A 226189-nucleotide genomic window follows, 5' to 3' on the forward strand; every position below is an offset into this window, starting at 1 on the left:
TTGAGTGCCCTCAGAGGTGGCCACTGACCCTCAATGCTGCTCCTGCTGTTCCTGCTGCTCCTGCAATTTGTGAAGTGGTCATGAGCAAAGAGACTAGAAGAAGAAACTGGATATCCTGACCAAGAAGATCAACACCGCCCCAAGGAATTCGATGCCTGTAATCCACAGGAAGTAGTCTAAAGAGGTCTAAGCCCCTCCCCCCTCGAATCTTCTTTCTCTCCTGCCTCGTGTTGGGCAGTTAGAAAGGATAAGGGTAGAAGGGTTGGAAGAGTGATAGATATAATGCTCAAAACCACGCCAACGAAGCAGGGCTCACAGGGACAGAGACGAACAGACAGTCTGGGAGCCTGCACAGATCTGTGCTGGGTTAGGTCCTCTGCACACACATTATGGTTGCATAGCCTGGTGTTCTTGAGGGACTCCTAACAGCATGAGCAGGGGCTGTCTCTGACTCTTTTGTCTGCTTTTGCGACCCTTTTCCTCATACTGGGTTGCTTGCCTGGCCTTGATATGAAGGAATGTGCCTGGCCGTATCTGGTTATGCTGTGTTTGGTTGACGTCCCTGGGAGGCCTGTCCTTTTCTCAAGGGAAACAGGGAAGTAGTGGATTTTTGGGAAAGGCTGGGGGGAGCGGGGCTGGGAAAGGTGGAAGGAGGGAAAACTGTGGTCAGGATGTAGTATATAAAAGAACAATAAATTTAAAAGTTGTGTCAGAATTTTGATGAGGACTGCACCAAATCGGTAGATTGCTTTTGGTAGGACGGCCATTTTCACTATATTAATCCTACCAATCCATGAGTGTTGGATATCTTTCCATCTTCTGATATCTTCTTCAATCTCTTAAAGTTGTTTTGTTGTTGTTTTGGTTTTTGATGTTGTTTCAAGACAGGATTTCTCTGTGTAGCCTTGGCTATCTTGGAACTTGCTCTGTAGACCAGGGTGACCTCAAGCTCACAGAGATCTGCCTGTCTCTGGCTCCCACGTGCTGGAATTAAAGGCTTGAGTCACCATTTCCCAGGTTAAAGTCCTTAGTATGCAAATCTTTCACTTGCTTATTTAGAGTTATGCCCCAAAATATTTTATTTTATAATTTAGGCTATTCTGAAAGATATTTATATAAACTGACGACATGAACCACTCCATGGTAAGGATTAGGGAAGGTTTTTAGTGTAGATATGAGAGCAGCCATGGGCATCTGAAAGAATCCAGGGCAGAGAAAGAAAGTAGACTGGCAGCCGGGCAGTGGTGGCGCACGCCTGTAATCCCAGCACTCTGGGAGGCAGAGGCAGGCGGATATCTGAGTTCGAGGCCAGTCTGGTCTACAGAATGAGTTCCAGGACAGCCAGGGCTACACAGAGAAACCCTGTCTCAAAAAAACCAAATCCAAACAAACAAACAAACAAACAAAAAAGAAGAAGAAGAAGAAGAAGAAGAAGAAGAAGAAGAAGAAGAAGAAGAAGAAGAAGAAGAAGAAGAAGAAGAAGAAGAAGAAAGTAGACTGGAAATGACCAGAAGACTAGACCTGACCATAAGAGCAGCATGAGCAGAGAAACACAGACAGACAGACAGACAGACAAAGGGTGGAGGAGAGAGAGAGAGAGAGAGAGAGAGAGAGAGAGAGAGAGAGAGAGAGAACAGGGATTAGATAAAAAGAAAAAGCATATCAAAAATAGTGTTATAAAGAGAATGAATACAAGTGGCTGTGGGGAGGGAAGCCCGTGAAGGGGGGAGGGGCTTAGGTGAAGCCATGCAGTGAAGGAGACATCATCTTCTGAATGTTTTCTTCTGACTTCCACACCCACATCATAGCATATGTGCCAACAAACACACACAGCATATACTAAAATAAAATAAAATAGAATTGGGGATCTGGAGAAACAGTTCATCAGTTAAGAGCACTTGCTGCTCTTCTAAGCTAGAGTTCACCCCCCAGCACCCACACTGTGGTTCACAATCATCTGTAACTCCAGTTCCGGGGAACCTGACTTCATCTTCTGCTTCCCTGAGCGCCGTGCGTGCGCGTGGTACACAGAAATGCCGCAGGTAAAATGCCCACACACAAATTTTAAATATAGCTAATAACACAGATGCTACCAATTCATTCTGGCTCCTGATTCCTTGCTGGGCTGGTGTGGCAGGATTGTCCCTGTCCAATCTATTTAGTGATTAGTGCAGCAGGAGGCCTGTGATTGCACAGGGGAAAGGAGGCAGAGCTAATAGTTGCAGGGACAGAGAGAAGGAGCAAGATGAAGGACAGACAGGAAGAAGATCCTGATCCCACGTGGTTTTAAATAGCCACAGGTAGTTATGAATATCACATAGGGATAAATAATTGGGATAACTTGTGGGATCTAGGGGGCAGCTTGCATCATTATCAATTGGTTCTGAAATTATCGTGTGGGCATCTTGTGAATTAAGAATTTGTTGATATATATATCTGACTTATTAATCCTAAGTTTCTAGAGTTTTGTTTTACTGGAAGGTAGGACTGCCAACCACAGGGGGGTTACGGATGATAGGGTACAAGCCTGGGAAGACCATGATTGGCTGCTGCGGGGTCTAGCTAGAGACAGAAGCAGCGAGATGACCGCAGAGGTAGAGTTTCAGTCAGTAGCGTGAAGCATGCCGGCCTTCTTCTTCTTCTTTTTTTTTTTTTAATATTTTGCCACACACTGGCATCTGTATTAATTACTCTTTTTCATGGTTGTGACCAAATACCCAGCAGGAAGCAGCTCAAGGGACGAAGGCTGATTGCGGCTCACAGCTTGAGGGAACATAGTCTATCACAGCGGAAGAGCATGCGGCAGAAGCATGCGGTGGTTGGTCACAGTGCTTCCACAGTCAGGAAGCAGGAGTGGCCTATAAAGCCCAAGACCCTTCCCCCAGTAACCCACTTCCATCACCTCAGGTCCCATGAGCCTCCCAGGCAGCATCAGCAGCTGGGAACCAAACACAGGAACCTGCACGGGACAGTTCATAGCCCAACATCAACTTCCCACAATTGTACCAAAATTGCTGCAGGTTGTGGTCATTTGCTGATGTGGCCTGTAGTGAGGCAGGACATGGCAGAAGACACAGGGGAAAAAAAATCTATTTACCTCATGGTGGCTAGGAGGCACAAGGGCCTGTAAGGAAGAGACGAAGGACAAAATATACCCTTCAAGGACACACTCTGAGTGACCTAGTGACCTACTTCCTGCTAGATACATAGCTAGATCTAGGCTAGCCAGGGCTATATAATGAGACCCTTTCTGAAAAAAGTAAAACTAGCAAACAAAACCTAAGTCCCACAAAATTAAAAGCCTTACTTTTTTTTTTTTTTTTTTTTTTTTTTTTTGGTTTTTTGAGACAGGCTTTCGGGTTTTTCTGTGTAGCCCTGGCCTGTTCTGGAACTCACTCTGTAGACCAGGCTGGCCTAGATCTGCCTGCCTCTGCCTCCCAAGTGCTGGGTTTAAAGGCATGTACCACCAGTCTGGGGAGATGGTTCAGCGGTTAAGAGCACTGACTGCTCTTCCGAAGGTACTGAGTTCAAATCCCAGCAACCACATGGTGGCTCACAACCATTCATAATGAGATCTGATGCCCTCTTCTGGTGTGTCTGAAGACAACTACAGTGTACTTAGACATCATAATAAATAACTCTTAAAAAGAATAAAAAAGCCAGGCAGTGGTGGCACACACCTGTAATCCCAGCACTCTGGAAGGCAGAGGCAGAGGCAGGCGGGATTTCTGAGTTTGAGGCCAACCTGGAGTGAGTTCCAGGACAGCCAGGGCTACACAGAGAAACCCTGTCTCAAAAAAAATAAATAAATAAAAATAAAACCACCACTGCATGGCTTTGGTTTTTTTGTTTGTTTGTTTTGTTTTGTTTTGTTTTGTTTTGTTTTGGTGGTGGGTGGGGGGAGGGTTCCTACTTTTCTTCTGTTGCTTCTGCCAGAAACAAGTTACTAATACACATGCTAGATGCTTCACTGCAGTCTCTGAGGGAGCTGTCCACCATATTCTCGTTTTAGATTTAATTGTGTGTATCTGTGTCTTTGTGTGGGCATGCGCACGTGTGTAGATGCTGTGGGAAACAGGGGTGTCCGATCCCCATGAGAGCTGGGGTGAGCCCCGATGCTGGCAAGCATCTGGATCTCTCAAAGTCCCTCCACGTGTGTTGAAACAAGGTCACAGCAGCGTAGCTGTGGTCTGGACTGAAATGCACCCTCCCCCTACCCCCAAAGTTCTGTATTGAGGACGTGGTTCTCAGTGCGGCGACATTCAGGGTTGGGGTCAGGACAGTGTCTGGGCCACGGAGCTTGGCCCCCATCGTAGAACCCCCCCCCCCCATGTGCTGACTCAGGGCAGACTGAGCCGGCAGAAGGGGAACTGAGAAGGTGGTGCTGCCATTTACAGGGGCAGAAAATGGTTTAATTTCTTTGCCAATTAAATAATTAAACGGCACTGAAGACGTTTTGCAAAGGCCACATTTTCTTTAAAGTGAGGCTGGTGAGAAGGAGGACTCTTGATCCCGGGCATCAAACCATCTCACTTAGAGACAAGCGCTGACGGAGTGGGACCCGCTCGCACTGACCAGCCTCCCGTTCTAAGCTTTGTTTCATTTTTAAGTAGTTCTAATTCATTTGACTTATGGGCATCTGTCTGTATCTGTGTGAGTTTATGTCACCACACGTGTGCAGGTGTCCACAGAGGCCAGAAGAAGGTGCCAGATCCCTTGGAACTGGATTTATAGTCAGTTGGGATTAATAGTCAGAACCTAAGAATCTAGGTCCTCTGCAATAAGTGCATTGGACCGTCTGTCTTAGCCACGGGTTCTGTTGCTGGGATAAACACTGTGGCTGTCTGGGTTAGGGTTACTATTGCTGTGATGAAACGCCATGACCAAATCATCCTTGGGGAGGACGGGATTGTTTGGCTTACACTTGTACATCATTAGTTCATTATCAAAGGAAGTGAGGACAGAGACTCAAACAGGGCTGCAACCTAATTTGCATGCCAGACCTGAGGCTGGCGTGGCTGATGCCAGTCAAATCTCCCTGTTTTGTAACTCTGCCTTTACACAAACAGGTTCCTACCGGGCTGCTATCTCAGCCTCAGATGCTTTTCTCACTACACACAGCAGCAGCAGGGAACCCTGGCAAGCACTCTGAGATGGCAAATTTTCTTCTAGACACTTAACTGTTCTCAGGGAATCCCAAAACTCATGAGGTGGACCCCACTCACCAAGCAGACATATCACCCCACACTGTATGAACTGGCGACATGACTGCTTCATGCTATGTTTAAAAGAAAGGGTTTGGCCAGGCATAGTGGCGCACGCCTGTAATCCCAGCACTTGGGAGGCAGAGGCAGGAGGATTTCTGAGTTTGAGGCCAGCCTAGTCTACAGAGTGAGTTCCGGGACAGCCAGGGCTATATAGAGAAACCTGTCTCGAAAAAAAAAAAGAAAGAAAGAAAGAAAGAAAGAAAGAAAGAAAGAAAGAAAGAAAGAAAGAAAGAAAGAAAGAAAGAAAGAAAGAAAGAAAGAAAAGAAAAGAAAGAAAAGAAAAGAAAAGAAAGGGTTTGATTGCCGGGATGAGGGAAGGAGAGAAGGGCAGAGAGAAAAAAGAAATAGAAGCAGGAGTACAGCAGAGAGACTGTAAGGGCCCATGATTCACCAAAAAATGATATCCCGGGCTTTAATGGTATGTAGATGCAAGGAGTGTTTTATTCTGCACAAGTCCAGCGTGCTGGGGTCTCCCATTACCAGAACAGACACCCAAGTGAGCTTGCAGGCCTGATTTAAAGTACATTAGGGACTCTAGGGTAGGTGACCTCTGTGTTAATCTGTTGGATCCATCTCTACAGACATTCCATTACTGGGTTGTGGCCATTGGAAACCTGCTGGGGAGGTCTGGAGACTGTCGCTGAGGAAGCAGCTGAGGAAGTCTGGAAACTGCTGCTGACCCATTGTCCTTGCCTCAGGCCAGGTGGCGGGGCAGCTTCTAAGGTCTGGACTTGCCTGGAATTGCCCAGTTCTTGAAGACAGAGATTTAGGCCTAGTCTCTTGAACTGCCAACTTGAAGTCTGTCATGGAGTCAGCCTGTCTCAAGACAGAGACAAAAACATACAGAGATAAAGAGAGAGGTGGGGGAGAGAGGGAGACTGTGGGTATAGCTGAAATAGCAATATTATAAGGAGAAAGAGTAGAAAGGGTAGGGTAGGGTAGGGAAGCCTGTGAGCTGAGGGAAGCTTAGGGTTGGGGAAGAGGTGATAAGGGCCAGGATGGACATGAGTAACAGGCGCTTGTGGGAGCCTGGAGCCCAGCATGCACCACAAACAGTCATTTGTTCCTTCTGACTTCTGGAATTTCTCTGGACCTGACAAATACCACATAGACAAAGACTGTCATCCTGGGATTCCCTCTCACATACCCATAACAAGAGCCCTGCTACTGCTGCTATAGCATAAAGGTACATTAACTTAACGCATACCCTACAGGAAAGGCCGGCCTCTCAGAGGTGCCTCCCCCGGTGCTCTCCCTCTGGCTACTCAGCTTCCGTTGCATGCCTGGCTAACTCACTCCTCCCAAGTCATCCTTGGATCTGTGGCCCCCCCTCTCTCGCTGCCAAGTGATTGTCACAGACTTATTCCTGGGAGGATACAGCACACAGACATCTACTCACCCTTGAAAGAGAACCCACACAGACCAAAGTAACCATTGCCCTGAAGTTTAACCTGGAAAACAAATGATGTCCTACCAGGGTTATGAGCAGGAGTGTGTGTCAGGGTTGCTTGCACAGAGAATGGTTGACTCAAAAGCAGGCCCCAGAGTCTCTGCTCACACTGTCTGTCAGTCTCCTCCCCATGTCATTGACTCTAAAAAACTATGCTCAGGGACCTTCAAGAATCTTCCATGTTCCTGACCTTTTGTTTTTTAATAGACCTGGCAGAAATGAAGATATCTGGAGAGACTCCTGCATCTCTCAGTCTATCACACTATAAAATAATGGACTCCAAAGAAATGTGAATTTCCCCAGGAATCTCATGATGGGCCAAGGAAAGGGCATCAGCCAGAGGGGAAAGAGAAAATCTTCTGGAAAAGAGGTTCCACACAGTTCTGTTTTGCAGACCACCTTACAGGATGAGACTGAAGCCCAGACAATGGTGGGTCAATAGTGGGTGGGACCACACCTTGACCAGGACTGCTTAGATGTGCAGATCCTTCAAACCTTGATCTCACAGCAGAAGGTGTGTAGCCTCCCGGGATCTCTTTGCCCCTCTTTCTAAAGCGCCAACATTGAATACGCCTCTTTTTTCTGCTTTCTGCTTTTTAGGGGGAAAGGGGGAAAGGAAGGCAGGGCGGACTTTTTCGAGTTAGGCTTTCTCTCTGTAGCCCTGGCTGTCGGGGAACGTACTCTGTAGTTCAGCGATCCGCCTGCCTCTGCCTCCCTAGTGCTGAGAATAAAGGCGTGCGCCACCATCGCCCGGCTTTGCTTTGCCCTTTTTAGATTTATTTTACCTGAACGAGTGCTTTGGCTGCATGTATGGGTGTGCACCACGTACTTGCCCAGAGACCTGCAAATATCCCTCTGACCTTCACCTTCGTGGCAAGCTAGCATCACCTACCCACATACATAAGTTTTTTTTGAAACAGTGTACTCCTGATAGGTTTCGATTATGTTAACTACCTGTCTCTGCCTCCAGAGTGTTGGCATTAAAGGTGTTGGCCACCACGTCGGGCCATAAACAAAATTTTTTAAAATCCATAAATAAATAGCCGGTGCTGTATTGGTAATCCCACCATTTGGGAAATTCAGAGTCATCTTCAGCAATATCATGAGATCCAGGGCCAAACTGGGATACAAGAAAACTGTCAAATCAAAGCTTAAAAATGACGAATCGGCTCCTTTCGAAAACGCAACCGCCAGGCAAAGTAGAACTTCCGGGAGGGAGGGGCCAGGCTGCCATCTCAGATTGGCACGCCCTCTGGGTGGGCGGGGCTTTTGACGGCTAGAAAGGCCTGAATTGGTCAACCTGCAAGAGTCTCAGCCAATCAAAGTGACGAATGTGCCTCGCTCCGGCTTGCGCAGGCGCTGTCGGGCCGCAGAGGCGGGCGCTCCGCGGGTTCCCGGCTCCGGGAGTGCTTCCGGGCTGGTGGAGGCGTGACGTCAGGAAGAGGGCAGGTAGGTACGGGGTGCGGACCGGTCCGCGACGGCGACGGGGGTGGCGGGTCCTCAATCCCACCCCTGCGGCCTGGCGCGGGAGACGCGGGGCCTGCGGACGAGAGCGGGTTTTAGGCCAATGGCACCCCCTAGCCATCTTCATGCAGAGGACGAGCCTTCCTAGCCCGACTTCAAACACGGTGCTTGGGAACAGTAGCTTGGGGGCCGGCGAGATGGCTTAGCTGGTAGTGACGCTTGCGACAACATGAGTTCGAGCCCCAAGCATGGTGAAAGAATCGATTCTTGTAGAGTGTTCTCTGACCTACACTCCCACTTCGTTGCACTCCGCTAACACACAGAAAAGAAATAAATGTAATTTGTAAGGGGCTGGCGAGGTGGCTCCGCGGTTAAGAGCTTGAACTGCACTAGCAGAGGACCAGGGTTCAGTTCCCAGAGCTCACCGCTGCCTGTTATCTCCAGAAACTCCAACCCTCTACCCTTTCCAGGCACACTGCACTCACTTGTGCACACACATACACATAACAATTTTTATAGTTGTTAGTAGGTAGAGAAAGCTGAACTTGTCACTGTTCTTTGTCCCGTGCCTGTTCTTCTCAATACTTAACACCTGTCATGACTCCAATGGCAGCCTCAGTGGCTGAATCCTTTAGAAAACTTTCCCAAATGGGGAAACTGGTTTTCAGGTAGCAGCTGGCTCAGCAGGCAGCTAGGACGCAGCAGAGAGGAGATTGATGCCCAAGCTCTAGTTTGCTGTGGCAAGTGAGGTCAGGAATGACCCTTGGCACTGAGGACCCCTGTGTGTGTGTCCTCCCAAGTAGTCTGTGTGTCTCCCTATGGTGATTAGCCATCTAAGGCTTCAGAAGCTGAGGCTGGAAGATCTGGAGTACTGGGCCAGCCTGGGTTACATAGGAAGGCGTGTCTCCCAAAACAAACATGTTCTACATTGTGAAGCAGCCCCCACGGCACACAGCGCTTCACAGGCTGGGTGTCCACACGACCGGCCCATTCATGGTTTCATTGCAGCAAACCCCAAATCACTCCCGCTCCCTCACCCTGCATTTTCATTTTTTGTTTGTTTTGGTTTTGCTTTCTGAGACAGGATCTCCCTGTGTGGCTCTGGCTGGCCTGGAACTTGCTGTGTGGATCATATTGGCCTCAAACTCAGTGTGTACCCTCCTGGTTCTGTGTGCGAGAGAGAGCACACACACACACACATCACACTCATCGCCCCCTGGGCCGTATTCTGACAGGTGATGAGAGGGCACACTCCAGGAAAGTCAACCCAGGTCCCCAGCTGGTAAAGAGTGGAGCCTGAATTTATAGACTCAGGCAGCTGTGCCTCCCAAACTTGACTGGGCACTAAATACTTGGCCATCAAAAGCATCTGGATGAGGGCGAGTGAAGATGGCTCAGTAGCTGAAGACACTGCCTCCAGGCCCACGTGGGGGAAGGAGAAAATTAACTTCTCCTTTGACCTGCACGCACGCGTACACACACACACACACACACACAGAGTTTTGTTCTGTTTTAATTTAGGGGTGGAAAGATGACTCGTAGTTAAGAACACATACTGCTTTTCTGAAATATCTGAGTTCAGTTCCCAGACCCCATGTCTGGTGAATTAACAATTGCCTGTAGTTCCAGCTCCAGGGAATCTGACGTCCTCTCCTAGACTCTTTGGGCATAAGCACACACTATTTAAAAATAAATTTCTCTTTTAAAACCTTCCCCCTGAGCCGGGTAGTGGTGGCGCACACCTGTAATCCCAGCACTCTGGGAGGCAGAGGCAGGCGGATTTCTGAGTTCGAGGTCAGCCTGGTCTACAGAGTGAGTTCCAGGACAGCCAGAGCTACACAGAGAAACCCTGTCTCCAAAAACCAAAAACCAAAAAAAAAAAAAAAAAAAAAACCTTCCCCCTGGAGGTGGTGATGCACCTTTTAATCCACCTTAGGTAGAGGCAGGTGAATCTCTAGAGATCAAGACCAGCCTGATCCAGCGAGTTCCAGGGCATCCAGGGCTACACAGAGAAACCCTGTCTCAAAACAAACAAACAAATTTAAAATAAAAAATTCTCAAGGCAGTTGAGAAGAGTAGAGAAAATCCTAATAAATGCAGTTTCTGGATTCTGGCACTTCAATTGCATTGGAGGCTTTGCCGCACACAGATGTCCTGTCACCATCAGCCTCTGAAGCTGTATAAGCCCTCAGTGGTCACTGAGTGAAGAAAAAGAAATAAAAAGGCAAAGGAAGGCTGGGCAGTGGTGGTGCACACCTGTAATCCCAGCACTTGGGAGGCAGAGGCAGGCAGATTTCTGAGTTCAAGGCCAGCCTGGTCTACAGAGTGAGTTCCAGGACAGCCAGGGCTACACAGAGAAACCCTGTCTTGAAAAAACAAAAACAAACAAACAAACAAAAAAGGCAAAGGGAGGTCATGACTACTCCCAAGTGAAACAAACTTTATTGTAGATAAAAGGGAGAACAGAGTCCAGAATGACATGGCCACACTGAGGTGGACGATATGGAGGGAGGAGAAGGGGGATCGGGTGCAGCCACCCAGGAGGCCAAAGATACTCAAAGGAGTAGGTAACCCAAACGTCTGAGAGATTTTATATATATATATTTCTGGGTGGAAAGTTTAGGGTAGGGGACAGGATGTTCCAGCCATAGCCCTTAATGTGTAGGGATTGAGGGGGTGCTGGGAGGACCAGGTGGCCGGGTCTGATTTGATATGTTAACCAGGTACCTCAGCCATTTGTCTCAGGTTTGAAATTGAACTGCATAGAGGTGAGATGTGACCAGACTGAAGCTAGCACAGTACAGCTAGGGTGTGGGCTATAGCTCAGTGCTAGGGCCCTGCCTAGAATATAGCTCAGTGCTAGGCCCTGCCTAGAATATAGCTCAGTGCTAGGGCCCTGCCTAGAATATAGCTCAGTGCTAGGCCCTGCATAGAATATAGCTCAGTGCTAGGCCCTGCCTAGAATATAGCTCAGTGCTAGGCCCTGCATAGAATATAGCTCAGTGCTAGGCCCTGCCTAGAATATAGCTCAGTGCTAGGCCCTGCATAGAATATAGCTCAGTGCTAGGCCCTGCATAGAATATAGCTCAGTGCTAGGCCCTGCATAGAATATAGCTCAGTGCTAGGCCCTGCCTAGAATATAGCTCAGTGCTAGGCCCTGCATAGAATATAGCTCAGTGCTAGGGCCCTGCCTAGAATATAGCTCAGTGCTAGGCCCTGCCTAGAATATAGCTCAATGGTAGGGCCCTGCCTAGAATATAGCTCAGTGCTAGGGCCCTGCCTAGAATATAGCTCAGTGCTAGGCCCTGCATAGAATATAGCTCAGTGCTAGGCCCTGCATAGAATATAGCTCAGTGCTAGGCCCTGCATAGAATATAGCTCAGTGCTAGGCCCTGCATAGAATATAGCTCAATGGTAGGGCCCTGCCTAGAATATAGCTCAGTGCTAGGCCCTGCCTAGAATATAGCTCAGTGCTAGGCCCTGCATAGAATATAGCTCAGTGCTAGGCCCTGCATAGAATATAGCTCAGTGCTAGGCCCTGCATAGAATATAGCTCAGTGCTAGGGCCCTGCATAGAATATAGCTCAATGGTAGGGCCCTGCCTAGAATATAGCTCAGTGCTAGGGCCCTGCCTAGAATATAGCTCAGTGCTAGGCCCTGCATAGAATATAGCTCAGTGCTAGGGCCCTGCATAGAATATAGCTCAGTGCTAGGGCCCTGCATAGAATATAGCTCAGTGCTAGGCCCTGCATAGAATATAGCTCAGTGGTAGGGCCCTGCCTAGAATATAGCTCAGTGCTAGGGCCCTGCCTAGAATATAGCTCAGTACTAAGGCCCTGCCTAGAATCCTCCAGTGAGGGTTGGGGAAGTGTGAAGGTTCTGAGTCTGTCTTGGTAGTTCAGGAGCAGTCTGCTTTCCTGGCCTCTGCAGACAGCCAGGAACTTAGCTTGGCCAGAACAGAGCAAGGGAAGGGTAAGAGACTTCCTCAGAGAGCAAGGGCTAGGAAGCAGAACGGCCCTAGATTTTGGTTATAAACTACATGGGAGCTTCTAGGAGGTCAGGGAATGGTAACACAGTTTATACGTAAGTATTGGCCTGGTGAGGTGGTTCAGTGGCTTTCCACCAACCTGAGCTTGATACAAGGTTCTAATGGGGAAAGGAGAGAACTGACTCCTACAAGTTGTCCTCTGACCCCCATATGCTTAACATGCTATGACACACACAGAAATAATATTATAAAGTGTAAATTTAAAAGGACAGTGTAGCCCTTTGTAGCTTCTGCAACAGGAGCAGGACAGGCACCGGTTGTGCTGTGCCTGCTTGGTCACCCCAGTGCAGAACCTGGAGCCACACGGTTCTCTTAACTGTCTGTCTGCCTCCCTCCCTCCAGGCTCTCCTTGGACACTGCACTCTGTGGAGGCTCGGCATCAGGTTGCAACTCAGAACTATTGTAAACTTCAAGAAGTAGGAAGATCTGAGCCACGCAGCCACATCCTTACAGGCCAGCCCCAGGCCTCCGCGGCTCCACAGCAGGGCACATCTCACTGCATGCGGTGACCAGGCCACTTTCACTGTTGCAGCCTTGCTAGGGAGGACCTGTAGGCAGCTCCCAGGATGGTGAGTGGTGAGGAGAGTCCCCCCCAACACACAGGAGTCTGGACTCCCTGGCTCGAGTGCCTCATTATTGATGGTTACTGATCGAGGTTGCTGACCTGTGCTGGGAACTTGAACTACACTGGACAGGTCGTCTCCATCCTCTCTGTCGGGATCCTGCCCCCTCCCCTTCCTTTCTGATGCTATTTAGCTCAGGATGAACTGAAACTCCTTGGCTCTTCTTTCTCAGATCCAAATCCAAGGGCAGGAGTGTCCCTCCCTGCTGCAGATGGGGGAAGCCAGGGCCTTGCAAATGCCACTGAGCCGCACCCCAGCCCTGCCTTGGCCCCGCCCTGCCTTGGTCCCGCCCTTCGTTAGCCACTGTGAAGTGTGTGAGTGTGTCCCTACCCCCCTCCTTCACTGTAGCTCTAGGAAGCTGTCATCCTCTGAAAATGAGACCCTGTACAGCTATGCTAAGCAGTAACTCTTTTAGAAGTAGATAGTAATTGTACTTTTGTTTATTATTGTAGAGCAGGTGTGCGTGCGTGCGTGTGTGCGTGCGTGCGTGCGTGTGCTGGTCAGTTTGGAGGACTTGGCCGTCTCCGTCCTCTGTGTCCCCAGGTCCTTAGGCTTGCTGGCAGACACCTTTGACACCTTTACTCACCATAACCTGAGGAGCCTCTCTTGCCTCACCACCCATAGCATCTCCGCTGCTTCCAGCTGAGTCCGGGTGCCGTGAGCATGGAGCACGGTGTGCTGTCCTGTCTGCTTTCTCACTGGGCATCGTGTGTTCAGGGTTCCTCCTGGTCCCGTGTGGACAGAGTTTTGTCCCAGGGCAGGGCTGCTCTCAGGAAGTACTTTACCACTAGGCTAAGCCACCACACTGGACCATAGTTTTGTTGTTGTTGTTGAGACTGTATTTTAATTACAACTTTCTCTCTTTCTCTCTTCCCTCCAAACACATTCACATTCACGGCCTCTCTTGTCATTGGCTGTCCTTGCATGCACATATGAGTTTGTGCATACATTCCCAGATCTGCCTGCTGAGTCCAGACACTGTGGCTCGTGTGTGTGTGTGTGTGTGTGTGTGTGTGTGTGTGTGTGTGTATTTTCAGGGCTGACTTTTGGCATCCCTTTGGGGGGGGGCAGCCTCTCCCGCTCCCAGCTTTCCTCAGTGGCCCGTGTGTAGGCTCTTGGTGTAGGGTAGGAAGCCTAATGGGCTTCACCTGTCTGCTCTGGCATGTTGGTTGGTGTTCTTGCTCAGCTCACATTTGGGCAGTCATGTGGTCGAGACATACAGCTATAGCTTCTGATGTCACTAAGGCATAGTGACACAGCAGAGTCCCTGGTCCTCTGACCTCACAAGCTCCCTGCCTCCTCTTCTGCAATGTTCGCCGCGCCATGGGTATGGGAGGGTTTTACAGTTGGATGGCTGCTCCACAACTCTGCATGGATTGGTTGTGGTTTTCTGTAGTGGCCTCTGTCTGTTGCAATGAGAAGTTTCCTTGATGAGGGGCAAAGCCCACTCTTACTGGTCTTGACCCTGGAGGAGAGCGTGGGACCTGGATATGGAGTGGGGAGGTATAGGCAATGGCTGTCCGCAGGAGACATTCTGGTCCGCTCTTCTCCCTGACAACCGATATGTCTGCTGTGAAGAACAAGCCTTAGCTTTGAGCGCCTGTTGTCTGGAAACCTCTGACACCTGATGCAACTACCACAGCAGAGTAGACCTCCTGCCGCAACCCAGATTTCAAGACCAGCTTGACAGCTGTAGCTGGGGGTAGCGAAGAGCCTTTAAATGCATTTCCTGGCTGAGAGAAATGCCGCAGGGAATGGTGGCACCCTGTAATGCCCTCTCTCGGAATGATGAGGCAGAGGACTGCTTGGAGGTCAAGACCAGCCTGGCTGTGGAATGAAACTCTGTCTCATTCAAAACACATGGGAACGGGCTGTACTTCAGTCGGGAGTGCTAGCCTAGCGTAAGGTCTAGAGTCTGTCCCCAGCAGCCCATAAACCAGGCTGGGACGTGTCTCTAATACCAGCATTGGAAGGAGAATCAAGGCCAGCCTTAGCTACAGAGCAAGTTTGTGGCTAGCTGGGCTACAAGAAACCCTGGTGTTGTTTAAAAAAAAAAAAAGACAAACCATCAGGAGTCAGCGTCCATCCATCCCCACTTCTTTGCCGTTGCCCAAAGTCCCCAGGAGCATGTAACCACTCCTATAAAACAATGTATTGCTTAAGGGATTTTCCAAAGCTCTGCTAATTGGTTTTCCATCCGGGTTGCCACTATAGATGAGACACTGGATGGAACCTTCAGCATGTCCCTAGGGTCCTGCATGACCCTCTCCAACTCACGTTTCCGTCTGCTTTCAGGGTGAAAGGAAAGGCCAGAACAAGTACTACCCCCCGGATTTCGACCCCGAAAAGGTGAGCAGCTCCCCACAACCCCACAGCTTCAGGGACCAAGGGTCACAAGTCACCTAGAGAAGACTCGGAGGCCCCGGGCGGTGTGTGCAGGCCCCACCCAGTCACCATGCCGTAGCATATAAAGCATTCCTAGAGACTCCTGTGTCCCTGGGGGCTCCTGGAACTGCCTCCTTCAGATACCAAGGACAACTCTGTCCCTGGCTCCAAGCCGTGTACACCAAGACCTCCACACCTCCCATGTTGCTTGTGGGGCGTAAGAATGGAGCCCCTCCTGCTCGGGGGGACTGTCCCCTGCCGTAGGAACAGCAAGGGAGCGAGCTCCCCAGCCTGACCTCCGTCCCCCTTTCTATTCAGCATGGCTCTCTCAACCGATACCACAACAGCCACCCACTTCGAGAGCGGGCTCGGAAGCTGTCACAAGGCATCCTTGTTATCCGGTAAGAAACCACCCTCCTCCTCCCAGGACCTCCACTTGGCATCACTCTCATGTCCCTCACTGACTGACCAGTGCCGCCAGGTTATAATTCCCTGAGGCTGGTAGACAGTGCCTCAGTCAGCTATTATAACAAAACAATGAGCATTTTTTTATTGATAACAAGACTGGGTGCCTCTTCTGGGCTTGGAAGGACTTGACTAGGCCTTCTTCCTTCGTTGAGTGTGCTTGGAGGCAGAAGACTTGTCCTGTGGGGCCTGGGCCTGTAGATAGGCTGCTCTTCCAGCAGACCAGCAGTACCGTGGCTCCAAAGGAAGAAGCAGAAGCCAGGGCTCTTACGGCCAAGAGCAGAACTGACACACTGAGCCTTCTCTCCCATTAGATCCTCATCAGATCCTGAGTCCAGGGCTGGGCCAGACTCTTCCTCCGGGTGGGACAAGCCAGAGAGTGGTGCACAAGGAGAGGGGCCCAGAAGAAAGAGTGGTCAGCCAGGGCCTACTCAGTGTGCACTCCTGCCTCTCCAGGACGAGATGGCCTGAGGCAGGGGGACTACTTAAGTCCAAGAGTTCAGGAACAGGCTAGCTGACACAGACAGAATACATCTGAAGGAAAAAGGGGGTTGGGGGAGCAATGGCTCAGTGGGTGAAGGCTCTTGCTGCCAAGCCAGACTCCTGAGTTCAGTCCCTGCACCCACATAGTAGAAGGAAAGATCCAACTCATGAAAGTCGTCTTCGACGGCCACACACATAATAGCTAAATCAATAAATAAATGTAAGAAAAAGCTTTTAAGGGAAACAACAATAAAAAGTCCTTGTCTTTGTTTAGATTTGAAATGCCATACAACATCTGGTGTGACGGCTGTAAGAACCACATCGGCATGGGTGAGCGTGGGTGAGCGCCACCGTGGGTGAGCATGGGTGAGCGTTGCCCTCCCCACCTGCCCTACCCGCCCTTCAGCCCCCTCTGTGCCAGGTGCTATGAGACAGTGGAGATGTTGCCGTTCCCAAGGCCAAATCAGAAGGTGGCAGGTCCCCAGAATGATGAGCAGCCTCCGCCCACAGCCTGGGCCTGCACCCGCAGCTAGGCAGGGCAGGGGAATAAGGGCAGATGTTGCTGGCAAGGCTACGGGGGCAGAGAGTGTCTGTGACCTGCCTCAGGACTAGCTCAGCTCTAGGTGTGAAGATGACAACCCAGATGCATGGAGCTGGGAGACAAGGTGGCTGTGGGAAGGGAAGTGAGAGGCCCACAGCCCGGACCTGCGTGGAGTTTACAGCCCTGGGTCCTGTTCCCAGGACCGAAAACAGAGGAAGCTGAGCCACCAACGCCGCAGGGCCGGGGCTGCTTGGCCACCTCTAGCCCAAGCTAAAGCAGCTGCCCGGAGAGGAAGGCAGCCAGGTCGTGCCGCGGGCAGCACCCAGGCTGTTCCCAGTCAGGCTCTACGGCTCAGTCAGAAGCTAAGACTATGTTACCTCCCAGGAAAATCCAGATAGTTTTGAAAAGAACAATGAAAGCTAAGTTTATTCACTCAGGTAGTATGTATGTATGTATGTATGTATGTATGTATGTGTGTGTGTGTGTGTATGTATTTATATGAGACAGGGTCTGGCTGTGTCATCAAGGTTGGCCTCAAACTCCGTCTGGCCTCTGCCTCCCAACTGCTGAGGTCACAGGCATACCCCCACGCCCATCTCTCACCCACATTTTTACCCTCATCTCTATTGCGAGATGGGAAACAGGCCCAGAGGGACGAGACACCTTGCTTAGGATACACAGTCAGTGGAAGCAGGATTGGACCAGGCCTTTCTGTTTCAGTCCACACTGTCCTATAGCCTGGGCACTCCAGTGCCTCCCAAACTTCATTCTTTCCTATTATGAATGTCTGTGCCCTTCCTGGGCACCTGCCCTGCCGGGCAGCAAATGCCAGCTTGTCTGTCTTCCACCCAAAGAAAAGCTGACGCAGCGCCTTGGTCCCAGCCTCTCTCTCCACCCTCTCAGGTGTGCGCTACAATGCAGAGAAGAAGAAGGTTGGCAATTACTACACGACTCCAATCTACAGGTAGGAGCATCTGGTGCACTTTAGAGATAGGCATGGCTTCGAGGGCTAAAGGTCTATACAGGGGTCTTGAAGGGGAAGGGGACGCAGCATCTTCCTCTAGAGCCGTTCTCTGTAGAGCTGTCCATTCTGGCCTGTCGTCCTCCTCCAACCCTCCATGGCCCCCCCTTCCCCAGTAGAAGCTCAGACTCTCACTCTGCCTCAGGCCTGTGACCTCCACCCCTTCCACACACAAGCTGGGTGGCTCCATCCCCGGGCTGCGCCAGCACTGCCTCGAAGGGCCTTGTGTACAGCGCTCACCTCCTGTGGGGAGCTCTTCTTGCTGGTGCGTGCTCATCCCAGAGTGGACTGTCCGACTGGCAGCTCCCCCAGCTGTTGGCACCCAGCCTGGCACAGAAGAACCAGTAGAGGGGAGGAGTGAACAGATGGGTGGGTGGGTGTGAGGATGCCGATGTGGGCACTGGGTAAGTGGGAGAGTGAACAGAGAGACTGGTAGATGGCCGCACAGACGGACCAATGGGCAGGCGTGGATGTGTGGGTGGTCGGTAGATGGATGGGTGGGCAGACGTGGATGTGTGGGTGGTCGGTAGATGGATGGGTGGGCAGGCGTGGATGTGTGGGTGGTCGGTAGATGGATGGGTGGGTAGTCGGTAGATGGATGGGTGGGCAGACGTGGATGTGTGGGTGGTTGGTAGATGGATGGGTGGGCAGGCGTGGGTGTGTGTGTGGTCGGTAGATGGATGGGTGGGCAGGCGTGGGTGTGTGGGTGGTCGGTAGATGGATGGGTGGGCAGGCGTGGATGTGTGGGTGGTCGGTAGATGGATGGGTGGGCAGGCGTGGATGTGTGGGTGGTCGGTAGATGGATGGGTGGGCAGGCGTGGATGTGTGGGTGGTCGGTAGATTGGTGGGTGGGCAGGCGTGGATGTGTGGGTGGTCGGTAGATGGATGGGTGGGCAGGCGTGGATGTGTGGGTGGTCGGTAGATGGATGGGTGGGCAGGCGTGGATGTGTGGGTGGTCGGTAGATGGATGGGTGGGTGGTCGGTAGATTGGTGGGTGGGCAGGCGTGGATGTGTGGGTGGTCGGTAGATGGATGGGTGGGCAGGCGTGGATGTGTGGGTGGTCGGTAGATGGATGGGTGGGCAGGCGTGGATGTGTGGGTGGTCGGTAGATGGATGGGTGGGTGGTCGGTAGATTGGTGGGTGGGCAGGCGTGGATGTGTGGGTGGTCGGTAGATGGATGGGTGGGCAGGCGTGGATGTGTGGGTGGTCGGTAGATGGATGGGTGGGCAGACGTGGATGTGTGGGTGGTCGGTAGATGGATGGGTGGGCAGACGTGGATGTGTGGGTGGTCGGTAGATGGATGGGTGGGCAGGCGTGGATGTGTGGGTGGTCGGTAGATGGATGGGTGGGCAGGCGTGGATGTGTGGGTGGTCGGTAGATGGATGGGTGGGCAGGCGTGGATGTGTGGGTGGTCGGTAGATGGATGGGTGGGCAGGCGTGGATGGATAAACTGATGGTAGGTGAGGGGTGAGCGATGAAGGAATGAGAGCCGGCTTCCGGGTCTGGGTGGTGGGCTGCAGGTGGAGACGGGGTCCTACTGTGTAGCCGGGGAGCGCTGGGTCACAAGTGGGTGCCAGCACACGCGCCAGGCCTAACTGTTGGGTTTTCTGTCAGCTGGCGTGAGAGCCCGCGTGAGCACGCTGAGCAGGCCCTCCCTCAGCCTCTTGATTGCTCCATCTGTAAGCAAACCTGTGCGTCTTCCTCAGGTTCACCCAGATCTGAGCTGGGTCAGGGTACTCAGTGACTGCTGGAAGGGTGTAGTGCACCAGAGTGGGCAGTGGCTCTGGGGTCTCAGGAGGGGGCCACAGCATCCTCACTCCAGTTCCTCTCCAGGTTCCGGATGAAGTGCCACCTCTGTGTCAACTACATCGAGATGCAAACAGACCCTGCCAACTGTGACTATGTCATCGTGAGTGGCGCCAGTCGCAAGGAGGAGCGTTGGGATATGGAGGAGAACGAGCAGGTGCTGACCACAGGTGAGTGAGCGCCATCTGCTTGCCCGTCCCACACAACCCTCGGCTCCTTCCCCAGAGTCATGCTTATGTGGTCCTTGCAGAGCATGAGAAGAAAGAGAAACTGGAGACGGACGCCATGTTCCGCCTAGAGCATGGCGAGGCTGACCGCAGCACGCTGAAGAAGGCCCTCCCCACTCTCAGCCACATCCAGGAGGCACAGAGTGCCTGGAAGGATGACTTCGCTCTGAATAGCATGCTACGGAGGCACTTCCGGGTGAGGGAAGCCCTGCGGGGCAACAGCAGCGGACTCAGACTCAGACTGTGTCCCCACATCCCACTGCCAGCCGATCACTTCCTGTCTGAGTCCATGCTTCCTCCCTATGTGCAGCACAAGAGTCATGCCCTGCCTAAATCTCTTCCTACCTCTGTAACAAGCATGCCACAGACTGGGGAATTTAGTCTAGAGTTATTCTATGCACTGCTGTGCAAGCTGGAGGTCTAGCGGTGAGCCCCCCACAGATCGACCATGTCAGAGTGCAGTCCCACTCCTTAGAACTTCCTGCCGGACCAAGGGGCAGACGGAATGCTCACTCCCTATGGATACCTGTGTAAGGCACTGACCCCTTAAACAGGAAGAGCCCTCCCAAAGCTGCCTCTGTAAGGCTTCATGTAGCCAGCTGTCACAGAGGGAACTAAGTATCAACAGAAGCAGGGAGCCAGTCTCAATGGTGTCTACCTGTGGCTCCAGCTCCTCGGGACAGGAATGGGAGACCCACCCAAGCCCAGGAGTTGGAGACTAACCTCAAACGAAACCAAAAAGCTGGGCCTGGTGGCTCATGCTTCTAACCACAACACTCGGGAAGCTGAGGCAGGGGAACTACTTCAAGTTCCAAGTCTGTCTAGGTTACAGAGGGAGACTTTGCCCTGCCACCCCCAAAATAAAGGGGTAGAAAAATTTCTAGGATCCCAGAGTTGTCAGTATGCCTCAGGCTTAAGTATGGCCTTAAATTCTCATCCCCGCCTGGATCACAGGCACAGCATGGGCCCGCACACCTTTATCAGATTTTATGATTTATCTAGTCGGTCACACCCGTAGCCCACCGCTGACCAAAGTGTAATGTTGTGGCGCATGGCCATCTTTCTGTCAGGAATGCAGGACACTGACATTCAGAGCCCTCATACACGGGGCCACTTCTGCATCACAGGTTCTGTGTGGGCCTTCCCTTGCTTCAGTGGCTGGATTGAGCCTGTGGGTCTCAAGGAAGTGGGGTTCTGACGCCCCTGCCTGTGTGCCATACCCACCCACAGGAGAAGAAGAAAGCCATGCAGGAGGAGGAAGAGAAGGACCAGGCGCTGCAGGCGAAGGCCAGCCTAGCCATCCCCCTTGTGCCAGAGTCGGAGGATGACCGCAGGCTGGCTGCCCTGCTAAGGTTGCACACCCTGGACTGTGAGTGCTGGTACCGGGGGTGCTGGGAGGTCGGTGGGAAGCAGAGGTTTCAGGGTTGGGAGGCACTGGGTCCTAGGAGCCCTGTTATGTATACTGGTGGGAAGAAAGCTCAAGGCTAGAGGTGTGTTCTGTGCCCATTCTGCCCTGGAGCTTCTGGCCCTGGTACAACACTCCCTCTTCCCTGCAGCTTACGAGGACAAACAGAGAATGAAGCGGACAGAGATCATCCACCGCTCTTGGTTCCCCTCAGCCCAGGGACCCAGTGCTGGCAGCAGCAAAGCCAGCCACGTCCTGAAGAAGCTGTGCCAGGGCCGCAGACCACCCCCCAGCAGCACAGGCACAGTGGGGGACCTGGGCATAGTGAGGAGAAAGTCTCGAGACGTTCCAGAAAGTCCCCAGTGTACACCAGACAACTCCTTGTCAGAAGAACCAAGAAGGCCGCCAGGAACCACCCAAGACAGCAGGACACTTGAAGAGACAGCAGAGGCACCCAGGACCAGCCAGACATCAGAACCTAAGAGAAACTGTAGCCAGCAGGCCTTACCCCTAGGTTCCTCCCAGGAGGACCTGCTGCACCCCAACACCCCCAACGCCTCCCTGGTGGCTGACTACTCTGACTCTGAGAGTGAGTAAGGGAGTCAGAATTCCCGGACCAGAAGCCATGACTCGTCCAGACCTTAGGGACTGGCACATTGCTGCCAGCCCAGCCGCAGACTTGTCTTCCTGTACGGATTATTATTTATTTGGTTTTGGTGAGGATGCCTGTGCCTTGATGTAACCCCCCATGCCAGAACATTAAAGTGCTGTTCTTTGTCCCTGCTTTGTGCTACTGAAGTCACCTAGTAGTTGCCCTGCCCTCACTCCCACCCAACTAAGATGCTGCTGCAGCATCGATGTGACAGCAGTGGCCCACAGAGCATGACGAAGGGCTTGAGATGCTGACCAAGGCTGGAGGTGGCAGGGACCACACGAGGAAGGCTGACGGGGCCAGGCTGCTGCAGCCAGGGAAATAACGCTGACGGTAGGCGAAAGACCGTGCCACAGACTGGTGGGGCCACCTGTGATGGCCGACCAGTGGGGATGCTTGTGAAACAACCATCAAAAACACCCTAGGCCAGCCAGGTACAGACAACTATCATCCCCGGCACCCCAGCAATAGAGACAAGGCTTAAGATAGGGTTTCTTCTGTATCCCTGGCTGTCGTGGAACTCACTCACAGATCTCTGCCTCCCGAATGCTGGGATTAAAATCTGACTGGGATTTATTTTTAAGCGTTTGCATGTTGCCCCACTGAAGTCTGAAAGAGGGCCTTGAATCCCCTAAAACTAGAGACAGATGCAGCCGTGAAGCCTTTGGGCTTCTACAAGAGCAATATGGATTCTTAACCATTGAGCAATCTCTTCAGCCCCTAAGAATAAAAGTCCCTCATTGATGCTTGCTTTTAAAGAATTGGAGACAAAAGTAGTCCCATGGAAGGTCATTTGACAAACTGATTAAGCGTTGGGTGTCTGTGAGCCGTGGATGAGCAGAGCTGCGGCTGCCGAGTCATCGCTTCCCTAACGGATGGACGGTTCTCTGCAAAAATATAGCGTCTTGGAACTCCCAACTCGGCTTTAGGACAGGTTGCTGCTACTCCGCAAGACACCGATCACGCGACAACCAGGGCGGCGTGTGCGCATGCGCCTGGGGCAGGACGCAACTCCGCCCCGCAGCCTGTGTGGAATTCAGTGTAGACCTGCAGTGTAGGCAACATGAGACTGGAAGCGATCCGCTACTCTCCGGGCTCGCTGCAGATCCTTGACCAGCTGCAGCTGCCGGAGCACTGCCACTACGAGGCGCTGAGCTCCGTGCAGCAGGCCAGGGAAGCCATCCGCGCCATGAAGGTGCGCGGCGCCCCCGCCATCGCGCTGGTCGGCTGCCTCAGCCTGGCCGTGGAGCTGCGGGCCGGCGCCGGCGGTCCCGGGCTCGCTGCTCTGGTGGCCTTCGTGCGAGACCAGCTGAGCCTCCTAGTCGCCGCCCGGCCCACCGCTGTCAACATGGCCCGCGCCGCCCGCGATCTGGCTCACGTGGCGGCCCGGGAGGCGGAACGAGAGGGTGCCACGGAAGAGACCGTGCGGGAAAGGTACAGGATCCTGGACCAGGCACTGCACCAAGCTGAAGCTGCTGACCTCCATTCCGATGCCAGGGAGCAGGGGCAATGCATCCCTGCTCTGTGTTCCCCAGGTCCTTGAATTCAGCCCCTTAGGAGGGGCTGTACCAGTTTCATTTACACCGGTTCTGTCTGGTTTGCCTTGAAGTCTTCTGTGCTCTGCCCACCTTTCCTCCCTACCTTTTTCTTTCCCTTCCCACTTCCGGTCCAGCCACTTTGTTCTTACTGCTTTTCTGTTGCACTGGTGTGGCTCCTGACTTGACTCTAGAGTGTTAAAACACTAGAGAACTCCATCTCCAAGTTCCTGCTCCTTCCCCTCCCCTTCTGTAAAACACCTTGTCCCTGATTCTGCTCCTCCAGTTCCTCAACCTCCTCTCCCACCATGACGTCATCACAGAGCTACAGGGTTTCTTTGTGTTTCCTGCTGTGCCCTACCCCCCAGCGGCAGGCTCACCTATATTAGTGATCAGAGCGGCAGGTGTGTCCTCAGCGAAACTCTCAGAAGCCCACAACTTTAAACTTTAAAGGGTGTCCCCTTCAAAGTTAGCCAGTTCCTTTCCAACAGTGCTAACAGCCTCTCTTGTCCCCAGAGTGATCCGCTTCGCTGAGGATATGTTGGAGAAGGACCTCAAAGACAACCGGAGCATCGGGGACTTGGGAGCCCGCCATCTCCTAGAGCGGACCAAGCCTAGGGGTGGCAAGGTGACCGTGCTGACACACTGTAACACGGGTGCCCTGGCCACTGCCGGCTATGGTACTGCGTTAGGTGAGGAGGCACCTTCAATTGTCAGGGCCTGGGAGAGGCTTTGGGAGATACAAGATAAAAAGCAAAGCAGCTGGAGCCAGGGCTGTAGTTCAGTGGGCAGAGTACTTCCTTAGCTAGGGCCGGCTCCGCAGTGCAGAAGTGTGGACCCCTCTTGCAAAGATCTACTAAGTTCTGAGCACCCACAGTAACTACCTGCATCACAGAAGACCCAGCACCCTCTCTGGCCTCCATGGGCATATGTACATAGAGACACACATACACATAATTAAAAATAAACACTTAAGGACTGGAGGCTCAGTGGTTAAGAGCAGTTACTGGCTGGGTGGCGCACGCCTGTAATCCCAGCACTCTGGGAGGCAGAGGCAGGCAGATTTCTAAGTCCGAGGCCAGCCTGGTCTACAGAGGAGTGAGTTCCAGGACAGCCAGGGCTACACAGAGAAACCCTGTCTCGAAAAAACCAAAATCCAAAAAACAAAACAAAACAAAAAAAGAAGTGTGAATATTAGTTTTGTTTTGTTTCTTTCAAATAATGTTTTGTGTATATGAGTGTCTTTGCCTGCTGCGTGTATGTGCACCACACTTGTACCTTGTGCCCAGAGGGCAGAGGATGGTTTCAGATCCCCTGAAGCTAGAGTTACAGATGATTGTGAACCACCGTGAAGGTGTTGCTGTAAGGGCAGCAAGTGCCCCCAGCCACTGAGCGCCCCCCCAGCCACTGAGCGCCCCCCCCAGCCACTGAGCGCCCCCAGCCCAGCATATTAGTTTCTGTCCCTACCCTCAATATATTCGCTCTTACAGAAACCCTTAGGAAGTTGCCGGCAGGTGTGGTCATACCAATGGCATTAGGACCCTGTCCCTCCTTTCGCACACTGGATTGAAGTAGTTCTGCTATCAGAGACTAGAAATTTCCCTGGGTCACCTGCCTGGCCCAGCCCGAGAACCACCTACCTTCAGAAGGGGCATAGTTTCTGCTCCAAGGGAATGGGAACAGAGTGGCCCCGAGTAAGCGGCCATGAGATAGAGATGTGGCAGCCAAGGCAGCAGATCCCTCCTGCCCTCGGTTGCCCAGGAAGCTCTTGGCTGTCTGCCAGGGTCCAGCGCTCGCTCTCAGGAACCCAGATCCTCAGAGAGAGAAAGGTGAACGTGCCATGGTCACTGACGCGGCTAATGGTCAGTAAGCAACTACTGCCTGTTGGAGCAAGTGAGAGCACAGTGGTGAGCCGTGGGAGAGACTGCGGGCCCTGCAGCCTGGCAGGCAGAGAGGCACGACAAGGGGCTAGAGGCCTGGGTGGGTGGGCAGCAGGGCACGGCTGAGAATCCTCCACTGAGGAGCGGTGTGCGGCTCAGTTGTAGAGCTGTAGAGCCCCAGAATGCAAAGGCTTCCATCCATCCCCAGCACTGCAGACACACAAAAGAAATTACCAGAAGGTGCTAAAAGCTACTCGGCAGGGCTAGGGCAAAGAAGACCTAACCTGAAACCCTGCCTCAAAAAAACAAAAACAAAAGAAAACAGTACAGCATAACTTGAGCCATGTAGCAAGACCCCTTCTCAACAATGACAAATATCCTAAAGGACTAAAGATCAGAATGGTGGGATTGCCAGGTGAGACAGGAGTCTCAGGGGATCGGGATGGAGAGGTAAAGATGATGTGGGAAGACTGTGTCGGGCACAGGAAAGGTACCACGTGTGCAGCACTGGCCCCAGGAACTGCCCCCCCTTGTCTGCTGGCACGCCCACAGGTGTGATCCGCTCACTGCACGAGATGGGCAGATTGGAGCATACCTTCTGCACAGAGACCCGGCCCTACAACCAGGGAGCCCGGCTGACAGCCTTTGAGCTGGTGTTCGAGCAGATCCCGGCGACTCTCATCACTGACAGCATGGCGGCTGCTGCCATGGTACATCAGGGTGTGTCAGGTGAGTGGGCTGGGCGCGGTGGGGCAGGAAATGCCTTGGGCATCTAGAGCCAGGTATGTGACCCCCCTCCAACTCTCCTCCGATCCCCAGCCGTGGTGGTGGGAGCAGACTGTGTCGTTGCCAATGGAGACACAGCCAACAAAATAGGCACCTACCAGCTGGCCATTGTCGCCAAGCACCACGGTGTCCCCTTCTATGTGGCTGCCCCCAGTTCATCCTGTGACCTCCACCTGGAGACTGGAAAGGAGATTGTCATAGAGGAACGCCCCAGCCAGGAGCTGACTGACCTGAATGGAGTCAGGATTGCTGCACAGGGTAAGGTGTGGGTGGGGTTGGCACTCTAGGTATTGTGGGCTTCAAAGGCGTGAGCCACTTGGCCACTTCAAGCTGCTCCTTAACTGGATTCCGATGATGGAGGTTAAATTCAAGGCCAAACTAAGTAAATAGTACTGAGGCTAGAGATGGCACTCAGAAGGTAGGGAGTTGGGAAAGGGGCCTGACTTTGGGGCTCAGAACCAACTTTTTTTTTTTTTTGAAGAATTGTTTGCTAGGTGTGGTGGCGCACGCCTGTAATCCCAGCACTTGGGAGGCAGAGGCAGGCGGATTTCTGAGTTCCAGGACAGCCAGGGTTACACAGAGAAACCCTGTCTCGAAAAAACCAAAAAAAAAAAAGAATTGTTTATTTTGTAAGTACACTGTTGCTGTCTTCATGCACACCAGAAGAAGGCCTTGGATCCCACTACAGATGCTTGTGAGCCACCATGTGGTTGCTGGGATTTGAACTCAGGGCCTCTGGAAGAGCAGTCAGTGCTATCGCTGAGCTATCTCTCCGGCTCCCCAGAACCAACTTTTTATTTGTTTTTTTGTTTGTTTGTTTGGTTGGTTGGTTTTTTTGGATTTGGTTTTTTTGAGACAAGGTATCTCTGTATAGCCCTGGCTGACCAGGCTGGCCTCGAACTCAGAAATCCACCTGCCTCTGCCTCCCAGAGTGCTGGGATTACTGGCGTGCGCCACCACCACCCGGCCAGAACCAACTTCTTAAAAAGCCAGGTCTGGTGGCACAAGTTTGTCATCTTAGTGCTGGGAGACAGAGAAGGCAGCTCCTGGGGCTTCTGGCCGGCAGAGCACGGTCCGTGAGCCCAGGCTCAGTGAGGGACACTGTCTCAAAACATGAGTTGGACAGTTCCTGAGGAACCACAATGGTGGTTGCCCCTCTCGCTCTGTATGCAAGAACACGTGCACACACCTAAAGAATAGGCTGGGTGTGGTAGTGTGGCCTGTAAGCCCCACGCGTCAGAAGCCCAGGCAGGAGGAGCCACACACGTTCAAGACCACCACACGGTACAGGGGAGTTTCAGGCACCTGTCAGAGAGGCAGCAGACCAGCAAGTCTGGGCCTGGACACATGTCTGCAGAGAAAGCCAGGGACAGCGGTCCATACCATGCCTGTGATCCCAGCACTGTGGAGGCTGAGGCAGGAGGACTGCTGCCTCAGGATCATCAGCCTGGGCTACATGGTGAGACCCCACATCTCAAAATTCAGAGGCAGATTATAGTGGTGGCCATGCACGCCTTTAATCTCAGCGCTTGCAGAGGCAGGCAGAGCTTCATGTTTGAGGACAGCCAGGGCTACACAGAACCCCTGAGCCCTGGTGGCTGCTCAGGAGGTTGAGGCACGAACATCGCCAGTTCAAAGCCAGCCTAGTCTGGTTAGTATTAACTTCATCCCAAAATAAACGTTTCCCTCCCCCTCCCCCAGACAGGTTTTCTCTGTGTAACTCCTGACTGTCCTGGAACTCACTCTGTAGACCAGGCTGGCATCGAACTCAGAAATCTGCCTGCCTCTGCCTCCCAAGTGCTGGGATTAAAGGCGTGTGCCACCACCGCCCGGCCAAAATAAACATTTTATTTTACTATTTTACTATTTTATTATATTTATTTATATATATTTATTTTATTATACCAGTCTAGGGTGTAACTCAGATATATATTGATTACTTGCCAGTATGTGCAAGAAGTTTAACCTCAAACTACTTCAAAAACATTTTAAGTGCTGGGCAGTGGTGGCACACGCCTTTAATCCCAGCACTTGGGAGGCAGAGGCAGGTGGCTTTCTGAGTATGAGGCCAGCCTGGTCTACAAAGTGAGTTTCAGGACAGCCAGGGCTACACAGAGAAACCCTGTCTCAAAAAAAAAAAAAAAAAATTTAAGTTAAAAACAATCAAGGGCTGGAGAGATGGCTCAGTGGGTAAGAGCACCGACTGCTCTTCCAAAGGTTATGAGTTCAAATCCCAGCACCCACATGGTGGCTCACAACCATCCTTAAAGAGATCTGATGCCCTCTTCTGGTGTGTCTGAAGACAGCTACAGTGTACTTACATATAATAAATAAATCTTAAAAAAAAAAAAAAAAAACAATCAAAATACATCATATATGTATACAAAAGTCTCAATAATAGAGACATTATAAAATAATTTGCTAATCTTGATGGTGTACGGCTGGTGAACCTAGCACTCAGGAAGTAGAGACAGGAAGATCAGGACATAGCCTTGGCTACATAGAAAATTTTAGGCTAGCCCAAGCTACATGTATGGCCCTGTGTTAGAGAAGTAATTACATTTTTTTTTAAAACTGGTTTCCAAAACATCTATGAAGGGTTCCACCCCATCCCAAGAACCGGAAAAACAGAGGCAACTGCAAAGCACACCCCTGTCTGAGTCAATGCAAAGGCCCTGGGGTGGATTCTGAACTTCTTCAAATCCTAGGCCAGGCAAGAGTGGGTGGAAATCCTCCATAAGGCGGAAGCCTTCCTGGGCTGCAGGAGAGGCCGTGCTCATCCCTGGCCTTGGAGCTTGCATCCCAAGCATTGTTGGTGTGTGTGAGTCACTGGAGTCTCAGCACTCTGCAGCCTAAGAATTACTGTGGTGAGGACAGCCGCCAACGAGTTCTCAGCGCCAACCCCCAACTTCCTGTGCCCTCTCTCCCCTGCAGGAATCCAGGTGTGGAATCCTGCCTTTGATGTCACCCCCCACGAACTCATCACTGGTGGCATCATCACTGAGCTGGGTGTCTTTGCCCCTGAGGAGCTCCAAGCAGCCCTAAGTGCCTCCGTCTCCTCAGAGAGACAGACCCTAGATAGTCCCCAGGTGTGACTGGCTGGCCCTCCCTGCCCCGCCCTGACTTCCTCTGGTTTTATAATAAAGTTCTCAAATGGCTACCCAGAGTCGATCTTCACCCACACTCCTCTTCCAGTCGCAGGATCAGATTGCTTTGCCAGGTCCTGCAGAGTTTCAGCGTGCACAGCAAAACCATCTAAGGCCGTGTCCCAGGCTCATCCTTTGAATGGTGTCTGCATGGGATGAAAGCCAGATGTGGGGTCACACACCTGTAATCCCAGCACCTGGGAAGCTGAGGCAGGAAGATGTCTTTGGAGTTGAGGCTACTCTGGACTACAGATTGAAACAAACAAAAGCAGAGATTATCAGGATGTTCTCTTAGCTACATCTGAAGGTTTTTGTTGTTGTTGTTGTTTCTTTTCTTTTTTCTTTTCTTTTTTCTTTTCTTTTTTTTTTTTTTTTTTTTTTTTTTTTTTTTTTTTTTTTTTGAGACAGGGTTTCTCTGTGTAGCCCTGGCTGTCCTAGAACTCACTCTGTAGACCAGGCTAGCCTTGAATTCAGAAATCTGCCTGCCTCTCGAGTGCTAGGATTAAAGGCGCAAGCCACCACTGTCCGGGCGTTGTTGTTTCTATTTTGTTTTGTTTTTCTAAATAGGATTTCTCTGTGGAGCCCTGGCTATCCTGGAACAATCTGTAGATCAGGCTGGCCTCAAACTCAGAGATCCTCCTGCCTCTGCCTCCTGAGTGCTCCTAAATGCGGTCACCCCTATTGCCCAGAGATTTACTTTTATTTATGTGTGAGTGTTTTACATGCAAACTCCAAACCCCTGATGCTCTCTGAGGCCAGAAAAGAGCACCAGTCTCTTGGAACTGGAATTACAGATGGTCCTGAGCTGCCCTGTGGGTGCTGGGTACTCTGTGCTAGAGCAACAAGTCCTATAAAAGAAGACACCAAAGTTTGGTAATTGAGATAAATATTTTGTGGGGGTTTTTTTTGTTTTTGTTTTGTTTTGGTTTTTTGTTTGTTTTTTTTAGACAGAGTTCCTCTGTGTAGCCCAGGCTGTCCTGGAACTCATTCTGTAGTCCAGGCTGGCCTTGAATTCAGAAATCCGCCTGCCTCTGCCTCCCAAGTGCTGGGATTAAAGGCGTGCATCACCACGCCTGGCTCAAATATTTTGTTTTAAGACAGTCTCTTTGCAGCTCTGGCTGCCCTTGAACTTGCTCTATGGACCAAACTGGCCACAGGGACCCACCCACCTCTGCCTCCTGAGCAAAAGATCAAAGGCGTGAGCCCTGCAACCTGCTTTGCCTCTTTTCCAGAACCTGGAACTCAACAACTAGGCTAGACTGCGGGGGTCCTCCCAGTCTCAGCCTACTCAGTACTGGAGAGCAGGTGTGTACACCAGCGGAGGGGGGTACAGCTCAGGGTCTCATGCATAATCAATAAGCACTTTACCCCCGAGCCATGTTCCCAGCCACCGGGTGCATATTTTAAAACTTTTAAAATTAAAAAACACAGCTGGGACTCTAGCTATGGCAGCTCTTGGGCCCGCAAGCATGAAGCTGCTCTCTGTTCCCAGCACAGCTGCAAAATTAATGCATTAATATCGGGGATTTATTTTTTTAGTGACATCTTTATTCTGTGCGTGGAAATGATCTGCAGTTCTCTGCCTCTCAAGTGCTGATATTAAACGCCTGCGCCACCGCCCAGGATCAGACTCCGGTTATCGGGCATGGTAGCAAGCATCTGGTAGCAAGCATCGTGACCCTCTGAGCCATGTCACCAATGATTTCTGAAGGTTTTTGACACTCCCTTAATTTTCCTCCAAAAATGAGCTCCTCGTTTGCCACACCCCAAGCTCTATGTGAACTTTTATTTATAAAAACCACGTTTTATAGTACACAAATACGATTCCCATCCCTGGAAATGGTAACATAATTTTCCTTCCAACTTTTTGGACAGCCGTTCCCTTAACTGTGCCCCTCTGTGTCGAGCCCTTGAGTCTCTGCGTCCCACTATAGCCAATGACGTCCCGCTACTTCCGGCTCGCATTGCCCCGCCTCTTCCGGCTTACATTACCCCGCCTCTTCCGGCTTGCAGTGCAACATGGCGCAGGGACAACGCAAGTTCCAGGCGCAGAAACCTAAAAGCAAGGCGGCTGCTGCGGCGGAGCGGAGCCGCGGGCCTCGGAAAGGCGGTAAGGAACGGGGTGGGGAGGAGGGAGAGAGGATGGTGGACTCGGGGAGGGCGGCCCAGGCTCACCGGCTGGCGTCTCTTCCCCCAGGTCGAGTCATCGCTCCCAAGAAGGCGCGCGTTGTGCAGCAGCAAAAGTTGAAGAAGGTGAGTGAAGCGATGCAAGGGTACGGGATGGCGGACGGCTGAGAGGGTTCCCAGCCGCAAATCAGTGGCCTCCCCGGCCGATGAACTCCGGCCCGCCCTTAGAAAAGGATGCCCGAAACCCTAGAACTAGAGTTATTGATGGATCATTAGCCATATGTGTGCTGGGAACTAAACCTTGGTCCTAAAGAGTCAGCAGTGCTAAGGGCGGGTGTGATAGTCCAGCCTTTAATCCCAGCACTCAGGAGGCAGAAGCAGGCAGATCTCAGGGTTCAAGGCCAGCCTGGTCTACAAAGTAAGTTCCAGGACAATGTCTCTGAAATAAATAATAAATAAATAGTAAAGTGTTTTTAACAGCTGAGCGATGTTCTAGCCTCCAAAATAATATGTTTTAATTGTGGGGAGTGTGGTGTGGTGTACACCTGAGTGCATATTCCCACAGAGGCCAGAAGATGGGATCTGATCTCCTGGAGTTGCAGGTGGTGTGAGCTGTGAGCCTGACCTGGGTACTAGGTGCAGAACTCAGGTCCTCTGAGAAAGAAGTGTGTGTTCTGAAGCACTGAGCCGTTCTGCCAGCCCTGTTTTGTTATCTTTTGTTTTGTTTCTGTGCTTCTGAGAAAGATCTTCACACAAGCCTTGGCTAGCCTGGAGGTGTGTGTGTATATATATACACATACACCTCCAGGCTATATATCTCCTAGCCTCCAGAGTGCTGCTGTTACTGGTGTGGCCCACTGAGCCCTGTTTATGTAGTGCTGTGGATTAAACTCAGACTTGTGCATTCCAGCAGTCAGGCACTTTACTAACAGAGCCACACCCACTGTCTATCCACTCCTTAACCCCAATTTTCCTAAGATAGTGTCGCACCATACAGCCCTGGCTGGTCTGGAAGTCACTATGTAGACCAGGCTGGCCTTTAATTTACAGAGGTCTTCCCGCCTCCCGCCTTTTGGGTGCTGGAGTTAAAGGTATGCACCACAAAACCCATCTCCAGCCTTTTTTGGAACAAGGTCTGACTGTAGCCCAGGCTGACCCTTGATCTTGCCCAGTCTCTGTCAGCTGAGTGCCGGGAATGTGGAGCGTGCACACCACCACGTCTAGCTTGTTATTATCAATGGGTGATGGGGTAGGAGTGGTCGAGCTGATTATAGCATTAATCGGGATTCATTAGGGAGTCAGAGCCTGGGTCAGAGGTAACAGGTGATCGGGGTGGGAAGGACTGAGCTGATTACGGCATTAGGGAGTTGGAGGCTGCAGAGTGCTTAGGAGCACTGGCCTCTCTCTCCCATGAGACCTCTATTCGGTTTCCGGTGCCCTCTTCTGCGCTCTGCCAGCACTGCATACGTGTGGTACACAGACATGCATGCAGGGGAAATACTCGCACAGAAAAATAAAAAATAAGAAATTAGAAGCTGCTGGGCGGTGGTGGCGCATGCCTGTAATCCCAGCACTCTGGGAGGCAAAGGCAGGCAGATTTCTGAGTTCGAGGCCAGCCTCAAGGGATATACAGAGAAACTCTGTAGAAAGAAAGAAAGAAAGAAAGAAAAGAAAGAAAGAAAGAAAGAAAGAAAGAAAGAAAGAAAGAAAGAAAGAAAGAAAGAAAGAGGGAAAGGGAAAAGGAAAAGGAAAATAAATTAGAAGCTCCAATCTGGTTTATGTCTTAAGCTCATTCTATCTCCCTAGATGGTTACCCAACTGCTTGCTCTGTTCCATGGGGTGCCTTTTCTCGGACCCTAGGTGAGCTCCTCCCACAGCCCACCACTTTACCCTTTGCCCTCTCGGGTTCAGAGGTCATCCTTGAACATATGCAGTCTGGTCCCTTTAGCATCCATGCAGAATCCACCTTCAGGGCCAGCTCTGCCCTCTCCCTGCGACTGCAGCTTAGGTGCCTACCTGTGCTCAAAACTGGTTCCCTTTGTCTGGAACCTTCCATGGGCGCTTCCTGCTCAGCAAAGCCCAGGTCCTTCACCTCCGTCCTCACTGTTTTTCATCCTTTGGCCTGTCCCACTGTAGACCCGATCTTCTCGGACACCACACAGGTGTCCCTGGAACGTTTTTCATTAGCAGTACCTTTTCTCAAGTACTGACACATTGCTGTCTAACTCAGAACTCCTGTGCTCACCCCAGGAAGCCATCATGGTCATAGGAGCTCAGGCAGAGCAAGAGTGGGTGGGGTAGCTGCCAGTCAGTGACTTAAACTTGGAGCCCTAGGAAAGTGGGTGAGACATGGGACAGAAAGGGCTATCACCATTACCCCTGGCTTTGGGACCCTGGGCAGGTGCCTGCTTAATGCAGGAGCCTCTGTTTCCCCATCTATAAAATGGGCGTGAGCAGAGGCACAGAGATAGAAGGGTTTGGTTTGCTTCTGGCCTGAGCATGGTAGCATATGGGCCTGCAGGGGTGAGTCAAGGCAGGAGGATCCTGAGTCTGAACCGCTCACAGAGAACAAAGGAAGGGTGGGTGGGTGTGTGTGTGTATGTGTGGGTGTGTGTGTGTGTGTTCGGGCTAGGAGTAGTCAGGACTTCCTGTGTCCCCTCAGAGCCTGGAAGTGGGGATCCGGAAGAAGATCGAGCACGATGTGGTGATGAAGGCCAGCTCCAGCCTGCCTAAGAAGCTCGCACTGCTGAAGGGGGCGTCAAAGAAGACAGGGGCCGCCACCCCTGGCAAGACACCATCCTGAAGGCACTAGGACTTCGCAGGTGACCCCGCAGGCTGGCCGGACTCTGCTCCAGTCCTGGTGGCACCTGGAATGACAATGGGCAGTGGTGGTAAAGCCTCAGGCTAGCCCCGGGTGCTGAAGAGTACTCCGTTTGCAACGGAGAGGATAGACTTGGCCCTGTGGTCTTCAGCTGTTCAGCGGGAAGAGTGTTGGGGACTCGGTGGGAATAATCTCTCCCCAGTCATCTGATGTCATCCATCATTGTCTATGCATAAAGAGGGCTCCTGTATCTGCAGTGAGGCACCTCCTCCTCCTGTCACACCAGGAATCCAGTGTTACCCAATAAAGCTGTGACAGAGGCTGTGCGCCATTCTTGTGCTTTCCTGTTCTTGAGGGACTCACGACACTGTAGTCACTCAGACCTGCTGGGCCAGATGTTGATCGTGTCATATGCAGGGCGCTTGACCTGGTGGCATATTGTGTGGTGTGGCCCTGGGGCACGCATTGAGTGTGCTGCTGGCCCATCCCTTTGTGCCTAAGGATTTTACCCACTAAGGCAGAGACTTGTCGGGTCACTGGTGACTGGCCCAGTGCTGGTCAGAATTTAGTGCTGAGACTGCCTAGTGCTCCCTGGCTGACTTCTGACTCACCTTAGCCGGCTGCTAGGGATTGGATCCACTTGGTGTGTGCTAAGTGGGCACCCGAGACACACCCAGTGCACTTGGAAAGCACAGGAAGGGCCTGCTGGGTTTCAGTCATACCAGGACACAGGTGCTGTCCTGTGAGCATGGAGGCACCCTTAGAGGTTGGGCTTACCTCAAGGCCTCACGGGGTTGGTAGTACTCTGCCTCCAGCTTGTGATGGGGTAGTGTCTGGGCACGCAGCGTCTTGCCAATACCTACCTTCTGGTACCCTCACCACAGATCTAGAAGAACAGGTCTGCCCCATTGTAGACCCAGCCCAGAGAACCATGCACCCCTTACTGGCCTGTCTTGGGTTTGGCTTGGATCTCAGACAGGGTCTCCCTATGTAGACCAGACTGGCCTCAAACTCAGAGCTGTAGCTGCCTCTGCCTCCCAGATTCTGAGATTAAGATGCCTAAGGGCCTGTGTTTATTTTTTTTATGGGCACCCCATCATCTAAGGTTGGAATCACAGGCTGCTGTGAACTCCACATGGGTGCAAAGAGAAGTGGAAGCGGTTAACTGCTGAACTCCAGCTCTCTCAGGTGTATATGGTAAGAAGAGGATGGCTGGGCATGCTGGTGGATACCTGTAATCCCAGCACTCAGGAGATAGAGGCCGTTGAAGCTCCGAGTTCCAGGACAGCCTGGTATACAGGAGTTTCCAGGCCATCTAGGGTCCCACAAACCCTGTCTGCAAACAAGAGCTCAGCTGTCTGCTTGCCGGGACTAGTGGGCCGCAGCTTCGTGTATCCGGGAGGCACTTGCAGAGCAGTGGCTGGGTAAGACCCTGACTGAGCTGCACCAGGGGAGCCCAGGAAGAAGGAAGGAGCAGCCTGTCTCAGTACCGGAACGCCTCTCCAGTGCCTGCCGCCCTTCAAGCCTTTCCATTCACCCCAAGCAGCAGCAGAACCTCCTGCCGACTTGAACAGAGCTATCTGGCACTGACAGCACTCAGGCCCTATCGTGTAAGCAAATCCAATAAATACCCTTTGGGTTATAGTCTGTCAGCTCCCCCAAGAACTCTGTGAAACAAACGTGCACATTGGTTGCTTGGACCAGTCTTTATAGAAAGCTTCCCTAGCACAAAGGCAGAAACAACCCACCCTTGCATTAACTGGGCTGAGCAGGAATCTGCTCCAGCCACAGTGGAGTATTATTCATCCATATAAATGAAAAGAAGGGCTGGAAAATCCCCAGAGCCCACACAGTAGGAGAGGAGAACCAAAATCAAGCTGTCCTGTGACCTCTGTGATTGTACCATGACATGTGCATGCCTGCATCCGTTCACATCGTGAGTGTAAATAAAGGTGAAATGAAGGATTGGGAAGAAGAAAGCTGGCTCCACGATTAAATACTGTAGCAGAGGAACAGGGATCAGCACCCACAGCAGCTCACAGTGCCAGGGGGCCCAGTGTCTTGTTTGGTTGGGTTTTTTTGAGACGAGATCTCTATGTAGTCCTGGTTGTCCTGGAACTTGAGCTGTAGACCAAGCTAGCCTTAAACTCAGAAACCCACCTGCTTCTGTCATGCAAGTGCTGGGATTGGGCTGGAGAGAGATGGCTCAGCTGTTAAGAGCACTGATTGTTCTTCCAAAGGTCCTGAGTTCAAATCCCAGCAACTACGTGGTGGCTCACAACTATCTGTAATGAGATCTGACACCCTCTTCTGATGTGTCTGAAGACAGCTACAGTGTACTTACATATAATAAATAAATCTTTAAAAAAAAAAAAAAAAAAAAAGCTGGGATTAAAGGTGTGTGTTTTACCACTGCCTGACGGGGCTTTCCAAAAGCCCTCTCCTCCATGGGTTCTACATGCAAATGGTGTGCTCCCATGTGTAAAAACACTAAAAATGTTAGAAGTGTACAGGAAGTGTGCAGGGTGTGGTGGTTATGCCTTTAATCCTAGCACTCAGGAGGCAGAGTCAGGCAGTTTTCTATGAATTCAAAACTAGCCAGGGTTATGTGGAAAAACCCTGTCCCAAACTAAAAAAAGAAAGAAAGAAAGCAGTGATCCAGGCTACAACACAGCCAGGCCCTGGAAACGTGATGCTAACATTGGACATGATAATTACATGCCTGTAAATGCAGCACTCGGTGGAGGTAGGAAACCTGCAGAAGTTTAAGATGAGCCTCCACCACATGGTTCAAGGCAGGCCTGAGCTGACCGAGCCCTCCCCCTCCCCTGCCCCCAATTAAAAATGGCCTAGTGGTGTGCTCCTGTATTCCCAGCACTCGGGCCTCGGAAGCAAAGGACTCTGGGAAGTTGCCCTGGAACAAACAGGTGCAGAACAGTAAGTAGGTCAGTCCTGTGAGAAGACAGGACAGGTGAGTGGCTGCCTGGGACTCTGGACAGGGAAATGGTGGACAGTGAACGGGGTTCCCTTCTGGCCTGACCAAAAGTTCTGGAACTAAATAGAGGTGAACATTCTGCTACAATGTGCTGACAGTGGTGAAAGTCCACTTTATGGTAGGCATGCTCCTGCGTCTGATGTCACCAGCTCCTCTGGAGTCCCGGTAAAGACTGCAGCCCACCTCGCTCTCTCTCACCTTAGACGACTGAGAGGCCAGGTGCCTGCAGCATGCCCATGACAGAGAGAGCCTAGACTTCATTAAGTTTAACTCAGAGACCTCTGTGGAATGGGTAATTCAGGACCATCTGCACAGCCAAATATGAGACAATGCTGACTCTTTGGACATAATGTTTTTAACTCCCCTCCCCCAAATGTAGCCATAAATGGTAATGAGCCCCTGCAAGCTCTGCACTTGGAAGGCTGAGGCGTGTAAGGCTTGCTAGGCTGTAGAGTTATGACTGTCCAAAGGCCAGGAGCCGGGGTACCAGTGGGAGAGAGCTTGCCTGCCCCTAGCAAGTGCTCACCACTTTGTGGGGTTTGAGAGGCTTCTTTATTTTATTTGAGGCAGGGTAGGATCTCACAAGGTTCCCCTGGCTGGCTCGGAGCTCACTGTGAGCTGTCTCTCCAGGCTGATCTCTTAACTCCTCGGTACTGAAATGTAAAAGATTAAAGTGCTGGGCCCACCACCAGACCTTGTTTGTGTCTGGTCTGGTACTGAGGATGAACCCTCAGGCTTCCCTAAGCAAGCTGTGCCAGGAGCTAGCCCTCAGCCCTGCCTGTCTCCCCTGCATTCTTGTGTGGTTTATTGGGGAGGCCAAAAAATGTACTTTGTCCAGGCCCCTTCCTCCTTGGCCTGTACGCAGAGGGCAGCCCGGGACCTGGTGCACGTACAAGGGGAAAAGAAGGGAGAGCGTCTCCTGCAGAGAACGTCTAGTGTTTAGGGAGCTGCTCTGCCCCCGCCGCCGGCCGCCGCCGCTGCCTTTGAGCAGCCCTGTGCTGTGAGTGCTGGCAGGGGAGCCCAGCGCCAGGGACCCGCAGCCCATCAGGAGCGCTCATCTTCCCCATTTCTTGAGTGTACGCTTCTATTTGTGTGTGAGAGTGTTTTGCCTGCCTGTGTCTGTTCATCACATGTGTCCCTAGTGCCAGAAGAAGGATCTGGATCCCCTGGGTGCTGGGGATCTAACCTCTGACCTCTGAAAGAGTAACCTTAAGCTCTGAGCCCTCTCCCCAGCCCCTGGAGTACCCTCTTCTCACGCATCTTTATGGAACAGGGAAAAGCAGGAGGCCTGTGGAACCTGGCTCTGGGCCACTGGGTGGCCCCCAACTAGCTGGAAGCAAGCCAGGAGACCTAGGGATAGCTGCCCTGTGGCTCTGATGCCAGCTCACTGGGCCTCTTCAAAAGGCCCAGTGGCCCGGGATCTGGAACGGTGGCACACCTGTCCCTTAGGACCCCCTGGTTACTTTTCTCATCTTTCTCCATCTCCATGACGCCAGTGTTTCCCGAACCTTAAATTCTGCATGAAGGTGTTTTGTTCTGTGTTCTAGACAGTTGTGTGTAGCTCAGGCTGGTTTCAAACTTGACATGCCTCTACCTTAGCCATGCTGTGATGACAGACAGGCCCGGGCACCTCTTGGCTGCGCGCGCGCGGTGTGTGTGTGTGTGTGTGTGTGTGTGTGTGTGTGTGTGTGTGACACCATCAGCTAGCCATTTAACCTCTCTGAGCCACCGTGGCCCCATCTATTTAAAATGGAGACCCAGAATCCCACCCTAGCAGGACAAAGCAGGGACCTGGAGTACCAGGGCTTTTTAGCCATTCAAGAACCCTTCTCCAGGGCCAGGGAACCATCACATGTGATTTCAGACACAACTTTTTCCCTGTCTGGAATGCAACTTCTCCTGGCAACACTACCTACGAGCTTGTGTTTCCAAAAGGTTTCACAAAGCTGAGGAAGCCAGCAGGACTGCCGAGCTGTGGCGCCACCACAAGCAAGTCACATCAGCTGGCTGCTGCTGGCAGAACACCGGAACCCCCAGGCCGCCCTGCTCAGCCTGTGGGTCGAGAGCACTTGGGTTTGGGGTCAGGAGCTCCAGATGCCTAGACAGTGAGCTCATGGCACAGGCTGAGGAGACATGGCTAGGACTTCCTGCAGCCAGAGCCTCCGCTCCAGCAGGACTGGGGGGCTGCCTGTGCCTCAAACACCGCTGCCACCACCTTTCCTAAGGGGGGGGGATAAATCTTGAGACTTCGGGGGACACCCTCAACTTTCCTGGCTCTATTCTGACCCCCCCTCCCATATTTTACTAGGATCTCTGTGTGGCCATGGGTAGCTTCCTGGCCTCGCTGGACCTCACTTAACCACATCTGTCCTGTTTTCTGAACCCATATTCAGACCCCTGTCTACTGTGACCCCAGTAAGGTCAACACTCAGCCTTTCTGTCCCCCAGCTGCCTCACCTGTGAGATGGGATGTTATCAATACTGATATCGACTCTGACAGAATAACGAAAGTACACATCCAGACATTGAGGAATACATCTGTCTCTTCAGTCCTTGGGAAGCTGGGGCAGGAACATCAGGAGTTCAGGGCTAGCCTGGACTATATAACAAATTCCAGGCCAGTAAGACCTGATATCAAAGAATAAAGTGGAGCTTAGGTGGCACAGTGCTCAGGGGAACACCCAGGATGGACCCTGAGCACTGAATTAACTGTGGCGGCACAGGCCCGTGAACACAGCACTGCAGGCGTGAAGGGAACCTCAAAAATTCAGGGTCATTCCCAACAACACAGTGGGTTCAAGGCCTGCCTGGTCCACCCTGTGTCAATAAGTGAAATAAGCCCTAAAAGCGATCCTTCTTATTGTCTAAAGCTGTTTTGATGTTGTTCATGGGCAGAGCACTTGACTCTCCCTGGGAGCATGATCGACTCTGTAGCCGGCCCCTGAGGCCACTCAGGAGGGAGACCTAAGTCCCCCAGCCTCCCCTCGCCCTGGCTACCCTTCCCACGAGTCTGTCTACCCCAGCATGTCCAACAGGGAGGCCCCGACTGCACACCCCAGCCCTGCACACTGAGACTTGCAGGCCTTCCTGCTACTTCTTCCTGCTGGGTGACCTTGGCAAGAAGCTCTTCTCCCTAAGCCTCAGTTTTCCCATCTGAGAAATGGAAGGTAGTTGTCACTGTCCTTGTGGCTAGTCTGTGGGGATTTTGTTCTCTTTTTCCCCCTCTCTTTGTAGCCTAGGCAGTCCTGTGGACCAGCCTGGCCTTGAACTCACAGAGATCCACCCGACTCTGCCTCCCAAGTGCTGATATTAAAAGGCTTGTGCTACCATGGCCCTGCGGGGGGGGGGGGGGTTCATTCTTTCCTTCCCCTCCCCCACTTATCCCTCCTCCCTTCTTCTCCTTCTGTTATGGAGGAGGGAGCCCCTAGCCTAGCAGGCAAAGACAGCACTCTATCACAGACCACACCCCAGCAAAGGTGTGTTCCCAGCATTTGAGAGGCAGAGGCAGGGTAGATCTCTGTGAGTTTCTCCAGGACAGCTAGGACCATGTTAAAGATTTCATTTTTTTGTGAAGGTTAGTTGTTTTTTTTTTTTCTATTTTATTTTTGTCAACTTGACACAAGCTACAGTCATCTGGGAAACAGGAACATCAACTGAGAAAATACCTCCAACAGACTTGCCTCTAAACAAGTCTTGGGGGCATTTCTTGGTTAATGATTGATGTAGGAAGACCTAGCCCACTGTGGGTGGAGCCACCTCAGGGTCCTGGGCTGTGTAACAAAACAAGCTGGAGAGATGGCTCATGCTTAAGAGCTTAAGACTGCTCTTCCAGAGGTTCCGAGTTCAATTCCCAGCAACCACATGGTGACTCACAATCATATGTAATGGGATCAGATGCCCTCTTTTGATGTGTCTGAAGACAGCTACAGTGTACTCATATACAAAATATAAATAAATCTTTAAAAAAAGAAACAAACAAACAAACAAAGAAGCCAAGCGGTGACGCCTTTAACCCTAGCACTTGGGAGGCAGAGGCAGGCGGATTTCTGAGTTCGATGCCAGCCTGGTCTACAGAGTGAGTTCCAGGACAGCCAGGGCTACACAGAGAAACCCTGTCTCAAAAACCAAAGAAAAGAGAGGGGAGGGGAGGGGAAAGGGAGGGGAAAGGAGAGGAGGCAAGCAGGGGGCAGCACCTTCTGTGGTTTCTGCTTCAGTTCCTGCCTCCAGTTTCTACCCTGGTTTCCTTCAGTGATGGACTGTGATCCGGACATGTAAGCCAAATAAGCCCTCTCCACCCCAAGTTGCTTTGGGTTATGGTCTTTAACAAAGCTATAGAAAGACAGGACAAGCGAAGTGGCACACGCCTTTAATCCCAGCGCTCAGGAGGCAGAGGCAGAGGCAGGTGGATTTCTGAGTTCGAGGCCAGCCTGGTCTACAGAGTGAGCTCCAGGACAGCCAGAGCTACATAGTGAGGCCCTGTCTCAAAATACAACAAACAAAAAAGCGAAATAAAGAAACAAAGAAAACTAGGACATTACTCCTGTTATTGAGACAGGGTCCGGCCTAGGATGTAAAAATCCCCTGGAGCTGGAGTCATAGCGATCGATCGTGTGCTATGTGGGTTCCAGAAATCAAGCTCGTCTTCTGGGATCCATTGACCAGTGCTCTTCACTTCTGAGCCTCTCTCCGGTTCCTCCATTGTGTTCTTCCCCTTACAGCATAGCCCCACTTGAGCAGCCCTGTTTCACGGGCTACTACTTATGAGCGACTTTCGTTGCCACCGTGGGAGGAGCCTGTCCAAAAGCAGCCAACCAGCTGGGCCAGTGCCAGAGAGAAGAGTTGGGAGGCCTGGGCAGGATTCTGGGGACCAAGTCGGGTTTCTCCTGCTTTGAGGATCCTGGACTCTAAATGGAATCACAGCTAGGTCAGCAGGTTTGGGTTTGAACATCTGCTGTATGCTGGGCGCAGCTCCACGGCTGACTTGTCTGCCCAGACATACACTTGATCCTTGGAGCCCAGAGTTCAGAGAGACATTTAACAACCTCCTTACCCTGGTATCTCAGGAGTTCTGGTGGATGAGGCAAGAGGATTTCCAATCAGAGTAGCCCGGGTTACATAATGAGAGAAGGGGTGGGGGAGCTTCAGAGGTAGTGCGGGGTGGGGCGTCTTAATCCTGGACGAGATGAATAAATGATGCTGGAGAGGCCGCGAGGGTAGGAAAACGCAGGGTTCTCTTAGGTCATGGGAGTGGGGTGGGGAAAGATGACGAAGACGGTGAGTGGCTTCCGCACTGTGGAAAATGTAAGCTGAGTGGGGGGGGGGAGGGGGGAACGACTCGAAGTGGGGGATTTAACATGCATTAAGTCCAGCCTAATGAAACTGCCACTCAGGGGTCGAAATGGGCAGTTTCGTATTCATTCCACACACGTAGACAGGATTGGGGTGTCTTAGCTCGCAGCTCAAGGGGAACTCTTAAGTTAACAGCCCACAAGCGCATTGCTAGCAAGGACTGTGCTGGCCCCAGTCGGCTCTTAAAGCATCCAGACTGTACCAGTCGCGCAGAGAGCGTGCGTGAGTTTCTAGGGTCATAGAGCCCAGAGAGAGTCAACCCCGGCCCGGAGGCGGCCGGAAGCGACCCTCCGTAAACAAAGCCGTGTGTAGGCGCAGCCCCAGCCGCCAGGCTCCTGGGCCGGCCCAAAGGGGCGGGGAAGGAATGTTGTGAATGAACGTGAGACCGCCCCGAAACTCCTCACAAGGCCGAACCGTGGGGTCCCCTCGCTTTGATTGGCTCACACCGCCCCGTGATGGACAGCGACTCTCCTTGCGACCTCGTATTGGATGGCACAGAAAAGACGGACGTCTAGGTTGTCGAATGAACAGAGGTCTCTTGGAGGCGGGTCTTCAAAGACAGCCAATGGAAAAGGAGAATTAGGGCGGCGGGGGCGGGGCCTCGGCTGAGGAGGCAGCGGCTGCTAAGACGGCTTCATTGTTGTGAAGAGTCTTAAAGGGGCCGCGTCGTCCGGCCGGCTCGGCCGGATGGAGCCCCCGGCGGCCAAGCGCAGCCGGGGCTGCCCCGCGGGGGACGAGCCCGGGACCGGGGTCCGTCGCAGTCGCCCCGAGCCGTTGCTGGACCTCAGCGCCAAGCGGGTGGCCGAGAGCTGGGCCTTCGAGCAGGTAAGGCTCCGGCCTGCCCCAGGCCTCACACCGCCCCCTCCCCAGCAGCCAGCCCCATCACCCCCACCCCCACCCCGGGCCCCGCACCCCGAGCCTCTCCGCCCGCGACCCTCCGGGCCTCTTTTCAGACCTCTTCTCTTCCCCAAGAGACACTCCAGCCCAGAGAGCCACACTGCTCCATTCCTGCCTTAGGGTTTCCCTGTCCCACCCTCCAGGGAGAAGACCCCCGTCTCTGCAGGGCCTGTACATGACACCCCCGTATCCCTGTGCGCCAGCCTCCAGAGCCCACCGGTCCTCTCCAGACCCCCCGACTGCGGGACAAGAGGCAGGGTCACTGAGGGAAGGACCCTGGGCCCCTCCTCCCGCCCTTCCCCCTCCCTCCAGCTAGTCCAGAGCCAAGATTGGGATTCATAGGCAGAGGATCCTGGAACCCCCTACTCTGTGACTTGTGGGTGGAGCCTCGAAAATCCCCACTCCCCGGCTTAGGGTCCCCCAAGAAGATGGGAAGGGGCAGAGGTTCCTCTCAGTCCCATGCAGGTGTCTTTTAGTCTGACTTTGAGGGTGTTCTTTGCCTCGCAATTCTTCCTGAGTTAGGATGGATGGGTTTGGACTGACCGTGGACTGAGCAGGCTCTGATTCATGGCCGGAAAATCCCTCCTTAGTCATCAGCCAACTGTCAGGAGCCCAATCACTGACTCCCCCTTCTCGTAGAAACTTGGGTAGGACTTCAGTGCTGTTCACCCTAAGTGACACGCACAGAATAACCCTAAACCTGTCTCCAGAACTTGCACGGATCTGCCTTGACCCAGCCAGGTGCTGAGAAAGCTCTGGAAAGCTTCTGGGGCCCTTTGGGAGTTGTTCTCACTTTGAGGAAACTGGGGCACAGAGAGGTTGAGAAACTTGCCCAAGGTCACCCAGCCAGTCACTAGCCAACTCAGATTGGAACACAGCCTCAAATGCTGGTTCTGATCCTTGGAATCCACAGGGAATGGCAGGTCAGCCCTTCCTTCCCTCCAAGGGGCTTTTCTCAGGGAGGGAACAGTGGGGGAAATACCCAGAGTGGAACTGATCTTGGGAATTTGAGCTCTTTGGTTTTAGGGGTCCTGAAGAGCTGAGTTCATTTCATCTCTGATGTAGCAATGCTGACACCCCTGGGGTTCTCAGTCTGCTATACTGACTTCCTCAGACTTCTGAGGCTGTGACACTGACCCAGTGCTGTGGTTTCTTGTGTCCCTGTGAAGATACCATCTCCATAAGGAGGTGAACAGAGGGAAGGCTAGGAACTCACAGCCTTGGCCATTCTTATACTCCTGTCTAACTTCTTGTGCACTTAGGAGGGTTTTTCCCCAGACCCCTGGGGCTTGCCAGTAAAAAACATGGAGAATGCTAACTATGAGCGGGGCACTATTGTAAATAAATGCTATTGTATTGAAAGCTGTTTTGTTGCTGGGGATTTCACTGTGTCACCCAAGCTGGTGGTCAGCTAGTTGGCACAAGTGGCTGGGACTTCAAGGTGTGCTACCATGCATGGCTCTCTTGTGTGTATTTTATCTTCCCAGTCTCCATAGGATAGTTGGTTGTCACATTGCTATTTTATACTTGGGAAAACAGACTCAGAGAAGTCAGGTGGTATCCAAGGTTGTGCCCCTTACAAACAGCAAAACCAGGATTCTGTCCCAGGTTTCTAACCCACGGTGCTCCCCACAGGTGGAGGAACGGTTCTCCCGGGTGCCCGAGCCGGTTCAGAAGCGCATTGTGTTCTGGTCTTTTCCACGGAGTGAGCGAGAGATCTGTATGTACTCATCGCTAGGCTACCAGCCCCCCGAAGGCGAGCAGGACGCCCGGGTACCGTTCACCCGTGGGCTGCACCTGCTACAGAGCGGGGCTGTGGATCGAGTGCTACAAGTAGGTGAGTCGACTGCCCACACTGGGGCGGCGTGGGGATGGGGCGGCTGGAGGAGCGAGGTGGGTCAGGGGCTAGGGGACTCCCAAGCCGCCTGCTCTGAGGCCCAGGTATGGTTGAGTGAGATACCTTGGCATTCTCCATGGACAGCACTGGCAGAAGCAGGTGATGGGGAGGCCAGCCTGAGCTTGCATAGTGAGATCCTGTTTCAATGGGTGCAGAAAAGAAGCACTAAAGATAGGGGCATAGTCGACCTCAGTGGAGGCTCAGGAGAGGAAGATGAACCAGGAAGTGGGGGTACAGAAGGACCAGGTGTTGGCAGGTGGACCCAGGTAAGGGGAGAGGAGAGAGGCGGAGCCCAGACTGGGGCTTGCTATAGGGATTGAGACATGGCTGACGGTTCTAGAATTGGGTTTTCAGCTGGGGACAGAATTATGAGCTGAAGGGGAGGGACACCAGGCAGCTGAGCTGATGAGTGGAAGAAAATGTGAGGAAACGAGGATAAAGCAGGGTCCCAGGGAGGGCCAGAGGAGCGACCACAAGAAGGGCCAGTTCCTGACCTCACACCGAGGGCATCTGAGATGCAGTGCTGTATGAAGCCAAGGGACAAAAATGCTAAGGCTGGATATGGTGGCACACAGTTATAAGCCCAGTGCTTAGAAGGCTGGGGTCAGAGGGTCTCAAGGTCATGACTAGCCTGGACTAAACAGTGAACCCTGTTTTGAAAACCAAAACAGTCTTGTTGTTGTTGTTGTTGTTTTGTTTTGTTTTGTTTTTTCGAGACAGGGTTTCTCTGTATAGCCCTGGCTGTCCTGGATCCTGGAACTCACTCTGTAGACTAGGCTGGCCTCGAGCTCAGAAATCCGCCTGCCTCTGCCTTCCAAGTGCTGGGATTAGGCATGTGCCACCACTGCCCGGCTCCAAAACCTGTCTTAGTGTGGTGGCAAATACCTAAAGCGGAGGTAGATGGATCTCTGTGAGTTGCAGACCACTTAAGGCTTCCTAGTGAGATCCTGTCTCAGCAACAAACAGAATGATCACAGGCCTCAGTAGCTGGACCCAATTAGAAGCTGGTCACACAAATTTCTGGGAGAGATTGTGATCAAAGGTTTGCAGCCATGTGTAGAACAGTAGAGTGACTATAGTTGACAAAAATTTATTGTGTATTTCATAAAGAACTAAAAGGAAGATGTTGGGAGCTTCCAAACACAGAAGTAATCACTTGGAAGGAGCAGGAAAAGCCAGTTAGCCGGTCTGCTCACTGTGTGTTGTACTGAGTTACCACACCGTATACCATGATGTGGACGGTTCCTGCGTGCTGATGGAAGAATGACTTAAGTTAAAAAAAAATCACCACTCAACAATGAAATAAACATGTGTCAGGCCGTGAGGGGCAGGCTCAGACCTCAGGCAGCAGGTCTGGAAGAGAATGCAGACATCTGGAGTGAGCTCTCAGAGTTGCTGTCACACATCAGGAGTCTCTGTAAGGCTGAGGAGCAAAAGTCAGAGCTAGAGGAGAAAACAGACTCTGAACCCCAGGCAGTGTGCCCCGTTGTTCTGAAATAGAAGGGGAAAAAAAGACCAGAGGAGGTTGGATTTGGGAAACGGAGGAAGGTGAGGAAAGACCTTAGACACTAGCGTTGAGCTTAGAAAAGGACCAGCGATTGAGCCAAAACATGAGTCAGACTTTATCCTTGGCTTTCTATGATAGCTGGTTATGGCTCAGCCAGGGTGACCCTGCCTGGCACCCTCTCTACCCCTTTTCCTGGGCATAACCTAGCACAGGCCCCAGGGGCACCCCTGGTATGAGGAAGCCAGGCCTTGCATGACGCAGGCTGCATCAGGCTGCCCAACCAGTCGGATGAGCCTGACAGACACCCAGGACTGCCCAGGACCTGCGCCCTCATCCCCTTGCCCTCAAGTGCCACAGGCCTTTGGCATGTTCTTAGGAAGTTCAGAGCTTCAAAGCTGTTGTAACCATAGCAGCCCAAGGGCTGGGGAAAGCATTTCAAACATTATGTATATGTTGATGATACTCTTTATTGATCATTAGAATAAGGACAGAGCAGAGGGGAGATGGCTCATTTGGTAAGGTACCTGTTGTCCAAGGTCAAGCCTGAGGACTTCAGCTCAGGGCTCAGCATCCATGTACAGTGTTAGATGTGTGGAGCACAGCACTAAGAAAGGGAGGATCTCAGCAGGGCAGTGGTGGCGCACACCTGTAATCCCAACACTTGGGAGGCAGAGGCAGGCGGATTTCTGAGTTCAAGGCCAGCCGGTTTACAGAGTGAGTTCCAGGACAGCCAGGACTGCACAGAGAAACCCTGTCTTGAAAAAAAACAAAACCAACCAACCAAACAAACAAACAAACAGAATGGGAGGGTCTCTGTGGCTAGCCGGCCAGCCTACCCGGGAACTAGCTACATGTTCAGGGAAAGAACCTGTCTCAAAGAACAAGGTGGAGGCCCAGCGCAGTTGCTCACTGTGCTTCTGCTCAGATGGGAGGGTATCCTAGGCCCAGGAGCCATAGAGCTCTGAGGGGAAAGTCATGCCAGTGGGAGGGCATCCTGAGACATGGGGCCAGGGACCACCCAGCTCTGAGAGGAGTCCTCCTCAGCAGAGGCTCTGCAGCTCCATGGGAGGGTCCGCCCGCCCCACTTGTTGGCTTCTTCTCTGGCCTTCTTCTCTTCACTGCTTCTTCCCTTCCTGGCTTCTTCCGAAGAGAGAGTCACACTAGGCAGCAAATCTCATGAAAGAGATTTATTGGAGGGTTCAGGTGTGGATGGATGAATCCAGAGATAGCTGCCCTCTGCTCCTGGGAGCAGACAGCAGGGAAATGAACAAAGGGCGGGGCTGTAGGATTTCTGAGGTGATGGCACTTCTCAGGTCAGAAGTGTCCAGATTGAGAATTGGTGGGATTTCAAGTCCTGAGTTTGGGGAGCTCAGGGATTGGTGGGTTTTCCTGTTCAGGCTTGGGTGGGTTCTCCTGCTCAGGGATTGGTGGGTTTTGTGGGAAGGTCAGGAATTAGTAGGTTTTCCTGCTCAGGGATTGATGCCTTTTTTTTTTTCCACTGCACCAGGCCCATGGGTTAGGGTAGGAAGTCCTTCCGGGCCACAGGCAGCTTTGGCTGAGGAGCTGTTTGGGTTGGAGAGGAGGTGCAGCCACCGTGGACAGCTCCTGCAGTTTATGTCAGGAAGGCCTTAGGCTGAGACAGAAAGGTGTCTACCTGGAAAGCTCTGCAGGGAGAGCTCCTGCCGAGGGGGGGAAGGAGATGCATCACCGTGGACAGCTCCTGTGGTGACAGCAGGCTGAGGAGCTATGGGGGCCGCCATTTTGACAACTCCTGTTGGAGTATCTTAACGCTGGTCGTAGGCTGGGACTGGAAGAAGGGGCCAGCGCTGCTTTGATGACTTGCAGAGTGCCACTCAGGGACTTTACTCACACCTTTAATCCTGGTGCTCAGGAGGCAGAGACAAGCATATCTCTGAGTTCGAGTCCAGCTCGGTCCAGGACACTCAAGGTACACAGTGAAACCCTGTCTCAAATAAACAAGATGGAGAACAATTGAGGCCATCCCCCCAAAAAGACCAGGGGTGTTTGCTTGACTCCACTTTATTAAGCCATTCGAAATGCTTGTGAGTAATTCATTTAGCTAGTAGAACGGCATGAAGAGATCATCGTTGCTGCGTATGGACAGATGGTGAAACTGAGGCAGAGCAGGTTAAGTGATTTGCACTGGACTTCCCAGCAGGACTGTGCATCAAGGTGTGGCTGGGATGATCCAGTCTCTTCAGTGTGTGCTTTGTCTTAGGGTTCCACCTGAGTGGTAATATCCGAGAAGCGGGGGGCCCAGGAGAGCCAGAGCATCTCTACCACGTCTCCATCAGCTTTGACCGCTGCAAGATCACATCTGTGAGCTGTGGCTGTGACAATCGAGACCTCTTCTACTGCGCCCATGTGGTGGCGCTGTCGTTGTACCGCATCCGTCATGCGCGCCAGGTGGAGCTGCGACTGCCCATCTCTGAGACTCTGTCACAAATGAACCGGGATCAGCTTCAAAAGTTTGTGCAGTATCTCATCAGCGCGCACCACACTGAGGTGCTACCTACCGCCCAGCGTCTTGCTGATGAGATCCTCCTGCTGGGCTCTGAGATCAACCTGGTTCATGGTGAGTAGCGGGAAGGAGGGGCTGTGACGCAGGAGCAGGTGGAGTAGGCGCCATCGTGCCCTGCTTTGGGGGGCAGTACACACTGAGAGAGAGGCACATCCTTGGGGGACCTGAGCAGGTTAGAAAGAGGGAGGCTGTGATGATGCTGGCCTGTCATCTCAGGACTGGGGAGGCTGAGGTAGATTCAAACATAGTACCACCCTGTCTCATGTGGGGGGGGGGGGGGAAGGGAGAGAGGGAGGGAGGGAGAGAGAGAGAGAAAAGGAGAGGCAGTAGGCAAGAGCAGAAGGGTCAGTCTCCAGGGTGAGGTACCCTCACAGGGTGAGGTGTCTCGGAATCCCAGGGTAAAGGCCTATGTCACTGAGTTATAGATGGGGTATGGAGCCCAGGAGGTGTTGGGAGGGAGGGGTTTGCTGCTGGTTTGTTTGGTTGTAATGGTAGAAGGTAACAGTGGTGGATGGGAGCTAACGTGGGTTGTGGGATGCTGGGTGGATTCCAGGACGTTGTGATTCATCACTAGGGAGAACTGATGCCGTGGGAGAATATTGGGGATGAGCGGATGGGTAGCTCACTCAGTACAGTGCAGTGAGGGGGACTGATCACTGGAAGGCAGCTGTGGAGAGATGGCCTGGTGGGACTCTTTGAAAGGCCAGTGGGTAGCCAGGCAGAGTGGACCACACCTTTAATCCCAGCCTGGCTCAGGAGGCTAAGGCTGGTGGATCTCTGTGGGCTAACCCAGTCTACATAGTGAGTTCCAGGACAGCCAGAACTACTACAGAGTGAGACTGTTTCTTTAAAAAAACAAAAGATAGACAGACAGACCGGTAGGTGCTCGCACTGGGGGCTGATGGGTGTGTGCTCTGGGAGGCACACATAGAAGTGATAGGTGTGAGGAAGGCATGTTTGTGAACCGGAGTACTCAGTGAGTGTGCAGCGTGGCTGATCGGAAGATAAATCCGAGGCTAGATATTTTGAGTGGAGAGTCAAGTAGGAGGGTGGGCAGGTGGAGTCATAGGATGAGTGCACACATTGTAGGTGGGCTGGAGCAGACCGGTGAACTAGGCTGTGTAAGGGATTGGGTGTGGAGGAGCTGGCATGGAGATGAGGGGATGGATAGAAACTGACTTAATACGGATGGGTGGTGTCTGGTAAGATGGTGGATGAGGAAATGACAGTGCCTGGTGTTTTATGGAGGATGCGTGGATACAGTGTTTCCATCGTACCTGACTAAGTGAACTGAAGGGGCTCGTAGTGTTTGGGACTGATGTGTGGATGGACAGATGGACTCATGGGCCATTAGGTGGATGGAAGGGAATGGGGGAGAGATGGTTGGATAAGTGAGTGGGTGGAGGACAGACAGATGGGCTGTGAGTTGGTAGGTGGATCGCTGGTGTGGTGGGATTGCTTCCGATGGGCTGTGGAGGAATGGACACAGCACGGGTGGGTACTCTCTCTCCTACACTACACTTGTCTGTTCACCCGCAGGTGCCCCAGATCCCACAGCGGGTGCAGGCACAGAGGATGCCAACTGCTGGCATCTGGACGAGGAGCAGATCCAAGAGCAGGTGAAGCAGCTGCTGTCCAATGGTGGCCACTATGGGGCCAGCCAGCAGCTGCGCTCCATGTTCAGCAAGGTGCCAAGGCTGGGGTGGGCAGGGCAGGGGTCCTGGCATGCACTTCCCTTCCTTACCACTTGCTTCTCTGCACAGGTGCGGGAGATGCTTCGGGCACGGGACTCCAATGGGGCACGCATGCTAATCCTCATGACTGAGCAGTTCCTACAGGACCCTCGCCTGGCCCTGTGGCGGCAGCAGGGTGCTGGCATGACAGACAAGTGCCGGCAGCTGTGGGATGAGCTCGGTAAGGCCTAGACACTGGCTCCCGTTCATGGTAGCATCTGTGCCGGAAAGCTCTTCTCCACTTAACATTACTAAGTAGTTCCAACATGCCAGCCACACTACTGGGTGCTGGAACTCCCAGAGGGAATAAAACACAAAACTCTAGCTCTCCCGGGATTAATATCCAGTAGGGAAGATCATGATTACTGTTTTATGTTTAGGGCCGGGGCTATAACTCACTGTTTGCAGGCTTGCATAGCATGCATGAAACCCTGCGTTCCAGCTCCAGCAAATGTGGATGGATATGCTCATGAGTGGTGGGTACGTGGGAGAACCGTGCTTGCACAGATGGTCAAGGCTACACAGCTTTGTCCCATGGTGTCCTTGGAAAATCGGTCCCAAATCCTCCAAGGCACAGACATCCGGGATGCCCAGGACCCTGTCATAAAACCAGCCGGTGCTGTAGAGAATCTGTACGTGCCTTTCCTGTACAGTTTTGTTTTATTCGGGGTCACATGTAGCTCAGGCTGGCCTCAAGCTCACAGTGTTGCTAGGGATGACCCTGAATTCCTAGTCTTTCCTCCTCTACTTCCCAAGTGCTGCAGGGCTCACTGGTCACCACCACAGATGGCTGGACTGAGTGATTGATTGATTGATTGATGCTGAAAATAGCACCCCAGGTTCTGCTAAGCCTGTACTGCACCGAGCTGGGGCTCACTTGGTCCTTGGTGCTCTCTAAGTTACCTCCAGCTGACTTAAAGTACAAGGTCAGGGCCACAGAGACAGCTGTCATCGTATTCTTTGAAGAATAATAGCAAAAAGGATGACTGCGCCTATTCAGTAAAGGCACAGGGTTTTGTTTGTTTTTGTTTTCTTTAAAGTCCCTTCCATTCAATCCATGGTTAATAGAATCAGCAGATGCTGGATCCTCTAATATGGGGCTAAGGACTTTAGGCTATACCACAGCTCACAGTTTTACAAAACTAAATAGTGTCTCCAGCTTTGGTGAGCCCCACCAATGTAGCAGAAAACCAGCCAGACCTATGTCACGTTGGGAGGGGCGCAGCCAGAGGTTGGATGTTTGTGTGTCAGGAACAAGGCTTCAGGATCGCGCACAGCACCGATATGTACACAGTTACAGAACACGTAGGGAAGTATTCCAATATTCCAGTGGACACTTGCTGTTTTTAGACAGTCTTGCTCTGTATAGCCCAGGCTAGCTCAGTTCTAGCCTCCTGAGTGCTTGGTCACAGGCATGGACAACCTGCAGCTACTCCAGTTTCTTTGAACTTTGGATCATTTGCACAAATCACAAAATAATCTCTTTTTTCGTTTTAATATTTTCCTCACCATTCAAAAATCTGAAAATATGGCTGGTCTAGTTGGAAATACCCATAATACTAGTACCTTGGAGGCTGAGACAGGAGAGTGATAAGTTCTAAGCTAGCCTGGGCTATAGAATGAGACCCTGCCTCAAAACAAGAGCAAAGACAAATCTTAATAGTCACTTGAAGAGAGATCCCAAGGGAAAGAGAACAGCCAGGCTGGGTTGAATACTGTGTGTTCAGTATTTTGCCCATTGGCTGCTGTGTCCTGTGTCAGGTGGTCAAAGGCAGTGTGGACAAGGGGGCAGAAGCCATGCAGAAGCACACTGGGGTAAACAGGGTTGAGGCCTGACTTGCAGTTCACATGCAGTGTGACCTAGAACAAGTGGAGTTTTCTGCCATACTTCAGTTCCCCAACCTAAGTTCCATTTATATTGTGTATTTATGTGTGGGCATACCATACTGCACATGTGTAGGCCAAAGGACAACTTTGTGGAGTTCTCTGCTTCCGTGTGTGGGTCCCAGGGACTGAACTTGGGTCTCCCGTCTTGCCGGCAAGCTCTTTCACCCACTGTGCCCTCTCACTGGCCCGATTTTATCTCCTTACCGTGATCTGAGGAGACCCTGAGCTGCAGCCCCCCTTCAGGGTAGGACACATGGCCAGGCCGCAGCTTGCTTGTCAGCCTGTGTTAATGATGTCGGCCTGGATACTGAGTGTCTGTCTGCTCTGCAGGGGCCTTGTGGGTCTGTGTCATTTTGAGCCCACACTGCAAACCAGAGGAGCGGTCAGGCTGGCTGCAGCTGCTTGGCACATGGGATAAGCTAGACGTGTGCCCGCTGGAAGAGGGCAACTATGCCCTGGACGTCCCCAGCCTACAGCCTGCTCCGACCTCCAGGACAGGTAGGAAGGGGCCTACACTCTGTTCCCAAAAATCCATCACCACTTCCTATATACTTTATCCTTCTGTCACCGCACTGTGCCAGGAGAGAGAGGGGAGAGAGGGGAGGGCTAGCCAGAGGGAGCACGTTCGAGGGCAGGAGTGACAGCGTCCAAGTCCGTCTTACTAGGCCTCCCGTTAGCAACGGATCGTGAGAAGACGGCTGCGAAAAGGATAGGAGCCCAGCGGGAGGGGCCGTGATGTGCTGTGGGTGAGGCAAGGAAAGAAGACAGGCAGCAAAGGTCAGGGAGGAGCAGAGAGACGAGAAGGAGGAGAGAAGGGAGGAGCAGGGAGGAAAAGACATCCCACTGTGTGGCAGCTCCGGGGCAGATGCCAGCCCCACTTTCCCTTTGAAGATTTATTTCAAGAACTCACATCTTCACTACCAACCAAGGGTGGAACCTGGGTTTGGCACCTGGGGTAAGCTGGCTACAGTGTGACCGCTAGCACCACCGTTACCACATTGAGCATATCCCCAGCAGGCTCAGAGGATGAAGAGGAGGTGACCGCCACCAGCCCCCGCAGGACAGTTTTCAGCCGAGCACTACAGGCTGGAGAGTTGCACTGGAATGACAACCACCTACAGAGGATCCTGGCCAGTGATTCCTGTGGCCCCAGCCTCACTGGCAGTATGGGAGGTGACAAGCCAGCCTTTGACCCTCAGGGCCACCCCATCTGGCTGGGTGAACCTTTCCCTACTGCCTGTGCACGAGTGGATACTTTGCGCGCCCACGGTTATCCCCACAAGGCTCTGCGGCTGGCGTGTGCCATAATCAACACCCTGCGGCTGCAGCAGCGACACCAGCTTGAGAGCTACAAGCAGCAGAAAAAGGGTGAGTGGGGACACAGGCTCCAGACCCAGGAGCTGACAGCAGCTGGGTCTCACGCCAGCACCCCGTGACAGGTCTGCATGCCCCCACCCCAGCTCCCACTCTCGATCTCACAGGCAGGAAGGACTTTTATCATTTAAAAAGCACTGTTGATTGAATCTGGAGCACTGAGTGGTGGGAGAGCTCAGTGGGTCAGGTGCAGTTATGTGGTGGAAGACTGTTCTAGTGCCTGAAGCCTTGGGTCTCCAGAGAAAGCAGAAGAGAGACGGATTGGGTCAGACTGTCAGTAGGGCCAGTTCCCAAGAGACACCACGACTTGCCTGCAGAGCCTCAGTGACCTCTCAGTGGCCATCCCACCCACAGGGCTTCGGGGTGTCGACAGAGAGGCTTCCAGGCCCTGTAGTAGGCAGGGTTCCACTACATGACCCTCAAGGCACGCTTTTCAGGGTAGAAAGAAGTTAAAAGACTGAACTGTTTGATATAGAACTTGATCACTTTTAAACATGAGTGACAAATTGAGTTGTGTCTCAGATACACAAACATGGGCAAAGGGTGTGGTTTATTAGGTGAGTGCCTGCCTAGCATGCATTTTCTACCTTAGCACTGCGTAAGTCAAGCATCGCCGTGTCTCTAACCCTCACCTTCAGGAAGTGGAGGTCAGAGGTCAAGGCCCACTGAGAACATGTGAGACCTTGTCTCAGATGGATGATGGATGGATGGATAGATAATATACATCGATGATAGGTGATGGGTGGATGGATAGATAGATCGATGATATACATCGATGATAGGTGATGGGTGGATGGATAGATGGATTAAAAACAGGGCTGGAGAAATGGCTTAGTAGGTCAAGTCAAGCATGAGGATCTGAGGGTGTGAGTTTGTATGCCCCGTTACCCACATAAAAGCCAGGCATGTTGCTGCCCCCTGGTGCTAGGAATTGAAGACAGGCAGATCACAGGGCCTTGCTAACAGCAAGTCTGGCTCCATGACTAAAGTTTCACTGACCAGCCCGTCTCAAAAGATATAGGTGACTGGAGGAAGGCTCCCAGCCCTGCACTTTATCCTCAATACGTGCATGGGGCATGTACACATGTGCATGCACATACATGCGTGGGGCATGTACACATGTGCATACACATACATGTGTGGAGCATGTACACATGTGCATGCACATACATGCATGGGGCATGTACACATGTGCATGCACATACATGCGTGGGGCATGTACACATGTGCATGTACATACCTGCATGGGGCATGTACACATGTGCATGCTCATACACCACATGCACACAAACAAATACACCAGTCACACTGAACAAAGGAAAGATGCTCTGACTAAATCTGGGGACAGAAGGAAGGCACTGGCTGAGTTCTTGGCAGTTGAGATGAAGTTGAGTGTGAGGGAGGAGGCTTTAGAGTGGTGGAGTCAGAGGGGATCTCGGGTACCTGAGGGGCAGCGCAGGCAGAGCTCAGCAAGGTGCATTGTTCCAAAATCAGCGGAGGTCAGTGGATGAGCCCTACAGGACATTCAGGTGTCCATCGTAGAATTTCCATATTGTCTGTCCCTCAGGAGGCCTCACAGCCTTTGAGCTTGGCTGCCGAGATGAGGAGGTGGGAGGGCTAGAAGAGAGCACTGCTCTGCACTGTGCAGGGAGATGAGGAGGTGGGAGGACTAGAAGAGAGCACTGCTCTGCACTGCGCAGGGAGATGAGGAGGTGGGAGGACTAGAAGAGAGCACTGCTCTGCACTGCGCAGGGAGATGAGGAGGTGGGAGGACTAGAAGAGAGCACTGCTCTGCACTGCGCAGGGAGATGAGGAGGTGGGAGGACTAGAAGAGAGCACTGCTCTGCACTGCGCAGGGAGATGAGGAGGTGGGAGGACTAGAAGAGAGCACTGCTCTGCACTGTGCAGGGAGATGAGGAGGTGGGAGGGCTAGAAGAGAGCACTGCTCTGCACTGCGCAGGGAGATGAGGAGGTGGGAGGGCTAGAAGAGAGCACTGCTCTGCACTGCGCAGGGAGATGAGGAGGTGGGAGGACTAGAAGAGAGCACTGCTCTGCACTGCGCAGGGAGATGAGGAGGTGGGAGGGCTAGAAGAGAGGACTGCTCTGCACTGCGCAGGGAGATGAGGAGGTGGGAGGGCTAGAAGAGAGCACTGCTCTGCACTGCGCAGGGAGATGAGGAGGTGGGAGGGCTAGAAGAGAGGACTGCTCTGCACTGCGCAGGGAGATGAGGAGGTGGGAGGGCTAGAAGAGAGCACTGCTCTGCACTGCGCAGGGAGATGAGGAGGTGGGAGGGCTAGAAGAGAGCACTGCTCTGCACTGCGCAGGGAGATGAGGAGGTGGGAGGACTAGAAGAGAGCACTGCTCTGCACTGCGCAGGGAGATGAGGAGGTGGGAGGACTAGAAGAGAGCACTGCTCTGCACTGCGCAGGGAGATGAGGAGGTGGGAGGGCTAGAAGAGAGGACTGCTCTGCACTGCGCAGGGAGATGAGGAGGTGGGAGGGCTAGAAGAGAGCACTGCTCTGCACTGCGCAGGGAGATGAGGAGGTGGGAGGGCTAGAAGAGAGGACTGCTCTGCACTGCGCAGGGAGATGAGGAGGTGGGAGGGCTAGAAGAGAGCACTGCTCTGCACTGCGCAGGGAGATGAGGAGGTGGGAGGACTAGAAGAGAGCACTGCTCTGCACTATGCAGGGAGATGAAGCGGCTCCCAGACTGGCTGCTGTCCTTGGGAATGCAGTGTGGGCATGTAAAGGGAAGCCTCCAGAGCCTTGGGGAACATAGCTGGATAGAGCCCACCTCTTCCCATCTGCAGAACTGCTCCAGAAAGGTGCTACTGGTGTCACAAGCCCTGAAGGTTGGGTGGGCCATCCCCTGGATCCCATTGGCTGCCTCTGCAGGGCACTGCTGGAGGCCTGTCGTCTGGAGGAGGAGCCCCATTCTCTTTTCCCAGGTACACACCCTGAAAACCCTCGCAGGCGGCCCGCACCCAACTCTGTTGGCCAGACATAGCCCTACCAGGGCCAAAGCCAGTGCTTGAAGTGAGGGGTTTAAGGGCTGGGACTCTCTGAACCTCTCTCCACTCTGTCACCCAGGAGAGGGCAAGGGCGGGGGAAGGTCTCGACCTAAGCAGCTGTGCATGTGTCTTCCACAGACTCAGCCCCAGAGAAACGAAAGCTGGCCTACCAGCACGTGCCGGTGCCGGGCAGCCCCGGAGAGTCCTACCTGGCACTGGCACTGGAAGTGGCGCTCCTGGGGCTAGGGCAGCAGCGGGCACTGCCGGAGGGGCTGTACGCCCAGGACAAAGTGGTGCGCAGTGAAGAGCAGCTCCTGGCCCTGCTGGAGGAGGTGGAGCTGGACGAGCGGCTGGTGCAAGTGCTGCGAAAGCAGGCTGGGCTCCTACTAGAAGGTGAGCCCGCCCCGCCTGCCGTGCCCATAGCCCTGTGGGACCAGGTACGAGGCCTTGCCGCCTGGCCTCAGTCCAACTCCGTGGTCCAAAGATGCCATGACCTGTCAACCCCCACATTGTCAACCCCGCCCCATAGCCTAGCCCCGCCTATGGCCCAGCCCTATTGGCTCTTAGCCAAGTTTTCTCCCCCTGTTGGGATGACTAGGGCAGGTGTACCTCCTCCTGTATCCTCATTCTCCCTCAGTACGCAGTGCTATATATGGACCCCTCTTTTCATCTGCAACTCCACATGCATTTGGAGCGCAGGGCTAGTGGAGACTGAACTCACCCTGTCTCTGTAGGAGGCCCCTTCAGCGGCTTTGGAGAAGTGATTTTCCGGGAGAGCGTACCCATGCACACCTGTGCCCGATACTTGTTCACTGCGCTGCTGCCCCACGACCCCGATCTGGCCTTCCGCCTAGCGCTCCGAGCCATGAGGTAAGTGTGGGAGAAGGGAGTAAAGGGCTGGAGTGCTGCCTCCAACCCTGGTCTCATCTGGTTACTGAGGCCCATGCCAAAGGCTGTGTGTTTTCTTGTTAAATGGAAATGTGTGATAGAGTAACTTTGAGAGTGACTGACAACTCAGAGTGCAGGCTTTGTCTAGGAAGGGTTGTCCCAGCCTACCGGAGGCTCGGTGGAGGCGTGGGTAACCGGTGTCCTGCACTGGGGCTCTGACTCAGCAGTGTTACAGTAACCCCAATGTTCTAAGGCTGGGGTCAGTGCCCGGCAATGCCCATGTGACATAGGTGGTTTTTCAACAGTTATATCTCTGTTCATGTTTAAAATACGTATGGGTTAGTGTCAGCATTAAGTCATTCAACAAATCCTTCTCTGTAACTGGACCAATAGTGTGCTGGCTGTTGGAAATGCAAGCCGAGGACTCGTTCTGCCTCACGTAGATGGTGCTGCAGGGTGTAGGGAGAAGAGAACAGAGAGAGGAAGGACTTGGACAGAACCCTGCAACTTCAGTGTGGGCTCTGAAGGAACCTGGCGGAGGGAGCAGAAGGGCTGTGTGGGAGCTCCAGGCCTGGCCTGGCCGGCAGAACCTGCTTGATTCCCAGAGCACCCTTTTCCTTCTGTGATGGGGTCTGTCAAGGGCACGTAGCTGCTGAGCCCCCATGGGCCTGTGGAAGGGCGAATACAGGGGGTGTAGCTACTACCTACACCCAGCTCCTCCCAGGCACCAACTGGACCATACCCAGGGCATCTAAATGTCTGGTCCGCTCGGATGCAGAGTGTCATGTAGCTAGGCTAGCCTCAAACTCTGTATGTGGCCAAGGCTGACCCTGAACTCATGATTCTTCTGTCTGCCCCTGGTATTATAGACTTGCAGTACCACACTTGGCTAAGTATATTTTTCTTTCTCTCTTTCTCTTCCTCTTTGCCTTTTTTCTTTTTGTCTTTTGGGGGTTTGGGGGTTTGGTTGGTTGGTTGGTTTTGGTTTTGAAATAGGGTTTCTCTGTGTAGCCCTGGCTGGCTTAGAACTCGCCCTATAGTCCAGGCTAGCCTCCAACTCAGAGATCCACCTGCCTCTGCCTTCTGTGTGCTAGGACTAATGGTATACATCACCATACCTGGTTTAAATGCATTTTCTTATCTTGTTTGTTTGTTCAAGACACAGTTTCTCTATGTCGCAGTGGCTGTCCTGGAACTCCCTCTGTAGACAGGCTGCCCTTGAACTCAGAGATCCACCTGCCTCTGCCTCCTGAGTGCTGGGATTACAGGTGTGCGCCACCACTGCCAGGCCGAAATGCATTTTCTTTTCTTTCTTTCTTTTTTTTGTTTTTTTGTTTTTTTTGTTTGTTTTTTGTTTGTTTGTTTGTTTGTTTGTTTGAGACAGGGTTTCTCTGTGTAACCCTAGCTGTCCTGGAACTCCCTCTATAGACCAGGCTGGCCTTGAACTCAGAAATCCACCTGCCTCCCAAGTGCTGGGATTAGGCGTGCGCCACCACCACGAAATGCATTTTCTTAATAGTCAGGTGGGGTGACACAGGCCTGTAATCCCAGCATATGGAGTCTGAGCTGAGATCTCACGTTCCAGGACAGGCTGGGCTGAGTCACAGGCTGGGTCTCAGACCTAGATGATTGGTTCGTGGTGAGAGAGAACTGTAGTGGGGAAGACGTGGGTAATTAGAGTCGGATAGTGATGAAGACACGGATGTGTACCCACACCTCTGAGGCAGCGTGGCCATCTCTCACCACCTCATCTCTTACCACCCCATGGGCCCCCACTCCACAGCAGGAACTTTAATAATAGTCAGTATCCCATTGTCCCCTTTGAGAATGTCCCAATTGTTTGTCTTTTCCCACTCTTTTTTGGGGGTGGATTTTTTCTATGCAGACTGTCCTGAGGCGCCCTCCCCCCCCTTTTTTAAAGTAGTTTCCTTTTTAAAAGTAATTTATTTATTACTATGTATGCATTGGTGTCTTGCCTGCATGTCAGTGTGAGGGTGTCAGAGCCTCTGAAGCTGGAGTTAGACAGTTGTGAGCTGCCAATGTGGGTGCTGGGAATTGAACCCAAGTCCTCTGGAAGAGTAGTAAGGACTACTGAGCCATCGCTGCGGCCCCTGTAGCCTTCGCCTCTGCCGTGCTGCTGGCGTAACATGGCTACCATACCTGTCTTGTTACCTGCTGCAGCTCCTGCCCATGACGGAAGCGCCCTGGTGTTTCTCCCTGTGCCGGCTTATCTCAGGGACTGTTCCAACCATGTAGCTGCACCTGGTGGTATTCAGTCCTTCTGTGGCTGAATATGTCCTTTGTGTTACATTTTCTGTAGCTGCTCATTGTGTTCACTGTCGCATTGTAGCCATTGTGAATCTGGTACAGTATGCAGCCTGCTGCGTGTGTGTGCACATGGGTGCGTGAGTGCGTGTGTGTGTGTGTGTGTGTGTGTGTGTGTGTGTGTGTGTGTGTGTATGTGTGTGTGTATGTGTGTGCGCGTGCGTGCATGTGTGCCTGTGTGTGTGTCTGTGTGTGTGGGGGGCGATGTTTCTGTTTGTCGTCTCCAAGGAACTTCAGAGCTTCTGCTTTCTGTGTGTTATGCTAACTTACGTAGCAACCGTGTATGAGCTTCTGCTTTCTGCTGTTCTGTTCTGGAGCAGGGACCACATGCAGGGCACTGTGCTTCCTAGGCGACTGCTCTACTACCGAGCTCAGAGCCCAGCATCAGCAAGTTCTCCTTCCTCCCCGCCCTCATCACGATGTATATCTTCTCTGTATGACTGTAGCCATTAAAATCCCAGCCATTTGTTGTTGTTGTTAAGGTGCTGGGGATGGAGCCCAGGGCGTTTGGCATGCTGGAGTCTACAAACTGAGTCTCGCCCTCTCCCCTAGCACCTCCCTGGGGCACTGATTGCACATGGGGTTGGAGGGCAGGAGTGGCAGCTCACTCTGCGCTTTCTTCTCCCCCGCTCCAGGCTGCCTGTGCTAGAGACAACATTCCCAGCCGGAGACGCTCACCCCAGCCCACTGGACTCCATCATGAGTAACCGCTTCCCCCGCTGGTTCATCCTCGGCCACCTGGAGACCCGCCAGTGCGAACTGGCGTCCACCATGCTGACGGCTGCCAAAGGTGAGCGCCCGCCGTGACAGCCATCCCTCTAGGGTCCTGCTGTCCCTGACTGCCTCTCTATCCTGCTTCCATTTCCTGCCCACATTTATCCTCCACTTATTTGCTGTTTTTGTTTTTTGTTTTCTTTCATTTTTAGGTTGTGTTTATTTTTTGGTGAACGAGTATTTACCTGAATGTTTGTCTGTGCATCATTGGAGCCCTGGGGGCATCGATGTCTAGGATAGAGTTACAGACAGTTATGAGCTTCAGTGTGGGTTCTAGACATGGCGAGGGTCAAACTCTGTCCTCTGCAAGAGCAGCAGTGCCCATAAGTGCTGAGTTGTCTCTCCAGCCTGCTTTTGTTTTAAGGCGTGGTCTCACCAGGTATCCTTAGCTCGCAGCGTGCAACCCGCGATGGCCTTGACTCATTTTCCTCCCTTGGCCTCGCGGTCTGCCACAGCTGTTCTCCTCGTAACACCTGCTCCTCCCCACTTCTGCTGGCACATGCTCTGTAAGGACCAAGCAGAATCTTTGCCCACTGCTGCGAGGTGGCAGGTAACAAAACTACCCCAAATTCCATGTTCTCAGAAAAAGATGTATAATCAGTCAACTAGCCAGGACCTGGGGCTCATGGTAGAGACCCTGCTTAGCATGTGTTAGCCCTGCGCGTGCGCGCGCACACACACACACACACACACACACACACACACACAGACACACACACACCCGCATCACAAGAACAAACAGATGGCCTGCAGAGGTGATGGCTCCCTGCCACGCCAGCATGAGAGAGGACTGGAGTTCAGTCCCCAGGTTCCGTTAAAGGACAGGCGTAAAGGTAGGTGCCCTGCCATTAATCCCAGCACTGGGGGGGCAGGTGCAGTGAGTTCGAGGTCATCCTCGTCTACAGAGTAAGTTCCAAGCTACCCTGAGCTACAGGATAGGACCCTATCTCTGAAGGAGAATAAAAAGGCTGATGTGGTGTTGTACACTTGTCACCCCAGCACTGGGAAAGAGAGACAGAGGACCCTCAGGGTCTGCTGGCTGCCAGCCTTGCCCTGATGGAGAAGGCTGGAGAGGCGGCTCAGTGGTTAAGAGCACTGTCTATTCCTGTAGAGGACCAGAGTTCAATTCCCAGCCCCTATGTATTGGCTCACAGCCATCTGTAACTCTAGTTCCAGGAGACCCAGCACATTCTTCTGGATTCTGCAGGCACCAGACAAAACACCCATACACATACAAATAAAATAATACGCTTTTTTAACTGAGGGATGGCACTGAAGCTTGACTCTGGCCTCTGCATACATGTGTGTACACATGTCTACACTCACATGAACACACACGAAACTGGCAGAAGTAACCAAGGAGGCGATCCCCATGTAGAAAGAGAGGGTATTGGTGTCATGTGGGACACTAAAGCAGACAGCCTCGTCTTTTTTCCTGTGGTCCTGAGGGTGGGGCCCAGGTCTTGTGTAAGCCGGGCCAGCGCTCCACCACTGGGCCACACTCCCAGTTCTCTGCGTAAACACACACCCATATGAAGGCAGAGCCACGCTTGGGCTGCAGTAACACAGTAACACAAGCTGGGCAGTGTTTAAGTGTGAGTCTCATAGATTAAGAGGCCAAAGTCCAAGATTAAGGTATCAGGAGGGTTGGCTGGCAGTGCGGGCTCCCTTGGTTCACACATACTGTCCTCACTGTGGTGGTGGTGGGAGAGAGAGGGAAACAACATTCTTGTCTCTGACAGGGTGCTCCACCCCTCCCCAGCCTAGCCTGTGATGTCATCTAACCCAGCAGTCCATCCCATCGTGGGCTTCCACAGTAAGACCTGTAAGGAGAGGACACAGTTTAATCCACACCATCTTCTAAGAACATTTGAGGCAGAAGGATCTAGCCAGTGCAGAGGCCCTGAGGCTGGCCCAGAGCTGGGATACCTGAGGAACGAGATGGTCGGCGGGGGTCAGAGGTGTAGCTCAGAGCCTGTGCCTAGAATCCTCCAGGGATGAGCTGGGAGTGTGACTTAGAGTTGAGTGCTAACCTAGCATGTGTGATGCCCGCTCCCATTCCCAACACTGGGAAGTTGTGATAGTGATAAACAGGAGGTGCATGCACCCGGAGCAGAGTGTGGGGAGCATAGACTATCGCAGTGGTGGAGCCAAGCCAGCATGGTTAGCACATGGTTAGCGCACACGGTGTACTCCCAGCCCTACAGACAGCTAATGCTATGCAGCTAACGCTATACAGCCCCTCAGAGCTACCTCTTGTTGAGTTCCCTGCTGTGTGCAGGACTTCCTGTGTGCAGGATTGCTGTGAGGGGTCATTCAGCTCCTCTTCACTGGGGTTCCAACTCTGTTACTCCTGCCCAGGAGACACCAAGTGGCTGCATGCAGTTCTGGGCTCTGTCCAGCAAAACATCCACTCCCCGGCCCTGCTCTTCAAGTTGGCACAGGATGCCTGCAAGACCGCCACGCCAGCCAACGCACCACCAGACACCATGCTGCTGGGCATTGCACTGGAGCTTGGCCTGCAGGTACGGGTGCTGTGGCCGGGTGTGGGGGGGATGGGGGAGGCTGAATGGGAACCCTACCTCTGGGGCAAAGGCTGGCATAGAAGTTACACCTCTGGAGGTAGAGTTACAGACCAAAATTGAGGTGATGCGAGATCACTGTAGGAACTTGTGAATGGGAGTCATCCCCGGGGCTGAGATTGAAGCTGTGGCTGGGCCACAAGACAGCCGAGAATGCTGGGAGAATGTTGCTAACGTGCAGGAAGCGCTGGGTTTTGGCCTCAGCACCACGTAAGCCAGGTGTGTTCTAACATTCAGGAAGTGTCGGCAGGAGGATCAGAAATTCCAGGTCAACCTTGGCTACATAGAGTTGGATGCTAGCCTGAGCTATTTGAGACCCTGTCTCAAAAATAAATAAACCCATTTAAAAAAAAAAAAACCCAACTCAGCTCAGATTCCAGGTATGACAGCAGGGCTGTAGGAGGTTGTACTAGGTCCTCTGTTTCATCCTCAGTAGGAAAAAAAATTTTTTTAATCATAAAAGAAAGAAATAAAGCCTGTGGTTGCCTGTTGGTGCTGTTGGTAAAAATAAAAACCATGAGTCCAGAGAGATGGCTCAACAGTTAAAGTGATTGTTCTTCCAAAAGACCCCAATTCCCAGCACCCACATGGCAGCTCACAACAGGCTATATATACTCCAGTGTCAGGGGGTCTGGTGCCCTCTCCTGCCTCTGCGCCACACAGATGCAGATGGCGGCAGAACACCATACACGTTACATATAAACAAAGTAAGGCCCACGAATGAGGCAGACCCAGCCTATAAGGAGCACCCTTGGGACTGGGGCATAGGGTAAGGCTAGCTGGGGGTTGTACCTCAGGTGAAGGACTTCCTGAGGTTGAGCCTTGGAAGCAAGAGCTATAGCTGAATCCCACTTCCTGTGATGGCAAGGCTGAGGCCAGTCTTCATGCTGCCCATAGGTAAGCAGCCACGGGCATAGATATCTGGGGTCCTAGCAAGGCTAGACAGGGTGGGGCTAAGGACATGGCGTCAGACAGCTCCAGAGTCTAAGTGGAAACACCTTCACGTTGCGATGCACACCTACCACCCAGCACTGGGGAGCTGAGCAGAAGGACCTGAGCTCACGGCCAGGGTGGGCTACAGACCCTGTCTCAGAAAAGACCAAATAAGGTAAGAGTGACTGTCAAGATGGCTCAGTCAGTAAGGTGCTTGAAGGGAAAATTAGGTGCCCAGAACCCAGGTTAAAAATACAATAAAAAAAGTTGTAATCTGCTGGGTATATTGGTGTATACCTTTTATCTCAACATTTGGGAGGTAGAGGTAGGTAGATCTCTGGGTTTGAGGCTAGCCTGGTCTACAAAGCAAGTTCCAGGACAGCCAGGGCTACACAGAGAAACCCAGAGAATTTTGAAGAAGAAAAAGCTGTAATCCCAGCATTGGGGAGGTGGGGACAGATAAAGCCCTAGGACTTGCTGATATATTATTGCAGCCTAACAGGTGAGATCAAGATGGGAACTGGAGAGCTAGCTCACTGCTTAATAGTACTTGTTACTCTTGCAAAGGACCCAAGTTCAGTTCCCAGCACCCATGTCTGGGAGCTCCAGTTCTAAGAGTCCAACTCCTCTGGCCTCCAAGGGCACCTGCACACAGGTGCACATACTCATGTCCATATGCACATGACTAAAATCCGTTGTAGAGGAGAGGAGTTCAAGGCAGGGTCTCTGCCTGTGGCCCTGGCTGTACAGGAATTCACTTTTTAGACCAGGCTGGCCTCCATCTCAGAGACCTGCTTCTCCTTCCCAGATGCTGGGGTTAAAGGTATGTGCCAAAACCAAGAAATGTTAAAAACAGCACCACCGTGGATAGCGTCTGAGCACCACTCCTGCGGCTGCTGTCTGACCTCCGCAGGCAGGCACACGGTGGCCTTGTGGTACACATGACCAAAGGCACAACCTAGGACAACTTGCACAGTAGGGACTTGTCATTCCCAGGCCTGCACAACCCTAGGCCTCGGTGAGGGGACAAGACTGCGGAGAAGAGACCAGTGTGGGGCACAGAGGCAGATCAGGGCTGGGCCTCAGGACAGGCAGACGAGAGGTTCCTTAAGGTTGCAGTTCACAGAGGGCAGGGGCTGAAGATCAGGTGCTTTAGGACTACAGGGAAGAATCTTCTGGCTTGAGGTATGGGACGTTCTAGAATGAGGGGCTGGTCGGTTGCTTTGAGTATGACTTTAGTGACCCAGCACTGCTTGGGTCCCAGCAGAGTCACTGCAGAGCCCCAGCCCTGTCACCATCATTTTCACAGCACCACCATTCAAGAGATTCTTCTTCTGAATTTGTGTGTGTGTGTGTGTGTCTGTGTGTGTGTAGTACACACAGATACAAGCAGGTACTCAAGAAAGCCAGGAAAGGGGCTGGTGAGATGGCTCAGCGGTTAAGATCACTGACTGTTCTTCCAGAGGTCCTGAGTTCAATTCCCAGCAACCACATGGTGGCTCAGAACCATCTGCAATGTCATCTGTTGCCCTCTTCTGGTGTGTCTGAAGACAGTGTACTCGTGTACATAAAATAAATAAATAAAACTTTAAAAAAGAAAGAAAGAAAGAAAGCCAGGAAAGAGGGCATCCCTTGGAGCTGGAGTCGGGACATGGGTGCTGGGAACTGAAATTGAGTCCTGGGGAGAATACTTAAGTACTTGAAGCACTGAGCCACCCCCAACCCCATCTTTGTTTTTCACGGGCACTGGGGATCACACCTGGGTTTCCATGCTGGCATGACAAGTTCTTTACTGCCTGAGCCACCTGCGCAGTTCTTGTTTTCCCTCCATTGGTTTTTCCAGGCAGGGTTTCTCTGTGGCCCTGGCTGTCCTCGAACTCTCTCTAGACCAGGATGGTCTTACACAGAATGATCCGCTGCCGTCTGCCTCCTGATTGCTAGGACTAAAGTTATTTGCCATCACTCCACATTCATATTCTAAAGATTTTATGTTTAATTTTGTGAGAGTGTGTATGTGTGTGAGAGGACTTATGCTGTGTGTGGATGTGTGCATACATGTGTGGGTGCCCTCAGAGACACCGGATTCCCTGGAGCTGGAGTTAGAGGTGACTCTGAGCCGCCTGCCCTGGGTACTGGGAACCAAACTCTCACCCTTTGCATGAGCAGCACGTGCTCTTAATCACAGAGCCTCTTTCCCGGACCTCTTCCCAGGCTGTATTTTTATCCCTATTCCATAGAGCCAGAAACTGAGGCCAAAGATACCTCAGCCATGTTTGCTGCAGTAGCTCTGCCTCCAGCCGCCTAGGTGCTAAGCCATCAGCCACACAGGGCTCTGAGGACCTCCCTTCCTTTCCTCCAGGTGATGCGGATGACACTGACCACGATGACCTGGAGACGCAGGGAGATGGTTCGCTGGCTGGTTAGCTGTGCCACAGAGATTGGTAAGTACCTGGAGGGGCAGGTGAGGAAATCAGACAGGCACCAGAACTGGCCCTGTCCGGCCTGCTGTGCAGCCCCTTAACCCCAGCCTCAGGAGGTAGAGGCAGGTGAACCTGTAGGCTTGAGAGTTCCAGGACAGCTGGGGCTTCATAGTAAAACTCTCCCTCAAAGCAAACAGATAAAACAAAAGCTCTAGGCCAGCCTGGAGGGAACATGAGGTGGGGCGGGTGGAAGTGCAGTGGGTGGGGGTCAGGCTGGACTAGTTAGGATCCGGGAGGCTCCAGGTGCTAGCATCCAGGGCTTCCACTCTGCTCCTTTGAGAAAGGGGAAATTTTCTCTCCAGACATGGCGGTGCATCCATTCATTTTATATGTATGGTTGTTTGGCCTGCATACAGTCTGTGTGCCACATGTGGACTTGTGGAGGTCAGATGACCCCTTCAAGTTATGACTGGTTCTAAGTCACCATGTGGGTGCTAGAAAGGGCAGCCAGTGCTGCTAAGCACTGAGTGTCTCTCCAGCCCCATATGACCTCTTTATAAACAAAACACAGTTGGGCGTGACGCCCCACACCGGTTATCCGGTTATCCCAGCTCTTGGGAGGCCTAGGTAGGTGGATCTCTGAGTTTGAGGCCAAGTGGGGCTGCACAGTGAGATTAACCCCCCCAAAAAAACCCCTGGTGAAGCTGGGGGCATGCAGAGCCAGTGGGAAGTTGTAGGGTGGGAAGGGAAGTGGCAGGGCGTCGCTGCAGCCACACGCTCTGCCCGCCTGTCCCCACCCCGCAGGCCCGCCAGCGCTGAGGAGCATCATGAAGAGCTGGTACTCCCTGTTCACCCCGGTGGAGGCCGTCACCATAGTGGCAGTGACAGGCACCACGCACGCCACTTTGCTGCGACTGCAGCTAGACACGGCTGGGCGAGAGGAGCTCTGGGCCTGTGCCCGCACCCTGGCGCTGCAGTGCGCCATGAAGGATCCCCAGAACTGTGCCTTGCCAGCCCTGACCCTGTGTGAAAAGAACCACGCAGCCTTCGAGGCCGCCTACCAGATCGTGCTGGATGCTGCAGCCGGTGGCCTCGGCCACGCCCACCTTTTCACGGTTGCGCGATACATGGAGCATCGAGGCCTGCCTCTGCGGGCCTATAAGCTGGCCACACTAGCCTTGGCACAACTCAGCATTGCCTTCAACCAAGACAGCCACCCCGCAGTCAACGACGTGCTGTGGGCCTGCTCACTCAGCCACTCGCTGGGGCGGCACGAGTTGTCGGCCATCGTCCCTCTCATCATCCGCAGCATCCACTGTGCGCCCATGCTCTCAGACATCCTCCGGCGCTGGACACTCTCGGCACCTGGGCTCGGCCCACTGGGGGCCCGCAGGGCTGCCAAGCCACTTGGGACTGACAGGGCCCCGCTCTGCCAGCTCCTGGACGCCGCAGTGACCGCGTACATAACCACCAGCCACTCTCGCCTCACCCACATTAGCCCTCGCCACTATGGCGACTTCATTGAGTTCCTGGGCAAAGCTCGAGAGACCTTCCTTCTGGCGCCCGACGGCCACCTCCAGTTCGCACAGTTCTTAGAGAACCTGAAACAGACCTACAAGGGGAAGAAGAAGTTGATGCTGTTGGTTCGGGAGCGGTTTGGCTGAGGGACTGCAGAAAGCTGGGAGCATGGGGTCCCGGGGCTCGCCTTCCTCATTCGAGGCCTGTGGCTCCTTCCAGCTAAGTCACAGAGGTGGGAGGCAGAGGGTGACAGCATTCCAAGTGTGTGCCTCGGAGTGTGCAGACATGGTGATCTGAGGATCCGAAGCCATACTGCCAGCTAGACCCCGCAGGGTGTGCTGGGCACCCCACCAGACAGAAGCCAGCCCTGGCGCTCCCACACTCCCAGGGTTAGCTGGGGCTTGTGGAGAAGGGCTGGGGGCAGAATGAAGTCAGTCCTCAAACTCAGTACAGCACATGGTCCAGAGCCCGGCCAGGTGCCTGGGCCTCACGTCAGGGTAGCTATTTCCCCTTGTGTCACTCCCCCTCTCACAGCTCAGGGGTCCTGTCCCACTGCCCTGTGCCCCAGCCCACGCTTCACAGCACAGATGCCTCACCCCCACTGAAGGATACTAAGAGGCCTTGGGCCTCTGCCACATACCTCACCCCCAAATACCCTTGTCAAGCCAGGGCCTGTCTTCTGCTGGGCACCAAGGTCACAGGGTAGGCTGGGGACAGCTTTTTGCTGGCCAGACCCTGCCACCAGTAACTGGATACACAACTCAGGAGCCAGGCTGCCCTCCAGCCTGCTGTGGGAGGCACAGGCAGACAGCCAGGGACCCCGTCCGTCCTGTCTTCCTCTTGCTCTGCACCTCCAATTGTTTCCCCACTTTCTTAGTTTACCCATTTCTGCATCTCTAAGTCCCAGCTGCTGACAGAGGCCTTCTTTATCCCAGGCCTTGGCCCTGGGAGGAAGAGAAGGAAGCGCCTCCACCCAGACGAACCTGTCTTCTCTCTTGTATATTAAGGAAAAAGTTGGCATCATTTTGTAACCGTTTTTCTTATTTATTGAATCTCCTACTGTATTCTTTTCCTTTTCTTTCTCTCTTTTTTTTAAAAAAAAAGATTGAACATAACTTCTTTTTAATTTTGAGATTGGGTTGCATTGCCACACAAACCCGGGCCAGGGGTACCTACCACCACCTGTTCTGTTAACCAGAACATTTTCCATCTCGGTTTTTGGGCACAGCTTCAAGAATGGGATGGGGGGGGGGGGGCTACTGGCTTCCCAGTGGCATCACGGTGACACGAAGAGGCACCTCTTGCTGCAGATTTACTGCTTTATCATCTGCATGTCATAATCTCTGAAAGTCAGGAGGCTTAGAACGCCCAGACCTACAGACGGTAGGTTTTAGAAAGTGCACGGGATTGCACTGCCCTTACATCGCAGGAAATGGCCACCAGGGGGCGCCTGGCTCCAGTCAACGATGTTCGGAGCTTGGGAGGTCGCTCCAGGTGCGCAGGGCAGCTGGGGACGCCTGTGTCCCCATTGACCTGGGCTGTGGATGAGGCGCCCATTCCTTAGATGGATTCATCCAGGGGACGGCCTGCGTTTTCTTCTCATTCTTGGGCTCTCTCTGTCCTTCAGTTGTGTCTGACCTGAAGACAGTTCTCCCAGAAGCTGGGATGTGTGTGTGAGTGTGTGAGTGAAGCTGCGCTCTGTGTGCGTGTGCACGCTGGTGTGTGTGTGAATGAGTGAAGCTGAGCTCTGTGTGTGCGCGCATGCGCGCGCGCTGCTTGGTCACCAGGGGAGCCATGACTGAGTATGGTGGCCATAGTTCCAGGGATTGACTCAAGGGAGCTAATCAGAGGCAACCCGCCTCTCAGGCCCTTCGGCATGTGTGTTGTCTGTGTATGCGCGCCCTCAGGCCTGGCATCTTCTCAGCCAGTGCACCCCGGCATACGCAGAGTACATTCTTGGAACATACTCCCTCGTGGAACTGGGGTGCCACGCAAGTTTGCCAGTCAGTGTCGCCCCTTTAGGTCTATTGTCTTCACGTCACACCTCAAACCAAAGCCCTTTTCCACAGTTTGTTCTCCTACACCCCAGTTTAAGCCGCCCCCAAATGGCACCTCTCAGGGTCTTCAGATCGCAGCACTTTCTGACCACAGAAATATATTTACACCTTCCTGGAAGCAGGTAGAGCAGCCCAGGGTGTGGTGCGGTGGTGTCCCCCAAACCCAGACACTGAAGGAGGGTTGATTCAAGGTCAGCCTCGTCTACACAGAGACACTGTCTGAAAATAAAGAGAAATGAAAAAGCCGGCAGCACATGTGGGAGGCCGGAAGGAAGAGACAGCAGACCTGAAGGAATGGGGCTGGGGAGCGTTTATTTAATTGGAAAATATGCACAACATCCAATACAAGCTTCAACCCTCTGTTCCTCCAGCCAGGTTTCCATTTGCCCCTGCCCAGGGTGGGGAGAGGACACTGGGTGGCGGGGGGAAGTGCGACTCGGCCCGTGCCAATGCCAACTAGTCCACATCCACTCTCAGTTGTGGGTACAGGCAACTTTTTAATTTCCAAGCCTGGAGATTACAACAGGCACAACGTGGGGTGGGGAGGTGGGCATGGATCCGTCTGTTCATAACCCTGAGAGCCTGTGCAGACCCGCCTCGCTGTCACCAGAGCTGCAGGCCCCATGGGAGTGCTAGGCACACTGGGTCAGGTCAGTGCCTTGTCACGGAAGCTGGGAGTTGGCATTTAACCGTTAGAGGGCCTAAAACAGCTTCCTCTTGAGTAACTGACTTCAAAGACGGTGTGTGTAAGGGGTGGCGCCCGAGCCCCACCAGACTGAGAAGGGCCTCCAGGCACTGAGGGGACACAGCGGGCTTTAACGCAAGGATCACCCACTCACCCATCTGTTCTATTTGGGACCCACAAAAGTCCAAAGGTGTGGCCATATGGGGTGGGCACCCAGTGCAGGCCTAGAGGAGCCTCCAGCAGACGGCTGGGCCCACGTGGGACCAATTACCCCATCGCCCCCAGGTCTCGGTCATGGCAGACAGCTGCAGGGGTGCCAGCTCCTAGGGGGCTGGACTCCTGTTCCTGCTGAACTGAGCCAGTGCACTGGAACCAACTGTTTCAGCTCAGTAGGCACAGGAGGCCGAGCCCAGGGAGAGGCAGAGCCAGGCCAGGCCAGGCGGGAGGCAGAGCAGGGTGGGCGGCAGCGGCCTGAGGACGTGGGGTCCGGGGGGCGGAACTTAGCCACTGTGAACACGACTGCAGTGAACCTTGCTCACAAGCAGCTAAGCCCTGCTCCTCAGGCCAGTGGTCATGCCGGGCTTCTCCGTTACCCGTCCCCAAGACAAACATCCTTGGCAACAGGAGCCCCCAGGGCAGAGCACAGGGTCAGTTGGAAATCCCTGGCAATGTGATTTGTGACTGGCATCAAATCCCATCCCCAGGAACCCCAGCCGTCCGAGGCACGGTGAGGGACAGCAGGTGGGACCGGACTGTGGCACCTATAGGAGAGAGAGAAGCGACAATGAGGTTGGAGCGTCTCCGCCCGCCGGCCTGTCTTCATTTCAGGCAGGGTCCCACATAGCTGAGGCAGTTTCCGAACGTGCCAGTCTAGGATTGAGTCTAGGATTATAGGCGCGCCTCCCCACACGCAGTTTAAGTGGTGCTGGGGAAAGGCCCTGACCTCCTCAGCCCCACCCCAGCCCTCCTCTGCTTCCCAGAGGGAAGAAACCTCCCTAAAAAGAAAAGCATGCATCAGTAGGAAGGATGGAGGGAGCCAGCTGCATGCCGGGCACGCGGGAGCGCCTCTGGCCCCAGCTCTACAAGGCTGAAGGTGCCCGGAAGCCCTGACAGGCCAAAGAGGCGGCAGAGCCTCCTCAGCTGCTTTCCACGGTTTCTATCCCCACCCACAGCCCTGAGCCCAACGCAGGCCAAATGGGGCCATGGAGAGAGGAAGCGGAGGGAGGGGGGCGGTTGGAGGGAGGAAGTGACCTCACCCCAGCTGGCGCCACTTCCTAGAAGCCTGAAGGGCAGGAGGAAACTCCAGGGCCTCCCACCTCAGCCCTCTCCTCCACAGCCAGCTCAGATGTACCCCACCCCCACCCCACACACCCAGGGCCCAAGCAAGGAGAGGCAGGCCGGCCCACCCCAACAATACCTCAGTCACGCCAGTCCCTGCTCCTCGGGTCTCCCAGAGCCCCCCCCCCAAGCCTCAGTTTCCCCATCTGTAAAGCAGACTATCGCAATTGCAGTTGGTGGCTCAGGTTTATCTCAGCACTGAGGATACTGAGGCAGGAAGGTTGCCAAGAATCAAATCAAAAGCCTGCTTGAGGTACGTAGTGAGTTTTAGGCCTAACTGGGCTGCAGTTTGAGACCTTAGTCTCAAACAAAAAGAAAAATCAAAACAAAACAAAAGACTACTAAGAGGGCCAGTGAAAATTTACGGAGAGGGTATTTGGCACTCAGTACCAGTGCAAGCCCTAAAATTTAGAGCCTGCCCCATGTAGACCAGCTTCCTGCATGCCAATTAAAGCTCTCAGGGGCCAGCGGGATGGTCCAGCACGCAAACACACTTGCCGTGGAGCCCAATGCCCTGAGCTCAAAGCCCAAGAACCACAAAGCAGAAAAGCATGCCGACCCTTTGCAAGTCCTCCTCTGAATACACATATAAAACTTTTAAAAAAATTGTCTTAAAGAATTTCAGTGTTGGAGAGATGACAGGTTTTTTCCCAGAACCTACGTGACAAGCACAGCTATCGATAGCTCTATTTCTAAGAGCTCCGATGCTGCCTGCTGGTCTCGTGGGCACCAGACACATGTATGGTGCATGTACATGCCTGTAAGCAAACATTCACAAACACAATAAAAGTAAACTGAAGGGTCAGGAATGGCGGTGCACACCGTTAGGCACAGCACTTGAAGGGCAAAGCAAAGCACTTGAACCAGGACTTAACTTCTGCAGCCTTATCTCTGTGAGTTCAAGGCCAACTTGGCTCTACTTAGGGAGTCTCAGACCATCCAGGGTTGCATAGTGACACCTTGTTTCAGATAAAGAGCTGACTCCGTGCTTACAAGTGGGTACTGCTCTTGCAGAGGGCCTGAGTTTGGTTCTCAGCACCTGTCACAACTGCCTGTAACTCCAGCTTCCTGGGACTTCACTCGCTCTTCTGGCCTCTGAGGGCACTGCACTGACGTGCACAGACCCACACAAAAGACCAAACACACACATCTTCTTTACAGAATGTCAGGGTCTGCAGTGACAGGTCAGTCAATAAAGTGGGTACCAGGTACGCACGAGCGCTTGTGTTGTCCCCAGGCATGGGAGTTCACACTTGGAATTCCAGAGCTGGGGAGGAGAAGGACAAGACTCCCTAGGGCTCACCACCAGCCCGCCCGCCCGCCTCACCAGCTCCATCCCCGTAAGATGCCTTCTCTGAGAAAACAAGGTTGGGGCTGGAGAGAAGGCTCAGTGGTTAAGAGCACTTGCTGCTCTCGCAGAGCGCCTGAGTTGAGTTCCCAGCACCCACGTGGTGGCTCACAACCACCTCCTGTTCCAGGAGGTTCAATGTCTTCTACCTTGGAGGACGTCAGTCACACACAATCCTGACAGCTCATGCCAAGCACCGGGGCCCTAGAGAGGCCGCACCTGTGCTCCCAGCTTTGAGGAGAGAGAAGCAGGAAGATCTATGTGTGAGTTTGAGGCCAGCCTGGTCTACATGAGTTCCTTTCTAAAGGGGGAAAAAAGGAAAGGCAGAGAAAGGGCTTTGGCCAGGGGAACACAGTCCTGGATCTCGTCGGCCTGCGTGTGAGCTACACAGCTTCTTCCCTGCTTGACTCTGAGCAAAGAACACACCTGCTCAGTGACAAAGTCTCTGTCTGCAAAAGAGCAATAATGAGTTACCTCAGAGCCTGACACGTGGCATGACAGCGGGCTGCACACTTGTAATCCCTGCATCCAGGACGGAGGTAAAAAGATCTCAACGTAGAAGCCAGCCTGGTGTGTCTCAAAAGGAAAGGTCTAGAGATGGCCCAGGGGTCAAGAGCACTAGCTACTCTTCCGGAGGGTTCCAGGTTCAATACCCAGCACCGACATGGTGGCTAACAACTATCTCCAACTTTAGTTCTAGGGAATCTGACCCTTTTTTCTGGACTCCGCAGACTCCAGGCCTACATGTACACAAAATACCTGCACACGGAAATAATTGCTAATTTAAAAAAAAAGAAAAGTAACAAGGGGTAAGGCTCAATGGCAGTTGCGGGCCTAGCACACTGACTGGGCTTGGCTACACACACACACACACACACCGCACCATATCAAGGAAGTGTGGTGCTTTATACACATATTCCCAGCACTCTGCAGGCAGAGGCAGGTGTGTCTTGGAGAGTTCAAGGCCGGCCTGGTCTACCAAGAAAGTTCCAGGACAGCCAGGACTACACAGAGAAAGCCTGTCTAGGAAAAACAAAATAAAAATAAAACAAGAAATTTGTCCACAGAGCAAGTTGGGGGGCAGCCTGGGATACATGAGACTCTAAAAAAACACAAATTCGGGGCTGGAAAGACAACAGTTTAGTTCCCCAGCTCACAAATGCCTGTGGTTACAGCCCCATCGGATGTGGCGCCCTCTTCTGGACTCTGTGGGCACCTCCACACACATGCACTTACCCAACACACACACACACACACACACACACACACCTTAAAAAGAAAGAAAATCTCTACTTCCTAAGTAATTGGGAGAGTCCCTGGGTGGCATCAAGGACAGAAGCATTCTGTCATACCAGGCAGGACAGTGGATCCTAATGTCTGGATGTGGCATTACCAATGTCTGAGGAATAAGGGTTGAGATATCCTGTTGTGTCTTCCCGAATACATGCACGCGCACGCACACACACACACACACACACACAGACAGGCTACCTCTCCGTCCCAACAAGCCCTAGCCCCAGCCCACCTCTGTCTCTCTGGGGTCTGGGGGGCAGCCCAGGGCCACAGGCTGACCAGCCTCCCCAGTCACCTCCGGAAGTGAGACAGCATATTCGTCCCAGGGACCAGAACGGGAAGGGCGGCCATTTGGCCAGGCTGGTTTCCTGTGGGGTTTCCCCTACAAAGAGCCCAAGGCTGCAGCCAAGGCCACTCCCATCCTCACAGACATCAGAGGTCTGTGTCTGGCGTGGAGGGGCATTACCACGCAGTTGTCCAGGAGTCGGGACACCCTGTACCAAGGATTGTGACTCTCAGTATCACAGGGGGACTCAAAGGGCCAGAAGTCCTGGAGCTGGAGCGCTTGGGGAACAGGGCGGGGGGCCTTGGGTTGTGGCATCCCGGTCGGTATTAACACACACAGCCTACAAGCCCTCGGCATCCCTGGAGGACCCACAGTGAACCCCAAGAAGGAACCAGGGCAGAGGCCCTCGGGCCGTCCCCAAGCCTGATCCCCAAATACTTTCCACTCTCGCGAAGCAGCGAGGATCGGAAAATACCAAGGGCTGCAGGCTCCGCCCAGCTCCGCCCCGCCCCCGCCCCCGTCACCGCCGCTCACGGCCCAGACTCTTCCCAGGAGCTGGGCGGCTGGGTTGGGGCCAACCCGACCTGCGGCGCAGATGCCTGCCCTCCACGCCCGTCCCCACGCAGGGACCAGACAACCCGCCCGGGTTGGGGGGCAGGGCATAGGCAAGTGGGTGGGCCCGGTGCCTAGCCGCGAGTGGAGGGGGCGCAGGAAGGGGTGAGGGAGGGCTGAATCACTTGGTATAAATAGGCAAAGACGGCAGCCACGTCCCACCCTCGCTGCCCGCCAGCCACAGTCCAACAACCCACCCCCCCCTCATTCCTTAACATTCTGTTTGCTGTGCTGGGTTCCCCTCAAGCCAGTGTCCGCAGGGTGACGTTCATCCCAGGGCCTGGCCTGGCCTGGGACAGGAGATGGGACTGTGCGCTGACCTCCATCACCCACTGTCTTCTGGAAGACGTTGGCTCACTCCCTTAACTCTGCAAAACTTCCAGGAGCCAGCCAGGCATTGTGAGGCGTGTCTGTCAGTCTACCAGCCAGGGGGATTGCCGTGTGTTCAAGACCACGGTAGGCTATGAAATACACTGACCGTGGGCAGAGAGTGCCTGACCATTCTGCTGGAAGCACTGAGTCAGTGGGTCCCATCTTGAAGCACAAACCTGTCATCATGGTGCGCACCAGTAATCCCAGCGCTCAGGAGGTAGTGGCTTAAGGATCAGGAGTTCAAGGACACCCTGACTACTTATCCAGTTCCAGGACAGCATCACACTACGGACTGCATTACACTAGATCATGCCTCAAAAAATTTTTTATTAATAGACTGATGATCATTATTCCCAGGCCCAAAGTTTAACGTTCCAGAGCCTCAAACGCATACTTGTGGTTTGAATGAACCCAGACCTAGAAAGGGCACAGAGACTGACGGGCGTCCCAAATTTGCTCCCCTCGGCCGCTCAAAGCCCATGTGCCCATCCTGCCACCCAGCCCTGCTCTGCCCAGGGCCACAGCTCAGTAGCCACACCCAGGGTGGCGCCAGCTCCAGCTCCAGCAGCCTGAGGCGAGGCGCCGGCTCAGTGTGACTCAGCCATGCCCGGCATGATGCTGTCCTTCCCTACCCAAGAATTCTCACGCCCACGCCACCACCCTCAAACCTTCTCCATGACCAGCGAGGAAGACACACCTCCGGTGTCCACTGAGGACATTCAACGGCGGGATAGGAAGAGACCTCAGCACCCCACGGGAGACTAGGTGTGCTCTGTTCCACTCCACCTCCAAATGTTCCCATTTACAGATGGAAAAACTGAGGCGGTGGCGGAGACATTCCCAGTAATGTCTACGTTCTCTTCATAAAGAAAAGGTTGCCTGAGCCGGCGCTGGTGGCTCCTGCCCATAACCCTAGCACTTGAGAGCTGCAGGAAAGAGAATAGAGAGCTCAAGACCGCTATTGGCTTCATGGCAAGTTTGAGGCTAGCCCAAACTACAAAAAACGCTGTCTCCGTCAACTACAAAGAGGACGGAGATGTAGTTCAGAGAGCAGAGTGCTTGCCTGGCATGCTCAGGGCCCGAGTTCAATCACCAGGACTGTGGAAGCCTGGAATGGTGCAGTCCTGTGACCCCCGCACTCAAGTGCGGAGACAGGAAGATCAGCAATTTGAGGCTAGCCTGGGCTACATCAGACTCAGAAAACAAAAGTAACCAGCACCATGCTGCTATGGGACCAGGGTGGACATGGTGCCGTACCCTGTCATCCTAGCACTCAGGAAGCTGAGGCAGGAGGGTCGCAGTAAGTCCCGCGCCAACCTCGGCCACATCAGCTCTAAGCCTGTGCTCCACTGAGCCCCTCCTGTTCCCACACAGGCCTGTTGCAGGGACGTGCACAAGGATAGGGCTAGCTGGGGCCTGCTGGGAACATCTGGCCTCCACTTGCAACAGGCATAGGGTGGCCCATGGCATGGGGTGCCTCATGGGGCATCTGCCTCTGCTGCTTTTCTCCAGCAAGTAAGAATCTGCCAAGCTCAGAGGCCGGGCCAGCTCAGACAGGCCCGACCCCCTGGACACGCCCTGTCACGCATCTGCGCCGCGTGCCAGCCCTGGGCTGGGCCCACAGCTATTTTAAGGCCCCCTGCTAGGTCCTCAAGCAAGGCCTGTCCAGTCGAGGGGGTCTTAGGGACCCCTCCCCACGACAAGGACAGAGAGCTATGATGTTCCTCGGGGCATGGGCCCGGGGAAGGATCCTCCCTTCCCAGCCCTGTGGTGGTGTGAACACATGTGCCCAGGCTGGCCCAGGCAGTGTGTGGGTGGTGAGCGGCCAGGGCGAGCCCGCATCACCTCGCCTGGAAGCCGGCGCACCTGCCTGCCCGGCGTGCGGGCTCTGAGCTGGGCTGGCTGGGGCAGCCTCGGGGCCGGGCTCGTGCAGCCCCCAGACTTACCTTCTCGGGCCACCCTGCCAGAGGCGGGCGGCTGCTGCAGGCTGGGAAGGGAACAGGTACAGGGGCCAAGGCACTTCCTAGACACTCAGATGGCCAGTCGGGCCTGGCCAGGCTGGAAGGTCACGCACAGCTGAGGGGTTCGGTGGCCTGCAAATCTAGAGGTCAGTCTGGGGCTAGCACAAGACAGCAGCAGGCCTCTCGTCCAGACCCGGGGCTGTGGCCTGGGCGCTGCACCACGCCGGGGTCAGGCCTTCGGGCCCCGCAAGTCTACCTGCTGTCGCCCGCAGCCAGATCCAGTTCTTTGCCTCCCGGGCCAGGCGGTCACGGCCCCCTCTCTGCTCCCCGGCCCGCGCGGGAAAGTTGTCGCCGCCCGCGCCCCGCGAGTCTCTCCCGGGTCGGACCCCAGTTCCCCGCGGGGGAGGGGAGCCGGGCTGCGCGCGGGCGAGACGACGCCGGCCGCGCCCCACCCCGCCGGCCGGCCCAGATCGCCTTTAAAACCTCCGCGTCTCCTCCCCCCACGGCCGGGCAGGGGGCGGGCGCGGGGCGGGGCGGGCGCCGCCGTCATGTGCCCCCGAGGCGGCCCGCCCCACGCTCACTCGTCTGTCCCCCAACTCAGGCCCAACTTTCTCCATATCCGGAGTGGGCATGGGCATGGGTGCTTTGGGGGGAGGGGGGTTCTACCAAACGGGAATCTTCACTTCTACAGCACCTTCGCCAGTCTAGGAAGTCCCTCCTTTTATCTCATCCAATCCTCTCTTGCTGCTGTGGACAAGACTTTCTGATTCTAGGCTAGGTGACCCCTGAGTCTGCACCCCTCCCCTCTCCTGGCTTCCCGGCACCCTCCCCCACCCACCCACGGGGACCTCTGGGAGACTCCACAGCTACCGGTATATCCCTGAGAAAGAGCCCCCTCCCCCCTCCATCCCTCCCTTTTTCTGTACACGTCTCCCCCTCCTCATCCTTAGGCCCCCCGTCCACCATCGGGAACACGGGGGTATTGTTGCCCTGGACGGGGCCCTGCCTCAGGGCCTGGCCTGGTGCCCAGGTAGGGGGCAAACAAAACCCAGCCAAGGAGGGGCAGGGTGCCCTCTGTGGCCGCGCCAACCTCCCTGGGCTCTGCTGGGCAGAGCAGAGGCGGGCGGACCCCAGCCCACGCTCAGCTCAACAGCCCCTTTCAGCAGCAGGGGCCAGGCCTTCCCAGAGCGGGTGGCTATCGCACAACCACTCCCAACATTTCCATATACTGCCACGGAGTCCCCGTCCTGTGCGGGAGGAGGAGACGAGGAGACGCCTCCCCTTTGAATAAGACTAGGGGAGAGGGGTGACCACATGCCAGGTGGAGCACTGCAGGGAGCACGGGTGGCTCTGGTCACTTCTCGGGCTGAGCCCCCTCTCCAACTCTGGGGTGCGCGTGGGGTGAAGGCTCGCTAGATCATCACCCCAGGGGCCCGAGTCTGGGGGACTCTCAGCCTCTTTCCCATGCGGGGCCCAACAGGCAGGCTGGCCCAGAGTGCAAGATCTGACAGGTTGGGGCAGGAGGGGAAAGAGGCCCACCCCACCCCGTCGGGCCCCAGGGGAGGATTTGGAGTGGCACAGAATTCTCCAACTCAGGGTAAGTAAGCCCTGGAAGATGGGAGAGTCGGCCTCACTGCCCCTGCGCAGTTTCAATGAAGACGAAAACGTCTTTCCAGAAAGTAGAAGCAGCAGGGTCGGGAGTTCAAAGCCATCCTTGGGCTATACGGTGGGTTTGAGGCCAGCTTGGACTGTATGAGACCCTGCCTCAAAAATTGAAAGAAAGATATCTATCTCTCTCAATAAAGGCAGAGAATGCTAGGCAGTGGTGGTGCACGCCTGTAATCCCAGCACTCTGGGAGGCAGAGGCAGGCGGATTTCTGAGTTCGAGGCCAGCCTGGTCTACAGAGTGAGTTCCAGGACAGCCAGGGCTATACAGAGAAACCCTGTCTCAAAACACCAAATCCAAAAGACCAAAAATAAATAAATAAAGGCAGAGAATTAGAGGGAGGGAGGGAAAAAGGGAGAGAGACAGACAGACAGACAGTCCAAGACTATCCATGGAGTTCCCCTGGTGTCCTGTGTATACACAGGAGTTCAGTCGGCACAGGCCTGACTCTGGGGGTGCCCCCTGTGTGCCCCTCAGAGACCTCATTACCCTGCCCTCAGACACACACTGCCAAAGCCTCATCCGTTGTCTGTAGACACTTCATTTGTCATTCCACTCTGCTCTGTGGGGACAGCCTCACTGTGTAGCCCAGCCTCTGCTGCTTAGGACTCAGGATCCTCCTGCCTCAGTTTCCCCAGTACTGAGATGACAGGCATTCACCATCACACGTGGTCTGGAAAGGTCCGTTCACAAGTGAGTGAACTGGTACGGCTTGGGTCTAGCTCGTGCAACAGCTCCCAAACCCTGGCGCTGACCCTGACCCTCACCGTCTGTCCCCAGGGAGCTGCTCTAGTCCAAAGACAAGAGACGGCAGGATCTGAGGTCACTAACCTTAGCTAGTGACTTTTTGGTCATGGAAGAAAATGGGGAGGCCCAGGACAGGGTGAGGCCATATTGTGTAGGCACCGCCACAAGTACATACATACATACATATGCAGACGTGTGTACACACACACACACACACACACACACACACGCACACGCACACGCACAGCTGGTTCTGTCATGCTCTGCCCCACAGGAAGTAGAGCATCTTCGATCCCACCAGGTTGGTGAAGTGGGGGAGGGCTGTGTCCAGGGACCCTGTCAGGTCTGAAGGTCGCCCCACAGGTCACCCGGGCACACACACGCAGAGCGCCCCGGGCCCCATGGCAACCCGGCACAGAGACATCAAACAGGGAGGCCCCACGTCACTGCGGTTAGGGAGGCTCCTCCCCACTGGCTGGCGGCTAGCTCGAGCTCCTCTGGCCGGCAGGCAGCCCGCCTCCTGTCGCCGTGGAGACCGACTGTGTTGTGGACTGTCCCGGGCCCACCAGATCCCTGCCCCCTCGCTGGGGCACTGCCGCTCCCCCGCATCCGGGGAGGGCGCCCAGCTCTGTCATTCAGCTGCCGGTGTGGGGCCTAGTGTTGGGCAGAGGTGCCTGCCAACTGCGGCTTAGAGGGGTCCCCTGGAGATAAACAGTCTTGCCAGGGTCTCCAGAGGCTTGGGCCTCGGGGTGGGTAGTTACCAGGGCGCTGGTGGGATGGGTGACACAGGAGTGGCCCCAAGGATAGCTAGTTACCAGTTGGGGTAGGTGGCACAGGAGTGGCCCGGGGTGGGTAGTTACCAGGGCACTGTTGGGGTACCGGTGGTACAGGAGTGGCCCCGCGGTGGGTAGTTACCAGGGCGCTGTTGGGGTAGGTGGCACAGGAGTGGCCCGGGGTGGGTACTTACCAGGGCACTGTTGGGGTACCGGTGGTACAGGAGTGGCCCCGCGGTGGGTAGTTACCAGGGCGCTGTTGGGGTAGGTGGCACAGGAGTGGCCCGGGGTGGGTACTTACCAGGGCACTGTTGGGGTAGGTGGCACAGGAGTGGCCCCAGGGTGGGTAGTTACCAGGGCACTGTTGGGGTAGGTGGCACAGGAGTGGCCCCAGGGTGGGTAGTTACCAGGGCACTGTTGGGGTAGGTGGCACAGGAGTGGCCCGGGGTGGGTAGTTACCAGGGCGCTGTTGGGGTAGGTGGCACAGGAGTGGCCCCAGGGTGGGTAGTTACCAGGGTGCTGTTGGGGTAGGTGGCACAGGAGTGGCCCGGGGTGGGTAGTTACCAGGGTGTTGGGGTAGGTGGCACAGGAGTGGCCCGGGGTGGGTAGTTACCAGGGCGCTGTTGGGGTAGGTGGCACAGGAGTGGCCCCGGGTGGGTAGTTACCAGGGCACTGTTGGGGTAGGTGGCACAGGAGTGGCCCGGGGTGGGTAGTTACCAGGGCACTGTTGGGGTAGGTGGCACAGGAGTGGCCCCGGGTGGGTAGTTACCAGGACACTGTTGGGGTAGGTGGCACAGGAGTGGCCCCGGGTGGGTAGTTACCAGGGCGCTGTTGGGGTAGGTGGCACAGGAGTGGCCCCAGGGTGGGTAGTTACCAGGGCGCTGTTGGGGTAGGTGGCACAGGAGTGGCCCCAGGATGGGTAGTTACCAGGTCGCTGTTGGGGTAGGTGGCACAGGAGTGGCCCCAGGGTGGGTAGTTACCAGGGCACTGCTGGGGTAGGTGGCACAGGAGTGGCCACGGGGTGGGTAGTTACCAGGGCGCTGTTGGGGTAGGTGGCACAGGAGTGGCCCCAGGCCTAGCCCAGCACGCGGGCTGACTTGAAGCCCTGGCAGGGGGAGGAGGAGATAAGCGGCTTAAAATGTCAAATTTGGTTGTGCGCCGCAGCCAGGCGCTGGAGCGCACAGGGTTAAAGCGCGCCTTTCTCGGGGTCTCCCCTCCTCAACACCCCCTCCCTTCCGGGAGATTTCGGGCCCCAGCCCCTCTGACGTCAGTGGGGTTGCTATGGCAACCGCCCGACTTTCCCAAATAAAATTACTGCGGGCGAGCAAAGTTTCCTGGAGTCGTCTGCGGAGTAAACAATGGCCGGGGCGGGGCTGGCGCGGGGGTCCCGAGGCCGGAGCTGGGGGGATCCCTGTCCCAGGCCTCTGGGAGATGGGTCCGGACGAGGGAACTGAGCGGACGCCCGGGCCGCTCCCACGCGTGCACTTCCTGTCGCCGGCTGCGGGAGGAGGTAAAATAAGCTCGCAGGCAACCACCGGAGCTGGGACAGGGAGCACCAGGCCCGCCGTACCCGCCAAGCCCATCGCCCACGAACTTAAACACTAGTGATACCCGTCTCTCACTCCCGGGCCTCGCCTAACCTGTAAAATGGGTGCAGATTCGCTTCCACTGGCTGCTGCCAGGTGCAAGGAGAGACCCCAGGCTTTGGCCAAAGCCAATTAAACGACTTTAGCTCCTGGTGTGCTTAGTATGCGCCTCCCAAGTGCGGTTTCCAGACCACAAAGGCACGTAGTTGCATTTGATTTCAAAGTACACGCTGGAATTTTTGTTTCGCTGATCAGGAAGGACGGGTTTGGACGACAGGGTCTCCTGGTGTAGCCCAGGCTGGAACTCAGTACAGTACACAGGCGGCTTAGATTCCCCTAAAACTCCTGGCAATGATCCTTAACCTTCCAAGTGGTGGAATTACAGGCCCAGCCACAGTGCTAGGTCAGCTTTTTTTTTAAAGTATGTAAATGCGAGTCTGGCCCAAGCATTTAATACCAGCACTTGGGAGGCAAGCCTGTCTCTGTGAGTTCAAGACCAGCCTGGTTTACAGAGAGAGTTCCAGGACAGCAGAACAGCCAGAACTACATCATGGGCCAATTTTGAAGAAACAGCAATAACAACAAAATATGTAACTATGTCCCCTGTAATATACTAAACAAGCACAAAAAGTTATACTAAGGGCTGGAGAGATGGCTCAGTGGTTAGAGCACCGGCTGCTCTTCCAGAGGTCCTGAGTTCAATTCCCAGCAACCACATGGTGGCTCACTACCATCTGTAATGGGATCTGATGCCCTCTTCTGATGTGTCTGAAGACAGTGACAGTGTGCTCACATACATAAAATAAATAAACCTTTATAAAAATTTATACTAAACCAACTCACTCTGTATCCTAAATTCAAATGTAACTGGAAGAGCTTTTTGTGTTATTTTAATTTTAATTAATGTAGTTTTTGAGACAGGGTCACACTATGCAAACCTGGCTGTCCTGGAACTCACGCTAGTGGACCAGGCTGGCCTTGACCTTCAGAGGTCCACCTGCCCCTGCCTTCTCAGTGCTGACACTAAAGGTGTGCACCACCGTGCCCAGCATGAAGCTGTATCTACCTAATTTATTTATTTATTCAGGTTTTCTGAAACTGGCTTTCTCCATGTTGCCCCAGCAGTGGAACCCACTCTGTAGACCAGGCTGGCCTTGAACTCAGAAGATTCTCCTGCCTCTGCCTCCTGAGTTACGGAATCAAGAGAGTGCTCCACCACCACCTGGCCCAGCATTAATTTAAAAAAAATACATTTTATTGCTAGGTGGTGATGGCACACACCTTTAATCCCTGGCACCCAGGACACAGAGGCAGGAGAATCTTTATGAGTTCAAAGCCAGCCTGGTCCATAGAGCAAATTTTAGGACAGCCAGAACTACATAGAAAGACGAAAGACCCTGTTTCAAAACAAACAAACAAACAAACAAAACCACCTACACACACACATACACACATATACACACACATATCTATACATACACATACATACTTGTATATGTGTGTGTATATGTATAGTGTATGAGTGTTTGTGTGTCTGTGTGTGCCGGCAAGTGGAGGCTGGAAGAGCCTCTGGTTCACTGGAGCTGCAGTTAACAGCTGGTCTTGCCATCACGGTGGGTGCTTGAATCCCTGGCACCCCAATAACCTGCAGCTTCCTGCTCCCCAATTGCTCCCTTCCGCCCTTCTCAAGAAACACTGTGGGATCCAGTCCTGGTACCCTCCTCCTCCTCTTCCTCCCTCTCCCTCTCTCTCCCTCTCTCTCTTTCTCACAGTCTCACACACACACACACACACACACACACACACACACACACACACACACACTCTCCTCAGCCCCACTGCTTGTCACACTTCTGCCCTGGTGGCTACCAGGCTTTTATTGTAATGCTTGTTTTTGAGCGTTGTGGGATGTTTTGAGGCAGGATTTCTCAAGTACCCCAGGCTAGCCTCGGACAGGGATAATCTTGAACTTCTGACCTCCTGTCTCCATCTCCTGACTGCATCTACAGGCACAGCACACAAGGCTGTGTGCATACCAAGAGAGCCCTCTGCCAGCCCTGCCTGGGCCTCCCAGACTCTGAGGTCACAGGTGAGCACCGCGATGACTAAACACTACTTTTTATTAGAAGTAGAAATTAAGATTTTGCTGTGTAGGCTGGGCTTGATGTAACTCACTAGACAGCTAAGGCTGGCCTTAAACTTGAAGCAGTCCTCCTGCCTCTGCCTCCCAGAGTGACAGGATCACAGGCATATACCATCATGGGTGTAGCTGAATATCTTTTCAATTCTTTTTTCTTTTAAAAAGTTTGGGTTTTTTGAGTATATGTGATGCTAGAAAGATGGCTCCCGGTTAGGAGCACATTGGCCTGTAATTCCAATTCCATGGGATCCAGGCATTCTCTTCTGACTTCCACACAGGGTTCACATACATACATACATACATACATACATACATACATACATACAGGCAAAACACACAAATGAATACATCTAGAATTTAGAAATGAAGATTATGAGTGTCTTATGTGGGCAGGAGTTTGCGCACATGCATGCAGTTCCTTCAAAGGCCAGAAGGGGGCATCCCTTGGCAGTGGAGCTGCGAGCCACCAGTCCTAAGTGCAGGGAACTGTTCTCAGACCCCCTGTAAGAGTAACAAATGTTGCCGGGCAGTTGATGAAGCACGCCTTTAGTCCCAGCACTTGGGAGGCAGAGGCAGACAGATTTCTGAGTTTCTTGAGGCCAGCCTGGTCTACAGAGTGAGTTTCAGGGCTACATAGAGAAACCCTGTCTCAAAAAGACAAAAAACAAAACAAAACAAAACAAAACAAAACAAAACAAATGCCTCTAAGTACTGAGCCATCTCTTCTTTGTCAGGTGTGTGACGACTATTATGGGGTTCTGTGAGCCTGAAGGAAGGGACTGAGGCTGGCTCTCAGAGAGCCCTCTCTCTGTCTCCCCAGGGAAGGAGGTGGTTTTAACTGTGTCCAGAGCTCAAACGCAGTACCCAGTTCCAGGGTGGTCTTGGCTTTCATGCCCCACCCTAGAGGATTCCACAAATCACCTACCTGGGACTCTGTCCTGCATCTTCAGGAGATACCAATGCTTTAAGGTTGTCTCTCAATTCAACCCAGGGAGGTTCAGGCCCATCACAGATATGTAGTCAACAATACATTCATTAGCCCATGAGCCAAACAGAATGACTTGTGTGCGTGCGGAATCCCAAATCCGGTGGAGGCGGGAGGGGCAGGAATTGGGAGTCATCCTTGGCTACATAGTGAGTTGCAGGTTAGCCTGAAATACAGAAATCCTGTCTAACCTCTCTTCAAAAGCAAAAACAAGAACAATGGACTTGTTAATGACAGATGCCCAACACTTGCTTAGAACCTGGAAGTTTAGCAAAAATAGAAATGCTCCTGTGGCAGACTTTGGACTGCAATCCCTGCCCAAGCAGGCTCCTTCTAGGAGAGCCGCGGTGACCTTGAGGTCCAGTTCCCATCCGCCTTTCCGCGGGCACACAGAGGGAGAGTCTACTTTGAGAACTCGATTGTTCTCACGCCGGAACCGGAACACAGAAGTCTCCCTTAACTTTCGGCGCACCTCGGGACTGCAGGCCTGATCTGAACCCCGACTTGGGGAAAATCACTAGGGGCGCAACCCCTGCCTGGCTCCTGTCAGGACTGGAGGCTCGAACCCCGGCCGAAGGATGCTGGCGGCGGCCGTTGCCGGGCAACACGCTGTTTGTTGGCGCGGGGGCGGGGCGGGAGGTGACTCATCGCGGCGTGACGCGGACGGGCGGGCGCCGGGCGGGCTGGCCGGCGGCCCAGGGCTGGCGGCGACGAGAGGACTGCGGCGGGGGCGCAGCCGGGCAGGCCTGGGCTTTGGGCTGCTGCCTCAGTTTACCTTTGACATGAGTGAAGTAGAGGCCTCCTTTTTAGGAGTAACCTGCTTTGGTGCCTCCACGGATCACTTTTTGCCTGCACAAAGTTCTGCAGCCTCAGTTTCTCCACTTATTAAAGGAGACAGGAAGAAACTACCTCCGGACCGGTTGGTTCCATGTATCGAAAGTAGTCAAAGGCTAGCTAGCACACCCCAAGAGCCCAGCCCATTGCCACAAGGAGGGGCAGGGTGCAGGTGCCGTCTATGGCTGCACCCACAACTCACAGCGGTCAGAGCAAGGTGGGCACTCCCAGAAGTGAGTGTGGGACATTGGGAGGAGAAGGTGCCGCGGAGATGACTGTAAAGGACATTTGTGAAAGCCGGAGCCAGCAGCACCTGCTGCGGGTGGCGTCCGGAGGGGGCCTGGCCATGAGTCATTGCCCAGCAATGAGGCTGAGTCACAGGGCGGGGTCCCCGGCACCTCCCCCCATCAGCCGCTCCTACAAAGGACCTTTGAGAAGAGCTCCCATCCCCACCCAACCCCAAGGCCCTCTCGGGTCTTAGCTGTGGGACCACGACACCGTGGGCTGCCCCCAGGAGTCTGGCCTGGGCATGGCTATCTGCCACATTTGTTAAAAGTCAGCATCGATGGCGTAGCATCCACACGGAGGGGGCTTCCTGGCCCCTGAGTCACTGCCAGGACAGCAGAGGATCATTTTCTCAGAGCCCACGCACACAACAGGCTAATTGAGTCAGGCTGTCTAATGCCCGCAGGGAAAGCGGGTGGTGGAGGGAGGCATCTCCCTGTTTTTCAGGACCACTCCAGCCTGAGACCTTGGAACCTTCTCAGACACGACACAGTACACAGGGCCTGGGGAGGGGGGCACATAACTTTATGACTCAGGCAAGCGGCTCTCCCTTTGTTCAGAGCCAGCCTAATCTACACATTGAGTGCCAAGCCTGCCAGGGATGTAGAATGAGACCCCCTGGGGAGCGTGGAGAGGGCATCAGCCTCTCTGCTTCCAGAGCACCCACACGGCTGCTCGGAACCATCCGTAACTCCAGCTTCAGAGACTCAGTCGTTTTCTTAGACATGCACACAGGCAAAACACCCATACATATTAAACAAACAAACAAACAAACAAACAAACGGAATTTAGAAAGAGAAAAGTTAATCAAGGTGGGAGTTTTTTGTTTTGTTGGTGGCTGGGCCTTGTAACTCACATTTTTAATCCACTTGGTAGGCAGAGGCAGGTGGATCTCTGTGAGTTCAAGGCCAGCCTGGTCTAATAGAGCGTTCTCGGACAGCGAAGGCTGGGTACAGAGACAGAAGGGCGGGGGCGCAGGGGTGGAGAGGAGTGTTTCTGTGTCTGTCTGCGTTGAACTCAGGGCCTCTGGAAGGGTTGCTCACGCTCTTCACCTCTGAGTCACGTCTCCAGCCCCAACTGAAGTATTTTTAAACTGGGTCTGGTGGCAACGAAGCTGTTTTAAACAAAAGCTATACGGAAGTAAAATTCATGATGCTTCGCGCCTTTGATCCCAGCAGCGGCAAGCCAATCTCCGTAACTCTGAGGCCAGCCTGGTCTCCATACCAAGCTCTAGGCCAGTCAGGGCTACACAGAAAGACCCTGCCTCAAAAAGAAAAAGCCATCACTGAATTCCCAGTGCCACCCGGTGGGAAGAGAGAACTGGCCCCCCAAAGCTCCCTCTGCTCCCCACTTGTGTTCCTTGACATGCTGTACCCCCAAAATACTAAAAAGCAGCTCACACAGCACCAAGCTGGAGATCAGTGGCAAGATGTACCAGAGCATACACCATGGGCAGCGCATCACCACAGCTCGTGTTATTGATTAGTTTATTTGGTTGCTGGTGAGGCCTCAGCGTAAGAACAAGTACTGTTCTTACAGAGACGGAGCTCTGCCCCCAGCACCCAGCATCTTCAGCTCACAGTAGCCCCAAGGGCCCCGATACCCCCTCTGGCCACCATGGCACTGTGTTCAGTTGTGCGTACCTCTCCGTGTACACATAAAGATGTCTGCTTTTGAAAGTTGTGGCACGTTGCTTTAAGGGCGGCACTTGGAAGGCAGAGGCAGGTGAATCTTTGTGAGTTCAAGGCCTGGCCTATGTAGGGAGGAATTCCAGGACAGCCAAAGCTACACAGAGAAAATCTTGTCTGAAAACAAAAACAAAAAAAAGAAAAGAGGAAACTTTTGAGACAAGCTGTAACCAAGTTTCCCAGGCTGGCCTAAAACTCACTTTTTTTTTTTTTTTTTTTTTGTTTTTTTTCAAGACAGGGTTTCCCTGTGTAGTCCTGGCTGTCCTGGAACTCACTCTGTACACCAGGCTGGCCTCGGACTCAGAAGTCCGCCTGCCTCTGCCTCCCAAGTGCTGGGATTAAAGGCGTGCACCGCCACCGCCCAGTGTCAGCGTTTTTATGTGGAAAGTGAAATGGAGCAGTTGTTAGGCAAGAGGCCCTGACATGAAAGGGTGTAGCCACAGTAAATCCCTGGATTCCATCCCCGCCCCCACGGAAGGAAGGGAGGGAGGGAGCGAAATCCCCAAGGAAGCAAGACTGAAGTTTCCAGTGAGGACAGGATGTGAGGCAGCAGCACGGAGCCACAGGAGGGCGGATGGGACCCACGGCCTGGGCTTCCTAGGCCTGTTACCACGGCCTTGTGATCACCAATTGCTTGAAATTCAGCAGGACATTTTAGGGGTTCAGGAAAGAGGATCAGGAGTTAGAGGTAAGCCTGGCTCCCATAGTAAAATACTTTCTCAAGAACATAAACCCTTCGGTGGTGGCGCGCACCTTTGATCCCAGCACTCAGGAGGCAGAGGCAGGCTGCTCTCTGAGTTCAAGGCCAGCCAGGTCTACAGAGTGAGTTCTAGAACACAGAGAAACCCTATCCAAACAACAAACAAACAAACGAGAACACAAACACACATACCAAAATAATAATAATAAATGAAAATTAAAAGGCAAAATAAGCTGGGCAGTGGTGGTGCACACCTTTAACCCCAGCACTCATGAGACAGAGGCAGGTGAGTTTGAGTCCAGTCTGGTCTACAGAGTGAGTTCCAGGACAGCCAAGGCTACACAGAGAAACCCTGTTTTGAAAAACAAAACAATAAAACAAATCAAAACAAAGGAACAAAAAACAAAAAACAACTCCCCCCCCTGAAGGAAAATAACCTTAGTGTTAAAGAAAGTGTAAATTTTAGTATATATTAAATAGTATCTCAATGCACCTGTCTAGAAAAAGTAGACATGTTTGTCTATTTTGTCACGTTTGTCTGTTCCCCGGCTGACAGAAGGCACAGAGGGGAAGGCCATTTGCCTGATGCCCTTCATTACCCCAACACCTAGAAGATGGAAGGAGGTCTCTAAAAGCGGTCCTCCCACCTCCGCAAGCCCCCACTCTCTCAGCAGCCCGGTGCACACAGCCACGGTCCCTCCTTGGCTGTTCAGTCCTCCAGTCTGTTTCCCACACGTCCTCCTGCCCCGAGAGCTCCCAGAGCAGCAAACTTCACAGAACTATGTGCTGCATACCTGCCTCCGCCCCAGCGCTGAGGGCAGGTTTCATGTTTGTCAATTCCAGGGTGATTGTGGATCGTGAGGGCTTAGCAGTTGCTGTTAAGGACGCACAGCTTTTGAGAGGACCATGGTTCCTGCCCTGATGGCCCCGGGGCTCCAGCTCAAGGGTAGAGCTTGTCTAGCATGCGGGAGGCCAAGGTTCGATCCCAGGTCATGAAAAACAAAACAAAACATAAGCAAACCCTTGACTTGGAGTAGAAGATACACAGGTACAGGAGACAAGAGGGGAGGAAGGGTGGCCAAGACGGGGCGGGGGGGGGGGGGGCATGGAGAGAAAGGGGGGAAGGAGAGAAGGGGAGAAGGGGGGTGACACCTGGTGTCCCAAGTCCCATCTTCACTTCACGGAGAGGAAGGGGAGAAGTAGCTCTTGCAAGGTGTCCTCTGAACACATACATATGTGAGGAAAAAATGTCTGAAGAGTCTCACCATGCAACCGCGGCTCGCCTAGAACTTGCTTGCTCTGTGATCATCAGGCTGGCTTCACACTTGTCTGTCTCAGAGTGCTGGAATGAAAGGAAACTGTAGAAAAGAAAAGTCTTAAGAGCTGTGTCAGTAGCCCAAGTGTGTGATCCCGTCTGGGGACGGGGAGACAAGAGGACCTCCGGGGCTCCCCGGAAAGCTAGCCAAGCTTAAGGCCTGACAGCAGGACAGAGGGAGATGTGGGTAATGGAGGAAGTGAGGGCCCGCGGGGTCTGTGCAAATCCTTGCGTTTAGTTCTGAGGAGCAGTTCTGGGTGGTCCAAGCGCCCTCTGGTGGAGAGGGCAAGAAGAACAGGCAGGTAGCGAATGGACTTTGTCCAAGAGAGATGATATGAGGGGCACGGTGACGGCTCTGGAGGGAAGCAGGATTCGAGATGCATACACAGGAACAGAAAACCGAACTTGAAAATCAGCTGCACCTTTCTAAAGCTTTTGGTCTCCGCAGCTGGGAGCATGGTGCTGCCGATCCTGCACACAGCGCAGGTGGCAGAAGCTGGCTCGAGACTCCTTCTAGCCCTACGCGTCTACGCCCGAGCCCCGCGTGGGGTGCAGAGAAAGCAGCCCGTTACTTCCCGGATGCTTTCTAAGCGTGCGAGCCGCATGCTTTTGAGCACCCGGGAGCGACGCCCAGAGCTGCCAACTCAGGGACTCTAGGATGCTGAAGCTCGGGGCGGTCATATTTGGGTCCCCACGAAGACCCAAAGGCTGGGATGCTCAGAGGACATAATCGGGAAGAACGGGAGCCTTCGGGACAGTGACCTAGGCACGGGCTTGCCTGCTGCTCCCTTTCTGTCCTGAGCTCCTGAGGGGATGCCAACCGGAACCTAGGCTAAGCAGTCTGAAAGTCTTTCTCCGGACATTAACCGGTTCCAGAATGCATAGGCGCCTGCCTAGGTCCCCTGCATATTCTGGAGGAAGAGAAACGTTCCGAGAGAGGTCTTAAGAGTGAGCCTGGAGCAACGTCACTTCTAGGGATGGGGTGGGGTTATTCCGGAAGAGCCTTTTCATCATTTCAGCGCTGGAGGGTAGGGGGACTTCCCAGACTGGGCGGGAGGTCGAGGCAGAGGGAGGGAAAGCTCACTGTAGGGCAGCCTGACCCGAAAACAGAGCGCTGGAGTCTGCTGCCCCCTACAGGACACTAAGCAGGCAGGAAACCCCAGCCGGGAAAGCGACAGAAGAACCGAATCCTTGGCTGTTGTGACTGTACGTACGCCTAGGGCAAAGGCTTCCCTCTCTGAGACTCAGTGGTCCACCTGTGAATAGGACAATATCCCCTTCACTGACCTTGCTGGTTTGACTCTGACATGCCATCTTTGTAGCTCTGGGAGAAAATCCAAGAGGAAGTTGAGGAACCTGTCCCAGGGTTGACTCTCCAAAACTGAGGAAAAGGGCGAGGAGTGAAGAGGCGCCACGTATTCCAAAGCCACGCCCCCAGGTTGAGCAGGGCAGCGACGCCTGTAATTCCAGCACTTGGGAAGTGGAGGCAGAGCAGAGATTCAAGGTCAGCCTCGACTTCCTGGAGGGGGGCCAGGAAAGGGACAGGAGGAGGCATTAAACAAAGCTGACTTCATCTATGAAGGCCCAATTACTATTACATGTGTTGTTTTAAGACTTATTTATGCACGCCAGAAGAGGGCATCAGACCCCATTATAGATGGTTATAAGCCACCATATGGATGCTGGGGATTGAACCCAGGACCTATGGAAGTGGAGACAGTGCTCTTAACCGCTGAGCCATCTCTACATCCCCAGTGTTTTGTTTTTGTCAGGATAGGATTTCTCAGTGAAGCCCTGGCTGTTCTAGAACTCACTCTGTAGACCTGTCTGGCCTCAGAATTCAGAGATCCGCCCACCTCTCCAATGCTGGGACTAAAGGTGTGCGTCACCACCTAGCTGGTGTTTTCTTTTCTTTGAGACTGAGTTTCATGTGGCTCAGTCTGGCCTCAAGCTCTGTGCAGCCAGGGACGACCTTGATCTGATCTTCTTACGTCTATTTCCAGAGTGCTGCACCAGCATTCGCGTTTATGCTGTGCTAGGATGGAACCCAGGCCTTTCCTTGTGCGCGCTGGCTCAACACTCTACCAACTTGAGCCACACCCTCAACCCCCAAATTACAATGCATTCCCATTTATTTCCTTGCATACGCCTTTCTCTGCACCCGAGGGAATTTTCCTGGGCCAGTTGAGGCTTGTCTTTCTAAGTAGGAGGATGTCTGGAAACCTATCAAGGAGAAACTGAGGCAGGATTGAAGTAAGGAGTTAACAGGAAGGCAGGCAAGGGCCAAGATCCCAGCGCTGCAGCCCCCCCCCCCACCCGAAGGTAATGGCCTGGGTTGGAGGGGGGCTAAAGTCTTCAGCTCCGGGTCTCGGTGGGGGTATACATGCATGGAGTATAATCTGTTTGTTCAGCCCCGGGCTGGTTTGACCTTTGTCTAAACTGAGGCTGTACAGGGCTAGGTATGTTTGGGAGCACTTGGGGGGGGGGTCTGGGTGAAGATTCTGGAGGGGCTGGGCCAGTGCTCTCTTCCTGTGTGGTGCTCGGGGTAGCTTCCACTTTGGGGTTCTGCATATACATCTCTGACAGATCTGGAGTCCTCTTACCCTATCCCAGGAAGAGCTTGCACAAGAGCGTGTGTGTGTGTGTGTGTGTGTGTGTGTGTGTGCCTGCCTACCTTGTGGCCCTGCTTCTCCTCTGTAACCATGGAAGGCTGAGGTGTGTGCTTGTGTACCGGTTAGCTGTGAGTGCCGGAGGCTGTATCTGATAGTCCCCGTGGTGGACATGCTTTTTGCTTTGTGTTTGTTTTGAGACGGAACCTATAGCTCAGGTTTGTCTCAAACTCACTCTGTTTTCCAGGCTGCCTTAGACTCGCGATACTCCTACTTCAGCCTCCCGAATCCAGCGTTACCGGCGTGGACGAGCGCACCAACTGCGTTCTGTACCGTAATCTTCGCGTTTTCCTAGCCTGTGCCCTGGGTTGTGTGTACATGGTGGGGTGTGATCTGTGGACCTGTGCTCTGGCTAGGCGTATTCAGTTCTAAGAACATTCCGTGCTGTCCCTCAGAGAGGCGTCTGCCGCTCCCAGGTGTCCCTACGTGTGTGGCCGCCACCCCCTTCGTCCGGCGGGTGTACGCCCCAAGGCCCCCCGCGCACCTTCCCTGTCTGTGGCCCGCGTGCCTTTGTGCGCGCGTGCTCCCGCCGCGCCTGAAGGGCTGCGTGCAGCCCAGGTCCCTGCCCGCGCCCCGAGTCCCCCTCGAGCTGCAGCCTGGAGCGCGAGGGCTTGCAGCGGCCCGGGGCGCGCACGGCCGCAGCTGGACCCACCGGCCGGTGCCGCGCGGGGGCCTCGGGGGCGCGGGCGCGTGGCCGCGGGTTCGAACCGCTCGGTCCCTTCCCGCGCGGGCAGCCGGGTGGGCTCCCGGACCCCGGCGGAGCGGAGGGCGCTGCGGCAGCGGAGACGAGGTGAGCGCGGGCCGGGGCGGGGGGCGCACCTGCCGGTCACGGCCACGGCCGAGGCCTCCATTGTTCCCGACCGTGCGGCCCGGGACGCCGCCTGCACCCGGCCGCGGCCGCGAGCGCCTGGGCCGGGCCGACCGGGGCGCTTTGTTCTCGGGGCGCGGGGCGGGAGGCCGCCTCCCGCCCGGGGCACGGACCGCATCTGCACGGCGATCGCGGGGGACAAGGTTTGCCGACTGGATCCCACCCTCCAAAAGTGGCCGCAGAAAGGAAAGATGGCCCCGATCACTCTGCTGAGGAGCTCTGGCTTTAAAGCGACCGGGCGCCTTTCCCCGGGACCTTGCCCCGGAGGGCATGCATGCTGGGGTTGGGGGCTGCAGAAGCCAGTTCTTGGGCTAACTGGGGGGCTCAGAAAGTACCCCCATCACACTTGGGTTCCCCCATTTCCTTCCCACCCATCCCCCACCGCTCACAGCCGCACTTGCCAAACCAAAATTAGTCTCAAGTCATCAAAGTCCTAAAAGCTACCGGGCATGACACAGACACACACTATCCCATTAATAATCTTATTTCTTAAGCACACAGTCAACCACAACACTGACACCCATGCATACACCGCACCCACAAAGGCTGAGAAAATACCCCTGCAGAGGGACAGTCACCAGCGGAGGGTGGCACAATGTAGAGACACGCTGGTAGTGCCCACCCTCACCTGGTCACTCACACATCCAGAATAACTGACAACCACAGGTGCAGGATGGTTCCTGTAGTAACTTCGTTTGCAAACACACTTCCAAATAAGGACACCACTCATGAGCTCAAAGCAGGTCCTAGCCATCCTCACACAGAGACACCGGAGCACAGGTGTGCATGTGACACATAGACACAGTCACTCATAAAGCCATGATTCCTTATGGATCTGGGCCTGGTGGCACAGGACTGTCCTCCTAGCCCTTGGGAAGGTGAGTTTCAGAGTGAGCCTCAGGTCTTCCTGGGCAATTTAGAGGCTCTGTCTTAAAAAAAAGAAAAAAGGTAAAAAAAAAAGTGGAGCCCAGGTGTGATGGAGGCCCAGGCGTGATGGAGGCCCAGGTGTGATGGAGGCCCAGGTGTGATGGAGGCCCAGGTGTGATGGAGCCCAGGTGTGATGGAGCCCAGGTGTGATGGAGGCCCAGGTGTGATGGAGGCCCAGGTGTGATGGAGCCCAGGTGTGATGGAGCCCAGGTGTGATGGAGGCCCAGGTGTGATGGAGCCCAGGTGTGATGGAGCCCAGGTGTGATGGAGGCCCAGGTGTGATGGAGCCCAGGTGTGATGGAGGCCCAGGTGTGATGGAGGCCCAGGTGTGATGGAGCCCAGGTTTGATGGAGGCCCAGGTGTGATGGAGCCCAGGTGTGATGGAGGCCCAGGTGTGATGGAGCCCAGGTGTGATGGAGCCCAGGTGTGATGGAGGCCCGCTTTAAGCTCACCACTTGGGAAGCAGAAGCCAGCAGGTATTTTTGAGTTTCTGGACAGTCTGGTATATATCCTGAGTTCCAGGCCAGTTAAGGGTATATTGGGGAACACCATCTCAAATAGCAAACAAACCTTGGCAAAAATCAAAATCGGAAGTGAGCTGGGGATGTCTGTTGTTAACGGGGAAGTACGGTGCTGATCTGGCATTGATTACACAGGGCCCTGGGGTTTGGTGCCCAAAGTCAAAACCAACAAAAAAAACCCAATGATGCTTACACACCGTCACCTTAATGCTTTCATTATGTGCATGGATGCCTGAAGACACTAAAGGTCACTTGCATACATAGATAGACTCACAGGGAAAGGACATTCAGAGGCAGAGTCAAAACTCAATATTTTATTGTTGTTACTAAAACAGAGTCTCAGTATGTAGAGCCCTGTCTGGACTGAAACTCACTATGTATAGACCAGGTTGGCCTCAAATTCAGAGATCTGCCTGCCTCGGCCTCCTGAGTACTCCCATTAAAGTCATTGCCCTTCCTTCCTTCTTTCCTTCCTTCCTTCCTTCCTTCCTTCCTTCCTTCCTTCCTTCCTCCCTCCCTTCCTTCCTTCCTTTCTTTAAGATTGGCCTGCTTCCACCAGGTACAGAGGTGACAGGTTCTACAGCTACTGTGTCCAGCAAAACTTACCGAGCAGTTATCGTGGGACACACCTGTGACTTGCTCTGCCTTAGCAGAGCTGATATTTGAGTGGGGCTGGGCCTGAGGGATGCTGTCCTCATCGGCTGACAGACTGTAGTCACCCAGTTACTCTTGACAAGCTGACACCCATACATACATACATCTGTGCACACAGAGAGACCGGTTAGATACAATGAGCTTGACACACCCACCTACAGTGTTGACATCACACATGCAGGAGCTCACAGGATGGGCATAGATTCATTAACACACTGGCACATACCCCGACTCCCCTCCCCTCCTCCTAAGCTCCCTTTAGCAGCAGAGTGGTTTAGAGCAGACCCCTCCTCCAATCCATTAACAGGTGTATCTAGCAGACGGATGAGTGTGTGCAGACAGCCCACCTTGATGCATACCCAGGACCGCTCTGCGCCTCTGCTAAACAAGTTCAGAGGAGTATCTGGAGTTCCCATCAGCCCTTTGTCATAGCTTCTGACCTAGGAGAAGCCAGATCCCTCCCACTCACATCCAGCCAGCCTGGAAATTTTGGGCTTTTGGCCCACCCACTGTGCATAGGCTGGGTAGGATGCAGGAGCTCCTGTCTGAGTGCCCCCATTAAAGTATCTGAATATCTGGGAAAGTCCTGAGTATGGGGTGGTGGTGAAGTCTAGCCAACCTGTGACCCTATGGAGATTCCCCCCAGCCTTGTCACTAGCCCCCCAATATGGGCTGTTTTCCAGGCCTTACCTATTCTCCCCCTTTGGCCCAGCTGACCTACACACAGGCATTGCACACTGAACGCTGCAGACCACAGGGCATAATACAGCAGACAACTAAACCGTCTATTACTTGATGTAGAGCTAGCCCCATCTGGCTGGGATTGGCATTTCACCTCAGATTTCACCTCAACCTGACCTCTAGGACGTGAGCCAGCTGCTGGGAGAGAGACTGGAGCAGGACCCACCTAGGTCATTCCCAAGCAGAACTTTCCCGCTGCGGAGCCCCTGCTTCAGGACCTGGGGTTGGGGGATGGGAGGAGACAGTTTCCCACCCTTACACTAAGGGACTTCAAAGTCAGACCGCCCGCCCAAGCACTCTAGGCCACAGACACTTGGCGGGAAGTAAGCGATCAGCCCCCAGCTGCAGGAATTCAGGTCAAGACTGTGATCCTCACACACCAGGGGGCTTGACGGCCTACAACCTCCCGGAGTCGCACGGGGAAGAAGAGGGTCAGACGCTCAGGGAGGGTGCAGGCGGACCCAGACAGGCGACCCCCGCTGACAAAGGGCAGGCTAGCGGACAGACACGGAGGGCGGGAAGCCCGCACCACGCCTGCAGACAAAGAGACAGGAGGGGGTGGGGCCTGGCGCCTGCGCCACGCCACGCCCCCCGCCAGACTCCCACAGGCGGGCTGTCCTGCTGGGAATACCCCGAACAGACCCCTCCCATTATATAAGGACAAAAAAAAAAAAAAAAAAAAAAAAAATCAGAGTTCAGCAGGGGAAGTAAGCAAAGTGGACTTAGAGAATAAAAGAGGGTGTTTGCAAGATGACCCGCATTGCCCAGAGTGCTCCGTGTGCCTCATAATCATCCATTTTAGCTTTCAGGAACCCCCTAAAACTGTTCTGAACAAGCAGCAGGCCCTTCCCAGGGGCTACAGTGGTGGGCTTTTGCAAAGCCCCTGTGCCCCGCTCACCTTCCTCTGACCAGTCTAGATGGATCTTTATTTCCTCGGGGTTTAGAGCTCCCAAAGCAGGAGCCCTGCCTTTCCCACGTAGGCCCTCTTAATCTGTGGCCAGGAAGAGGGACTGGGGATGTGACCAGCTGTCTGCCGGACCCTGAGCTGAGGAAGCCAGAGAGGGCTCTACCAGGAAGTAGTGAGTGCTTCCTGAGTCTTGCTGGGGCCAGGGACCTGGTTTGGGTTTGCAGGTCGGAGTGGACCTCAGAAGGAACTGAACTTCTAGGGAACTTCTTGGGTTGTCCTGGAACCCACTGAGGTCCTAGACGTGGTAGGACCTAAGCTCTCCGGTGGTTGAGTTTGGAGGCAGCTCTAGAAGGGCTGGCTTGTGGGGGGGCTGTAGGGGACCCTGCCAGAGGCCTGAACTGAGGGCAAGTCTGCGGTGGTGGCTCGATACCTCATAGGCTGGTGCTACCCCTGCAGGAGTGTCACACAAGCATAGTGTCTCTGATCTGTCATGTGTGACCTCAGGAGATCCTTGAGGGTCACTTCTCTGAGGTATCTTGAGCTCGGAGGGAAAAGTTAGCACTCCTGGAAAGGGCAGTGGTGGGCTCAGAAACGGTCAAACTAAGTTTAGGGACCATGGGAAGGCAGAAAAGTCTACATTGTATTGAAAGCCTTGTTTATCTCAAGTTTGCGGGAGAAGCCCTGTTACATTGTGTTAAAGAAACTTGTTTACCGCCCCCGGCTCAGTTGCCCCATGCCTAGCCCAGGCCAGAACCAGATGGCTACCAGATTTCCTAGAGTGGTGGCTAGAAACCCACCCCGCTTGGTGTTCTTCTGGCCTCAGTCTTTCCAACTGACCAGTGAGGGGAATCTGCATCTCTCAGGACTGCTTTGGAGGAATTTATTTCTTTTTAATCACGTACATTCCCTCATCAGGAATTCGCTCCTTAGCTTTGGCTGGTCTGTAACTTGCTACAGTCATTCCAGCCCTGAGACTCCAGAGCGCTGAAAGAAATGTCAGCCGTGATGCGTCCCTTGAGAAAAGCACGTCGCCCGGTGCAGGGGCCGCGTCTGTTTATATTATGGTCTGTATTTTGTCCTGCTTCTCCTGAGTATCCAAAAAGGCAGACAAACTGATGGCCGATTTGTGAGTCAGAGGGACCCCGGTCTCTCTCACCCCGTATGCTCTCTACCTGGCTGGCCTACTCACCACTCCAGTTATCCAAGAACTTGCCAAGGGTTTGGGGGAACATTCAACCTGTCGGTGAGTTTGGGCAGCTCAGACAAACCATCGACCGTTGAGTGGACCCCGAGGCCTGGAACTGCCACCCGTCTACCCCATGCCCATCCCCATGCCCACCTTGTAGACCCAGGGGAGCCCCGGGCAACACCCCCTGCCTCAGGCCACAGCAAAGGTCACAATTAACATTCATTGTTGTCGGTGGGTTGTGAGGAGGAGGCCAGACCCACCGGGGGATGAATGTCACTGTGGCTGGGCCACACAGCTGCCTCAGGATTGGGAAAGAGGACAGAACCCTTTAGATTCAGGCTGTCACTTGCTCCCCTTGGGAAAATGAGTATCTGGGACCTTGATGGGATGATTGGAATTGGGAGATAAACCCTGGAGGTTAGGGACTCTGAGGGGATGGCGTCTGCTCAGTGACGCTCTGGAGTGGGTGAATTGCTTGATGAACATGTGACAGATACATGGGCAGTGATGGACGAGTGCGATGAAATCTACCCTAGCAGTGGGACTCCGGACCACGCACATGTTCCTCCATTTACCTCAGGCTGCAACCGCTTTGACTGACAGGTGTCAGATAAGGGAGCTGGCACCTGCTGGATTTGTCCGTCTGTCTTCAGGGCCCTTTCCCCTCGTCTGCATTTCTAGACCCCAACCTTGAGGCTCTTGAGCTAACTGGAGGAGGAAGAGTTGGGAACTCCACTTCTTGCCTATTCCTCTATCAAAGCTGAAGCCACAGACTGCCATGTTCTCCCAGCACCCCGCAGTTCCTCCCTTACAGCGTCCTCCTGGCTGACACCCCGTGCTCCCTACCCTGAGCGTCTCTAGGCAGGGAACTAGGCTGGGCCTTCCCTTCCCTCAGCTTCTCCGATTCATATATAGTCCAGCCATTTGGGTTACATGCCTTTTTTTTCCCCCTATCTTTTCTTTCTTTCCTTTTCTTTCTTTTTCTTCTTGTTCCCCTTTCCTTATATGACCTGGCCCAGTCTGCTAGTCAAGTCCACTCTCCAGAGTCTCCTAGGTGTCTCTGCCTCTGCCTTCTATCTACAAAAACAAAAACAAAACTTTTCCTCTACCAGCTAGAAGCAGTCGGTTTGGTTTAGACATAGGACTGAGGTGCATACTTTACCGGGCCTCCTGGTTCTCCTGGCATCCTTCAGTCCCTACTGTCCCTACGTGGCATACTCTGCCCCAGCCTTGAACTTTCCAGCCCCAGAAAAGGTTCTCCACCTCTCTTCTGTTTTCTTCTCGCCACTCTATCTGTGCCTACACCCTTTTTCTCTTTTCTTCCTTCTTTCCTTCCTTTAAGTCACACCTCAAGACTAAGTTTTCCAGGACATGAAAGTCCCTTAGTGAAACCAGAGCTTTGAGGCCCAGTTGTCATTTCCCCACCTCCAGCCCAACTCCATGCTCCTCCTTCCCTAGGTTTTGGGATTGCTGCATTACCAGAACTAAAGGCCACATGATACCCCCACCTCCCACCCCCTGCCTTAGGGGAGAAGAAAAAAAATTTAGTAAATCGCCTGTTAGTGTTTGGCCCTGGAGCGGGATTCTTAGCTGTTCACTTACAGGCCAGCAGGGGTTGACCTCCCACAGGAAGGGGGAGGAGACCCTGGGGAAGCCTAGGGCTCAGTCTGCATCTGGTTAACCTTCAGCCCACACAAACACCATACACCCCCTGGGCAGGTGTGTTAGAAGCCCCCAGTGACAATGAGGGACCCCCCCAGAGCCTTTCTGCTCCACCCTTTCACACCCCCTCAAAGTCAAAGAAAAGCAGCCAGAGAATCCTGAGCTTCGCTTCGGGTGGAAGGGAAGTTGGAGCCGGCCTGGCTCTTCTCTGCTCCTCTGCCCAGCCATGGGGACTTTCAATCTCTGGACAGATTACTTAGGTCTGGCCAGACTGGTTGGGGCTCTGCATGAGGAAGAGGGGCCTGATGTCAGGCTGGATCCCAAACCAGAGCCCAAGCCAAGCTCAGCAAGCCAGCAACCCAGCAAGAAATCCTCAGCAGCCCCCGAACGCTTATGTTCATTCTGCAAGCACAATGGCGAGTCCCGGGCCATCTATCAGTCCCACGTCCTGAAGGATGAGGCAGGGAGGGTGCTGTGTCCCATCCTGCGGGATTATGTGTGTCCCCAGTGTGGAGCCACTCAGGAGCACGCACACACTCGACGCTTCTGCCCACTCACCGGCCAGGGCTACACTTCTGTGTATTGCTACACCACCCGGAATTCTGCAGGCAAAAAGCTGACCAGGACTGACAAGGGAAAGACACAGGATGCCGGCCACCGCCCTGGAGGAGAAGCAGCAGCAGGTGGCTATACAGGAGGCTGTGCAGGTGGCTTAGGGGTTGGATGGAGAAGGGCCTATTCTAGGCTCTCAGCTCTTTGGGGTGTTTAAGTGTGTTTGATGCCAGTGTCTTAGAAACTAAGAAAACTGCAGGTGTATTGCTTAGAGCAGGAACGGGGTACATTTGCTGTGTTGCACAGGGTTGTAGAGCTATTGTGGGGTATATGGTGATCTTTAATTCTACCTGGGGGTAAGGAGTTGTGAAACTTGAAGGAAGCTCATAGCCCTTTCTGAATCCTGACACCATTTGTCCATTTGCCAAGTAATATTTCATGTCTGTTCACCATTGGCTGCTGGGTCAGCAGTGAAGAAGGTAGATAGGAGAATGGCTGTTAAGATAGTGCTGAACAGGGGAGCACTCAGCTCTGATGAGGGGTCCCAGAAAGGCTTCCTGGAGAAGGTAACTTCTAGCAGCCTTAAATTCCTTCAGTTTGGGGGGTGAGGGGTGGGAAGTGTGACTGGGTATGGGTCTGTGCTATAGGGTGGCTAGAAATCATTGGATCTTTGGATGTCACTTTTGGAAGTTTGTAGTTACTGTATAGCATTTATGAGACCTAGAGTTTGCTTCTCTTTCAGTAGCATAAGAAATAAGTTAGGGGTGCCAGCGAGATGGCTCGGTGAGTGAGGAGCCGCCTCTAACCCTGAATACCCAAGTTTGTTCTTGAGATCCATGTGGTAGGAGAGAACTAGCAACTTCCGATTGTTCTCTGACCTCCACACACACAAATGGGGGTGGAGGGGTGCATGGGTCATAGGACGTGGGATAGGGCAAGAGAAGCATCAAACCAGGACCAAGGGATTCTAGAGCCCCAGGAAGGTCGCTGCCTTGGGCCTCGAGGCCCAGCAGGGAAGGCGGGTGGGCCGGGAGTTAGACTGGGAAGACTACAGTAGGACCTTATCAACAGTTTGCTTGGTGGGTCAGTATTGTTAAGGTGAGGGGGCCTCCCCATCTCCCCCACAAATGCAGAGCAAGTCCCACCCTCCAAGGCTTGGCCTAAGCACCTAAAACTACAAGGTTTTTAAAGATTGTATGTATGGGGTAGCTTGCCTGTATGTCTGTGCCGGTGCACTTCAGAAGAGGGTGTGGGGTCCCTGGAACTATGATAGATGGTTAGGAGCTGTATGGGTGCTAGGCACTGACTCCCAGTCCTCTGGAAGGGCAGTCACCACTCTTAATCCTGACCTTCCAGCCCTGTCAAGTTTTAAGTTTCCCATGTTGATGGACTGTAGGGCCAGGATCTCAAATGCAAGTGTCTACAGCTGGGCAGTGGCCCCCAGTGCAGGGCTCCTGGTGTTTCCTGTCTCTTAAATCTGTTTTTATAGTTAAGGTGTGTGTGTGTATGTGTGTGTAGGACTTGCACATGTACGCAAGCACACACACACACAGAGGAATTTGCAGGAATCAGTTCTTTACTTCCATTTTGTGGGTACTGGGACAATGGTCTGGCTTGGCCACAAGTTTCCTCATATCCACTAAGCCATGTTACCAGTCCATAAGACATGCAGATAATTTTATTTCATGTGTGTAGATGTTTTGCTTGTGTGTGTGTGTATGTATGTATGTGTGTGCACCACCTGTGAACAGTCTAGAAGATGGTCTGTGAAACCCTGGAACATGTTATTGCTGCCTGAGTGGCTGGGGACCCAGCGTGGGTCCTCTGTGGAAGAGCTAGTGTTCTTACCTGCCAGTTTCTGTTTTCATCTTTAAGTGTTGTTTTCCAGACACCACTTCATTTTGTAGCTCAGGCTACTCTGTATCACCCTACAAAACACAGGGCGACAGGTGCTTGCATGCCTAAGTAGCTCTGCAGCCTCAGTTCTGTGAGGCCACAGAAGGAAAACTGAAAGTTTGTGGGTGGAGCACTGAAGGTGACTCAGGTAGACTGCTGGCTGTCTGGCCGGCCATGGTTGGTTGTTGGCTGTGTGCTGTCTCCCTGAGGAGTCTGGGAGCTCCTCAGGGAGGAGGGCGGCTCTGGGCTGGGGTGTCTCCCTTAACCTTGCAGTGGAACTCCAGTTAGAGGTAGGTTATGCTGGTGACGATCCCATTCTGCCAAGTGGTTGGTTTGGTGGTGGTGGTGTTTTTAAGCCAGTGTCCCCGAGGCCTCTGAGTGGACTTGAACCCACTTTGTCTCCCTGTTGCGGGGACAGACATGAGCCACAATGCCTCTTTTAGTTTGATGTTGTTGCTCTGAGGCTGGGGATGGAACCCAGGGCCTTTGGCATGCTGCCCCACAGCTGTATCCCTCCAGTGAGGTCTAAGGGACTCGGCCCCCAAGCTGGCAACGAGAAGTCATAGAGGTGATGGTCTCTGAATTCTGAAGCAACAGAACACTTTCCTAGTATTTGAGGGTGCATCCTGTCACAGCAAGGAGAGCACTGAATTCTGGGTGGATATAAGTAAGGTCCCTGGCAGCCTGGTGGCCCAACTCTGGGTCTCAGGAGGACAACCCCAGGTATGGCCACCAGGGGGCGAAGCGGCCCGGGTGGCCCCAGGTATGGCCACCATGGGTCCCTGGATCAGCCCGTCTAAGCACTCAGCATTTCTCTCCTCTGCTTTTGACTTCCAGGTTCCAAAAGTGGCAGGAAGCCCCCTGGACCTTCACCCTCGGCCTCCTGCTGTCCCTCCACTACGGCCTAGGAGCTTGGAGTGGGGAGGACCGTGGTGGCCCCGTTGCCCAGGGTCTGGACACAGGCATGCTGGAGACTGGACCTTGCTTAGGATGAGGCTGACCACAGTCTCACCTTACCCACCCGGGCCCTGCTTGTGGCGTTGCCTCAGCGTCCAATAAATGCTAAGGAGTGGAGCCTGTCTTGGGACAAGGTGGTATGAATCTGGCGGGCAGGGACACCTCTACTCTACAGATCACATCTTCACTCTGTCACCTCCCACCTGACAAACTGCTTTTTGAATCTTGGGGTACTTGTGGGAACTGAATCAGGAACAGGCACCATCAGGTCAGCTGTGGGATATTTAAACTCCCAGTCACCTACTGCCTACTGATGTGCAAAATGGGGGCCTCCTCTTACACTGAAGATACACAGGACTTAAGGGGACTGGAAACCAAATCTCTCTCTCCAGAGACACAGCTACCACCTTGGGTGCTGCAGACAGGCTGCGCCTTGTGGCTCATTACACACGTCTGCCTCCTTCAGCTCTGCTGTCCTTCAGGAAAGCTGAGCACAGTATTTCCTGGGCTCATTAACCTGGCCTGAGGCTTTACCCTCAGCCCACATTCCTGCTCCCGGCCTGGGGTGGGCTGGGTGCCAGGGAGCCAGGCTGGCCAGGGAGGAGGAAGGCAACAGGAGGGCTCCTTAGTAGCCTAGAGTCTGTGAGTGGAACTGGGACAGCAGCTCCTTCCAAAAGCCAGACCACCAACCAGAGTCTGAGCCCAGGGACGGGGATGAGCAAGGTGGGCTTAGGGATAGCTGTCTCTCCAGTCAAGACCTCACCTGTCTCACAGCCTAGGTTTCCCCTGTGTGCAGGCTGAGACGGAGGCCCTGCCTGTGTGTGAGGTCTAAGCCAACCCAGGCATGTATTTCTGCAAACAGGATACTTCCCCCTGGCACACCCAAACACTGACCTGTCCGGAGGCACGTGAGGGTGAGGTGGGTGATCAGAGCTCATTCCTAGGCAGCAGACAGGACCTCACCCTGCATAGGGACCTTGGCTGTAACAACTGCAGGGAGGCTTGGTGTCCTCTAATTTGTGTGTAGATTTTTTTGATTTTGTTTGTTTGTTTGTTTGTTTTTTTCAAGACAGGGTTTCTGTGTAGCCCTGGCTGTCCTGGAACTTACTCTGTAGACCAGGCTGGCCTTGAACTCAGAAATTCACCTGCCTCTGCCTCCCAAGTGCTGGGATTAAAGACGTGCGCCACCACCGCCCGGCTGTGTGTAGATTTATTACCGACACACATAGCCGTTCTCCTAGAAACTTGGCCACTGAGCTATAAGGAGCTCCTGCCCTGTGTTCTGGCAGCCCCGCTCCAACAGGAGTGGTTCTGCATAGCCCTACACATGGCCTTCTGAAGGCAGCTGCAGGCCAGTTGAGTTTAGAGTGGTCTATAGGCAGAACTTAAGGACCAGGACATCTCCAGTGCAGCTACACATCAGAGGCTTGTGACTGCATCATTTATTCCCTGCCTTCCCAAAAGTAACAAAGCACCGGGGAAGGATAGGCAGAGGAACAGGGCATCTCCCCTCCAGAAACAAAGTCAAAGACAACTGCAGCTCAGCTCGGGAGCCTGGATGAGCATCTGGGGCAGGGACATGCTGCCAGGTGACTTCCTAAGGCTCAGGCCCCCTACTGCATGGGAGTAATACTGACCCTGGCCAAGTGGCCCCCTGGCCTCCTGCAGATGGAACCACGGTGAGCTGAACCCCCTCCCCCAGCTTACAAGTCCCTCCAGCTCTGATCCCCTCTAGGAAGGCTCCCTAACCCCTTTGTCAGGTACGGCAGAGACTTGGTCTTCCTGCGCTTGAAGGCCTCCAGGTCCCGGTGGGTGCTCATAATCAGCCGGCTGTTGGAGAAACAGAAACAGGGCAGAACTAGCTGTGCCCCGCCACTACATTGGACCTGGTCTCAGCCACCAGCCAGGTGGCTCCTCACAGGTACACAAATGGCAGGGGTAGGCACATGCTGCTCTGTGAACATGTAGGTTAAAGGTGTCAATCAAGATTCCACTGCACAAACCTGAGGTGGAACTCTGACAGCTGGGGCTACAGTCCTACCTCCCCCCCCCCCTGTAATGCTGCCTGTTTCTACTCTGTACTGACCCCTCTGACAACTGGAGCTGCCCTTACTTGAGACTGGAGAGCTCCACCACGAGGCCTCGCACCGTGTCTGTTGCATCCTGCATCCTGTAGGTTTCCTGGGCCCAGGTTCCCACATGGGATCTGTCAGGAAATGGGGAAGAAGGGTGGCCTAAGGGCTCAGGCTGATCAGCCATTCCTCATGTTGGGGGCTTCTCTGTAATGTCCTGCCCGTTCTGCACCCCTCCCACTCCGATTACCCTAGCTCCCCCTGCTACCAGGGGTGCTACCCTGGCCTTCCTTTACCCTCCCCAGTAATGGACACCACTGTCCTCACCTGGCCCCTGGCCCTTTCTATTGTCTCTGCTCAAATCACACTGAATTCCTGATCATTCTTCCAGTGCCTCTGAGCACTCTGGAATATTCTTTTCCAGTTTGTCTTGACAGTCATCATTTAAATCCATGGATTCAGCACTGGGTCATTTGATGCTAGGGTCACGAGCACTCAGGACAGTCTGAGGAGACATGCCACAGCATTTCCTAAGCGGATGTGCAGCCTGTTTGTCTAGGCAGGATACGGCTCTGGCTAACAGATGGCTTTCTCTGAGCTTCTTATACTCAGGAGCCGCAGTTCTGCTCTACGGCCCCTCCCCCCAGCACCTAATGGTGGCTGCCTGTCTGGCCCTTAGCTTTCCTTAAAGTTACAGACCACCAACTGGACTTCCAGGACCCAATCTGGGGGCTCCTGTTTACCTATAGGAAACTGAAGCATTTCTCAGTAACAGTGGGTGACAGAGCTAACCCGCTTCTGGTACACTGAAGAAACTGAGAGACACTGGGAGAGAATGTGTTGGCAGCTGGCAAAAGGGACAAATGTTACGGAGGTCAGGAGGCCAGCACAGGGAAGGGAGTGAAGGAGGTCAGCTTGGCCTCCGAGCCTCCCTCATGAGTGCCTGATGGAAAGAGAACTTGGCAGGAAGTGGTTGATGAGTCTGTAGAGACAGGTTCAGGAAGGCAAGGCCTCCAAGGGCCAGCCAGACAAGGTGGTGCAGACAAAGGGTGGGCGGGAGTTCTGGGTTATCCAGAGTCAGAGTTGAGGGCAGTCTCAAGACTTCCTGACCTGCTTGAACACCAGTTCATGCGACTCAGCAACATCTAGGTTCCTCATCACACCCTGTAAAGGCTAGAACAGCTGAAGGTACTAGAGGGACTGCCCAGGGAACCCAGCTCCCAGCGACAGGCCCTTCCTTCTTTGGGTGTGAACCATGGACCACCCAAGTTCCCAGAAAGACATGGTGTGTGGTGGTTTGAAAGACAGTGCAAGCTTCATTGAGGATTGAGGAGCCTACCTGGGCTGAGGTTTGGCCACTGCCTTTGGGGATCCTTGGATGGCATGTGAGCCAGGGACAGGCCAGCCAAGATCTGGCATATTCCCTGAAGGAAAGCCCTGGAAGGAATAGGAACAATGTATGAATCAGCCAGCCCGGCAGAGGGAAGCAGCCACAGCACTCAAGACTTCACTTTAGCTGAACTTAAGTGTGACGCCAGCCAGCATGGGGCTCCAGACACAGCCGCGCTGCAAAGCTGGGTGCAGTGGTGTATGCCTTTAATCCTAGCACTTGTGAGACAGGCAGGCACATCTGTGAGTTAAAGGATAGCCAAGTCTATATAATACACTGAGACCTTGAAAAAAAACAGTATGACCAAGCAAGGCAGTGCACACCTGTAATTCTAGCAACTTGAGGGGCTGAAGCAAGACTGACACTTGGGAGTTTGGGGCAGCCGCCTGGTTTCAGGCTACCCTGTGTGAGTGTCATCACTAAGTCTGAGATACTACCTCCTTAAAAGACCCTAGAGCCAGGGTACATAGAACACTGCCACCTGGGAGACTGCGAGAGCATTGAGGTTAGAAGTCAATGTGAGACTGTCTCAGGATCCAAGTGGCAGCAGCTGAGAGGTGGTGGTGTTACCTAAGGCATAAGTGTCCTATATGGGAGAGTCTGGCATGGGGATTCAGAAGAGACACTGGCTGGGCTGGTGGTAGAGACCTGGGAGGATCATTTGAACCCAGCTAGGGTAACCTTGTGAGACCCATCTGAGGTAAAATGAACTCTGTGCTCATGTTGCCCATCTTATTACATCGCTCAGCTATGGGGAGGGGACTCCCCTAAAGAGCCATACTCCCTTCCACCAGGACTGAGGGGCACTGCAGTTGACAGGAACTATGGCACTGGAAGCCCAGAAAACCTCGGCAAAAACCTTAGGAGGACCCAGAGATTCTGTCTTTCCTCAAGCCCTAGGTATAGAGCCCAGAGCCCCAATCATGCCACTCAGCCATACCAGCTGCACCAGCCTCAGACCACTTCCTGGTGGGAGAGCACTGTACAAGCCGGACTGTCATTGCAGGGCAACCTACAGGTGTGTCTTCCTGAGATAGCTGTGTGGATGGTGTAAAGTCAGCAGGGGGCCCTGTTCTGATCATAGGTGTCCCTATGTTGGGAGATATAGTCTCTGCCATCTAGCTGGATGGTCTTCATAAGTCACCTTCCTGTGGGGACATGCTAGTGGCTAGGTCACCTTGGCTTGTTCAGGAATGCCTGGTTTCAAAGCTAACTGAGGCTGCTGCTGCTCCCATACTGCCTTGAGTACGACATAGGCTGTGCTAGTGATGCAGGTTCCTGTGGTCCTGGGAGGTTTCATTTACAAAGATGGGATGGAACGCTGGGCCCTCACAGTGCTAAGACAGTCCCATTGGGCTACATCTCAGTATAGTCCAGCAAGTCCCCAACAAAGATGGAAAAGCATGTTTCCCTCCATGCTTTTGGTGCCAGGATGGAACTCACGGTCTTGAAGCATGGTTGCCTATTTTTTTGGATTAAACAGTAGGTAAAATTCTTTGCTTGCATTGAGGGATTGTGTCTTATGAAAAGCTTCTCTCAGGGTGGAAAATGGACCAGTAAATACCTCAACAGAAGGCTGGGTGCAGTGTGAAGGGAGAGTACTTGAGGCTTGCTGGAAGCCACGCAGCTCCCTATTCCAAGGCAGAGGAGCTTGAGACTCCAGGAGACATGGGTGCCTAGCTCCTTCAGCCCCTGCACTACACAGTATAGCAGAGAGCAGGTCTGGCAGTATAGCCCTTTGTCAGAGAGCAGGGCTGCTTTCTCCCAGGGGTGGGGCTGACAGGTAACCTTGAAGGCTGACTTAGGCTCAGAGGCCTGGAAGGTCACATCTGGGCAGCTATGGATGGACAAGACCCTTGGGAACTACAACACAAAGTACAATTGCTCATGTGCGTGCAGGAATATCAGTCAAGATTCCTAGTGAGGCTCAAGGGTATGCGCGTTCTTTCCAGTTTAGCAGTGAGCTCCCTTCCCTCCATCTGGTGTGAGGACACTGGCTTCTTCAGGTGTGTGGATGATAACACTCTTGTGAGCCAGCGGCAGATGCTGGCCGCATACGAGGGCTCTAGTTGTGGCAGGCAGGCCCCAGACTCACAGGCTTTCCGTCTACCCGTATCCTGTGTAGCTCCTTAGCAGCCACACAGGCCAGGCCCACACAGATGGCCAACAGGTATGGGTCCCCACCCTCAGACACCTATGTCGTATAAAGTGTCAGACGCATTAGCTCCATCTTGCCACCTGAAGGTGACGGGTGTCTACTGAGTACAGGGAAGCTCTTACCTGCTGCATGCTGGTGGCATCCAGGGCATCCTGTATCTGGCTGTCAGGCAGGAAGTCTAGTTCCATTGCTGAGGACTCCTGCCATGCAGCCTGATCTCTGGGACTGGGAGCTGGCTGCTGCTGCCCTGCCAGGTATACAGGAGTGCCTGGGCTGCTGTGACAGTCTGTGGTGCTCTGGGGAGGATCACCAACTGCACAGGTGTGCTCCAGCTGGGAGGAGGTACAAGCGCACAGACTGAGGCCCTCTAAGTCGTGATCACAAGTTAGGCCACTTAACTCTGCCACCTTTTGATTGCTAGGCTGTGCTGGTAAAGGCAGCACTCCTGTACCCCCTGGTAGCCATCCATCAGAGCCAGAGTCCTTGGTCTGGACCGCTGGACCCACTCCCTGGGCTCTGTGGTCTGAATCTCCAGCTTCTACAATGGCCTCTTGTTTCATAGGAACTGCAACCTCAGTGAAGCTTGCCAGGGTGTCACCAGGGGACCTCTCCTCCCATCTGGCCCCCTCTCTGCCTGCTGTGGTCTCCTCAGGAGGAGCTGTGTGGCTCAGCAGAGTCCCATTGCAGCCTCCATCAGGGATCTGCCCATCCGGAGAGCCCAGCAGCCTGGCCACCTCTGGAGCACTCTGTCGCAGCACAGAGGGGCCCAAGCTCACTTCTGGAATGACACTGTCCACAAGAGAGGCATCTTCTGGGCTGCTGGAGCTAGGTGCTGCAGCTGTGCTGCTGAGAATATGTGTGGGCACAGAGAGGTCTTGAGCCACAGACCAGGTCTCTAGGCAAGGGATGGTGGGGTCTGAGGCAGAAACTAATGGCGAAGTGTAGAGGATGTCTTCTCCTTCCTGGAGTTCCTCAGAATGCTGGGCCCTTGCTCCCCCGTTGTGGGCACCTCCTTCCTGCGGGGCTCGGCTCTCTGCCTCCCTGCTTTCGGCAGCAGCATCTGACAGGGGTCTTTCCTGGCTACTACTGTCTTGAACTGTGGCCATCTCAAAACCATTCTTCCCTAGGCTCCCATTATCTAGTGAGGTGGTCCTCTTTGACATGGTCCCACTTGGCTGTGTCTGGTCTTCTGGTCTTCTGGCATCGTGGGGAGGGAACCTCAGGGACTCTCTCTGTGGCTGGCTTCCTGCTTCAAGGGCACCCAGCTCTGGCATGGTTTCCTGTGGAAATAGAAGATTCAGCCCTGGCCTTAGATAAGCACGCACTCAGAAGAATGTTTCTAGTTAGAGGTTTTCTTTTTTTGTGTGTGTGGTATTTTTTTGAGACAGGGTTTCTCTGTGTGGCCCTGGCTGCCCTGGAACTCACTCTAGACCAGGCTGGCCTCGAACTCAGAAATCCGCCTGCATCTGCTTCCCAGAGTGCTGGGATTACAGGTGTGGGCCACCACCACCACGCAGCTGAAGAATGTTTCTAGTTAGAGGTTTTCTAGGTAAGGCCTGTCCTGACGATCAAATAGTTGCACCACCACTAGGCACCACAGTGGGCTCCAGAAGCTACTCGGGGCAGAGCTTTGCACTGAGGAGGAGGAGGAGGACACAAAGTACACACGCCCCTCCTTTCATGGGTCCTTTCCTACCAGCACCAAGCATTCAGGTCACTCCACAACAGGGCACTTGCCTCGCTGCACAAAGTTGAGTTGTGTCGCCCCCACCCCCACCCCCAGAGAGTCAATGATGGACTTAAAGGCTCTGCTTCCAGTTGGCCCAATGGTACAACTAATCAGCTTATTAAATTGTGTGTGTGTGCACACATATGGAAGCCAGAGGACAACTTGTGGGAGTCTTTCCTCCTGAGAGTCCTCAGATTGTCACATCTGGTGACACGTCCTTTTACTGGCTAATCCATCTCACTAGCCTCTTACCAAGATACACCAGAGCCAATGAGAAGGCTCAATGGGTAGAGGTGGTGCTTTCTATCAAGCCTAATGGCCCGAGTTTGATCCCTGGAGTCCACATGGTAAAGAAAACAGACCACACAGAGCTGCTTCCTTCCACATGCACGCTGTGGCAGGGGTACACCCACACCTCCACATACACACACATATAGGTAATAAAAAAGACATTAAGAAAGCCAGCTGGTGGGGCTGGAGAGATGGCTGGGTTAAGAGCACCAACTGCTCTTCCATATGCCCTGAGTTCAATTCCCAGAAACCCCATGGTGGCTCACAACCATCTGTAATAGGGTCTGATGCCCACTTCTAGTGTGTCTGAAGACAGCTACAGTCTACTCATATAAATGAAATAAATACATTTAAAAAAAAAAAGAAAACCAGCTGGCATAGAGCTGGAATTGGTGGCTGGTCTGGAGCACAGAGTGAGATTCTGTCTGAATCATCACCCATTGATGGCACATGGAGGTTCTCCATTGTGAGGTCACTGTAGTCATGCTGTAACAAATGCTATGTGACATTCCCATCTACTCCCATCTTCCCATGCGGACATCCTGTGTCACTCGGGTATGACACCTGGGCCTGGAGAGGAGTTTGGTGAAGACCTGCCTTGCAGCTGTGGTAGCGCATACCTGAAATCCTGCACTTGGGAGGCAGAGGTAGATGGACAATCAGGAGGGCCAGTCTTGCAATCTCTCCTCCAGAAACTGCCACCATGGTGAGCAAGCTAAGAGCCCTGGCAGCAGTGACCTTCCTTCCGCCCAGGCTACTCTTGTTTGGATACCTTGGCTTTCGAACCTGGGCTCCCTGTGCGGCCTGACTGCTTGGAGCTTGATGCAAAGACCAAGCTGGGCCAACTCAAAACACATGCCTCTGCCTCCCAAGTGAGAATATCTTTTAAAATGTTTATTATTACTGTTATGTGTATGATTGTTAAAGTGTGTGAATGATGTGTGTATAATGTATGATTTCTTTATGCGTATAAGGTATGTGTACATATGAATCTGATGTATGTGTGTATGGTATGTGTATGATGTGTATTATGATATATGGTATATATGAAGTATGTTACATGAAATATACAGTATTATGTGTGGTGTATATGTATGAGTGGTATCGTAGAAAATACAGGCATGACCTGGTGCCAGCCCACTAGGCACTCTGCCCTTCTAACTAAGAAGCATGGCATACCACGTCCCTAAAGTCTGAACACTGAATTCTGAGGTAGTGTGAGTAGCCGGCCTGCAGACACGTTAGCACCCTCCACGTGTCCTCCCTCCACAGAGACCCTGGTAGGATGAGTGAGCACTCACCGTTCGCTCCACAGTACTGTGCTAACCCATCAGCCGACAGGCTTCACTGTGTGACTGGTTGCTCATGTACAATAAAGCAGACGTCTCTCCCACATCCTTCACAGACCCATGCGCACTGCTGTCTTGTTAGTGGTGCCCCACGATCATTGTTAGGGCACACTACCAACAACTTTATGGAGTAGAGTCTTAGCTTTCTCCTTATGGGTCCTGTAGATTGAACTCGGGTTGTTAAACTTACACAGCCAACACTGTTACAGGCTGTGTCTTGCCAGCACGTAAGCTGAACTTTTTGCTGTTTAAGATATGCTATCATGCTGGGGCAGTGGTGGTGCACACCTTTAATCCCAGCACTTGGGAGGCAGAGGCAGGCAGATTTCTGAGTTTGAGGCCAGCCTGGTCTACAGAGTGAGTTCCAGGAAAGCCAGAGCTACACAGAGAAACCCTGACTCTAAAAACAAACAAACAAAAAGTATATGACATTGTGCCCAACTATAGCTGGGTTTTGTTTGTTTGTTTTGGGGTTTTTGGTTATTTGTTTTTAAAAATAGCTGTGTTCAGGCTAGAGAGACAGTGTAGCTGTTAAGAGCACTGAATGTTCTTCCAGAGGATCCCAGTTCAAACCCCAGCACCCACATGGCAGCTCACAACTGCTTGCAACTCTTAAGATGCTACAGCCTCACACAGACATACAGGCAGACAAAACACCAGGGCACATAAAATAAAGATAAAGTATTAAAAAATAGCGTGCTCCATCTCTCCCATGCTCTATCCATTCTGCTCTTAATACCTGTCACTCACTAGCCTGCCTTAACTCTAAAGTCTCAAGCCCCAACCTCCTCACCCATAAGACCAGTTCTCATGAAGCCCAACCGGATATCAAAAGCTGGTGTATAGCTCAGGATAGCTTTGAACTTCTGATCTTCCCATTTCTTAGGAGACTAAGAGCTGGGATTTCAGGCAAGCACCGTGGGCTTATGCAGTGTCGGGGGCAATGATCCAAGGCTTCCTGCACACTAAGCAAGCACCTACTAAAACTGCCCAGCTCCAGCAATCTATCTCTGTGTGCTAAGACAGAACCCAGGGTCTTGTGCTAGCTATGCAAGTGCTCCACCACTGAACCATTCCCCAGCCCAAACACTGATCCACTGAAGGTTCCTTGTGTTCCCAGTTAGGTACTACTACTGCACAGGTCTTACTTTCCTCCAAGGGCCTGTGTCATAAGTGACATTGTCAATCCCAGGATTCATGGTGGCAAGGGCAATTCCAGGACTCCTGAGGGCTGGAGAGATAACCTAGAAGTTAAGATTCTTATACTATTCTTGCAGAGGACCTGAGTTTGAGTTTGGTTCCCAGCACCCATTCAGGGAGCTCACGATTATCTACAACTGGCCTCTGATGCGCAAACACACACATACACCCGCGCACCCGCGCTTGCTTTTATATGTATGTGTATGATATTGGGTATTTTCCCTGCACCAGTTGTATGTGCACTACTTTCATATTTGGTGCCCTAGGAGGTCAGAAGAAGATATTATATCCTCTGGAACCAGAGTTACAGCTCATTGTGAGCTGCCACATTGGTGCTGGGAATTGAATCTAGATTCTCTGGGAAAGCAGCCAGTGCTTGTAACTGCTGAACCATCTTTCCAGCTCCAACATTTTTTTTTTTTTTAAAAGCTCCTGACTTGCACATTAGTCCCAAGAAGCAAAGGAGGCTCTCAGGAAAATATACCACCTTTCTGACTTTGACTGTTCCATGCGAGCTACATGTCACGGTATGCTCGGTCTCCAGGCTGTGGTGCTCAGCAAGCAGTGCACACCAGGCAGGTAACTGGAGAACTCCAGGAAGAGCACGCCTGACCGCAGGAGCACGCCTGACCTAAGGGAAGGCTCTTACCTGGCTTGTGGCGCAGCTCTCTGGGTCCTCTTCACATGCCTTGGCTTTTCTAGTTCCTGTCTTCCTTGGTTTGGCAAACTGAGGGACAAACCTCCCAACTGAGTTCTGTAAACGGGACACAAGAACAGAGCAGCAGCGTGAAAGAACAGGGTCTTGGAAAGGGCAGTGCTCCAGACGGGCCTTCCCCGCGTGCTAGGAAGCAGTTCCCACTCAGGTGCAGACTGGCCCCTATTTTTGCGTTTTCTTCAGACGAGGTCTATCTATGTAGCTCTCTGGCTATCTTGGAGCTCGCTATGTAGACCAGGCTGTCTCTACTTCCTGAGTGCTGGGACTAAAGATATGTGTCACCTTGCCCTTACTTTAAGGTTTCCCCACCCCCCCCCCCTGGATTTCTGGTTTTGAGATGAGATTTCATATAGCTTAGGCTGGCCTTGATCTTGATATATTGCTTAAGTTGGCTTTGAATTCCTTCACTTCCTGGTCCTCCTATACTCACCTCTGAAGTACTAGAATTACATGTAAGGGAGCACCATGCCTGGTTTATGCAGCCTTGGGGATAAAACCCAGGTCTTCACTGCATGCTAGAGTGAGCATTCTACCAACTGAGCTACATCCCCATCTGTTCCCCCCTTACCCTCTATTTCCAACCTTACCCTGCTTCCTTATTTGTTTTTGGAATTTTTTTGAGACAAAGGTTTCTCTGTGTAGCCCTAACTGACCTACAGGACTAACAGTTCTGTAGACCAGGTTGTCCTCGAACTCACAGAAATCCTCCTGCCTATGTCTGCCGAGTGTTGGGATTAAAGGTATATACCACCACTGCCTAGCTCCTTTCCCTGTTTCTTGAGACAAGGTCTTATTTTGTTGCTAGACTAGTTTAGAATTCACAATGTAGTCCAGGCTGGCCTTGAACTCAAGAGATTCACCTGCCTCTGTTTCTCAAATTCTTGTAGTCTCACACACAACAGTTGTCTTCTATCCCTTTATTTCCCTGCAGCTCCATGGGCAGTGAGGTGCTACTGGCCATGAACAGGATATAGAACTTAAAACAGGAGGCTAACCTGGGAAGGAGGCAGGGGGACCAGCTCTTGTGGTGATCCTGGGAGGTCAGAGGCAGCTCCTGTGTCCTCCATTGGGCAGCTGGGTAGAAAAAAGCAGAGGATTGAAGTCCTTCCAGATGTTATTTACATACCAAGGCAGAGGGGGGTCAGGGGTGCAGCACACACACACACACTGCTATCAAACCACACACAAGTACATGTATACCACACCACACCCATTTACACCTTTCTCTCTCTTCCTCCCTCCTTCCCTCCCCCCTCTGGATAAAGGAGATAATCTAGATGAAAAGTGATTCTGAATCTTCGAGGGAGGCCCTGGAAGTCCTTTTACATCAATTCCATGTTTTCTCCCATCAGGCTGAGGATAGAACCCAGGGCCTGGAACCGGCTCGGCAAGGGCCTTACCTGATAATCTAACCAGATAATCTGCTCCTGGCACAGATTATCTGCTTGAAAGGGTGAGATTTACAAAGACACATGATTGATATACAATGCACAATGTTAACAATAAAAAAGAAATCTGAGAAGATAGCTCAGTGGGTAAAAGCCCTTGTCAGACAAGCGTAAAGCCTATATAAACACTGGAGGAGTGGTGTAGGCACCTGTAATCAGCACCCCTATGAGGAGATAGGAGAAGTCTCAATCAAGTAAAAAGTAGGACTGATACCCTAGATTATGTCTCTGACCTCCTTTGACATCCATACAGATGGATGACAGGGTACATGTCAACCCCATACACACACACACACATCACACACATACACACACACACACACACACACACACACACGCACACACACACACACACCAAAGAAAAGGCGGGGGATGGAAAAAGAAAATCCTAACCAGGCATGGTGGTGTATACTTACAATCCCAACACTCAAGAAGGCAGAGTTCGAAGCCTGCCTAGTCTACACAGCAAGTTCCAGGCCAGCCAGGGTTATGTTGTAAGATGGTGTCTCAAAGTAAATAAAATACTTTTTAGGTGCTGGGTAGTCCAGGAGAACACTGTCATGAGGGCTGGATTCCATCCCAGTCCTGCAAGTTGTACACTGCAGTCTTTTGGGTAGCTTTTGGACACTGGCAAGCCTTCCCCCCACATTTTAAGTTGTTTGTGTCTTACATTATTTTCTTTTCTGTGACTTTTTTCTGTATGTGTGATATTTCTTAGTGAAACATATATTTAAAAAACAATAGCTCAAGATAGGTACACTCCTGCCCCCAACTCCTCTGGTCTTTGCCGACTGGGAGGCAACACAGCAGTGCCATCCCTATGGCCTAGAAGTGAGTAGAGGATTCCATTTCTGTGCCTTTCTATGAGGAAGGATTAGGTGACATGTAGCTCATACAAGTCTAAGAAACCAACATTTGCAGCTTCACAGGGCCACTGTTAGCAATATTGTTGTGACCTGAAATCAGACAGACATACAGAGCAGCTGTGGGGTGAACACATGCCTTAGTATTTTTAATCCAGTAAATGTCATCACCTAGGCCACAATGTCTTCCCCAAAGATGTCAGCCACCAGTCATTTTGTTTCTCCTAGTTCCATTTTCCTTCCTTCCTTTGCTCCTTCCCTCAATCATTCCTTCCTTTTGGAGACAAGGTCTCACTATGTAACCTAGCTGACCTCAAACTAACAGAAACTACCTGCCTTAGCTTCCCAGGGGATTAAAGGCATAAGTCACTATGACTGGCTTGTTTTTCTTATACATGTATGAACATACATGTGCATGCAAGCATGTAGACTCCAAAGGACAACCTAAGGTGTCATCCTTAACATTTGAAGCAGTCTCTCGTTGGCCTGGAGCTAGGCCGACTGGGTGGCCAGTGAGCCGTGGACCCAGCTGCCCTCGCTCCCTAGCCCTGGGGTTCCAGGAGCACACCACCATGCTGACACCTTTCACATGGGTTCTGGAGATGGAACTCAGGTCTTCGTGCTTGTGAAACAGCTTCTTAGCAAGCACCTGAGCTATCTTCCCAACTTCTTCAATAGTATGGTTGAGACTGAGACTGAAGTGATGTCATCTGCGAGCGACCTTTCTCCAGTAAAGAGAACCATGAGAAACAAGACCTGGGCCAGGGTCCCAGAAAGGGTTGCAGTGGTGGCAGGTCATCCTGGACCACTTGTCTTTCCTGTGGGTTTGCTGTGACTGAAGAGGGAGTAACCGCTGGAGAGTTCTGAGACACCTACCTGGAAGCCTCGTGTCGTGCTTCCTCCCCGCCTGGCTCTACAGAAGGAGCAGGTTCTGAGCTGTCTCCTGACTCTCTGGAGTGTTGTGAGTGGACCATCATGGAGCTCTGGAGGCTTCCACGGGAGTTTCTCAGCCGTGGGTTCTTAGAAGGCTTTGAGGGATGGAGGCCGCCCCCTGGTTCAGAGAAGGAAAGGGGCAGGGATGCAGTCACGCTTAGCATCGCTGTCAGCTTAGCACAACAGGACCACAGCTGGACTGGGTGAGTGGTCTGTGAGAGGGCAAGGAGGCCAGTTTTGAGGCTCAGGTAATAATGGGAAGGTAGGAGGGAGCCCGTTTCCTTATGTGGCCATACAATTTGATTCTTTTTCTTTTCTGTTGAGCTGGGATCTTACCCTGTGGCTATGAACTTTCCATCCTGCTGCCTCAGCTTCCAAAACACAGGAATGAATGGGTTACTTGCATTTTGGAGGCTGATTCAAGGACTTTGTATGACCATATAGTATATTTAGGGGGTCACTCAGCTTCTTGTTTGAAGCAAGGATTCTCACTGGGCCCTGGAATTCATTAAGAAGGCTAGGCTGGCTGGGTGCCAGCAAGCCCCAGGAAAAGTTCTCTGTGGCACCCCAGTGTTGGGATTACAAGTGTGCGGCTCACCTGTGCTTCCCCAACAGAGCCAGGACCCGGCTTCATCTATTGTCTGGCTATGACTGAGATAGAATAGTTTATGCTTTTTAATTTTATTTTATGTGAATGGATATTTCATCTACATGTATGTCTGTGTCCATGTGTGGAACCTGCAGGGGCCAGAAAAGAGCATCAGATCTTATGACACTAGAATTACAGACACTTGTGAATCCTATCTGGGGGATGGAAATTGAACCCAGGTGCTCTGGAAGACCAGAGCATCCTCCAGCTCCCGAGGTTGAATCCTGAAGCAGTTTCACTCCACAGCACATGGGACAAATGGGACCATGCCCTCTCTCCCCTGGGAAAAGTGTGGCGGGTCTCAGTTCAAATGGTGGCGCCAAGTATGAGGTCCCCATGAGCCTCCACTTCTACTATGGCTTTCCTTTTCACATGACAGTGGCTCTGCTAGTTTCTGGGGCATCAGTCATCTCCTGTCTCCCTACAATTGAGCTATATGTGAAGAGAGATTGTTCTTTCCCTCTTCCTGTGTTGCTGTACAGAACAGCACTGATGTTCAGTGATCCACAGTGATAACTAGCACATACAGAAATCAGGTGTGGCGGTGCATGCCTTTAGTTCTAGCACTTGGAAGACTGAAGTAGAAAGATTTCAAGTTTGAGGCTAGCCTGGATTACATGAGACCCTGTTTCAAAAAACTAAGCTTCTAGAACATATCCTCATCAGGCACAGACAGTGAAACCTGGAGTCCACAGGCTGCCCCAGACAACTGTAGAGTATGTCTTGGAAAAAGTAGGGCTACAGGTAGAGCCCTGCTCTTAGACCCTAATGTCTTGTCATGCTCTTCTCTGCCACTCAGGGCAACAGAGGTTGTCAGCCTAACACTACTTAGGATATGTTCTCTTCCTTCCCTTTAAGGATGAGCCCCTTGCCTCACCCTTTCAAAGTAACTATGATTACAGGAATATGCCACCACGCCCTGTATTATATGTAAACATAAATAAAATTCTCCCTGCCAGTACTGGAGAATGAACGTATAGAATATCACACAGACTAGGTGTGTGCATGTGTTGTGGAGAGCCCTGGGCTTGTATTTTGATGCTAATTCCACTCCTCAGAGGGGCTGCAGCTGAGGAGTTGCCTTGTGAACCTTCTCCCCACCCTAACTTTTCAAATAAAGGCTTGAGCCAGTGTTTGGGCAGGAGGGAAGTGGGAGGAGCTGAGAGAAGGGGAGGAGCAACGGGAGATCGAGGGAGGAGAGAGAGAGAGCTCATGGCCTGGAGAAACAGCAAGTTATATGGGATAAGATAGATGGAAATGGAGTAGTGTAGCGGGAGGTCTGCCCCATCTCGGCTTGTAGCTTGTTTTGTTAACTGATTGAGTTGAGCTTTCTTTTACCAGGGAATTGGGTTGGAAACAAAGTAGCAACATATATGTATGTGTATATGTACACACACACACACACACACACACACACACACGTCTCTTGCCACTAGCTTAGTATTGGAGGTTGAATGCAGGGCCTCACATAGAAGGAGCTACTTCTTTTTAAATTTTTGAGGTAGGGTCTGGCACAGTTACATAGGCTGACCATGCACTCACTCTGTAGCCCAGGCAAGGGGGGTCTTTCTTTTCTTTTCTTTCTTTCTTTCTTTCTTTCTTTCTTTCTTTCTTTCTTTCTTTCTTTCTTTCTTTCTTTCTTTCTTTCTTAATTTCTTTCTTAATTTCTTTTGTTTTTTCGAGACAGGGTTTCTCTGTGTAGCCCTGGCTGTCCTGGAACTCACTCTGTAGACCAGGCTGGCCTCGAACTCAGAAATCCCCCTGCCTCTGCCTCCCAGGTGCTGGATTAAATGTGCGTCACCAGAGCCAGGCAGTTTTTTTCTTTAGACTTCCAGCTTGGAGAGTGCAGGCCTGTGCCACCAGCCCTGGCTTGAATATTCATTTTGTGAAGGAAGCATACTTACTCACACAGAAACCATCTCATGGCTGGGCTCTTAAACCTGTCCCCGTCTAAGCCTGTGTTCAGTGAGCACAGCGAGTGTACATTCTGGTGGGTTACACACTGACACTCCTAAGATCTGGTGTGTTATGAGGAGACTTAGAGGCAGAGTGCTTCCATGATGCCATCCCTCCTCATTTCCCCAGACAAGGTCTGGTTCTGCAACCCAGGCTGGTCCTGAGCTGGTGCTCTTCAGTTTTCCCAGTGCAGGGATGAGTAAGGCACCATCACACTCAACCTTTGGTGCCATTTTCCAGGCAAGAAAGCTGTGGCCAAGCAACCAAGAACAAGATCTGGTTCAACTCCAGCACTTACACAGTCAAGAGTCCTTTGTACATTCATAGAGTACCTACTGTACATTGGGCTCCTCCTAGGCAAGTAAACAAGATAGAAAAGCAATCCACAGTATGAACGTAAGAGCCAGGAATGGTGACATCCATCTATGACCCAGCTCTGGAGGGCTGGAGAAAGGCAAATCCTCTGACTGGAGAGCTCCAGGCCAGAGAGGGACCCTGACTTGGAAAATAAAGTGGGAAGAGACGGAGGAAGACATGTGACATTGACCTCTGGTCTCCATGTACACAGGTACCCACAAAGGCACATATAGCACACCTACACACACAGACATGAACACAGAACCTCCATGTACACAGGTACCCACAAAGGCAGATATAGCACACCTACACACACAGACATGAACACAGAACCATACAACAGTGCTAGGACAGAACTAAAGACCCCGGGCTCGTCAGAACGCGTTCTGTTGCTATGGCCCAGCCCTCCAGTACTTTCCTTTCCGCTCCTCTGTTGCTGTGTACTTGCTGAGCAGTCCCCATGACACACACTGGCCTCACTAGGACCCTGCCGGTGTCCAGTGTTCCTGGTGTCCTCCATCCTCTGTTCACACTGCGGCCAGCCCTCCTCCCACAGGTGCCTGCTCTCAGCCACACTGTGGCCCAGGACGTTCTCAGGGAGGTTATGCTTCTGCCTCCCACTCTGCCACAAAAGGCGAAAATAAATACTTTTGCTTGGTTGGTTGCCTGAAATTGATCCCAAACACCAGCTCACTTGACTGATTCAGTGGGCATTTGTATCAAAATAAAAGGCAAAGCATCAACAGCCATGAATAGTACTTTCTATGATCAGTCTCCCACACCTCTAACTCAATTCAAATAAGGTAGAACCTCATGTTCCACACCAAATACTGGAAATGCAAGAAGCAAAGGGCCTGTTTTCGCCACTTGCCAGAACCTTTTTCCTACTTGTCTACCCCATATGTGTGGGGGTGGGGGGTGGGCACAGGAAAAGGACCCTAGGGCTACAACAGTCCAAGGCCAAGAGAAGTGACTTGCATGGTCCTCAGTTTTCTCCTTGAAAGTCAAGAGAAATCCCTATGCCTCCAAGTGGCCTGGGCACTCTGCACAAAACAAGTATGAGCTGTCTCGCAGAGGGAAAAATGAGTACAATTCTCATGGCCAGGGGTAATGACATACCTTAATACCACCAGAGGTGGGCCAGGCCAGCGCCCAGCCAGCATATTGGGCACCAGCAGGCTACCCGGTAACATCTTGTCTCATAAATAAATAAATACATACATAAATACATAAATAAATACATAAATAGTTCAATCACCCCCCAAAAGGAAAGATGGTGCTTTTGAAGCTTTAGTAACAGGGAAGGTACAATACCTCATGTAACACTGGGTATTTCAAAACTACTGCGGTCAACAGGCCTATATTGTAGTACAAATCCTCTTCTAGACTGGACCACGTAAAAATTAATAAACAGACCAGCCAACCAACCTACAAAAAGCACAGGGTGAGGAGCGAACGCACTTCTGCTCTCTCCAAGAGGGGCTTGGGCTGGGTTCCCAGTTTTGCTTTCTTTCTTTTTGGGGGAGTGGGCAACAATGACAGGCAGGTTTATGTAGCTAAGCTGGCTAGAAACTATGTAGCTGAGGATGATTTTAAACTTCTGACCCTTCTGCCTCCAGGTCCCCAGTGCTGAGATTACAACTGTCCACTACCCCTCCTGGTTTATGTGGTACTGGAGATAGAACACAGAGCTTCACATGCTACACAAGCATTCTACCAGCTGAGCTGGGCTTATTATTTTCAAATGAAGAAAAAGGATTTTTATTATTATTATTTGATACCAGGACCTTTCTTACATATACAAGACAAATGTTCCACCACTGGGGTACACTTCTGGGTTCTCAGGGGAAGAAATTTTACACTATTTGTCAACAAGCAGAGCCCATTGTGATATACTGAGAATGTAAAAACAGAACTGAAGCTGGGTGCTGGCAGTACAAGCCTTTAAGCCCAGTACTCAGGAGGCAGAGGCAGGCAGACCTCTGTGAATTCTAAGCCAGCCTGGTCTACAGAGCAAGTTTTAGGACATCCAGGGCCACAGAGTGAAATTCTATCAAAAACCAAAAACCAACCAAACAACAACAAACTAGGATTGGTGAGTCAGCATGTGTGGTGTGAGGTGGTTATATTCAGTAAGCCACGGGGGTTCGGGAAATGGCTGGCTGGAAAGTGGCTGTCATGCAAACGTAAGGACTTGAGTTTGGATCCCCAGTACCCATGTAAAAGCCAAGCTAATCACGCATCTGTTATCTGTCTGTAGCCCCAATTTTCAGAGGTGGAATGGAGATTAAAACAGCTGTACTGAATTGAGGAACTTCAGGTTCAATGAGACCCTGTTTCAGAAGTAAAGTGGAGGGCTTTGAAGAGACACATGATGCTGCCATCTGGCCTCAACATGCATACCTATTAAGACATTCACATATCTCACACACACACACACACACAGAGAGAGAGAGGGGGGGGGGGAGAGAGGGGAGAGGAGAGAGAGGAGAGAGAGGGAGAGAGGAGAGAGGAGAGAGGGGGGAGAGGAGAGAGAGGGAGAGAGAAGTCTCTCCCAGGATTTGAGTGTACACAGTTTTCTGTAGCTATATGTTCCTCATTTACAGATTTAGCCAACCACAGATGGACAAAAACTATATTAACCCTGGCCACGTAATAGAGTGATTTAAATATTTATATCCTGCTCAGTACTCTTAGTCATCCAGGGATTGAGTCTACTGGTAGATGCTACACAAACACTCCAGTATTCTGCATGATGCCCATGGGCATTGTGGATTCTGTTAGGAGCAGGAGTCCTGAGTGAGATCAGCTGTACACAGCAGAGGATTAAAGTAGGAGTCTAATGAAGTGGTTTCCTGTCCTTAATAGTTTGACCACTGCCTTTATATTCTGTTAGATATTAACACTGGGGAAGCTAGAGAAGAGAAGATAGGATTCCTCAAACTATTTCTGAGACCTCTCAGTAATCCCCAAATTATTTCAAAATGAAGTTTGGCTTTTTTCAACTATGTGATCTAGACTAGCCTCCAATTGCTTCAGACTCCCAAGTGCTGCCAGCAGAACTGACACTATAGTTCTGAAGTCTAAAAGGACAAGGTGCTTGAGCATTCTGCTGTTGAGCCATGCCCCAGCACCTTGTTCATCCCAGCACTGCAAACATGTGAGTCCGCTGGAGTGTCCGTCAGAAGTGGTGGTGCACAGCTATGCCCATGGGAACACTAAGCTGGGACACTGTGTTAGAAGAGCTGTCCTGGGAACTGTAAATTTGGAGCAGTGGACCTGGCTGCCACTTTCTAGATGCTAGCAGCATCCTCCCTCATATCCCTCCCTCAATATGAAAATAAAAATATGTATGACCATCACCGACTATCCACAAAGGAACTAGCTAGATGCCCCCAGCCAAACAAGAACCTAATGCTAATGGGGGCTTGACTAGCATGTCCCAGGCCCGGGTTCACCCTCAGCATTTAAGAAACAAAAAGCTTAATTATTAAATAAATGTAGTAACATGCTGGGCAGTGGTGGCACATGCCTTTAATCCCAGCACTCAGGAGGCAGAAGCTGGCAGATCTTTGTGAGTTTGAGGCCAGCCTCATTTACAGAGTGAGCTCCAGAACAGCCAGGGCTACACAGAGAAACCCTGTCTCAAAAAATTACATTTATTTATATGTATATCAGGAAGGCACGTGAGGGAGTCAGTTCTGTCCTTTTACCATGTGGGTCCTGGGATCAAACACAGACTAGCTTAGTGGCAAGCACTTCGGCCCATTGAGTTATTGCAATTAAAGTTTAAAAAACTGTGTGCATGGTGCACATGTGTGGGGTGATGTGGTGGTTAGAATGAGAATGACTACCACTGGCTCCTATATGTGAATGCTTGGTCCCCAACACTGTTTTGGGAAGGATCAGGAGGTGTTTCAGAAGCCCATAGCAGGCCTGGTCTCCTCCTGTCCCTGCCACCTTCCCTGGCCTGCTGCCTGTGGGTAAGATGTGCACTCTCAGCAACTGCTCCAATGCCGTGCCGCCTGCCTGTTGCCGTGCTCCCCACCATGATGGCCACGGACTCACTCTGACCTGTAAGCGAGCCCGTTACATGCTTTCTCAGTTGCTCTGGTCATGGTGACTCCTCACAGCAATGGAACAGTAACTAAGACAGATTCTTTGTCCACTCACCTTGTGCTCCCCAAGTAAGCTGGGCTGGCTGACCATCAAGTTCCAAGGATCTACCCGTCTCTGCCACTCCCCCACAGTGCTGAGATTGCAAGCAAGTGTCACCACACCTAGCTTTTACATGAGCTGTGGGGACTGAACTCACGTCTTCATGGTCACAAGGTTACTTTATCAGCTAAGCAATCCCTCATTCCCTAAAAAGTGAGTTTTATTTCATTCTATGGCTTAAAGTATATTAACACTTTATATTCTGTCATAAATGTTATGATACTTCATTATGGCAAATTCATGTACTTTTTTTTTAATGTGTAACTGATTATTAACTATAATAGAAGACATGAGAAAGAGTATGCCCTCTCAAAATCCCCACATCCTAGTCCCAGCCACTTGGGCACCAAGGTCCCACTGGACCTTTGTTAAACCAGACAGTGTGAAAATGGTGGCCTCTCATGGGAGGGGGGAAAAGAAAGGGCCCGGGCTCCCTGAACTCACTCAGAATCCAGGGACAGAACAGAGGAGGTGTGCAAGTTCAGGGACCCAGGGGGAGGGGCTGGCAGTGGGAAGACCACAGTACAACCATGAAATGGCTGACTCCAAGCTTTTAGTTTTAAGGAGGAAAAGTGCATCTTTCTCCCATAACCACATACAATATCGCCAAACAAAATCTTGGGCACACAAATTTTACCCAAATATATGCACACATGACAAATAGCTGGAGCATGCCCTTTCTCATGATAGGGCACAGATGACAGGGCAAGGCAGGACCTGCTTGGTGGCACTTTGGGCAGATGGGTCGCACAGACTGTAGTGGATTTTATTATTCTTAGTTAGGTGGGGCAAGGTCAACAGGTCGTGAGATGGCTACCCTTGGAGACATTGTGTCAGTCACAGTTCACATAGGCAGGGAGCTACAGTGGCACCCATGAACACACCAGGGTCAGTCAGAAGGCAGACCAAGGGGTGCCTTTATCTGGCTTTTATGCTAGCATTATATCAGAGTGGTAGAGCACTTGCCTCAGAGCATGAGGCCCTGGCTTCATCCCCAGCACTGCAGAGCATAAAATAAACCAAGGTAGGTGCATTTGCCATCACTCATTTACCTAAGTTGGATCTGAGGTACAGACTGTATCCACAATCAGAGAACAGAGGCCATCCAACCACTTTCTGGATCTAGATCAGACATAGTCACATATCAGATGACCTGGCATTAGCTTTCTGCAGGAATCATCTCTGAGGTGGTTATATTTCTGCCCTGAAACCTAAAGTGAGCAAAACCTCTTGGTCCCGAAGGGGAAATACTAGAAAGTTCTTTTTTTTTTTTTAAACTATAAACCTTCTCCATAATTTCTATTATTCTTACTAGCTTGTACTAAAGTTTCACTATCTTTGAAGGTGCTTACGGCTGTCATATTAGTGCTCTGATGAGAAGCAGCAATTAAGAAGTGCTAAGGAGAGCTGGGTGTGGTGGCGGCATTGTGGTCTCAGCTATTTAGACAGCTAAGGAAGGAGAGTCTCCTGAGCCCAGGAGGAATTCAGGGTGAGTGTGTGTGGGAGGGAGTACAACCGGCTTCTTCAGGAGCCTTCCGCCTTGGGGTGTGTGTGTGTGTTCACCTGTGTGTGCCAGCGCTTTTGCTTGAGCACAAGTGAGCATGTGGAGTCAGAGGTCAATATTAGGCATCTTTCTTTATCTGTATCTTCTAAAAACATTTTGTTTGTCTCACTGAACATGGAGGTCCCTGTTGTGTTTAGACTAGTTGTCTCCACTCCCCATCTCTAGCTGGGGTACATGCACCACCACACCCAGCTTTTATGTGAGTGTTAGGAGTCCAAACTCAAGCAAGTCCTCTAGTTCACACAGCAAGCACTGGACGCACCCAGCCAGTGCCCCACCCTTCTTGTTTTATGAGGGTCTCTCACAGGCCTGGGACTTGCCAAGTAGGCTGGACTTGATCACCAGCAAGTCTGTGGGATTACAAACAAGAGCCGACCATGCCTGGCTTCTTAAACATGGTTCTGGTGGTTGGGGTCAGGTCCTCGTGCTTATTTGGAAAGCACTTTACTGAGTCACCTCTGAAGCCGCATACTAAGATCCTATTTACAAAACATCAAAACCCCTGGGCTTGGCACCACAGACCTATTATCCCAGCACTTGGAAAGTTGAGGCAGGAGGATGAGAAGCTCAAAGCCAGCCTGGGTTACATGATGTCTCAGTTAGGATTTCTATTGTTGGAATAAAACCATAAAATTATGCGTGAAAGCAAGTCAAGGGAGAAAGGGTTTCTTTCACTTACACAGTTTTATCATAGTCCATCATCAGAGAAAGCCAGGGCAGGAACCTCAGGAATTTTCCTAGCACTGGCTGTGGAGGAGCGCTGCTTACTGGCTTTTGTCCCACAGCTAACTGCATCCTTATATAATTTAGGACTGCTTGCCTCCAGGCAGCATGCCCACAAAGAGCTGGACCCACCCACATCAATCATTAATCAAGAAAATGTACCTGGACTTGCCTACAGGCAAATCCCTTGGAGGCATTTTCCCAACTGAGAGTCCCTTGTCCCAAATGACATAGCTTGTGTCTAACTGACATAAAACTCGTCAGCACACATGGCAAGAATCCCCTCCCCCATCTCAAAAAAATACTTAAAAAAACAAACAAAAAAAAGGTCAACTCGGGTCAGAGATGTAGTTTCGTGGTAGAGTGTTTTATCATACAGGAAGCCCCGCATTTCATGCCCAGTACCTCAAATAAATAAGTAAATATTTAAAAGCTAATTTGGGGCCGGATGGTGGTGAGTCATACTTTTAATCCCAGCACTCTGGAGGCAGAGGCAGGTGCATCTCTCAGTTTGAGGCCGGATCTGCAGAGCTAGTTCTAGGACAGCTGGGGATCTACAGAAACCCTGCCTGGAAATAAAATAAAAAGTCAAATTGAATAAAGCCAAATACCTGAGTTCCTCTGTCTCTTCTTATTCATTTTATCTTTCCCTGAAAATCTGAAAACAACAAACAAACTCTGTAGCTGTTGCCAGCACTTTATGCCCCCATATGTCCCTGGTGGGCTCCCTCCACCCCTGGGCCTGTCCGGCAGCCTGGTGAGGGGAGTCAGCTGGTCTCCAACAGGGCACTGGGTGGGACGCCAGGTCACAGCCATCTTGGACCATGGCCAGGTCCTCAAGATATCTGCTCTAGTCTCTGGGCTGGAGACAACTGTTCTCCCCAACCCCGCCCAACGCCTAATTATCTGGGACAAGGGGTCCTTGGAAGCTTCTGAGGTCTCTGGAGACCCCGGGAGTGGCTTCCGGCCAATGTCTTCAGACTGTGGGACCCAAGGCAAGCCAGAACCAACCTGGGCCACAGCAGTCATGGAAGTTGCTCTGTCTTTAGTCGGGACGAGGTCAACTTGGATCTGATGGGAATTGGTCGCCTATGTCACTGGCGAGACTTTGAGAACATAGGCAGTCACGGGCACCGCGTGGCAAACCGCGTGGGAGACAGAAGGCCTGAGGCCTGACACTGTGGACCTGCGCCACAGACGGGACACACCCACACCCGCGCCCACTCCACCACAAAGCCTAACAACAGAACCGGGTGCGGCGGAGAGGAATCTACGGCCCTCAAGACGTCACGCTGCCGCGCCCTCACACCTGCAGCCCGCCATCTCGCCCCTACGCAAGCGCAGTACCAACTCCGCGCCTTACGCATGCTCCGCCTTCTCTCCGCGCCACTTCATGTCAGGCGCATGCGTGTTAGCGCACTGACTGCCGGGAATTGTAGTTTAATCACAGAACCTACGAATCCAGCCGCGGCGCTCCTGAAGGCCAAGGCGGAAGCTGGGCGGCTCAAACTCGAGAATCCCGGGGACCCGGCGAGGAGGAGGGACTCGGGGCTCAGGAACAGCTCGAGCTCTGAGACTCGACTTCGGTGAAGAGGCAAGGCAAGGCAAAGGTGCAGAGGCTGGTAGTCCGGGCTTCGAGCCTGGAAGATGCAGAAGAGGAATGGACCCCAGGCACCCCCGGGCCGAGGTGCTGTCACTGCCCGCCAGGTGAGTGTGTGCCCCTCTGCCCACCGAGGGGTACCTGCCCACCGTTTCTCAGAGTCTCTTCCCATTCTTCCTCACACTCGCAGGGAGTGCCCCACCCCCAGAAAAGCCTGATGCTCGCTACCAGGTGAACTCTGGTCTCCGCCCCGCCCCCTAGGTGAGGCTTGCTCCCGAGGTGTATGGCCTACTGATCTGGGCCATCCAGCTTCTAGCTTCCCACCCCAATTTCGGGGAACACCTGTTGCTGCAGCACTTCCAACCGGGAAGGGAAAGCAATCAGACCGGCTTTTCAGGCCTTTGCATCAACTGGGTCAGGCCACACTCTACAACCGTTGTAGAGATGAGGACACTGAGTAAGGATCAGGGAGGCAAGGTCATAAGGATGAACAACCTGGCTGGACAGAAATGTCCGTCAGTCCAGAAGTCTGCAGGAAAACCTACAGGACTGAGGCCCAGCGCCATACTCCCAGATTCAGAACCTGTGGGAGTTTGGTTTGTCCATCTTTGATCTAGGGATCCCACCTGGCCTTAGTACATTTGACTGAATGTATTTGTAGCTCTGAGCCTCAGTTTTCCCACCATTGGAAGAAGAGCCCTTAAAGGACAGTTGTATAGACTTACTGAGATTATTTGTGGAAAATGCTAAAACAGCAGGAGCGTGGCCGCTGGATTCTTGGGTTCTCTGTAACTAACGGCTTCGCTTGGTAGGTGAAGCCATGAATAATTGCTAAGATTTGGCCAATTTGAACCTATAGAAAGGGTTATGTTGGTCATTAGCCAAAAGAGAAGGGCAGGTCTACAAGAAAGACCCAGTTTCAACTTTGCCGCAACCCTGGTTGTAGTTGTTGCGGCTTCCATTTTTCAATGTTTCTTCCTTGCCATGCTGGGGATGGAACCCAGGGCTCTGCGTGTGCTAGGTTAGGGTGAGCACTTTAATGATGACTGCACCTTCCAGCCCCACACTGGTGCGGTCTCAGCAGGTTCTCTGCTACTGCTGAACCATGTGCACAAAGGACATTATTGTTTGATACGTCTTTCTCAGTCTCCTGGTCTCTCCAAGAACTGGCTTACTCGTAGAGAGCTGGTTCCAGCATTCTGACAGGTCTCTGGAGCTGTCCTGGCCACCCGGGGCTGAGTGGTCTACAGAAGGTCTAACTGGACCGTGGTTGCTCCCATAGCTTGGTCTGCTGGTTGACTTCACCCCAGACGGCCTGATGATCCCTGAGGATGGGGTTAACGATGAGGAGCTGGAGGCTGAATTCCTGGCTTTGGTGGGGGGTCAGCCCCAGGCCCTAGAGAAACTAAAAGGCAAAGGTAAGAAAGATGCACTACACACTGCTTGGAACTTGTGCTGTGTGCCGTGCTTGGAGCTGGGCACGGGGCTGGACATGGGGCAGGAAAACAGAAGACCCCCACCTTCCTGGAGTCTCGGTTCTCCGTGACGTGACAGTGGCAGGGTCAGCTGTGGGTGGAGCTGGGTCTTTTCTAATCTGTTTCCGGCCATGTTTTTCTTCTTTGTTTGGAATTTGGTTTGTGTGTGTGATATGTCTGTGTGTGTATGCTACATGTGTGCAGACACACATGGAAGCCAGCAGAGTATGTCAGAGTCCCCCGGGGCTGAAGGTACAAGTAGTGGTGGGCCACTCCACATAAGTGCTGAGAGCGGATCTCGGGTCCTCTGCAGGAGCAGAACGCGCTCTTAACTGTCAAGCCGTCCGTCTGCCCGCTCCTTGCTTCTTGCACTTTATGTGAGTGACTTCACTATTCACAGCGGCTCTAGGCGAAGCATTGTTTGGTGTTTCATGCATAGATGGTAAGCGTGTGCCTTTGGAAAGTAACGTGTGTTAGGTGGCTGCACATGGGTGCGAGCCACAGGTCCGCAGGTCAGGTTCATTGTGCACACAGTTCATAAACATACAGTAAATCTTTAGATGGAAGTGCACAGAAGGCACGTTGTAGGTGAGGAGTTAATAAAACCTTGACTGGAGTGCCAGCAAGATGGTTCAGTGGGCAAAGAAGCTTGACCTGAGCCTGGCACCCCTGGGTTCGATCCCTGAGGTTCAGTCAACCAGACCTGCGTGGTTGAAGGAGAGAACTGACCCTTGAAAGCTGTCCTCTGACCACTACGCATGTGCTGTAGCACACAAATGTGCATCTATGCATGGGCACACATACAGATACTAAGTAAATGAAAAATACAGCCTTAGTTGTATTTCCTAGTATTTGGTAACTCAACTCTTGTAGGACTTTTAAATTTTAAGAGCTTTAAGGAAATGTAGAATACCATTTCCTTAAACACACGTGCCGTGGCAACAAGATGCCACGGACACAGCCCCCTCTTGATTCACACTTTTATTTTCTGTTTTCACCTACTCACATCCAGTGTGGAGGTAATTAAATGGTGAGCTTCCAGAATCACCGCTAAGCCAAATTGCACAGTGTTCTGAGTGCCAGGATAACATCTCCTACCCTCTAGAGCATGGGTCGTCTCCGTCCAGTGCATCCATGCTGCGTCTGCACGTTGGAGTCCTGTTAGTTACCGTGGCTGTCTAGCTTATCTGATGAGCTTTAGATTTAGAGTAGCCTTTATTTTGCACTAGAGTAAGGACGCATAGAGAGTACTCGGGCGCCAGCCTGAGGAGGGAGGTGCTGTTACTGTGGACGAGGCGGGAACAGCTGTATGCATTGCTGCTCTACGAATTTAATTCGCCTTTAGTCCCCACAGTCTACCCGGGAGGAACTGTTAAGGTATCCCTATCCTGAAGCCAAGGAGCTGAAGTGACTTGTTCAAGGTCATACAGTGAGAACTTTGCGCAGCTGAGGTTCCCACTCAGGGTGTCTGGCGGCATAGCTCACACTGGATAAGGAGGAAATGAGAGCTTGGAAATGAGTGGTTGGCAGAAGGCGGATAGAAGATGGCCTCAGGCTAAAAGGGCTTCAGGACGGCGGCGGGGTGCCACAGCGCTCAGGGAAGGGGAGCTATTCTCTTGCTTGCTGTGCTGTTCTTTGGGGCCCTGAGTATGGGACGGGTGGGGTAGGGCTCTGGGAGGATACAGCTCTAGATGTGGCGTCTTTCTGCCTCCAGGTCCCCTGCCAATGGAAGCCATTGAGAAAATGGCCCGGCTCTGCATGAGAGACCTGGATGAGGACGAGGAGGGGACAGACGAGGCTGACGTGGAGGATGATGAGGACCTGCTGGTGAGCACAGGGCGGGGCAGGCTGTATCATCCCAGTGCCCTGCCCAGCAGCCTTGACTTTCAACCCTGGCCATGTATCCCTGCAGGCAGAGCTAAATGAGGTCCTTGGAGAAGAACAGAAGGCTGTGGAGCCCCTGATGCCTGTGGCCCAGGTATACCTCCCATAAGTCACTCATACACACACAACCAGAGTTGAAGGGCCACCTTTCCTCTGTTTGACACGTGACTCTGGACTGTGAAGTCTCTATCATTTGGGGTGGGAAAGATTGGTCCAAGGGAAATACGCGTTCATGCTCTGAAGGGTTGACTAGGACAGCCTGAGTGGGATCAACACCCAGATTGTACCCCCAACCCTCCTCTAGCCGAGGCCTTCAGGCCCCAACCCAGGAATAGAGGCCACACTGCAGGAGAGGCTAGCCCTCTACCAGTCTGCACTGGAGAGTGCCAGGCAAGCTGGGGACAGTGCCAAGATGCGACGCTATGACCGGGGGCTCAAGGTGAGCAGGGAGAGACCCTACCCAAACCCGGGAGCACCAGCTCACACTTGATCTCAGACTCACGTCACATCCTGTTTCAGACACTGGAAAACCTGCTGATCTCTGCAAAGAAGGGCAACTCCATCAACGAAGCAGACATTCCACCTCCTGTAGCATCGGGGAAGGGACCAGCAGCTGTGCACACCCACACTTCTTCCCACCTGGCTCCCGTAAGCCCGCCAGCCCCAGAATCCAGTGTCACCTTGGAGGCCCCATCTACCACTACACCAACCTCTGCTAAGCCCCAGCTACCCCCAGGTAAGTGGTGAGAAGGGCCAGCAGAGACCTTAAAATATGGGCTGACGTACAATGGAATACTATTTAACCATGAAAAGGAATTAACTTCTTTTTAGCATGTACTCTAACACAGAAGAACCATGAGAACATGATGCTTTTTTGGTTTGTTTTTTTGAGACAAGGTTTTTCTGTGAATAGCCCAGGTTGTCCTGGAACTTCCTCTGTAGAGTAGGCTGGCCTCAAATTCACAGAGATCCACCTGCCTCTGCTTCCTAAAGGCGTGTGCCACCACTACCTACCTTCTTTTTATTTTATTTTTTGTTTCTTGTTTTTATGAGGACATGATGTTCAGAGAAGAAGCTATAAAGGACAGAGACACTAATTCCAGTCTTAGGAGGGGCCCAGGGCTGTCAGACCCATGAGGATAGGAAGTGGTATGGTAGGTGACCTGCTGGGGAAATGACAGGAGGGGAGCGCTAACAGAGGTGGAGTTTTTGTTTTGTTTTGTTTTTAAAGATTTATTTATTTATTTAAATGAGTACACTGTAGCTGTCTTCAGATGCACCAGAAGAGGGCATCAGATCTCATTACGGATGGTTGTGAGCCACCAGGTGGTTGCTGGGATTTAAACTCAGGACCTTCAGGAGAGCAGTCAGTGCTCTTAACCGCTGAGCCATCTCTCCAGCCCCAGAGGTGGAGTTTTAATCTGGGGAAATAAGTTATAAATGGTGAGGGCGGATGTGTGGAATACCACTGAACTGTGCATATAAAAGTGGTTAATAAAGGGGGGAGTGGCACACTTAATGGCAGAGACAGGCAGAGAGATTTAGAGTCTGAGGCCAGCCTGGTCTACACAGAGCAGAGTCTGTAGACCAGAGTTCCAGGACAGCCAGGGCTACACAGTGAGACCCCTTGTCAAAAAGAAAAGGAGAGAGAAAAGAAAATCTAGTTAATAGCTAGGGAGATGGCTCAGCAGGAGAGTTCCGGCTTCGGCTCTGTAAGCCTAACACTAAGAAGTGAGATCCCAGCACTTATGTAGAAAGCTGGGCGTGGTGGAGTGTAACTAAACTCCAGGGTCAGTGTGAGACTGGGGGTGGGGGCAGCTGAGGAAGACACCTGTCACTGACCTCTGGCCTCTACAGGAACACACATGCACACATGTAACAACACACACACAAAACTGGTGTCCAGGCGCCGGTCAGCCCAGCACTTGAGGCCTGATGCAAGAGAATGATGATTTGGAGGCCAGCCTGTGCTTTGCAGGAGGACCCACCTCTGAAGGAGAAAAGGAAATGGGCAGCGTCGGTAAAGCCCCCGATGCTCGAGCCTGAGGCCACAGTTCAGTCCCTGAAGCCCAATAACGGCGGACGGAGAGAACCAGCGGCACAGAACGGTCACGTGACCTCCACATGCACCGCATTAATAGAATAGCTGTTTAAACCTTTGAGACAGGCTCTCACTGTGCAGCCCCGCTGTCCTAGATCTCACTGTGTAGACCAGGCTGGCTGTGTACTCAGAGATCTCCCTGACTCTGTCTGGCTCCGAGCACTAAGATTAAAGATGTGTCTCACCGTCCTCACCCAACATAAAACAACAGGCAAAGAAAAGAAAACTGATGTTAAGGGAGTTTTATGTGTAGGGTTGGGCATGCTGGCACATGCCTTTAATTTCAGGACTTGGAAGGCAGAAGGCTTTGAGTTCCAAGGCCAGCCTGGTCTATATAGCAAGCCAGGCCAGTCAGGCCATGTCTCAAAAAAAAAAAAAGGAAGAAATATGGAATGGAGCCAGAGAGCCGGTGAGCGGTTAGGAGCACTGGCTGCTCTCTCGGAGGACACAGGTTTCAGGTCAGGGTCAAAACCACCTGTGACTCCAGGAGGTGGGATTCGCCAGTCTCTTCCCGCCTCCTGGGGCACCAGGAACACATTGCTGGTGATATAGACACATCAGCAGGCAAATCACTCAGACACATAAAAGTAGGTGAATCTTTTTAGGGATTTAAAAATAAGAAGTAAATGTTGGGGCTGGAGCGTTGGCTCAGCAGTTAAGAGCATTTATTGCTCTCAGAAGCACCCAGGTTAAGTTCCCAACTCCCTCATGATGGCTTAATTCCAGTTTCAAAGGAACCGATACCCTCTCTGGCCTCCGGGGCTACCAGGCAGGCATGTGGTGCTCCCACAAGCAAACCACTCGAGCACAATAAGTCTAGAAGTGTTTATTCAAGTAAATGTTGATGTTCCAATCACTTTTGAATATACATTTTTTTTAATTGGGGGTGGGAGGACTTCTGTGCCATGGCCCGTGTGTAACAGTCGGGGTACCCCCGTGGGAGTCAGTTCTCACCTTCTGTGTGGGCCCCAGATATCAAACTCGGGCCGCCAGGCGGTAGCAGGTACCTTTACCTGCTGTACCTTCTGTCAGAAGGACGAAGCCAGGGACCTTGTGTGGTGGCCATACAGTTGCCAAGCATCTCTGAGGGCCGTTCCACCGTCAGCTCCCAGCCCCACAGATGCCAGGAAGGAGAGGAAGACTCACCATCATCTCTGTGGTGCTCATAATTGTACGGTGCTGAGAGTGGCGGCCTTGGCTACCGTTTAAATAGAAGATGAAAATTGACAGGTTAAACGGGAACAAGTCCCACTAAGCTTTCAAGAACCCGGGGGAGGGGAGGGGTGGGGGGTGGACACTGTAGCATCCCCAAACCTCCAGGCCTGGGGGCAAATGTCCCTCGTGCCACTGGACAGCCGAGCTGCCTGGACCGGCAGAGAGAATGTCTTTGAGCCTCAGCTTTCCATCTATAAAATGGACTCAAATTGTGAGCATCAGACGGGCAGTTTGTACAGTGAGCCTAACCTGGGCTCCAGCACGGTGTTCTTCTCCTAGATCCCTGCAGTCCCCTGGCCCGGCTGCAGAGCCTCCAGCACGAGTACAAACTGGCTGCCCTTCGTGCCAAGCATCAGAATGACACAGCTACAGCCACCCGGCACTTGAGAGTAGCTAAGGTGGGTCTCGGCCCTCACGCAGGGCCGCTGTGGAGGGAGCCAGAGGCAGACTGCAGCTCCGGGAGCGGCCTACCTCTAGAGAGTCAGCTGTTCCTGTCAGAGCCCCAGCGCAGTCCTCTGCCTGCTAGCAGTGTGGTAGAGCATGGCTTGGCAGCCCCAGGGAGGGGACAGTCCTCTGCCATAGGGCAGGGTAGGGAACAGCCCGCGGGGTCCTGGGAGCCCCCTCTCTACCCACCTCATGCTTTCTCACAGAGCTTTGACCCTGTCTTGGAGGCCCTGAGCCGTGGGGAGCTGGTGGACCTGTCCCGCCTGCCCCCTCCACCTGGTGAGGACACTACCCTGTGCCCTTCCTACCCCCACTGTTCATCTTGGTGCTGCCCAAGGTAACCAAGCAAGGCCTCACTGAGCTGTACTCTGTCTCCAGACCAGCTGTCCCCAGAGCCACCCTTGCCAGCCGCCCAACCTTTGACTCCTGCCTCAACACTCGCCAGGCCAGGTAGGCTGCTGAGACCCTTTGAGGTGGGCAGACTGGGCCAGCGCCCCCTTTCCCTTGCCCCTTAACCTGTTTTTCCCACCTCTTCTGGCCCAGAGGTTCCCCAACCCCCAAGGAACCTCCTGGAGGCTCTGGAGCAGCGAATGGAACGGTACCACGTGGCTGCAGCCCAGGCCAAGGCCAAGGGTGACCAGCGGAAGGCACGCATGCACGAACGAATTGTCAAGGTGTGTAAAGGCCCAGATAAACACTCCCCGGAGCTCTCAGGGCCCCCTAACACCTCTGTGCCCTGCAGCAATACCAAGACGCCATCCGAGCCCACAAGGCAGGCCGAGCTGTGGATGTGGCAGAGCTGCCCGTGCCCCCAGGTAGGTTTGCACCCTCCTCCCTCCCGGCCTTCTGCCTGGCTGTCCCCTCATGACCCTCTCCTGCCACCACGGCTGCACTCAGGAACTGTCGACTTCCTACCCAGAGCGGAGTGAGTCGTGACAGCACTGTTTGCTCGGGGACCCTGGAAAGTTCTCGGTCAGGAGGTTGTTTGGAACCCTGTCTCCTGACCATCCTCCTCCATCTGTTCGCTCCTGCCAGGCCTCCAGACATTAGAAACCCCAAAGTTCTCAGCTGCCCACAGGCCTTCTGTAGAAAGACTTACCCTCCACATAGGGGCCCTCTCCCAGCTGAGGCCCACCTCAGTCTGTCAGGATCTGCCCAAGCCCAAGGTGCAGCAGAGAAGCAAGCACCGAATGGGCAGCGGTGGGGGAGGGTGGGGGAGGGGCAGCAGTGGGGGAGGGTGGGGAGGGGAGGGGAGGGGGAGGGCGGTAGTTCAAGCCCTCTGCGGTTCCTCCGCTCAGATCTGGTCAGACTCCAGAGCAGTGGCAGGGCACTGCCCTAGCATGCATGAAGCCCCAGGCTCCATCTTTGGTATACAAAGGGTAGTAAGGCTGGCGTGACACACGCCTGGAATCCCAGAACTCGGGAGGCTGAGGCCGAGGGACTCGAGGCCAGCCTGTGCTGCATAGCAAAGCTGCTCGACAAAGCCCTGGGATTCTTTAGTGAAGGAGGGGTTGATGGCTCTCCAACAGTGGGGGTCCCTGACCAGGCCACTGTGCCGCCCAGGCTTCCCCCCAATTCAGGGCCTGGAGTCTGCAGAGCCTTCTCAGCAGAGCCTGGTGGGGGTCCTGGAAACTGCCATGAAGCTGGCCAACCACGACGAAGGCTCGGACGACGAAGAGGAGGAGACGCCTAAGAAGGTGCAGGGGTCAGGCCTGAGGTGGGGAGGACAATGGGAGCAAGACCTGGGCAGCCTGGCCGAGGCCGGAGTGAGCAGCCTCTTACCTTAGGGCTGCCAGCCCTGGGCTGTGGGCCCTGTTGCACTCTGGGCCTCAGTCCTTTCAGCTACAGAATGGGCACAGCACAGGATAGCCTCCCTGTGCAGAGCTGTTGGGGAGACAGGTGGAAACAGGACCACAAGTGTATCCAGTGCTGAGGCTGAGTCAGGCATACCTATCCCTGTGCCTCAGCCCTAGGGAGGCTGAGGCAGGAAGATCGGGAGTTCAAAGTCAGCTTAAGCTATATCATGAGCTTGAGGCCACCCTGAACACACAAGACCCTGTTGAAGACAGAAATAGGTTTTTGGTTTTGGGTCTGACACCTGGGAATGAGTCCTCACACAGGCATGGGGACCTCTCTCTGACCTTTGCAGCAGAACACCCCTGCTGCCTCCACAGCCCAGCTCAAGTCCTCACCCTCCAGGGCACCTCCATCAGGACCGGCCCCAGCAGGCAAAGCTGCCCCCAAGGGTACATCCACCAGGGGTAAGTACCCCGCCCGCCCTGGCTACCCGGGCCAGCCCGACCCCAGGGGGCAGGGCAGCCCCACTGAGGCCTTCCACCTCAGCCCAGCAGCAGCTGGCCTTCCTGGAGGGCCGCAAGAAGCAGCTCCTGCAGGCCGCGCTGCGCGCCAAGCAGAAGAACGACGTAGAGGGCGCCAAGATGCATCTGCGCCAAGCCAAGGGGCTGGAGCCCATGCTGGAGGCCTCTCGCAGCGGACTGCCCGTGGACATTGCCAAGGTGAGGCTCCACACTGTGCGTGCCCGCAGCCTTGTGACCCAGAGTGTGCTGGGTATCACTTAAAGTAAGCCGCTGGGACAAGTCTGCCCTTGGAAGACGACAGTTGCGACAGTTGCTTCCTGCGTCAGGACAGACTGGGCTCTACAACAGGGGCCTCCTGTGCTTTTGCTTTTCATCTTCCCGCGATCCGAATGGATCGCCGACCATTGTGACACACCCGTGGGAAGGGAGGGGATAAAAGGACAGAGTGACTTCAAGGAGTCATGGGGTGGGGGGGCTGGGAACACCCTGGCCTCTCTCTGTTCCTCCAGAAGCCTTCCTTTGCTTGTCTCCCATTGGCTAGAGCTAGCCATGTGGCTAGCTGCAAAGTATTCTGGGGCTTGCAGTTTCTTCAGGAGCAATGCTGTGTGCCATCACTCTAGAAGACACTAGTCTCTGGAGACAGTTAGCAGATTCTGCCCCTTTGGACAGGCCTGTCCAGTCCAAGCATTATTTCTGTCTTTGTCTTTGGAGGCCTGAAGCCATTCCCACCTCACAGGCAGGCAGGACCTGGGATCCTTGTATGACAGACTGCAGCAACATGCCAGAAAGTCTGTGTGGAGTGCCCGCTGGGTCCTGGGAACATAATGTTGAACAAAATAAAATAGACAAACACCCCCACCCTTACAGGGCACACAATCTGGCTAGGGAGGCCACAGTGACACGCTGGTAAATACAGAACTTGACTGTGGCCCGTGGTCCTGCGTGACCTACCTTCCTCCCTTCCTCCCTCCCTCCCTCCCTCCCTCCCTCCTTCCCTCCTTCGTCCTCAGATGCCGCCAAGGTAGCAGAGGGGGTCTCTGTACACTCTTCTTGCCCTAGAGTGCTCCCCAGTACTCGGTGGGCTCACCCCCTCTTCTTAAATCTCTACAGGCAAGCCTTGGACTCCCTGTACCCCATGCGGTCCTCCGACTTCCCATTCCCCTGCCAGTCCCTTACGTGCTGACAGTCACCATGGTGTGCTGCATGGTGCGCTTGGCTCTGTCGTTGCTGCTGTGTCCCCAGTCCCCAGCCACTAATCAGGGCCTGCATATGTACAGGGCAGCACAGACAGGCTTGGGTGCCCAAAAGACGCTATGGTGTGTCTGACAGTGTGAACTGAGAGGAAACCCCACACAGGAGATATAGAGTAATGGGCAGGGGTGATGACAGCCCCAGATGAGCTGTCCCTGGTAGACCAGTAGGCCCGTGCCTGCCAGCCTCTCCCTCCTCAGGTGCCACCTGCTCCTGTCAACAAGGACGATTTCGTGCTGGTGCAGCGGCCTGGCCCAGGCTTGTCTCAGGAGGCCGTGCGTCGCTATGGGGAGCTCACCAAGCTCCTGAGACAGCAACATGACGTAAGGCCTGTGACCCTGTCCCTGTCCCTGACCCCTGTGCTGCCCCTCCTGGCCTCCCTCTCACCCTCCACTTCTCTGCCCTGCAGATGTGTCTAAACCACTCCACACAGTTCACCCACCTGGGCAACATTGCTGAAACCATTAAGTAAGTGGCCGCCTCGCTGGGACCTTCCCTGGCAGTGCCGCTGGCCAGGGCCTGAACAATGCCTTCTCAACAGATTCGAGAAGCTGGCAGAAGACTGTAAGCGGAGCATGGAGACCTTAAAACAAGCCTTCGCCCGCAGTCTGCCCACACCCGCAGCCCGCTTTGAGCAGAGGACCTTCAGTGTCATCAAGTAGGGTCCAAAGCCCCTGGCTGGGGTATTGCTTGGGGGAGCTAGCTTTGTGGAAGCTGTAGCAGGACTTGATCCTGCTCAAGAGTGAATAGATGGTGGGAACATAGGCATCCAAAGGCTCTGGGCGGGCACGAGCTGCCCTGTTGGCTACGGCCCTTCTGTCACTTGGCAGATACTCACAAAATAATTGGTAAAGGAAAGGAGGATTCTGGGTGTGTGGCTCAGTTGGTAGAATTCATGCCAGCAGTGCATGAGATTCTGGGACCCAGGACTTCATTAACCAGATCCCAGCCCTGGGGAAGTAGAGGCAGACGGATCAGAAATTCAAGGCCAGCTTTGGCTCCATGATGTTTGAGGCCAGCCCGTGCTACATGGACTTTGCCTCAGAAGTAAAAGATTTTCTAGCAACTAGAGTCCTGGCTGGCACTTGGTAGGACTTCAGAAATGTAAAGAGCGCAGCTAAGATGCTGCTAAGGACATAGATCCTCAAACCTGCAAGTATGGCCGGGAGAGGGGTCAGTAGGGAAAGGGGCGCGGGTGCTTATGCGCACGCGCAGTACATACAGAAACAGATAGAAGTGTGTACCAGATAAACATGTGAGCACTGCTCAGGGCGCCCAGCAGTCAGGCAAGGGCAGGCCTAACCCTCTGCCTGCTCCACTGGAGGAAGTGAGAGCCCCGGGTGAGCTGAGGTGCTGCCTCTGTTTCCCTGCCCGCTGAAAGGATCTTTCCGGACTTGAGCAACAATGACATGCTCCTGTTTATCGTGAAGGGCGTCAACCTGCCCACACCCACAGGTGAGGAGGCAGCCCCGAAGCAGGGCGGGCTGGTCTCACTACCCAGGTCTGACCCTTGTCTACCCACAGGACTGTCCCCCAGTGACCTGGATGCCTTTGTCCGCTTCGACTTCCCTTATCCCAATGTGGTAGGTACAGTCTTTAAGTGGGTGTGGACCAAGGAGCAAGGGAAGCGGAAGTCCACATCTGGCCTGGGTCCTGATCATTCCTGCCTCCTCCCTGAATCAGGAAGAAGCTCAGAAGGACAAGACCAGTGTGATCAAAAACACAGACTCCCCTGGTGAGTCACCGTGTCTTCTGTAGAAGACAACCTAAAACTAGGGCCACACTGAAAGTCTACCTCAGAGGTATTCCCCAGCATGCACGAGCCCTGGGCTCCCACCCCAGCCCCTCAAAAAAAAAAAAAAAAAAAAAAAAAGACATGGACTGAGAGAGATGGGTCAGTGGGTGACGCAATTGACGGCCAAGCAGAAGGGTGTGCATTTGAATCCCCAGATCTGACTTAAAACCGGCACAGCAACATGCCGGACAGTCCCACACTCCTGCACTCAGGAGGAGCCGCCAGAGCTTGTGGGCCTCCGGTGCATGGCAGCCAGTGAGACTGACCCGAGGCTGTGCTGTAACCCCACGTGGACGTGCATACGCGGCAGGCGCGCACACAGTACAAGCCAGTTCTTGCTCCCACTCCCAGCCGCCTCTCCTCCGCCTTTCCTTCCCTGCACAGAATTCAAGGAGCAGTTCAAGCTCTGCATCAACCGTGGCCACCGCGGCTTCCGAAGGGCCATCCAGACCAAGGGCATCAAGTTCGAAGTGGTCCACAAGGGGTGAGCCAGTGATCACAGGTTCGGGGCTCCGGGGGAGTGGAGCAGGCTCTCTAACATCACACCTGCCTCCACACAGGGGGCTCTTCAAGACGGACAGGGTGCTAGGCACGGCCCAGCTGAAGCTGGACACGCTGGAAACAGCGTGCGAAGTCCACGAGATCCTGGAGGTTAGCTGCCGCCTGCACACTTAGAGCGCCCTGGTGTCGCCGGGCAGGGCTCCCGTGGAGGCCACACCAGCACGTCTTTCTCCCCAGGTTCTGGATGGCCGCCGGCCCACAGGGGGGCGGCTTGAGGTGATGGTCCGCATCCGGGAGCCACTGACCGCCCAGCAGTTGGAGACGACGACCGAGAGGTGGCTGGTCATTGATCCCATCCCAGCTGCTGTGCCCACTGTGAGTCCCTGCCTCCGTCACCTCCGGGAGTCGGGCTAGGGTCAGGGACTCGGTACTCATTGGACTGACTCTACCAAAACAGGTCCCTGGGCCCAAAGCCAAGGCCCCTCTCATGCCTGCGTCTTCAAGGGAAGCAGGCCACAGGTAGGTCTGGGCTGCGCCACGCTGTCCCAGTTCCTCGTGCCCCTTCCACCAGCCAGACCACACCGTGTCCCGTCTAATCCCAGTCGTGCTTGACACGCCTCTCTAGGGGAATTCGGATTATACGAGCCTCCACTCGACCTTTAAGACCTTTTGTGATCTGACCATTGTCAGCATATCCAGATCCCCTGTCTTCAATCCTGTACTTAATTCTGTCTCTCTCCCTCACTCATGTCCCCTGCCTCCCCTTCCTGAGTGGCGGGATAACAGGCAGAACTTCTAGCATCAGGTCTCCCTTCCTGGTCTCTGAATGTCTTGAGGCCCTTTCTGAGATTCCCCTAGCCCCACCCACCCTGTGCCTCTGCCCACTGACTCCTGTGGATTCCCACCATGTCCCCTGCATCCCCTCATCCCCCTCTCTACCCTGCAGGTCAGCACGGCCCCTGCATAGCCTTAGTGTGCTGGCCTTTGACCAAGAGCGGCTAGAAAGGAAGGTAGGTGCCCGCCCTGCTGGGCTCAGAGGGGTGGGCTGTAGGGCTGGGCTCCAGATTGGCTCACAGCCCCCTTTGTACCCTCCAGATCCTGGCCCTGAGGCAGGCACGTCGGCCTGTGCCTCCAGAAGTGGCCCAGCAGTACCAGGACGTAGTACAGCGTAGCCAGTGGCAGAGGGCACAGCTGGAACAGGGGGGCGCTGCCCTCCGCAGGGGTAGGGCAGAAATGGGGCTGAGGGGGGGTGAGGGAGGGACTGTGGAAGGGTGTGTCTGGAGGGGGAGGGTCAGGAAGGGGGCTGGAGAGGCCTGTCTGATAAGAGCAGTGTGTGCAGTGGGTGGGGAACTGAGACCCCTCCCCACTGTTCGGGGGAGACAGAAGTAGGAGAAGCAGCTGCCCAGCCCTGATCCCCATCTCCACTTCTCAAGAGTACGCAAGCCATCTGGAGCGCCAGCTGCACTTCTACACAGAGGCTGCCCGGCGCCTGGGCTACGACGGAAGCAGGGTAAGCAGGACCTATTGTGGCGGGAACCAAGTTAGCGGGTCAGGGCTATCCTAGACTATCAACCAATCACCCCTTCCCTAGGAGGCTGCGAAGGAGGCGTTGTACCGGCGCAACCTGGTGGAAAGCGAGGTAAGTGGCCACAGCGGTGGGGGTCCACATGAGGTGTTGATTGGTCCCCTGACCCCTGTGTCTCCCCCAGCTGCAGCGACTCCGCAGGTGAGGCCCCTCCTGGACTGCAGGCCCCACAGCCCAATGCCAGGAAGAGCTCCAGGGCCACCAAACAGACAAGCAGACAATCAGCGGACAGTTGGTTCTGGACTCGCCCTGTCCAGGCCCCCGGCCCTGGGCATCGGGGCAGCACTGTCACCCCAGCCTTGCTGGGTGGGCCTTGGAGAGTCCTGTTTGCACATCCAGGAGCATCTGGAGCAAGCAGGGCAGCTGGGCCGTGAGCCCAGGGGCCCTGCAAGCACTTTACTCCCTGCCCCTCCCACCGTTAACCCCACAGCCCTCTCCAAAGATACCTCCGAGGCTATCACGGTCAGCTGGCTCCCTGGGGGCTGCGCTGACCCAGCTGCCCCCACCCCAGGGCCAACACAGAATGAACAGCCAAGGCCACACTCCTCTCAGCTTCATCGTTTTCTTTCCTTGATGTGCACCCCACCCCCACCCCAGTGGCTGGCTGGGCCTCCTGCTCAGGCCAGTTCCCTGGAAAGGCCTGGGCGAGCCCATGGCTTGGGCCTTTGGGTGTACACAGTAAGGCTGGGCCCCGCAGGACACTGTTTGGTGACCCATGTGTGTCTGCCTCAGGTCTCGCACATCCTTCTGACTGACTGCGTATCCCGGAGCTTTGTCTCCACACTTAGGGGTGGACGAGGTGCTCCTTGAGACGGGAAGAGGTGGGCGGGTCCCATCGGGCACTGAGTCCCCCATGAACGTGAGAGGGCATTTGTTTTATTTCCCCACACCATCTGTGGTGGAGGGTGTAGTTGCACCCAGAATGTTGGAGTCAGCATGCCCCCCGCTGCAGCCCCCAACCCCGTCCCAGAGGCACCTCTCTTAGTGCTTTGGCCAGCTCTGGGCAGAACCGGCTCAGCCTCTAAGGCCCCAGCTGGGAACTTCCTTAGCTCAGGCCAGGGCTACTTGGCAAACCCCCCAGACGCCCGGGTCTCAGGGCTCCTTGCCCCTACGTGGCAGCTGGAACAGGACCTGTTCCGGGTTTTCTGCAGTGTCTACCACACGCAGGTGTGCCAGCCCCTGGAAGGCCTCGGCCGCGATGCTTGTCATATGAAGCCTGTTAGCCCTGCGCGGAGAAGTGGGGACGTTAAGGCCATGACAGGAGAGCGCCTGTTGTCATCCCGACCCCCCTGCCCCTCACCTGAGAAAGAGGGCTCGCAGGTGGGGGGTGCTGAGGAAGGCCTCTGGGCCCACGTGACTGATACGGTTAGCCTGCAAGTGGAGCTCCTCCAGGGCCTCGGGCAGGTCAGGGGGCACAAAAGATAGCTCATTGTGGCTCAGGTCCAGCACCTGACAGGCACACAGCGGGCAGCGGGCTCAGGGCCTCGCCTCTCCTCTCCCGTCCTCTGCCTCTTCCCTGCCCAGCACAGGCCTCCTCCAGATCCTTGCTTAATAATGGCGATTTCCAAATTCCTTCACTCCGTAGAAACGCCGAGCCTTACCTATTTGTTTTACCCTTGGGCGGGGTGTATAGTCTCCGCCTGCCCGATTCAGCTAGACAAGGAAGGATGTGAAGACAAGACGGTGTCCCTCACATCCTCCCCTCTCACACCCTTTGGTTTTCCTTTCCTTCCATTCCCTCTCCCACATCCCCTTTTCTCTTTTCTTTACATAGCTTCAGTGGTTTAAATTCAGTCCTTCTACCTCAGCCTCCCCTGTGCCGAGCAGCCGGGCCCAGTCCCACACCTGGCTCTGGTCCTCACCACTGTTAGCTTCTGTGAGCGCGGGGATGGCCGCTAACTAGGATGTTTGGGGTCAGAGAGGGGTAAGGGCCCTGTGTTGCGCCCAGCTGGGCTGCGGGAACCTAGAGGCCGCAGTCATTGGGTAGAACGGAGGCGTGCCCAGGGGCTAGATGCAGACCCAACAGCAACAGCCTGCACAGGGTCTGTTTCAGCCATCTCCGGCTGCCCACACCGGCATCTGTGGCATGCCCTGGCTCAGAGCTGGGCCAATGGTGGGATGGAGATGACCACATAGTAGTTAAACCCCTGACCTGAAGTGCCTGCAGCTCGTGCCAGGTGCCAGGCTCAATGTCGCCCACGCGGAGCCGATTGTGTGCCAAGCTCAGCTCCCGAAGCTTATTCAGGCCGGCAAACTGCTCTGGCTCCAGAGTCCGCAGTTGGTTGCGTTGGAGTCTCAGCGAGCGCAAACTGGAGGGCAGGCCCTCGGGCAGCCGGCTCAACTGGTTACCGGCCAGGTCCAAGCTGCGCAGGGCGCGCAGGCGGCGGAAGGCGCCGGGATGCACTCGTGCGCTGGCCAGGCGGTTGTAGGCCAGGTTGAGCTCGGCCAAGGCTCGCGCGGAGACCAGATCCCGCGCACCTAGGGCGGCCACGCGGTTGTGGGGCATCACCAGGGCCTGCAAGTGGCGGGGCAATGCGGGAGGCACACGCTCCAGCCTGTTGCCATAGAGATGCAGTGTGTGCAAGGCTCGCAGAGGCCTCAGCGTCCCCGCGGGCAGCGCTGAGGCCCCCAGCTTATTGTGCTGCAGCAGCAGATAGCGCAGACCCCTCGCTCTGTGCAGCCTTGCGGCGTCCACATGCCGGATGCAGTTGCGACCCAGGTGCAATATGGTCAGAGTTCCCGGCAGACCCTCGGGCACGGTGGCCAGCTGGTTGTGGGACAGGTCCAGGTACTCGAGGCTGCTCAGCTTGCTGATGGGGGAGAGGAGTGATGCAATGGTCGTTACAAGAAAGAGATCCCATAATCTTACCAGAAAGTAAAAGAAATGGTTTTAGGACTCCTTTAAACTGGAGATTTCACCTTGAAAGTGATGTAGCAACGAAGCTGGGTTGATATATAGAAGAAATATAAGCCGGGTGGTGGTGGCACACACCTTTAATCCCAGCACTTGGGAGGCAGAGGCGGGTGGATTGCTGAGTTCGAGGCCAGCCTGGTCTACAGAGTGAGTTCCAGGACAGCCAGGGCTACACAGAGAAACCCTGTCTCGAAAAACAAAACAAACAAAAAAAGAAAGAAAGAAAGAAAAAAGCAATATATATGACAGCCTTATATCTAGAATGGCCATAGATATAAATATGAAATCCGAGCATTCATGAGGGGAGCTAAGAGGTTAGTGAGTACCATGCCAGCCTGAACTACATACAGCTAGAATCTTAAACAAAAAAGCCGGATGGTGGTGGTGCACACTTGTAGTCCCAGCACTCTGGGAGGCAGAGGCAGGCAGATCTCTGAGTTCGAGGCCAGCCTGGTCTACAGAGTGAGCTCCAGGACAGCCAGGTTTACACAGAGAAAACCTGTCTCGAAAAAACCAAATCCAAAAAAAAAAAAAAAAAAGAAAGAAAGAAAGAAAGAAAGAAAGAAAGAAAGAAAGAAAAAGAAAAGAATAGGGCTGGGCTGGAGAGATGGCTCAGCAGATGCAGAGGCCCAGGGTTCACGACCCAGGACCCACACGGCTGCTCTCAACTGCCCAGGAGATGGTTGTCCTCTCACAGCCCTCCTCTTCCTTCAGGTACCGCACACACATGGCACACAGACATCCGTGAGGTAAAACCACTCATAAACATAGATTAGGCTGGGAGTTGTGGTGAGCATCCTCAGTCCCTCGTCCCAGCAATCAGGAGGCAGAGGCGGGCAGGGCTAAATAAGCTGGGGGCCAGCCTGGTCTACAAGGTGAGCTCTAGGACAGCCAAGGCTATGCCGAGAAATCTTTACTTGATAAAGCACGACAAAAACAAAAAACAAACAAACAAACAAACAAAAAACCACCTCACAAGCACTGAGGTGCAGCTCAGCGCTGCTGTGTACCTGTCTAGAATGTCGTAAGGAGGTACTGAGGTGTGGTCAGACGGTGAACTCGTTTGGTTTCCTGGCATCTGTGAGAACCTAGACTTTATCTCTCTACCACAAAACCCTTAACTCTTAGGTAATAGAAGCTCAAGAAAGGGTAGCAGGGGCAAGGACACCCTTCAAGCCTCGCAGCATATAGTGACGCCTTTTATGCCAGGCAGGAGCACTAAAGGACGTCCAGGATCAGGAGTGCCGGCGGAGCGGCTGCCGAGCTCAGCACTGCAGAGCGCCTACCTGAAGGTGCTCACATCCAGGCTACTGTCTGCCAACCGATTATGCTGGAGATGCAGCTCACGGAGTTGGGTCTGGAGGCTCAGCGCACCTCTGGGCACCTTGGAGATAAGATTGTTCTGCAGAAGGGAGAAGAGAAAGAGACAGAGGGTCTGGCACGGGCAGCCAGGGGAGCCCCAGAAGGCTCTCGAGTAAGAGCGTGGCTGGGAGCTTGCCTTGCCCCGTGCAAAGGACCGGAAGTGTTCGTTTGTTCGTTTGTTTGATCACTCTTCTACCATCTGCAATTCTGGGGAGCAGCTCTGAGAGATGGCTCAGTGGTTAGGAGCAGTGACTGCTCTTCCAGAGGTCCTGAGTTCAATCCCCAGCAACCACATGGTGGCTCACAACCATCTGTAATGGGATCAGACGCCCTCTTCTGGTGAGTAAGTGTACGTGCAGATAGATAAAACATCTTTAGGAAGGAAGGAAGGAAGGAAGGAAGGAAGGAAGGAAGGAAGGAAGGATAAGGAACAGGTGGAAAAGTCCCACAGGCCACAGGTAAGAGTCCTAGGCCCGGGTGTGTGCGTGTAACAGGTTGGGGACCCACCTACCTGCAGGTGCAACCGTTCCAGGGAGGCTGGCAGGCTGGGTGGGAGGTACCTGAGCTGGTTGCTGGAAAGACTTAAGGTGGTAATAGCCTCTGACCCATGGAAGGTGTTGGGTGGCAAGCCGGAGTTCCTCAGTTTGTTGTTGTGGAGGTACACAGACCTGAGGAGAGCCAGGCTGCAGCTTCCAGCCTGCGCACGGTCACGCCACCCTCCCCCCATGCTGGTGCCCCTCAGCTCCAGCTGGGGTCACCAACAACTCCTGTTTGTGGGTGTGTGTATGTGTGCATGTGTACATGCGTGTGCCTGTGTGAGTGCATACATACATGTGTGCATGTGTGAGTGTTTGATCGTTTAAGTAGGTGGCATCTATCTGTCCTAGTCCTGACTTTTGACAAGTCTAGACTTTTGATAAGAGGCTCTGTCTCACCACTCAGGTTCCTTCCCCACCCCACCCCCACCCCACGCAGAGCTGAAGCCCCTTTGACCCCATTTTAGGGACAGAGCCCCCCCAAACTGAACTAGTGCCTCAGACCTTCCAAAACTGATCTGAGCCCTCTCTGACACCGCGCCTCCCAGCACAGGGCAGCCCCAGGACCCCCAGAGCAGAGCCCAGCCTTTTCTTCCGCCCCACCACTGCACAGCTATGCCTCAGACCCTCCAAACCCAGGCTGCGCTCTGATTCTCCTTTTGCATGGCCATGTACATGATCCTGGGACAGGCCCGCTTCCCCTTGGCCTCTGGGAGCAGGATCACGGGAATCAAGGACTGGGGGCGGAGCCAGGGCTAAGGTTACCGGAGTGCAGGCTTCTCCCCAAAGGTGAGAGGAAAAATCTCCACCACTTCATTGGCAGCCAGATCGGCGACACGCAGCGAGCGTGGCAGGAACTGGGGCGCTACAGAAAGCTGCAAGGGCAACAGTGCGTGTCTGGTCCTGATGTCCGGGTTCCTGCCTCCCCCAACCCCCAAGCCCCAGGTCGAGCTGGCCGGGTGACCCCAGCCAGGCTGTGACCTCTCAAGGATACAAGCTCACCTTGTTGTGAGCCACATAGAAGTTCTCTAGCTGGCTGAGAGACTCAAAGGCCTCATCGGGCAGGCCTGTGCGGGAGCACAATGGGCACGGGATGAGGGGACCAGCATTCTAGCAAGCCCATGAAGGCTAGGGACTAGCACAGATTCCTAGCCTCTCTCCCACCCCACCCCCACATCCTGCCCTTACTCAAAAACCACAGCCACCACCATCCCCCAGCCCTCGAATTCCACCATGCTCAGCAGTTGTGGAAACCCCCAAGGGCTGGCCACAACTGGCAAACAGCGGATGTGGAGAGGGGTTGGGACCTGGTTGCTCCCTGCTTGAGGCCCTCACCCTCTGAGGAGATGAGGTTGCTATGCAGGTCCAGGGTGCGCAAGCCACTGAGTCGAGATAGCTCATTGTAGGGGAGCTCCTGAAGGTGGTTGTTCTGTGGAGTAAAGACATTCACACCAAGGCCTGTCTCTTGCTCCTCATCTTGTAACCTGGAGGTGTAACCCAGTGGCATAGCACTTGCTTAGCATCCGCAGGCCAGGCCCTGGGTGCATCCCTAATATCTCCAGAGAGAAGAGGAGAAAAGAGAACATCGCATTCCTTGACCCCACGGCAACCTTGAGGCTTGCAAGCCACTGAGTCCCTTACTGCACCACCCAACAAACCACAGGATTACCCTGCACCTGAAGCCACACCGGCTGCTGATTTTGAACCTGGTGTCTGACACTCCTCTAGCCTTCCCCAACACCCCATGCCCCAACCCAGGACCTTGATATGCAGGATGGCCTCCAACTTGTGATCTTGGTGCTGGGGGGCCATCACAACCCCACAACACCCTTTTTTTTTTTTAAATCTCAGCCCCCAATGCCCCTTTGCCCCAAACCATCTCAAAATACTCCTGTGACCTCCAATATCACAACTATTGACCCGGAACTTTGTAGCCCTGGCTGTGGCTCTGTAGACCAGGCTGGCCTTGAACTCACAGAGATCTGCCTTCCTCTGCCTCCCAAGTGCCACCACCTTACAGGTGAACTCAGAGCTTTGACCAAAACAACTTTACTCCTAAGTTGCTGACCCCAGACTCCACTCTCTGACACATAATGCTTCTACCTCTTACATTGGCTTGGCTTAGCAGAACCAGAGCAAGGCCAGGTTCAGCTCTGGCGCGTGGACCTCCCACACGACCCCTGCCTGGGCCCTATGCCTCCCTGGGTCTCAGATCCCTAACCCTCACCTGCAAGGAGAGGTGCCTAGCAGCTCTGGTGATATTGTCTGGAAATACCCTCAGGTCCAGACCAGCACAGTCCACAGTGTCATCTCGGGGACAGGAGCAGCGCCAAGGACAGGGTCTCGGGAGGGGCTGTGAGCTGTCACCCAAGTGTGGGAAGGCAGGGTCCTCCGTGTGTGTTGCCGGCCACCACAGCATCAGGAGCAGCAAGAGCAGCTCTTGGGGTCTCTGGAGTCAAGCAAGGGGTCAGAAAGCTGCCTGGTGAGGAGTTGCCTTCTGCAGGGCGGGCTTAGCCACTTAGCTAGCCAGCGGGCAGAACCAGGCAGGGAATGGCCGCCCTCAGACCCTCCCTGCCTTCCTTACCATAGTCAGTCTGCTGTGCCTCTCCCCAAGCTTCTGCCCAGCACTCACTTCTTCCAGTGTCTGCTGTGACAACAACTGCCCTCCATCTCTGCATAGAGCAGACACACACACACACACACACACACCACACCACACACACACACACACACACACACACACAGAGCTATACCACAGGGTCTAAGATGACTGTTCCTTTCCCCTCCCTGAAGAGGGCAGGCCGAGGGCTGGAGGGGGGCAAGGCCCATCCAGCCCATCCCTTGTTCCCCGCCTGCTCCAATCACCCAGCTCCACTTTCATACCCTCAGCCAGCTCGAACAGGGCCGGAGCCACAGCCCTGAGGAATGCTGGGGCAGAGCCGAGAATCACCCTAGCTGGTATTTGGTCTGACCACAGACAGGAATGGGGTGCCAGTGGATAGGGCAGGAATTAGAGAGTCCCCAAGGAGATGAAGCCAGCCGGAAGGGCTCAAGGGAGGATTGGGCTTCTGTTCTCGGGTCTGGCTGGCAGCCACCACCCACTCCCCAAATAGTCATGGCTCTTGGAAGGAAATTAATGTAAGGGAGGCAGAGGCTGGCGGCTACCTTGTGAGCTGGGTGCTGGCCTGCCTGTCGGGACCTGGGCTATGTGCCTCAGTTTTCCTTTTTGTAACTGGTCATGGTTGGCTCACCATCCAGGAACATTGTAGAGTTTGATAAGCTAATGAATGCAGCAAAGGGGACAGCAGACTGTCGGCACAGGCCCACAATCCCAGGACTTGGGGAGACTGAGGCAGGAAGATACTGATGAAGCCAGTTCTAGCTGCAGAAGAGCCTGTCTCAGAAACAGGCGATGTGTCTAATGAACGTGAAAGAGGCCTCTTCCTCAAGGGCTGTCAACTGGAACACCTGGGGCGGGAGAGGTGCTTTGGAGGAAGAGCACTGGCTGCTCTCCCAGAGGATATGAGTTCAGTTCCCAGTGCTTCTGGAACTGGGGCTCCAGGAGATGCAGGCAGGTAGGCCTGGCCTAAAGGAAAGACAGCCACGCTGAGCAGGAACCAGTGAGATAGCAGGCTAGCCGGCAGCCTTCCTCTGCAGGTCCCGCTAACGCTCCTGCCTGAGTTCCCGCCCCAGCTTCCCCAGCAGCGAATTATGAGCAGCCATAAAATGAACCTTATTCTACCTTAAGTTGCTTTAGTCAGTGTTTTCACTGAGACAGAAAAGAAACTAGAACTCCCGAGACGTTCTAAAGGAGACTCAGACGTTGGAGGGGCTGGAGGGATGGCTCAGTGGTTACCGACAACCCTGAGGACCCGGGTTCAAATCCAACAACAGCTCACACCTGTCTGTAACTACAATTCCAGTGGAACTGACACCTTGACACAGACATAACTGCAGTCAAAATACCAAGGAACATAAAATAAAAATAAATTATTAAAAATAAACAAACTAAATATTAAAAATAAAAAGAATTCTGCACTGAAAAAAAAAACAAACTTAGAAGTTGAATCAGGTGTGATGGGACACACCCTTAATGCTAGCAGTCAGGAGGCAAAGGCAGTGGATCTTTGAGTTCAAGGCCAGCCTGGTCTATAGACCAAGCCAGCCATACAATGAGACTTTGTGTCATCCCACACCCCCACTCCATCTTGGTTTTTTAAGACAAGGTTTCTCTGTGTATCCTTGGCTGTCCTGGGAGTCCCTCTGTAGATCAGGCTGCCATTGAATTCACAGAATCCATGCGCTTCTGGCTCCTCGGTGCTGGGTTAAAGGGATTTACTATCACCACCTGGCATGAGATTCTGTCTTAAAAATATATAATAAATAGCCAGGCAGTGGTGGCACAGGCCTTTAATCCCAGCACTTGGGAAGCAGAGGCAGGCAAATTTCTAAGTTCGAGGCCAGCCTGGTCTACAGAGTGAGTTCCAGGACAGCCAGGGCTACACAGACAAACCCTGTCTCAAACAAACAAACAAAACCCAACAAACAAACAAAGCCACAAAACCAACTAAACAAAAAATTTCAAAAATAACTATCAGAGGCTCATTAAGATTCAGGAAGTAGGGGGACTCTAGAGAGTGGCTAAGCGCACTGGCTGCTCTTCCAGAGGACCTGAATTCAATTCCCAGTACCCACATGTTAGCTCACAAGCATCCGTAACTCTATTACTCCAGTTCTAGAGGCTCCTACACCCTCACATAGACATACGTGCAGGCAAAATACACATGAAAACAAACAAACAAACAAGTCTCGTGGTCTCCTGACTCCACCATTTTGTGCTGGGCTCCCAGGTGTCCTTATTATAGAAGGCTCCCCACGTTTCTGATCACAAGACGCATTCCAGAGGACAGTTGTCAGCATGGCCCAAATACATGTGGATCCAGTCAGAGGTTACGGCACTGAGCAGCATGTCCGACCACACTTTCTGTCCTCTGAATCACTAACCAGACATGGAAAACAGGCCCAGGGCACAACCAAAAGGCACATGGAATTAAAAATTATAATTCTTCTCCAAGCCCAGCTTGCATACCGCTAGCTTCTTCTTCTTTTTTTTTTAAATGGTTTTATTTATTTATTTTATGTATTCGAGTACACTGTAGCTAGTTGTCTTCAGACACACCAGAAGAGGGCGTCAGATCCCATTACAGATGGTTGTGAGCCACCATGTGGTTGCTGGGATTTGAACTCAGGATCTCTGGAGGAGCAGCCGGTCTTCTTAACCACTGAGCCATCTCTCCAGCCCGCCACTAGCTTCTTTATTGTTTGGCTTTTTTTTTTTTTTTTAATCTTTATTTTTTTTGAGATAGGGTCTAGGCTCTTAGTTAAGGTTTCTATTGCTGTGATAAAACACCATGGTCAAATGCAGCCTGGGGAGGAAAGGGTTTCTTTCACCTCACAACTCTCAGATTATATCCCATCACTGAAGGGATTCAGGGCAGGAACTCAAGGCAGAAACCTGGCGGCAGGAAGCAATGGAGACTCCAGGGAGAAGTGGGAAGTGCTACTTCCTGGCTTGACCCTCACGGCTTGCTTAATCTGTTTTCCTTTATTTATTTGTTTGTTTGTTTGTTTGTTTGTTGTTGTTTTGTTTTTTTGGATTTGGGTTTTTTTTTTGAGACAGAGTTTCTCTGTGTAGCCCTGGCTGTCCTGGAACTCACTTTGTAGACCAGGCTGGCCTTGAACCCAGAGATCTGCCTGCTTCTGCCTCCCAGAGTGCTGGGATTACAGGTGTGTGCCACCACCGCCCGCCGGCTTAATCTGTTTTCTTATATAATCTACAACCAATGCTCAGCGTTGGAGCTGCCTAGCCCTCCAGACCTATCTGACAGAGGCGGATTATCAGCTGAGAGTCCCACTTCTTAAATAAGTCTAGCTTATGTTGTAAAACTAGGCAGCACCCCCAGGCTGGCCTGGAACTCAGGTGTGTAGCTCAGGATGGAATGCTGGGATTCTAGGTGTAGCTATCATTCCTGGCTTATTTAGTGTCAGAGATGGGACCCAGCGGCCATGACTGTCCCCCTTCCTTTTTTAGATTTTATTTTAATGTATATGAGTGTTTCTCTTGTGCAACTTGCAGGTAGCTCGCCATCAAAGCAGGGCTGTTGTTTTCAGTCAGGGTGGCTGTTCTGAGTCTTTTGATCAGGACTTACTGCTTGTATATAGCATTAGGGAAGGAGGGGCTTGCACATCTGCTAGTGTAAGCTACATAAGACCCTGGTTGGTTGGTTGGTTTGGTTTGTTTTCCGAGACAGGGGTTTTCTGTGTAGCCCTGGCTGTCCTGGAACTCACTCTGTAGACCAGGCTGGCCTCCAACTCAGAAATCCACCTGCCTCTGCCTCCCAAGTGCTGGGATTACAGGCGTGTGTCACCACGCCCGGCTGGCACAAGCTTTTAATCCCAGCATTCTGGAGGCAGGCAGATTTCTGAGTTCGAGGCCAGCCTGATCTACACAGCTAGTCTACAGCCTGGTCAGAGTTACTTCCAGGACAGCCAGGGCTACACAGAGAAAACATGTCTTAAAAACAAACAAACAAAGCAAAACAAAATCCCCAAAAAAACAACAGCAACAACAACAAATCAGGTTGGCAAAGCGGTTAGTAGGTAAAGACATTCACTGCCAAGCCTGGCAATTCCAGTTCGATCCTTGGGCCCCTCGTGGTAAAGAAGACGGCCAGCTTCTGTAAGTGGGCCTCGGGCCTCTACATGAACACACACTACATACACACCCGTATTTATATACAAATAACAACGGCAAACCTGTGCTCTATGGAGTTTTTGAGGTTTATTTTTTAGAGTTTTAAATTTTGTAAATAACGTATACTCGTCCAAGTGCCCACACGAGCTCTGGCCTGGACCAGGCAGTGCGCGAGCCACCTGATGTGGTTGTTGGCGATCGAGCTGCCGTCTTTTGAAAAGCAATGCACGATGCTAACCACTGAGCCACCTCTCCAGCTCCCTGTGCTCTGTGGTTTACTGGAGAAAGGGAGCAGAAGGCTCTATGGAAGAGGGGTGAACTTTGGCAAAAGGCAAGAGAGGGTTATGTGACTGCCGAAGGCAGATGTGAGGAAGGTGACCACAGGGGTGGGTGGAGGCCCACCTCTGGCGTCTCAGAGGACAGTCAGACTCCTGGGAAAGATCCGAAGGAAAATGTTCCAGAACACACAGACGTTAAATAGAACATATTCTGGATTGGAAAGATGACTCAAGACCATGACCCAAAGCCTGAGGACCAGAGTTTAGTCCTTGGGGGTCACATGATGGAAGGAAAGAAGTGACTTACAAATTGCTCTCTGACCACACACACACATGCCTGACACGTGTACACTTACACAAACACCAAAAAAAAAAAGTATAATAAAACATTTTTCTTGAATGCGTTGTAGGGCCAGGAGAGATGGCTCAGCAGTTTACAGCACGTGCATCTCTCCCAGAGGACCCATGCAGGAGTCACAGCTATCTCACGTTCCAGCTCCCCGGGACCTAATGTCTTCTGACCTCCACAGACACCAGACACATACATATGCACGGAAAACACTCATACACAAAAATAAATGAATCTTGGTGGTGGTGGTGGTTATTTTTCAAGACAAGGTTTCTCTGTATGGACCTGGCTATCCTGGAATTTGCTCTGTAGACTAGGCTAGCCTCAAACTCAGAGATCCTCTGCCTCTGCCACCTGAGTACTAGAACTCAAGGTGTATACCATCACATTTGACTCAAAATAAATAAATCCTAAAATGTTTAGAAAAGTTTGTTCTATGATAGGTGTTAGTATTCTGTCTAAGCTCCACCCTACAATTACCTGGCAACAGCCAGGTATGCCCCGCCCCATAGACCTGGCCCATTATAAAAGGGGCTGCTTGCCCCTCCTCTCTCTCACCTCTCTTGCCTCTTGGCACTCTCACCTCTCTGCCCCTCTTGGGCTCTCCTCCCCTCCCCCTCTCTCCACATGGTCATGGCCGGCCTCCAGCCCTCCACTTCTCTACTTTCTCTCTCTCTCTCTCTCTCTCTCTCTCTCTCTCTCTCTTTCTGCCTCTCTCTGCCTCCACAACCCAATAACTCCCATCCTCTGCCCTGAATAAACTCTATTCTATACCATGTCTGTGTGTGTCTGCTCCCTCGGGGAAGGGATGCCTGGGCAATGGCCCCGCCTAGGCACTCCCTTCCCCATACCACCATATGCCATTTTCTAAACCTCTCTCTCTCTCTTTATGAACCCATCATTTGGTGCTGAAACCCAGGAACAATAGGTCTAGGTGGGCTGGGCAAAGAGCAAGTTCGGCAGGTGTGCAGATGTGATCCATCCCTTGAACCACAAAATAAAGTATACTTTTTTCAATAATTTATTTTTATTCACTTTACATCCCGATGGCAACCCCCCTCCCTCTCTTCGCCCTCTCTCCCCCCTCCCTCTCCCTCCCTTCCCCCCTCCCTTTCCCCTCTCCCCCACCTCCCAGCCCCACCCTTATAAAGTCTACTGTCTATGGCTCGCCATAGCCACGACCACACCTTACACTGGGCCTCGGGTTTGTTGATCAATTAATTAATGGATTGATTGATGGCTTGATTGAGACAGGATCTCACTATGTAGTCCATTCTGGCCTGTTACTCCTGATTCTCCGGCCCCAACCTACTGAGGATGGATGAAACAGGTATGAGTCACCACAATGGAGTCTTGCTGATTTTTAAATGCTGTTTTTCAGTGAGGAAAAACTAAGGACTGGGGAGAACTGGATTCCATCAGATTAGGCATAGCAGCGGGGATCCACCTTCCGGCTCACAGAGGGTAACATCCTATTGTGCCAGAAAGGTTAAATGAATTCCTCAGGGTCCTGTTTATACAGGAACTGTCTTAAATCCATTTCATAGCATGGCTGTGAATTTTAGCTAACCTCTTTGGCTCCCAGCAGGTTGCAATCACGCATCCACCTAGGAGCACTCTGGATTTGAGAATGAAACACACACACACACACACACACACCAGTTAATTTTAATATACCTTTGATCTTTTGGCTGGAAAGATGGTTCAGCGGTTAAGAGCACCATACTGCAATTCCAGAGGTCCTGAGTTCAATTCCCAGCAACCACATGGTGGCTCACAACCATCTGTAATGGGGTCCGATGCCCTCTTCTGGTGTGTCTGAAGACAGCTGCAGTGTACTTATATAAATAAAAATAAATAAATCTTTAAAAGAGGATGAAATATGCCTTGACTAGCTCAAAGGCTGGGCAGTTCTAATCCTCAGCCCGACTAGCATACACCTCCCTGCAGTGCTCCTGACTCAACACCTTCTAAATCTGTTTCATCTTTGCTGCCCTGGGCTCTTCTGGGCAGCCCCTCCCATAGGGCTGCCTTTCCTTCCCACCTACATTTTGGATGAATTTTCTTCCGCAGCTCTAAATCTGATCTGTCTCCCTCCAGGACATGGTGATCTCTCTCTCCATTTTCTCTCTTCCTTTCTCTCCATTCCTAGCCCTCGCCAAGCTAAAGGTTCCTCCCTCAGTTTACCTGCCCAGCCATTGGCCATTGGCTCTTAATTGATGGATCAAAGAGCCAACTGGGGGCAGGATCTTCAGCATCTGGACATGCATGCAGATTCCTGATTTGGAGGCCAGATTAATTCAAAGCATCAGAACCCTTCCCGACATCACTGCTATTACAGAACACCAGAGGCTGGGTAATTTCTAGAGATAAGAGGTTCTGGACTCTGAAATTCTAAGATCTGCTGAGCTTTGAGAGAGGGCCATGTGCTACTCTGAGTTCTAGTGGCTGGTACAATGGCAACAAGAGGAAGACAGGCTGGATACCCAAGCTCTTGTTACCCAAGCTTTTTCTTCACAAGAACTAATACCATCAGAGAAAACACTCATGGCAATCGGGGGAAATAACCCTATGGAACCTTAAATGTTTCAATGCCTTCTTATAATGAGGGGTTCTTAAATGCTTTAACCTCCGTTCTAGCCCACCACCCACCAGAAGTTGTGGAAAAGAAAGGTTATAATAAGGAGAAAGTGTTTAGAAATGGTTCTTTAGAGCAAATCCCATCTGAGTTGTCAGCATTTCAGTTCACAGGTCAGTAGCAGCAGGTCGATCCACTTCATAGATATCCCAGCCCAGTTCACTAGTGTCAGGATAGCAGTGGCATGACCTAGCAGGAACAGCCAGGCCTCAGCCAAATTGGCACCAGTCAGCAGGAGGGAGCAGGGCCAACAGGAACGCCAGGAGAAGTTCTCAGCTGTGCCTCTCTCAGCGAAGCAAAGATCAGCAAAGACGTGAGAACAAGAAGCCCTCTCACAGTCTGTCCTCCCTCCAACATCACGTGTCCTCCACGGGCCTCGCCTCGCCTCGCCAAGGATCTTGTCTTAGCATGTGAATCTGTCTTAGTAAAACACCACGTGAGTCTGTATCATCTGACAATGCTCTGCCAATAGGCTAGAGTCCTTGGAAGCAACAAGAAGCTGCACCACACCACCAGAAGGTTTTTGGAAGCATTTCTCTCTCGAGTCCTGACAAATGGAGCCCAGCTCTGCACTGTACGGCAGTGTGTGCTGTTAGTGAAGACTCCTTCATCACTGGTCCTTTCATGGGCTTGTTTTAGCAAAACATCACCTGTGTCCGCTTCAGGAAAACACTCCTTCACGTGATTACCCCAGCAAAGCACCATCCAACACAACTGACTTTCCAAAGAACTCTGGGTTTCCACTTCAACCCTATCTCCTTAAAGCCTCTTAATGTTCCCAGCAACTCTCAATGCTGCTCCTGAGACCAAATATGCATGTGTGCACGCATGTGTGTGTGTGTGTGTGTGTGTAGTTTGAAGGTGAATGGTTCCCACAGGCTCATATTTTTGAGCATTTGGTCCCCAGTGGGTGGAACCGTTTTAGAACGATTAGGAGGTATGGCTTTGTTAGAGGACGTTTGTCACTGGGGTGGGCTTTGAGATTCCAAAACACTCAGTGCTCTCTGCCTCCTGTTTGTGCATCAAGATGTAAACTCTCAGCTGCTGCCCCAGTGCCTGCCGCCGTGTCTTTGCTCTGCCATCATAGACTCTAACACACTGAAATCCTAAACACAAATCCTAAGCTGTTTTGTGAGTTCCCTTGGTCATGGTGTCTTTTTTTTTTTTTTTTTTTTTGGATTTGGTTTTTTCGAGACAGGGTTTCTCTGTGTAGCCCTGGCTGTCCTGGAGCTCACTTTGTAGACCAGGCTGGCCTCGAACTCAGAAATCCTCCTGCCTCTGCCTCCCAGAGTGCTGGGATTACAGGCGTGCGCCACCACCGCCCGGGCGGTCAAGGTGTCTTATCACAGCAATAGAAAGGAAACTGAGATAATATGTATATGTGTAGGAATGTATGTGTGTGTGGAATATGTGAGTATTCATGTGTGTATCCATAGGTGTGGAAATGTGTATGTGTGGTAGTAAGCATGTATGTGTGAGTGCACATGTGTGTGTGTGTGTGTGTGCAAGAATGAGAGGGAGGTGTAGGAATCCAGTGATGTGCCGGGCAGTGGTAGCGCACGCCTGTAATCCCAGCTCCTGGGAGGCAGAGACAGGCGGATTTCTGAGTTCAAGGCCAGCCTGGTCTACAGAGTGAGTTACAGAACAGCCAGGGCTATACAGAGAAACCCTGTTCGAAAAACCAAAAAAAACAAAACAAAACAAAACAAAAACAAAAAACAAAGGAATGCAGTGAAGCAGTGAGTGTGTGTTGTTTGGAAAGGAGTGCAGCCGTGTCAAGGAACCCACTGTCTCAGAGCCGTGGGAATAGCAAAGCCTTTCCCAGGCGTAAATGAGAGAGATAGCCAAGCCTTCCCCCAGTCTGAGTGTGAATGCTGACAGTGTGTGCAGAAAACGCCCGCTGTGGTTCCCCCCAATATCTCCCTGAAGACTGCTCTCCTACAGAGACTGCTCCTATTGAGATTAGCTAAGTCAGCCTCCTGTTCAGCCATATAGAAGAACCCCACCTCCAAGCCGGGTGGTGGTGGAGCACGCCTGTAATCCCAGCACTCTGGGAGGCAGAGGCAGGCGGATTTCTGAGTTCGAGGCCAGTCTGGTCTAAAGAGTAAGAAACCCTGTCTCAAAAAACCCAACACCCCCCCAAAAAAGAACCCCACCTCCTTATTTATCTGTATGCAGTAAACATGCTGAGCTTCCAAGGTATTACAGTTTCTCCATCTGAGAGCCATGCAAGACGTGTGTGTGTGTGTGTGTGTGTGTGTGTGTGTTGGTGATGGTTCTGGAGAACCCTCCAGTATGATGCACTCCAAGCAAGTGCTCTACCACTGAATACATGTAATTTTAATTTTTAAAAAATCTGTTTTTAATGATGGTCTTTAAATGCTTTAAACTTTAAGCCTGCCACTCACCAGAGGTAGTGGAAAAGAAAGGATATGGGGTAAATGGATCTGTTTAGAAATTGTTCTTTGGAGCAAATCCCATTTGCATTCTCAGGAAATCAGTAGTTTAGTTTATAGGTCAGTAGTGACAGTTTAATCCATTGATAAACACTTTTATGAATATACTAGCAGTCTAGTTTGGTAGAGTCAGGATAGTAACATGAATTAGCAGTGGTGGGATGACCTAGTAGGAACAGCCAGGCCTCAGCCGAATCATCACAAGTCAGGAGAAATAACCAGGACCCTCAGGGATGTCAGAAGTGTTCTGTTGTGCCCCTTTCAGGGTTGTACTGTTAGCTCTACAAGCAAGCCCTTCTTGTAGTCTGTTGAGTCTTTTTGATACATTCTCTAAACACCACATGTCTTGTCTTACCACAGGCCTTGCCTCAGTGCCTGAGTCGTCTCAGCTGACACCACTCTGCCAATTAGCCAGACTCCTTGGATGCAGCAAGAAGCCACCAGAAATTATTTGGTGCACTTTTCTCTATGGAGTCCTGATAAAAGGAGTTCAGCTAAGGCGGACCAATACATGAGTACCGTTCGTGAAGAATCTCCCATCACGTGTCTTTTCACGTGCTTGTTTTAGCAGAACATCCTTTCACCTGTGTCTGCTTCAGCAAAACATTCTTTCACATGCCTGCTTTAGCAAAACACCATCTAACATAGTTTACTTTCAAAACAAACAAAAACAAAAACAAAACCCTTCAGTTTCCACCTCAGATACACCTTAGCCCAGTGTGGCTGTTTTACAGTGTATTAGGGTTATTATATATCCATGGCCCTGGGGTATATAAAAAAGCAGGCCGAGCCAGGCAGGGAGCAGCCTCTGTATCAGTTCCTCCCTCCCTGCCTTAAGTTCCCGCCCTAACTTCAGTACTATGGTGTGACCAGAGAGTTAGAAGATGAAATAAACCCTGTTTCCCAAGCTGCTCTTGCAAGACTAAGCCCTTAGCTGGTAGGACCTGGTGCGGACTCCAGGCAGATTGGGTTATAAGTAGGTTGTATATGTGAACTTTGATTATAAGGGACCTAATAGCTTAGTGTGTGCTCTGCATGGGATACAGCTAGAATTTATACTTCAAGATCTCATGTGCTAATTTTTCTTTCTTTAAATGTTAGTCGAGTGGTGGTAACACACACCTTTATTTAATCTCAGCACTTGAGAGGCAGAAGGAGGTGGATGTATGTGAGTTCCAGGCTAGCCTGGTCCACAGAGTGAGTTCTGGGACAGCTAGGGCTACTACACAGAGAAACCCTGTCTTGAAAGAAAGAGGGAGAGGAAGAGAAGAGAAGAGAAGAGAAGAGAAGAGAAGAGGGGGCAACTGTTCTAGCATTCCAGCTGCAGTGTGTGTTGTGTGGGTGAACTGCCATGTGCAGTCTGTGCTCACAGAGACACTGGCTGTTCCCCAAGCTGCCACTCCTAACTCAGACCCAAACATTTCTATGTGAAGCACCCTCAAAAACCTCTTGTCTGGGCATGGTCTGCCTTCCCCCCCAACTCTGCGCCTGCAGGGAGAGAACACAAGACAGGCCGAGAGTGGAAGCACCCTGTCCTTGAGAGAGGTCGGGAGGTGGCGAGTCCCGTCCAGCAGTGGCCACTGTATAAAAGCGCCCATAAGAGAGGGGGAAAGGACCTGCAAGCTCAGCTGGAGAGAAAGCTGGAGGGGAAACCCCATCGCCCCTCTGAATTAGCAAGGTCAAAAGTGCCATTAAATTTCTGCAGGACCCCGTTGGAACCCCTCATTTCCCAGCATGATGTCACTGCCTCCTGAAACAGAGAAACACAGCTGAGGCCATGTCCCTTGTCCTCAGCCACCTGCCGCCAACGTTTACGTCTTAAAAGGTTATATAAAAGCGTATAACAAATGCCCTGAAAGACAAAAAGCTGACCGCTGCTGTATAATTCCGTAAAACCTTGCTTGCTTGCTCCAGCTTGTGGTTCTAGAGAATAGATGGAGATCGCCACCTGGACCCAGGATGAGGCCTTTTGGAGATGACCCTGGCTTTTGTCCACCAGTGGTATCTTTTCTCGTCCACTCTCACTGAAGTCAGGGTGCTTGTTCCAGAAAGATTCCCACACAACATCCATCCACCCATCCCTCCATCCACCAAACCATCCATGCATCCCTTTATCCATGCATCTACCTACCTACCTATCATCTGTGTATCTATTATCAGACTAATACCATTTATTTATTATTTCACTATGACTTTGTAAAGTTACTTATACAACGGCCATAGCCAGACACCTTTGGATGTCAGAACTGCCAGTTAAATCAACTTCTGGGTTGTTTTTTCTTTTATTACATATATATCTGTATGCAATATAGTGTGTGTGTATGTGTGTGCCACAGTGGGCTTAGGAAGCTTGGGGGGAAAGTTGTAGGAGTCGGTTCTTACCAGGTGGATTCCAGAGATTAAATGCTACCCTTCCTTTCTTTTTCTCTTTTCTTTTCTTTTCTTTTCTTTTCATTCTTTCCTTTCTTTTTTCTTTTCCTTCCTTCCTTCCTTCCTTCCTTCCTTTCTTTCTTTCTTTCTTTCTTTCTTTCTTTCTTTCTTTCTTTCTTTCTTTCTTTCTTTCTTTCTTTCTTTCTTTCTTTCTTTCTTTGAGACAGGGTTTCTCTATGTAGTCCTGGCTGTCCTTGAACTCACTATGTAGACCAGGCTAGCCTCAAACTCACAGAACTCTTCCTGTCTCTACTTCCTGAGTGCTGGGATTAAAGGCAAGCACCACCATGCCCAACAGTCCTCAAGTTTCTATTTGGAAACCAGTTTACTTTTATCTAATATTTGCAAAGATGTAGAGGGACACTCTTGTGCTGAATGTATCATTTGTAGTCCCAGATCTCTCTCTCTCTCTGTGTGTGTGTATGTGTGTTATGGATGTGTTCTCACATGGATGATGTAGAGAGCATATCTTGTGTATCATACGGATTCATCACCTGTCAATTAAGAAGCCTATGACCTATGGCTTAGGCAGGAAATAGAAGTTGAAACATCTAGGAGACAGAGAGAATTCTGGGATCGATCTGGTATGGGAAGATCTGCCCAGGAAAGATGTGAAGAGATTGCCATGCGGTGCCTGCACCCAGGTGACCAGTCATGTGGCAGAATGCAGGTGAAAATAATTGGGTTATCTAAGCTATGATCTAGTCAGAGAAGAGCCCAGTCATACACATACACATAGACATACACATACACATACCCAGTCAAGGTATGTGTAAATATATTTCGAGTTTGAGTCTTATTTCTGAGAGCATGGGGCTGGGAGGAAGAACCAGGCCAAATATCTACAGGAGGATGCTGGGTGTCATTCTCCACAGTGCATTTCCTGTCTCTCACTGAACCAAAAACTATCCGGTCCAATGGATTCCCAGGACCTGCGTGTCATCACCCCGCAACACTAGTGTTATAGGCGAGCACAGCCATTCGTGGCTTTTACGTGGGTGCTGAGGAATCAAACCCGGGTCCCCATGCCTTTGCTGCAAGCTCTCATATCCACTGAGCCACCAGAAAGAGCTGTTATACACTCGTCACTGCTCTTGGCTCTTGACTGTCACGGTTAGTGTGTGAAGACCACGGGCCAACATGAGACAGACTGTTTAGCAGATCAGAAGGCTGTTTGTGGGGAGCCTGCCTTATGTGTTGGTTCTGGCAGCAGTAAGATCAGTGGGAAGCTGGGCGTGGTATAACACAATTGCAGTCTAGACACTTTGGAAGTTGAAGTATTGGGATCCGAAGTTCAAGGCCAGCCTTGGTTTTACAGTTGGAGGTCAGCCTGAGATATATAAGACTGGCCCAAAACAAAGAAACAAAGAAAAACAAAAGACACCAAGCAGTCCAAAGAGGTCGCTGCCTATAATCCCAGCACTTGGAAGTAGAAACAAAGAATCGAAACTCACCCTCAAAAGCCCCAAACCACTGGGCGGACAAGGCACACCTTTAATCCCAGCACTTGGGAGGCAGAGTCAGGTGGATTCCTGAGTTCAAGGCCAGCCTGGTCTAAAGAGTGAGTTCCAGGACAGTCAGGGCTTGTCTCAAACAAACAAACAAACAAAAAACAAAAAAACAAACAAAAGCCCCAAATCAAAACAACTAAACCTACAGAGACTAACTAGACCCAGCACCATTGGGTGAAAACTATTCTCGTGATAATTAACTCAATCATGAATGTACAACAAAGTATGCCTACATCTCTTTGAGGAACAAAGTAAAGTGTGTACAGATCAGATGTGACTACATCAAAATTCCTTGTAAAACGCGATAGGTTCTATAGGTCAACTGAACCAAAAACGTGTTTACAGGAAGGGCCTGGAAGAGGGTCCAGTGCTGGAGAGTCTCTGGTCATATAGATTGTGCAGCGGTCACCAGGTCAGAAAGCACATTTCCTCCAGCCTTCTGGGTAGGAAACAGGTTTTTCATTCCTTCTCTTGAAGAAATAACCCCGTGTGCTTCACCTTACAGATCCTTCTAGTGCATGTCTGTGAGCACAAAGACATCTTTGTCTCCTATAGACCTCTAACATTTGGGTTAGATTTGGGTTTTTTTTTTTTGCATTTGGTTTTTTCAAGACAGGGTTTCTCTGTATAGCTCTGGCTGTCCTGGAACTCACTCGGTAGACCAGGCTGGCCTTGAACTCAGAAATCTGCCTGCCTCTGCCTCCCAGAGTGCTGGGATTACAGGCATGTGCCACCACCGCCTGGCTAACATTTGGGTTAGAAAGATGAATGTATTATAAATGGATCAGGGGAAAAGTGACTTCTTTCCAGATGGAATGCAGGTGGTAATTCTAAACTAAAATAAAAAGACCTAGGCTCATCCCTGAAGCTAGGACTCATGCACTGCTAATAGCTGTATACTGTGGTGTGCGGGGAGGTATGTAGAAAAGACCTTTAAGCATTACTTACCAGCAGATAAGGTGGTTGTAACTCAAGCTGGCCGCCGTTATATTATGTCAGGTTTGCACAGTCACCCAGCTTCTCCTATGATCACTTTGTACAACCATGGATCTTTACCATGTCCAGGGAAATCATGACAACCATGGGACCACATTCACCAAGTCACAGACTGTGCACTGCGTTTCAGTTTCACCAGTTTTCTCTCTGATGTCCTTTCTCTGACCCAGGATCCCATGCAGAACGGTCCTGTTTGCTTGGTGACAGTCTACATAGTTTTATTCAGTTTCATATCCTTGTCACCCTGGAAGTTCGATGTTCATATTTTATTAGATTTTTAAAATTTATTTTACATGCATATGGTATCTACATATGTGTAGCTGTAAAGGGCTAAACTGCTTTGTGTTCCCGGCGGGTCGCACTCCCAGCCACCCACCAGAGCTCTCTGGCCTTTGGGAACTGAATTGAATTGAGACCACTTTAGAACCAATCCTTGTTTTTTTTGTTTTTTTGTTTTTTTTTTTTAAAGATTTATTTATTTATTATATGTGAATACACTGTAGCTGTCTTCAGACACTTCAGAAGAGGGCATCAGATCTCACTACGGATGGTTGTGAGCCACCATGTGGTTGCTGGGATTTGAACCCAGGACCTTCGGAAGAGCAGTTGGTGCTCTAAACCACTGAGCCATCTCTCCAGCCCCCAATCCTTAAGACATATGTGTATGCAGACATACTCTAAGATGGAGCATGTACGGAGCTCATACAGAGACCAGAAGACAATGTCCGGAGTTGTCTTCTGAGAAGTTCATTCCTTCTACCCTGTGAGGCTTGGAGATTAAGCTCATGTCATCACGGTTGACAGTAGGCACCATTACTCTCTGAGCCCATCCCCACTTTGAGGTGAGACTTGGGTGTGTTGCACAGGTTAGCCTTTGTCTCTCCAGAGCTGGGACTGCAGACTTTTCTGAACATGGGTTCTGGGGAAGCAAGCTCAGGTTTTCATTTTCCCAAGCTAAGCACCCTCCTGATTGAGCTCCTGATCACCCCAGACATGGTTTGGATTTTTTTTGTTTGTTTAGTTTGGTTTTCCTCCTCCTCCTCCTCTTCCTCCTCCTCCTCCTTTTCCTCCTCCTTCTTTTGAGACACAGTCTATCTGTGTAGCCCTGGCTATCCTGGAACTACATCTGTAAACTAGGCTGGCCTTGAACTTAGAGATTCTCCTGCCTCTGCCTCCTGAGAGCTGAGATTAAAGGAGTGTACTACCACTGCCCGGCTTGGTTTCATTTTTTAAAATAAGTTATTTTTAATTACATCTATATGTGCTTGTAAGTGCAGGTGCCCACTGATGCCAGAAGAGGGCACTGGATCCCCCTCCCCCTTCCAACTCCCAGCTGAAGTTACAGGCAGTAGAGTAGATACTGGGGATTGAACTTTGGTCCTTCTTTTTTTTTTTTTTTTTTTTTTTTTTTTGGTTCTCTCTCTCTCTCTCTCTCTCTCTTTGGATTTTTGGATTTAGTTTTTTCGAGACAGGGTTTCTCTGTGTAGCCCTGGCTGTCCTGGAATTCACTCTGTAGACCAGGCTGGCCTCGAACTCAGAAATCCACCTGCCTCTGCCTCCCAAGTGCTGGGATTACAGGAGTGTGCCACCACCGCCCGGCTGGGTACATTATTCTTAGAAACCAAGTATAGTAGGTAGCTTGTTTCTGTCATTCTAGCACTGGAGAGGTCACAGCAGGAGGATCCAGAGTTGAAGGACAGCCTTATACAGCAAGACACGTTCTTTTCTTTCTTTCTTTCTTTCTTTCTTTCTTTCTTTCTTTCTTTCTTTCTTTCTTCTTTCTTTCTTTCTTTCTTTCTTTCTTTCTTTTCTTTTTTTTTTTTTTTTGGTTTTTCGAGACAGGGTTTCTCTGTGTAGCCCTGGATGTCTGGATGTCCTGGAACTCATTCTAGAGACCAGGCATAAGACCCTTTCTAAAAAAAACAAAATTAAATTTAAGAAGGGGGCCTGGATATGGTGGTGGTTATCTTTACCCCCAGCACTTGACAGACAGGGGCCAGTGGATCAAGTCAACGTAGTCTACATAGAAAGTTCCAGAGCAGCAAGGCTACATAGTAAGATCTTCAATAAATAAATAAATAAATAAATAATAAAAGATAGGGAGAACTCGCCATATAAGCCTGACAAGTGAACTCAATACTAGAAATCAACTGGGCACGGTGGCAAACACCTTTATTCCCAGCACTCAGGAGGCAGAGGCAGGCAGATCTTTGAGTTGGAGGCCAGCCTGGTCTGCATGGTGAATTCCAGGACAGCCAGAAATACGTAGAGAGAACCTGTTTCAAAAATAAAAGTAATAAAATAAAATACGTAAACAAAATAAAAGACCTAGGAATCCACGCCAGGAGAGACCTAATCACGGATGCTCTCTGACCTCCAAGGCACCCCGTAAGGTCCCTTGCACGCACACACTAACAGTAACATAGAAACTAAAAAGAAAGAAAAAAACCAAAAAGGTGTTTTTCCTCAGACCATCATGTGTCGTGAGAGTAACAAGGCTTACAGCTGACGGCCATACTTTGCTTTTTGGTTAAGAGCTATCTGCTAGGTCGTTTCTACTTCCCTCCGCTTACTTTCCATTTTGTTTGCTATTGACTAATTGATACAGTCTCACTATGTAATCCTGGTAGGCCTGGGACTCTATGTAGACCAGGCTAGCCTAGAACTCACAGATCATCTGCCTCTGCCCCTCCCTAATACTGGAATTAAAGGTGGGCAGCACCACACACGCCCAGCTCCCCTTCATTCTATGAAGACACTAATCTAAGCCCCCACACCAGGTAGAAAGTAAGCCCCACCTGGAGGAAGGAAAGTCTGTAGTAGAAGTTCCAAAGATGAATGAGGAGGGAGGGGCAGCAAAGCAGGTTTCTCCTTCAAGTTTCATCCCCCAACTGCAGCACCCTCGGGTGGATCTTGCTTCTTAACAGAAATCACAAACTCCATAATCAGTGAAAGACTCAGGAGGCAGTGGCTTTCTCTGCGTTTAAGGCCAGCCTGGTCCACATAGCAAGCTCCGGGTCAGCCCCAAGGCTATACAGTAAAGCCCTGTCTAAGAAACCAAAACCAAAACCAGCCAACCAGCCAACCAGCCAACCAAAAACTCACCCCCAAATTAAGGTGGAGAATGATAGGCCATTTCTGAGCTCTGGTCTTTTCATACACTCTCATGGGCAAATCTCATCTGCACACTGTGAGTACACACACACACACACACACACACACACACACACACACAGCCTCCTAGCTCATCCTTTTCCTCCTGTTATTCCTGCTCTGGCCCCATTAGTCTGTGACTCAGCTGAGGCTGGGTCTGCACATGCAGGGTTCTATTTTCTCCTCACACTGGAGGGATGTTAGTGAGCACTCCGGTCTTTGCATAAAGACGAGATCACCTAGTAACAGTCTCTCAGCATATGACCCCATCACTCATCCATATTATTGCCGTTTGGTAGCAGTCTTGAACCTCTCCAGAAACCTTTGTCTTCGCTGGAATAGTCCTCCTCCCCTTCACGAGGCTGCTTTCCTCCCAAATGCCTTTCTCCCCATACCTGGAATTCAAGGACTCATTTCCTTGTTTATGACCTGTCCTGTTAGCTGGGTTCTCGTGTAACTGAATGGAGCACGCTTCCTCGCCTGTGACTGTCAAAAGAGCAGCCAGCAGCCTCGGTACCCAAGTTCCAGGTGTTCAGGAGAGCTCACTTCATGCCTGTTCTATGTGTAACATAAAGGACCGTTGCAGAGACTGAATGAATGTACACAAAACTGGTGCATGAAGCTGACATGTACAGTAATATTTATTACTATCATTACTTAGTACGATAGACTTAACACGCCTTCTATAAGGAGGTGCAAACTCAGAACCATGCCTGACCTATGAAAATTAATTTTTTTAAAACAGCATGATATTTGGCCGATGCTAGCATTGTCTGATAAGATGTTTTGTTTTGTTTGTTTTTGTTTTTCTGAGACAAGTCTCTCTTTCCTAGAACTCACTCAGGCTGGCCTCAAACTCAAGAGATACACTTGCCTCTGCCTGCTAGTGCTGGAAAGGCGTGAGCCACCACGCCCGGCCTGGAAGATGTTTTAAAACGAGCCATTTTTTTCCCCACTGCCTTTTCCTGGTCTCCTCCCTAGCTGTCCAGGGATGCTCCTCAGGCCTTGGCCCTCCCTGCCTTGAGCCAGAGCCAGGGCTGAAGATTCTGGCTCTGTGGACCACAGGTTCCCATCGCCCCGCCCACAGGCTGCTGAACGGCCTGTGGTTTCCACGGAAACCCACTCAGGGGCGTGTCAATGTCAAGCCTGACAGAAATCTTCGCCTATTCAGTTGAAGATTTTTGGCCGAGGAGGGCCAGAGTGGTTTCTGAGTGGTTTGTCTTTAATGAAGGGCGGGAGTAAGGAGGGAGCTGTTACCATCTTTACCAACCAAAAGCCGAGATAGCTTTGATAGACAAGCGTAGCGGGAAAAGACCAGGAATGCCGGCTGTCACCCAACCGGCCGGCCGCAGTAAGGAGAAAAGGCCAATCAGAAAGTGTCGGGGGCGGGGCTAAGAGACCGGTTGCTCCGGAAGTGGAGGGAGGGGGTGAAAATGGCGCCCAGCTCGAAATCGGAGCGGAACAGCGGGGCCGGGAGCGCCGGCGGCGGCCCTGGGGGGACCGGGGGGAAGCGGGCGGTGGGGCGGCGGCGGGAACACGTTCTCAAGCAGCTGGAGCGAGTCAAGGTGAGGCCTGGAGCCTGAGGCGAACGCGCCGGGTTGTGAGGAGGAGGGGACGCGGGAGGCGGCCGAGGGAGGGCGGCGCGGCGAGGTGGGGGGCGGGGCCGGGAGGGGGCTGGGCGGGCCGGGCAGTGGGGATGGGGATGGGGATGGTTTGGCAGCGTTGAGGCTGGTGCTGAGGCGCGGGCTGGGCTGGCGAAGGTTGGTGACTTGTGAGGAGCCAGCTAGGCGGGTCACCTGCAGGGGGCCTTGGATGAAGGCTGTTAAGCGAGATCAGTGAAGAAGGGGCTTGGGTGGCGGAGGCCGGGGAGAATCATGGAGGAAAGAACGGGGATGCAGGCGGAGGGGCGGGTTACTGTCGAGGCTTTCCGAGGAATCTCGAGGAAGGGGAGACCTTGGTTTAGACCGATTTTTCAAAGCGCTGCCCCTCATTGGAGCTTCCCCCCCAAACCCCCTGAGGAGCCCCTGCTACCGGCTCTGGGCATCCTGTGCCTGATGCTTCCTGTCTGTCCAAGCTGACCATCTCTATGGCTAGTTCGTGTACCTAGGTCGGCCTGCCTCACTCATTGAATGGAGGAATGTTTCCAGAGTAGGGCCAGGTCTTCTCAAAGTGGAAGCCACTTAGGGTTCTGCCCTCCTGTCAGAGGACACCTGGAAGGACAGGATTGTGAATAATCTGTTAGGTGGGCAGCCGTGGAGCAAGACTGTCTATGTGCATGGGAAGTTGGGAACTGGGTGAGGGCAAAAACGTGCCTTTGAACTGGTCCTAGGCAAGGCTGTGGCTCTGCCCTGAACTCAGACACTCCCTGGGCAAGGGTTATACCCTCTGAGGAAGGCTTGTCTGATAGAGCCGTTCCCTTCACGGGTTGAGATGAACTGGGCTCTTCCCCTGCAGCCCTTTTCCCACCAGGTGGCTGTCAGTTGAAGGCGGGCCAAACCTGCTCCCCGGTGGTCATGCGCCTGTTTCCTCAGATCCTTCCTTGGTGATGTTTTAGGGTGTGACGGTTGGCAGGTAGTAGTTAAGAAAGGGATTTTCTTGATAGATTGGAGCATTGGGAATACTGGGAGCTTTAGGCTCTGAGGCCTGTGAGATGGCTCCATAGGTACACACCAAACCTACTAATGTGTGTGAGCCCCAGAACCCACGTAGTGAGAGGACAGAGAGACTCCTGTAGATTGTCCTCGCCTCTCCTGTGAGGTGTAGAGTATGCACAATAACTACATTATAAAGAGAGAAATGGGTCCCCCCGTGGGCTAATTGGGAGCAGGCAAATAACACGTGGTTCCGCATCCTAGTCTCCCGCCAGGCTCACGGGTCTTGGGTTGGCTTTCGGGAAGGAGTCCTACTGAGGGGATCCTTCCTTAGGGAGAGGTGGAGCTTCGGCCGGGAGGACTCTGGATCCAAATGGGGCTACAGCTGGGATGTAATATGGGTCCTCGGTAGGGGTGGGGTGCCCTTGCCGTCTCCATCTTCCCCATCGGTGGGCCTGGGGAAGCCTCTGCCTCTGGTAAGGAGGCTGGGAGGCCACTTGGCTAAAGAGCCCTGGCTCTCTCTTCCCCAGATCAGCGGGCAGCTCTCACCTCGTCTTTTCCGGAAGCTGCCCCCCAGGGTCTGCGTGTCCCTCAAGAACATCGTAGATGAGGATTTTCTCTATGCAGGGTGAGGCTGAAGCTAGGCTGGGTGGCTGCAGGTCGGGCTGTGGGCATGTCCTCATCTGCCCATTCTGCCCACAGCCATATCTTCCTGGGATTTTCCAAGTGTGGCCGCTATGTCCTCTCCTACACCAGCAGCAGTGGGGATGACGACTTCTCATTCTACATATATCACCTCTACTGGTGGGAGTTCAACGTCCACAGCAAGCTCAAGCTGGTAGGACCAGGCCTTCTCTCTGAGCAGGCCTGCGCTGGGCTGACCCTTCAGACAGCGTGGACGCGGCCGCTCCTGTATCATTCAGCCTGTGTCCTGTGTGTAGGTGGCAGTGGTGTGCAGTGGGGGCGACCCATGTAGAGTTACTGATTTTTTAGGTCAAACTGCTGATTCCATTTGGCGTAGGTATCGTAGCCCATTGGCCTGGGCCAGGATGCAGGCAGATCTCTTAGATTCACACAGGTTGTCACAGTGGCTTTAGCATTCATCCTTGACTCCTGCCTCGTGGTGGGGCTCCTTGGGTTTTTGTTCCCATGGGCTTCGTCACCCAGAGGGAGCAGGGAGGCAGTATTCAGTTGGGTTCCCTCCAGCTGCAGGGCTCAGGCCTGCCTGGGCCACTTGTGATGGGAGCACTTGTCTAGCTTGCTGCTGGGGTAGCCCCTCCTTGCTCCAGCCGGGCCCTGCTTAGCCTCACCCTGACTGAGCGTGCTGCTTAGGTCCGGCAGGTGCGGCTCTTCCAGGATGAGGAGATCTACAGTGACCTGTACCTGACTGTGTGTGAGTGGCCTAGCGACGCTTCCAAGGTCATCGTGTTTGGTTTCAAGTGAGACAGGGGGCAGGCAGGGTGGCTGTGGGGCAGGCAGGGTGGGCTCGTAGCCCCTCCGTGGGCCTGAGGCTGAGGGCGCGCTCCCCCTAGCACCCGCTCGGCCAACGGGATGCTCATGAACATGATGATGAGCGATGAGAACCACCGTGACATCTACATCAGCACTGTGGCTGTGCCACCGCGGGGCCGCTGTGCCGCCTGCCAGGACGCCAGCCGTGCCCACCCGGGTGAGGCAGCAGGGGCCCTAGAGGGAGGTGTGGCTGCTAGCCCACCGCCAGGACCTCAAGCGAGCTGTGGTGTGTCTCACTGCAGGGGACCCCAGTGCGCAGTGCCTGCGTCACGGCTTCATGCTGCACACCAAGTACCAGGTGGTGTACCCCTTCCCCACCTTCCAGCCCGCCTTCCAGCTCAAGAAGGACCAGGTGGTGCTGCTCAACACCAGCTACTCTCTGGTGGCCTGCGCTGTCTCCGTCCACTCAGCAGGTAGGCCCTGGCTGTAGCTGGGAGGCGGGAAGGCGGGGCTGGCCCGGTCAGTGACTACCTGAAGTCAGCCCAGGAGCTGCTGCAGCACAGTGGGGCTGGGGGTTCTTACCCCGGGCTGCTCCGCATCGTGGCCAACTGAGCACACGTGGGACTCTGTTCCTGCCCAGCCTGACAAAAACCCCGCTGTGACGAAGTACAGTTAACATGCTCCAGGGACAGGGGCATGTCCTAAGCAGTGCATCTTTGGTGTGTGAAAATGAGAGAGCATGTCTATACAGCATTGATCATGTCTATACAGCATTGATCATGTCTATACAGCATTGATCATGTCTATACAGCATTGATCATGTCTATACAGCATTGATCATGTCTATACAGCATTGATGGTGTGACAGAGGCAGTGCTGGGATCCCCGTCAGTGTCACCCAGCCAACATTAGAGCATAGTTACACGCGCAGCTGTCTTGTATCCTTGGTGTTAGGGAATACTAGTAACAGATTTCATGGTGTCTCCTTTGTTAGACAATCTTTAGGAAGCCCTAGCTGGTCTAGCACTCCCAGGCCTCTGCCTTCTGAGTGCTAGAATTAAAGGTATATATCCCCATACCTGGCTTTCATGGTGTATTTTTCTTTTTACTTTTTAGATTACATTTTATATTACTTAAACATTTTTTGTACGTTGGTCAGTGCATGCATGTATTCATAGGCATGTACCAGGCAGGGAGGCAGGACAACTTTCAGGAGTTCATTCTCTTCTATCATGTGGATTCTTGGAATTTTGAGCTCAGGTCCAAACACCCAGTGGCAGGCACCTTTATCTGCTAAGCCATCTCTCTGTCGTGATGGAGTGACATGCTAGAAAGGGTGACGCCTGGCAGGAAGAAGGGTGACCATAGCTTTCCTCCTGCTCCCTCCGCTAGAAGCCTAGAGGCAACAGCTTCGAGCTCAGTCCACAGCAGAGTCAGGTGCCTCTTGGTGCTCTTCCCTGAGGTAGAAGAAGACTGGGTCAGTGTTTGTGGAAGAGCAGGGAAAGGCTCTGACATACATGGTACAGCTGGGCACAGACACAGAAAAGAGGGCTGAAGCTGTTTACCACTTTTGGGATAACTAATAACATGTTTTGATTTTGGGAGAACTTGAGACTATTGCCATTAGAGTAGCTGCCATGTTCTCCCCAGCCCTCCCTGGTCACCTGTGTCACTGTGTTACTAAGGCTGTGCCACCTGGTGACCATGAGCCTGGCACAGGAGGCCCAGGCACGGACTGGGGGACCTGATTGGCTTTGTCCCCAGCCTGGTGTCCTGCTCGTACCAGATGTTTATGTATGCCAAGCAGTGTTCAACTTACTTCTCTCATGAGTGTCCCATCATGGTCCTTGGACAAAAGCCTGAGAGGTGCAGTGCTGCTTATAGGGAGGGTGTGGCACTCCTTGGTGGCTTGTTAGGTTCCTCTGCAGACTCCCACTTCCTCCAGTAACTGTGGCCTGTCTGCTTGTGCTGGTCTGGTCCAGTTATGAGAACTCAGTTCTTTCCTGTTCTCAATGCCGAGCACATTCCAAGGGCAAAGCTTTGTGCATCTCATTTGCTGTGTCCTTATGGTCAGAGATGAGGTTTCCGTCCCAGCCAACATGAGGAAGGCCCTGGGTTCCACTCCCAGCATTTAAAAGTCTTGAGTGAATGCATGTCTACACAGGTCTGGTCTTTGCGTTCAGACTGTATTTGCTTTCTCAACGCATGCCCTTCCGAGGGCTTCAGCCTGACTTGAGCCCAGGAATGGCTCCCAGGGCTCCTTCAGGTGGGTCTCTAATCCAGGCTTTCAACTGTGGTGACAAAGCCCACTTCTCTTGCTTTTTGCAGGTGACAGCAGTTTCTGCCAAATCTTGTATGACCACACAGCTTTGCCCCCAGCCCCACCCAGCTCTCCAGGACCTTGGAGCCCTGAGGCCGTCCCTGCCTTCCCCAACCTTGGTGTTGAGGTAGTTCCATCCCAGCCCTCTGGAGCCCCCGAGCCCTCACCAGCCATTGCCAAGGCCAAGGAGTTTGTGGCTGACATCTTCCGAAGGGCCAAAGAGGCCAAGGGTAGCCCCTCGGAGGAAGCTCGACTGCCCTCTGGCCTGGGGCCTTCAAGCAGCCGCTGCCGCCCATCTTCAGAGCCCCAGGCCCCACGTGGGGAAGTGGTACCCAGGGACAGCCCTCCTTCTGCAGAGACTACTGCCCCTGAACCTGGCTACATCAATTACACCAAGTTGCACTATGTGTTGCAGTCTGGGGAAGGGACAGAGCCTGAGGATGGTGAGGGGCCTTCCTGGGTCAGATCTGGGATGGGGCAGTCCCAAGAGGACCGCTGGCCTGCTCCTACCTTCTGCCTGCCTCCCCAGAGTTTGAGGATGACAAGATCTCCCTGCCCTTTGTGGTGACTGATCTCCGTGGCCGCAACTTACGGCCCATGCGAGCGCGAACAGACATGCAGGTGGGTAGCCAACGATGCAAGCTGTGGGTGACCTAGGATCTGGGAGTGGTTGGCACTACCCATAGCTCTCTGCCATCTATCCCCAGGGCCAGTACCTGACAGTGGAGCAGCTTACCCTGGACTTCGAGTATGTCATCAACGAGGTCATTCGCCATGATGCCACCTGGGGTCACCAATTCTGCTCTTTCAGTGACTATGACATAGTCATCTTGGAGGTGAGGCTGGGGCACAACAGGAGGCAAGAGTGTTTCCACTATAGGATCTCTGTAACTGTCACTGCCTGCTCCCAGGTCTGCCCAGAAACCAACCAGGTCCTGATCAACATTGGCCTGCTACTCTTGGCCTTCCCAGCTCCCACTGAAGAAGGCCAGCTTCGGTGAGTGCTAGGGCCCTTGGCTAACCTTATGTGGGGCCACCAGACCCTTCTGTGCAGGATGTACAGGGTGAACAGACAGAACCTGGAGAGCTTGTGCTGTCCCTGGGGCAGTGAGAGCCAGTGCAAGGGACTCACCAGCCCACTCTCTTGTCCTCCACCACCACAGACCCAAAACCTATCACACCAGTCTCAAGGTGGCCTGGGACCTCAACACGGGCATCTTTGAGACAGTCAGCGTGGGTGATCTAACTGAGGTCAAAGGACAGACCAGGTAAGGCAAGGCAGGAGTGAACTGCCCGGGAACCCTTGGTGGTGGGCAGGGAAGTTCCTCTTCACTCATTGCCTTGTTCCCTAGTGGCAGTGTCTGGAGCTCCTACCGAAAGAGTTGTGTGGACATGGTCATGAAATGGCTGGTGCCAGAGAGCAGTGGCCGCTACGTGAACAGGATGACTAACGAGGCCCTGCACAAAGGTAGCAAGTGCTCTAGCTGGCCAGGTCAGCTGATCTTACCCTGGGACCCGGGCATGCTGGACGTGAGGACCATGGCTGGAGTGGCTTCTGGCTGTGGCTGGAGACATGGTGGGGAATCACTGGGGAGCTGTCTCTGGGACTTTTGGGGTCTAGTTAGGCCATGAGTTGACTCCAAGACTAGACAGGGTGAACCATGGCTCTACGTATCCTTCCCTGCAGGGTGCTCACTGAAGGTTCTGGCGGACAGTGAGCGGTACACTTGGATTGTGCTGTGAGGGGCTGCACTGCCCTGGACCCTGACTCCAACTACCTCCACGGCCCGGAGAGGACCCTTCCTGGGCTGGCCCTATGGGGCCACAACCGGCACTAGTGTTAGGTTGCAGGATGGATGGGACTGGTGCAGCAGCCTCTGGTGGCCCAAGAGTCTGGATGTGTTTTTATTTATGCCTATTTAAGTTGGGAAAGGGCGGAGAGAGGAGCCCTTAGGCCTGGCCTGCCCCAGCGACGCCCAGTCCTGCTTCCTGCGCTCTGGCCCCTTTCCTTGGCTGCAAGTGTAGCCCTCTAGGGCGGCCAGTGGGTCCAGCCTCCCTCACCTCAGGTGGGACCCTGTGGTCACCTCGCCTTGTTGTTCATGTACTAAATGCTTTATTTCTGACCTGGCTGGTGTCCCTTCTGTCCTCAGTGCATCACTCCACAGACACTCCCCGCCAACCCTGCTCTCGCCATCAGTAGACAAAGATCACAGCAGTATTTATTGTTTTAAGAAAGACTACAAAAAGGTAGAAAACAGCACACTAAACTACCACGCGCGTGGATACTTTGACCACTGGGAAGGGAGGCCCTGGGAAGTGTGCAGGACCACCCCAAAAGCTGTAGCACGCGGAGCACACAAAATAGTTATTTCTATACAATAGGCCAGATTTTCTTTTTTCTCCATAAACATCTATCACAGATTGAAGACACTGAGAAAACGGGAACGGATAAGGCCATGATGGTTGGAAAAAAACCCAACAAGTTACTGACTCCGCTCAGGCGGCACTCACTAATCACAATAGTTACGGGGGTGGGGGCACTGCACGGAGGAGAAGCATCTCTGGGAGCAGGTTTCGGTCACAAGCTGATGGGGCGGAAGGCGCAGGGCGAGGCCTCTGGTCTGGAGCACCGGGCCCTGCAGCCGGCCAGATGCTCCTCTTTGGAAGCTGGAGGCCAGGGTCCTTCACCATATGCCCCTCTCTGGGCTGCAGGGCCAGGAGAACCCAGCTCTGGAGAAGGTGCAACACCCACAGCTTTAATTGCACTTATACCAAGAAAGGGGAGCAGTGGGGTACTGCTGCTGACGGGGGGTCCCAAGGTGCTGCCCACCTGCGCCTGCTCAGGCAGGCTGTGCAAAGCCAGAGAGCAGAATAAGTTAACAGTTCCACAGGGGCGGAGCTGGCTTGCTGCCCTCTGGGGTGGTAGTGGTGGGGGAATAGGGCTGTGAGCTGGGGCAGGAAAGAGGGACACCTAGGCAGGTTCCTTAAGGCACATCTTGTGTCAGGGTTTGCAGCTTCGGTTCTGCCCAGCCCCGCCCATGATTGTACCAGCCCCATATGAGGGGAGACTCCTAGCCTTCCCTGTCAGGGGGGACCCTCTCCAGCTCTGGCATGTGCTGGAAGGGTAACAGGGAAGCCACAAAAACTGAAGGACTGGACCCTGGCCTGGGGGCGGCAGCAGCAGCTTGGGCGGGTGGAGGGGTGTGGGGAGGTCTCAGGCTTAGCTGGAGGGCAGGGCCTGCACAAAGAGGCCACGAGTGTCAGTCCGCGCCAGTTTCGCTGGTGGCTCCAGAGCTTCTGGGCCTAGTGCGGGGGACTCGCTGCCGGCCGCCAGCGAGATGTCTTGTGGCAGCTCATCCTCACTCTCCTCTTCCTCCTCCTCTTCCTCATCTGGGGCACAGGGACCAGGCCCAGCTCAGCGACAGACTGAAATTTCCAGGGACATTGGCCTCCCCCATCACCTGCCCCTACCCCTGGGGCCCAGAAGCTAGGTGAGGACACGCATTGCTACCTTTGTCAGGGTCCAAGGGATTCAGTGAGGTGGCCAGGTTTGCAAACTGGAAGAAGAAAAAGGAAAAAGTCAGGTTTCCACTACCTGGAACCTGCCATGCCCCTAGCACCTCACCGTGCACACCTCGCCCATGACAGCGATTGGGGTCTCGCCCTTGGCCTGGGCCACTCTGTGCTCGATCAGGTAGTACATGTACTCGTCATACAGCAGCCGGATGAGGTGGAAGGAGCCGAAGCTGGCGGCACTTCGCAGGGTCAGGTCCCGGATCACCATGGAGCTGGGGGCGGCGCCCAAGAGACTGTCAGGATGTTGGTCGGTTGGTCGGGCTGCTCCCCCTACTCTGCTGCTCACAGGCATGCTGGGTCCTTGCAGTTTTCCCCAGTGTCTCTCCCAGTGAGCTAACTGCACCTTCCCTAGTCCTACCCACCACTTACTTCTTGCAGGCGCACGTTTGAACAAAGGTCTTCTCTAACACAAACTGGGATGCCCCTGGTTTCACCCCTCCCAGCCCGGACGGGCTGTATAGGCGCGCACCTGTAGAAGGACCACTTGAGGAGGAAGAGCTTGGCTGCCTTGGGGAAGCCGGAACTGCCCTGGTAGGGCTTGAGCACCTGGCTCACAACGCCGTCCAGCCAGGCTGCCCATTGCTCCAGTGAGTTCTGCTGCTGCAGTGTCACCTTGAAGTCCTGCTCCAAACGCTGCACCACGCGGTCCTCGCAGCGACACACCCACGAGGCCTGCTCCTGGGGCGCAGCAGGCAGCCGCTCAGCCTTCTCTCCCACGGCCCCCTCCTGTCCCAGCCCCAATGGTGCTCACCTGGACATTTGCAAAGTCCACACGATTGAGGTCGCTTAGCATCTGGTTGATTTGTGCTGTGTTCTGCAGCACAGCCCGCGCCGCCTGCGCCAAGTGGTTGAGTGACGTGTAGCGCCGCAACGTCTGTGCGAAGGCGCCTGCTGCTGCCACCTGCATGGAGATGGCAGGCTGGAGGCTTCCACACACACCCCACCCGGCCCGTCCTCACTTGAAGGGTGTGCATTACTGCTTCCATTTGGAAACCAAGGGTGGGCCTCCAGTGCTGCTAAAACATTCAACTTACTGTGTTGGCATACTGACTGCCCACCCACCCATCCACCCATCCACCCACCCATCCACCCATCCATTCATTTTGGTTTTTTGAGACAGGGTTTTTCTGTGTAGCCCTGGTCATCCAGAGCTAACCTCAAACTCTCTGTGCCTTTGCATCCAGAGTGCAGGGATTAAAGGTGTGGGCCACTACCAGCAGCTATTTTTCTATTTATTTTGTGCATTTGGGGGTTTTGTTGTTTTTTGAGATAGTGTTTCTCTCTCTGTAATAGCCTTGGCTGTCTTGGAACTCACTCTGTAGACCAGGCTGGTCTTAAACTTACAAAGATAATCCTGCCTCTGCTTCCTGAGTGCTGGGATTAAGGCATGTGGCACCACACCCTGCTTATTTTGTGCATTTGTGCATTTGTGTGATGGCCCACTCTGGAAAGTCAGAGGACAATTTGTGGTAGTGAATGAGTTCTCTCATCATGTGGATCCCAGGATCAAATTCAGGTTATTTGTGTGGAAGGCAAGTACTTGTACGCACTGAGTCATCTCCCGGCTGACTTGCACTTTTCTTTCTTTTTTTCTTTTTTTAATAATTTATTTATTATTATGTGTAAGTACACTGTAGCTATCTTCAGACACATCAGACAAGGGCATCAGGTCCCATTACAGATGGTCGTGAGCCACCACGTGGTTGCTGGGAACTGAACTCAGGACCTTCAGAAGAGCAGTCAGTGCTCTTAACCGCTGAGCCATCTCTCCAGCCCACACTTTTCTTTAGCTATGTGTGTGATGGTGATCGAATTTAGCTCTACTCACACTAAGGCAGTATTCACCACTGAGCACACTCCCTGCCCCAGACCCCAATTCCTGGAGTGTTTTGGTTTTTTTCCCCTTTGAGACAGGGTTTTGCTGTGTAGCCCAGATCAGGCCCAGCCCTTTGGTGGTCCTCATCGCTTGTGCTAGGTTACAGGAATACATCTTCCTGCTGGACTTGTCATTCCAATGAAAGACACAACAACACAGCCCTGCCCCCAGATGCTGAAGCTGAGACCCACAAACTAGAATGCACCCCTGAGCTCTCTATGCAGCTGTAAATTACTGTTTCAATCAGAGCAACCTCAGACACAGGCTTGACAGGCGTGGTGGGCCACACCTTTAATCCCAGCACTCAGGAGGCAGGAGCAGGTGACTCTAGTGTCTACAAAGAGTTCTAGGCCTACCAGGACTACATAGTAAGACTGTGTCTTAATAAGTAGACGACAGACAGACAGACAGACAGGCAGGCAGGCAGACAGGTAGGTAGAGAGGTAGGTAGATAAGACTGTGTCTTAATAAGTAGACGACAGACAGACAGACAGGCAGGCAGGCAGACAGGTAGGTAGAGAGGTAGGTAGATAGACAGATGTCTTAAGTACTAAAACCCTGGGAGCCTTTCAGATATGTGTCCCCAGGTCGACACAGCCCTTGAAGGGGAAGTCTTGCGAGGCCTGCAGCAGCGCGCTAACCCTTCCACCCGGCGCTGTAGCCTGGCTGGCTGCCAGTCCGCTCACCTTCACCCGCAACATCTCCTCAGGGATGTTCACCATGGCATGGGTGAGCCAGCTCTCCAGGCTCTTGGCAAAGTTCCGGATTGCTTGGGTCAAGGCACCTGTAGAAGATGGGGTGCTGGTCAGGGTAAGCAGGGGTGGGGGTAGGGTGACTTCCAGGGAGCGGGGCTGCCACCAGCACTCACTGGGGATGGGCCGCAGAACATCAGGGATGAGGATCTCCACCAGGCCCTGGTACAGCACATTGTCACAGTGCTTGGTCCACTGAAGCACAGGCTGGAACTTGGAGAGGAGCACCAGACTGGCCCTGGGCAGCCGCTTCTCCGCCTCATCATGCCTGTAGGAAGCCACCCAACCCCCAGTCAAGGGCACGTGTAATCCCCACATGCAGGGGTCACCTCCATCCAAACCCTGGGGACTCACACGGCCAGTGGTGGTGCCTCATTAGGCTGGCTAAGATTATATCTCCAGAAGGTTTTCCACAGCGTTTCTACCAGTGTGAACTGGAGGTTGACCATTACATCCACGATGGCCTGCGGGGTCAGGAATTTGCAATGGGAAATGGCAAAGGGCCATCATGGGACGTGGTGCCCGAGGCAGGCCGTTTGCACTCGAGGCTAGCCCACCCAGTCCCTCACTCATCCGGCAGGCCTACCTCACAGTGCTCCCGGTACAGGACCTGGAAGGCCTTGATGTCCCCAGGACCGACACCCTCAGGCAGCACTTTGCCCTGGAGGTCCAGCTCAGCAAACTCAGGGAGGCTTCTGGAAGCATCTAGGAGTGAGGGCACCATGAGGACCTGTGTCCACTTGCCCACCTCTCCTGCTTCCTTTGGGGTTCCAGTCACCTATCACCTTTTCAAAATGTGTCCATCCCATGTATGGGGTGAGCAGCTGGGCTCAAGCAGGACCAGCTACTGGCCCAGCTCCCACGGCCCCCACGGCCCCCGCGGCCCCCACGGCTCAGGGCCCCACGGCTCCCACGGCTCCCACGGCTCCCGCGGCCCCCACAGCCCCTGCACAGAGCACACGAGGTGCTACGGCAGCCTGGCTGGCTGGTGACTGCTGGTTCTCGTGGATCCTTAGTTGCTTGGTACAGGCAGCCTCCCTGCAGGGAGTGTAGGTGCCTAAAGGCCCTACTTGTAGGCCACACAACTCTGGTGTCACCTCCCACCCTTACTCCCCAGCCACAGTCGCTGTCCACCCATCAGGCTGTTTTTAGCAGCTCAGCAGCACAGTCAGGCCTCGATTTCCCTCTTTTGCATCTTTAGTGTATGTAGAAACTGAGCACACACCATGGGCACACACTTGCCCTCTCGGTTACTAATCCTGGTCACAGTGACAGAGGTGCACGCCAGCAAGGATGGCACCACCGTCATGGTAATGAACCACTGTCTGACCATCCAAAGCATCGCCAGGCTTCACTGGGGGTACAGAAGCACAGGAACACTGACTACTGAAAGGAATGGGGTGGTGTACAACCTGAGATCTCAGTACTGTGGAGTCTGAGGCAGAAGGGTCATGAATTCCAAGTCAGCCCTAAATATATGGTGAGACCAGGTCTCCAAAGTATGGGATAGGCCAGCATGGTAGCACACGCCTTTAATCCCAGCTCTCAGAGTGCAGAGGCAGGTGGATCTCTGTGAGTTGGAGGCCAGCATGGTCTACACAGTGAGTTCCAGATTAGCCAGGGCTATATAGTGAGGCCCTGTCTGAAAAAACAAAAAACAAAAAAACCCAACAACCCCCCAAAATGGGTTTGGGAGATCTTGGGCGAAGGTTTCTGGGGCTAGAACAATCCCTTAAGACAGAAGCAAGCAAGCCTGAATATCCACCAGACTCCCCCGTGGACCGAGTCCCCTGGAGCAGGCTACACTGCCCTGCCCGTCGGCTCTCACCCAGGAACTGCTGGTACTGCTGCACCTGGGCGCTGATGTCTGACAGCCCTGTGCTCTGCTGCCCCACGGCAACACCGTTGGCCACGCCCTCCATCTTCTGGATGGGCTTGAGCCTGGAGGGGAAGGGGTAGTGGGGTGCTGGTGGGGAAATGGGCCAGCTGGGGGAGGGGGAGACAAGCCATCCGGTGGGGGAGGGTAACCCAGCTGTGAGAGGATTAGGTTCCTGAGGGGATGGATGGGCTGGGGTGGGGGATGGGTAGCAGGTGAGGACGGTGAAGGGGTGGATAGGAGGGGATGAGGGATGAGCCATCGGCTGGGGGATGGGCAGGCTGATGAATGTTGTCTAGGGCATGGTCAAGTGATATGGTACAGCCAGCTGCTTCGCAGTCCCTGCTCAGTTCCAGAGCAGGAGGCCCCTACCTCTGTTTCTGGGAGAAGGGCTGGCCTCGCATGGCCATGTGCTGCTGGTCCTCCATCAGACGCAGCAGGGGTGAGCTGGCTTTGATCCGCAGGCCATAATAGTGGTACTTAGAGTTGCCCCTGGGAAGAAGGGGGGTGAAGCGCTTTACCAGCTGGGCAGGCATGACACTGGGGAAGGGGGGTCTCAGCCTTTCCTCTCATTTAGGGGCCTGAACAGAGAAAGCTTCCCAGCCTAGCCGAAGAGCATGGCATTGTATGCCAGGAGTGAGGGCAGGGCAGTATGAGACACTGCTTCTACCAACTCTGATCCCGTGAAGCACCTGGCAGCCATGAGGCTGCTGGTCACAGGGCACGCGAGGTGCTTTCACCACTAACACGCAGCCCCGCTTTGCTTTGTCTCTGTCCCATGAAGGGTACTCCTGACAGCCTAGACAGACGGAAGACACCGAGACACGGGGACTAAGTCCATGGCCTGTGGGTGACATGGACGGACAAATGAACGCGTGCATGCCCTGATGTCTGATCAACTCTCTGGAAGAGATGAACAGGAACCAAGAGTCCGCTGAGCAAGGAGATGGGGTAAAGTGCAGGGAAGGGAAGACAGGCGGAGCCATGTCCCCAGGGCAGGCACAAGCAGGGCTGGGCACCGGAGCGAACAAGGGGCAAGAGGGTCCTTGTCCCGTGGTTCAAGACCACTTGGAGCTGAGGTGGGTCATGTGGGCAGTGTACGCCCTCCCGGGTGGGGGGGCGGGGCAAACCTGGTGCCCAGACGGCGCGTGCGCAGACCCATGAATACCGAGCGGATGAGCTTGCCAAAAGAGGCGGCATTAACCGGCTCCAGCTTCTGCTCCTGGCAGTGCAGCAGGTAGTGGCAGTAGAGGGTGCTCCGTGGCAGGCTCACGCCCTCAGCGGTCTCGTAATTATCCAGGAGCCACTGCACCTGGGCACACAAGAGGACTGGGTGGTGTGGACAGTCTGTGTGGCTGCATTTTCTGCAACTGCTTTCTACAGTGGGTCTGAAAGCCACCCGGGCCAGCTGTGCGTCACATATCCTGTCACAGTATTCCTGGGGACTACTGTCTTTCGAAGTTTCTAAAACAGCACTGACAGACAGATACACTTGCTACTAACCACCTGCAGCTATTTAAAGACAAAGTTGTTAATATATGAGAGATGAAAATTCAGTCTCCCAAGGTCACAGAATAAGAGTCCATGTAGAACATTCGAGAAGTGACATAATAAAGATGGAACGCATTATAGGTAGAAAACAAATTCATGTTCCTGAAGGGGTTCAGGGTGTTGAAAGGGAGGTAGAAGAGGATGAAAATAAACTCCCAACACTGGGGAAACTGAGGCAGAAGAACCCCGAGTTCACGACTGTACTACAAAGGGAGATTCTGTCTCAAAAACAACAGACAGAAGCCATCCCTGGTCCCAAACTGAGATTTCTGGATTGGGTGTTTTCTGTTAGGGAAGTGGGACTAAGTGAGGAGCCCAGCGAAGGGGGTGTGGGCATTATTATACAAAATACCATTCAAATAAATTCATTAACACTGCTTTTGTTTTACATGTAAGTGCTCATGTGAGTGGACACCGGTGCAGGTGTGGGGGCAAAGGTCGACAGCTGATGTTTTCCTCGGTTGCTCTGTCCTCGTTGCTTAACTCAGTTGCTTATTTTTGTTGTTTAATTTCATTTTATGTGTGTGTGTTCTGCCTATATGTATGTATATACCCCATGCACGCCCTACCCCTACAGGGGCCAGAAGGAGGTGCCAGATCTCCTAGGACTGGAGTTACAGACAATGTGAGCTGCTATGTGGGCACTGGGACTTGAACCTGGGTCCCCTGGAAGAGCAGCCGCTCCTACCACCGAGCCATCTCTCCAGCCCCACCTTGGGTTTTTTAAGACAACCTCTGTCACTGAACCTGGAGCTGGCAGTCTGGCTGGCTATAGGTGAACCCCAGGTACCTCTCCATCTCTGCTCCTCCTAGTGTTGGGCTTATAGGCTGACATGCTTGGGCTCCAAACTTGGAGCCTCTTGTTCTCACAGCAGGCACGTGACTACTGGGCTGTCCTTAGACCCTTTCTGTTCAGTGTTCTTACTACAGTCATGTACTAATTTTGTGTAGAGTGTGTGTGGAAGTCAGAGGAGCTGAGTTGGCTCTTGGCCACCATGTGGTTTTCGGGGACTGAACTCAGGTAGTCAGGCTTAGTAGCCAGGGCCTTCACCTACCGAGCCACCTCAGTGGCCTGTACGTGTCTACTTTGGAAGAAGTCCCACTATGTACCCCAAGTCAGCCTGGGCTACGTAGCCTCACAGCCTGTGCTCACGCTGCTGCCTCCCCAAGGCTGGGATCACACAAGTATGTGCCACCCAACCAGCTATTTATAGCTTCCTGTGAACCTACAATTCTTTCAAATAAAATTGAAAAAGGGAAAACAGTTCCTCGGGACCTTAGCTTCCTGGGCTCAACAGTAACTGGGAGCAAGGCGTCCAGTCCAGGCACAAAGCACTTCTGCCTCAGCAAACCCCCTTATTGTACCCCCACGGCCACGTGCGGTTCTGAGCAGCACCGGAAGACCCACAGGGTTGCAAGGACAGATGGTTTACGGCAGTATGTTTTTAAAGAGACTGAACTAGTGAAGCCCGCAGCCAGGGTGCGCTGTCATGTGCAGGGTGCAGGGGAACAGAGTTCTCATCCGATCCATGGTCCCGACTGATAATGGGCCACCCGGGCTGGAATTCAGCTGTCAGTGTGACTCTAGCTCACACCTTTCACTTTCTATCAAGCCACCGCTGCCGGTTCTGACTAAGGGCGTTTCTGCAACTGTCCCTAGAGCTTCACACAGCCACCGAGGAGCAACACCTAAGAGGAGCAACACCTAAGACTCCACCACACACCAGCCCAGGCCCAGGTCAGGTGAGCACCAGACCACTGAGCTATGCCTTGGGTCGAACGTCTGTTCGTTCTCTGAGTACAGCCAGGCGTCCTTCCCAAGTGCTCCCCCCCCCCCCCCCCCCCGTCTCTGAGTAAGGCTGGCACACTTACTGTGGCTGGTGAGGCACGGGTGGTGTGGGAGTAAGACTGGCTAGCATTGCCTAGCATGTAGCCACCTTGGATCACGTAGGTGCCTGCTCCACTGCCGCCGCCACTGCCACTGCCGCCGCCACTGCTGCCGCCTCCCCCGTTGCCCCCTGCACCCACACTGCTGTTGCTGGCCCCAGCCTCGCTGCTGGAAGAGCTGGCGACAATTGGACTGCCGGACACATACATGGGCACCGAGCCGCTGCTGGCCACGGTCTGGGAAGTAGCCGGCGTGCTGACCTGTGCAGCAGTGCCTGAGGCCTCATAGTAGCTGGTGCCTGCCGTCTGCGTGTAGATCGGCGTCTCGGGGTACTGGTAGGTGCTAGAGCGGCTGCCAAGAAGCAGACATGAAGCAATGGTCAATATCTTGTACAAGGGAGGAGGGGTTCCAGGAGGACAGAGAAGCCACAGACACGCCACTGTGGTCCACCTCACATAGAAGGGATGGGACGGCTTGAGCACTGCACGGACAACCACTTTCTTGTTTTCTAAAAAATGTCTTTCCATTGATGTATTACTTGGAGAGGGCACACATGCTCAGGTCAGAGACAACCTGTGGGAGCTGCGTCCCGCCTTCCACTCTGTGGGTCCCGGAGACTGAACTCAGATGTAAAGCTTGGCAGCAAGCACCTGCCAAGCCATCTTACCAGCCCTCGCTGGGCACTGAATTACACAGCACCCAGCACAGGAATCACTTTCCTTACTGCAGAAGAGGAGAAAATGGTCAGGTCCAGAACTCAGAGAATATGTGCACTTCCCTCGGCAGCAACGCCAAAGGCTTTCTGTCCAGGGAAGGGAAATACAGGAGGGAGGGCAAAGTGCAAAGGTCGCAGGGCAGAGAGGGGCAGCCTTGGCTATCTCTTCCTGGCAGGGAGCTGCCCCTCCAAGCAGAACACACTATGAGTGCGGGCACAGGGAACAAGCTGCAGGCCCCAGAGCTGCAGCCGTATGCAGCGAGCATCTCTGCAGCCTGCAGACTAAAGAGGGGTAGGGCAGGGAGAGGAGGGACACCATGATTGCCTCGCAGTCCTCCACCGGGCACCCGAGGACAAGACCACCCTCTGTGGAGAGGGGACAGGCAGGGCCACCTCTCAGTTTTGATCTTTGAGCCTTCCCAATGTGTCAGCGATTAAAGCAGGAAAACTTGAGCCATGCGGGTGGCTCAGCGGGTGGGGCGCCTGCCACCAGGCCTGAAGACCTGAGGCTGGTTCCCAAAGTCCACAGAGCAAACAGACTCTACTGCGCTTACTACATGGTGCGCATACCCCCCATCCTCCCACACACACACAAACACACACACACACACACACACACACACACACATACACACACGAGGGACGGCAAGGTGGCTCTGGGGTCAGAGACTCACACCACCACAGCAGGCTCTACCCAAGGTACTAGAGTTCTGACCTCGGGCCAGGACCTTGCTTCTCATGTCTGAGAAGCCAGGCTGTTTGCGGATTCCCCCACTGAGCCCCCAAGAAAAGTGTTAAGACAGAACATGCAGGCCTGAGGAACTGGGTTTGCTCCCTGTGACCTGGGTAAAGGAGAGAGAAAACTGACTTCTTCAGGTTGTTCTCTGACCCCCATATGTGTACCAGGGCACATACACACCCTGCCCACACATAAGTCTTAACTACCATGTAGAAAACATTTAGCCGAGTGGTGGGGTGCAACCTTTGGTCCCAGCATGAGGGAGGCAGAGGCAGGCAAATCTCTGAGTTCAAGGCCACCCTGGTCTACAGATCAAGTTCCAGGACAGTGGGGGCTATACAGAGAGACACTCTCAAAAAAGATTATGTTGTAAAATGTATGTATAAATACATATATGTGTGTGTTTTCTTTCCCCTTTTCCCGCCTAAAATCCAGATCCATCTAACTGCACAGCTCCCTAACTTGGAAGATGCCTTCCCAAACGGGCCAGTGTCTTCTGCTACCAGCTGCCTCTATTCCTGGCAGCACCTGTGAAGTTCCCATGGGGGTGGGGCTATCACCTGAGCCTCGGAGGCCAGCTGGGAGCTAGAATCGCGGTCCTAACCCGATCTGAACCCTCCTTCCACCCGCTGCCCACTTACATGGCGCTGGCTGTGTAGCTGGCGTCGCCACCTTCCACGTACTGCACCTGACTAGAGTACACGTGTGGGACAGGCACCTGCGGGAGTTGCTGGACCTGGAGCAGGAGGAAAGCAGGGTCATGGGTCAGGGCTGGCCACCACCCACGGTCTCCCCGATGCCCAGAACATCCCCAGCTGTAAGGCTGCACGTAATAGTTCTCGGAACAACATGGGCCAGAGGTTGGCGACTCAAAGTGGAAGGCTTAGGTAGGGCCAGGCCTCAGTTGTGGCTGGAAAACAGGAGGCGCTGGGATTCTCTGCTCTGGCAGAGGTTTCTGAGGTTTGTGAGCAAAGGAGGGGACGCCAGACAGAATTCTGCCATGGGCTTGAGAGGCAGGTTTGCAATTTAAAAACCGGGAGTCTTCTGGAAACCAAAAGGATTTCCCAAGCAGACTAGGGGTGGAGCCTGAAGAGGGAGGGGTCAGCCGACAGAAACGGCTGACAACACCTTAGGGGCAGGTACTGGATAGCCCACCTCCACCCCTAACCCTGGTTGGCAGGAGAGGCATCTGGGACCCAGTTCCCAAGGCAGAACATGAAATGACTGGCAGCACTTTGGGGGACAGGGCAAAGGCATCTCACCCCACCCTCCTTGGGCTGCAGGGGCGGAGCCTGGGAGGCTGGACTTGGTGGCGGGGCATAGCGGCTCGCTGGGCTGGCCGGACGCCCTTCCCCTGCCCGCCCTCCGCTCCCGCCCTCCCACCCCGCCGTGCGTCCGCTGTCCGCCGCCACCTACTTTGAGGGCGGTGCCGAACACTAGCACCTGGGGCATTCTGTGGATCCTGACCCTCAGGTCGGGGCTGGCTCGGGCCGAGAGCCCCGGCTGTGGCTCGAAGACCACCCTCTGCTGCGGCAGGAGCAGGTGTGGGGGCAGCACGCCCACCAGCTCCACCCACTGCTCCACACCCGGCTCGTAATGGGGCGGCTGCTGCTCGCTGCCTAGCTGCAAGGCCTCACCGCAGCACGCTGGCCCAGGCCCGGGAGGCCGGGGCGGCGGCTCCGGCGGCGGCGTGGGCCGGGTTTCTTGCTGCTCTGCCTTCCTAGCGGGAAACTGACTGCCTGAGCTCTGGAGGACAAACAGAGACACTGGGGGGTCACCCGGCTGTGCGCTCACGACCACCCGAATGAAGATTCCCCACCTGGGATCTCCTTAGAGAAGAGAGGAACGGACTGGACACTATGAGAAAGAAGTGGAATTTGAATCCAGTCCTCTTTCAACAAGACCTGTGTCCTGAGTGGTCAGGATGCTGGGATGGGAATGGATTCAGGATGAAATCTGAAGCTAGGGCTAGAGTGAAGCCTCACTTCTGCCGGGCTTCAGACCTCAAGAGCTCCCGTGGTCTCTGCCCTTTAGGGTCCCCAGGTGGCTCCACTCCTCCCTCTAGATTAGGTGCCTGTACCCCCAGTCATAGCCCAGGACCGGTCTGATTGCCCCGACATAGACAGACAAGACATGCACCTCTTGAGCAACGTGAACTGGCTGCAGTCCCTGCACAGTCAGCTGCTGCACCGGGCCAGCTTTGGTCTGTGGAGTGGCTTGGACTACTGACCTCTGGCAAAGAAAGGAGAAGAGAGGCAAGTCCGACTATGGTAACCATGGCAACTGCGGTAGCATGTCCCATGCATGCTCATACAGCCCTCTTGGGAAAAGGCAGCCTTTCTTTCCGTGTGAGGTCCAGGAACAGAGGCCTTCAGGGTCCCTTGCTGCCTGGCTCTGCCATCTGGAGGCTCAGAGAGACCCTCGCACGGGAGCCTGTGGATCCTTTGAATTGGAGGGTTTCCATCTCCCCTGGGAAGAGCCAATGGCTCGGGCCTACTTGAGATTTTCAGCCTGGTCCTGGGGAACCTGGGCCTGTGCACAACAGGCAAGCTCTCCACACTAAGCTACACCCAGCACTCTTTTTCTGTTTTTATTCTGAGTCACGGTCTCACTAGCCCAGACGAGCTTTGAGGTTGAGATCTCCTGGCCAGAGCTTCTCGTGGAGCTGAGGCTGTGAGGCTGTGAGGCACACAGACCCTGCCTTGTTTGCTCGAGAAGCCAAGAATCCCACAGGTTAGGCAGTTAACAAGGATGCGAGACCGTCCTCACGTCTCGGCCTGTCGGGCCACTGTGCTGCTCTTAGGAAACTCATCATAGAATGGCGGACTTAGAGATGGATCAGTGGTTACGTAAGCCTGGTCGTCCTTGCAGAGGACCCAGGTTCAGCTCCCACCACAGCTCCAACAGCAGCTCACGGCTGTAACTCCACTTCCAGGTGCACACACAGTGCACAGACCCATGTGCAAGCAAAATACCCACACTCACTAAAAAAACTAAAACCTGAAGGCCTTCAGAATCAGCAGGGACACGACCTTGGTACTCCTCTCCCCAGTGAGCTGGCCCAAGGAGGTCAAGGTGTATGGTTGCTTTTTGGTTTTGCAGAAAAGAGATGGAACCCAGGGCCTTGTGTATGATGGGCAAATGCCCTGCAGCCTTCCCAAAGTGAACTTTCTGTTCTTGTGTGTGTGTGTGTGTGTGTGTGTGTGTGTGCTGTAGTGTGTAGAAGTCAGAGGGCTCAGGGATAGAACTCAGGTTAGCAGGATTGGTGGTGAGTATGCTTTACCCGCTGAGCAATCTCTCTAGTCTACCAACGTGGGTTTTCAAAGTCATAATGTGCCCTGTGAGGCACCTCCAAAAGTGTCAGCACTCAGGACAAGAGCTAGAGAGGCTCCCTCAGATGCTCACACGGAGCTGAACTCCACCTGCTTAGCCCCAGCAGGCCAGGAACCCAGATTTGGGTGGCTACTTGGCCTATACCCTGGCCCTAGCTACTGCCCGCCCTGGCCAGGCACCTCTTGGGTGACAGGGACACTCTGCTGGACGCTGTGGACCTGTAGTTGCTGCACAGTGCCCGCAGGAGTCCCAGCTGTCTTGCTGGTGGAGTTGTTGGCCTGCACTGGTGACCTCTGTAAGAGAACAAACAGGGGCAATGTCAGGGCCAGCTCTGCCTGTGTCTGGGGCACCTAGAACCTAACAACCCGCCTCAGAAGGACTCTGGAGAAGGTGGGATAGCCTACAGCAGCCACAAACACTGCTCGGCAGGGCTCTACCTAGATGGGGCTGCAGGTATCCCAGCCTCCATGAGAGCCAGAGGCCATTTGTAGCTTCTGTAATCAGAAGGGCTGCAGCAAAGGTGAGAAAGGGCAGGCTGGGAGCTGCCTGGTCCCACAACCCAGCCCCTCCTGCTCCTGCCAGGCCTCTGTAGGCTCCAGGGATCTACCTTCACCTCCTGCTCTCCCCCACCCACCCCCCACTGCTTGCTGCAATGGATGCTCCCAGTGGGAATGGATGGAGGAGAGAGATGCCAGGGCCACACAGCAGCAGGCCCGCGTTTGCTCTGGGGCCACGTAGCAGCAGGCCCACGTTTGCTCTGAGGGCCACGCGGCAGGCCCACGTTTGCTCTGGGGCCACGGTGGGCCCACGTTTGCTCTGGGGCATGCTGCACTGGCTTGGATTGCAGTTCTGATGGGAGGGAGCTGATGAAGGGCAGATTTCTTTAGCTCTTTCTGAGACAGGGTCTCAGATAAAACGACAGTTAGCACCACCCTCGAAACCTTCCTGCTTCAGCCTCGGTGGCAGGTCTGTGGCCACACACCCTGCCATTATCCCTGCTACACACAGGAAGTAGTACTGCAGTGCTGGAGACTCAGCCGGAGACCTGCCCGAGACTCAGCTAAGCCTGCCATCTAGCCCTGTATCCTTCCTTCCTTCTTTTCCTTTTCCTTTCCTCTTTCTCCTTCTTTCTTTCTTTTTTTTTTTTTTTAGAAAGTGTCTCACTATGTAATAGCCCTGACTGTCCTGGAACTCACTATGTACACCAGGCTGGCCTTGAACTCACTGAGATTCCAGTCTCTGCCTCCCAAGTGCTGGGATTAAAGGGCCCTGCACTCTTTTTTTTTTTTTTTTTTTTTTTTGGTTTTTTGGATTTGGTTTTTTTGAGACAGGGTTTCTCTGTGTAGCCCTGACTGTCCTGGAACTCACTCTGTAGACCAGGCTGGCCTTGAACTCAGAAATCCGCCTGCCTCTGCCTCCCAGAGCCTGCACTCTTAATCTATGCTCAAGACTATCTGCAGCCCACTGCCTCCAGGCCCTTACTCGTGTGTGTGTGTGTGTGTGTGTGTGTGTGTGTGTGTGTGTGTGTGCGCGTGTGCGTGTGTGTGTGTTTGTGTGTATATCCCAAGCTCCCACGATAGGACTCTATTCACTCTGAATGTGGAAGAGAAAACTCTTACTTCTGGACTACAGCTCTCTCAACCTCAGCTGGATGAGAGGGCCAGACAGGCATTAGCTGCATGACCCCCCCCAGACAGCCATTAGCTGCATGACCCCCCCCAGACAGGCATTAGCTGCATGACCCCCCCAGACAGGCATTAGCTGCATGACCCCCCAGACAGGCATTAGCTGCATGACCCACCCAAGACAGGCATTAGCTGTATGACCCCCCCAAGACAGACATTAGCTGCATGACCCCCCCAGACAGGCATTAGCTGCATGACCCCCCCAGACAGGCATTAGCTGCATGACCCCCCAGACAGGCATTAGCTGCATGACCCCCCCAGACAGGCATTAGCTGCATGACCCCCCCAGACAGGCATTAGCTGCATGACCCCCCCAGACAGGCATTAACTGCATGACCCCCTCCCAGACAGGCATTAGCTGCATGACCCCCCCCCAGACAGACATTAGCTGCATGACCCCCCAGACAGGCATTAGCTGCATGACCCCCCCAAGACAGGCATTAGCTGCATGACCCCCCTCAAGACAGGCATTAGCTGCATGAACCCCCAGACAGGCATTAGCTGCATGACCCCCCCCAGACAGGCATTAGCTGCATGACCCCCCCCCAGACAGGCATTAGCTGCATGACCCCCCCCAGACAGGCATTAGCTGCATGAACCCCCCCAGACAGGCATTAGCTGCATGAACCCCCCCAGACAGGCATTAGCTGCATGACCCCCCCAGACAGGCATTAGCTGCATGACCCCCCCAGACAGGCATTAGCTGCATGACCCCCCCAGACAGGCATTAGCTGCATGACCCCCCCCCCCATACAGGCATTAGCTGCATGACCCCCCCCAGACAGGCATTAGCTGCATGACCCCCCCCAGACAGGCATTAGCTGCATGACCCCCCCCCAGACAGGCATTAGCTGCATGACCCCCTCCCAGACAGGCATTAGCTGCATGACCCCCCCAGACAGGCATTAGCTGCATGACCCCCCCAGACAGGCATTAGCTGCATGACCCCCCCAGACAGGCATTAGCTGCATGACCCCCTCAGACAGGCATTAGTTGCATGACTCCCCCAGAGTCAATGGAGCCACAAGTGAGCTCAGGGCAAAGGAACGTCAAGTGCAGCTAGGCACAGTGGTGCACACTGCAGCCCAGCATGCAGGACTAACGCAGGAGGAGCTCATGTTAGAGGCCCGCCTGCTCCACATAGGCGATTGGTGCTAGCCCGACTAGCACTGTAATACCCTGTCTCAAAAAAAAAAAAAAAGGTGATGGTGGACAGATATGCTGTTGGGTCTGTGGCTAGAACAGAGAAGATGGGAAAATGTCATCAGGCACACTTACCTCAGGGGCAGAGTGCACCTGCTGGGTACTGTGCACTGTCAGGGAGACCTGGCCACCCTTAGTGCCTGGTGCTGGGCTCTGCACCACCAGGTGCTGTGTGGGGATAGCCTGGGGTCAAAAGAAAAAGGAACATGGTCACCACATCACCAGCCACAGCCACGTCCTGGGCTTTGTTTTTCCATGCTGGGGACAGAACCTGGCCCTCACTCACACACATCCCACTAACGAGCCACTCCAGTTTTCTGCATTTCAGTGAGCACCTATGCACTAGGAACAGTCTAGGCTCCCCATGCCTGCCAGCCCAGGAACTGCCCAGACCCCGACACAGCCCAGTTGGGGCTCTACTCCACAGCAGATAACACATGAGCTCAAAGCTGATGCACGGCTCGTTGAGCCCTGAAGCCAAGAAGTAGCAAAGCCAGAGCTGGCTCCTGAGTCAAAAGGCAGAAAACGTGTTCCAGAGCCCACTTAAGTGCATGCTTGCAGCCCCGAGATCGGGAATTCAGGGTTACACTCCATTATATATGGAGTTCTAGGCCATAGAAGACCCTATGTGCAAACATCCCCTCCTAAAGAAGAAGAGCATCCTTACCCTTACAGCCTGTTACAGCCTGTTAGCACTGGGCTGGAATGTGGCTCGGTGACACAGCACATGCCCACTATGCCCCGGTGCTGGGTGTCAAATACGAGCTGAGAAACTACAAATGGTCATGGGCCCAGCAACAGACTGGCCTTGGACTCCACTATAAGATGCTGGGTCTGGACCCACAGGTTTCCTGCTGTTGATCCTCCCCAGTCCTCAGTACAGGGACTCCTGAGGCTGCTTGGCCATCGGCCCCAGGGCATGTGATCTTGCCTCTAGAGGCCACTGCCCAAAGCCACAGGAGCTGAGGCAGCCTGTGGATGAGACCCTTGCCTGGGACCCTGGCAAGAACAGAGACAGGCAAGCAGTAGGGACGTCGCTCTCTGCCCCACAGGACGCTGGAGCAGGAGCCTTACCTGCTGTGGCACCTGAATGTTGGTAAGCTGCAGGGGTGACGCGTGGCCTGGCTTGGCCTGCACACTTGCCTGGACCAGCAGCCGCTGTGGAGGTGAGAAAAGGAAGCTGAACGAGGGCTGCTGGCCAGGGTGGGCGGTGGCGGTGGCAGTGGAGGGGCTGCTGCTGTGCGACAGGGAAGCAGATGGCCATGGTGAGAAGGCAGGGAGAGCCTCTTCCCCAGCGAAGGCCATGTCCTACCTGCTGGGTGCCCTGCACCTGCTGAACCACTTGGGTGGGAACACCGGTCTGGCTTGCCGTGGAACTGGGGCTGGCTTCTGACACAGTCTCACTAGCCCGCATGGCACCTTCTGTGGGAAGAGATTAGCACGTTAGCTCTGCTGTCTCAGCTCTGCTCCAAGAGTCAGGCCTTCAGCAGAGGGCAATGCAGCCTATAGTCCACCCTCAACAAGATCTGGCCTCTGCAAGTCTTGCCTGGCCTTTTCTAGCATCTGTTGGAGGGCCAGAGCGGGATGGATGAGGATGCGGGGGACCTGGTGTGTGGAACTAGCCCCTGGTCTTCTTTGCTCTGCAGTGTGTCCGAGGAACCTCTTTCCCACAAGGCAGAACTATGGATATAGACAGACAGCAGACTGGGTCCTCACTCCCTTGCTCAAGTCTTGGCAGCTCAAGAAGGTGCAAGGTGCTCAGTGTGGCCTGGCTTCTTAGGAACACAGGTGGTCAAGAGTGCGCTGGGCCTTCTTCCCACGCCTGAGAGGACTGGAGACAGCAGGGGCTCAGGGCCCAAAGTGCAGGTACTTATGTTGGCAGGCAGACAAGAAGTGACAATCCCACCGCCGGCGGCGGTGGTGACGCACACCTTTAATTCCAGCACTTGGGAAGCAGAGACAGGTGGATTTCTGAGTTTGAGGCCAGTCTGGTCTACAGATTGAGTCAGGACAGCCAGGGCCACACAGAGAAACCCTGTCTAGAAAAACCAAATCCAAAAAAAAAAGAAAAGAAAAGAAAAGAAAGAAGCGACAACCCTAGAACATGGTGCCTCCGCCTGCTCCCAGTCCTGCTCCAGCACCGCAGGAGCCTGGTACTGTGGAGCAGCGGAGTGTGCGGGAGGCTTGATACCAACACCTTCAGGAGCCAATCCCCGCCAGGGCTCAGAACTCCTTCAGGCCCTCTTAGATAAACAATCTGCTTCATTTGGGCTGCTGAGGGGCCTGGGGCCAGGACAGGAGGAAGGCTGGCACCCAGGGATGCTGTCATCTGAGGCAGGTCTATTTTATACACACACTGCTAAGTGATTCAGGGACAGCAGGGAAGTGTGCAGGGACAGTGCCCCTGATACATGGCCTGGAGCTCCAGCTGGGAAGTCGCCTGGCCACCCTCATGTAGCCAAGGTCAGGAGGGGCAGCCGTGTGCCTGTTCTCATTCTCTAGGACAGCGGCAAGGGGCCAGGCCCCAGGCCCACCTTTCTGGGATCCGGCAGGGGTAGCCTGACCTCCTAAAGGGCTCCCTGGAAGCAAGGGTAATCCAAGGGACGACAGTGGCACGGACACGGTTTCTGGTGGGCCATGTGATCTCCAGGGTCCAGCCCTGAGCTGGCACTCGCCTTTCTCACTCATTTTCAGGACACAGACCCTGCATCACCCAGCCGGGGGCCTGGCCCGCGTCCAGGGGCGCTGCACACCGCATCACCCAACCGCACACACCATTGCTAAGTTGCTCATCTTATTAGGCAGAGTCGCACAGACTGGCACAGGAACTGCCACCCCAGGACTTCTGTATTCTCGGGCCTTAATTCCCCTCCTCACTGGATGCCGACAAGCAGCTCCCACTGTCCTCCTGTAGGCACAGCACTCTGAAGAGGCACAGGTCCCCCGGAGGACCACAGCCAAAGGGAAGCAGACAAGCCTGGGGCCCGGGGCTCCTGCAGGCTCCCTGGTCCCCTGGGGCAGGTCTGGCTTTGCCTTCCCAGCTCTCGGCTCGGGTCTAGAGGCCTCTCAGGGCGCTCAGGACCATGGATCTGCCTGACCAGGCTGAGGCCTCAGCTCACTCCTGCCGCCTCCTCCAGGGGCTCCTCAGGGCACGGGGACTCCCCCCAACCCCCGCTGGCTTCCTGGTGAGCCCAGGTTGTTCCTGGCTTTGGAGCTGGGCTAGCCCCTCCCTGTCACCCTCTCTAGTGTCAGCCTCCCCTACCTCAGAGGACTGGGCTCACAAGGGCACCCTGAGAGGGAGTAGGAAGACACCAACACAGAAGCTGGGTGGGGAGCGCCTCCCTCCTCTTCCTCAGCACTCATGGGGGCAACAGTGACACCTGCAGGCATGGGCTGACTCCTGCCAGAACTCAGTGGGATGACATTCCCAGAATCAAGGTAAAAGTAGGCAACAAGCCACTGCCTAACCAGAGGTGTGAGCCTGGCAGAGAGACACTGCCTCTGGTAGCATGCTGTCTCCACCCCACAGCTAGTGAGACTGACCCAGGCCTGTCTAACCAAAATGCCACTCTGGCCTGGGACTTTGAATACCAGTTCTTTCCTCGGTGTGCCCTGAAGAGCTAGGAGAAGCTGAGGCAGGGCCTAGAACAGTGAGCCTATGAGAACAGCCTCAGTGAGACTCTGAGGCCACCAGATGCTTGCAGGAGGGACTTGTGGGTCACCCAAGGGCAATGGGATGCTAGGCTAGACGCCTCAACTACTTGTGCTGGGCCAGGTCTCTATCCACCACTCATTGCACAGAGACCTAGAGACAAAACCCCGCCTTCAAACATCATTATCATATGATGTTAACTCAAGAAAAGTAAGGATGATGGGATCAGAGGGCAGGGAAGTGGCTTCTGAGGAGAGACTGGAAATGAAGGTAGCGGAAGGGCTAGCCTGGGTATGCTTGAGGTAGTAAGTACCAGGGTAAAAGGAGAGGAATAGCTAAGCTGCTGAGCTGGCATGGCAGGAGGCTGCGGAGACTCAAACAGTCCTATCAGGGCACAGGACCGGAAGCTGCCGGGCCAGACACAGGCACTTGGAGCATATTCGGAAGCTGATGACATGGCAAAGTTTTTTGAGATGGGATCTTGATTTATAGCTCAAGTTAGCCTGGAATTCGACTCCTCCAGCCACAGTCCCCTCAATGTGATTACAGGTGTAAGGAGGGGTGCTTTTAAAGCCCTTTCCTGAGAGGGCTAGGGGCCAGGCTTCCAATACTGCAAACGACGCCCATGCCCTAGAGCCCCGCTCTGGACTCGTGGTTAAGACAGCACGGGAAGAGGCCTAACCAGCAGCTAGGGACAGGTTCCTGTGGCTCCTGTGAGAATAAGGCACCAGAGCTAACCAGAGATGGCCGTGGACATGGTAGAGGTGGAGGGTCTCGGGTGGGTTTGGGAAGGAGAGGGGGCGGGATCCAATATCGGGAAGCAGGACAGCAGAGGCTAAGCCGGGCCTGGGTGGGGGGACTGTCAGAGTGCCTGTAGGGAGAGGGTAGGATTCTCAAAGCCAGATGGCTCTGAGGCCAGTCACAGGATCCTAGGGCTCAGGGCAGAGGCCAGGGTGGACGCCCCAACAGGAACATGGTAAGTGTGACCCCGTGATCTGCTGTCACCAGCTTCTGAGGAGGCTGGAGCACAAGGCTGACAGTGAAGAAGGCAAGGCTGGACTAGAGTGAGCTCAGGGAGTGAGGGCAACTGAAGAGACCGTGCCTCAAAGAAAGAGTAAAGACAGGGCTGGGGAGCTCGCTGAAGAGCAGTGGCCTAGAGAGTGTGAGGCTCTGAGTTCAAAGCCCAGGGCTGGAGGGAGGGAGACTGGGAGTCACGGCAGTTCAGGAGGCCACCAGGAGGATGACAGAGGCAGAAGAGGGCCGAGCCCTTTGCTGCTGTGGACCAGCCAGGTGAGGCAGAAGAGCGTGGAGGCAGTGGAGTAGCAGGTGAAGAAGCAGGAGTGCAGGACAGGTCTGAGGTAGGAAGACAATTATCAGGCACCGCCCAGAGGCCAAGAGTAACAAAGGTCCAGGATGACCAATGATTCTAAAAGGATGGGTGGGGGCCCTGATGGGAGCTGTCAGGAGCAAGGTCCCAGGTGGCTGTGAACTGGGTGTACATGAGAGATCAGTAATCAAAGAACTAGTAGTTTGAGGATATCTGACAAACAAAAGATTATCCCGGGCAGGAGTTGCAGGCCCCTGCAGAAGAGCTGGGCCAGGCGGGAGCACTCCACCTCTGAGGAGCTGCAGGTGCAGTCCCACCAGGACCTGATCCCACTACGGTCAGGGAGGCTCAGGTGGGGCAGAGAGAGTGCAGGGCACATTGGAAGGATAGGGTGTCACACCGGATGTCGAGGTGAGGGCAGCTTCTGCCTCCTTCCCCTGCTTCCCAAGAAGGGAAGGGGGAGAGGGGCAGAGGCTGGAGATCTGTGGTGACACCCCAGAGGGCCAAAACAGACCTGGGGCTCTGAGTCAGAACGGGCACCTTCAGCTGTGGCCGGGCTAGTCCTTGGCCTGGCCTTCCTTTCCCACATCGCCACGCTGTGACATTAGACTCAGCTCTAATACATTAGACCGTTTCCATGGTACAAGGCTAGCATGGGCTCAGGAGCTTGCTTGGCCACCAGGTCCTGCTCCTCCAGGGAGGAGAGAGGAGACATCTCAGCCATTTAAACAGTGTCTCTCAAGGACCTCTCCAGGCCAGCCTACTCTAAGCGTGTCTCACGTGTCCTCATTAGAGAAGCTGCAATGGAAGACCTAGGTGATAAAGACCTGGGCAGAGAGGCCCGGGGCTGGTGGGCAGCCTGACGCTTGTAGGTACACGCAAACTGAATTTCAGCATCCCATCCTCTTTTCTGAGGACATTTTACTTGGGGACAGATAAAAACAGATGCATTCTAGTGGGATACAAAGCTTCTCTACTTGGCCTGATTCCTGTAACCCAAAGATGCCCTGATTCCCACAGGTAGCCTGGACAGGACCCCTGGATGCTGGGCTCCCCCAAACTCCTCCCAGAGATGTTCCAAGCACTCTGGCCACAAATATAGATATGAACTTACCCGAGACGGTGACCACGATATACTGCTGAGCCACAGGGGAGGGGGCAGGCGTGGCAGGCTGCGAGGGTGCAGGGGCGGCCGGGAGCTCTGGCACATACTGCTTCTGGCTGCCCGGAGGCTGCGTCTGGGGCTGGGGGCTTTGCAGCTCGGTGACATACTGGGGCTGGGGGGTTGCTGCAGTGGGAGGCTGGGGTGCTGCTGGGGGTGGTGGCTGGGGCAGGGTCTGGGGTGGGGCCTGTGGTGGCTGGGATGCTTGTGGGGCTGCCTGTAGCTCAGTAACATAGGACTGTGTTGCCATGCCAACAGTGAATGATAATAAATAAGGCGGTTTTCCTCTTCCTTGAGTAGAAAAGCGGGGGAGAGAGAAACAGAAAAACAAAGAAGAAAAAAAAGAATTAATCTACCAGCAGAAGAAAACAGCCAGCTCCCAGCTCCCTGGAGATGTCTTTGGGTTCATCACCGCTGACTTGATTAAATCCCTGGCCACATACAATGGGCCCATCCCTGTAGGGTATCTGGGAAGAGATACAGACAGGACTCCTCACCCTCACCCTGAGCCTGTCGCTCTTGCCCTCCACCCCCTGGCACCTGAACAAGCCCACAGTGCCTCAGGCTAGCCTGGGACAACTCTCCAAACTGCCAGTGGCCTCTAGAGCACCTATGTCATCCTGCTCCCCAATGAGCCCTGGGAACACCTCCCCACTTTGAGATGGAGTCTCACTATATAGTCCTGGCTAGCATGGACCATGGCTGCTGTATAGACCAGGCTAGGCCTGCCTCGACCTCCTGAGTGCTGGGGTCTCTTTTCTTTTGGTGTTTTGGGGGTGGGACTCAGGGCTTTGCACACACTAGACAAGGACCCTAAGCTGCACCCTTAGCACTTGGTCTTTTGCAGCAGGATCTCCCTAAGTAGTCCAAGCTAACTGACTGTGATCCCTCTGCCCCAGCCTCCGGAATGGCATCCGCTACTACCCTGCCTTCAAGTGGGCGTCTCCTAGGCCTCCTGCTGCAGAACATACCTGTTCCATATCCTGCCAAGCTGACAACTGAGACCAGCCATCACACACTACTCTATTTTAGATTTTACAACTACCATAGTGGATTTAGACTGAGTTTTCCAAATGAGGCACAGAGAAGGTAAGGTGCTGGTCCCAGGCCACACAGCAGGGAAGCGCCAGGCCTGTCTAGCCCTTCACAGTTCGAAGGTGGAAAGGAAGTCACAGAGGAAGGTATCTCTCAGAAGCCCATGCCAAGGGTCATCTGAGTGCCGTCACAGCAGGGTGTCACTCACAGCAATGGCTCTGTAAGCTTGGAGTGTGGGTGCTCCTAAGGCTAGGAGTGGCTGGTCTTCCTGGGGTGCAGAAGCCTGGCTGGCTGGCACGCAGCCTGTTTTAGCCTGAGACAGCAATGGCTTTGAGGGTGTGCATTCCCAGCATTCCCAGCACCTCAAGCTTTGTCCTGTCCTGTTCTGTCCTGTCCCCCAGGTCCTAGGTCACACGACGCCCAGGCCAACAACCTGCCAATTGGAACTACTGCCACACCATGTCAGCAGGCCAACTTCTAGTGCAGGGGAAGGCGGAGAGCCAAACAACAGCTCCTCCACAGACACCGGAGCACAGGCACCCCGGCCTCACAGACACCGGAGCACGGGCACCCCAGCATCACAGACACCGGAGCACGGGCACCCCGGCCTCACAGACACCGGGAGCACCGGCTCCCCGGCCTCACAGACACCGGAGCACGGGCACCCCGGCCTCACAGACACCGGAGCACGGGCACCCCGGCCTCACAGACACCGGAGCACGGGCACCCCGGCCTCACAGACACCGGAGCACCGGCTCCCCGGCCTCACAGACACCGGAGCACGGGCACCCCGGCCTCACAGACACCGGAGCACGGGCACCCCGGCCTCACAGACACCGGAGCACGGGCACCCCGGCCTTGGCACCAAGCACTTAGCTCTTCGCCCTGGTGTCCTATCCTTCACTAACTTTACTCAGCCCCTGGTTAGACTCGTGGCTAACCCAAGTTCTCACAGCACCAGTGAGGCCTAGACCTTAACTGCTTCTCACAGTAGACGCACCTTCCCTGCCCTTCCCACCAGAGCCAGGGAGTTGGCATTAAGCACAGAGAAGCCTCGACACGCTCCCTGCCTCTCCACGGACCTGGGCTCCCCCTTGGATGGCAGAGTGGGGAGGCGGCTGAGAAACAAGCCCTACACAGGCCAGCACACAGCCTGACCCTGACCACACGGCTGAGGGGCTTTGGGGAGCGCTTCCACTGTCTGCCGTGGGATGGCTGATGGCAGCCTCCCATGCTGATCTGTGGAGCTGCTGGCCCTGCATGCACCCAGCACCCTCACCCCACCCCACCCCCAAAAAGGAAGGGAGGAAGACAGGAAGGAAAGGCTGGGCGAAGCACTGAGGAATGTCTGTAGCATAGTCCCTAGAGACAAAAGTGCTCCCATGGAAGTGTGTGTATGTGTGTGTTTAAGTATGAGCATGTGTGAGTGTGCATGTGTGAGAGTGTACGTGTGTGTGAGTGTGTGTGAGTGTGCGCGCGTGCACGTGTGACTGTGTATGTGTAAGTGTGTATGTATATGTGTAAGTGTGTGTGTGTGTGAGTGTGTGTGTGTGTGTGTTGTGTGTGTGTGTACAGGAGGGGGAGGGGACACTGAGACTACAGGGCCCAAGTACCACACAGAGCAGCAGTCAGCCTCAATGCCACTCCACTCAACCCTGGCAAGAACTTAGGTATCAAGGGAAGTTTGCCCATCAGAGAAGGAAGAGGCTGTAGTCCACCCCCAGAGGGAACACATCTTAAACTGACCCCAGCTTCCGGTAATGTTAAGGGGTTGCATCTGAGCCAATGTGGCTCGGGGTTTGTAGCCATCATCATGTTCCCCATGTGAACCTTTTTATAAATATTACTTATTGACTGACTTCTGTGCCTCAGTTTACCCATCTGTGACCTGGGTTCACAGGGCCACTGAAAAATCCTCTGTTATCGCCTCAGCAGCCAGTGAGTACCATGGAGAGAGAGGTGTTCTTACCATCTATTCACAGCTATGCGCCTCCCTGGGACGTGTCTAACACAGAACCCCTGGGTTCTACTGCTCAGAGTTTGCAGTGTCCCCAAATATATTTTAGCTAGTTCCTCGCAATACCCCCAGAAGCCCAAGACTACCTGCCCTAGCCCAGGCTGCCTTAGAGCCAGATGGCTCTCAGGCAGGAAAGGGCACCCAAAGCCCCATGTTCATGGGTACCTTCTCGTCCATCCTCCTTCAGGAACAAGGGTAAGCTGAGACTCTCTGGGGAATGAATCATACATGTAGATGGGGCATGAACGCCTCCATGCACTTGAGCATAAGACCCTCGGCTCATGGGAGGCAGGAGAGGGAATAGGACCTGCCTGTGTGCTGTCAGGATCTGCTGCACCAACCATGAACATGCCCGGGCCTTCAAAGCCAACTGCTAGTTTCCTGTGAATGTCGGAACCTATTTCCAGCTGAGAGTAACTATGTTTGCTTCCGTGGACACACTGTATCTGTTGGAGCCCAGCTGACTCGGCCAATGCAGGGAGACAGAGCAACAGTTGAGGAGGTGTGCAGACTTGGGGCAAGAAAACTAACTCCACACAGATTTGAACGCTATGATTGTTCACTTGGCATGACATTTATAAAATATTCATGTTATAAAATGTTCTTTTGATCTTTTCCAATCATCCCAAACTGTAAATGTCATTCCTAGCTCCCTTCCACACAGAGACAGCATGGCTGGAGGTGCCAGGCAGAAGAGAGAGACCAGCCCTGCCTACGTCAGGTGAGGTTGGACCCTATCACAAGACACAGGCAGCAGGCCACAGCTGGTGGACATGCCACAGATGTCAGATTCTAGAACCAAGTGTTACAAAGGGAGCGAAACCGTACTCAGTGCATCTGTAGGACAGCTTTGGTGTTGGGTCTGGAGGGAAGCGGGGCGTCATGTGGACTAGTGCGCCCCGCCCTAGGCCTCTCCTGACTCATCTCTCAGTGGTTCTCTCGCCTGTCCTGGGCTGGCTCGGTCTCGGTCTCCGTCTCCGTTAGGCACCCTTGCTTCTCCAGCTCTCCCGGGTCCTGAAGCACCTGTCCTCAGGGATGCGTCCAGAGCCTGCGGGAGCAGCTTTTGAGCACCTGGACTGGATCACGTCTCATCAGAGAACACGCAACACTGGAAATCCTTATCATGACTGTGGGGCCTTCGGGACCTGCCCCTCCAGACCCCATGTCTCTTGCTCTGGATGTTTGAGGCGCTCTGGCGCTCAGCCTAATACAATTCCCGGTCCCTCCTGCCTCGGGGCCTTTGCACGTTCTTTTGTCCCCCTAACTCACACTTCTAACCCTGTGTCAGCTGAGCTCCTTACCACTCAGACCACTTCCCCTGGTCACGTGTGCCCGCCCCCAAGTACTCGGAAGCACACACTGTCTTTACTGTTCTGGCCACTGGGTTCATTCATTCCGTAACAGCTTCTATTCCCTGATGAACTGGAGAGGCAGCTCCTAGAAGCACGGTGGGCACACACTGCAGGCTCAACCCCCTTTTCAGCAGGGTAAGGATGGAACCGGGGTCTTACACACACTAGACAGGTGTTCTCCATTGAGCCCCAATCCCCCAGGGCACTCAGCGCTCTCCGTGCCCTGGGCATAGGTGTGCGGCTGAATGAAGACAGTACCAGTGAGTATGCAAGGAAGCCGGAAGGTGATGCTCTGACCACAAAAACTCCGGGGGGAGGCTGCAGCTCTGTGGGAAGTAGCAGTGCTGGCTCACCCTGGGGACTGTCGCTCTTGATACACCACAGGACCCACACATAAGAGACCCTCTCTATCCAGGGCTGTCAAGGAAGGAGGTGAGCCCTTCCGACTTTGTCCGCAGCCCTGCCTCAGACCTGGAGAGCTGGCGGCTGAGTCGTGGTCTCTTCCCAGACTGCAGTTTTGTTTCTGGCTACTCCCAGAAACAAAGGTCACTTGGGGGCAGCCAGAGTGGGCCCCACATCTCCACTGAAAGTACAAGTATGTCTGCCTGGGTGGCACAGACCTGTCATCTTAGCTACTTAGGAAGCCAAGGAGGCTTACAAGTTCAAGGCCTCCCTGGACAACTTAGCAAAGCCGTGTCTCAAAATAAAAAGAAAGAGGGGCCATCAAGGTAACTTAGCACTGAGAAGTTACCTGCTGCTAAGTAAACACGCTCAGACCCAGGGGCCTAATGCTGGAGGGACAGGACCAACCCTCCAGCTGTCCCCACACGCATGCCGTGGGACCCACGTGTGCTCATGCAGACACGGACACATGAAGTATAGAAATGAAATGTAAACGCTTTACTGAAGGAGGGCTGGTGACTAGCTCAGTGCAGAGCCTGGTCTAGTTTGGGGGTGTCTTGGGTTCAGTGCAGAGCCTGGGCCTAGTTTGGGGGTGTCTTGGATTCAGTGCAGAGCCTGGGTCTAGTTTGGGGGTATCTTGGGTGCAGTGCAGAGCCTGGGTCTAGTTTGGGGGTGTCTTGGGTGCAGTGCAGAGCCTGGGCCTAGTTTGGTAGTGTCTTGGGTTCAGTGCAGAGCCTGGGTCTAGTTTGGTAGTGTCTTGGGTTCAGTGCAGAGCCTGGGTCTAGTTTGGGGGTATCTTGGGTTCAGTGCAGAGCCTGGGTCTAGTTTGGGGGTGTCTTGGGTTCAGTGCAGAGCCTGGGTCTAGTTTGGGGGTGTCTTGGGTTCAGTGCAGAGCCTGGGTCTAGTTTGGGGGTATCTTGGGTTCAGTGCAGAGCCTGGGTCTAGTTTGGGGGTGTCTTGGATTCAGTGCAGAGCCTGGGTCTATTTTGGGGGTGTCTTGGGTTCAGTGTAGAGCCTGGGTCTAGTTTGGGGGTGTCGTGGGTTCAGTGCAGAGCCTGGGTCTATTTTGGGGGTGTCTTGGATTCAGTGCAGCGCCTGGGTCTAGTTTGGGGGTGTCGTGGGTTCAGTGCAGAGCCTGGGTCTAGTTTGGGGGTGTTTTGGGTTCAGTGCAGAGCCTGGGTCTAGTTTGGGAGTGTCTTGGGTTCTGTGCAGAGCCTGGGTCTAGTTTGGGGGTGTCGTGGGTTCAGTGCAGAGCCTGGGTCTAATTTGGGGGTGTCGTGGGTTCAGTGCAGAGCCTGGGTCTAGTTTGGGGGTGTCTTGGGTTCAGTGCAGAGCCTGGGTCTAGTTTGGGGGTGTCTTGGGTTCAGTGCAGAGCCTGGGTCTAGTTTGGGGGTGTCTTGGGTTCAGTGCAGAGCCTGGGTCTAGTTTGGGGGTGTCGTGGGTTCAGTGCAGAGCCTGGGTCTAGTTTGTGAGTGTCTTGGGTTCTGTGCAGAGCCTGGGTCTAGTTTGGGGTATCGTGGGTTCAATTCCCAGAAAGCAAAAGAGGAAGAACGCCGCAGTCCTTTATTCCCGGCTCCCTCCTGCCAGCTCACAGCAACAGCCTCGCTCTCCAACAACACGATAAAAAAACACCAGGACTGGACAGGAAGTGACAGCCATCTTAAGGGCAGCCAGCACCACTGTGTATTTACTGCTTCCTATGTGATATATTTTGGGGGATACACACACAGTGATGTGAAGCTAACATGATGTGTGCCTCCAGTGAGAGTACATGGAGTTCCCGCGCCCCATGTCACTCGATTCACTCAAGAACACACAGGCAGAATTGTTTTAGGTTAAAAGCTGAGGCAGTGCCAATCTTCCCCGGCCAAATAACCCTTCTGGGCCCTTCGACTGTGACAATTACTGGAAAGGACCAGGCCGAAGTAATCAAAGAATCAATGCCATCACTTTCTGCTCCAAGTCAGCCTTCCCTCATAGGAGATGAAGAAGCAGCCTAGCTAACTCCAGCCAGCCTCTTCCTCAGTTAGTCCTCACAGCCTTGAACGTGAAGACCCTTTGACGTGAGTAGGAAGAGTCCCTACAAGGAGAGTCCTTGCTTCCCCGCTTAATTTCCAATGGAAAAGTCGATCCTCTTCAGAGGGCCGCAGTGTGTGCCAGCATCAGCACCAAGTGCAGATGCCATACCCTGGCTGCCCACGTAGCAATAAGCACTGCCGTGGCTGAGCGGGGTTCTGGAACCCCCGCCCCCCCCCCCACACACACAGCAGCAGTTGCAAAGGTCCTGCACTAACAACTGTCTCTTCTTGTCTCTGATGCTACACCCGCTGCTGGCACATGGGACTGCTACCACCTTGTGACATGTGACCCTCTTGATACTGGCCTGACTGATATGTGGCAGGCCAAGAGATGTGGCTTAAGGAAGCTAATAGCTACGGAGAAACCTCCAGTCTCCAGGAACGAGTGTCCCAGGCCGACACCACCTTAGGGATGACAGCACCTCAGAGAACAATTTTGGATCCTCTACATTTTTGGCCTAAAATCACGTCTCTCCAGGAGGAGATTCAACTTCTGACAACTAAATCCCCTAAACTAAAGCCAGTCTGATTGAAACTTGGCCATCTCTTCACATCCTCCGGGGTTTAAGAGGGAGGGTCACTTTGCAATCAACACGAACAAGTTATCAAATCTCATTGAGAAAAAGTAGATGACTGTGGTGTAAGATTCAAGGATGAACCCTAGAGACATTCTCGGAAGGAATTAAGAGTTAACTATACTGAAGGAGATGGCCACAATCTTCCCATTTTATAGAAAGAAAAACAAAGATCCGAGATGGAATCGTCGCACGTCCAAGTTCTAAATCTCAGGCAGGTATGCACCCCAAGCTGCTGCTCCTCATCCGGAACGCCGGGACAGTCCCAGAGTCGCCAGCCCCACCCGACTCCGAGGGCGGAGGGACGCCAGGCCCCGCCCACCTCCCAATCACGCCCCGCCTCCGCGCGCTGTCATTGGTCCAGCCTCCGCAGGCCCGCCTTCCCGCACCTCCCGACACATAAAAGCGCCCCCCCACCCCCCTCCCCGCGCCCCAGCCACCGACCTCCACTCGCCCGTGGCCTGCGAGCACCCGCCCCTCGCGGGGGCCGGGCCGCGGGTCCGGGGGCGGGTGGTGTCGCCCCGGCCGATACCCGGCCCCCTCCCCCACAGTCCCGACAGTCGCCGCCGCCATTTTGACCGCCCGCCCCTTCCCTCAGGACTGTACTCAAGCGACAGGCGCTGCGCGAGCCCGGCCGCCCGCCCCGGCGCGCCCAGCTTGCCGGGCGCTGCCCCGGTTACCTCGGCTTCTCCGCACTTGTGTCCGCGGAAGGCTCTGAGGAGGTGCGTGGGCGCTGTGCAGAGGGGACCGAGCGCGCCGGGGTCCCCAGGCCGGGCCGGGGGCGTGGGGGTGGGGGGCGGCCGCAGTTGTTGTTGTTGACTGGCGTTGCTGGGTTGCTTGGTCGCCACGACTACCGTGGCTATGGCGCCTCCGTTTCCCTCACCGGGGCAACTGTTGCTACCCACCCTACTACGTCACGCGCCAGGGCGGACCTCCGAGACCGCGATTGGACGGCGCAGGACGCTTCCAGCATGCTATTGGCTGCCGTCCACGCTTTTCAGCACCCTCTCGACTTCTCCGAGCTCCGATTCCTCAGTTCGGACGTCCGTCAGAGAAAGCTAAACCCTAGAAGGCAAGCGAAGCCCGTCACTCGCGCGAGGAAGCAGCCCTGAGAATTACAAGGGGGAGGGATGCCGCGCTGAAATCGGCTCTCTGGTTGGACTAACAAGAGGTCAATCTCGTCCAAAAGTTTGTCGTGCTCGCTTGCACAGGTCCACGGGGCGTCGGGAGTTGTAGTTCGGTCTTACGTGCCGGTGAAAATCTCAAGACTTCCTCCTTGCTGGGCCACGCTCTGGCCTCTGGCGCACACATCCCCCGAGGAACGCAGCGACTCTGTGCTGCCCTTCTGTGACGTCAGCGGCGGAGACCGGACTCGGAGTTCGATGACTTCACGGGCGCGTTCCCTCGGTCTAAGGGTGGAGAGAAGTCGATTCGAGTCGGATCCCCGGAAAGGTCACCGCCTGGCCGCGCCGCCGCTATCTCCGCCACTCAGGCAGTGAAAAGGTCTTTGGCAGGCGGACATTTAATGAGAGGACGATAAGCAAAGGTCAGCCGCCTTCTATTCCCAGAGCTCCCCGCCGCTCCGGGCCTCAGTTTCCCCAAGAGATAGGTCAGCTGCAGCCGGAGAAGGTGAAACAGAAATGGCCCCGACGGGAGTGAATGTTTCCAACTCAGAAATTAATCATCAAGATAATATTCTAAAGCAGTATTTTAAAATATCAATTAATGGGAAAAAGTAGACCCACGGTAAAGCAAATGTCAAACGTTAAATGCAACCATTCTGCTGGCACCTAGGTTAGGGGAAAGGGAGCCTTGCAAGTTCAGGGTTCGCTCTTGTGCTCAAATATTTTTCTTTATTGAGTCAGGATTCTTTTCTAAATGAGATTCTAACTGCTTTTTCCACAGGAGAATATGAATAACGTCCGAATATGAATGTGAGAGAAGTGATGAATTAGATGTTAATTAGTTCCTTTATAGTAACCACTTTTGCTGTACCAGTTGTTTAATAGCCCATTTTCTACTTCAAAAATGTACAAAAATGTCCAAGTTGGGTAGACACAGCTACTTTGCAGGCTGAGGCAGATAGATGGCTTTGAGCTGAGCTATACAGCAAGTCCCAGCTCAAACCAAGGTTTTTTTTTTTTGGGGGGGGGGGGGGTGAGACAGAGCCTTAAGAGTCAGGACTGGCTCCAGACCACCTCCAAAGTTGAGGATTGCCACCTCCTAGTGCTGAGATGATTACAGGGGTGCACCACCACACGGGAAATTTTGCTACCCCATACCTGTGGAGTTGGGGATGGAGAAAGGCTCACAGCTTGGAGCCTTCAGTCCAGCTCAGCTGTGTATATGGACGAAGAGGCTCCACCCTCCTCTGAGCATTTCCCATACTTCTCTTATGTGAGGTCCTGAATTATAAGTGTAGAAACAGACAAGTGTCTACCTTTGTCTTGTCTATAATATCAGAACCTCAATAAACAGAGTCATGCATGAGACAGGCCCTGTAGTTGCTCTAGCAGTGGAGGAGAGAGAGGCTTCTGTGACCATTATTATCTGAGGAAAACCCCTCAAAATGAGAGGGGCATGGGACATGCACCAGAAAACCTAGTAGAAGGAAGGCCTGAACAACTCTACAGTCCAAGGCAGAAAGATGGAACACTTGAGGCCTGCCAACCCAACTTGGTGAGACCTATTGTTGGCATAAAAGTAAGAGGAAGGGACTGGAGAGAGAATCTCAAACAGTTAAGAACACCAGCTTCCAGAATCCACAAGGCAATTTGGACTCACAACCACCTGTAACTCCAGTTTCAGGGAACCTGACACCCTCTTCTGTCCTCTAAGGGCACCAGACACGGGCATGTTGCACAGATATACATGCAGGCAAAATACCAGTACACATAAAAAATGTAATTGTTCTTAACATGTTTTTAAAAGTTAAAAAAAAAAAAGCTAAAGAGGTGAGAACATATGCAGCTCACCAATAGAGCACCCACCTGAAGCCCACCATTCAAAGTCTAGCTGTGGCTCAGCTGTAGGACAGTCTCAGAATACCACACTGAGGGGCTGGGCATGTAGAGGGCATAACTGAGGGCAGAAGTTCCATCTCCACACCACAAAACAAGATGAGCCGGGAAACTGCAGAAACAAAAGAGGATGCCCACATCTGGCGGATGCACCTGGTTAGCATCAGTTTTACAGAAGTGCAGCATCCCAGGCAGCAAAGCATTCTCCCTGGAGACATGAACACAGGGTGGCCCCAGTGAATAGGGCTGCCCCACCTGCACCTGGAGATGCAGCATCCAGCTGAGAGTGTCCCTGGTCAGGCTTTCCCATGTCCGAGTGTGAGCTTCAGTAGAAGGAAACAGCTACTCCAGCCTGCCTAGAAGCAGCAGCTGTCCCCAGTCCTAAGGACTGAAAGACATCCGGACCAGAGGGCACAGACACACACTCCAGCTGGCAGAGGAGCGTCACTTGGGCCCCTGCCCTTTCTGTGAAGACTTGAGTTTCCAGGTTAGAGGAAGAGTCCTCCCTGTGTAAGGGACTTAGCCGACCTGGCTGTACTCCCCACCATCCCCTAGCTCCCAGAGGACCCTGAACTCTGACATAGGCAGAACCAAGGCCAGAAAGAAGTTCTCCAACAGAAAAAGGAAGTTCACACTGGCTTTCTGGTGACACACCCAGCCAGAACATGGGCCTGGTTCAAGTCTCTCGCCCACACAGCCAGTGCACCAGTTTACAGGAAGTGGAGGGGGTGGAGCACAAACTAGAGAGTGACAAGAAGCCACTGGGCTGGAGTTTGACTCAATGGCAGAGTGCTGGCCTGGCATGCTCAGATGTGGGTTCATCTCTAACATGAGAAAAGAGTGTGGGGAGAAGTCTCAGTGGGTACACTCCTTGCCCTGTGAATAAGCAGATCTGAATGTGATGCCAGTCCTGGAAAAGTGACGAGAGGAGGCTCTTAAGGCTTGATGGCCAGCTCTTGGAACCAGTGAGTCCCATGCCCCTGAGAAGCATGTCCGGGATTGACAGTGTTGCTGCCCTCTGCCCTCCATTTGAACACACACATACTCCACTCTGCACCCAAAAGCTGTTGGGTAGCAGATCACAACCTTGCTTCTGGGAAGGAAGCTTTTAAAGCACAGGATGTTAAAAGAGGTGAAACAATAGGGTGTTCTAGCCAGACATGGTGGCACATACCTTTAATCCCAGCACTCAGAGGCAGAGAGGCAGACAGGTCTCTTGTGTATTCAATTCAAGGCCAGCCTGATCTACATGAGGAGTTCCAGGATAGAGCTAGGTACATAGTGAGACCCTGGTTATCTAGAGGAACAGAATTTATATATATTATGTTATAATTATATTATAAATGAGATTCTTAGAATGCCTTACAAGCTGTGGGCTAACTAGACTAACAATGTTTGTCTGCCAGTAAAAGGTCTAATAATCTAGTAGTTGTCAGTTTCAGTAAATAACAGATTCCTGAAGAAGGCTCTAAGAAGGAATGGATTTGACAGGACAAAAGCAAGGAGGCAAAGACTGAGAGCTTCCTTCTTCTACGTCCTTTATATAAGCTGCCGTCCAAGCTGTGTGCAGTGGTGAGTTAGTTAAACCGCTGTGGCTCCCAGCGGGCTTCCGGCCACTGGTCAGAGCCCTCTGGATTAGAGAATGAAAAATACACACACACACACACACACACACACACACACACAGGCTAATTTTGATATGCCTTGACTGCCTCAATGGCTGGGCATTTCTAATCCTCCCCATGGCTAATAAACACCCCCCCTCCAGTATTCCTGAGTTAATATCTTTTAAAATCTATATTTCATCTCTGCTACCCCAGACGCATCTGGGGAAGTGGCTCTAGGCCCACTTTCCTGGGTTCTTCCATGCTGGAGGCCTTCACATTTCATCTTTTCTATGTCCCGGCGATGGCGATTCTCTCCTCCCTCTCCTGGCCTCTAAAAGGCCCATCTCTGTCTTTCTGCCCAGCCATCGGCTGGATGACAATTCTTGATTATCACCTGAAGCCAGCTGGGGGCAGAGACCCTCAGGTCTGGAAGCTCAGCTTTTGGGGAGCCAAAATAAGAAGACAAAGCATTAGAACCTATCCCTAAAAGCTGTTGCCCAGATGAAAGGTGCATCTTTTGACCTCAAAAAATCTGAATTTATCTTCCTGTCTTAGATTGGATTAAAAAGTGGTCTTCCCAGCTAGGTGTGATGCTGCCCACCTTTAACGAGCACTGGAAGCCAGGGACAGGCCTGGTCTATAAAGAATTCTGAGGCTGGGTGGTGGTGGCACACACCTGTAACCCCAGCCTGGTCTACAGAGTGAGTTCCAGGACAGCCAGGGCTATACAGAGAAACCCTGTCTCGAAAAAAACAAAATCCAAAAAAGAGTTCTGGGACTGCCAGAGCTACATAGAGGGACCTTGGGTTTTGTTTGTTTGTCTGATTCTTTTAAAGTGGGTACTCAAAGTGATTTAAGAAAAAAAAAAATCACAGGTGTATCCAATCACTTGGGTTTTAGTTGATTCCAGATGTAGTCAAGTTGGCAACCAAGAATAGCCATCAAGCTCACTCTAAAAATATGTAACAAGATGAAAAGTTTTTTAGAAGAAAGAAAAGAAACTGTTTTAAGAGGAGGTGAAACATTCCATCTTCCTGGAAGTAAGCAAGTCAAAGGCTTCAGGAAGTCCCTGAAACTGATTAGGTTCTCTAGGGGCTTCCTTCCCCAAGCTTGTATAAGTAGTAAGGACAGCTAAGAGATACTCAGACTAAACAAGGGACTGGGCAGATGGCCCAGCAGTTAAGAGCATTTGCTGCTTTTACAGAAGACATGGTTTTGGTACCTAGCACTTACACGGCAGCTTACAGAGCATCTGTAACTCCAGTTCCAGGGCTTCTAATGTCCTCTTCTGAATTCCAGGAGCTCTGCAACCCACACAGTGCATATTCATGCGTCCAGACACACAAAATTGCTAAGTTAAAGACCATGACCTGGGTATGGTGGCACATGCCTTTGATCCCTGAACTTGGGACTCAGAGGCAAGAGGATCTCTGAGTTCCAGGCCAGCCTGGTCTACATAGTGAGCTCCAGGACAGCCAGGGCTACACAGAGAAACCCTGTCTTAAGGAATAAAAAACAAAACAAAACAAAAAAACAAGCTACCTGAAAAAAGCAGAGAAGCTGAGCTGCCTGGAAAGGATGCTCTCCTACCTGCTGCACTTCCTACAGACCGCAGTGCGCTTCAGGTTCCCAGTTTTGTGATCTGTAATTCATGCTGGGGTGGGCATTTCATGGTACAGCTGTCTTGAGTTATTTCTACTTCTGTGAGTAACTTTACTCCTGTGAGTAACCCCAATAATACTCATTGATTTACAAAGTTGGACGTTGGTGGCTTCCTTATTTTGGTCTGTCATGGTTCCCTCTCTGGAAAGAGTAGACATTTCTTGTTAATCTCTAAAGAAATAGTGTCACATGATACACACATGCATGAACACACACATGGAAACATATAGAAGAAAAGAGAAACAGCAGCAGCAAATAAACCCAGAATATTGGGTGGTATAGTAGACAAAATTTAATCTTCACTCAAGAAAAGCGAGAACTCCTTGCCTGCGAGAACTCCTGCCAGCACTGCTCTCATTTCATGGAAAACCCTTTTTCAAGATGGAGTACTATCCTGACACACGTGTGTGGAGCCTCGCCAGCCTCCACCCCACCTCAGGTGTGACAAAGATTCCCATAGACATCTTTGCCACATACCTGAGACAGGGAGATTATAACCAGTCTAAAGCCACTGCCCAAAGGAGATGGAACAACCGAAACGCTGAGCTGGACGCCCTTGCCAAGCCAGATAAGCTCCTCTCTTCTTTTGCCTTGGCTTTCTTTGTAGCTATGCTAAAGTGAGACACTCAGTCCAATGGCCTCAGCCTCTCAAGTGCTGCAATCACATGCTTGCTAGGGACGGAACCGAAGCCTGCTTCACTCAAGGGCACCTTCACTCTGTGTTTCTACTGTGTAAGCTAGAACTTTCTTCTTGGGAGAATTAGGACAAGGACAGTCCTACTCCAGTGTTTATACACACTGAAAGTTATACCAATTAAAGGTGCTTTGAATTTTTTAAAAAAAAATTTTTTTTGTATATATGTCTGTGAACCACGTGTATGCCTTGTGCTTGTGGAGGCCAAGAGAGACTAACAGATCTCCTAGAAATGGAGTTATAGACAAGTGTAAGCCACCACGTGGGTGCTGGGAACTGGACCCCAGGGCCTCTGAAAGAGCACTAAGTGCTCTTAACTGCTAAGCCATCTCTCCAGCCCTCAGGAAGGGTGTTTCATAAGGCAGGAGAACGGGGATCAATTTAGGTGCCATTCCTGGGCGACTAGAAAGATGAAATAAGGGCTGGGAATGCAGCTTGGTGGTAGGCACTTGCCTAGCATGTCTAACATCCTAGGTTCAGCACAGAAACAAAACAACCCAAACAGGGATAGAGAGAGCTCATTGGTAAAGAGCATGTCTTGCTCCTTCGGAAGACCAGGGTTTACTTCCCAGCACACAACCACCTGTGACTCTAGCTCCGGGGTCAAATGCCCTCTCCTCTGGACTCTGTGAGCACCTGCACTCGTGAGCACACAACCACATACACAATTATCAATAATAAAAGTAAGTAATTAAAAACAAACAGCAACAAATCCCACAAACAGTTGGCAGTGTAATCACTGGGTAGGAAAGATAGCTTAGTGGTTAAGAGCACTTAACATGTTCTAGCAAAAGGAGCCATAGTGGCCTGGGACTGCAGCTCCAGAGGATCCAGCACCCTCTTCAGGCCTTCAGTCACACCCACACATACATATACACTACACACAAAATTTAAGAATGAGCTCACTTCTAGAGTAAGATGCTCATGGGACATTTATTTATTAAGAACAAAAGGCTGGCTGTGGGGCACATGTTAATCTTAACACCCAAGAGGCTGACTCAGGCAGATCTCTCTGAATCTGTAGCCCTGGCTGTCCTGGAAAACTATCTCTTAGACCAGGCTGGCCTCAAACTCAGAGATCCATCTGCCTCTGCCTCCTGCGACTAAAGGCATGTGCCTGGCTCTAAATAGACTCTTTCAAAAAAAAAAAAGAAGAAGAAGGAGGAGGAGGAGGAGGAGGAGGAGGAGGAGGAAGAAGAAGAAGAAGAAGGAGGAGGAGGAGGAGGAGGAGGAAGAAAGAAAGAGAAGGAGGAGGAAAAGAAGGTGGAGGATGGAGAGAGAGAGAGAGAGGAAAGGTGGGCTATCAGGAAGATACAATGGAAGCCTGCCCACTGCCTTGCGACCCACCCAAGGCGGGAGCCACTATGATGTGCAAATCTGTGGTGGAGAGATAGGAGAGAGCAGAATGGTTTAACCGCTGTGAAGAGAAGCAGAGCTGGAGAGGTGAGGGTAGAGAGGAACAGCCTGATGTGAGTAGCCTGCGCTGCCACTAGAGGCCATGGTAAAGTCTAGTCTTGTGTTGCCAGGTCTGGGTCTGTGGTTATGTAGTAGCAGGAGTCTGTGCTGATGTCAGTGGCCTAGGTTACCACTCAAGCTATGCAGATGTCCCTGGTCTGGATTGCCAATGGGGACCATGTTGATAGCCAAGGGTTGTGTAGAGCTGGCCTGGCCCCTCACTGACTGGGGCACTAGGAGAGCTGGCCCTGCACTGTGCCTGGGCAACATGACCCTTATGACGAAGGTGTGCGCAGGTTGGCACTAGGTCACAAAAGCCAGGAGGCTGGCGCCACACCTTGCTGGCTAAGACAGTGGGTAAGGGAGAGGGGGGTGCAGGGCTGGGGAGCTCACCCTCTTGGCACTGGTGTTTGAGAGCTGGCAGGCAGTCCAACTCAGCCGCCTACCAGGCCCAGATCCAGGGCTCTGAGCTGGCCCATCCCAACATCTACCCTCTCTGTGATCTGCTGGAGCGTGAGAAGGGGCTGGTCCTGCAGATCCAGAGCTACAGGATCTCTATGACGCGGGGTAACAACAGAATAGCCAAGAGGCATTGGTGTAAACATCCAGTGTTGACGGTACAGCAGAAGCCAGAGGCCTCCAACCAGACCAAAGACTCATCGCAGTGAGCATTTGCAAGTGAAGACGTGCGGACAGAGGAACAGACTGTGGGGGACATTGTGACACACTACAGCTTCCACAACCAGATTTTTGTTTTATATTTTAAAATTTATTTTTGTAATTTTTAATTCTTTAATTTAATAACATTTTGTAATTCTTTGGGGAATTGCAAGGGAAAAGGGCAGTTATGAAGGGGTGGGGGGTTGAGTGGATTTGGGGTATATGATGTGAAATTCACAAAGAATAAAAAAAAAAAGATAATACAATGGGTTAAGGTGCTTGTTGCCAAGCCTGTCTACCTAAATTCAATCCCTGTGGCAGGTATGTGCCATACCTACACGTACACAATAAATGTAACAAACATTACTTTATCTTGGAGAGTGGGTACAACCATGCCACAGCACATGAGGAGGTGAGAGATTCTTGAGGGAGTCTGTCTTCTTCTTCCACCATATTGGTCCAGGAAATTGAACTCCTCGGCCTCATATGAATGTTTTTTTAAGAGGAATTATGAAGACTACTAGGCAGAATACCTACAAAGTAGCATGTAATTAAGCCTCCTGGGCAGGAAAAGCCAGTAGACCTTAACAAGATGCAACTGTGTTCCCTGAGGTTTATAAAGAGGCAGCTAGACTGCACCGAAATTGAGACAAAGAAACTGACTGACATTGCTTTTTATGTTATGCAGTCCTAGGCTAGCCTTGAAGTCACATTTCTGCCTCAGGCCCCTGACTACTATGTGACAGGCGTGTGCCTTCACACTTGGTCAAGAAAGGAAATCAAAACCCATCTCGTCATGTGCAGATGAGTCAGGAAGTTGGTTGGCTTTTGGTACACTGGGGTTCACAGAGACTGGGCTAGAGGTGTGGCTAAGGTATAGGGTGCAGGTCTTAAAGGAAGCCAAAGGTTCTAGTGCCAGCTTCTGAAAAATCAGGCCTAATGAAGAGTCCTGTAATCCAGCATTGGCGAGGTGAAGAAAGATTCGGAGTGTAAGACCGTCTTTGGCTGTATAATGAATCACTAAATAACCTGATGAGGCCAGCCTGGGCCGTGTGAGACCCTATAAAGAGATAGGAATATAAACAAGACAGTCTTTCCAGGCGATAATTCATCACAAATGGCAGAGCAGCTTTGTCAATTTTATATATGAGGCCCAAGACTGATATACAGGCTGGCTCCTATAACAAACATCACAGATTTCAGTATAAAACAATAATTGGGCTTGGGGATGAGTTTGGCTCACTGGTAGAGCTCCAGGGCCCTGCATAGCCACCCGTGAGAGCCTGGGTTGCATCTGGTCACTTTGAATGTGTCTGCATGTAGACATAAGCTATTCCAGGTATAAGATCTGGCCATAAAACCTTAATGACTGAGACCAGAGAGATGGCTCATCAATTAAGAGCACTGACTGCTCTTCCGGAGGTCCTGAGTTCAATTCCCAGCAACCACATGATGGCTCACAACCATCTATAATGGGATCTGTTGCTCTCTTCTGGTGTGTCTGAAGACAGCTACAGTGTACTCATAGACATAATAAATAATAAAATAATGCTTAAACAAAACAAAACTTAATGACTGATCCAGGCTGGCATGGTTGTCACCGTGCTTGTAGCATAGGATACCCAGGAGCTGAGGCAGAAGGATTCCCCGACCTGAGGAGTTTGGAATAGGCATGGACAGTATCGGAAGATTCTGTCTCCAGAGAGAAGTAGGTAATTTCTGGAAGCACTGCACTGCTATCCACACATTAGAGGAGGGTTTGCAAAGAAAAGGACTAGTTAGAGTTAAACCCAACAGAACACTGAGCTTTGGTGGGTAAAGGGCTTGCTATGCAAGCATGAGGCCCAGAGTTCTGGTCCCCAGAGCCTATGGAAACATCAGTGGGCATGACAGGCCCCTGGGATACCAGTACTCAGATCGCCAGAGCACACTGCCCGAGAAACCCAGCAGCAGTGGTGAGCGCTGGCTTCGAAGAGCTCCCGAGTCAGTGAGTGGGGTGGGGGGGTGGGAGAGCAACCCTGGAAGACGCCTGAGGTCAACCTGGAGACCTCAAATGCGTGCGCACACACATGTACATCCACATGCACGATGCCTCCACGCATGCATGCACACCTCACACACGTAACAGAAATGCATCCATATATGTAGGCCCGTGACTCCAGCACCGTGAGGGACACCAAAGGGTCACTGCCTAGCTCCAGGTTCAGCAAGAGACCCGATGTCAGAGGAGTTGAAGGGCACCTGGTATCTTCCTCTAGTATCACCTCTCAGAAAGTTCAGAGCCCTGAACTTTCAGCAGTTGGAAGGCTGAGGCTGAGAGATCAAAAAGTTAAAGCTAGCCTGAGCTAAAACACGGAGACTCTTTGTTGAAAACCTAAAAAGTAAATACTAGAGCAGCTATCCAGACTCCAAAGGGAGAGCTATGTGTGGGCTCTAGAAGATGCATGGGTTCTGACATGGCTGTGGGCGCCAGCGACGTCTGCTTCAGCTACAGAAAGACTGAGCTTGTCTGGCAGGGAGCTATGGACACAAGTTGGTGCTGCTCCCTCTAAAAACCAAAGCATAACATGAACCTTAAAGGATCCAGACAGGATTTAATCACACAACACTTGACTCACGTCTGCATCTACAGACTTAAGGACCTACAAAGCCACGCATCTGGGCTGGTGCTGGGCACAGTGGAACATTTGCTACTGAGAACAAAGCTCTGGATTCTAACCCTCGTGCTGGGGAGAAAGTCTGGGGCAGCCTGGAGACCAGCGGGACCTGAAGCATGGGGACAGCATCGATGAGGGCGTCTGCGGGTCAGAAAAGCTGGGAGGAGCCAGGAGGACACGGGAATCTGAGTCAGGAGGACCAGAGGTCCCAGCTTATCCTCAGCTACATAGAGGTTCTGGGCTAGCCTGGGCCACAGAAAACCTTGGGTCCCAGGGAAAGGCAGCTTCTGAAGCTATGCTGTGTGGTTCAGTAGGCTTGACTGGACATGGCTGACAGAAGCAAGAGAGAGCCGACCCCAGGCTGGCTCAGCGCTGGCTCTAGTCTCCACCCCCAACACAACAAAGAAATGAAGGGAAATGGAGCCAGGTGGAGGCTGCGGTAGCGCACCTCGAGGCTGCTGTGAGGTACTGGGTGAGACTCTATCACAAAATGAATAAAGAGAGGAGTGAAGGGTTCACTCTCAGCACCCACAGCAGGCGAGTCACAACCACCCAGAACGCCAGCTGCTGGGAATCTAACCTTTCAGTTTCCAAGGGCACCTGTACTCACTTGTACAAACTCACACAGACACACACATATGCAGAATTGAAAATAAAGTCTTTTTCTTAAAAAAAAAAAATCTTAGGGCTGGAGAGATGGCTTAGCAGTTAAGAAGTCCTGAGTTCAATTCCCAGGAACCACATGGTGGCTCACAACCATTTGTAATAGGGATCCAATGCCCTCTTCTGGTGTGTATCTGAAGACAAGAACAGTATATATATAAAATAAATACGTCTTTAGAAAAAAAGTCTTTAGAGGCTCTGCATTAGTGAATCATGCCTTTAACCCCAGTACCTAGGAGAGGGAAGTAGGCAAAACTCTGAATTTAAGGACCAGCCAGGGATACATAGTGACACCATATCTCCAATATTTATGGAGTTGAAGAAATGGCTCAGTGGCTAAGAGCACTTGCTGCTGTGGCAGAGGACCTGGGTTTGGCTCCCAGACCCACGTGGCAACTAACGGGACATCTGTAACTTCCAGGGAACCTAATGCATCATCTGGCCTCTTCAGGTACTGCACACACATGGTGCACACACAGGCAAGGGCCAGAGAAGTGGCCTCCGCTGTAAAGAGCTAACTCACAACCAGAGAAGTGGCCAAAAGCTAACTTACATCCAAAATACATACAGGCAGACACACCCGTACATAGAAAAATAAAGCACGAACAAAATCGCACGCATAGGGCATGCACACATAACCCAGAACAATTGGAGGGTAGGCAGGAAGATCATGAGTTCTACACCACGTTGGAGTACATTGCAAGAACAGAACAAAAAATGTTAGGGCGTGAGTGGGGCTGCAATGCCTGGCCGTGGCAGCTTTCTCCTCAGGGCCTTTGGGAGGTGTGCTGGCCAAGAGTCAGCGCTTGCTGTGCTCCCCGCAGATAAGCAAACAGTTTCAACCCATTGTGCCAGTGTGTGTTGACTTAGCCCTGAAAGGGGAGATCTAGCAGCATCCCAATAAAGAGTGCCAGGAAGCCCCGGGGAAACTCAGGCTCAGACATGCTGCGTTCGCATAAAGTGGTGTTGCTCCGGGTGGTGTGACGTGGTTCCAGGGACACTTTATGAGTGGAAAATGGATGGACTCATCTCTCCCTGGGACTGGGCCTCAACCAGTGTCCTCCACGCCAAAATACTCTGCAGCCCTGAACAATGACAAGGAATGAAGGGTGCAAATTCAGAGACACATTGGTACGGCTCCAGGTGCTCCCCCTGGTTCTGCACAGATGCCAGAACTGTCTCGCCCCAGGCTGCCACTCTGCCACCCAACGGTCACCATGGCCATTTGTACTGTAATAATGTTCTTGCAAAAAGATTTATTCCTTAATTGTGTATGTGTGTGTGTGTGTGCATGTTTCTATGTCTGTGTATGGTATGTATCTGTCTGTGAATCTGTGTCTCTGTGTGTCTATGTTTCTGTGTCTGTCTGTGTGTGTGTCTGGTCAGGGTGTGTATAGCTATTTGTTTCTGTGTTTCTGGGTGTCTATGTGTCTATGTGTCTATGTCAAGATGTCTATGGGCATCTCTGTATGTGTGTGTGTGTATCTGTATGTCTGTATGTATCTCAGGGTGTGTCTATGTTTGTGTGTCATATGTCTATGTGTATCTGTGTGCCTTGTATGTGTACCTGTGTGTCTGTCTGTGTTTGTCTGAGTATGTATAGTCATGTCTGTGACTGCATGTCTGTGTGACTGCATGTCTGTGTATGTATGTGTGTATATATCCATAAGTCTGTGTGACTGCGTGTCTGTATGTGTGTGTTTGACTGCATGTCTGTGTATGTATGTACATGTGTATATCCATATGTCTGTGTGACTGCATGTCTGTGTATGTATGTGTGTATATATATATCCATAAGTCTGTGTGACTGCGTGTCTGTATGTGTGTGTTTGACTGCATGTCTGTGTATGTATGTGCATGTGTATATCCATATGTCTGTGTGATTGCATGTCTGTGTGACTGCATGTCTGTGTGACTGCATGTTTGTGTATGTATGTGTGTATATATCCATATGTCTGTGTGACTGCGTGTCTATATGTGTGTGTTTGACTGCATGTCTGTGTATGTATGTGCATGTGTATATCCATATGTCTGTGTGACTGCATGTCTCTGTGCACCCTCAGCTGTGGGAAACCAGGCTTGGGTGCGGTTGTCCCTTTCCTGTTCTTTGAGGCAGATTTCTTACTCCCCATTTGCAGGCTAGCTTCTCAAGATCCCAGGGCTCTTCCCGTCTCTACCCTCCAACTTGCTGTGAGATTGCTGGGCTTACAATCACACTTCCACTCCCAGCTTTTACAGACGTCCTAAAAACCCAAATTCAGATGCTCATGTTTGTGTGACAACCACTTTACCCACTCACTCCAACCCTCCTTTTTTGGGGGGTGGGACGGGACTCTAACTGGACTCATAGCCTGGCTTTCTTGTGAGCCAGTGGGTTCTCGAGTCTCTGCTTCCTCAGTGCTGGGATCACAGGTGAGCACCACTGTTTCTATCCGACCGTGGGATGAGACTTGGGGCTTCGCGCTTGCAAGGCAAGGGCTTTACCGACCATCTTCACAGCCCTTTTGTCATGGAGTTTTGAGACAAAAGTCTCATGTAGTCCAGGCTGGCCTGAAACTCACTGTGTAGCTGAGGATGACCTCGCCCCCCCCCCCCCGCCCCGATCTTCTGATATCCCAATAGTTGAGGCTACAGGCATTGTAGCCTGACTCCCCTCTCAGCCTCTAATTAAGGCACTGTCACTAGACTTGGGACTCACCAAGAAAACAAAGCATGATCTCCCTTCAAGGTCCTTATCACATCCTCAAAGTGTCTATTCCCAAATAAGATCTCACCCCTGGCCCCAGGCACCAGGACTGGGCGCATGTCTTCCTGGATGCTAGGTCTGGAGCTGAGCACCTCGTAGCACTGCCCCACCTCAAGCCTCCACTGCCCCTGGAGCATACACGTGCATTGCCAGCATCGTTGTTTCAATGAACTCAGAGAAGCTGCAATCGGGCATGCAACAGCCAGGAGTTTATCTCAGCTGGGTGGGCTCAGATTTCAGATTCTGTGTAAGGCCCAAAAGAGACTCCTGGATGGGTCAGCCAGCCAGTCAGGCCCCAAGGGACCTGCTCCTGTCTGTCAACAGCCTCCTGACCAGACATCAGGATGTGACAGAAGAAAATGGCAGAAGGTTGCACCGGAGAGCTGGGCGGGCAAAGGGGCAGCTAGAGGATTATTCATCAGCCCTTTCAGATAGTACAGTGTGACTCCTGAGACACCCACCAGAGCGACATAAGCCATGAGACCTCGCTGGCGAGAGGGCAAAGGTGCACAGCCGGCCACAGAGCAGGTGACAGTGATGTGCTCCTCCAAGCCTCCCTGTTATGGAGATGAGAAATCGGGGACACAGAGAGGTCAAGTGACTCCCTTACATTCACGCAGGAAAACAGGCAGAGCTGAGATGCAAACCCAGGTTTGCCCACCAGCAAAGTCTTGGTTCCCTTTTGTTTTCTGGTGCAGAGTCTCACTCTGTAGCCCAGGCTGGCTGGGAACTTACTACAGAGCCTAGGCTGATATTGGAACTTGTGGTAATCCTTCTGTCTCGGCTTTCCTGGGTGCTGGAATTAGGCGGTGACCACTGTGTGTGTGTGTGTGTGTGTGTGTGTGTGTGTGTGTTTAAATCGTATTACCATCTCCTTTGGTTCACGAGTATGTGCACGTGTGGTGTGTGTGTATACGCGGCTACCTCGATCTTACACTTTGAGAATGGGATCGCTCACTGAACTGGACGGCATCCATCCAGCTGGCGTGTGAGCCCCAGGATTCTGCTGGTCCCTCCCTCACCCCTCCCTGCCCCACTGCCCCATTGCTAGGGGTCAGGCAATACGACTAAACCTGGCTCTTAAGAGGCTGCCAGGGTGGAACTCGGGTCCTCATGCCTGCACACGAGCACTTTACCAACGAATCATCTCCCTAGCAACCTTGTTCTTAGTTTTCCGATTAAGAAGAAAATGTCACAAAACTTTCCCTGTAGTCCTAGATTCCACCTGGCCAGTCAAGATAAGCACTGAGTTACACTCTCAGTCCACACTGACCACTGTTAAGAATTCTCTTCAGGGACTAGGGCGTGGCTCATCAACAGAGTATCTGTCTGGCTTGTTTGAAGCATGAGTTGGATCCTCGCCACTACTTGTGAGTGGGAGGGCCAGAGAGCTAGCTCACCGGGTAAGGGTGTTGACTGCCAACTCAAAAACCCTGAGTTTGACCCACTTAATAAAAGGAGAGAATTGAATCCTGCAAGTTGTTCTCTGATCCCCACATGAACACAAACTTAATAAATGAATGTAGAGATGATGATGATGGTGGTGGTGGTGGTGATGGTGGTGGTGATAAAAGGCTGCGATGGAGCATGCCTAGGTGAAAGAATGATTATCAGAAGTTCAAGGTCAGCCTCAGATGCATAGTGGATCTGAGAGACACATGAGACCCTGAGATTAACATATATGCACAGATGCCTGCATACGCTGGCAGGTAATGGTGTTTGCTGCCTGA

At 52.9% G+C, this 226189-nt stretch overlaps 10 protein-coding genes and 4 long non-coding RNA genes across 27 annotated transcripts; 9 read left to right on the plus strand and 5 right to left on the minus strand.

The window, feature by feature from the left end:
* The first annotated feature begins 8110 nt into the window (after window positions 1-8110).
* Window positions 8111-21964, plus strand: Yju2b (YJU2 splicing factor homolog B). 2 transcript variants are annotated; one of them, XM_052166634.1, is made up of 10 exons: window positions 8111-8166; window positions 12572-12798; window positions 15148-15201; window positions 15556-15638; window positions 16460-16515; window positions 17630-17690; window positions 19581-19723; window positions 19804-19976; window positions 21011-21149; window positions 21337-21964. In XM_052166634.1, exons 2-10 carry the CDS (start codon window positions 12796-12798, stop codon window positions 21780-21782), a joined length of 1158 nt encoding a protein of 385 aa, XP_052022594.1. In that variant the 5' UTR covers window positions 8111-8166; window positions 12572-12795; the 3' UTR covers window positions 21783-21964. The 2 variants fall into 2 exon arrangements, with proteins under 2 accessions (XP_052022594.1, XP_052022595.1); XM_052166635.1 differs by lacking the exons at window positions 8111-8166; window positions 12572-12798; window positions 15148-15201 and having other exon boundaries at window positions 15597-15638; window positions 16460-16551.
* Window positions 21965-22753: 789 nt separating this feature from the next.
* Window positions 22754-29196, plus strand: Mri1 (methylthioribose-1-phosphate isomerase 1). The gene is made up of 5 exons (XM_052166636.1): window positions 22754-23271; window positions 23889-24064; window positions 25805-25981; window positions 26072-26296; window positions 28973-29196. The coding sequence occupies exons 1-5, from the start codon at window positions 22901-22903 to the stop codon at window positions 29131-29133; spliced, it is 1110 nt and encodes a 369-aa protein (XP_052022596.1). The 5' UTR covers window positions 22754-22900; the 3' UTR covers window positions 29134-29196.
* Window positions 29197-31171: 1975 nt separating this feature from the next.
* Window positions 31172-34452, plus strand: C21H19orf53 (chromosome 21 C19orf53 homolog). Its single transcript, XM_052166975.1, has 3 exons — window positions 31172-31294; window positions 31382-31437; window positions 33974-34452. The coding sequence occupies exons 1-3, from the start codon at window positions 31204-31206 to the stop codon at window positions 34112-34114; spliced, it is 288 nt and encodes a 95-aa protein (XP_052022935.1). The 5' UTR covers window positions 31172-31203; the 3' UTR covers window positions 34115-34452.
* An 8648-nt stretch (window positions 34453-43100) lies between these two features.
* Window positions 43101-69878, plus strand: Zswim4 (zinc finger SWIM-type containing 4). 3 transcript variants are annotated; one of them, XM_052166328.1, is made up of 14 exons: window positions 43101-43301; window positions 45009-45210; window positions 49017-49373; window positions 50859-51007; window positions 51083-51233; window positions 53270-53437; window positions 53954-54307; window positions 57123-57260; window positions 57462-57716; window positions 58058-58193; window positions 61172-61326; window positions 63672-63835; window positions 67185-67266; window positions 68050-69878. In XM_052166328.1, exons 1-14 carry the CDS (start codon window positions 43164-43166, stop codon window positions 68907-68909), a joined length of 3309 nt encoding a protein of 1102 aa, XP_052022288.1. In that variant the 5' UTR covers window positions 43101-43163; the 3' UTR covers window positions 68910-69878. The 3 variants fall into 3 exon arrangements, with proteins under 3 accessions (XP_052022288.1, XP_052022289.1, XP_052022290.1); XM_052166329.1 differs by having other exon boundaries at window positions 53957-54307; XM_052166330.1 differs by having other exon boundaries at window positions 50859-50938.
* On the plus strand, window positions 55608-57109 carry LOC127671524 (uncharacterized). Of its 2 annotated transcripts, none has more exons than XR_007974770.1 (3): window positions 55608-56389; window positions 56650-56753; window positions 56962-57109. It is a non-coding gene; the product is annotated as an uncharacterized LOC127671524 (long non-coding RNA). The 2 variants fall into 2 exon arrangements; XR_007974769.1 differs by having other exon boundaries at window positions 55608-56181; window positions 56494-56753.
* Window positions 69879-71112: 1234 nt separating the features above from the next.
* LOC127671525 (uncharacterized) lies at window positions 71113-79151 on the minus strand. Its single transcript, XR_007974771.1, has 2 exons — window positions 78701-79151; window positions 71113-72266 (listed from the first exon to the last, which is right to left on the minus strand). It is a non-coding gene; the product is annotated as an uncharacterized LOC127671525 (long non-coding RNA).
* A 9401-nt stretch (window positions 79152-88552) lies between these two features.
* Window positions 88553-91632, minus strand: LOC127671723 (uncharacterized). The gene is made up of 3 exons (XR_007974787.1): window positions 91385-91632; window positions 90914-91076; window positions 88553-89536 (listed from the first exon to the last, which is right to left on the minus strand). It is a non-coding gene; the product is annotated as an uncharacterized LOC127671723 (long non-coding RNA).
* A 10166-nt stretch (window positions 91633-101798) lies between these two features.
* Nanos3 (nanos C2HC-type zinc finger 3) lies at window positions 101799-105064 on the plus strand. Of its 2 annotated transcripts, none has more exons than XM_052167197.1 (2): window positions 101799-102279; window positions 104858-105064. In XM_052167197.1, the coding sequence occupies exons 1-2, from the start codon at window positions 101799-101801 to the stop codon at window positions 104926-104928; spliced, it is 552 nt and encodes a 183-aa protein (XP_052023157.1). In that variant the 3' UTR covers window positions 104929-105064. The 2 variants fall into 2 exon arrangements, with proteins under 2 accessions (XP_052023157.1, XP_052023158.1); XM_052167198.1 differs by having other exon boundaries at window positions 101799-102255.
* Window positions 105065-106402: 1338 nt separating this feature from the next.
* Brme1 (break repair meiotic recombinase recruitment factor 1) lies at window positions 106403-129915 on the minus strand. The gene is made up of 9 exons (XM_052167102.1): window positions 129604-129915; window positions 129204-129250; window positions 119069-119243; window positions 116877-116955; window positions 115816-115920; window positions 110720-111877; window positions 108389-108486; window positions 107091-107183; window positions 106403-106807 (listed from the first exon to the last, which is right to left on the minus strand). Exons 2-9 carry the CDS (start codon window positions 129229-129231, stop codon window positions 106681-106683), a joined length of 1863 nt encoding a protein of 620 aa, XP_052023062.1. The 5' UTR covers window positions 129232-129250; window positions 129604-129915; the 3' UTR covers window positions 106403-106680.
* A 116-nt stretch (window positions 129916-130031) lies between these two features.
* Window positions 130032-145312, plus strand: Cc2d1a (coiled-coil and C2 domain containing 1A). Of its 2 annotated transcripts, none has more exons than XM_052166421.1 (29): window positions 130032-130299; window positions 131475-131610; window positions 133382-133494; window positions 133580-133645; window positions 133856-133990; window positions 134071-134287; window positions 137147-137265; window positions 137518-137590; window positions 137690-137761; window positions 137855-137985; window positions 138054-138126; window positions 138875-139008; window positions 139461-139572; window positions 139655-139827; window positions 141081-141203; window positions 141290-141348; window positions 141422-141538; window positions 142262-142335; window positions 142405-142463; window positions 142564-142615; window positions 143060-143159; window positions 143236-143326; window positions 143414-143551; window positions 143634-143695; window positions 144123-144186; window positions 144272-144398; window positions 144610-144686; window positions 144768-144815; window positions 144886-145312. In XM_052166421.1, exons 1-29 carry the CDS (start codon window positions 130240-130242, stop codon window positions 144904-144906), a joined length of 2826 nt encoding a protein of 941 aa, XP_052022381.1. In that variant the 5' UTR covers window positions 130032-130239; the 3' UTR covers window positions 144907-145312. The 2 variants fall into 2 exon arrangements, with proteins under 2 accessions (XP_052022381.1, XP_052022382.1); XM_052166422.1 differs by having other exon boundaries at window positions 139464-139572.
* A 309-nt stretch (window positions 145313-145621) lies between these two features.
* Podnl1 (podocan like 1) lies at window positions 145622-152296 on the minus strand. Of its 2 annotated transcripts, XM_052166423.1 has the most exons (10): window positions 152158-152293; window positions 151801-152022; window positions 150909-151002; window positions 150576-150640; window positions 150339-150448; window positions 149549-149705; window positions 148962-149077; window positions 146914-147571; window positions 146062-146210; window positions 145622-145986 (listed from the first exon to the last, which is right to left on the minus strand). In XM_052166423.1, the coding sequence occupies exons 1-10, from the start codon at window positions 152158-152160 to the stop codon at window positions 145854-145856; spliced, it is 1707 nt and encodes a 568-aa protein (XP_052022383.1). In that variant the 5' UTR covers window positions 152161-152293; the 3' UTR covers window positions 145622-145853. The 2 variants fall into 2 exon arrangements, with proteins under 2 accessions (XP_052022383.1, XP_052022384.1); XM_052166424.1 differs by lacking the exon at window positions 146062-146210 and having other exon boundaries at window positions 145898-145986; window positions 152158-152296.
* A 19254-nt stretch (window positions 152297-171550) lies between these two features.
* Window positions 171551-178624, plus strand: Dcaf15 (DDB1 and CUL4 associated factor 15). Of its 2 annotated transcripts, none has more exons than XM_052167236.1 (13): window positions 171551-171703; window positions 173260-173357; window positions 173432-173666; window positions 174062-174168; window positions 174262-174398; window positions 174484-174654; window positions 176510-176944; window positions 177031-177122; window positions 177209-177337; window positions 177413-177498; window positions 177665-177769; window positions 177854-177969; window positions 178189-178624. In XM_052167236.1, exons 1-13 carry the CDS (start codon window positions 171572-171574, stop codon window positions 178242-178244), a joined length of 1899 nt encoding a protein of 632 aa, XP_052023196.1. In that variant the 5' UTR covers window positions 171551-171571; the 3' UTR covers window positions 178245-178624. The 2 variants fall into 2 exon arrangements, with proteins under 2 accessions (XP_052023196.1, XP_052023197.1); XM_052167237.1 differs by having other exon boundaries at window positions 173432-173567.
* Window positions 178625-178708: 84 nt separating this feature from the next.
* Window positions 178709-212989, minus strand: Rfx1 (regulatory factor X1). Of its 6 annotated transcripts, none has more exons than XM_052167230.1 (24): window positions 212571-212982; window positions 212286-212427; window positions 209976-210704; window positions 201789-202127; window positions 197008-197117; window positions 196770-196853; window positions 195771-195878; window positions 192987-193100; window positions 191614-191706; window positions 190891-191220; window positions 190116-190210; window positions 188005-188371; window positions 185712-185893; window positions 184954-185073; window positions 184534-184646; window positions 183292-183410; window positions 183060-183169; window positions 182822-182973; window positions 182640-182737; window positions 180829-180978; window positions 180547-180755; window positions 180136-180289; window positions 180013-180058; window positions 178709-179891 (listed from the first exon to the last, which is right to left on the minus strand). In XM_052167230.1, exons 4-24 carry the CDS (start codon window positions 202084-202086, stop codon window positions 179722-179724), a joined length of 3222 nt encoding a protein of 1073 aa, XP_052023190.1. In that variant the 5' UTR covers window positions 202087-202127; window positions 209976-210704; window positions 212286-212427; window positions 212571-212982; the 3' UTR covers window positions 178709-179721. The 6 variants fall into 6 exon arrangements, 5 of the variants coding, with proteins under 5 accessions (XP_052023190.1, XP_052023193.1, XP_052023192.1 ...); XM_052167233.1 differs by having other exon boundaries at window positions 209976-210360; window positions 210543-210704; window positions 212286-212982; XM_052167232.1 differs by having other exon boundaries at window positions 209976-210360; window positions 210462-210704; window positions 212286-212982.
* Window positions 210776-215681, plus strand: LOC127672043 (uncharacterized). Its single transcript, XR_007974821.1, has 2 exons — window positions 210776-210841; window positions 211201-215681. It is a non-coding gene; the product is annotated as an uncharacterized LOC127672043 (long non-coding RNA).
* The last annotated feature ends 10508 nt before the right edge of the window (window positions 215682-226189 follow it).

The sequence above is a fragment of the Apodemus sylvaticus genome, chromosome 21 (genome assembly GCF_947179515.1).
Source record: "Apodemus sylvaticus chromosome 21, mApoSyl1.1, whole genome shotgun sequence".
Taxonomy (NCBI): domain Eukaryota; kingdom Metazoa; phylum Chordata; class Mammalia; order Rodentia; family Muridae; genus Apodemus; species Apodemus sylvaticus.

Coding starts and splice junctions, on each gene's coding strand:
- Yju2b (XM_052166634.1), top strand. Junction 15,639..16,459: donor CAAGGCATCCTTGTTATCCG/GTAAGAAACCAC, acceptor GTCTTTGTTTAG/ATTTGAAATGCCATACAACA. Junction 17,691..19,580: donor TACACGACTCCAATCTACAG/GTAGGAGCATCT, acceptor GTTCCTCTCCAG/GTTCCGGATGAAGTGCCACC.
- Brme1 (XM_052167102.1), bottom strand. CDS start 129,231: ATGAATAAGAAGAGACAGAGGAACTCAG. Junction 115,921..116,876: donor TCCCCCTGCCTCCTTCCCAG/GTTAGCCTCCTG, acceptor TCCCGTTTACAG/AACTCAGTTGGGAGGTTTGT. Junction 107,184..108,388: donor GTGGCCAAACCTCAGCCCAG/GTAGGCTCCTCA, acceptor ATTTCCTGACAG/ATCCCATGTGGGAACCTGGG.
- Rfx1 (XM_052167230.1), bottom strand. CDS start 202,086: ATGGCAACACAGTCCTATGTTACTGAGCTACAGGCAGCCCCACAAGCA. Junction 195,879..196,769: donor ACATTCAGGTGCCACAGCAG/GTAAGGCTCCTG, acceptor TTTTGACCCCAG/GCTATCCCCACACAGCACCT. Junction 185,894..188,004: donor CCCGTGCCTCACCAGCCACA/GTAAGTGTGCCA, acceptor TTGTGTGCCCAG/GTGCAGTGGCTCCTGGATAA.
- Nanos3 (XM_052167197.1), top strand. CDS start 101,799: ATGGGGACTTTCAATCTCTGGACAGATTACTTAGGTCTGGCCAGACTG. Junction 102,280..104,857: donor CTATACAGGAGGCTGTGCAG/GTGGCTTAGGGG, acceptor TTTGACTTCCAG/GTTCCAAAAGTGGCAGGAAG.
- Zswim4 (XM_052166328.1), top strand. CDS start 43,164: ATGGAGCCCCCGGCGGCCAAGCGCAGCCGGGGCTGCCCCGCGGGGGAC. Junction 54,308..57,122: donor CTACAAGCAGCAGAAAAAGG/GTGAGTGGGGAC, acceptor TCCCATCTGCAG/AACTGCTCCAGAAAGGTGCT. Junction 58,194..61,171: donor CTAGCGCTCCGAGCCATGAG/GTAAGTGTGGGA, acceptor CCCCCGCTCCAG/GCTGCCTGTGCTAGAGACAA.
- C21H19orf53 (XM_052166975.1), top strand. CDS start 31,204: ATGGCGCAGGGACAACGCAAGTTCCAGGCGCAGAAACCTAAAAGCAAG. Junction 31,295..31,381: donor CCGCGGGCCTCGGAAAGGCG/GTAAGGAACGGG, acceptor CTCTTCCCCCAG/GTCGAGTCATCGCTCCCAAG. Junction 31,438..33,973: donor AGCAGCAAAAGTTGAAGAAG/GTGAGTGAAGCG, acceptor GTGTCCCCTCAG/AGCCTGGAAGTGGGGATCCG.
- Cc2d1a (XM_052166421.1), top strand. CDS start 130,240: ATGCAGAAGAGGAATGGACCCCAGGCACCCCCGGGCCGAGGTGCTGTC. Junction 139,573..139,654: donor CAAGGGTACATCCACCAGGG/GTAAGTACCCCG, acceptor CTTCCACCTCAG/CCCAGCAGCAGCTGGCCTTC. Junction 142,336..142,404: donor CAACCTGCCCACACCCACAG/GTGAGGAGGCAG, acceptor GTCTACCCACAG/GACTGTCCCCCAGTGACCTG.
- Dcaf15 (XM_052167236.1), top strand. CDS start 171,572: ATGGCGCCCAGCTCGAAATCGGAGCGGAACAGCGGGGCCGGGAGCGCC. Junction 173,358..173,431: donor GAGGATTTTCTCTATGCAGG/GTGAGGCTGAAG, acceptor TTCTGCCCACAG/CCATATCTTCCTGGGATTTT. Junction 176,945..177,030: donor AGGGACAGAGCCTGAGGATG/GTGAGGGGCCTT, acceptor CTGCCTCCCCAG/AGTTTGAGGATGACAAGATC.
- Podnl1 (XM_052166423.1), bottom strand. Junction 150,641..150,908: donor CAACCTCATCTCCTCAGAGG/GTGAGGGCCTCA, acceptor GCTCCCGCACAG/GCCTGCCCGATGAGGCCTTT. Junction 150,449..150,575: donor TCTATGTGGCTCACAACAAG/GTGAGCTTGTAT, acceptor TTGCCCTTGCAG/CTTTCTGTAGCGCCCCAGTT.
- Mri1 (XM_052166636.1), top strand. CDS start 22,901: ATGAGACTGGAAGCGATCCGCTACTCTCCGGGCTCGCTGCAGATCCTT. Junction 23,272..23,888: donor GAAGAGACCGTGCGGGAAAG/GTACAGGATCCT, acceptor TCTTGTCCCCAG/AGTGATCCGCTTCGCTGAGG. Junction 25,982..26,071: donor GGTACATCAGGGTGTGTCAG/GTGAGTGGGCTG, acceptor TCCGATCCCCAG/CCGTGGTGGTGGGAGCAGAC.